Source organism: Cricetulus griseus, assembly GCF_003668045.3.
Source record: "Cricetulus griseus strain 17A/GY chromosome 1 unlocalized genomic scaffold, alternate assembly CriGri-PICRH-1.0 chr1_1, whole genome shotgun sequence".
NCBI lineage: Eukaryota > Metazoa > Chordata > Mammalia > Rodentia > Cricetidae > Cricetulus > Cricetulus griseus.
The window spans coordinates 240,814,976-241,103,333 of NW_023276807.1; the positions used below are offsets into that span (position 1 = coordinate 240,814,976).

The 288,358-nt window shown below is 39.2% G+C and overlaps 1 protein-coding gene across 6 annotated transcripts; it reads left to right on the forward strand.

The window, feature by feature from the left end:
• The first annotated feature begins 70,685 nt into the window (after positions 1 to 70,685).
• Positions 70,686 to 227,855, forward strand: Tdrd3 (tudor domain containing 3). 6 transcript variants are annotated; one of them, XM_027394022.2, is made up of 15 exons: positions 70,686 to 71,561; positions 116,606 to 116,690; positions 118,381 to 118,446; positions 131,154 to 131,314; positions 137,485 to 137,626; positions 140,497 to 140,568; positions 143,032 to 143,181; positions 147,529 to 147,669; positions 148,503 to 148,659; positions 149,641 to 149,766; positions 171,129 to 171,982; positions 177,851 to 177,976; positions 201,732 to 201,791; positions 204,794 to 204,919; positions 226,183 to 227,855. In XM_027394022.2, exons 1-14 carry the CDS (start codon positions 71,521 to 71,523, stop codon positions 204,908 to 204,910), a joined length of 2,298 nt encoding a protein of 765 aa, XP_027249823.1. In that variant the 5' UTR covers positions 70,686 to 71,520; the 3' UTR covers positions 204,911 to 204,919; positions 226,183 to 227,855. The 6 variants fall into 6 exon arrangements, with proteins under 6 accessions (XP_027249823.1, XP_027249822.1, XP_027249824.1 ...); XM_027394021.2 differs by lacking the exon at positions 226,183 to 227,855 and adding an exon at positions 210,333 to 210,584 and having other exon boundaries at positions 70,687 to 71,561; XM_027394023.2 differs by lacking the exons at positions 201,732 to 201,791; positions 226,183 to 227,855 and adding an exon at positions 210,333 to 210,584 and having other exon boundaries at positions 70,690 to 71,561.
• Positions 227,856 to 288,358: the final 60,503 nt, after the last annotated feature.

Genomic DNA, 288,358 nt, shown 5'->3' on the forward strand with positions numbered 1-288,358 from the left:
AGTGACAGTAGGCTAGTTTTCTTAGGAGGGCTTTCTCCTTTCACCAGTTTCCAGATCTTCCTCTTTCCATGTCCTCACGTGGCAGAAAAATAGCTAGCTCATCCTCTTATTATCAGTGATACCAGCTTCATTCATGAAGCATTCATCTTCATGATACAATACAGGAAGTCCCTACCATGAAATACCATCCTCTTGGGATTTAGTGGGAGGGGAGGACAAGCATTCAGCCTATTACAGCAAACTTATTCATTCATTTATTCATTCATTCATTTCTTTATTTTTGAGACAGGATTTCTCTGTGTAGCCTTGTCTGTCCTGTAATTCTCTCTGTAGAACAGGCTGATCCTAGACTCACCTGCCTCTGCCTCCCTAGTGCTGCAATTAAAGATGTGGGGCACCATGTCCAGTCTGCAGCAACTGTATTTAAGATGAAACATAAAACAAGTGTTTCTGTAAAACAAGATCACAGAGGAGTACTATGTAATAGTATTTCAAAATAATGGAAAAATAAACTTGAGGTGGCAGAACTTGATTTAAACAGAAGAGAGCTATAAGTGCAAGGCCCTGGTTTCAATTGCCAATACGTTGGAGGTGCAAAAGCAGAAAATAGATATTGTAGAAATGCATGGGGCCAATAAGGGATAGATGTCTATGCATGATCAAGGCCCTGTCTGAAGAACTATTGACATTTGATGACTGCTGTGGGAGGAATAGTCAGCTTTCTTCAAGGATACAGCTGTTGGGAGGTTGTCCATGCTCCAGTAGGTTGTTCTATAAGCATGCATGTATAGGTAGCAATAAATGACTCAGTAGGCTTTAAAAAAGAGTGCATGAAGTTGGGAAGGAGGAATTTGAAAGGAAGGCAGGGGTGTGTGTGGTGAATTTGATCAAAATATTTTGTAGCATTGTCTGCTTTCTATTGCTATGATGAAGACACTATGAACAAAGTAACTTGGGGAGGAAAGAGTTTATTCGGCTTACACTATGCTGGATCACAATCTACTGAGTGAAGCCAAGGCAGGAAGTCAAGGCAAGAACCTGGAGGCAGGAAGTGAAGCATAGCTTTGAAAGAAAATTGATTATTGTCTTGCTCCCCATGGCTTGTTCATCTGTTTTCATACAGCACTCAGGAATACCTGCCCAGTGGTGGCGCTGTGCCCAATGGACAGGGCACTCTCATGTCAATCATCAATCAAGAAAATGCTCTACAGACTTGCCTACTGGTATTCTGATGGAAGCATCGTCTCAATTGAGGTTTTTCTTCCCAGATGACTCTAGCTGGTATCAAGTTGACAAAAACACTAGCCAGAACATGCATGTATGCAAATCTCAAATGATAAAGGGTATTTAAAATGATATGGGGGGGAAAGCCTTATAGAACATTTCGAAAACATTTCATGTCATAAGAAAACAAGAAATAAGTTACTCCTAGTCCTTTGTTCAAGAAATTACTCAAGAATTATCTTTAGTAACCAACACGCAAGGAAACAATAACAAAGAACCTATAACAAGAGATAAATACTTTTAACAAACAGAACAAAGACTACAACAGACAAAGAAATCAGCATGGCAGAAAGCAACTTTCCATATTCTCACAATTTAGGAGCTAATTGTCTAATAAATTGGGAGAATATGGGATAAAAATGGTGATTGTTTCATCTGTAATATCAGAAATATAATTTCACAAGTCATTATTTCAGGTTGATAGACAAATAATAGGAGTAAAAGAAAATTTAGCCAACACTAAGAAATACCATTTTATTGATTCATAGTGCAGACAAAGAGCTGTCAAAAATCATAGAGAAAATATGCTATTATTATCACTGGTTTCATATAGAACTAGTGGTATCAAAAGAAAATAATGAAAAATAGGAAAATAAAAATATAGACTTTCTTAAATGTAAAAATGCCATGCATGCATGAAGCAAATGACTGTGGGAAGACTTGAAAAAAATACCTGTCCTCGGAACAATACAATAGACCAAAGGCCAGATCCATCTTTCATGTCAATAAATGTAAATGAATTTTACCCACCTAATATAAAGAAAAACTTTTCACATTGGAGACCAAAGGAAACTTCCAACTTTGTTCTGCATTCAGGAGATACATCTAAAACTTTCAGAAGAGTTAAAATTAAAGTAGTTCTTGAGATGTCAATATCAGATACAGTGGAATTCAGGATGAAAAGCGCTTTACAATAAAGGTCTTTTATAATGCCAAAGGGGACAATTGATGGTGAAGATATAAAAGTCATGAAAATCTATGCTCCAATCAAAAGCAGTAACACTCATGAAGCTGAAAGGATAGAAATTACAAGGAGAAATGAACAGAAACACATGCGTATAAGAGATTATTAAGGTCTTAAAAAAACCTGGAAAACTTTATTTTATTTTTAAAAAGTGACAGCTGATATTTTATTTTTTATTGTGCACATCATGCTTTGAAGGAATGACTAAATTTAGCTAGATAACAAATACATTTCATTAATTAGCACTTTTGAAATGAAAACATGTAATCACCACCATTTACATATTTCATACTGTCTTAATTTGCTTTCAATTGCAATAAAACACTGACCAAAGCCAACTTGGGGAGCAAAGGTTTACTTGGCTTACAGACCACAGTAACTCATGAAAGAAAATCAGGTCAGGAGTTCAAGGAAAGAAGCTGGAGGGTGAGAACTGAAGCTGAGATGCTGTTACTGGCTTGCACTTCAGGCTTATGTCCAGCTATTTGTCTTATACCTCCTGTAACTAAATACCCGGGAGAAGCATAGCTCATAGTGGACTAGACCCTCCCACATAAATCGTTCATCAAGAAAATACTCAAATAGACTTGCCTTCAGTCAATCTCATGTTCAGCTGGGATTCCCTCTTCCTAGGTGACTCTCATTTTGACAAATAAAACAACAACAAAAGCAAAACTAGCACAATATCAAAAACTATAGCTACCCTGCAGTACAACAAGACTCTTGAAATTAATTTCTTCTACATGTTATAATTAGATATCATTTAACCAATTACCCCCCAATAAAAGCAATCTTTGGTATCTATCATTGAATTTGGGCTTTGGAGCTAGCTCAGTCAATAAGGAACACACTGGAAAAGCTCAGACATTCATGTGTACTCCTCATATAAATGTTCATACATATACAACTGTACATACATACAGACACAGAGAAATACAATTTTATAAATGTTGAATATTGATCATGAATAATCAAAATACATTGTTTTCAAATGTCTATGGAAGGATGCATGAAAATTGACACATTTTAGATTACAGAATAATCCTCAATGGATGTATTTTAACACAAAGAACGTTATGATCACCATCAAGAAAAATCAGAAATAAACCAGAAAGCCAAAAGTCACTTCATCTGGCAATATAAAAGTTTTTGTTATGTATAATCAATGCATGTATATAAGAAGCAGTTCATAGGATTCCTAACTTGAGACATGTTCCCCCTAAAGGGGCTGTAAGACAAAATCACACAATTTATAAATAAATAAATAAGATGAAGGAAAAAACAAAAGTATGCATTGGTTAATAAAAGAAGGATTACAGAAAAGAAAAACAGAAAGGATAAATTTGAAACTTGAGTTTTGGCAGAAAAAAAGTAGCTAGCTTAATAAGGGAAAAACAAGGGGGATATAATTATATAAATTAGTAAATGACAGTGTGAGAGTAACTCCAGAACGAAGTCATTCAAAGAATTCTAAAAGTACACAATTCTATGCAAAAATATGGAAAAATCTGGATAAAATGAATAAATTACCATAAAAAGATAGGCAGTACAAATGTACTAATTTCTAAGCACTAACAATTGTCAGTGATCTTCTCAAAAAATTTATGAGTCACAGACATTTTTACAGGAATTTCTGTGAAACATTTCAGAAAAAAAAGATTTGTGTGCCACAGGACAGTTCCAAGGATTGGAGCAATTTAAGTCATAAGCCTGTCTTTCTCATACTGGCAAGGTCTACATAGAGAATTAAGCACAAAGGAAGAACTCATTTAGAACACTTAACATAAGGGAAAGACATTTGTGGTGATTAATATTGTGGTGATTTGAAAAAAGAAATAGTCCCCAAAGGGAGTGGCACTATTAAAGGAGTTATGGCCTTTGTGGAGTTGATGTGGTATTGTTGGAGGAAGTGTGTTACTGTGGAGGTAGGCTTTGGGGTCTCATATGCTCAAGATACTGCCTAGTGTCTCAGTCCACTTCCTGTTACCTGCAAGATGTAAGACTCTCAGCTACTTCTCTAGTGTCATGTCTGCCTACATGCCACCATGTTCCACCATCAAGATAATGGACTAAACGTCTGAATTATAAGAGAGCCACCCCAATTACATGTTTTCCTTTATAGGAGTTGTCATGGTCATGGTGTCTCTTCACAGCAATAGAATCTGTAACTAAGACAAGACTTAAGATAGTTTTTTTTTGTACAGTAGTTGCTTAATTTAATTTGATCTTGATTATACACTAGGGATTTATTTCACCTAGAAAACTTGTCCCTATGTTTCTTATAGAAAAGTATAAACATCATAACAAAAATTCTACATAATTAAACATGATTCTTTTCATATAATTTTATTTTTTCAGACAATATATTTTGATCATGTTTCCCCTTCCCTAATTCCTTCCAGAACATCCTCATCTCTCTGCCCACTCAACTTCATGTTCTTTCTCTCACTCTCAGGTAAAAACAAAAACAAATAAAAACCCCCAAACAAAAAAAATATCAAAACAGACACACAGAAAAGAGTAAGACATGTGCATTTCCAAAACAGACATTCACATAATCACACGAGAAGGGATTTATTTCTAAGCACAACATTAAAGAACATAATATAAGTGAGCTAAAATTATTTAACATTTAAGTCTACTTCTACCCAGTAATTAAGCAAATAAACAAATATCAAGTAAGTACACACTAAAGCCCACCAAGTTTAAAACATCAATTACAAGATAGGAAAAAAGTAACAATTTAAAAGACAAAAGTAACATCTTATATTATAAATTCCTTCAATTAAATAAATAAAAGACCATCATTTTGTAGACTACATTGCTTTTTAAGACCAACTCCATGAGATACAGTTAAGGTCAATGGTAATGTCCTAAGAAGTTAGTGCGAAAAACTATTGTGAAATTCATGGAAGTTTGTGGATTGACAAGCTGTTAAAATTATCCAGGAAAACCCCAGGGAATATGATTGCTTTTTCAAATAATCATCCAACAATGTTTATCTAATCCTTTTCTGCACTTGTTTCTAGGGGCACGGTGGTAATGGAGCATATGTCTTAGCTGTAGTAAGCTATGACTTAAGGAGAGTGAGACAATGAGGCAGAGCAGCTAAAGGGAAAGCTCAATTAAAAGATGGACCTGAGCAGGCTGACTAATACACAACAATTAGCCATGAAAGATTCCTCTAGGGAGGTAAATTTTAAGATTCTCAAAGATAAGAAGCCAGTTGATGTTGTGACAGGAAGTAAATCGTATAGAGATTGAAAAGGAGATGATGCCTTGGCAATGAACTGTGGTACTCAAGTAAGTGAAGAAACGTCTGGGACTAAGTTGATAATGGTAGACCTAGAGGAAGGTAAATAGACTGTATATTTCGGAGGCAGGTTTACAATTTGATAATTGGGATGGAAGATAAATGAGTAGAGCCCGAGATTCATGAATTATCTGCCATGATAGGTTTGAGATTCCACAGACATCTAATGAGAGATGTCAAATAGCCAGATATGAGAGAGTGGATTCTTATGTTTGTTTGTTTTAGATTTGATTGACCTTCAATGAAATCAAATGATTCTTCAGATTAGCAATCAATGTCTGCGTATGTGAAGGTTAGTTTGTATAGCTCACTCCATGTCAGACATTGATACAGTTTTGCTTGTATTATTCTAAAGAGGCTACAAGTAAAATCAAGCACCAAAGAAATTATTCTAATGGCGAGTCAATGTTTAACAAAAATCTATTACAACAACATCCTAATCTAGGTACCAGCACAATGCTGTGCTATGCAACTCGGGTAGCAGTAAAAATATTTGCCCCAACAGAACATTCTGTGTAACATTAATCATTTATAAAGAAAATGTCTATTCATCAAGCTAATTTGGATCAATCTTTTGGACTGTGCTTTAGTTTACTTGCAGCAATTTTTACCAAAAGCACCCATATTTATTTCACTTTCTTTTTTTCCTTTTATTGAAAATAGATTCTTTTCTCATACAATACATCCTGATTATGGTTTCCCCTTCCTCTGCTCCTCCCAGTTACCCTTCACCTCTCCTCTCCTCCAGATCCACACCCTTTCTGTACCTCATCAGAAAATTATAGGCTTGAAAGAGATAACAATCAAACAGGAAAAAACACAGTAAGATAAAGCAAAAACTATTATATATAAGTTGGTCGTGGCAGCCCAACGGAAGGAAAGAGCTACAAGAGCAGGCACAAGAATCATAGAGCCACTCATTCTCACACTCAGGAGTTCCATAAAAATACTAAGCTGACAGCTATAATATATACACAGAGGACCTGGTGCAGACCCATGTCAGCCCTGTGTTTGCTGCTTTTGTCTATATGAGTTCATATGAGCCTTGCTTACTTTATTCAAAGGGTCTTGCTCTCCTGGGGTCCTCCATTTCCCCTCTCTCTTACACTCTTAAGGCATTCTCTTTGGAGAAGTTCTCTGAGCTGTGAGGGGAAGGATTTGATGGAGATCTCTCATTTAGACTCTCTTTCCCTATATAATGTCTGACTGTGGCTCTCCGCATTTGTTCCCATCTGCTACTGGAGGAAACTATGAGTATAGCAGAATATCATTAGAGGTTATTCTAGCGATACTTCTTTTTTATGACCAGTAGAATTTGGCTTTAAACTAGGTCTCTGGGGTTTCTGCTCCATGGGTCTTGGTTATCCAAGCAGTGTAGGGTATGGGTTCCTTCTTGTAGAAATTAAATTAAATCAGACATTAGTTGGCTACTTCTGCAAGTCCTGTGCCACAATTGCTCTAGCATATTTTGCAAGCAGGACAGATTATAAGTCCAAAGTTTTGTGGCTGGATTGATTTTATGTTTCCCTTTTGGTAGCCTGCAGAGTACCTTCCCTCACCAAAGATACTATTACATAGTGGAGAAGGCTCCATGTAGGCACCAGTTCATCTTCTCCATGTTCAATAAGTTGTAAGGGTGCTATCCTTGAGAATGGGACCCCATTGTCAGATTGTGTAGAGCATTCCTTTGTCTTATCAACAGCCTGGGTTACTTGGAAATGTCCATGGGACTCTCGTGGCCAAAAACTCAACTGAATGTAACCCAGTCCTGCTACCGGAAGCCTTGCTTGGTGGTGAGCGACAGCCAGTTTCGACTACATATTCCCACTGCCATTATTAGGAGAGCTCATCAGGATCACCTTCATGTGAGGTGTGAGTCAGCCCTGAAGTTTTGAGCCTGGGAGAACTATCCCCACTACTTGTCTGTCATGCAGTGGTGAGGGCAAGAGAAGGATGACCCCCCCCTTACCTCTAGCCCCTCACCACCTGCAGCACTCAGGAAAGTGGACCCTGTACCTCGCTTGGGCAGTACAATAGAGCTGGCTCTATTGATGGGGATGGGGGTGAACTGGCCCCAAGAATGTTTGGGATAGTTGTACACAGTGTGAAGATATATTGCTGCGATTGATTTAATAAAGAGCTTAATGGCTAATAGCTAGGCAGAGGGTATAAGCAGGACTTCCAGAAAGAGAGAGGAAGTAGGAGGAGTCGAGACTTGCAGAAGATGCCAGAAGACACTGAGAGGAAACTGGAAGTGCAAGATGGATCCTACATGATGAAACATAGATTAATATAAATGGGTTAGTCTAAGTTATAAGAGCTAGTTAGGAACTAGCCTAAGCTATAGGCTGAGCTTTCATAATTGATAAGAAGTCTCAGCGATATTATTTAGGAGCCGGCTGGCAGGAAAGAAAAAGATTAGTTACAGGAAAGCATATGAGCATGAGATTCTGGCCCCACTTTCTCATTTGCCACATGGTGGTGTGGGCAGCAGAGAGATACCCTCTTCACCCTGACCCCTTGCTGCCTGTGGCAGCTGGTCCTGGAGATCAGAAGAGCAAGAGAGACAGATGTCCCTGCCCCTTACCAGCTTCAGCACTCAAGAGACTGGCCTTTGCACCTCACCTGGGCAAAGTAGAGCTGGCCTTGAAGGAACACCCTGAAGGTGTGAAAGCAAAGCAGGAGAGATGGCCTTGTTCCTTGCTCATCCCTGCAAGGACTAAATTATCCAGGGAAATGCTTGAGAGTTCCCCCTGGTGTTGAGCACCTGGGAGAGCTGGTGGGCTAACCAACCCTGCAACTACCCAAGCCCAGTATGGGGCACATGAGTTAGCCACCCCAACATCCATCCCCTCTATGATGTGTGGGAACACTGGAAAGGGCTGGTCCTAAAGACCCAAAGCTGTAGGATATTCATGACACAGGGAAACAACAAGATATCAAAGAGGAGTCCCATCGAGGTTCTAACATCCATAGTGAAACCAGAGGCCTCTAACCAGACCAATGACTCTGCAATGAACACTTACAAGTAAAGATATGAGGATAAGAGGGCTTACTGCATGACTCACTGTGTCATGCTATAGCTTTGATGATGAGGTTTTTTTTCCTTTTTGCTTTTCTCTTAAATTTTATTTTATTTTATTTTATTTTGGAGAGCAGCTTGCAAGGACAGAGGGTAGATACTAAGGGATGAGATATGAATGAGATCAAGATTCATGATGTGAAAGACTCAAAGTATAAATAAAAAGAAAGTTAAAAATAAATAAAACTTAAAGAGTTGCCGTGGTCACGGTGTCTCTTCACAGCAGTAGAGCATTGGCTGAGACCAGACTCCAACATTAAGAACAGCTGAGAAGGCAGTCAATCAAGAGCTTTAAGAAGTCAGAGCCAGTAAAATAGGGGAAACTAAGGAATCTGTGGCTTCATCAAAGGCACAAGAAACATTTTAAAGATGACTAAGCTGTAAACTGGAAGACAAGGCCCCTGAATGTTGCTGAGGGCTAAGTTAGAGAAGAAACTTGACTAGGAACTTCAGCAAACTGAAGTTCCTGGAGATCTGACAGTGGCAGGTTAAGGGGTATAGAGGGAGCAGAAGGCCACTTTGTTCACTAATTTGTCAAGATTATTCACTGAGAACGTTCCTGGGGGCTTATCTCCATTGCTTGCTCAACTCTTGGAATCACAATTGCGAATACCCAATGCTGGATCCCATCACTATGTCCAGGGAAATTAATTCTCAGAGTAGAAGCATAAACCAGGACACTTTGCCCACACCTCAACATATAAAGGCAAAAGTTAGGGCAGTAACTGCCTAGATCCAAGTTCAAGTCACAATATTAACTCTGCTCAAATTATAGACAGTATAAACTAAAAACAGAAAGAATTATATCTTAGCATTCTTGATCTCTTAACACCCTCTTTGTAAAAATAGTTTTTGTTCTATTATCTTTAATCTAGATTCAACTTAATTTGATTTACTGATCATATTGAGTGCTTATCTAATTATTATTTCCAGGTATCATCCTTTAATATATAATAAACTGTGTGTTTAACTGAGTAAAGGGAATTGTACGTTGAAGATAATGAGGTGATTATTTTGAGCACAGAAAGTACACATTAAGTTTAACAGTGCTGTTCTGTGTTAGTATTTCTTTGAATTAACTCTGAGATTTAGTTAGACGATTCACATATAATCATAGAACTTTTAACATATTTTAGATAAATTAAGACAACTAACTTTTTCAATTTGTACTAGATGTTAGGTAAATTTGTGTTAGAAGTCAAGAAGGTGAAACAGAAATAGTTTTTTCTGTTAGTCTACATGAAATTTAACAACATATATTTTTATTTTATTTTATTCTCCAGTTACTACTCATATTTACATATTCATCCCCCCCCATTCCCTTGCCCTCCCATCCTCCCATGTTCCTCACCAACACCCCCTCCCAACCCAACCCCCAAAATCATCCCCAGGGATAGTGAGGCCTCCCACCAGGGACCTTCAAAGTCTGTCAAATCGTTTGGGGAAGGGCCTAGGCCCTCCTTGCTGTATCTGGGCTCCAATAGTATCCCTCCATAGGGAATGGGCTCCCAAAGTCCATTTGTGCTCTAGGGTTAAAGACTGGTTCCACCGTTAGAGGTTCCATAGACTGTCTTGGTCTCCTAGCTGGCACCCACATTCAGACGGCTTGGTTTAGTCCAATGCTGTTTCCCCAGCTTTATGACTAGGGTCTCCATGCTATCAGTAGGTCAGATCCACTGTTTCTGCATGTCTCTCTAGCCCCGTCTTGGCTCCTTTGCTCATCCCTCTTCCCTCTCCACAACTAAATTCCAGTAGTGTGGTTCAGTGCTTAGCTGTGGGTGTCTGTTTCTGCTTGGAACAACAACAGGATGAAGGCTCTCCTTTCTCTCCCCCCCCCCCCCCGCGGGGCTTCCACTTTGATTAGGGGTTCTTGTCCCCATCACCTTCATCGAGGGACTATACAATCTTCTCTTGTTTCCTAGCTCCTCTGATAATGTGGACTGTAGACTAGTGATCCTTTGCTCTCTGTCTAAAAATCAAAAATGAGTGAGTACATACCATGTTTATCATTTTGTGATTGGGTTACCTCACTCAGGATGGTTTCTTTTAGTTCCAACATAAATTTTTAACTCAAAATAGTAACTCTGTTTTACCAATGGTCATTCTATTGAGTAACATCCCCCATTTCCATTTTTAGTTTCTAGGAAAATATATATTTACCTAACTACTAGTAAGTTGCTCTAAGCTGAACAAAGTGGTTTGAACTTGTATCATGTTCACAAAATTCATGCTAAAGAAGGTTAAATGCTTCATGATCCCTTTATTGGGCACAGGAAACCCAATGAAATGACAGCCAGTGAAAGAAAGGAAGAAAGAAATAGTTATGTAAGTATGCAATATTACTTTATTTTATGAAACCTTGTAATGGAATAGGAGCTCTGATTCCACATATAGATATTGTACTGATGGGTATATCGAAATTATGGAAACTGTAGAGAAGTAAAGTGGGGGTTGATCATTTTTAAAGAGCGGTGCTGAATAGGGAAGGTTCTCTTGTCTTTTGTAGATGAGAGAGTTGCTGCTGAGGATCAGTCAAGTAAATCACTACAACTATTATTAGTGTTTGAGAAAATCCCAGGAAGTGCCCTTCCCGACGGGTGCAGGTGTTCACGCAGGCAGAAGGGCAGGTATGATGTAAGAAGAGGTATAGAGGTAGGTGCAGATGTGAGGACAGGCAGAGTGCAGGTGTGGAGGCAGACGAAGGTGCCAGTAAACAGGTGTGTGTGCAGCCGAGAATGTGCATAGGAGCAGGCGCGGTGAAGGAGCAGGCTTCCTTCTTCCCCTCAGGAGCTCTCCACTGCCTGTGCCAGTGCATCAGCATCGCTCTCCATGCTCTTTCTCCACAAGTACTTATCCTGCACGACCTCATGGCAGACCCATACACTTCTACCTTGCTATTGTTCCCTGCCTGCCCTGGCTCTCTGTTAAGCTCTATAGCCCTGACTAACACACTTATAGCACTTGACTTTCATCAATTAGCACTTGTTTAATCAATTCACTGCATTTTAATAATGAGTTCCAATTTCCAAAATCTTATCTGTTTTCTCATAATATAGCCAACTTTGTTAACAGAACAACCTTATAGCTTATATTTAAAATTCTCCCATTGACTGTCTCTATCTCTTTCCAACCCTTGCTCTCTCCCCGTCTCTCTTTCACTTTTCCTGCCCCCTATCTGACCCTATCGTTTATGTAACAGGGCTGTTCTTGTTGTCACTATGCAGCTCCTCAGGCTGATCACAAACTCCCCCCCATCATGACCCCCAAGTTCCAAGATTCAGGGTGCCCACACACTCAGCATAAATCTTTTTTAAACTAAAAGTTTTATATACAGTATTGGGTTATCTTTTGATTTTCATAGCTACCTGTCCCCCCCCCTTTTATACAATATTTGGAGAACTAGAATCAAATCTATCATATTAATTTCTTATAGCTCCTCCTATAACAAATTACTGCAAATGTACAAGTTCATATAACATAAGTTTAGAAGGCGTTTTGCAAATTTTATAGACAAGTACTAAATTTACAAGATTTGCACCTTCTATCTCCCTTCTAACTCCTATTATCACCCTCAAGGTCATGATCTCTTCTATAATTATTGCTGTTACACACACATGTGTATGTACATATATGTATAGATATATATTTCCTTATATAGTATGTATGTGTATATAACCTTCCAATTCCAGTCTTGCCTGTATGCACAAGTGTTTAGGGCTTATCACTTTGGACTGGACAACTTAGGAAGGATCTTGTCTTTGGGGAAGACTAATTCTCCCTCTCTTAGCAGTCCTTGGTGGCTTGTGGCTCTTCAGCTAAGGAGAGATCCTTGTGAAATTTACCCCATCCACATTGGCATAGCATATCAACTGGTATTATTATTATTATTATTATTATTATTATTATTATGCAAATCTTGTGTAGGCAACAATATTGCTGAGATTTTGTGGGTGTAGCTTCACAGTCACTTATTTAAGACACTACCTTGCAGGAGACATTCTGGTTCTGTAGTTCTTGCAAACTTTCTGTCCCCGACACCCTGTTTTATTTCATCTCCTTTTTATTTTTTTTTTCACTGTTCCTTGGGCCTTAGGTGTAAAGGGTGTAAGACAACATAACATTTTTTTTTTTTTTTAGGCTTAAAGATCAGAATGAGTGTCACTGAGCTAAGATGAAGATCCTATCTACTGGAGACCCAGGGGAGAATTTACTCTCTGTTCTTCTAGCTTCCGTGGGCTGCTTGTGTTTCTTGGCTTGGGGAAGGTCACCCTCACTTCTGCTACAGACTGACAAATCTCTGCATTTGCCATGCTTTTATAAGAGACTTTCGGATAACATTAGGTTCGAGTGGGAAATCCAGGAGATTTTTTTCCACTTCAAATCCTTGCTTTAGTTACATCTACAAAGTCCTTTGCTGCCATAGAAGGTAATATAGTTAGAGGTTCTGGGCATTAGCACAGGACATATTGGAAAAGACCCTTATTTAGCCCACCACAGTACTCAATATTGTTACATCAGATAATCAATGCAAAATATGAAGTCAAAGCAAGATTTTTCTTCTTTTCTTACTTAATGTATTTTCAATACAGTGTATTTTTCTCCTCCTATAACTCCTCTCAGATCCACCCCATCTCACTGCACATTCAACTTTATGTCTCTCAAAACAAGAACAACCTCCCCAATGAAAATCAAACCAAGCAAGACAAAAAAATACCAAGACAAAACAAAATTAAACAAAAAGCTTACAAAATAAGCCAGGCTTTAGTGGCACAAGCCTTTAATCTCAGCACTGGGGAGGCATAGGCAGGCCGATCTCTGTGAGTTCAAAGCCAGCCTGGTCTCCAGATCGAGTGTCAGGATAGGCTCCAAAGCTACACAGAGAAACCCTGTCTCAAAAAAACAAACAAACAAACAAAAAGCTCAGAAAACAAACAAGAAACATGGAGTTCATTTTGTGTTGGGCAATTACTCCTGCATATGGTGCTGTCACAGAGTGTGTTGGTATCCTCAACGACACTCCTTTGGAAAAAAGTGATTCTTCTTTCTAGCAGGTAAATAGCTACTCAGTTAAGGTGCTATCCCACACCCCACTTCCCCTTCTCAGTGCTGGGATCCCATCTGGCTTCTTAAACTTGTGCATGCTTTGTGCATGTTGCCACAGACTCTGTGAGTTCATCTGTCCTGTTGTGTCTGGAAGACACTGTTTCCTTGCAGTCATCAACCACCACTAGCTCTTAAGATCTTTCTTTCTTCTCTTGCACTTAAGATTTCTGAGCCTTGGGAGGGAAGGGGTATTTGATGAAGACATTCCATATAGGAAGGTGTGCTCTAATCTCTCACTTCTGCACATTGGCCAGTTGTGGGTCTGAAGCCAGCTTTTAAAATGTTAATTAAACATTAACAAGAGCTAGAGATGCCCACAAAGAAAAGTTATTAAGTAGTTTGTAATGAGATTATATGCAAGAGAGTTAATAATTAATTCCACCTAATTTAGAAACTGCCATTTTGGTTTGAAACCAAGGTCTATGCATTCCAGTAACTACACAAACATATGCTTTTTGGAGTCTTATCCTGTGATACCATACTGCACAATCAAATGCAGTATGCAAGTCTTCAATTCTTTAAATTATTTCCTTTCATAGACACATATACACTCTACAAAGAGGACTAGAATAGTCAGAGGGGTATATGGTGGTGAGCGTGTCTCTAACCTTTGTTTCTGAGTTACTCAGTGGCTCCTTTCAGAGCGAACAAGACACCAGTTCTCTCCACTTGAGCCATTTGCTTTTCCTGAAATTACTTTGATTATTTAGAAGCCTCACTTCTGGAATCATTCAGAATTAATACACTCCTATTTTTAAAACAGTCTCTATACTGGTTAGCCAACCACAAGAAATATTTCTTTTTTTGTGTATGATCATCTTTTAATATATCATCCTTTTTTCTTTTTTTTATTAGAAAGAAAATTATTTTACATGTTAATCCCATGTCCCTCTCCCTCCCTTCCTCTCCCCTGCCCCCTCAACTAACACCCTACCCATCCTATATACCCTTTCTGCTCCCCAGGAAGGGTGAGGCCTTCCATAGGGGGGGTCTTCAAAGTCTGTCATACTCTTTGGGATAGGGCCTAAGCCAACCAACCCCCTTGTGTCTAGGCTCAGGGAGTATCCCTCCATGTGGGATGGGCTCCTAAAGTCCATTCCTATGATAGCGATAAGTACTGATCCACTACAAGAGGCCGAATAGATTTCCAAGGTCTCCTCACTGACACCCACATTCAGGGGGTCTATATCAGTCCCATGCTGGTTTCTCAAATATCAGTCTGGGGACCAAGAGTTTTCCCTGCTTCAGGTCAGCTGTTTCTGTGGTTTTCACCAGCCTGGTATGGGCCCCTTTGCTCATCACTCCTCCTCCTCTGCATCTGGATTTCAGTTCAGTTCAAGGTTTAGTTGTGGGTGTCTGCTTCTACTTCCACCAGCTGCTGGATGAAGGCTATAGGATGTCATATGAATTAGTCATCAATCTCATTATCAGGAAAGGACATTTAAGGTAGCCTCTTCTCTGATGCTTAGATTGTTAGTTGGTGTCATCTTTGTAGCTCTCCAGACATTTCCCTAGTCCCTGATTTCTCTTTAAACTTATAATATCTCCCTCTATTAGATTATCTCTTAACAAGAAATATTTCTGTTGATCCAGGTTGATTGTGTGTCTGCAATTCACACTTAGAGGAGGCAGAACTAGGAAGCTTGCTGCAAGTTTGAGGATATCCTGGGCATCATAGAGAGTTCCAAATCACTCTACTGTGATCAAGTATCTATATATGCATGTCTATGCATTTTGCACCAAAAGGATAAAGGAGCAACTGTCAGGGAACCTCAAATCATGGGCCTTCAAGCAAATGTCACAGCTCAGAATTCAACTTTTCTAAATTAAATTGTTTGACTTTATTTTTTGCTTCATTATATATACAATGAGCTTAAGAACACCTATCTCATAGAATACTACATAAAATGTGGTTTGATGTTGACCAAATGCCTTAGCAGATAAAGAGGCTTGCTACTAAACCTGATGACCCAGGTTCAGTCTCCATAATCCACCTAGTGAAAGGGGAGAAAAGGCTCCAGAGACTCCTGCAAGTTGGCAAATTGTCCTCTGACCTTCCTCCTCCTCCTCCTCCTCCTTCTTCTCTTTCTCTCTCTCTCTTTCTCTCTCTCTCTCTCTCTCTCTCTCTCTCTCTCTCTCTCACACACACACACACACACACACTAAATGTAATTTTTAATATTTGGTATTTACTAGGCATTTAATAATCATGTTTATGAAGAACTCTCATTGTGTTAAGAATAATCCTCTTATAATTTACTTTATTTAATTGTGTTAATCGTGGCTAGTAATTACTATTATTTACATGTAACAAATTTACTTCATATGGGAGAAGAACTATTGGCTTTATAAGTCTCAAAATTACCATTTGAAGTGTTTTTAATGTGTGGTAATAATCAATATTAATTGTTATGACTTGCAAAGGAAATGTCCCCCAAAGGCCAGGCACTGAAATGGTTGGGACTATAATGCCACTGAGAGGTTGGGACCTAGTCGATGGAAGTGAGATGAGCAGAGGTGTTCCCTGGAAGGGGCTACTGGACTCCAGTCCTTCTATCTCCCACTGTTTCTTGATGACCACGATGGGATCAGTTTTGCTCCACCTATGTTCCTGATCATGATTCTCTGCTCACCATACACCCAAATGATTGAGGCAAGTGTCTGTGGATCGAAATAAGTGTTTCTTCTGTACTTTCTACTGTGTTTACTCCAAAAACCCTTTCTCTTTCTTTCATTGGATAGGATTTATTTTTTCTCTTACCCTTTTCCTATAGTGGATCACACAGAGAGGTACCTTCCAGTCAGCCCTCTGTTTCACCTGGTTTGTATAATTACTTTTTTTAGATTTTAAATGCACTTTATGTATTATTGAAGCATGGGTACATGATGTGTTTGTGTGGTAGTTTGAATAAGAATGGCTCCCATAAACGCATGTTTGAATGCTTAATTATCAGTGAGTGGAACTCTTTGAAAGGGATTAGGAGCTATGGCCTTGTTGGAGGAAGCATATGAGCTTCGACTTTTTTTTTTTTTTTGAAGCCCATGACAAGCGCAGAATCTCTCTCTCTCTCTCTCTCTCTCTCTCTCTCTCTCTCTCTCTCTCTCTCTGGATCCAGATCTTGATGTAGTATCCTCTGCTACTGCTGCAGTCCTCGCCCCCAATTAAATGCTCTTTTTAGAAAACAAAGCTGCCCTTGTCATAGTATCTCTTCACAGCAATACAACAGTGACTATGACAATGTACATTATTGTGTGCATACCACAGAATGTTTACGGAAGTCAGAGGACAACTTTGAGGAGTTAGTTCTCTTCTCCCATCTTTACATACATTCACAAATTGGACTCAGGTGGTCAGGATTTAATAGCAAGGTTTTTTGTTTTGTCTTTTTCTTACTGAACTATATACTGAGTTCCATATGTCTATATTTTCAAAGGAATGGTCTGTGAGTGTCCTTGCCATTGCATTTTTACAACATTTCAACTCACTGAGATCTTTTTTCTTCCAGAAACCTTATCTTTTTAATTCATGCCACAATATTTTATTAAAGCTTCAGTGAGTTGTTTTGCAATTATGTGCAGAGAGCCTGTGGCTTGTTTCCTTAAACTAATCCATGATTAGTTTTCTAATAAATGAACTTACATTTATGCATTTGTAAAATGAAGTAAATGTAGTAATTTTTAGCCTTTGAAATCAATAAGGTAACAAGTTCATATGTTAGTAAGAAACTTTGGGCTTTCCAGAGGAAGGTCTCCCTACTCTCACAGTTCATTTCGAATGTATTTATTTTCTAGGTATGAACAGCCTGTTCTGAAAATTCAGAGAAGCAAGTGATGCCTTAGAATGTTACATTGGGTGTTGTCAATGTGGGACTCTCATAGCACTATCTTCTTGCCTGATCTGTATGTGTGTGGTATAGTTTGTAGCTTTTCCCGATTGGCTTTCCCTTTTCTAGCTAGCTTTTTCTTCTATTTTGTTGTTTTTCTTTTCTTTTTTATTTAAATTGAAAAAAATCTTATTTTGCACACCTATCCCAGTTCCCTCTCCCTCCCGTCCTCCCACGCCCAGGGAGGATGAGGCCTCCCATGGGGTATCATCAAAGGTTGTCACATCATTGGGGCAGGGCCTCAGTGTCCCCCATGTATCTAGGCTGAGAGAGTAGCCCTCCATAGGGAATGGGCTCCCAAATTCCATGCACTAGGGATAAATACTGGTTCCATTGCCAGAGGTCCCATAGACTGTCCAGGCCTCCTAACTGACACCCACATTCAAGAGGCCTGATTTGGACCTATTCTGGTTCCCTAGCTGTCAGACTGGGGTCCATGAACTTCCACTTGCTCAGGTCATCTGTTTCTGTGGGTTTCCCCAGCATGGTCTTGACCCCTATGCTCATCACCCCTCCCTCTCTACAACTGGATTCCACGAGTTCAACTTAGTGTTTAGCTGTAGATCTCTACTTCTGCTTCCATCAGCTACTGGGTGAAGGTTCTAGGATGGCGTATAAGGTAGTCATCAATTTCATTATAGAGGAAGGGCATGTAAGGTAGCCTCTCCACTATTGCTTAGATTCCTAGTTGGGGTCATCTTTGTGGATCCCTAAACAATTCCCTAGTGCCAGATTTCTCTTTAAAACTATAATGGTTCCCTTTATTCAGGTATCTCTTTCTTCCTCTCTCTATTTTTTCCTTCCCTGGATCTTCCTGATCCCTCATGTTCTCCTCTGCCCCTCCCCTTCCTCCTACCTCATGCCTCGCCCCATGCTCCCAATTTTCTCAGATAGATCTTGTCTCTTTCCCCTTCTCCAGGTGTTGATGTGTTTCTCTCTTAGGATTCTCCTAGCTAGCTTTTAAAATCAAAATGGAAGTGACTCCAATACCATTCAACATAATGGTGTATTCCTGTGGTTTTTAATCACCCCTTTTGGTTAATAGAATCTGTTATTTTTAGGGCCAAGTGAAATGGCTTAGCAGGTAAAGGCACTCACTTAACATCAGGCCTGGCTACAAGAATTCAATGCCTAAAACCCATCTGCTGTGAAGGAAGAAACAAATTCTGCAAGCTGTCCTCTGACCTCCTTGTGTTCAACCCCCATTCAAACAAATCAATAGTGGCTGGAGAGATGGCTCAGAGTTGGGTGAGGAGTTGGACTAGAGAGATGGTAAGCAGACAAGAGCTCTTGATGCTTTCCAGGGGACATGAGTTCTGTTCTTAATATCCATTTGTGGCTCACAAGTGCTTGCAACTTCAACTCCATGGTTCCCTGGGCTCTGAGAGTACTCACACAAACATGGCACACTCACTTAGACAGAAACATATATAAAATAAATCTTGACTAATAATAAATGTAAAAATATTATATAAAGTAGCTCATATTAGTTCCACTCTCTAATATGTGGAGGTAGAATCAAAATTATCTTGGTACTTCAAAAACCTTTTGCTACAGTCACAAGCTAGGACACAAATGATGGAAAGGATGATGAAAGTAGAAATTGCTGGTCCATAAATCACATCCAGTTTGTAGACATTTTTTGCTTAGCCTGAAAATTATTGGTAATAGTGTTGGTAAAAAAAAGTTTCAATTAACTGACACAACTTTTAAAATTGGTAGATTTCATATAAAACCAAGGTTTTCAGTTTCTCTAAAAATTCATGCTTGGTAGCAAGAAGCTAGAAGAGGAGCTGCTGCCTTGAGCAAGTCAGGCTGTCCAGTCTGCTCCAGTTCCGGCACTTGTCCTGTCTTGGACCCTGAGCAACACCAGTTGCTTACCTTGGTCTTCGCTGTCTTCCTTGAGTCTGTTGTGCCTGGTTCCCTTTGGTTTCCTGCTCACTGTAAAATGCAAACCTATGCCTCCTCTGTGATCAACTATATGGTGATATTATTGCCATGAGATCCTGGAGCATTTCTTTAGAGTACACTAAGGGCAGGATGAGGTTCTGTTCTTTGGTCTTCACTAGTCCACTGACACTTATACCTAAGACCCAGTGTGGTTGTTTGATTGAGAATGGCACCTGTAGGCTTATGTATTTAAATGCTAGGCCCCTAGTTGATGGACTTCTTTAGGAAGGATTAGGAGGTGTGGCCTTGTTGGTGCAACCATGTCACAATGGGGTGAGTTTTGAGGTTTAAAGAGCCCACTGCACCTGTCCCCACCAAACCACACCCCTATATCATGTCTTCTGATGCAAGCTTTCAGGTACTTCTTTGGTACCATGCCTGCCTGTCCACTGCCACTCTCCCCACCATGGTGGTCATGGACTCACCCTCTGAAACAGTAAGCAAGCTCCCAATGAAATGCTTTCTTTTATAAGTTGCCTTGGTCATGGTGTCACTCCAGAGCAACAGAAGAGTAACAGATACCCAAGTAGAGAGAGACAGCTTTCTTTCTAATTATGGCCTGGAGAGGAACTTGCATGCCTTCTTGCCTTGCTTCCTCAAGCACATGCTAAACCTTTTGGCTAAAGCATGCTTAATGAGGATTGTGCTGCTTAATGACTCTGTTCTTGAATGTCCCAGCACTGAGGACTGTCTATACTGTTTAAAGTGCAGTAAGGTCAGTTTCCACATAGGAAACATGCTCTGACTCTGCCTTGCCACACTAGTCACAGTGAGGGGACAGGACTTGCAATGACAAGAGTCATCCCAGTATGTCATGAAGAGAAGCCGATGGTCATATTAAAATATTATTGGTCGTAGGAGCTGTAATGATGGCTAAGCAGTTAAGAGCACTGACTGCTCTTCCAGAGGAACCAAATTCAGTTTTCAGTACCCATAAAGTGGCTCACAGTAACTCTAGACCCAAAAGCATCTTCTGGTCTCCTTAGGGACCAGATATGCACACATGGTACACAAATATACATGCATACAAAACATTCATACGTATAACAATAAACAAATCTTTAAAAGATAATTTTATTAACTCTATCTTTGCATTTTCCTCTAAATTGTTCTCTTATAAGAACAAAACTAATTTTGGTCTACCTGGGACTGCATTTTGCCCTTGACATTTTCAGTAGTTCTGGTAAGCAAGAAGAGATCTGGCTTCTCTTAGATGTTAGTATGCAACTAACATTCTGTACACTGTAATTTCTGGATGTCAGTTCCTATTCTATATCACATTGCTTATGTATGCATGGCTTTAAAACCTTAGGCTCTTGGACCATTAAATACTGCAAACTTTGATTTGAACTGTCCTCAGGGTTTTGAAAACCGTCTGTGAGTCTCACTACTTTGATACCCACTGGGGAAAATACCCAGCCTGCTATGGAACAGGATCGTTAACTAAAGCAGGCACTATGAGACGAGAAGTGCATGATGCTGTAAATGAAGTCGCTGCCATGAAATAATACAGATGTATTCTTTTCAGTGAATTCTGTGCAAACACCCAGTCAAGATGAGACTTCCCTGATTATGTACAGGGAATGTATTCAGAAAATCACCAGCTGGGTTTTTCAATGGTTTAAAAGCTGCTGTGCTGGAGCATTCCAGAATAAAATAAGCAAACACCACCTACCAGCCCATCAAGTTGTTTTTTTTTTTTTTTTTTTTTTTTGATGCAACATCCCTTTACTTCAAAGCCTATAATGAAATTGATTTTCAGTGCTTTTTCATTTCAACTTGCAAGCCCCATGAATAACTACTCTAAAATAATTTCAACTTAGAAATGTTCATAAACTGGTGAGAAATTGATGGTGACTGTTTTATGCTTAGCTGAAAGATATTGAAGGAAGAACTTGCTGTGTTTAGATGAGAGGAGCCATATGATAAGGAAGCAAGAAGCCAGGAATGATTCTCCATGATAAACAGAGTAATTTAGAACTGTCTTTAAGTTTTAGTGGAGTGGAACCTCCAAACAGATGAGATTTCATTACACGAGGAACTGGCAGAGACTTTAAATCATGTGTTTATACTTAGAATGCCAGCCACTGACTGTGGCTATCTGATAGTAAAGATTCTGATGAGATTTTTTTTTAATATTCAACAATCATCTTGTATTATTTTACACACACTTTTTCATTGCTGTATACCTTGACAAAACTAACTTATGAGAGATGTAGTTTGTTTCAGCTTACAGTTCCAGTTCAACTTAAAAGAAATCTGTTGGAGAAGGCATGGTTGCAGGAGTATGAGGCCAGCTTGTCAATTTATATCAGCAGCCCGGAAGGAAAGAGTGAACAGGAAGTGGGGCTGAACTATAATACCTCAAAGCAAGTTCCCAATGACTTTTCCTCCAGCAAGTCTCCACCTCCTGAAGGTTCTATAACATTACCCAAAGTACCAACAACTGGAGTCCAAGTGCTCAAACATGTAAGCGTGTGTGTGTGTGTGTGTGTGTGTGTGTGTGTGTGTGTGTGTGTGTGTGTGTGTATTTTAAATAGAGAACATAAAATTACACATATAATATTTGGTAAGAAAATATGAAGTAAAGTTCCAAGAAAAAAAGTCATACCTAAGTTAAACATTCTTCAAGGGTGACAGCCTAATAAGAAACTCATGAGTGTGTAGTTGAAATGTCACAGACATAAAACCAAATTGTCTTGTGTTATCTTCAGTGCCTTTAATAGACATTCATTGGCTACATCTGTGTCTTACCCAACATGCTTTCAACTATCAGCTAAAGCCTTCAAAATTTATATAGACCATCAGCTTTCACCAACCCCCAGAAAGAATGTCATCAGGTAACATCTAGAATCTACAGCAGAAATTTTTTTGCTTTTGTGACCTGTATACCTGAGGTTCTCACCACTGTGTTTAGAATATGCATTAACTTATGGTTTTCTTTTGTTCTACCTGATGCTCTCACCAATGAATCTAGAAAATTTATTGACATGGTTTCCCTTTGTTCTGTGACTATCAAAGTTCATATTAATTGTTTGTTCATTGGAACTTATTGTGTTGAGCAAATTAATCTGTGTTCCTGGGTCATTGTCATTTATATTTGGCTAGGAATTAATAATCTTATTCCCTTTGAGATAATAACAGTGTGTTCTATCTACTTTAGTAGTTATTTATAAAGATAATGGAAATCCAACAAATTGCAAATACTGAAAAGTTGAAAGTCACCACAGATCACAAAAACCCCCGGAAAGTTAACGCTTTTGACTAATGAACTTACTAATAAATCTCTAGTATATCCTTTTCCTTAATGCTTTTTAATCATACATTCATGAATCATTTCTTCCTATGACACCAATTTCAGAACACATTTTCTAAAATCCATGGGATAGAAAGGTAATTTAGTTTCTCCTCTTGCACTTATTCTTGAAAATTTAGAAAAGCTTCAGCTTCACAGTTTCTTGTTGATAAAGTGCACATACAATTTTAATATTTCCATGAAGTGAGGAATCATCTATCAAAAGAGGTATTTTCAAACCTCTGGTTCTTATAGAACTCAATAAGGAACTTGGTATCTAAGAGTTAACATGATGGGTAGACCTGCTCAACGGAGTACAGCTAGATTCTCAGGATCAGCTCCTATATTGGAACAGTTAGCAATAACAGGTAACAAGGAAAGTGCTCTCGCCTCAAATGAAATTTACCCCAAGGCAGTTTCCCTGGGGCAAATTATCCAATACCTTCAACTATTTGAATGCATGGTACAAAGATATAGTAGTTTAAATTGATAGTGATCAAAATGACTTTTTTTTGCTATATATGAAAACAAGCAGAAACATAATGGGCCTCAACTTTAATCCCAGCACAAAGGAGACAGAGGCAGACCAGCCTGGTCTACAAAACTAGTTCCAGAATAGCCAGGGCGCCAGAGAAACCTTATCTCAAGAAAATATTGCCTGGGTATCAAGATTCACTAGACTCAGTACAGGTTAAGTGAATTCTTGGAGAAGGCAGTCACACAAGAGACGAGCGGGTGACCGCCGCAGGTTCCAGCTCCAAATATCCACCCAGGCTGTCCTTTGTGACCGGCCCCAAGCAAGAGCCAGCAAGAGCTGGGGTTGGGGACCCCAGATTTAGTCCTACCCTTCATCAGATCCACACCTGTGACCACACCCAAATGGGTGTGTCAATGCTATAGGTGTGGGTGGGGTGGATATCTCACTACAAGAAAACCAACCCCCCCAGAAAAGAAAAGAAAAAGAGAAAACCAAAAAATAACAACAGCAAAAGAAGACTGAACAAACATTTATTTCAAGGAGAAAGAATTTTTACTCTTGATTTGGTGTGTTGTCTGAAGGTGTGCTGGCCCAGCCTGGCTAAGCAGATTAAGAACAAATTTCTCCTGTATTTCTGTGGTCCAATATGTTTTTAAATACTCCTTATAAATATAAGAATGCTAAAGCAAAATAATTGCTTAAAAATAAAACTAAAATATAGCATTTTTGCCTTATGAAAAAACATATGTTTTTATGCTATTCATTAAATGTAAAGAGCAGGCATATAATTTCTGAGTTGCGATTACCTACATCAAATAATATTTAATCATAATCAGTGTAACAAAAAGCTTTGTTATGACAAACTCCCATTCTTTTTCATAAAAATTTAACCTTATTTTAAAAGACATAATTAATGTTGTTGGAACAATTTGACAAGATGTTAGTTTATAGTACAATTTGGATTTGAAGGACACAATAAGTAAATGTTTTTGTATCATGGCAACAAGGGATATTTTAATACAGTATGTCCTTCTCCTATTTAATAATGTAAATCAATTATATGAAGTGTTTGTCATCTTGATTTCTGTAGTGACAAAAATCTGACAAGTCTGAAGGTCAATAGAATTGAATGGAACTCAGTAGAGACAAACCCTTGATGTCTCAGTATAATTTTGATCATAAGATGGTGGGGCCAAGGCAGTGTCACAGAAATCAACTACTGTCAAAAATCTCAGTTTATCAATTTAATTTGGCAACATGAAATATGCCCTTTTTATCTCATGAATTAATTCTCTGCAGCTTTTGAAAAGGTATCAGACAGGAATAAAGTAATCTGTGTTCAATCTTTCCTAAATCTGATTTGCTCTTAATGAAAAATGGTCATATCCCATATAATTCAAGAAGAAGATTGTGGCTAAGGATGTCTAGTGAAGCATATTATATTGAAAATAAAACATATAATCTAGTGAACTTTTTTTCTTCAGTTTGAAATACGCTCAGAGAAGTACTATAGTGTTGAGGCACTTAACAGCTTATGCAACTCATTTCTTCTGGTTTGGGTTGATGGGGATTTACTAAGTCATTTTATCTCTTTTAGCCATGCTGCCCATTATGGGGCATCATTTGAAGTCCACACTTGGTGTCTTCTGGCATCTCCTGGAGCACATATGAAATTCATGTCTAGGAATTTAGGACAAAATGCTTCTTCCCACTCCAGCCATCCTAACTTTCTTCCTCACTAGAGTAAATGAAGATCATCTTGGTAATGACTTGTTTTCCTGTGTACCCTTACCTTCCCTCACATAGGCAATTCAGACTTGGTCCAGTTGCTGCTATAAACTCTCGGTTGAAGATGCGAGGTTTGTGTATGGTTTTGAACAGATGTGGATCTTCTGAGAACCAATGGGTAGATAACTCCAATCCCTTTACTATAATCTGTAGGGCACACGAGCCAGTCAAAGATGGTGCTGAGGGGAAGTCAGATGGGCAGGTCCTGAGTTGTTCACAGAAAAGGATGATTGGTTGCCTAGTCGAGGTCACTGCATGAACAGTTCGTGTTCACTAAGTAAAGCACAGGGCGCCTAGGCATGAGAACTAGGCTGACCATTGGCTGGCTGTTTTCCCCGATCTGCAGTTTTTTGCTTTAAAAGATGCTTGCTGTGGAATAATAAACAAGTTCCTGCTTGACTAGATTCCCTGCTGCATCTGATTGTCTTCTGGATCCTGGGAGGCAGTGCACTTACCCTTCCTCGGACCCAGCTTCTGTGGTTGGGCTAAGACTCTGCAATAATCCAAGGACAGTTGGCTTTGAGCGATTTATTTGCTTTCCATGGATTGAAGGAGACTAGTATCAATTTAGAACTCATAAAGATGAGGAGAAAAAAGGTAGCTCAAGGTAGTTTCAGCAGTGCATGAGATACACTGCAGACGAAGCACCTCTTGTCTGGGCTGCGAAGGAGCACTGTGACCAGCGAACCTGGCTGCCTCTAGTCTTCTGTGGAAAGACCTCCCATCTCTGGCATCTCTACAGATAGTGAGCACAGCAGAAGAAGGATCTATGTGAATGTACTTCTTTATCGACTTCCTCTTGTTGGCACAGAGATAGGATTGTGAGAGCCAATTGCACACAACTCTTCTCAAGAATACATTCAGTGGCTGGGCAGTGGTGGCGCACGCCTTTAATTCCAGCACTTGGGAGGCAGAGGAAAGCGGATCTCTTTGAGTTTGGGACAGACTAGCCTGGTCTACAAGAGCTAGTTCCAGGATAGGCTCCAAAGCTACACAAAGAAACCCTGTTTGGTCAAACCAAAAATAAAAAAAGAAGAATATGTTCAGTGGTCCACACCGTAGCCTGAAACAGCCAAGAAAAGAGCCTGCTTTTGTAACCCACTTTCCCCATTTACCAGAACATCACTGAAAGGAGGACGAGGGGTGAATAATCACCAACATTGCCTTACAAAGCTCAAGATTTCCTTACATATATGGTTTTCTTCATAAAGTCTCTTGTTGTGGGTCCATGAGTTAATCACAAAATCAGTTAATCTTATTAAGTTACAGTATTTTGATTTAGAATTGCAACAAGGAGGCTCTGCCTTTGCAAAGCTACCTGCAGTTTCTTTGTTATTTGTCTGTCCCTTTATTTGGCCTTTGTCTCACAGCACAGTGAACATATGGTCTGCAGGGGAAGAGGCAATAGATAATCACCTTTGGCTCTCAAGCTGCTTGCTAAGTGAAGATTTGCAATTAAGATAATTGCCCCCTTTGAAAGAAGAGAATTCATAAGAGATGCTGGGCTGGGGGCTGGCCATCAAACTTCTCCTAAGTGTCAACTGTATCTTACTCTGGGTCTTCTACATCTTGCTTTGTTTTCGCTTCTCTGATACAAAGAGTTGCATAATGTTCCAAGCCTTCAGATCAGTTGACTCACAGGCATCTTGGATTATACAGTGTTAGCAAAGCATGCCTTTATGACAACATAGACAAATACTTAAATCTTTCCAACAGTTCCGTCCCTATGAAGTTGTTTCCTTTCTTCTAGAAGAGAAAGCGCAGGGATATGGTATCCTCTGAGCCGATGTGTAGCAGGGAGGATAAAGGCACACCCGTGCTCAGTGTTCAGACTGATGCGTGCAAGCATGAAGGAAGAGGCGGCACTAGGTTTGCAATGTGCAGATCTAGGGAGAGAATGGTAAGAACAGTTCCAGTGAAGTCATAGAGGCAGAATGGAGTGGGCTTACAGTGATTGTTGGAGAATAAGTGCTGAATGTGTTTGACAGACTTTTGCTGTAGAACAAAGAGCTTATAGTAAGTAGTATTTCTACTGCTGATCACCACTAGACTTCACACCCCTGAATATTCTTCCTTCAGTGAGGAAATTATCTCTCTCCCATAGCTGTTATACTTCTACCCCTACTCAAAGTGAGCTCTAACTAATAAGGCACCTATAGATATTACAGGAATGAGTTAAAACCATTACTTTTTGTAGTTGGTAGCATCGCAAGTGACACAGCTAGGGCCATCTGATTGATAACTTACAGTGGTCTATATATTAAGGCATGTGAATTGCTCAGGATCTCAGAGTTCTCTTTTTAGTCCATTCAAAGAAAAGTGGGCACATGCCTGAAATCCAGCATGCAGGAGACCAAGGCAGGGTTATCATTAAAATGAGAGGCCAACCAGAGCCCCTTAAGAAGACTTTGCCTCAAAATAACAAGTTATCAAGAGACAGTTGCTTAACCCCTCAAATACATTTTTCATATAGATTTTAATAAGATTAAGATTAAAGGAACATCTATATATGCTGTAACAATGTCTTAGTTACTTTTCTATTGCTATGAAAAGATACCATGGCCAAGCCCACTTGCAGAAAAGTTTATTTGAGGCTTACAGTTTCAGAGGGTTAGAGGCCATGAGCAACATAGCAGCGAGGAGTGCAGGCAGACAGGCATGGTGTTGGAGCTTTAGCTGGGAGCTTACATCCTGATCCACAAACATGAGGCAGAGAGAGCGTACTGGGAATGGCATTGGCTTTTGAAACCTCAAAGCCTGTGTCCCAGGGCCACACCTTCTCCAACAAAGTTACACCTCATATTCCTTCCCAAATAGTTCCACCAACTAGGGTTTGTATTCAAGCATACAAACCTCTGAGGGCCATCCTCATTCAAACAAAAGCAACAGAAAGATACTAAATGATATCAAATCAAGTCATTCTTAATTGATTTACATTTTATCACTTTAATTCCACTTATTAATAATTTGAGGAAAAATTCATTTTACCTTGTTAAAAGTGGGATAATCATGTTTAAGCTATCGTCTGCTGGAAGATCAAATTTTAGAATGAATGAATTTATTTAGGCTTTTCTAAGAAGCTTGAATTTTAAAAGCCTTCAAGTTTATATACAGTAGGATCAAACCCCCTTCACTGTTTGTGGCTAGAATGTGCATTTTAAGGTCATACCATATTGGCTGTTTGCTTGACATTTCTGCCAAAAGCTTAAGCACATGAAGGAATGAAGAGCTGCGATCCCATCCTGGAGGATAATGCTAGCAGAGCCATTGCCATCACAGGGTCTGCCTCCACCTCCTGCCTGCTGCTTTAAGCCATGGGGGGCAGGGTTTTTCATAGATTTCTCTGCCTTTTCCTGTGGGGAAGGTTACATCTCCAGTAACCTTCTTATAAGACAAAGAGGTTGGCTTGGATGAAAGCGACAAGGTTCTTTTCTGAAACAGTCTCTGTTTCCCCCAAGAAGGACATCTGCTTCGTTTCGCCTTCATTCATCCGCTGTCCTGTATTTAGGATGATGGCCTCAGGCAGTTGGCAGCTCATTAGTATTACTGTCCAGGGCAATGGATGAGGTTAACTCATTATTAGTCAATTATCCAGACTAAATCCTCCCTCAGTACAAGTTACACTGAAAAATGCAAAACGTTTCAAGCTCCTAGATCTACGTAGCTTGAGCCCACTAGAAGCTCACTTTATTCCCCTGCTCCAGTAGCATAATTAACAATCTAGATTTGTATTTTATTTGTTACGTGAGCATGTAGATGCACGTTTTAGGATGCTGACTTACAGTTTAGGGCTAATTTAATGCAATAATCTCTCCCCAAAACAAACTTTCTTTTTATCATAGCTTCCATCTCTTTATCATTAATTGACATCTCTAAAGGTATAAAAATTAATATATCTTGAACCTTTTATATAAAATAATATTTCTATAATGGTAATAACATATTCATTCTCATATTTAAATTTTAACATATTAATTTAAAGTACTCAATTAAATGTATTTTATATTAACATTGAAAGGTTATGGAGGAATGGATTTGGTATCATTAATAACTATTATGGCAGTCATCATTTTATCATTATTAGAAGATCCTGGCACAGATGCAAGCCCAGACTTAATGCTTTTATGGATGCTTTTATTGCTTTCTGTGATGCATTAGAGGTGTGTTGGATAACATACACAAAGTTCCTTTAATCAGGAATTAACTGGAGTCTGAGTTTATTGCTATATACCAGGTAATATATGTTTAGCTTCATTTGATCCTCAGAGGAATCCCTTTGAGGGAATCCATGCCTCATATGGTGCTGGGTGCTTATAACCCCAGCACTCTGGAGACTGAGGTAGGAGTACAGTGAGTTGAGGACAGCCTGAGCTACATAGCAAATTCCTGTCTCAGGGGTCAGTAGGATAGACAGCCTAGAAGTGTTGGATGGCATTCCATCTGGCACAAAATATTCCATGTTGGATGGAAGCTCCTTAAGATTCAGGATGTTTAGAGAAAAGTTAAACATTCCTTCCTTCAGGAAAGCTCCTTAAATCTCAGAAAGGAAACAACTGAGAAGTCCCTGAAACTGACCAGATACACTAGACCCATCTGTCTCGAAGGTTATATAAGCAGTAAGGATTGCTGAGAGTCATTCTCAGACCAGCCAAGCTTCCAGAAAGTGGTGGAGACTAACTGAACCACCTCAATGAAGCCCATATCAATTAGTTAGGCTTCCTCACCAACCTGTCAAGCTACTTGAAAGTTGTGCAATGAACTCCATGATTTTATGAGCTGTCATTCATGATGGGGTGGACTTCCAGTAATGCAGCTATCTTTGAGTGATTTCTGCTCCTGTAATAACTCCTCAGTCATACTCCTGTAAGTAACCATAACAAACTCAATGTTTCACCATGTTGGACATTGGTAATATTCTTACATTGGTTTGTCATCAGTTCCCTATCCAGAGTTAGTAGGCATTTGTTCACATCGCCCCAAGAATAATGTCACACATCAAGTAAAGGCATTCTTTGCCCAGCCTGATGACTGTTAGATATCACATGGTAGAAGGAGAGAAAGGGCTCCCATAATTTGTCTTATGACTTACCGTGTGCATGTGCGTGCACACAAACTAACAGCAACAAATGAGTGAAAGAAAATAATGAGAGTTGGGCAAGTTAAGCAGTTCTTCACACCAATAAAAGGTGGAGCCAGTGTTCCCAGGCCACACCAATTGTGTAGTTAAAGGATGGAATAATGGACACCTGAGGATGGGGTACTGCGCAAGGGATCCCATTTCCACAAAATACAACACACCCAGAGACTGCCAAGGCCCCAGTTGTAGGAAGCCGGTTCCTGCATTATAATGCTGCCTGAAGACACCAAGGTGTGAATTACTTCACAGGCCTGGGTAATCTCCATTCCTTTGATCTCTGCCTATCCCGTGGCTCATTTTAGCCTGAGGAGCTAAAGCCATTCATAGGGTAATACGTCCCAGGCGGCTGGTCAGCCTTTTATATAGGGATGGTTTTCTTGGTTCAATGTCTCTGCTCAGTCTCTGTTCAGTCTAATGCATTAAAGCTTGTCTGCAGAAGGATCCAAATGTCCTGCGTGTATTTCTTGCTGGCGAGGAATACAGAGAGCGCGCGGGACATATGGTGCCGAAACCCGGGAAGCTTAACATCTCCAGCACCTCAGAGACCCCTCTAACGAGGCGGATTCAGAACTGCAGGGTGGTAAATTCGGAGAGGTATGATTTTTCTGGACTTTGGCTTGGGAATGTTGCTATTTTGGGAGGTTAATCTATTTTGACTTTTCTCACTGTTGTAACAATCTTAAAGAAGTCCAAAATTACATATCAGAAACCGAATGTAATGAGAGAAATTCGGAGAGGTATGATTTTTCTGGATTTTGGCTTGGGAATGTTGCTATTGTGGGAGGTTAATATAAAGGCTTCTATGCTTTTACTAAGAGCTATTTTGACTTTTCTCACTGTTACAGCAATCTTAAAGAAGTCCAAAATTACATATCAGAAACCGAATGTAATGAGAGATGGGGCGCGCCTAACAATAAAATATAAGAAAAAAAGACCTCCTGGAATGTCTACTGACAAGGGAGTGTATAAAGCTTTAAATCTTGATAGCTCTAATGACTCTAAAAGCTCAAGAGATAAAGTTTTAAAAGGAACAGCTCAACTGGATGAGGGAGAGACAGAGAAGGAGGGAGAAAGAATGGGGAATGGCCGGTCACACCCCGGTAAATTTAGGAGAGATGAGGAACCTAGCCTCTGCCCTGCAACGAAACTGGAAGCCTTGGAGCTGAGCAGCTCAGACTCTGAGATTTTAGACTCTAACAAGAAAGCAGAGCTAGAGAAAGAAGCAGCACAGCCAAAAATGCCAGCGGGTGTGCTTCCATCAGCACCCCCACTATTTGGAACCGACTCCTTCTTACCATCAGAGGAGCGAAAAAAATTACAGATGGCTTTCCCAGTCTTTGATAGGGGAAAAGGCCATGCCTGCTATTCAACACTTCTTAAAGGCCTGGAATGCCTGGGGCTTTAAAGCCTCATTTACATTAACGCTGGGGGCCATACCGAGGCCAAGCGTCTCACCTCAAAAACTAAAAGGCCAAAAGAAAATGGTAAAATGGAAAGATATCTTAACTGATCTTTGGAAAGGCCCGGATCCTATTCTCATAAGATCCAGGGGAGCGATATTGTGTTTTCTCACAGAATGAAGAGAATCCCCTGTGGATCCCAAAAAGACTCACCCGAAGAGTCCCTTCAGACCTCCAAAAGTCGGAACTCCACCCTCTACCCCCGGGAGTTGAGAGCCGCTATTGTTATCCAGATTAACTCCTGCCCTTGGCGGAGCGATTGTCTCTACTTAAGGGGTGGGGGTAATTGTTCGATGCAGCCGTTTACAGATTGCTGTTATTTTTGGCTGGTCTGTGAGAAAAGGGGTGGGTATAATTGTTCGATACAGCCGTTTACAGATTGCTGTTATTTTTGGCTGGTCTGTGAGAAAAGGGGTGGGTATAATTGTTTGATGCAGCCGCCTGCGAAATGCTGTTACTTCTTTGGCTGGCATGTAAGCTCCAGGGCTCAAACCAAGAGATCATCCAAGCGCTTATATTTTGGCTAAGCGATAGGCCGCCGGCCAGACAGCTCTTGCACACCCGGAGCCTAGGCTCACTGCACAGGGTAGAGTGTCTGGTTTGTGCAGCCCCAAAGAGGGATGCTGAGCATAGGCATCGCACAGAGTTGCCTATTATACAGGCTTCTCTGGGAGGTACGTTGACCTGCATAAGGGTTACCTGCCTTGAGAATCCCCTTTCCCAGAAAAACGGCAGAGGACAGGTCGGGAGTACTTCGGGTCAAACTGACAGCCTGATGGTGACTCTCGTACACAGTCTTAATGTTTGATTTTGGGAAGGTCAACCCCTGCCTCTATCCCTCAACATATGGGTGACCTATTTGCTTGTAATAATATAAAGCCTTTTCATTAATTAATAAAAAAAGGGTGATATGTAGGAAGCCGGTTCCTGCATTATAATGCTGCCTGAAGACACCAAGGTGTGAATTACTTCACAGGCGCTGGGTAATCTCCATTCCTTTGATCTCTGCCTATCCCGTGGCTCATTTTAGCCTGAGGAGCTAAAGCCATTCATAGGGTAATACGTCCCAGGCGGCTGGTCAGCCTTTTATATAGGGATGGTTTTCTTGGTTCAATGTCTCTGCTCAGTCTCTGTTCAGTCTAATGCATTAAAGCTTGTCTGCAGAAGGATCCGAATGTCCTGCGTGTATTTCTTGCTGGCGAGGAATACAGAGAGCGCGCGGGACACCCAGTACCAGTCCCACCTCCATCCAGCAGACCAGGTAGGCCAGGGGCTGTTTCCAGTCAGGGTTTCGCTGCTCTGCTCAGGAACACCAGAGGCCAGGGGAATGCTCATGAGATTTGAACTTGGCAGATCCAACACAACCAGAGACTGCTAAGGCCCCAGTACCAGACTTGCCTCCATCTTCGAGAAGAGGACAGACATCAGAGTATTGGAACTGTTTGCATCTACCAGAAGGGAACCCTGGTCCCACACCCACCAGGAGAGGAAGAGACTCCTGCTACACCCACCGGAGGAAAGGATGGGAAGAAGACAATATAAAAGCACATTCAACAACAGAAAAACCAATATGACACCACTGGAGACCAGCAAGACCTGAACATTACAATGCAGATGAAGCAGAAGAGAATGACCTTAAAAACATATTTATGAAAATGATAGAGGGCCTCAAAGAGGATATGAGAAAATCCCTTATAGAAATGGAAGAAAAAAAAAAACAAAAAATACAAGATATCAACAAATCTTTTAAGGAAACACTTCAAGACCTAAAAACTGAAATAGAGACAATAAAGAAAGCACAATCTAAGGGCAAACTGGAAATAGAAAAGCTGGGTAAACGATCAGGAGCTACATATGCAAGAATAACCAAGAGAATACAAGAGATGGAAGACAGAATCTCAGGAGTTGAGGATACACTAGGAGAAATAGACTCATCAACCAAAGAAAATCTTAAGTCCAACAAATTCCTAACAAAAAATATCCAAGAACTATGGGATACCGTGAAAAGACCAAACCTAAGAATAATAGGTATAGAAGAAGGTGAAGAAATCCGACTCAAAGGTGCAGAAAATATTTAACAAAATCATAGAAGAAAACTTTCCCAACCTAAAGAAAGACATGCCATTGAAAGTACAAGAAGCCTACAGAACACCAAATAGAGTGGACCACAAAAAAGGTCTCCTCAACACATAATAACCAAAACCCCAATCATACTTATGTATGTATTAAGAGCAGCAAAGGAAAAAGTTCAAGTAACATATAAAGACAAACCTATCAGAATTACCCTGAATTTTCCGTGGAAACTCTGAAAGACAGGAGGTCCTGGATAGATATTCTACCTACACTGAGAGACCACTGATGCCAGCCCAGACTACTATACCCAGCAAAGCTTTCAATCACTATAGATAAAGAAAACAAGATATCCCATGACAAAACCAGATTCAAACAATACATATTAACCAATCCAGCCCTACAGAAGGAAAACTGCAACTGAAGGAATTTAACTACAACCAGAAAAATATAGGTAATAGAAAATCCCATTCTACCAACAACCAAAAGAAAAAAGGGTGAAAACCCACACATAATTTCACCACCACCACCAAATCCAGAACAAAGAAGAAGGAACAATCAATGGTCATTAATATCCCTCAATATTCATGGTCTTATTGAGATCTTCAATTAATAAATGGGACCTCCTGAAACTGAGAAGCTTCTGTAAGGCAAAGGACACAGTCAGTAAGACAAAACGACAGCCCACAGAATGGGAAAAGATCTTCACAAACCCTACATCTGACAGAGGGCTGATCTCCAAAATACACAATGAACTCAAGAAGCTAGCCACCAAAACACCAAACAATGAAATTAAAAAGTGGAATGCAGAAATAAATAGAGAATTCTCAACAGAGGAATCTGAAATGGATGAAAGACACTTAAGAAAGAGCTCAAAATCCTTGACCATCAGAGAAATGCAACTCAAAACTACTCTGAGATACCAACTCACACCTGTCAGAATGGCTAAAATCAAAAACACCAATGATAATCTATGCTGGAGGGGATGTGGAGAAAAAGGAACACTCCTCCACTGCTGGTGGGAGTGTGAATGTGTAAGACCACTCTGGAAATAAGTATGGCAGTTGCTCAGAAAAATGGGAATCAGTCTACCTCAAGATCCAGCAATTCCTCTCTTGGGTATATACCCAAATAATGCACGTTCATACAACAAGGACATATGTTCAACCATGTTCATAGCAGCATTATTTGTAATAGCCAGAACCTGGGAGCAACCTAGATGCCCCTCAACTGAAGAAAAGATAGAGAAAATGTGGTACATTTATACAATGGAGTACTACTCAGCAGAAAAAAATCAATGGAATCTTGAAATTCACAGGCAAATGGATGGAACTAGAAGAAACCATCCTGAGTGAGGTAACCCAGTCACAAAAAGACAAACATGGTATGTACTCACTCATATATGAATTTTAGACATAGAGCAAAGGATTACCAGCCTATAATCCTCTTCACCAAAGAAACTAGGAAACATGAAGGACTCTAAGGGATAAATGCATGGACCCCAGTAATGGAAAGTGGCAGGAACTCCTGAGCTAATTGGGAGCATGAGGGTAGGGGAGAGGGAGCTGCCAGAATGAGAGCAGGAGAAGAGGAGAGGGGAGGAGAGGAGGAAATGGAGGAGCAGAAATATTGAGTTGGGGGAAGAATAGGGGAGAGCAGGATGAGAGATACCATATCAGAGGGAGCCATTATAGGTCCGAGGAGAGATCTGGCACTACTAGGGAGATTTCCAGAGAGACCTACAAGGATGACACGAACAGACAATCTAGGAAATGGTAAAGAGGATAACCTAAATGCCTTTCCCCTATAATGAGACTGAGGACTACTTTTTATGCCATCCTAGAGCCCTTATCTAGTGACTGATGGAAGGAAGCAGAGGCAGACATCCACAGATATATACTAAACTGAACTCTGGAATTCATTTGCAGAGAGGTAGGAATGAAGATCAAAAGGGTCTGTACCAGGGTGGTGAATCCCACAGGAACAGTTGGCCTGAACAAGGGGGAGCACATCAACCCCAGATGCTGTCTGGGAGGCCAGTACAGGACTGATTTAGACCTCTGAACATGGATGTCAATGAGGAGACCTCTGCACTCCAGGGGGTCCCTGACAGTGGATTAGTATTTTTCCCTGGTGTAAGAAGGGACTTTGAGAGCCCATCCCACGTGAAGGGATGCACTCTTGCCTGGACACATGGAGAAGGGCCTAGGCCCATCCCAGGATGATGTGGTGGACTTTGAGGAGCCCCCATTGAGGGCCCTACCCTGCCTGGGGAGTGGAGGGTGGATGGGGTGGGATAAGTTGGGTTGGGGGAGGAGGGATGGGGTGAGGGGAGAGAGAGGGAGAGGGAGAAGGGATTGAAATGTGAAACAAGCTTTTTCCTAATTTGAACTAATAAAAGAATTAAAAAAATATTAATGGTCTTAACTCCCTATAAAACAACACAGGTTAGCTGCATACACGAAACACATCTCAACTTCAAAGACAGATGATACTTAAAAATTAAGGGTTGGGAAAAGATTTTCCAATCAAATGGACCCAAGAAACAAGCAGGGGTAGCAATCCTAATATCCAACAAATTGGACTTTAAACTAAAATCTATCAAAAGAGATGGAGGAGGTCCCTTCCTACTCATCACAGGAGAAATCCATCAAGATGAAGTATCAATTCTGACCATTTATGCCCCAAATACAAAGGCATCCACGTTCATAAAAGAAGCATTACTAAAACTCAAATCACACATAAAATCACACACACTTATAGTAGGAGACTTCAACACCCCACTCTCACCACTGGACGGGATCACCAGACAGAAACTTAACAAAGAAACAAAGGAACTAATAGAAGTTATAGCTCAATTGGGTTTAACAGACATCTATAGAACATTCCATCCAAATACAAAAGAATATACCTGCTCAGCGGCACATGGAACCTTCTCTAAAATCGACCAGATACTTGGCAACATAGCAAACCTCAACAGGTACAAAAAAGGTAAAATAACCCCCTGTATCTTATCAGACCACCATGCTTTAAAGTTAGAATTCAATGACAACATGAATTGCAGAAAACCTACAAACTCATGGAAATTAAACAATGCCCAATTGCACAATTCCTGGGTAGAGGAAGAAATAAAAAAAGAAATCAAAGGTTTCCTAGAATTCAATGAGAATGTGGACACAACATACCCAAACTTATGGGACACTTTGAAAGCAGTGATAAGAGAAAAATTCATAGTGCTAAGTGCCCACATGAAGAAAAAGAACAGTCACGCTAGAGAATTAACAGCACAGCTGAAAGCTCTAGAACACAAAGAAGCCAATGCACCCCGGAGGATTAGATGCCAGGGAATAATCAAATTGAGGGCTGAAATCAATAAAGTGGAAACTAGGAGAACAATACAAAGAATCAATACAATGAACAGTTGGTTCTTTGAGAAATTCAAAAAGATAGACAAACCTTTATCCAAAGGGCAGTGAGTGAACATCCAAATTAATAAAATCAGGAATGAAAATGGGGACATAGCAACAGACACAGAGAATCATCAGATCATACTTCAAAAACCTATATTCCTCAAAATTTGAAAAGTTAAAGGAAATGGACAATTTTCTGGATAGATTTCACTTACCAAAATTAAATCAATAACAGATAAGCAACTTAAAGAGACCATAACCCCTAATGAAATAGAAACAGTCATCAAAAGTCGACCAACCAAAAAAGCCCAGGGCCAGATGGCTTCAGTGCAGAATTCTACCAGAAATTCAAGGAACAGCTAATACCAATTCTCCTCAAAATATTCCACACAATAGAAGCAGAATGGTCATTGCCAAACTCTTTTTACGAGGCTTCAAAAACCTTGGTACCTAAGCCACACAATGGCACAGCTAAGAAAGAGAACTACAGACCAATATCCCTCATGAACATCAACGCAAAATACTTAATAAAATACTGCCAAATCGAATCCAAGAACACATCAGAGAAATCCACCATGGTCAAGTAGGCTTCATCCCAGGGATGAAAGGATGGTTCAACATATGAAAATCCATCAATGTAATCCACCATATAAGCAGACTGAGGGGAAAAAACCCCACATGATCATCTCACTAGATGCAGAAAAAGCCTTTGACAAAATACAACACCCCTTCATAATAAAGGTCTTGGAGAGATCAGGAATAACAGGAACATACCTTAACATAATGAGGCAGTATACAGCAAGCCAACAGCCAGCATCAAATTGAATGGAGAGAAAGTCACTGCAATTGCTCTCTAAAATAAGCACAGCTGCTTTGTGACCTCTCTCCACTGCTGACCGACAGCTGCCAAACGCCTCAGACTAACTGAACGCCTGTGCTACCTGCTGGTCAAATATATTTACTGCATCTGGAGTAGAAATCAGGTAAAATTATGGCAGAATATTTATCATTTGCTAAAATTGGTAATATTTTTGCTTATTACGTGAATTCACTGTTTGAGGAGGATGTTAATTTGCCAATTACTGGCCTATATGCCGTAATGGCAGTTAGCTTGCTGGTACAAATAGTATTACAAGCCAGAGGACTAGGAATAGGGATAAGGATAACCTCACCACCTACTTACAGGAAATAACAGCTTTACACAGTGAAGTTTTGGAGAACAGATTAGGTCAGACTACAATTGTGCAGCAAGTGGAACAGAAATTGTATGATAAGCTTGGCTCTGTGTCCAATACATTAAAGACAGAGCTGTCTGATGAGATGCAGCATATTTATGATAAGATAAACACAGAGAGGTCCTCCATGTCTGAGGCCTTAGAGGCTAGAGAATATCTGTAGCTAGCTAGAAACTCAGATAGGCAATGTTACCCAGCAACTAGATGCAACGGTACAAAATATCCAGGATAGGGTTGAAAAATTGGACAATGCAATTCAATCAGTTATTGAAGCATCCAAGGTAGCAGATCAGAAATTTGAGTCTAGATTTGAATGTTTGGATGATAATTTACAGTACACGGCTGACAGATTACATAGGTCCATATGGTCGGTTACTGAGGACTCAAAATCAGCAAATCATGACCTCGAATCTAGACTCCAATACCTAGAAGGCAGTTTCCATGTCATCCAGATGCTGCCTAAGGATGATCGTATTAAACACCTACAAAAACATGTAAATGAGCAGTTAGAGCAATTTACAGATTCACTAACATGCTTGGAATCTTTTATGATTAAGAAGATTGAAACTTTTCAAAAGGATATCATTACTACTAGGCTTAAAGATCATTGTGATGCCTCAGAAGCAGAATCACTCCAATCCCAGGCACCTACTACACCCAGGTATCATGACTATTCTTCTAAGGTTGTTACTCGTACAGCATTAATGTACCCAGCTACCATGGTAGAAAAGACAGCTTCTAAGAAACACCCTCATGGATGGATGGCTTATGAATGGCAACCTATACAGCCGAAGGATCTTAAGAATATTAAAGAATCAGTTGTCTCATATGGTCTCCATAGCCCATATGTAAAACAGCTACTACATTCATGGGCAACCTTTAACAGGGTGACACCCACAGATTGGGAACGATTGGTAGCAGCTGTTCTTGAGAATTCATGCCAAATCCAGTGGAAGGCATTAGTAAGGGAAGAGGCAAAGCTCCTTGAACATCAGGGCATAAAGGAAGGTTTTGAAGCCCCCCTAGATAAGATTCTTGGTCAGGGTATTTATGCTGACCCACAGGTTCAGGCTGAATATGATGACGATATACTGTCTCTCCGCAGGAAAGCAGCATTAAATGCCTGGGATAAAGTTCATGAGCCAGGAGAACACCTAGAAGCTTATACCAGAATAGAACAGGGACCTACAGAACAGTTCCAGGACTTCTTACAAAGGTTAACTAGGGCAGTAGAATTACAGGTAACAGATCCAGAAACAAGACAATCAATTATATATACATAGCTTATGAAAATGCAAACCCAATATGCAAAAGAATACTTTTGCCTTTAAAGATCAGATCAGCTCCGCTAGAGGAATGGGTTTTGTATGCAGCCAACATTGACTATAATGTGCAAGATACTGGAGCTTGGGTGGGAGAAGCCATCTCCAAAGGTTTAAAACGGCAACAGGAACTTAAAAGTTCTAGAGGTGAAGATGTAAGGGCTTGGCAAGGAGAAGCACCTTACAGAGGTCAACATAGGTACCAAGAGACTAGAGGTTACTACTACTATGAACCAGAACCTTGGGTAGGAAGAGCCTTCCCCTGGCGACCACGAAGGCACCAGGAACCTAGATGTTTCACCTGTGGTAAAATGGGACATACTAAGAGAAATTGTAGACAAAAGAATTCTAACAATGCCTCATACGGAAGGCCACTGACTTATGGATTGTCTAGAAGATGTGGTAAGGGCAGACACTGGACCAATGAATGTAGATCGACCAGAAAACTGTTAAGGTCAGGAAACCCCGAGGGGTGGACTCAAGTAGGGCCCCACTTCGAGAAAGGTCGGGTCATTCCCAGTAGCAGTGGGAGACAATCTCTCACAGGACCAATAGATAGTTCTTTGCCTATTGTGAAAAATGATACTGTTCTAGATGGTAGTTTGAATAGTGATGAAGAATCAAGTGTGAATGGACAAAATGAGAAATGCATATTTTGGCAAGCTTCTATTAATGATAAAAGGCCTCAGTTGAAAGTGAATATTAATAATAAAGTTATTTCTGGCTTAGTAGACACTGGGGCAGATGTAACTATTATTACCCAAAAAGCTTGGCCTCAGAAATGGCGTCTTAGAGAGGCAAATGTACAATTTTTAGGAATTGAGACTCTATCCAGAGTTTGACAAAGTGTTAACTCGGTGGTCTGCATTGGACCGGAAGGACAGAAAGGCATACTGAAACCATACGTGGCAGATATAGCTATAAATCTCTGGGGTCATAATCTCTTACAGCAATGGAATACTCCGATTAATATTCCTCCAATGTCAGATATAAATTATGTTCAATCTTTAGATAGTAGAAAAGATCTGGTAAGATGCTATGGAAAACGGTTACCAACCATCCATGTTGTACAGAAACTAGGTACAAATGATGGGCCTTCAGAGGAGCCAAAGGCCCTGCCATTGAACAGATGAACCAGTTTGGGTAGGACAATGGTCTATGACCTCTGAGAAGCTAGAGGCTTTAGAAAAGTTAGTACAGGAATAGCTAAATGCTGGACATATAGAGGAATCTACCAGTCCTTGGAATTCTCCTGTATTTGTTATAAAAAAGAAGTCAGGTAAGTGGAGAATGCTGACAGACCTGAGAGCCATAAATAAGGTAATTCAACCAATGGGCAATCTGCAACCTGGAATGCCATTACCTTCCTTAATACCTAAAGGATGGCCTTTCATAGTAATTGATCTAAAAGACTGTTTCTTCACAATACCATCACAGGAAAATGATAGAGAAAAATTTGCATTTACTGTAACAACTCTTAATAATTCACAGCCAGTTAGGGATATCAGTGGAGAGTTTTGCCACAAGGAATGCTAAATAGTCCAACTTTGTGTCAGCACTTTGTACAGCAACCTTTGGAAATAATTCGTAAGAAATTTTCACAATCTCTTGTTTATCATTACATGAATGACATTCTTATATCAGATTCCAATAAAGAAACTTTGGAACATGTGTTTGAAATGGTGAAGGAAGTTCTGCCTTGTTGGGGATTACAGATTGCCCCAGAAAAGATACAAAGAGGAGATTCTATTAACTATTTAGGTTATAAGATAGACTTACAGAGAATCAGACCTCAGATGGTACAAATTAGGAGAGATCGTTATAAAACTCTTAATTCTCTTCAGAAATTATTAGGGGAAATTTCTCAATTACAGACAATTATTGGTGTAGAAGGACATCACTTAAAGCATTTAAAAATTGCCCTTACAGGTGATAAGGATCTAAACAGTCCTAGAATATTATCTGCTGAGGCAGAAAAAGAGTTACAATGGGTAGAAAACAGAATATTGGATGCACACGTAGATCGGATGAACCTTGATTTAGACAGTATTCTGGTTATCTTGCCATCCAGAGAATACCCTTCTGGAATTCTGATGCAAAGAGAACACACTATATTGGAATGGATATTTCTGCCACATAAACAGAATAAAAAGTTAAAGACATATAGAAAAGATTTCTGATTTGATTTTAAAGGGAAAATTACGACTTTGTCAACTGACTGGAAAAGATCCATCAGAAATTATAGTACCTTTAACTAATGAAGAAATTTCTTCCTTATGGAAAGATAATGAATATTGGCAAATAGCTCTTACTGACTTTTTGGGGACAATTTTCAACAACTATCCCAAAACTGACAGAATTAAATTCATAAAAAAGACAGTCTGGATTCTTCCACGTATTGTAAGACAAACTCCCATTTCTGGAGTTCTTACCTTCTACACTGATGCCAACAAATCAGGTAAGGCAGGTTATAAAGCAGGTGAGGTAAGTAAAGTAGTTCAAAGTCCATATACATCTGTACAGAAGGCAGAATTATATGCAATTCTCATGGTACTTAAGGATTTTACAGAACCTCTTAATATAGTTACTGATTCCCAATATGCAGAGAGAGTTGTGTTACACATTGAGACTGCAGAATTTGTTCCTGATAATACAGAATTAACTTCTCTGTTTTTACAATTACAGGAAACTATCAGCAACAGAAGTAATCCTATATACATTACACATATCAGATCCCATACGGGTCTGCCAGGCCTACTAGCACAAGGCAATGATGAGATTGATCGTTTATTAATTGGAAGTGTGCTAGGAGCCTCAGAATTTCATAAGAAACATCATGTAAATAGCAAGGGTTTGGAAAAGGACTTCCCCATCACTTGGCAACAAGCCAAGGAGATAGTAAGAAACTGTCCTACTTGTTCCTTTTATAACCAAACTCCATTGCCAGCAGGTTGTAATCCTAAGGGTATTCAGAGAATTGAGGTTTGGCAGATGGATGTCTCTCACTTTGTAGAGTTTGGAAATTTGAAATATGTGCATCATACTATAGACACATTCTCAGGGTTCCAATGGGCTACTGCTCTTAACTCTGAAAAAGCTGATTCTGTTATTACACACCTGCTAGAGGTGATGGCAGTTATGGGTATACCTGCACAAATAAAAACTGACAATGCTCCAGCATATGTCTCTACAAAATTGGAACAATTTTTCAAATATTATAACATAAAGCATGTTACTGGTATACCACACAATCCTACAGGACAAGCAGTGGTTGAGAGATCTAATAGAACACTTAAGGAGATGCTCAACAAACAAGCTTGGAAGACTAAACCCCCCAAACATAGGTTGCATAATGCTTTATTAACACTAAACTTTCTTAATGCCAATGAAAAAGGACAAACAGCTGCAGAAAGACACTGGACTACGGAGAGAACCGCTGAACTGAATCAGCTGGTATACTTCAAAGATGTACTAACCTCTGTATGGAAACCAGGACATGTGCTACGTTGGGGTAGGGGTTTTGCATTGGTTTCTACAGGAGAAGAAAAACTTTGGATACCATCAAAGTTGATCAAGATTTGAGTGGAAAAGGAAAAAACCTCTCGACAAGGACAAGTGACAGGTATTTACTGAGGTATATCTCATAAACTAAATAGAAACCTTCCAAATGAAAGGGAAGTGTTTTGCTTTTATCTTCACAGGAAAACTCATCTCCAGAAGGTGAAGGACATTGCATGGGTAGATACTTAAGAAGAAAAGGTAGCTATAACCATCAAACAAAAGGAACTTGGCATACGGTAAACTTTACAGCTGTCTCTCAGAGAATTCTATTTCTCTTTATTTCCTAGTCCTTATTCAATTAAACCAATGCTGGATTTAGAGGTGGATTTGGCTTTCCTCTTCTAAAAATCCAAGCACATTATTTAACTATACTTTAGTGTCTCTGTATTGTATCAAGAAGCCAATTGATGTAATACAGAATAAAAGAAGAATTTGGGGACTGTCTTTGTGTTTTCTTGGATCTTTCTCTCAAGATGTACACCCTCTCATAATTGTTATGCTCTCATGGTTGCATTCCCCAGCATGTGTACATATACAAGCAAACATTTCCCTGCTAACTGTTTATGTTTGAGTCCCACACAGCCAATGAAGACCTGCCTCACAGCAATCCCTGGACACCCTGGGAAGAAAATGGGCCACACCTCCTCGACTACACTGGATCCAACTTGCTCCATTTCAATGGACACTCTGGCCAAAGCTTCGGATACTGACTTCAATCAAGTTGAGGATTTCAAGTGAGATCTTCTATCAAGAGAATCCCATCTAACATGCACTGGATACAATCCATTCAAGACTTTTACTACACTAATATTTTCTTCCTACAGGACCCCACGTGATTATCATCATCCCATTTCAGCAGGAAGTAACTTGGAGGATGCTACGCCCCCTTTCCCCATTGTTGTCACTTAGGATAGTGTGTATACCTAGTTAGGGATAGCTTCTTATTGTTTATGGTTGGGATTGGAAGGAGGTGTTCAGGCTTGGGCACCTCTTTCAGATGACTTTAGGGTTTAGTTAAAATAGATAGGATGTGACATAAGCAGATTGTTGTATCTTCTTATATTTTACCTTTATGATTGTTAATTTTGGATACTTTGCACTGTTAAGTTTTAATTATCTTTTAGACTAAAAAGGGAATTGTAGAGGAACCTGCAGCCATGCCTACTTAGGTGCTGGCTACAGGTATGTCTGACCACGCCTTCTAGGGCGTGGTCAGGATGACAAAGAGTGGGTGGTGTTGCGTTTCGATTTCAGTTTCACTTTGGTACTTGCTGAACAGACTGCTGCCGTACTGGCTGGCTAGGTTGCTCTGTAAGTAAGGCTTTTCCCTATTAAACACCCTTGTATTTCTACCTGACTCCGTATTGGTAATTTCCCACTATAGTACAAAACTAAATTGACAAGTCTCAATAGAGGAATATAAAATGGCTGAAAGACACATAAGAAAGTGCTCAACATCCTTAGCCATCAGGGATATGCAAATCAAAACTCTTAGATACCATCTTACTCCTGTCTGAATGGCTAAAATCAAAACACCAATGACAGCTTATGCTGGAGAGGATGTGGAGAAAGGGGAACACTCCTCCACTGCTGGTGGGAGTGCCAACTTGTACAGCCACTTTGGAAATCAGTATGGTGATTCCTCAGGAAAATGGGAATCAGCCTACAAGATCCAGCAATTCCTATCAGGCATATACCCAAAAGAAGTACATTCATATAACAAGGACATCTGTTCAATGATGTTCATAGCAGCAGTATTTGTTATAGCCAGAACCTAGAAGCATCCTTGATGCCCCTCAACTGAAGAATGGATAGAGAAAACGTGGTACATTTACACAATGGAGTACTACTCAGCAGAAAAGAAAAATGGAATCTTGAAATTCGCAGGCAAATGGATGGAGCTAGAAGCAACCATTCTGAGCGAGGTAACCCAATCACAAAAAGACAAACATGGTATGTACTCACTCATATATGGATCTTAGACATAGAGCAAAAGATTACCAGCCCATAATCCACACTGCCAGAGAAGATAGATAGCATGTATGACTCTAAAAGAGACATACATGGTCCCCTGCGTAAGGAGAAATGGACAAGATCTCCTGAGCAAATTGGGAGCATGGGGGGAGGGGAGAGGGAGCTAGGAGAATGAGAAGGGGAGAAGAGGAGGGGTGATGAGGACATGAGGGAGCAGAAAGGTTGAGTTGGGGGAAGCATAGAAGAAAACAAGATAAGAGATACCATAATAGAGGGAGACATTTTAGGTTTAAAGCAAAATCAGGCACTAGGGAAATGTCCAGAGATCTACAAGGATGGTACCAACTAACCATCTAAGCAACCATGGAGAGGCTACCTTAAAGGCCCTCCCCTGATAATGAGATTGACGACTAACATATATACCATCCTGGAGCCTTCATCCAGCAGATGATGGATGTAGAAGCAGACACCCACAGCTAATCACTGAACTGAACTGGAATCCAGTTGCAGAGAAGGACAAGTGATGAGCAAAGGTGTCCAGACAAGACTGGTGAAACTCACAGAAACAGCTGACTGGAAAAACGGGGAGCTCTTGGTCCCAAGATTGATATCTGGGAAACCAGCATGGAACCGATCCAGCCCCCATGAATGTGGGCATCAGTGAGGAGACCTCGAAAATCCGTGGGGCCTCCTGTAGTAGATCAGTATTTCTCCCTAGCATAGGTGTGGACTTTGGGAGCCTATTCCATATAAGGGATACTCCCTGAGCTAAGATACAGGGGGGTGGGCCTAGGCCCTATACCAAAGGATATGACACACTCTGAAGAACCCCTATGGAAAGCCTCACCCTCTCTGGGGAGCAGAAAGGGTATGTGATAGGTGGGGTTTTAACTGGGAGTTAAAGGTGGTAGGGGAGGAGGGGTGGGAGAGGGAACTGGGATTGACATGTAAAACAATCTTGTTTCTAATTCAAATAAAAAAAATGGAAAAAATTTTAAAAAATAAAAAGGATGGAATGTCTCTGACATTCACACTTGACACCTCAGAAATAATTGATATCCGTGTGGTTTTGTGAGAGTTGTAAAAAAGAAATAGTTATATAATATGGCACATGAATGAAGAGGCAGAAAGCAGTAGTTACTCCTGGGCAAACCAGGTTCAGGTTCACAGGTATGATATCTGAGTCGGAAAGGAAACGTACAACATTCCGTCTATGGGTATAGTAAGTAAAGATCCATGGAACCCTAGATGTTGGCTCATTATGGAAATCATGCAGTTTGGTACTGGGATAGAGGTGCTTGCAGCAGGATCAGGGGAATTTAATTTGGCAAGCCTCTGAATTCACTCTACTGAATAACTGAATATTAAAATAGTGTGTAAGGGTCAGGGAGTGTAAGTTAGGGGTTAAGTGACTAAGACAGGACTTAAGACTTGCTCAGTTTTAAGTGAGGTCTATTTCTCTAGATATTTTAATTACTTTGTCAGCATCTCTCAGAACATGTCCTTTCTGTGGATTTTTTGTTTCAGGTCAACAATTCTGTGTGCATTTCAGCTAATGCCTCATTATTATGCTAACTGTATTTTCTTTGTTGAAACTCTATATTATAGTCTGTTACTATATATGGCAGGGTATGATTTGGCCTTGCTGAACTTTGGGCCATTACGGCGCCTTCAGATTGAACAGGGTGATTTTGAGGTCATACACTGATGCAACAAAGGATTGAATTATTTATGACTTTAATATTCACCAGTGTTTCTAGTTCAACATCCAATGTACCACTGAATATTATCTGTCAACAAAATACTGCATTTGTTCCATTCGCTGGTAACCAACAAAACAAAGCAGCTTGAATTGCTGTCTTGAACTCAGTAGGGGTTGAATTTTCACCCTAGGTATTTCAATAATAATGAAAATATATGTAGTGCCAGCTTATAATGGTATGTTAAGTTGTGATATTCATGATTAATTTGCATAAGTCATAATGCATAAACATTTTGATCAGCATGTATGTACATATGTAGTTTTGTATTTATTTTCTAGATTTGCCTTTGCAGAAAAGAGCTTGATTAGATGACCTCGATGACTTACTCAAATATTAGCTACAAGATCTGACTGCACTTATGAGACACACCAGAGTCTGGCATAACTTAATAAATAACTTAAACAACTAAATAAAGAACTGAAAAGAACAGCTACCTTTATCTCATTTGATCAGTTCCTTGTTACCTTCACTGGTGTAGAAGAAAAATAAGATTAATGACAAAAGAAGAGGTGAGAGTAATATTTTAGAATAATGCCCATGGTTTTTGTATTAAAAGAAATCTGAAAAAGAACTAAAATGTTAAATGTTATAGAATTAAGCCCTTCAAATAGTCTTAAGTTTAGAGTTTAACTGTAATTATATTAAAACTATGTCAGGTCTGGTAGAGTAGCTCGTGGGGAAAGTGATTGCTTCACAAGCCCAACTGCTTGAGTTCTGTCCTCACAACCCTCAGAAAGGTGCCAGGAGAAAAGTGACTCCACAGGTTTGTCCTCTAACCCCACGCACATACTGTGGCACATGCATACATATATATATATATATATATATATATATATATAATATATCATATACATACACACAGACACAATAATAATAAATAATAATTTTTAAAAGCCACAAAACATTATCAATACATTTCTCTCTAAGAATTGGCAGGGAAATGGCTCTTCATTGACTCTGTAGGCATCCCTTTGTACTAAGCAGATGGTACAAGGCTGTTCTGGGAACAGCACTAGGAAGCAGAATACTCTAGACAAATAATTATTATTCACAAGGGACAATGGATGGATATATGTGTATGTATGTATGTATGTATGTATGTATGTATGTATGTATGTATATGCATTGCTAACCAAAAACCTGGCATATGTTTTTTTAAAAAAAAACCTGTAATACAAGGAGACTCATATTTAAGTAAAGGAGAAACAGGAAGGGCCCTTTTCCCGTTCGCCTCCTCCAGCAGCACGATGTGATCCACCTGCAAAGAGGGACGCCAACAAGGTGTCCGATAAGATAAGTCTTATAAAATATATAGAATTATGATAATTAAGACTGAGCTAACAGATGAGGAATCCTAGTCATTGGCCAAGCAGCTTTGAACCTAATACAAGTCTCTCTCTGTATTCATCTGGGCCTATGTTTCTTATAGGTTAGGAAATCAACAGGACACAGATGGCCCCATGTTTCTCTCCTCCATAAACATAAGAATTCTCAGCAGGAAGATTCAGCAACCAAAGGTGGAATCTTCTGAATGGTCATGCAGTCACACCTCTTAGTAGATGGTGACATTCATTGGGGACTATGACATAGGGTTGTTGCTTATAACATCTCCATCTGGTCTCTTTAGGTTGGCCAAGTATCTATAGCACATAGCAGTTGAGCTATAAAGACAAGTGGTAGAAAGCTAGGTAGGTAGACTCTGTGTGTGTGTGTGTGTGTGTGTGTGTGTGTGTGTGTGTGTGTGTGTGTATGTGAGGGAAGGACAGAGGGAGGAAGATGAGGGAGAGAGGGAGACAGAGGTGGGGAAGGAGGGAGGGAGGGAGAAAAAGGGAGAAAAAAGAGAGATGGTGTTTTGCTTTCTGTGATCTAGCCTCAGAAATTGAGTAACCTTACTTGTATCACATTGTAGTGTTCAAAAAAAATTATAGGCTCAAAAGAGGAAAATATCAACTTCATCTTTCATAGGATATGGGGAGTGGGCAAAGCCCTGAGTGAATGAATACTATTGACATGCCCATGGCTATGCCAAGGACCCTATTGCCTCAGATCCTAGGGAATGGTGAAGCCTTCCCAAGGTCAGGCTCAGAGGAATAGTAAAGCCTTCCTCTAGTCTAAGTCAAAGGAGCATTATTTAGGAACAATGGACCATTTGTTAAAATTAGCATGTGAAGAAACTATCAGCCATTATACCAAGATTAGCTTATATCAAGATTAGCTAACATCCTTCTGCCAACAGGTGCCTGCAGTAAACACAACTCATTCCTCACAAATATATAATAAGCATGATGAGTTTCCTGGCTGTTGATTTGCTTTCACCCCTGGATGGCCCACTGATTCTAGCTTTTTGTATGTATGTCCATGTATCTCATGTATTTCTTCATTCCCTCATCGTCCTACTCAGGTCAAGTCCAAAGCTGTGAGGTTAAGACAATGGGAGGCATGTGTGTCACACACAATATTCTGTAGAGTACAACTGAGCCATGTATTCATCCTGCTGTCTTGGGAAAATGAAATTTGCCAACCTATCATTGACCTGAAGTAATAAATTTACACTATAAATTATAGAAAGTCGGAGGGTCTGGAGAACTTAATTTTAATTAAAATATAATTACTTCATTTGGTCCTTTCTTCTTCTCTCTTCTACCCCTCCTATGTCTGCCCCCTCTGGACTTCACAGCCTCCTCTTCTTTAGCCATTGTTGCTACATCTACATATAACTGTGACTTGCTGAGTCCATTCAGGGTTCCTCCTCATATGTATTTCTAGGACTGACCATTAATTATTAGACAACCAATTAGGTGTCTCATGGCTGGGAAAGACTAGTTCTCCCTCTCAGCAATTGTTAATTTTGTGTAGATCTTCATCTAGTGGTTGGGGGGGTGCTCAGTGACATTTTTCCCATCTTCATGGAACGTCAACTGTTGTTGGAACTGTTCAAGTCTGGCTTAGGCACCTATGTTGTGGTTTCATGGGTGTAGTGTAGCTATCCAGTGAAGTCCTAAGTGAATATGTGTTGTTGACATGGGCAAGGCCTTGTCTGAGACCAAAGCCTTAGACTCATGGAAAATGGCACAGCCTTGCCTCCTGATCTGTGTGTGGATTTTGATAATGGGTGCAGAAAATGTCCACCATAGCTTTCTCTTTGCCTCCATCTTTATGGCCTGAAGACTGATCCTGTATAGAAGCTGCTCCTCCCCAAAGGAGCAAACCCTGCCCCCTGGTTCCACCTCTGTGGAACCCTCCTCTGTTCCACCATCTGTGATAACCCTACCTCCCTGTTCAGCTGTATATAAAAAAATGTGCTGAGCTTCTGGGCTGCTGGGGCTTCTCCACCTGAGATTCACACAATCCCAGTTCTTCTTTCCCCACCCCACCCCACCCATCTCTTTGTGTGTTTGTGTGTGTGTGTGTGTGTGTGTGTGTGTGTGTGTGTGTGTGTGTGTGTCCTGTCTTCACTCTCTTACCTCCCAGTTAGGTCAATCCCTCATGTAACTTCCTTGTCATAGCTAGAAGACATAGCTCTCACCGGAGATTCCTTAGTCATGTGGCTCTTAAGATCTCTCTACCTATTCTTCCTCAATATCCCTGAGCTTTGGATGTAGTGTTGTTCATGTATCAGTTGAGGCTGGGCACAACATAATCATAATGGTTTTCTGCATTTTGGGCAGTTGGCGTATTCTGTAATGGTCTACTTCTACTTCACAAGGAAGCTTCTGTAATGGGGCTGGGAGATGACAACTATGCTTATCTCTTGGTATTAAGATAATTACCTAGAATGTAGTCACTAATTATCCTAATTTAGCAAAGTTGTAGTACTTGGTCCTCCTCTAAGATCCATGGCCTTGCTAGTCATATGAGGTTGGCTAGATTTAAAGTATTAGGCATGATTTGTCTCCCATTAAGTTAGCCTTGATTCCAGTTTGGACTGCCAAGATGTAAGGGCCACTATTGCACCCTTAGGGATATCTTGCCATGCTGGTCATTGCTGGGTTTCATGGGTAGGGCTATTGTTTGCTTTCCTCAGCAACCTGCATGCCACCCTCTAGTACTAGGAAGCCTTGTCCTCATGGAGAAGACTTTTTGGTCCATTCCAGCTCAAATCCTCCAAGACCTCTGTCCAAAATGTGTGGTGCCTTCAGCAACAGGGACTTACCTTCAATTTCTAGGAGGTAACCAGGGTAACAGCAAAAGTCTATGTTGTTTCTGAAGTCTCTTGAACCCTCTCGATTAACAACTCAAAAGACAGGTTGGGGGTTTTGTTTGACAGTATATGGCTCATAGGAAGAGTAATAATACCTCAAGTGGTATAATTTCATTTAAAATGTACAAGTATATGTGTGTTTGTGTGTGTGTGTATACACATACACTTCTATGTATTACAAGTAATTTTAGGCAAATAAAAAATGATCCTTGCCAGTTGGTGGTGGTGCATGCCTTTAATCCCAGCACTCAGGAGGTAGAGAGAGGTGGATCTGTTGAGTCAAAGGCCAGCCTGGTCTTCCAGGCCAGCCAGAGTTGTTACACAAAGAAACCATGTCTTGTAAAGCAAAAAACAAAACAAAATAAAAAACTCTATGTCTTTTTCCAAACTTCTATGCCTTTTCTCAGAATTCTTAGTATTTTTTCATCCCTCCCCCTTCCCTCACTTCCTGTCCAGCTTTCTCCATGCTTTTTCCATTTCTCCATTAATGTCACCGGCATTCTGTTATTCCCCTCTTTAGAGCTCCCTCCACACTATGCTCCCTTTTTGTTTTCCTGGTTTCTACAATTGCTCTATGTTATATGCTCACAGCTCAGAGCCTCAGAGAAGAGAGAAAACCAGGTGTTTCTCTTTCTGGGTGTAGGTTTCCTCAATCAATATGTGTTCTCTAGTTTCATCCATTTACCTGAAAATTTCATCTCCATTTTTCTTTACAGTTGAGTTGTATTCCATTGTATATATGTGCCGCATTTTTGTCATCCATTCATCCTCTGAAGGCCATGTAGGTTGTTTCCATTTCCTAGTTATTGTGAATAGAGTGTAAATTTACACCAGCAAGCGTGTACCTGTAGAGTAGGCAGTCAAGGCCTTTGGACATATGCTAAAGGGTGGTATAGCAGGGTTACAGTATCTTTACTTTTAGTTTTTTGAGAACTGGCCATACTGATTTTCAGAGTAGCTGCAGTGGTCTGCAATTACACTTACAGTGAATGAGGGTTCTTCTTTCACACATCCTTGCCAGCATTTGCTGTTGGTTGTTGACCTGATTCATTTTGAATGGGGTGAGGTAAAAATCTCAAGTTGTTTCAGTTTGCACTTCCCTAGTTGCTAAGGATGATGAATACTTTTTGAGATATTTGACATTTTTATTTCTTCTTTTGAGAAGTTAAGAAATTGAATCTTCTGAACAGAAAACAGAATGCCAGATAAGTAAATTATCTGAGTGGGAGGGACTATTTGACTGACCCTTCCAACATCAAGAATTGAACTTAGCCGGGCGTCTGTGGAACACGCATTTAATCCCAGCACTCGGGAGGCAGAGGCAGGCGGATTTCTGTGAGTTCGAGGCCAGCCTGGTCTCCAGAGCGAGTGCCAGGATAGGCTCCAAAGCTACACAGAGATACCCTGTGTTGAAAAAACAAACAAACAAAAAAATTGGTTGGGCTAAGGATGAGTTTGTTTGGTACAGTGCTTGCCAGCAGGCCTGAAGCCCTGGATTGAATCCTTGGTACTGCCTAAAATCTTAAAACCATATGTGGTGGTACATGTTTGGGATATGGTGGCATGAGCATCTGAAGCTCAAGTTCATCCTTAGGTAACCAGCAAACAGGGGGCAACATGGTACTTTAATCTAGAAAAAAGAAAGAGAGCTGAACCTAGGCTTGGCAAATTTCTGTAGGTTTTGTTGTTGCTGTCAGTGTTGTTTCATAAAATGTGCTCAACTTTGTTCATTGATTAAAAATGAGACTTAAAGTATATAAAACTGTCCATCAAAAAACCCTGATGTTGCACGCTGTAGAATGATCCTTCTGATTTTTGTTTGAGCTGTGAAGTCACCTGCCAGTCACAGGAAAAGCTTTTTTCAAGAGAAACTGGTATTATCACAATGAGCAGAACTGCTTTAGGTCCCAGGCATAACAGAACTTGTTGAAGACCCCATTTAATGTAAAAATACAGTGCAGAAAACACACCAAGGCTGTCCACATTTGGGGACAATAATAGATGTTTCTTCAAGCAGAGAAACAAACACAATTCTAATAGACTTACTTCTTCTTTGCAGGCATATCCAGCCTACACTTTCTGGCCACATGTGGCCAAAGACAGTTATGGATGCCACCCAGCATCAAATTGTAAACTTTCTCAAAAGAACATAGACTATTTTTTTGTGTAATTTAATTGCATAGTTATTGTGATGTTTGAGTGTAATTGGCCCCCATGGTCTCATGGGGAGTATCATTATTAGGAGGTGTGGCTTTTTTGGTATGGCCTTGTTGGAGGAAGTGTGTAACTGTAGTGGTGGGCTTTGAGGTTCCCTATGCTCAGGATACTTCCCAGTGTCTTAGTTGGCTTCCTGCTGTCTATAAGATACAGTATTCTCAGGTATTCCTCCAGAACCATGCCTGCCTCTCTGCCACCATGCTCCTTGTCATGATGATAATGGACTGAATCTCTGAAACCCTAAATGAGCCAACCAACTAAATGTTTTCTTTACAAGAGTTGTCATGGTCATGGTGTCTCTTCACAGCAATAGCAATCCTAACTAAGACAGTTATCAAATGTGAACTTTCGTAGATGACAGTTATTTTGCAGTGTCAAAAACTAGACATGCTTGAGTGAACAGTGGACAGAAAGGAACTCAGATCAGGAGAAAGTAGAGATGAGTTGCTTCCATCCCTTACATAGCTCCAGAGAATCCTTAAAAACTCAAGATGAATTACTACCTGGGCAGGAGGGGGTAGGAATGGGATGCTTGATTCCTGTGGCTGCGTTACAAAGATTGAAACTAAAATCTGAGTCTAGATGCTAATGATGTTTCATCTCAGTCTGTCCATGGATGAACCTTTGGAACATTTCAATCACACCTAATAAATTATCTATGGTTGACATTTAATTAGCAACAATTTTATTTGACTTTTTAAAATTCTGAAGGTTATTTGGAGTTGTGATACTGTTACCTTCTTGCCTTCTCATTTAGAATCAAGGACAAGCTTCAAAATGATCCCAACCATCCCCCTTTACAAAAACAATGAGTCATTGATTTGAAAGATCCTTCTGTGATTATTGCTGTTCTTGTTAAAACTCAGGGATCCCTTAGTGTCTTCAATATGGATGTCTTGCTTACTCTCTTATTTTGTGTGTGTGTGTGTGTGTGTGTGTGTGTGTGTGTGTGTGTGTGTGTGTCTGACCAGAATCTCAATTCTTTACTAACAAATCTCTTAAGAATACCTAAAATTGAGGATACTTTTGAAAGTTTATAAAAACAAAAAAGGTGGATATGGAATGTGGGTGCAAGTGGTTTCAGGTTAAATGGGTAACAGACAGTGGAAAACATCTTATTAGATTGACTCTTGATCACCTACACAAAGGGCCTTTGTGTTCTTATTTCCAAAATGAGGGGCACTCTCTCTCTCTCTCTCTCTCTCTCTCTCTCTCTCTCTCTCTCTCTCTCTCTCTCACACACACACACACACACACACACACACACACAATTTGTTCAGACTTAATAAGGTAATTCTGTGAAGAGTGTTGTAGAAAGAGGTTCTGTCCCCTCTGGTCCTGCAGCCGTTTAGTCCCAAATAAATACGCAGTGGCTTATATTAATCATAAAGAAGCCTGATGGTTCAAGCTTCTAATTGGCTAGCTCTCTCTTAATTATTAACTCACATGGTCTTGGGTTTACTGGTCTCCTTGTCTCCTTTCTTCCTCAGCAGCTACATGGCATCTGTCTGGCGGCTCATCCTCTTCCTCTCTTTCTCATCTTGTAGCCCCTCCTAATCTTCCTGCCTGGCTACTGGCCAATCAGTGTTTTATTCATCAACCAGTAAGAGAAACATATATGCAGAAGGATATCTCCCAACAGGGCATGGCATTCATTATAAAAAAACCCAAAGAAATAAACTAGTATCATTTAGGCCATAGTATTATCAGCCAATTTTAAAAAAAATTATTTGACTAAACATAATACTAATTAGGTAAAGCCATCTGTTCAATATTTCCCTTAATAGCTGCTCACACAATCCCTCTAAGAGTGCTAACCTGGGTCAAATGGTCTTTCTCTAGTGGAGCATATGCCAATCATAATAGCACAGCCCTGTAATCACCGCACTTGGGAGGTGAAGGAAGGTGAAGTTCAAGGTCATTCTGAATTACATATCAAGTTCAAGGAAGAAAAAAGAAGTAAAATATTTAAAACATTCAATAAACTTTGTTTTGACAATTATGATAATAGGAATTTTACTGTGTAGGATAGCTGTCTTAGGGTTCTGTTCCTATGAAAAGACACCATGAACATGGCAAATCTAATAAAGGAAAGCATTTAATTGGGACTGACTTACAGTTCAGAGGTTTAGTGCACGTCATTATGGTGGGAAGCATGGCACAAAGCAGGCAGACATGACCCTGGAGAGGTAGCCAAAAGGTCTATATCTGGATCAACACGGAGCAGGAAGACAGAAAGAGAGACTGAAGCTGCCTTGAAACACTGCCTCCAACAAGGTCATACCTCCTAATAGTGACACTTGCTATGGGCCTATGGGAGCATTTTCATTTAAACTACCACAATGGCCAAGGTGTATGTGTGTGTGTGTGGGGGGGGTGATACACATACACACACACACACACACACACACACACACACGTATGTATGTATGTATGTATGTATGTATGTATGTATGTATGTATGTATATGCACGTTTGTTTTAATTAGGTTTGTCTATAGGATTTCAATCATGCATATGTTTTTATTTTAGCAATTGATCTGTTTAGGAACTCAGCTTTTCTTCTCCCTCCCTCCTGCCTTCCCTCCTCTTTCTTTCTTTTCTTCTTTCTTTCTTTTTCTCTGTCTTTCTTCTTTTCCCTTCCTTCCCTTCTTTTTTTCTTCCTTTTGCAAGTCAGCTTTCTTATGGCCATGACTAAATAGCTGATAAGATCCATGGCAGCAGAGCCAAAGTGAGAGGTGTTAAAATATCTGTAGTCAAGAAGAAAGTTCTGGAAGCAAGAGCAGTCAATGATCCTCAATTCATACCTCTGTGACTCACTTCCTCTATCCAGACCATGTCTCCAAATGTTTCCATACATCACAAAACTGTCACCAGCTGGGGACAATAATATGAGCCTATGGGAGATATTTTATATTCATATCTTGTCTGTAATCCCATCAATCTTTGTTTCTTATGAAGGTAGGAGTTACTTTGAGAGTCAGAATATTCTGCAATCCTGGACCCAGCATTGCTCACCAATAAGAATGAATATATAATATATATATATATATATATATATATATATATATATGAAATCTTGTGTTTCTAGACTTTAGATACATGGTAAAGACTGAAGCATATTCATGTTTTCTTTCATGCGGTTTCTTATGAGACACTAGTTCTAACATTAATTCAAGTTAGTTAAATAATAATCTTATCAGTTTGCTTGAGATGTAGCTAGGTAGCAAAAAGCAAGGGAACATGACAGAGGCTGAGTTCTTGGGGAGGTCTGAAGAGGAGGCAGCAGACTATGTCAGGTATCAATGGCAAACTTTGAAGAGAATACATGAGCTGCAGAATATTTAGAGTATGGTAATTTTGAGGAATTTCAGAGACTAGTGGAACAAATCTTGCAAAATTCATTAACAATGGAAGTCCCAGCAATAATCTACAAGTTTTCTTTGGGCCATTTCCCACTTATCTTTGAAAACAGGTTATCCTGTGCAATCAATCAGATCATAACATGATCACAAAAATACATATTTTCTCTGTTCTAAATAGCTGAAAGGATAAATTTGGTGGTTGTAAGGACTTTGGCAACATGGCAAAGTTTGGTGCTTGAAATACACAGTATAAACACAACTTTATCTTATAATAGGGAAGAAAAAGAGGCCAGCTCCTCTATTATTCACTCCCCCCCCACACACACATACACTTTTACTTGTGGTGATGTTTTGTTTGTGATCTAATAAATAAAGCTTGCCATAGAAGCCAGGCAGTGGTGGCACAGATCTTGGGATCTCATGCCTTTGATCCTAGCACTTTGATGGCACACACCTTTAATCCCAGCACTAGGGAGGTGGAGACAGGAAGTATTATGGCTGAGTCGAGATTGGAATATAAGATGGGTGGAGACAGGATCTCTTGCCCATTCACTCTGACAATTCATAGAGATAGGAGCTCAGCCCCTTCGGTCTGAGTATTCTGTAGAGGTAAGAAGTCTCTCTAGTGGCTGGTTCCTTTACTTCTCTGATCTTTCAGCATTTACCTTGATATCTGACTCTTGTTTTTTATTTTTAAGACTAATTAGAATTTGCACTACATTTGTTGAAAATAGATTTCTTGGCTTATTGACCAGAATCTGTAACCTCTGCCATCCTGCAAGATGGCAGGTGAAAAAGCTAAGAAGCCTGGCACAAAGAAGAAGAAACCTGCAGCCAAGAATGTTGGCAGTGATGTCACTGCCACTGATATATCAAAAAAAGGGTGAAATTAAGGTTAAAAAGCACATGAAGGGATAGTCCATTGCAGCCGAAGTCCTGTCCTGATAGAGGAATTAGAAGGTACTCCCGATCTGCTATGGATTCCAGGAAGGTCTTATGTAAAAGGAAATACTCAGTTGCAAAATCCAAGGTTGAAAGGAAGAAAAAGGAGAAGGTCCTTGCTGCTGTCACAAAACCAGTTGCTTTGGAGGCCTTGCTTTTCTGGAGTCCTCCATCTCCTCAGGCTCTTACACTTCTTCTGCCTGCTTTTCTGGAGGGTTCCCTGAGCCTAGCAGAGAAGAAATGGATGGGAACGTCCTGTTTAGGGCTGAGTGTTCCAAAGTGCCTCATTCTCTGTGTAATGTCTAGCTGTGGGTCTCTGTGTTTGATCACGTCTGCTGCAGAGGAAGCTTCTCTGATCATGGCTGAACAAGGAAGGCATTGATCAATGAACATAGCAGAATGTCATTACTACATTATTCTCATCCCTGCTTTTCTTTCTTTAGACAAAGAGTATTTGGTTTTACCTTAAGTCCCTGGTTTATCTAGTGTCAGGATCTTGGTCATCCAAGCAGTGTTGTGTATGGGTTACATTTTTGTAGAGTAAGTCAAATCAGATATTGGTTTGTTAGTCCTATAATTAGTGCCACAATTGCAGTTGTCAATCAGAGAGTTTGTGGTTGTGTTGTTGTTTACGTGCAGAATACAAAGACACTGGAGCATAAGGGAGAAGGCTAGTAGGCACCAGCTAGATTTTGCCTTGTGGTGAATCGTGTAGGTGTTATCTTCAGCAATGGAGCATTGCTGCCAGTTTGTGAAGAGCAACCAATAGTCTTGGCAGCAGCCTGGGTTGTTTGGGGATTCCCATCGGACCCCTTTGGCCAACAACTCAATTAGATATAACACAATCCTGGTACTGGATGCTTCATTTGGCGACAAGAAATGGCCAGTTGTGATTCAGTCCCCCAATTCTGTAGTGATTTCATTTAGATCACCATCATCTATGTATAGATTTTAGGAAGCTTCTACTGTATTAGGTTTCTATACTACCCCTAAACAGCCCTTAATTTTAGCCGTTTCTACCACATTCCTTTCATTTTCCCCGTCTTTCCTTCTTCTCCCCACCTGATGCTCCCATTCCAGCAATCCTGCACCATCCATTGTCTTCCCCCTCTTAAGGAAGTCTATCTGTCCCCCTTAGTCCCATACTTTATATCTAACCTCCATGGTTCTAGGGGTTGTAGCTTGGTTACCATTGATTCAACAGCTAATATCCAAATATAAGCAAATACCTACCATACCTGTCTTTCTGGGTCTGGGACACCTCACTCAGGATGACTTTTTCTTCTTCTATTCATTTAGCTCTAAATTCATGATTTATTTATTTATTTATTTATTTATTTATTTATTTATTCTTTAACTGCTGAGTTACACTCCATTGTGTAAATATACCACATTTTATTTATCCATTCTTTTGTTGAAGGACATCTAAATTATATATTAATTTATTACCAATTAGAGTCTCAGGAGCAGATATTGGGGGTCAAAGCTTGCTAGTTCAGAAATGCAGAGAAAACACCCAGCTGATCTTCCTCCTCCAGCAAAGTCCCAGGTCCCAGAAAGAACTTTCTCCTATGCCATCTCAAACAAGACTCCTCCAACACAGAGTCCCTCCCTTCTACTTCCAGTGTGCCTCTCTCTCTTCATCATCCTAACTCTCCCTTACACTCTGTTTTTTTCTTAATAATCCTAAATTTACTTCCTGCCAACTGATTGCTCCACCTCTTGACCTATGGTTAACTTTATTTAATTCTGTTTACAATAAAAAGAAAGCTCTTGGATTAAAGGTGTGTGCTGTGCCACATGACAACTGAAAAACATTTTTCCAGTAAATAGCCCAGTCTTGGAGTTCACAGTGTGATCAAATACCCTGCTACATTTCTCCCTTTTTGTCTAAATAAATATGAAAGGTTTTAGAGAGTCAAAACTGAAAGTTTATGAGATTAGTGGCAATAGAATAGTCCCTTATTTTTTGTTTCCCTCTGTCCCATACCAGGGGGATCTTCTCATATGAGACAGAGAATTTGGATTTTTCTTTAACAAGCATGTGTGGATTTAGAAAAGGAGAGACCCACGCTCCAACCCCAAAGCCAGCTTTAATCTTTAGTTAAATTGGGAGCTCATAAAGACCATTTGCCACTTTGTGTCTGTAGAGGGCAGCAGAGACAAGCATTTGGGAATCCACCAATGGCTCGCCAGCCCTGTGGTGGGAAGGAAGAAGGGAGCACCCATTGGGACTGTCCCATCCCTAGCCCACATGAGTGGTTGTCCAGCAGGAAGGGGTGGTTGCTAAAGGCAAGATGGTAGCCAGCAGCCGGAGCACTGAGCTGGGATTTCAGGCAAGTCAGCTGGAGGTGGACTTTACAACTTGGCCAATTTACTCTTTTTATTTGGGACATTTTCTCTTGATGTTCCCTCGTTTTTCTTCAGATGTCTCACTTGTTCAATAGTCTCCAGATTCCTTACCTAGGTGCTTTTATTCTCTTGGAAAGATAAAAGCAAAAACCATGCCCGGCCTTAACTGTGGTGGTGGTGGGGTTCCTTTTTTTGGCAGGTTGTATCTTTCCTAGGGCAAAATGGGTTTGGGCAATGGAAAAGGCAATGCCTTTCAATTTTAAAATTTTTCTTTTGAAATTTTGAAGCTAGATATACCTTAGTATGTTTGGATAAATATATCTATATTCTCCTTCTTATAATGAAGGGACCAGCTCCCCATTTCGGCAGCCATGACAGTAACCTTGCCTTGGTCACTTAGAGGTCAGACGCTTGCCTCGTGACAAGGAACCAATCAGAAGTTAGCTGGTGGCGCTATGCTTTACGAACCTGGGTATACTTTACAGACAAGCACACAGCAATGACGCACAGAGCATAGCAACCACCCAGGGAGGGCCTATGGGCCATAACAACCAGTTGGCCAATCAACACAGGGCAAGCCCTCCAAGCCTGGAGGGCACACCAATCCTGAGCCTGTGCGTAACCCTAGACACTCCCCTTACCCTGCCCTACAAGATCTCTCGGGAGCCCCTAGGAGCTGTTTTTTGTAGCCAACCGCCATGGTGGATGGACAAAAGACCCGAGCTAACATGGGGTTAGCTCGTTAAATTACAATGAAGCCTCATGCAGTTTGCAGCAAGTTCTCGAATCTACCTGGTGATTGGGGTGACCGCAGTCGTGGCCTGGGACCCCGGATACCTGAGTTTTCCGGGGGTCTAACATTAAATAAATTCAAGTTTTAAGTGTATTTATTTTTAGATTACAAAGGATATTCACCTTGATTTTTCAGCCTGCCTTTTGCAATCAGCTTTTAAATTTAAGTCACTGTAATTTTATATGCCTGCCTCTCCCTTCTGCTGTGGGATGATCTTTCTGTAAACTGTGAATATGTATTTCTTTCATTGGTTGAAAAAAAAGCTGCTTTGGCCAACAGCACGGCAGATATAGGTAGGCTTGGAAATCCAAATAGAGATACAGGGAGAAGAAGGGTGGAGTCAGGGGCAGATGCCAGCCAGCCACCAGAGCAGCAAGATCTACCAGACCACAGGTAAAGTCATGTGGCAATATATAGACTAATAGAGATGAGCTAATTTAAAAATAGGAGCTAGTTAGCAATAAGCCTGAGCAATAAGCCATACAATTTGTAATTAATATTAAGATTAATATTAAGCCTCTGAGTGATTATTTAGAAGCGGTTTTGAGACCAGGCAAACAGATAAGTCGATCTTTGAAAAAAAAAATCAGTGAAGGCTTCTTTTGGGCCTTGTATAATTTTAGTAAATGACTCAGAACTCTTTCTTGATTCAACTTTGTTTGAAGCCTTTAAGACTGCTAAATGGCATAGCACCAAGGTGTGATCAAACTCAAGCTGCCCTTGTAACTCAGCACATGGACCTTCATTTAGAAATTGATCTAGGGAAATATTAATACCTCTAGCCCAATTCCATTGCTCTATGGCCCTAGCATTCGCTTTCCCCCATAATGTTTGCAATTGTAACTAAAGACTAGCTTTCCAATATTGCTGTTGCCAAATTCTCCCCATCTTTGGGGATAATTCGGTTTTGAGATGCCTGTGGATTTAATATCTGCTTCACATAGGGTGATACATATCATATGAAATGATGGCTTCCTTAAATATCCTCAAATACATTTTTTTCCATAGGATTCCATTTAACTTCTTCATAACCTTGGGGATGCCTATTGTCTTCTGGTAGTTCTTGTATAGTAACTGGATAAACTAAGCTTGGTTTTCTAACAACTTTGAGCTGCCCATCTTCAGTCCCATTATTCAGTGACATGGTAGGTTCTTGTCTAAATTCTTCTGTTTCTGTCTGAGTATTTTTCTTATTTTCATTTATAAGCCTTTCTAAGCCATGTATCTTATCAGTATACTTTTCATATTTTGCATAAAAACTACTATATCATTTAAGAATAAAATATGAGTTACCAGACCGATCGTAATTATAATTGATACTATGTCAATGTCAGTTAGTTCTTTTATCTTTTCATTTTCTGCTTCTATTTTCAAGTCACCTAAAGTAGCAATATCCAGTGTCCTAATGCCCTGTATTATATTTCCCATCCTTGAACATGGGAAAGACTTTTCCTTTTAGTACTACCCAACTCTTTCCTGGAGGACTTCTCAGGTATCTTACCAAACCTGATGTTTTCTCAGTTAGCCTGCAGCTGGCATGAATTCTCTGTCTGTGTGGTCATGCCATGTGTTGGAGCACCAATGTTGTTTCTGACTGAATCTCAATCATTCTATTTTATCAATAAAGACTCTGGAGTCAGATGCTAGGATGTAAGTCTGCTAGCTCAGAGAGGCAGAGAAAGCATCCAGCTGACCTTCCTCCTCTACCAACATCACCGAAAGGCCTTTCTCCTATGCATTCTCAAACAAGACTCTTTCAACTCAATGTCCTTTCCTTCTCTTCCCCCCCCACTCTCCCTCTCTCTCTCTCTCTCTCTCTCTCTCTCTCTCTCTCTCTCTCTCTCCTCTCTATGCCTGGTTGTTTGCTTTTGACACATGAATCATTTTATTTAATCCTCTTTTCAATAAACAGAAAGCTCTTGATTAAAGGCATGTACTAGGGCTGCACCACACTACAACTACAGTTTTTTTTCCCTCAGTAAATAATGCAATCTAAGGTTTGCAATGTGATCAAATATCCTACAAAATTTGATTTTTCTAATTTCTGGCTATTATGAATAGAACACCAATGCACATGGTTGAGCAAGTATTCATGGTAGGATGAAGCATCCTTTGAATATACGCCCAAGGGTGGTATAACTGGGTTTGGGGGTAGATTGATTCCCATCTTTCTGAGGAACTACCACACTGACTTCCACAGTGGCTGTACAAGTTTACACTCACACCAGCAAAGGAAGAATATTCCCCTTACTCTACATCCTTGCTAGCGCGAGCTGTCACTAGTGTTATTGATAGTATCCATTCTGATTTGTGTAAGATGAAGTCTCAAAGAAGTTTTGGTATGTATTTCCATGATGACTAGGGATGTGGAACATTTCTTTGTCAAACATTTTGAGAACTCTTTGCTTAGATCTGTATGCCATTTTAAAAGGGGGCGTTTGTTTTCTTGATGTCACGTTTTATGAGTTCTTTATACATTTTGTATATTAGCCCTTTTTCAGATATGCAGTTGATAAAATTTTTTTCCCATTCAGTATGCTGCTGGTTTGACTGAATTATGGTGTCCTTTGCCGCCATGTTTTGAGTTTCTCTCTATTTAATATGACGTTGGCTGTCTGCTTGCTGTATATTGCTTTCATTATATTTAGTTATATCCTTTGTATCCCTGATGTCTCCAAGACTTTTATAGTGAAGGGATGTTGGATTTTGTCAAAGGCCTTTTCTGCATCTAAGAAGATGATCACATGATTTTTTCTTTTTGTTTATATTATGAATTATATTTTCTGTTTTTCACATATTGAACCATCCCTGCATCTCTGAGATAGAGCCTACTTGGTTGTGGTGGATGATCTTTTTGATGTGTATTTTATTGAGAAGTTTTGCATCTATGTTTGTAGGGGAAAATGGTCTGTAATTCTCTTTCTTTGTTGCATCTTAATGTAGTTTGGTCTCATGAAATGAGCAAAGTTCCTTCTGTTTCTATTTTGGGGAATAATTTGAGCGATATTGATGCTAACTCTTCTTTAAAAGCCTGGCAGAATTCTGCACTAAAAACATCTGGTCCTGGACTTAATTTAGTTAGAAGAGTTTTAATAACTTTTTTTCCCACTAGGGTCTATAAATCTGTTAAAATTGTTTATCTGATATTGATTTTGATTTAACTTTGTTAGGTGATACGTTTCAAGAAAACTATGCACTTCTTTTAGAGTTTCCAATTTTGTGTAGCACAGGTCTTAAAAGTATGTCCTTATGGTTCTCTGGATTTCCTCAGTGTCTGTTAAGTCTATCTTTTCATTTCTGATTTTGTTAATGTGGATATTCTCTCTTTGCCTTTCACTTAATTTGGATAAAGGTATGTTAATTTACTGATTTTCTCAATGAACCAACTCTTTGTTTCATTGATTCTTTGTACTTTTTGTATCTATTTTTATTTCAGTCCTGAGTTTATTTCTTGCCTTCTATGCCTTTTGACTGTGATTTCTTCTATTCATTCTGGATCATTCAGTTATGCTGTTATGTTATTTGTATGAGATTGCTCCAGTTTTTTGTAGGCACTTCATGTTATTAACTTGAGTATGTTGTGTATTCATTTTCATTCAATTCTTGAAAGTTTTTTTTTAAATTTTTGTCTTGGCAGATTTTTCATTCAGCAGAGAGTTATTCAGTTTCCATGAGTCTGCACTGCAAACTTTCCATTGTTTCTGTTGTTATCCAATTTTAATTCATGGTGGTCTGACAGGATAGGATGTAGGGTATTATTTCCATTTTTCTGTATTTGTTGAAACATGCTTTGTGTCAGACTATGTGTTTAATTTGGGAGAAGGTTCCAAGAAGTGCTGAGAAGAAGGTATATTCCTTAGTGTATGGGTGATATATTCTGTAAATGTCTGTTAGGTCTATTTGTTTTGTATCTGTTAGTTCCAGAATTTCTACATAGTTTTGTCTGGATGACCTGTCTATTGACAAGAGTTAGATATTTAATTCACCCCTTCTTACTGTGTGAGGACCAAGATGTGATTTAAGCTGTAGTAATGTTTCTCATATGAACTTGGTTGGCCTTGTGTTTGGTACATAAATGTTAAGAATTGCATGCCCCACTGGTGGATTGACATTGATGAATATGTAGTGTCCTTTTCTATCTCTTCTGATCAGTTTTGGTTTCAAGTCTTTTTGGTCAGATATTAAGATGGCTATGTTGGCTAACTTCTTAGGTCCATTTGCTTGGATTATCTTCTTTGCTTTTTTTTTAAAAGCTGAAGTGATGTCTATCCTTTATGTTAAGGTGTGTTACTTGGATGCAACAGAAGGATGGATCCCCTTTTCACATTCATTCTGTTAGTACATGTCTTTTTATTGAAGCCTACAGATGTTGATAGATACCATTCAGCAGTGTTAAAAGATTCCCTAGCAAGCTGGCCAGAAGGCAAGACCTGAAGGGGGGCTGCAGCACCCCTCCATCACTCACTGGGCTCTGTAACCTCCAAGAACAACTCCACCTCGTAAACCCATTCATTGCATTACATTCCCCTTGGCCAACCATCCACCTCAACACCAACAGCCCCTATAGGCATAAGCACCACCTACACCAATTGGAAGAACAGGTGAGCAACTAGTGTCCCAGGTAAAAAACTGCCCCAATCTCTAGGCCCTAAGCCTCTGAGCATTTCCTGTGCTCCTCCCCTCCCATCTCAGTCCCAGAAAGGCAGCTGGGCCAGGGCCAGGGTGGAACTCCACTGCTCTGGTGTGGTCTCTATCAACTGGCCAGCAGGTAAAAGACCTGCAGGCAGGCAGCAACAACACTACTGCCACCACTGGGTTTTCTTTCTATTTCCACTTGCAGGTCTTGAAATGTTTTATTTGTTTCCTTTTACTGTTTGTGACTTCATAGATTTCTTTAGGGATTTATTCATTTTCTCTTTAAGGACCTCTATTGTCTTTATAACGGCCCTTTTAATGTCTTTGTCCAGTGTTTCAGCTACATGAAAATTCTCAGGGCCTTCTGTTTTAGTGTTGCTGTGCTTTAGTGGGTCTCCATATTGTTCTAAATGTTATTGGTAGTGTTTTAATGCTGGAGTCTACGTATTTGAGTTTGGGAAGATTCCATTTCTAGATGCTGCTATCTGGTATTGTCTTTGTTTTGATTGCCCTGTGTGGTTCTTAGGAGGTTATGGTGGGGTCGTGATAGGTGCAGTCACTTGGGTTCCCAGGTAAAATGTGTTTGTAGGTATTGGGAGCTGATACTTAAGAATGGGGATGATCTAGGATGGGAGATGAGGGGGGTCCACAGGAGGGAAGAAAGCAGGGTGGTTCACCATGATCTGCTTAATCTCCTGGGAATGGGGGCAGAGAGTGAGGAGATGCTGAAGCAGATGATCTGGAATGCTTTTACGAATTTTTGAAAAGGTATGTTGTAATGTTGGTGAGGAATGGCTCTTTTGTATTTAAGGAAAAGTGACTATGGATAAATTGAAATGCATCCAAAAGATACATTAAATTAGGTGATTCATTTTATAAGTGAGTACAACTAGATCCTATGATGTAAAATAATAACATTTTGACTTACGTACTGTTACAAGGAATCCATCTATTGAACATACCTTTTAGAGTCTCTGCTCAGGTAAATCACTCCCTTTGTTGTCTCTTTATCTCGCCGGGTGGACCTTTGGCATGTATGTATAAATACTGATTGAACATGCAGTGGACTCTTTATCTACATCACAACATGCATGTCACAGAATGCCTACCCTGGAACTTCTGTTTGGAATCAAGAGGTAGTCACTTTGGAAGTCAGATATGTAGTATGCAAACCCAGGAACCAATGACATTTATTTCCCTGCAAATAAGGAAAAAGAAGAGATGGTATTTGAGAGAGCAATAGAGATGTAGAGACAGATCCACTTTCTGCCTTGATATCTGTCTGATGACTTTTAGCTGTTCATTCTAATTCCCTATTGTTCCCTTTAAAATATAATCTTTATTAGTTTTTCTTAACTTGGTCTCATTGCATAGCTGAAGGTGGTCTCAAACTCACAATCCTCTTATTCAGCATCCCCAGTGCTGATGTTACAGCTGTGTGCCACTATAGATGGCCAGTTCCAGTCCTTCTCAAATGTCAACTCCTTTTCTCTTTGGGGGTTTTATGCAACCACCTCTTTTCTTACACTTTTTTTTTTTTATTAAGTTAGGTATTATAAGACCAAAAGAACCTAGGCAATTTTTCACTTTACTGTAGTTTTAATTTGGTATGTCATTTTTATGTTAAGTTGAAATCATCTTCACTTATTTCTGGGACTGATGAACACAAGTGTATATGTCTTGTGTGTGAGATCCTCACATTTCTGAAAGTCCCCATTGTAGCACTTTTATTCTCTTCTATCTAAGCTTCTTACTTCCTTGTTTCTGTACTGACTATGTCACCAATCTGACAGATTATACTATGGAAAATAAAGCACAGCATTATAAAACACTGTGAAATACAACATTGTCAGACATTTCTTGAGATATATAAAATATAACATAAAAATAACAGCATAAAACATCTGTTATTCATACTATTCCAGCAATAGTAACTCAATGTATTGTCATAATAGCTCAGCCTTTTTGCTTAAAGAAATAAAATTTAAGGAGAAAGCCCAAACTATCTTTGGCAGTTGTCCTCAGATTTGTTTCAGTTTCTACTCTTCCAGAATCAGCCAGGGTTCTATCCTATGCATCTCTCTCTCTCTCCCTCCCTCTCTCTCTCTCTCTCTCTCTCTCTCTCTCTCTCTCTCTCCACACACACACACACATGTCAGTATATGTATTACATATAAGTATGTGCAAATACACAAATAAATTACAGTACAACTCCTTCATAGATAAGTACACTGGCAAAGGATTCCCAAGATACCATTATTATATCTAACAATAGCTCCATTAACTATAATTAGGTATTCAATCTCTTGTCTATAACCTAGTTTCTGTAGTTGCTATGAATAGTTTTTAAAAATTTCTTTAGATTTAGGAATTTTGTTTTATCCCTTGCGCATATATATATATATATATATATATATATATATATATTCATATTGGTGTTTTTAAAACAAGGCTTGACTATGTAGCTCTAGCTGGCTTGAAACTATCTATGTAGAGCAGGTTGGCCTGGATCTCACAGAGATCCTCTTTCTTCTGTCTCCCAAGTGTTGGGACTGAAGGCATGTGCCAACATGCCCAGTATCTCCTGTATATTTTTAATCTACAAGACTTCTCTTTTATAATTAAAGAATCCAGTTTCTATTTTTGTGTGACATGACAAGTTCTAGACCCATGTGTTTCTTCATTTCTAACTTGTTCCTTTATTATAGATGTATTTTAATGTGTGCTTTAATCTAGACTTGGATTTCACCCACTGCATTATTGGTGTTTTACACTAGAAAGTTTTTGTGGGGTTTCGTAAGTGTCCTGTGCATTTCAGGTTTTTTTCGCTGCATCCCTGGCCCCTACCATCAGGTCCAATTGACTCTAGGCACACCCTCATAGGCTATAGCATCCCAAAGTTTCCCCCAGACATCACTAACTGTGTCGAGGGGCTGCTGAGCCAGGCAGCACCTGAGTGACAGCCATAGCCCCGAAGTTTGATTCAGTTAATGTTCAATGAACACTGGCAAGGATATTTCCTAAATGATGTTTATGTCTAGTTGAAGTGAACACACATCAGACTGAACTACTCTGATTCCATCACTTCAAGGAACTCTTTTATTTCTATTTAATTTAGGTAAGGATAAAAAGCACACATTTACCCTTCTGTTATTTAACTTGAGAACAGGTGAGGTTTTGTATTCCTACAAACTATAGAGTGGCTTTTCATATCATTTGATGAATTTTGCATTAATCAGTTGTGATTAGGGAAACTGAGTTTTCTTTCTTTCTTTCTTTCTTTCTTTCTTTCTTTCTTTCTTTCTTTCTTTCTTCCTTCCTTCCTTCCTCTCCTTCTTCTTTTTTAAGACAGGGTTTGTTTGTGTAACAGCTCTGGCTGTCCACTTGCTTTGTAGACCAGGCTGGCCTCAAAATCAGAGATCTGCCTCTCTAGTGCTGGGAATAAGTTCCACCACTGCATGGCTAGGAAAACTGGGTTTTCTATCTTCTGTTCTGTATTTATAATGTGGCCTGTCTCTCAACATCTCTTCACCCTGTCTCATATTTTGAGACAGGGTTTCTTGTAGCTCAGGCCACCTCAAACTCAATATGTAGCCAAGAAAGATCTTGAACCATCTATCTCCTGCCTCTACTTCTAGAATGCTGGTTTATTGAGTGTTGTTTGATCACACTGTGAACCCCAAGTTTGCATTTGCATTAATTAAATAAAATTAACCTTGGGTCAGAAAGCTGTGTTAGCAACTAGTTGACAGAAAGTAAACATAGAGCACCAGAGGGCATCTGGGAGACAGACACAGGAAGTAGTAGGGTGGGGTTTGGAGTGGTGCAGCTTTTTGTGGTTTGGCAAAGGGAAACATGAGTCTTCTGTGGATGCCAGCAAAGAAACGGTTAGCTAGTTGCCTCTCAGCTTTGCTGAGCTTGTAGGTTTTCACCCCAGCCTTTGAATCTTGAATCTTATTCATAATTAGAACAGTAGCCCTGTGGGAACCGAATTCTCAGGCTGTGGCCTGAGTGGCCAGGCTGATAATAGATAAGCAGGCCCGTAATTGAGATAGCAGTAGATTAAGGCATAGGCATTGTACTGAAGTTAAAACAACCCTGGGCCACCATATCAAGTTTGTCTTTATTTTAAGTGTTAAATAAATGCTTGCATTCTCAAAAATTTAATGTGTCAATTAATTAACTGACTCAGTTAACGTCATCATTTTATTTTTTGGTGCTTTCATTGTAACAAATTTCTCCAGTAGGAATCACATTCTTGAAGCGGATTTAGTATTTTGTTGAAAGATTTAACTTCATTCATAAGCAGCTGCAATGGTGAATTCTTACTGTATTACACTGTGAGAACAAGTGTAAAAGTTTATTTACTCACTGAGACTGGTGATTGGGGCATTATGATTTTCACAGTTAAGAATTTACATTAAAAATGATGTTTGGTAAGAAGGTATTTTATTTAATAACAAATAAAATTGTCAATCAGAATCATGTCTTTAAAATATCTTTTTCTGCCTATGCAGTTAGCTGGTGCACATGAACACACTACTCATCATCACTTAAGACATTTTATACCACCTCCAAGTACTGGGAAGGAAGGTAACCTTACTCCTGATTCTGAACATGCTTGCACACACCTTAAAACCTACCTATTAAGTGGTGAGAAACACACAAGAAGGCACAGTGACTTTAGAAGGACAGGTCCAGGGAAGACCAGCTAAACTGGGACAATGTCATTAAAGATTTTGGCTCTCCCCTTATCACCCTTCTTTCTCCCAACTATCAAACTGACGCCCCAAGCTTCAGGAGCAGCTTGTCCATTCTGCAGTCTCCGTCCCACGGCTGGCTCCGTCGTGACCGTGGCTGAAGTGACCACCGCGACGGGCTGTAGACCGAGTCTGAGTTCTCAAAGCCGGTCTTCCACGCCTCCTTCTCCACCCGGGCTGCGGCGGCGCAGGACCCAAACCGCGGAGCAAACTTTGCGGACGCCTCTCCAGACCCGCGCACCGTCCCGACTCCTGCCCTCTGATTGGCCTGCGTGACTGCCAACTGCCCAATCAGGTTTGGAGCGTCTCGGCGCAGGTCGGCCGCGTCACCGCGCGTGCCCAGTCGGGGACCCGCCGTAGCCGGCGCTCCCCCGCGAGTGCCGTAAAGGGCACGGAGTTGGGCGGTACCAGCCTGGCTAGGTGCTGGTGCCAGGGCCGCCCTGGGGCAGGGCCACGCCCCGCAGGAGGGCGACAAGAAAGCAGTCCTGTCACCACTGCCCGGCTTCAGAACCTACTCCCCCGAGAGCGGGCTTAGGGCACCCCGCTCGCTCACCCGCCCGTCGGGACGCGAACCGCGATCCTCTGAGTCTCGGCGGCCCGCGCAGCCGGGTGGATGGAGCCGGCCCCGGCCAGAACCGTCAGCTCTGGTGCCGGATGGGCTGGGCCGCACCGCCCCAGACGTGGCCGCGTTAGCATCATCCCCGAGGCGCCGCCCGGGCCGCGGGGTCCGTGTCCCGCCCCGTGAAGGCGGCCCCGGGAGGCGAAGCCGCGGCCCGCGAGCCTGCAACTCACACAGTGCCCAAGCAGCACGACGGGAGGGGCCCAGGGCTTAGTGCGGAGCCCGTGGCGGCGGCGGCGGCGGCGGCGGCGCGTCCGATCCCCGGGCCCAGGCCGCGTTTGGCGGCTCGCCGCTCCCAAGCCCGGGCCGGCCCCTGCGGCCGCTCACAAAACGCGGCGAGCGGAACCCGCACGCGGAAGCGCCCGTCGCACTGAGCATGCCCAGTAGCGCAGTCGAACAGAGGAGTTTTTTTTTCTTTTTCTTTTTCTTTTCTTTCTTCTTTTTTCTCTCTCTCTTCCTTCTTCTTTTTCTTTTCCTGGCTCTCCAGTAGGAGGCCCGTCCCCTCCCACCCCCACCCTCACTTCAGACCCCCCGTCATCCCCGGGCCCGAGCAGCTAGCTGACCATGGCCGAGGTGCCCGGCGCCGCGTTGTCCCAGGAGGGTTGGTAAGTGCCGGGTGGCGCCGGCCGGGCCGCTCGGCCCCGGGTTCGGCTCGGGCTCCCGGGAGGGTCGGGAGAGGGGCGCGGGGGGGGGTGGCGCGACGGGAAGGCGAACCCCGCCGCCCGCCCCCGTCCTCTGAGGGCCCTCGGGGCGGGCTCCGCCCCCGGCGCCACGCGGAGCTCGGCGAGTCCCCCACTGCTCCCCTCGGGGCGGCGGCGGCCGGCGGCCTGTGCCCCGGAGCCGAGCGGAGCGGCGGGCGGCCCGCGGGGAGAGAGCGAGCGGGCCTCGGGGCCGGGGAGCGGGCGGCGGCCAGGCCCGAGCTGCGCCGCGCCGCCGCCGCTCTGGACAAGCCCGCGGGGCCGAGCACGGGAGGGTGTCGCTGCGGCCGGCGGGCGGGCGGGCGGACGCGGGAGGCGGCGGCCCTGCGGGAAGTTGGCGGGAGCACGGAGCTCAGCCCCGCGCGGCGGCCGCCGCAGCCGGCCCGCTGCCCTCATTTCAAACTACCGCGCCGACCTGAGCGCCGCAGCCCAGGCTGCACGCTCAACTTGCCTAGCAGGGAATGACTGACTGACTGCCCGGCTGCTTGCTCGTGCGGGGGTGCCCCGTGGAACTTTTCTCGAAGGGATGGAGTTGGTCTGATTTTTTTTTTTTTTTTTTAAGGACGTTTCGTGTCGAGATCTGAAAGCAATCAAAATTGTTTGTAATTAGCAGTTTCTGGAACTGGAGGCATTCCGATTGTAAACATCCAGTTTTTAATTCTGTGTCGGCCACCTATCCCAGCCTGGCACCTTCTGGGTCGAAGGCTAGGAATGAGGATGAAACATAGTTATTTGTCCCAGCCCTCTGAAACTACACTTTAGTGAGAAAGGAGAATTAAGAAAAAAACTATTGCTGCGTTGGTAAACTGTGAAGAGCAGGCAGAGAGCCCTTTAGGATTGAAGAAGGGTTTACTTCTTAGAGAAGTGGGCTTTGACCCATGGCGAAGAAAGGCTTTGTAGATGCAGTTAGGAAAGTGCTTATTGTTTTGGAGAAAGAACACTACTAGAGCCCATTCGTTCCTGGAAGTAGGAAGGTGTTTGGGGATTAAAACGAAGAAGGAGGGCACCGGCACTTAAAGGACGGGAATTTAACTCTGATCTTAAAGTTTTGATCAGTTGGGCGCTACAGTCACACTTGTGCTGTGATGATATTGCTACCAACTCTACAGGGTTTGTTAGTTTCTTCTACCCTACCTCACTGGTGCAATGAGGAAGGCAAAGAATGGTTAAGTGACTTTCTCCCATGACAACACTACTAGAGTGTGGTTGAAATAAATGTTGACCTAAGAAGTCTGGTCCGGTCCTGTGTATTATTTATTTATGTAATAAAATACAGACCCTCACCCCACCCCGCCCATGACTGGTAAACACCTCCCATGACTAGTAAAACAAATTGTAAGTTAAAAATTTCACCTTTCCCCCCCCCCCCCTGGAATACTTACTTTAATTTTCTTGATTTCTTTATAAGGCTGTCCAGATTAATCTACAGTCAAGTCTTCATTAGCCCAGATTGGCCTGGAACTCATGGTGGAGTTACAGGTTTGGCTCACAGCCGACTTTGCATCTATATGTGTTTACCCCATTCTTCATTACACTGAACCCTATTCTACAAATTACCTTTACCCCTTTATTTACAAATTTGGCCTTTTTAGTTCATATGACATAACCTACATCTAGGAAAGTTTCTTTTTTGGGATCCCAGATAACTCAAAAATTTCTGCCTTTGGACTCTTAAAAACTTTTTTTTTTCCCCCCGAGACAGGGTTTCTCTGTGTAGCTTTGGAGCCTATCCTGGCACTGGCTCTGGAGACCAGGCTGGCCTCTAACTCACAGAAATCCGCCTGCCTCTGCCTCCCGAGTGCTGGGATTAAAGGTGTGCACCACCAACGCCCGGCCTTAAAAACTTCTTAAGGGCAGAGAACTATGTCTTACTTTTCTGTAGTATCTAAAAATACCCAGGGTCTTCTCAAGTTGAAAAGAGTTGACCTTGGCATGAATTGTTCAGTCAGAGCCCTTTCCTGCTTTATTTGGTTGTTACAAATCTCCAGCAGTGTTATATTTTAGCATTTGCCAATTTGTACTGCAGGTTACCTTGAGTTGCATTTTTCCTCAGTCTGTTGTGCTTCTGTACTACAGTGCCTCCTAAAGAGCCCAGGTAGATAAAGACAGTGACTACTAAGGTTCTTCCATCTTGAAGGCTGGAGGAGTTTCCTGGTGTTCTCCACCCATGTTCACCAGTCAATGCTGGTTCCAAGGAAAGCTTGGGTGGTGCTCAGTGAAGTGGCTTGAACTAGGCCTTTGATTAGAGACTTACTGTGTTACCATCACAATCTCAAAGGCTTGAAGGGACAAGAGTGCTGAGACAAAAAGTTTAGACCGGAGAACAGCTTTGAACAACTCCTTAGATTTCTGACACCAAGATTTCCCCTTGCTCTGGAGTTGTTGACAGCAAACTCCAGCATTTTTAGATTCATGTCCTTTAGTTGTGGGTCCTAAAATGAAATGCTGAAACATCTACACTGTCATTAATCTGTTCTGTCAGTAAAGTAGCAAGTTAGGGAAATAGCAGTGAATGACTTATGCTGATAATGTGATCTTTAGGGGGATCAGAAGACTGGGTTATTATTGAAATTTATAGGGTGGTTTTTAGAGTATTATCTTTTATATCTCAGATGTTGGGTGTTATCTCAGTCAAACTCTTGGCATTAAAATATAAAGTAAGTAGGGTTATACCCCACCCACCCCACACTTCCGGCTTCCAGTACAGAAGATTAAGTTTCATGAACTTCAGTTTAAATGTTGGTAGGCATTTCTGCAGTAAAGTGGTTTGCTTAAACAGCTTGCCTGGCACCTTGGTCTTTTGTAGTGCTTATTTCTAGGCATAAAATAACTCCACAGAAGGCATTTGGCTTTATATTTGTATAGGCAACAATTTCATTGTGTCTTGTTTTATTTCTATTTACACATTAAGTACTCTTCCACATTATGTCTTTGAATCTTTTTTAATTTTTTCAATATTTTTTGCTGTGAGGTGAATGCACCTGTGGTATATGTGTACATGTATGTCTGTGGGTGCACACTTTGAAGCCAGAAGAGAAGAGTCTGGGCGTTCTGCTCCATCATTCTCTACTGAATTCTTTGAGATGGAGTTTTCCATAGAATCTGGAGCTTGCTGCTTGGTTTTAGATAGACTGCTGCGACCCAGCAAGCTCCTGTGGTTAACCTGTTTCACTGAAGGTTAACAGGCTTTTTGTGGGTGATGGGGATCCAAATCCATCTCTCTCTTTTCGAGACAAGGTTTCTCTGTGTAGCTTTGGAGCCTATCCTGGCACTCGCTCTGGAGACCAGGCTGGCCTCGAACTCACAGAGATCCGCCTGCCTCTACCTCCTGAGTGCTAGGTTCAAAGGCGTTCACCACCAATGCCCTGAACCCAAATCCAGATCAGTTATCTGAGCCATTTTGTCCCTCCTTCCCTCCCTCCCTCTCTTCCCCCATCCCTCCCTTCTTCCCAACCCTCTTCTTCCTCCTTTGTCAGGTTAATGTAATCATTAAATTTATATTTGTGAGACCATATTGCCTATAGAACTAATGTTATCTCCAGTGTGAAGATGAGGAAAAACCAAGTCAGAGAGAGTAATAAGTTGCTCATTTCTAAGTAGCAGAACCAAGAACAGAGCTCAAATAATCAGAGCACAAATTCTGTACTTATTTGCAGTGAGTTGTGGTAACCACGTCCCATTGAGTGATTAAAAATAACACATTGGAAGCTAGCCTTGGTGGTGTGCACTTGTAATCCTAGCCTGGGCTTCAAGAGAGCATCTCAAGAAACCCAAGTTAACAAACAAGACCAAAACTAACCCCTACATTTAAAAATAGAATGGTTTGCTGTGTTTTGTTTGTGAAGGAAGCTTAGTCTGAGGGGTGGTTATGTCATAATCAAATAAGTCATTTTTATTGGATCACCTATGTCTTAAGAATTTCTGAAAAAACAAAACACTATATTGTATGTTTTGTTTTCTTCAGCGGTTTAGAGTTGAAGATCTATAAAGTAGTATTGCGAGTGACATTTTCGGGTAGGGCCTGGTGACTCACAGCTGTAGTTCCTGGATGAAGTGGAGGATTGCTGTAAATTCCAGACCTGCCTGGGCTATAGGGAGACACCTTGTCTGAAACAAAACAAAGGGAGAAAACAAATTATGTTTTCATTTCATTAAAAGCATATATTTTGGAATCCCAGAACATTGATGGTTTAACCAGAGTACTCCAGGTATCTGTTTGTTTGTTTATTTATTTAATGTCATTTGTTTTTGTCTGTTTGATAGAGTGAGGGATCTAGAGTGTGATGTCAAAGATCTATCTCCCTTCCTTATGTCCCTTGAATCTCACCTCTTCTTTGGGTTATCTCACTTTGGCTACTGCCACCAGCTGGCATCTTGTGTCCCAAGTCCATTCATAACTCCATCTTGTCATCTTTCAACAGCTAAGAAGCTGCAGCTTGTGTACTATATGGTGCTGGAGCTGAGCGACCTTGGGCTAAACAGTGAAAACGGAGGTAGTGCAGTGTGGTTTACAGAGGGACTCTTACTCTTCCTGTGTGTCTTGCCCTGAGCTAAAGAAGTGGAGCAACTTTCAGACATGTTGCTGGGATTTAAACTTCCTCACTCTTCCTTTTATATCCCACCACCAGAAGCTTCTTAATAGTCTTATTAATTACCACAGTGGAGAGTATGTGATTGCTGTTCTTCAGCCCACCCTCTGTGCCTTTCTTGTTTGGTTGGCTTCAGTTTTCTCAGAGACACACTATTCCCCAGGAGACTGCTGGTGAATGAGTGCTCTCCGTTTTCAATGAAAAGCATGTTTTTAACTGCACAGATAGAACCTTGGCAGTAGCATCAGTATAAATCTATGCTCCTGCTAGTAGTTGCATAAAAGGTTGTGAAAGGATATTAGGAATTCTTATTCATATTATTCCATAACAACTGTTTCAGGTAGGTAGGTAGACCCATACAGTATTGTTCCTCCTCCTTCCCGCTGCTTTCTTCATTTTCTTTCACACATGGCCTCACTGTGTCAAGCTGACCTTGAACTGGAAATTGTGCTTCAGCCTTCCTGGTGCTGGTATTATAGCCAGTTACAGATGTGCATCACTATTTGAAGCTTATTATAGTTATTTATGAGGTTATATATTAAGTGCAAATTTTCCTGAAATTGTGAAATGCATTTTCTTCTTCTTCTTCTTCTTCTTCTTCTTCTTCTTCTTCTTCTTCTTCTTCTTCTTCTTCTTCTTCTCTCTCTCTCCTCCTCCTCCTCCTCCTCCTCCTCCTCCTCCTCCTCCTCCTCCTTCTCCACTTCCTCCCCCTCCTCTTCCCTTTCTCCTCTTCCTTTCCCACCCCTCCTCCTTCTCTTCACTATATAGTTATGGTGCTATGTAGACCAGCAGGCTGGCCTTAAATTCCCAGAACTTCTCCTGCCTCAGTCTCTTGAGTACTGGGATTAATAGTGTCCCACCATACCTGATTTATGAAATGCATTTTCATTTTTGCTTTGATAAAAATATTCTCTTTAAAAAAAAAGATTTATGTATCTTATGTGTACAAGTGCTGTATTTGCATGGATGTCTGCACGACACAAGAGGGCATTGCATTCCATTAGAGATGGTTGTGAGCCACCATGTGGTTGCTGAGAATTGAACTCAGGACCTTTGGAAGAGCAGCCAGTATTCTTAATGAGCCATTTCTACTGTACTCTTTTGGGAAGGGTCAGAATCAATGTCTTTTAGATGTTGAAGAACACCAGAAAAAATCAGTCGTGTTTATTTGATTTTCTGGGAGGTTTATTGGAAACTCCCTACTTTATCACTATTACTGTTTTTAGGCAGTGTCTCAGTATGTATCTCTGGCTGCTGGCCTAGTACTTGTTATGTAGATAGGCTGGATTTGAACTCACAGACATCTACCTACCTCTGCCTTCATCTCCCAAATGCTTGGATTAAAGGCATGTGCCATTATATTTAGCTTGGAAACACCTTCTACTTTTAGATAGTGCCTACTTTGGTGAACATTGGTAAACTTTTTCTAGTTTTTATTATTGACAAAGTGTTGAAAGTTAGCGTGCCCTTGTTAACTTTCTGTCTAAAATATGTTACATTACCTCCTGCTGCTTTTGTTGGTAATGTAACCAGGGTGTTTTGTCAGTGTTTCAGTTTTAAGGTGCTGTTTTCAGCCCTTTCTTGGTGACTAACCTATAAATCTAGTTTCAGCTGTAGGCTTGATTGCCTCAAGCATGAAGAAGGTCTATAAAGAAATTTGCTGCCTCAGCAGGTTGAAAATAAGTTTCTTCTTTCACACAGCAGCATTTGCTAAATCAACTAAAAACTGCGTAGCAGCAGTTCAAGAGCCATAAAAACAGCACGTCAGCTTGTTCTAGCTTCTGTTTTCTCATTTTGACAAGAGAAGAATATTGGCATTTTTATGATGTAAGTCCTGTCAGTTGAAAAGTCTTGAGGTCTACAGTGTGTAGGCAGGAGAACACTTTACTTCTAGGTGATTTATACAATAAGTAGACTATGTTAACAACAACAGAACATTTGTGATGTAAAATCTTGAGGAATACATGTGGAGCTATATAGCACAATAAAGAAAAGCAGACAGAGGAAAAGAAGTATGTAACCGTAGTGTGATGTGTTAAGTCGTCCAGTCAAAGATGTGGATAGCAGAAAAGAAAGGCACATGGAAAGGGAAAGACTGGCAACTTAGTATATACTGTAACCCCAGAAGGGCACATGTGTACTCTGTGTGTGTGTGTGTGTGTGTGTGTGTGTGTGTTCATGCCTCAGGTTTAGGCCCTTTTTACATGTATTGATTGTAGTTTTGTGGTCTTCAAAGTTGAGACGAATAGGTCCTCTTAGTAGTGGTATTGGGTACATGCTGTCTTTATATTAATAAGCCAATATAGAGAAATGTAGCCCTAACAATAATGTATTACTGAAGTACTCAGTAAATATTTATGCTTCCTGTATGCATGATACTGTGCTTGTTTTGAATGTAGTGAAGTATGACAGGCAGAATTTAAACATGTTCTGCACTATTGTTTTACTTGTAGAATGGTGTTGAAGCACATCTGAAAGCAATTAACCCAGATTTGGGAGCCTGGAAAAGTATCCAGTGTAATAATATATACGCATGGCTTGTACATCCTGTCTTATATTACTTCTGATTTTTGTCTAGGAGAAAAGCAGACATATCCATCTATTTGCCTATTCAACAGATAATTATAGAACATAGTGTTGTGGCAGGCATTCTCTCAAATCAGTATGTTTTACTTTTATGTCATAGTAATAGAGAGAAATTGACGGGTTTTTATCGGGATGGGTGTTAAGGTCGGTGTGGCATCACAGTTTGAGTTTGAGATAGCCTTGCACTGCAGTAGTTGGAGCTGGGCAGGAGTAGATGGTGAGGTTGATACGGAGTACAATATATTGGCTTCAGAGATATTTGTGACGGGTGACAAAGGAAGTCATAAGGAATTGATTCTAGCTTTCAGGCTTACATACATGAATCAATTGCAATTTAAGATATTAAGTGATTACCATATTTTGCAGGTGGTTGTGTCATAAACTAAAATAAAATATTATTTGAACTATGAGATACATACCTTTGAGTCATCTGAAATAAGATTTTAGCTAGGCCACATCCTGCCCAGTGATGTAGCTATTAGCCATTGCGTTAGTTACCTTTCCTTTGATGAGACAAAGTGCCCAAGAAAAATAGTTTAAAGGAAGAAAGACTTTTTTTAGCTCATGCTTTCAACCATGGCTATTTGACTATACTTTGACAGTGGGGATGGAGAGGAGAGAGAAACAAATTATCTTTTTAAGATGAAGTTTTATTAATATACTTCCCCTTTCTCCACCCTACCAACTATAGTTTCTGCCACTTTCACCTTCGATAGTGCATTTGTGTAACATGAAAAAATCAAAGTCCCAGAGACTGATAATGGGGTTCAAGCTGAATATGAGAAAAACAAAGCAGCCAGCCACTAGCTTCTTACCTCTACCTCAAACTGAAGGTGCCGGACCTGTATCCATGAGCTCTCACCAAGTCTCAGACTGTAACCTTTCCTCAGTGTGGCTGGAGAATGAATGCCCCTTTGAGATTTTGCTTCTGTTTTATATACTTCCTGAATGCTGGGATTAAAGGTGTGAGCTATAATTCTTTTAGACTGATTCATTCTTGTGTAGATCTGGGTGGCCTTGGACTCACAGAGATCCATTTACCTCTTAATCCGGAGTCCTAGGATTAAAGGTGTTTACCACCACCTCCTAGCTTCTGGCTGCTGGGATTAAAGGTGTGTATCGCTACTGCCTGACCCCTATAGCATGAGGCTGACTTTGCTTTTCTGAAGCTTCAGTCAAGCTTTAATAAATCATAAATAATATATCACTACACATTTGATTATGAGCTTATCAATGGATAAGTGCACTGATGAGAGCAGAGCCCCCATCATCCATTTGCTTCTTCAAAGACCTCATCTTAAGCATGGCTGCATTGGGTTCTAAGCCTTCAATATAAAAGCTTTTGGGGACATTTTAGTGTACTGTAATGGCTACATGTAGCTACTGAGCACTTAATAAATTGTCTCGTCCAAGTTCACATGTGCTGTGGGATGTGTACCTAGTTTGGAAAATTTAGGGTGAAAGTGTAAAGTTTGCAATATTTTATTTATATATTGAAATAATATTTTCAAATATTGTATTAAATATACCAATTTGTTTTTTTCTATTCACTTTAAAATGTTACTGCTAGAGGGGCTGGTGGGATGGTTCAGTGGTTAAGAACAAGTATTGTTCCTGCAGAGGCACTGAGTTTAGTTCCTAGTACTTACATTAGATGTACAACTGCTTGCATGCTGTCTTAGCTAACTCCAGAGGATGCGATGACTGTGTCCTTGCGGGCACCTGCTCTCTGTGCACATGCCCACATATGGACACAGGTGCATACACATCTTTAAAATTGATTTTTTTTTTTTCACTGTGACTACTGGAGTGTTTAAGGTCATGTATAAGGCTGATACTGTGTCTCTGTTGGACAATACTGATCTGAGAACCGACCTCTGAGTGAGAGGCTACATTCAAGTACTGAGAAATCTCAGCACTTTTAGATGAGATTTAGCCTTCAAAGATGGGCAGGTAGGGTAAAATGCTTTAGAGTGCATTAGAAAGGCATTCATTTTTCTAACAGAAAATGGAGATTTCTTTTAAGAGGTTTCTGTTCATGTAATTAGGTCAGTATTAGTATATCGACTTACTGACATCAGAGACAGAGTGTTTCGGAGACATAAATAGACACTTAAAGATTCTTTAAAATTTTGCCCTACCCCTCACATATGATTTAGATAGAAAATTCAAGATAAAAATTTCAGCTGTAGATTTTCAGAAGACTCTGCCATGAAGACTGTTCTAATTGGAGATGCTAAGAAAACCAGCTAGGGGATAAGTCAGCAGGTGAAAGCATTTGCAGGCAAGCCCGATGACTTGAGTTGGAGCCCTGGGACCCACATGATGGAAGGAGGGAGCTGACCCCTGCAAGTTAAAGTTGTTCTCTGACCTCCAAAAGTGCCCTCTGACCTATGTGCCTATTCCATAAGTAAATGGAATAAAAATAAATAAAAAGCATTTGTAATTTTACCAAATTTTTAGGGCTTTGTAGAACTTAGAAGTTAAGGTGAAATTTGAGAAATACCTAATATGAAACATTAAATATTGGATATCAGTGGAGAAGTTTTCTAAATAAGGTCAAATTTAATGGCTTATAATTTTATAAAACCCTGAAAAGAGAGAGCCAACTATGGGTTTCTCTTTTGTTATCTTTCAATCATGAGCAATGGAAAACACCCTTTACTTGTTGCTGGCTAGGACAAGAAGCATCAGTGTCTCTGCTTAGTTCCCTAGACTTATAAGTAGGACAGTTACTTCTTCAAATGATGGCCTTTTGACAGTCTGAGGTGGTGTAGGCTAAATTTATATGATGGAATAAAGCATCTTCAACAAATGGTGCTGGCATAACTGGATGCTGGCATGTAGAAGACTGCAGATAGATCTGTCTATCGCCATGCACAAAACTTAAGTCCAAATGGATCAAAGACCTCAACATAAATCTTGCCACACTGAACCTATTAGAAGACAAAGTGGGAAATACCCTTGAATTAATTGGTACAGGAGACCACTTCCTGAACATTATACCAGTAGCACAGACATTGAGATCAACAATTGATAAATGGGACCTCCTGAAAATGAGAAGCTTCTGTAAAGCAAAGGAGACAGTCAGCAAGACAAAACGCCAGCCCACAGACTGGGAAAAGATATTCACCAACCCCACATCTGACAGAGGGCTGATCTCCAAAATATACAAAGAACTCAGGAAGCTAGTCTCCAAAACACCAAACAATCCAATTAAAAAGTGGGGTACAGAACTAAATAGACAATTCTCAATAGAGGAATCTAAAATGGCTGAAAGTCATATAAGAAAGTGTTCAACATCTTTAGCCATCAGGGAAATGAGCTGGGGTAAATCCTGGATCTACTTGTAATTAGCTATCACCTTGGACTTGTTTCCTTACTGCCCACATTCTCTGTTTGCAGCTCCACACAATGGTATCAACAATGAATGGTAACCCTCACAAGGTGTAATTAGGAAGACTAGGAGTTAATCCAGAGCTTGCTTAGAACACTACTTGGCATTTGCTGATCATACAGTAGATATTTAATTTTCTCTGTATCAAGCTTGACTCCAGTTAAATAATTTCAGATGACTTGCACATAAATGGATTTTATGCATGTTTTATTTTTGGAAAAGCTGATATCCTTTGTTTTGGAATATTCTCTGTTGTGGGGATTATTTTAGGGATTTTGAATATCCTAGCTTACAGAAGTGTTTGGTAATCTCTCAAAGATGAAATGGCCCAGGAAGATGGAATATTTGATACATTATTTTACTTACACATTGCAAATAGAAGTTCTGTAGTAATTTGTGAGTATCTAGTCCCTTACTGTGTAAAGTTTGCATCTCAAAGGTAAAAGCAAGGTAATCTCATCTCTTTGAAATGTTGCATTATTAGTATGTTTTAAAATTTTTTTGTAAACATGGATTTCTTCTGAGTAATGGAATCCTGTCCTCAAAAATGAAATATGTGGAGCCATTTATGTAGTGTGAATGTTTATGGAACACTGATAAATTAAAGAAAAAACAATGTTTTAAATAAGAAAAACTGTCTTTTGATGAAAAGGAGATTATGTAATTTTACCTGGAAATGAGGAACTGGAAAATACAGCCCATTAACCAAATCTGGCTTGCTGCCTACTTTTGTCAATAATGGTTTATTTAGACACATCCCTAAGTATTAATGTACCCGTGGTCTCTGTCTCATTTTATGCTACAGAGCAAGAGTTAAGTAGTTGTGACAGAAATCAGATGGCTTATAAAGTCTGCAGTTTGTACTTTGTGGCCCTTTACAGAAAAAGTTTGTGCTGATCTCTTCTGTGAGTAGTTTGTAAGTAATTAGTGACATAGATGTATTACTCCGTTGTCAGAAAAATATAGAGGTTGGAACAAGTTGTACATGCCACTTATTCCAGTATTTGTTAAAAATAGTGTGGCAGAAATAATCATGGCCATTGTTCTTCTCCTTCCTTACAGTGACTGGTCAGATGAGGCGCATTACAGACTAGTAAACCCCAGCTATTCCATTGGAAAGTACAAGGACTTGCAGAGGGACTTTTGTCAGATGCAGAGTTTTTCAGTGGCTTTTGACATGGTCTACTGATTTTAATAGAACTTTCCCATTATTCTTTGGGGCAGGTATATATTTTGCATTGCCTTTACTTTAAACTTCTACCAAAGGGACAATTTCAGATGCTTTACAAAGTCTAAAACAGGTAATTTTGTTTTTTAAAAAGGAACAATTTAAAATTAAATTTGCTTTTTGACAATTTCATACATGTTTATATAGTGCATTTTGATTATTCCTTCCCCACATCTCTTTTCTTTCAGTGCTCTCCCCTCTTTATCTATTCCTTTTCTAAATTGCTGACTTTTGGGTTGCTTTGTGTTCCATTTAGTTTAAGTAGGACCATCTGTGTAACCATTTAAATAGAACTTTTAAATACAAGAAAATGTATTTGTGTTGAGTTTGGGAAAAAAAATTAAAACATACCAGTCCTAGCCTGGCATGGTAGCCCATACTTTAATACTAACATTCAGGACATGGAGGCAGAGGTAAGCAGATAACTGTTAGTTCTATACCAGCCTGGTTTACATAGCAAGTTACAGGTCAGCCAGTAACAAAACAAAACACCAAACAAGAACAACACCAAAGAGAACTCCCACCACCAATCCTGTGTAAAATATAGTGTTTTCCTTTAAATAGTGAAACATATTTGGTATTCCATCATATTTAAGTTTACCTTACTTGACATTATCAGAATGCTTATTAGAAATTGACCCTAAGGAAAATTAATGTTTTTGAAATGACAAAGGTTGATGAAGTTTTGCAGCAGGGTTCATGGTCCAGCTTTCTTGTTACATCTTTTTCTTTTTTGAAGATATGTCTCTCAGACTTCAAGATCACCAGTTTTAGTTTGTAGAGATCTATTCACTGGGGTCAAATACACAATTTTCATTTTAATATCACTCTGATTATAGTATGGTACTGTTTCTTTACAATATTTACATTCAAAGCACTTAATGTATTGAGTCTGTAATCAACACAGTGATATCAAGCAAACTTATTCCTTTTAACTAATGGAATCAGTAGTGTATGAATACTATTATTGGGAAAGCTAGGTCCTGAATTTTACTAACTTAAGCAGACTGTGGTGGTTTGAGTAGCATCCATAGGCTTATTTACTTGAATGCTTGGTCATTAGAGAGTGACCCTACTTGGCAGAGATTAGGAAATGTGGCTTTGTTGAAGTATGTGTGGTCTTGTAGGAGGAAGTGTGCCTCTGGAGGTGGGCTTTGAGGTTTCAAATGCTCAAGCCATTCCCAGTGTTTGTTTCAGCCTGCTGCCTTCTGATCTAGACGTAGAACTCTTGGCTACGCTGTAGCACCTTGTCTGCCTGCATGCTACCACACTTCCCAAATGATGAAAACAGACTAAACTTCGGAACTGTAAGCAAGCCCCATTTAAATGCTATCTTTTATAAGAATTGGCATGGTCATGGTGTCTCTTCACAGCAAAAGATCGTTGACTAAGACAGAGATTGGTACTAGGAGCAGGGTATTGCTGTGACAAGCCGGACCCTGATTCTTGTTGACAGAATTTGGACTTTTTGGGACTTTGAATTAGGAAAGAGGGTAAGACTTTAAGTGGGGCTTAAAAGGGCCATACTAGTCTGAGTAGGGAAGGCAGTGGTGCTGATAGTAATGTAGATTATTATGGCCTGGCTCAAGAGATTTCAGAGGAAAAGAATATTGGTAAGTGGCCTAGAGATTCATTCTTGTGATAGTTTGGTGAAGAATATGGCTGTTTTTTTTGCCTTTGTCTGAGAAGTCTGCCAGAAGCTAAGTTGAAGAGTGTTGCTTTAATGGTGTTGATGGAGGAGATTTCAAAACAGCCTAGTATTGATTGTGTCATGTGGTTATTTAGTAGCCAGTCTTATGCAGATCTGTAATGAAAACGAGCAAGGTGAGCAAGGAAAATATAAAATGTACAGTTTGAGGAGAAAAGAGGCACCAGAAAGTGTAATGGACCTGTGTGCTGTGTTCAAGGAGATAAACAGATGAAAGAAAAGCCTGATGCAAATGGAATAAAGGGCGTAGTGATCTCTGGGTAAGACCCCACCCAGCTGAGCTTCCAGCTTGTGAAAAGGAATTAGAGAAAATTTAGGGACAGGTGTGGCAGCGCACATCTTTAATCCCAGCTTCTGGGAGGAAGAGGCATGTGGTTTTCTGAGTTCAAGGTCAGTCTGGTCTATGGAGAGAGTTCTGGGACCAACAAGCAGCAGAACTTGGCAGCTTCTGGCTTTAGAGTCAAGGATAGAAGTGTGAGGGGTTATGGAATAACCCTCCAAGACTAAGGAAAGCCACTGAGTCAGGAGTGTGTCAGTGGTGTCCCTGAATGGAGGCCTGTGAGTGAAGCTGTGAAGATGAATCTTGGATTCCTTTGGAAACCCCAAGATGTTAGAGACACCCAAGTCATGGGATACTTGCCAAAGAAAGTTGCTAAAAGGAACTGGAACTAGCACAAGAGAGAGAAATGTGTTGTAGTCAACAAAGCTAAAACGAGTTGAAGGTCTGAAGAGCATTTTGACATCAGACATGGAGATGCAGAGAGTTTAGAGTTTGCTCTGCTGGTGTTTGGTTTTGCTTTGGTTCAGTATTCATTGCTTTTGTCCCTCTCTTTTGGAATAGTAATCTATGTTCTATGCCATTATATGTTAGAAGTATGTGATTTGCTTTTTTATTTTTATAGGGATTAGAATTAAGAGATTGCACAGATATCAGAATAGACTTAGAACTTTGGACTTTTTGAACATTGTTGAGATCCTGTTAGACTGTGGAGACGTTTGAAGTTGGATTGAATGCATTTCTGCATTTTGAATAGGAATGCCCCCCCATAGGCTCATATATTTGAATGTTTGGCCCTTAGGGAGTGGTACTGCTTGACAGGGATTAGGAGGTGTGGCCTTGTTGGAGGAAGTGAGTCACTGGCTCTATGTTTCAAATGCTTAAGCCAGGCCCAGTGTTTTCCTGTTGCCTTCCAATCTGGATGTAGATGTCTATGCTATTTCTCCAGTACCATGTTTGACTGCATTGCCACCATACTTCCTGCTATGACTATAATGGGCCAAACCTCTGAAACACTAAGCCAGCCCCAATTAAATGTTTTCCTTTATAAGAGTTGGCATGTTCATGGTGTCTCTTAACAGCAATAGAACAGTGACTAAGACACAGACCAATGCAGTGAATATGAGAAATTTGTAGAATAAGTCTTCTATATAAATTATAATTAGCTTTACATATAAAATTGTGAGATATCAGAAATTAAAATTATTTTCTTTTCTCAAATAGCCAAACTTTTCATGAATACCTGATGGATTCAGTAGCAACACTGGTTTAGTGATTCTCTGAAAGTGTTAAATCATTTCCCTGAAAAAGGTCAGATTTGTTATGTTTACAGTATCAGTCTGTTTGGCTTCTACTTCATGATTTTATAAGAAATACAGTCTCAGTAAAGAATAATTTAAAGAGAAGCTTTTTTATTTTTGAGATAAACATAATGAAGTTTTCTTAACAAAAGTGAATTCTTCGAGATTTTCCATGTGTTTTGCCTCCCATTACCCATTTTAAAAATAAAAAATGAATGAATACTGCTTATTCTTTTAATATTAGTGCCATTATTTCCTCATGTCTTTTGCTTAACAATTAACTTTATTGGACACTTCAAAACTGACACATTAAGATTTAGTGTGGTTTTATTTTAAGTCAGTAAAAAAATCAACCCATTGTAGGATTTCACCAAGTCTCTATAATAGATACTGTAAAGTGTAAAGTTTAAATAAGATGATGGGATGGAGAGATGGTCCAGTTAGCAAAGTGCTTGCTTTCTGCTTAGGCATGAGCACTTGAATTCAGATTCCTGTCACCCATGTAAAAAAACCAGCTGTGGTAGTGTACTCTTGTCTCATCCGCACTGGGGAGAAGCAAGAGGAACTCTGGGGCTCACTGGCCAGCCAGTCCAGCCAAATCAATGAACTCTAGGTTCAGTGAGAGACCCCATCTAACAAAATAAGGCAGAGAAATGACCAACTTCAGTGTCTGACTTCTGACTTTGGCCTCTATAAGTATGTATGCTCACAAGTACCTTTGTATGTGCACATGTGTGACATACATATGAATATAGCACACACATACACAAAGTAAAGCTGGAATGAAAATGAGGACTTAACCCATGATTTTTATAAAGTAGCATCAGATTTTGTTGTTTTTTAACTAAGGACATTTCAGGAACATATTTGCAAAAAGCCTGTTACTGGCCCGTGAGAATAATTGTTCTTTCCTTCTTCCCTGTCTAAATTCTTCCTTCCTTTCTCAAGAGTTTGAGGTATCCTGTGATTTCCAAGTTGAAATTGCATTTCAGGGTTTCTTATGTTGTTGTTCCTCCATAGTCATGCGTTTGCTGTCCTGTGTCCTTGAATGCTACTAACTGGGCTCCCCCCCCCCCATTTGCTGAGGATATAGTAAAGCAACTCTGTCGCACTTAGGTTGTATTAAGTATCAGAGGTAATGTGCAGCAGAAGGCTTGTGCAAGTTATATGCAAACTCTATACCATTTTAAATAAGAGAGGAGAGCACTTCAACTAATCCCCCATGCACACTGAGAGACAACTGCACAAGCTAAGGTATATTTAAGAGCCGTCAGCATGCAAAAATTAGCATAAGACAGGCAATTGAATCAGTCAATGGATAATGAAAAGGTAGAGCAAAGATAATAGAATTTTGTTAGTATCAATATGGAAGATAATACAATACAGGGAAAGGTAGTAGAAGAATGACCTAAGATGATAATAAATGAATGATCAGGAAATGCAGAGCAAGCCTTCACAGTGGAGGGAGAGAGTGCTCAGCTGTTCAGAGCACATATTACTCTTGTAGAGGATGTGTGTTTGGTTCCCATCACCTATCTTGAGCAGCTCAAAACTGCACACAAACATACAAGAGATTGTTTTCTGATGTTACATATATCACCGAATGTTTGATAATAAGCACTTTCTGATGAGAAAGTCCATTTAAGTTGTACCCCTTGGTGATGATTCTGTATTTATGTATTCTACACACATATGTATTTCAGTTCTTAACTATAATTGCTATTGTCTAAGGTCTTAGTGGCCAAATCCACATACCAGATCTTCTGTCTCTCTCGGTAGCCTTTATAAAATAATTCTAGAGCTTAAGTAATTAAAGAATGTAAGAAAAAGTTATTGCAAGTGTTCTATGACATTAGTTTCCTAAATATTTGATTTTTGTTCATAATTCACATCCTTTGGCTTATGATTTGCAAAACCTAAGAAAAAGTCAGGAAATTATAAAACAAACAAACAAAAACCTGCATACAGCTCCTGGAGATCCAGCACCGTCTTCTGGCCTCAGCAGGTGCCTGCACTCTGATGCAAATACCTTCTCCTCCCACATATACATAATACAAATATTAATAATAAATGTATACAGTGTTTTAAAGAAGTAATAGGGAATTTCAGGACAGTGTGTTTTAAGGATGAAAAATACTATATTGGAACACAACACAACAAAGAAATGAAAAGGAAAGGGCCTAGACATCACGCTTCAGCTAGGAAGTATGTTTTCAGCACAAGGTTTTTCAGTAGCACGGAAGAAATGCAAGCCATGGCATAGGATGGCCAGGGGAAGCAATGATGTATGTGATGGTAGCAGGGATATGTAGCAGGGATATGTATGAACATAGTGATGTTCATGTAGGTGTTCAGCATTAGAACAGCAACTTTCACACCCAACAACCACCACAAAAGGCATCACAAAATGTCTTCTAAAAAGGTAAACTCGTACTTTGGAGGAAAAAAATAATAAATTATTATTAAAGCATGTTTTAATTACAGCTTCATTCACATACTACCTTGGAAACATCACTAAAGTTAGAGTACAACTAGCAGTTGGTTCTGTTATACGTGAGTCTTAACAGATACATATACTTTGATTGTTTTAGTCTATGATTTTTTTCCTTATTTCTAATATATAAAGACACTTTCAAAGTGAAGGGACAGATGAACAAAAGGTTGAACAAGAAATCAGAAAAATGTGTTAGAACAGTTCATAGACAAAGAAATAAAAATGGTTGTAAACAATTTAAAATGAGGAGTGGGAAACCAAGGGAGTAATGGAATGTATGTAATAAGAATCCAAAGGGGATTAATTGGGTGAGGAGGGGAATCCGCTAGGAGTGGGCCCGGGAAAGGAGAACAAAGTACAGTAATGTGAGGATGCCGTTAGGATACCTGGTACCTTGAATTCTAGGCTAAAAAATTAAAAGGTTTTGTATGACAGATTCCCCTTCTCACAGATATGGCAAAGGATTGTGATTTAACACATACATACTTTGCTAATGTTCTGAGGAAATTACTTGGAATAGGTAGCTTGAGCAATGAGAAATTCATTTCTCAAATTTCCAGGGGCTGGGATATACATAAAACTGTGTGGCAGAGTTAGTGCCTGGTGCAAATGGACTCCTTAGTATATCCTTACATGTCAGAGGGCAGGGAGACTAGAATAAACCAGGTGTCTAATGGCACCAATCCCATCACGAGGGCTCTGGCCTCATGAGCTAAGGTCTGTTTACAAATTCCCGCACACTTGGGAGTAGAGTTTCAACTCAGGAATTTGGGGCAGATACAGTGCCCATTTCATAGTATTATTGCAGAGGAAGACTTGGAAGAGCTGGCTTTCCCTGGCCAGCTTCAAAGCCTGGAACCTCGCCAAATGCTTTTTTCTCGGTTTGGATGAGAACCTTAAGGCCTTGGTAGCTGAACAACCTGAGTATCATGAATTCTTTAGCCCTACTTCCTGTGTTTAGAAATTGAAAACCTAGAATATTTAATTCATGTAGCTGACTTTTATAATATTTAATGCAAGTGCTAGTTTGGTTAGCTTTAACCTCTTACTTTTGTGTGAGTGTGGGGAGGCGTTATTCTGTATAGCTCCTTTGTCGTGTTTGTGGTAAAGTGTGTTTTCTTTAGCATCCATATTTTCTACTTTGCTTTCACCTGTCTTGTCTGGGCTGTCTTTTTAAGTGGTTGCTCCTTTAGCTGTTGCACCATGTCTTTAAGTTGTCACAGTCTGTTTGAAGTAATGACACTTTATGACAATGTAAGGATTTTTCAACACAGAATTACTTACCTATTTCTGCCAATTGTCCTGCTATTCTTTAAAAAATATTTCTCCTATCTAGTAGAAATATAAGTTCTTTATAATATTTTTATTTTGTTTTAAATACTCTGGAGTCTTAAATTAATTTGTGAATAATGTATAATGTAATAGTAGTTTAAAGTTTTTCCCTTATATATTTTCAAGTGAGAAGTTTTCTATCTCTGCTCTTAAATGCCTTTAATGTTTTGCTTTGTATCTGGCGTTATTATGTATTGTTTATAGGATGAATAATTTCTTTCAGGATTTTTCCACTGGGTCTGCTAATAATAAATGCTTTTACATAGGGATCTCTCATCAACTTCATTTTGATACTGAAAATGTGTTCTCTAGTTACAGACTGTAGGATGACTCATCTCAGTATTTTGTTCATGGGATTTTACTTTCTTCTGGGATGAATTCTTTCTAATGGCAAGTTAGGAATTGGTTTTTCCCCTCTTTGTTGTTGTTTTATATCTAAGGCAGAGCTGCTGCACCCGATCCTATTGCTACCTCAGCTGCTGACCGTGTCTCTACAGCTGCTGCTGTGAGGTAGGCAAATGTTGTTTTAACTAAGTCTCTATCTTTTATTTTACCAATAGAGCTAGATGCTAGGGTGAAAACCTGCTAGCTCAGAGAGTCAGAGAAAGTAGCTGGCTGACTTTCCTCCTCTGCCATTGTCATAGACAGAATCCTCTCCGATACTGTCTGAAACAAAATTCCTCCAACCAGCTGTCCATCCCTTCTACCTCCTGTGCCCCTCTCTCTCTGGCCTCCCGACATACCCTCACTCTCTATGGTTGCTTCCAGTCAACTGGTTGCTTGCTCTGCCTCTTGACCTATGGTTGATTTATTTAAATAATACAATCTCGGGATTCATAGTGTGACCAAATATCCTGCAACACTTTGTAATGCTCATTTGTGTTCTCAGTGTTTGCCACAGAGTATTGACACTGTTGTGTCTTGCTAGAGAGTTCTTTGTATTTATTTTCTAATTGTTTGCTGAGGCTTTTTGCTCTCAGCTAGAATCAAATCATGATGAGTTCTCTTGGTGGTAGAGTCAAATCACTACTGGTTTCAGGTGCTTTTAGTTTGGAGCCTCAACTTTCCCCTCAATAGGGCCTGAGATGTAAGCTTGGATAGATTGCAGAGGGATTGACTTTTTCTTAGTGGCTCATGTGCCAGCTTTGAAAAAGTGAGTGATACGCATCTCTAAGCTTTCTTATCTAGCTGCTTGAGAGTTAGGCTTTTTTTTTTTTTTTTTTTTTTTTTTTTTTTTTTTTTGTGTGTGTGTGTGTGTGTGTGTGTGTGCCTGGATATCTCTTTCAATCCATTGTCTGTTTCTTAGGTAAAGCTTGGAGTATCTAGTTGTGTTTTCTTGTGTGTCTCCTGAGAGCCATTCCACTGTTGGTTGCTAAAGTTCTCAAGTATCAAGATGGATTTCTCTTAGTTCTCCTAATTTTGTTTTTAGTATTTGAAAGTTTGGAGTATCTAGAAATGCAGTGTTATGAAGTATGGAGAAAGACAAGTTCTTTTTTTTCCCCCTCCATTTTTTATTTAAATTAGAAACAAGATTGTTTTACATGTCAATTCCAGTTCCCTCTCCCTCTCCTCCTCCCCCCCACTAACACCCTACCTAGTCCATACCTTTTCTGCTCCCAGGGAGGGTTAGGCCTTCCAGAGGGGGATCTTCAGAGTCTGTCATATCCTTTGGGATAGGGCCTAGGCCCTCCCCGTGTGTCTAGGCTCAGGGAGTATCCTTCTATGTGGAATGGGCTTCCAAAGTCCATTCCTATGCTAGGGATAAGTACTGATCTACACAAAAGGCCCCATAGATTTCCAAGGCCTCCCCACTGACACCCATGTTCATGGGGTCTGGATCAGTTCCATGCTGGTTTCCCAGCTATCAATCTGGGGACCAAGAGCTCCTCCTTGTTCAGGTCCTGATGTGTTGAACTGTTTCTGTGGGTTTCACCAGCCTGGTCTTGACCCCTTTGCTCATCAGTCCTCCTTCTCTGCAACTGGATTCCAGTTAAGTTCAGTGATTAGTTGTGGGTGTCTGCTTTTACTTCCATCAAGGCTATAGGATGGCATATAAGTTAGTCATCAATCTCATTATAAGGGGAGGGCATTTAAGGTAGTCTCTCCTCTGTTGCTTAGATTGTTAGTTGGTGTCATTCTTGTAGATCTCCAGACATTTCTTTTAAACCTATAATGGCTCCCTCTATTATGTTACCCCTTATCTTTCTCTCCTCTATTCTTCCTCCAACTTAACCTTTCTGCTCCCTCATGTCCTTCTCACCCCTCCTCTTCTTCCCTTCTCATCTTCCTAGCTCCCTCTCCTCTCTCTCCCGAAAGACAAGTTCTTTTACACCTATTTGCAGCCATAGTCTAGGCTTTCGGTTAGGCAGGTATCTCTGTCTCCCTGTATGATACTAGCTTTTGGTATAAATCACCCAGAGCATTGGCAGGCAATTGCTGATTTGGTTATTGATAAATACTCTTGGGCTTGTAAACTGCTGGCCAAACTACACATTCCTGTAAAAGGTCTTCCATCTGTGTACAATTTCCTGACATTGTTGTGGACACCTCTTCCTTTGACAAGAATAGAAGAGATAGGAGTCCCTTCTTTCTTGTAAAAGACCCAGCATCTTTCAGAGTTTAGTCTTTCTTCCTTGTAGTCTTAGCTTCGTGATGTGTTGAAAATTTCATGATTTTTTTTCCATATGTTGTTTGTCTCAGTTGAGAATGATGGCTGCCTTGTAGAAATCCTTATTTCTCTTCCTAATACGATGATTTTATAGAACTTTCTCTCTTACAGTGGCAAAACGTCCTGTTGAAGAATTAGTAACTGGTAAATCATCTCCTATTGTAAAGTCCTTGAAATTTCTTACATTCTACCAGTTTTTCCACTTAAGGTAGAATATTGATTGTGGCTGCTTTTGCTTGAATAGTAGAGCGAAGGTTCTTTTGGATGCACCTCTTAGATCATTGTGTCATGGAGCTGGTAGAGGGATCCACGTGGTCTTGTAGGCAGCCCTTTTATTTTACTGATGGAAAATTACTGTGCATTAGTGTGCAAGGCATATGGAGAGTAGTATGCTTGCTTCTTATTTCTCTGCAGTACTTAGGTTTCTGTCATTCAGCATAGTATTTTATGGTTCCAGTTTTGTCTTTGTAACTTGTAGTCTGTGATAGTCATCTTACTGTTCTGACTCTAGTTTGAACTTTAAAAATAATTAGAAAAGACTAATTCTTTTTCTGGGTGTTAATTGTCTCATTTGTTTTTCATGAGACATAAATTGCATTGTAGATATAAAGAATTAGAAGTGTCATATTGACGCTAACTCAAAATGTTCTCAACGTGAATACAGTGATTTATTTAAAGTATAGATAAGTACTTACAAATAATGTTTCTGTGTAAAATATTTTAAGTGGCAGAATATAGTTTTTCATATACTTTGTGTCTTGATCATAAAAATAAGAAGCTAACCTTCATTTTGGATGTGTAGCAAGTAGTTAGAAATTAATAGCTATATATTCAGTTGAAGGAACATAAAAATGTTAGGTGTAGTCTCCCAGGGACAGGTGCCAGCATGTGAATAGTTTAATATTCTTATAAATGATTAAAAAGACAAAGGATATAGAAAAAATTTAGGTAAACTTTCTAATTGGTAAAGTGCTAAATTGTGTTCCCACATATTTTTCAGTTAAAAGTTAAATTTATTAAGTACTTGTTTATTTATAAAAAATGCAGTTAAGTAAGTGCTTTCTTCTGTCTTTTCTAAGAAGTAGTGATCTCATTACAAATGACCTCAGGCAATTCTGGTTCCTTGGGTTTTTTTTATAAGGAATTTCACATTACTTGCATGATTTGTTTTTGTTAACAGTTCCTTGCAGTTTCCTTCTGCCTCCTGCTCTCTTTCCTTCTGTCCCATTCCTTTCCGATATGACGAGAGAGATGTGATGCTGAGTCTGTACACAGAGTTCTGCGTTGTACCCAAGGCAGCGTAAGATAACTGTCCTCTGGCCATGGTTTTACCAATCTGCCATTTCTCTTCATTGCCATTCCACCGTTTGATAACTGTGTAGCTTTGGACAGGTTGATTAGCCTGAATGTTGTTACACATAAATGCAAGTAAATTTTTCTTCATGGGATTATTGTGACAATTAAGTGATGAATACTTATCAAATGCTTAGATTGATAATCTGGAACTTAAATGGACAGTAAATATTTTCAGATATTCTGGTTGTCATAGTTAATAATCTTCATCATCATCATTCCCACCCTGATAGCATCCTCTCTCTATTGCTGATTTTGACAATCCACCATTGTCTTTTTTGGTTGTCTTTTGTCAGCTTGTTACAAGTTAGAGTTATCTGGGAAGAGGAACCTCAGTTGAAAAATACCTCCATCACATTTCCTGTAAACAATTCTGTAAGGCATTTTCTTGATCAGTGACTTATGTGAGAAGGCCTAGCTCACTGTGAGCAGTGCCACCTCTTGGTGGGTCATTCTGGGTGGCAAAAGGAAGTAAGACTGAGCAAGCCAGTAAGCTCTGCTTCAGTGTCTATCTCCTGGGTCCTGCTGTGAGTTCCTGCCCCAGTGACGGGGTGTAACCTGATTAGCCTTTTACTCCTCAAGCTGCTTTTGATCATGTTGTCTTAACACAGCAATAGAAACCCTCACTGAGCCAGGCGGTGGTGGCAAAGGCCTTTAATTCCAGCACTCAGGGAGGCAGAGGCAAGTGGATTTCTATGAGTTCGAGGCCAGCCTGGCCTACAGAGTTGAGTTCCAGGACAGACTCCAAAGCCACAGAGAAACCCTGTCTCGAGTCCCCCCCCCCCCCAAATAACCCTCACTAAGAAAATGTTGTAGTCTGTCCACAAGATGCTTCTCACTGCTTTTGTCACTTTCACAGTTGAAGTTGTACAGTAACCTCCTTACTGTTACTAGGGCCTCTAGTTCCTGGTTTATTTACACTTTCCAAACTAATTTACCCAAAATAGAAGTTGTAATAAGGACATTGCATAGTTTAAGAATGTGTCTGTATTGTTTATAAAATCAGATTTTGGTTTGATAGTTAGATAACTCATTTTTTTCCTGTTCAACATTTCTGGCATTTTCCCTTGTTGAGCAAGTTGGACGAATACTTTTTTAAATACCACTTTATTAATAAAACTAGATTATAGTAAAATTTCATTACATTTACAGCTGGTTTTAATAATTGTTCTTGATTTATATAATAAATTATTCTGGTTAAAAATAGCTTTTGAAAAATTAGTTAAAATTTATCAGGGTAGTATAGGGTTATTGTTAAAAGTATCAGCTAGTACAGAAGGATTCAGTTGGCACTGTAGTCAGTTAAGTCCTTTTTCTTATAAGAGCCACAGAAAATCTCTAGGAAATCAGGTAAACTCTGGTTTCTTTCTTTCTTGGAATAGGATTTATTAAATTTAAATTTTATTTTTTTATGGCTTTGTTTCCGGTACTTGTTTAATACAGCCATTCTAGCCATTCTTGGTTGGTAGCGCATCCTCTGGGGATGTTTGGTAATATCTGGAGTTATGTTGGTTGTTATAATACATGGAGTGCTATTGGTATCTGTTGAGTGTGTACAGTCTTCCACAAATGCTATTGTATGATACATATGATGGCTTTCTACAGCAAAGAATTTCTAATCCAGAATGTTAGTATAGCAAGTTATTGAAGAAAAGTTATCTAATACTGGAGTTATCTAACATATGTTTTTTCCTACCTTCTGAATGCTCTCCTTGGAGATGCAGCTCTGGAATGCCACTTGATTAGCTTTGGGGATTTAATCCATTGCCTGGTTCCCTTCTTAGTTTATTTCACTTCCTTGTTAGAGCATATCCTCATGCAGTTTAATTTCCTATGGATGAGTGGATAAAAATTTAAATGTCATAGCCACACCACATGAAACTATGGTTACTTTGTTCTCACTTCGTTGTGATATTTTAGATGGCTGCAGAATTGTAAGAGAAAGCCCTTTTCTTTCATGATAAAGTCGGATGCGAGCCCCAGCCTTTTTTCCTATTTAGTAGTTTTTGCTGCTCATAGAATTTTCTGTGTGTCATTCGTATTCTGAAAATCCAGACAGGAGTTTAATATTCCCACCCCTCTTTCTCTTCTTTAGTACTGGGAATGTTCTTTTCCCTGGGTTCTTGAAATACCTCTAATAATTCCTTTACCATTATTCTTCCCTTTGCTGTTTCCTCTCTGTAACTCTGTAACAGTTCTTGGAACTGTTATGTGACTGCAGAACTCTCTGGATTATTTCTTTGATTCTCTTAAGTACTTTTTTTTGATAGAGTTGTATCCTAAATCACAATTTGGTCAATGATAGACTGTATAAATGATGGTTGTCTCATGGACATTTAATAATGCTGAAAATTCCTGTTCATTTATGATACCATGACCATTGTAAAAGTCATGGTGCCTTACGTCACATGTGTCTGTCATCATCAAACCTCCTGTGTTTCTAGGTTACAAGAATGTGGCACATGTTATCATATTGCATAAATAGTTGATAGTGATAAGTAGTTATGTTGCTAGTTTATGCGTCTACTATTTCTTCACTATTTCATGGCATCCTGTTTATGGTAAAACAGTATATTTTGCTAAAGAGGCTGCATCCTGCTATACCTCATATTTATCATGCCTATCAGTTGTAATATTTTTTCATGTGCATAATTTAATCTTTTGTTCCTAATGTGCCCTAGGACTTTTAATATTGAGATATGTCACATAAATTGTACTGGAACAGAACTTACCATTTTGAAATTCAGCCTATAGCAAAAGGCTTCTCTCTGTCCCTCTACCTTGTTATCTACCTCCTCCTCCTCTCTCTCTCTCCCACCTCCCTCCCTCCCTCCCTCCCTCCCTCTCTCTCTCTCTCTCTCTCTCTCTCTCTCTCTCTGTCTCTCTGTCTCTCTCTCATACACACACACACACACACACACACACAGGTATGATTTTATACACACACAAGCACATACATGACGACTAGTCTAGTTGTGTAGTAGGGTATACCACCCAAATGCCTTTTATGGTGCTTGTACAGTAACAACATCGTCCAATAATGTATTTTCTTAGGACATGTCTTTGTCCTAGTAGTCTGTAGCCCCAAGAATTCTTTATTATTAACTCTGAAGGAGTTAGCCTTTAATTTTGAAGTTATATTAGCTCACTCTGCCCGCTTAAAATGTACTTTATTGAGGTAAAATTTACCAATAAAAATGAACCATTGTAAAATGAAGATTTTAGTGATTCTGTATTTCCCTTTCCCTATTTAACTTTCTGAACTACATCTTTTGTTTGTACCCACCCACCCCCCTTTTTAAAGAAATTTCTAGCTACTCATTTTCTTTAAAAAGATTAATTTTATTTGCTCTTTTAATTTAATTTTCTGCAGTTATTCTTTGTATGATAAACATATCTCCCCGCCCTTTTTCCCCCTCCCGTGTTACCTCTCTTCTCTCCCATTTGCCTCCTTTATTCCCCTGTATTCACTTCTATAGACACATTTATGATTTTATGTGACTAAAGAAAATTTAGGAGCCCAAAATGTGCAAAAACGTACGATATTTGCTTTCGGAGACTGGCTCAACTTAACACGATGATCTCCGGTTGCATCTATTTCCTTGGAAGTTATGTAACTTCATTCTCCTTTAGGTGTGAAAAATCCCCCTGTGTACAGATCCCTTTGTTATTCAGTCCTCTGTTATTGGAGACATAGGTTGGTTCTGTCATTCAGTTACCACCAACAGGGCTGTAATAAAGACTGATGGGCAGCAAGTGTCTCTGTGATGTGTGTTGACTTGCAGTCTTCTCTGTGTTTTATATCCATGGTAGCTGGTCAATTTAACCAGCGACCTTACCAGCTATTCAGCAGATTGTGCTGCCTCTTTTTTTCAAGCAGTCCAGAACCTGACCACTTCTAGTTCTCATTGTTTTCTTTTAAAAAAATACTTTCGATTCACTTTGGTTTTTGTCTCCTTGAGTGTCGGAGGCAAGTTATCAGGGGTTTTGTTTGTCAGTGTCTGTGTTTCCTAATGATGTGTTCCCGTCATTCTTCAGCTCTGTTCCACCTCACAGGCTTTGCTCGGTTACGAAACATTTGATTATTAGGTTTCAGTTTTGACCGTTGGAGATGAGCACTGAATCTTTTTGGTTTTTTTAGACAAGGTTTCTCTGTGGAGCTTTGGAGTCTGACCTGGAATTCACTCTGTAGTCCAGGCTGGCCTGGAACTCACAGAGATTCCGCCTGCCTCTGCCAGAGTCCATTTAATTCCAGAGCAGAATTATCCTTCAGATCTAAAAACCCCTCCCAGAGTAAGGAGTCTTTGGGACGGCCTTTTAGATTTGGAGCGTAATTCTGCTCTGGGATCAAATGGGCTGCTAAATAACTCAGTTACGACCAGAAAATGGTAGAATGAAGTAGATTTATTAATTTTGGGGTCATTAGTATTTATATTTGCTATTTTGACTTTTCCTGGAAAGATCATTCAGTTTCTTAAAAAACAAAAAACATAAAAACTATTATTTGTGTATTTCTTTTTTTTCTGCTCCTCTTCCCCCTTCCTTTCCCTCTCCCTTCTTTCCATGAGAACTTAACCTTCCCCAGATTCACTGTGTACCATTGGGCAGTGGAAGATAACACACTATTGACCAATTTCTCTTCCACCATTTTCTGCCTTTTATTTTTGTTTTCCTTTTTTTTTTCTTGTTTCGTATATACTTTCACCCTCTATCCTCTACCTCACTGAAAATAGGGATTTAAATATTTGATAAAATTTTATTACAGTGATTGCTGAACTCCTGAACTGAAACATTCTAAGAAGACAAGTAAATTGATGAAGGAATGAAATACAATGAAGCAGAGCATTAAAAACATTTAATATTGGGACGCCCCCTAGGAGTAGTGTGTACCGAGGTAGACCTCAATATTTTAGAATTTAACTGGGAAAAGAGACAAAATGAATAAAGAATAAGAAATTTATACTTTGTTCCCTTTTTTGGTGGCCCAATTTTACTTATTCCCATATGAAAGAATGGAATAAACACTTTCCATACTTTAGATTAGTTCAGCTATAGTCCACTGAAGTGGATAAGTTTATTTTCATTTTCAGATTAAAAACTGCAGACTCAAAGAAACTAACTAGTTCATGATTTATGATTTTATTGAAAATATTTTATATTTTATAAGAATATGTTCATCTCATCAAGTATTTATTGATTACCTAAGGGAAGCAGTGGAGAAGCTCAGGTTGAGTTTCTTTGAGGAAGTCTGATGAAAAGAGTAGTCTTACACCACACAGCCTTGCTGTGTGCTGTGGGAAAGCAGCGATGGGGGCAGAACTGTTGAAAACCGGTCTTGACTGAAGTTGGAAAACAACAGAGGAGTTTATTTGTTTATTTATTTTGAGATGAAAGACCCCCGAAGAGGCACTTTCGTAGAGGGAGACCCCACACACCCAGGAATCAGCGAGGCCACGAACTGGATGCAAAAAAACAAGAGGCTTTATTGGAGACGCGGGTACCCGGGACGACTTAGCTTTTCTGAGGCCAAGCGCGCCGAGCCAAGGGAAAGGCGTCCTTATATAGGGAAAAAGGTGCAAGCTAGGAGCAGGGATTCTATTTGATGGTTCAAATGAGGCACAGAGCCATTCCAGATCAGCATATTCTCAAGGTCTGGTGTCTGGTACAACAGACTTGATTCCCCCCCCCTTCCTGATGGCTGACCTTGGGGGCGGAGACCTTGGGACGGAGTGTTTCTCTTCGGGCGGGGCGGGGGCTCAGGGGCAGAGCTCCAGGCCGGCTCCCTTGGTGTTCGTTCTCGTGCCGGCCCACCTGGTGCTCGCCCTCGTGCCGGCCCACCCGGTGCTCGTTCTCGGGCTGGCCCACCTGGTGCTCATTCTCGTGCCGGCCCACCTGGTGCTCGTTGCTCGGCCCCAGCCTACCTGGTGCTCGTTCTCGGGCCTGCCCATCTGGTGCTCGTTGCTCGGCCCCAGCCCCGAGGCTCGGTGCCAGGCGGGGCGGGCCGGGGGCGCGAGCCCTGCCAGGGTGAAGGCTTGGGAGGCCCCGGCAGCTTCGGGGCAGGGGGCTCAGGGGCATTTCGAGCGGGTCTTTCAGAGACAAGTCCTGCTGTTCTTGAACCTGCTTTGTAGACCAGGCTGGCCTTGAACTCAGAAATCTGTTTGCCTGTCACAGAGTGCTGTGATTAAGGGAGTTTGCCACCACTCCCCACACCCAGTTTATTTTTGAGATTATAATACACTTATATCATTTTTCTCTTTCCCTTTCTTCCCTCTAAACACTCATGCCTCTCCCTTTTTCATTAATTGTTATTACATACACATATGTAAGTGTATATGCGTATATATTTCTAAATATAACTTGCATGGTCTTTATAGTGTTACCTGTATGTATGTTTTCAGGGCTGACCATTTGATATTCAACAAGCAATTGGTGTCTTCTTCCCTGGGGAAGACTTATTTCTCCCACTGTCAGCATTCTTTAGTTGCCTGTAGTTCTTTGTATAGGGTTGAGGCCTCATGGACTTTTCCCCTGACTATTTTGGCATGTCTGGTTTTGATGTCCTTATTCTGCTTAGGTTTAGGCAGTCATGTTGGCAAAGCTTTAACAATATGACTTCTGACATTACTAGGAGACATAGTCTCACAGCAAACTCATGGGTGCCCTGGTTCTGGTTTTGTCCCTCTTCTGCATTGTTCCCTGATCTTTAGGTACTGGAGTTGTTTTGTAGATGTATTTGTTGGGACTCAACTGCATAACTACATTTTGGTTGATTAGAGTTTTCCATAATGGTCTCTGTCTGTTTCAAAGAGATTTCCTTGATGAGGGATGCGAACCATACGTATCTGTGGGTATAAGGACAAATATTTAGAATGTAGTTAGGGATTATGTTGGTTTAGTTAAGTTGTAGGTTCCCCTCCAAGATCCATGATTTCACTAGCCCTGGGAAGTTGTCTTAGTTTTCAGTAGCAGACATGGTTTCTCTCTTACTGAGATGGTCTTAAGTGCAATTACAGAGCTACCGGTTACTGCCATTGTATGGAGGCCACTCCTACACACTTAGGGTTTTCATGCCATACTGGTCATGTTTTTGGTTCAGAGGTGAGATAATTTGGTAGGACTGTTGGTTGACTCCCTCCCTTGGAATCTTGCATGGCACCTTCTGGTATCATGAAAGTTAGTCCTCAGGGAGGGAGCGTTCAGGTCAGATCCAGCTCAGGGGTTCTGGGCCCTGTTTCTGAAGTGCATAGTGTCTTCAGCAATATGGACATAACCTTCCAATTTTGGGTGGCAACTAAAGGCAATAGTAATAGTCTGTAATTACTTTGTAGTTTCTGGACAACTTTGACCAACAACTCATAAGAGGGAGGGCTTCTCATGCTTGATCATTCGGTTCTTTGTTAAGTTGGCCTTTTGGCTCATGGAAGTAGCCTTGTCAAGATGAGAAAATTTTGTTTAAACTATGTATTTTTATAGACTCATGTGTATTATTATTGTAGACAATAGTATTCTTAATGATATTTTCAGGCATCCTTACTGTTATTTTGCCTCCTTCTTCCTTCTGTATTCATCTCCCTCCCCAGTTAGAGCTCACCCCTTTTTCCATTTTTCTAGTCAGATCACCTGCACTCTGTTCTTCCTGTCTTCTATCCTGGCAATGGTCCCCTTTTCCTTCCTGGTTTCTGCAGTTACTCTAGGATATGTATTCACATGTGAAGATTTGGAGCTAGGAGCCCCCAGTGAGAGAACATGCGATGTTTAGCTTTCTGGGTCTGGGTTACCTCATTCAATATGATCTTTCTAGTTTTATCCATTTATGTGCATGTTTCTTAATTTCACTTTTCTTTACAGCTGAAAATTATTCCATGGTATATATGTACCACATTTTCATTTCCACTCATCAGCTGAAGAATGTTTAGGTTGTTTCCATTTCCTATCCATTACAGATAGAGTGGTAATGGACATGGTTGGGAGGGTAACTGTGAAGTAGAATGTTGAATCCTTTGGGCATATACCAAGGAGTGGTTTCCTAGTAGCTACACTAGTTTCCAATCCTATCATCGGTGAATGAGGGTTCTCTGTCCCCATATCTCTTTTAGCATTTGTGTCTGTTGTTTGTTGATATTTCCCATTCTGGTTATAGTAAGATGAAATTTCAAAGTTGTTTTTATGTTTACCTAATTGCTAGACGTGCTGAACATTTTTGAGATATTTCTTAGTTTCTCCACACCCCCTTCTTTTGAGAACTCTCTGTTCAGGTTTCCCAATTTTTGAATGGGTCTTTTTGTTGTGTAGTTTTTTGTAGGATTTTTGATTGCACTGTGAAACTCCGAGATTGTGTTAATAAAATTAACCTTAGATCAGGGGGTTGAGCCAGTGAATATTTGATAGGAATCAGCCATAGAAAGGATAGAGGAGCCAGGAATATGGATAGAAAAGAGACACAGGAAATAGTAGGGAGGGACTTAGAGGTTTGTAGTCTATTTGGTTTGGGATACTTTCTTGCTGTGTCTCTGGCCGAAAAGGAAGGTCAGTTGGTTTCTTCTTGGCTTCTCTGACCTAGCCGGTTTTCACCCCAACGCCCGACTCCTGAGTCTTTATTGGTAAAGAGAACAACTTAGTTAAAAACAATGGCTGTTTTTATTTTGTTTCAAGATAAGATTTCTCTATAGCCATCCTCAAACTGGATGCTCTTGTTGGCCTTGAACTCAGATTTGCCTCCTTGTGGCCTCCCAAGTGCTGGGATCAAAGGCATGCGCCACCATTGTCCAGTGGGTCATTTATGTGTTCTGGATATTATTCTTAACAGAGGAGACTTGAGCTATATTTTAAATAGTCTTTCTTTGCTGCCAAGGACTGAGGACTTCCAGCATTTTTCTTTCCCCGTCTTTCCCAGTGTGTGGGTTGTAAACATAGTTTTTGAGTTGTATCTGGATTCATTTTTAAGTTATGTTTTGTTTATTTCTCTCTCTCTCTCTCTCTCTCTCTCTCTCTCTCTCTCTCTCTCTCTCTCGCGTGTGTGTGTGTGTGTGTGTGTGTGTGTGTGTGTGTGTGTGTCTGTGTCTGTGTCTGTGTCTGTGTCTGTGTCTGTGTGTGTCTGTGTGTGTTGTCTGGCCACACTGAGGTCTCTCCTTTAACCATGTGAATTGCAGTGGTTGAACTTAGGTTGTCAGCTTGGGTGCAAGCATCTTTACCTGATGAACCGTCTTGCTCCCTTTCATATATTTTCTATTTATTGTTAGTAATGTACTTCTGCATATATAATATGGAAGTGATGGTATACCTTTTCCTGAATTTTTAAAATGTTTCTATGTAATTTTTTATTATTCTAAACAATTTTTAACTTTAAATATATTTTGATCATATTCTTCTTACCCAAGTCCTCTCCAATCCTCTTCCCTTCCCCACCTACCCAACTTTAAGTTCTTTTTCAACAAAACAAACAAAAGCCCAGTACAATAACAAAACCCCAAAATCAAGAAGACAAAAGAAAACACTATTCAAAATGAAAAATAAAAAAAAAACAAAAAAGGAAACTCAGTAACAAAAAACAAAAACAAACCACTAAACTATAACCAAATAAAAGCACACACAAAAAACTGGAGTCCATTATATGTTGGTCAGGTACTCCTGAAAATGAGGTCTACCCTGAAGTGGTTGATATACCCAGTGTCATTCCATTGGAGAAAACTGATTTTTCTTCTCCCAGCAGGTATAAGTGACAATTCAGTTGTTAATCTTTTTTAAATTAATTTTTATTTTATGTTCATTGGCATTTTGCCTACTTGTATATCTTTGTGAAGGTGTCAGACGTCCTGGAGCTGGAGTTACAGACAGTTGTGAGCTGCCATGTGGGTGCTGGGAATTGTACTCAGGACCTCTGGAAGAGCAGCCAGTGCTCTTCACCACTGAGCCATCTCTCCAGCCCCTCAGTTGTTAATCTTTAATCCTACTGGGCTAGGTTTTCATTTAAAAAAGTAAAATGTAAGACAACAAAGACTATTACATTGAAGTTAGATAAGACAAATGAACAGAAGGAATAGAGCCCAAGAGAATCAGAGACACACTCATTCACATACTCTGGAATCCCATAAAAACACTAAACTGGAAGCCATAATCTGTTTTCAGAGGATCTGGTATATACCTGTACAGGCCCTGTGCATTTTGCTCCACTCTTCATGAGTTCATAGGAACTTTGTTCATGTTGATTTAGAGGGCCTTGTTTTCTTGGTGTCTTTTATCCTCTTTGGCTTTTAAACTCTTTCCGGGGCTCCCTGAGCTCCCAGGGAGAGGATTTGATGGCGACACCCCATTTAGGGCTGAGTGTTCGAAGGTGTCTCACTCTGTGTGTAATGTCTCGCTGTGGGTCGCTGTATTTGTTCCCATCTGTTGCAGGAGGAATCTTTTCTGATGGCTGAATAAGGGACTGATCTTTCCTAATGAGATCTATCTGTTTCCTTTAGTCCCTTATTGATTTTTTTATTAATTAAATTTGTCCATTAATAATTTTATGATGTATAGAATACATCCTGATTATTCTCACCCCCTCTCTTATTATCCTGTCAAGCCCCATTATTCCTTACAATTCCTGTTCTCATACTTGTGTCTTTTGTGACACACTTTGTTTAGCTAGAGTCTTCTGTGTGACCGTATGTTTGGGAAGTGTCTGTTGGAGCCTAGTGACTATGCAGATGAAGACATTGGCTCTCAGTAGCATTTGTGTCTCATTTTCCCCAAATCTGTCAGTAGCCACAAATTCAATTGGGATTGGTAGGGCCCCATGACCCCCTCCCCCATTCAAGAGTGACTATTGATAGTCAGTTTTTGTGCAGGGCCAGTGCAGAAAATCACAGTTGCTGTGAGTTTGATTGCGAAGTTCAGATGATAGTATTTTGCATCTCTTCTCTCTCTTCTGGCATTTACATTCTTTAGACCTCCTCTTCTGTGATGTTCTGTTGAGCCTCATGGTGTGAGGTACAAATGTCTTACTAAAGGCTGAACAGTCAACTTTTACTTATTCGTAGCACCTTTGGCAGCTGTGAGTCTCTGCATTCATTACCCTATGCTTCAAAGAGAGGCTTTTCTGATTAAAGCTAAAGTAGCATTTGTGTCTGGGTATAAACATAGGTATTTATTAGATACTGACTTAGTTATTGCTCTAGTGCTATGAAGAGACCCTATGACCAAGGCAACTCTTATAAATGAAAGCATTTGATTGGGCTTGCTTACAACGTCAGAGGCTTAATCTATTATCACTATGGCAGTACACAGATAGACATGGTGCCGGAGAAGTAGCTCACATTTCTTGATCTGCAAGCAGCAGGGAGTGAGAGAACTAGGCCTGACATGGGCTTTTAAAACCTCAAAGACCCCAGTGACATACTTCCTCCAACAAGGCCACACACTTGGTGCTGCTGTTTTTGTTTAGTAGCCCATGCTTTCCAGGAATAGCATTTTATTACCGTGCAATTATTATTTCCTGTTATAACGGTACCTTTTTTTTCCTGTGGTTGGATATGAATTGAAATCTCATCTTATATAGTTGCTTCAGTGTGTGTGTGTGTGTGTGTGTGTGTGTGTGTGTGTGTGTGCATGCGCATATAGCTTAGTTGTTTAAGTCTGTTTTGTACTTTTATGTTAGAAGTATGAATGGATAATGTGAGGATATCTTTTCTAGATCTCTCTTAAGTGTGATTTTCTGCCTTGTAAAAAGGGGTACTGACACTTTCATTGTACTTCAGTATATTGTGTGTTGTATTTCTCAGCTTATACCAATCAGTCAAGTACATTGACCACTTAAGCAATAAGACATTTTACACTGAATAGAAAATAGCCCTAGTAGAACTTAAGGGATGACCTCGATTCTTAAAATTTAATTGAGTCAGTACTTTTGCCACAATTAACTTTATAATGGCCATATTAAATCTGGTTTGTGGTTATGTATTGCAACAGCAGTTTCCTAACAGTTCTGGAGGCTGGATGTCTGAAATGAAGGGTCTTAAGAGCTGCACATCTGTCAGAGACTCCTGGGGAGGGTGAATGGCATCCCTCCCAGCTCTGGGTGCTGCTCTCATGATGTGTGTTTAGCTTTTTTGCTGTTCGCTATGTCCCTTTCCTGTCTTACAACCCTCTGTTGGAGAGAGAGAGAGAGAGAGAGAGAGAGAGAGAGAGAGAGAGAGAGAGAGAGGGAGGGAGGGAGGGAGGGAGGGAGGGAGGGAGGGAGGGAGGGAGGGAGGATGCAACAGGGTTGAAAAATTATGGAAAGGGGTCATAAAAAGGGGGAAAGGGAGGAGACCAACCTCTGGAGACAGGAGCAGCAGGAGAGAGAGAAGAGGGGAGAGAGAGGGAGAGAGCAGGGAACAGGGAGGGAGAGGGGAGAGGGGAGAGGGAGAGGAGGGAGGGAGCAGAGCCCTTTTAAAAGGGAACATAGTGACTGTGCACAAGTGGTACTCTTAGTGGCTGCAGTTGAGGGTGAATTCTGTCAGAACCGCAAGGACAGGCCAGTGCAGATGCCCGAATACTTATACCCTCTACACTTCCGCCTCTCGTAATTAGATTTAGGGAACAAGTGGACAATCTAGGATGATTGGATGATTTCCTTCCTCAATTTAAGATTTTCTCTCTTCTTCTTTCCCTCCTCCTCCTTGTTTCTTTTTGAGGTATTGTTCATTGTGTGAGTCAGGCGAGCCTTCAGTGCACAGAGGTCCGCCTGTTTCTGTAATGGTGAAATTAAAGGTGTGTGCCGCCATGCCTGCTATTTCATGATTCATGCTACCACCAGTGAAGCCTGTTTTTTTCTCAAGTAAATTAATATTTATATGTTCCAGAGACTAGCACATGGACATATATTTTTGTGGGCCCCTTTTCAGGCTTCTTCTATAGAAAGATATAGAGAGATTGTCAAATTATTTTCCTAAGATAAAAAAAAAAATGGAACATTAATGTATTTGCAGCAATTCAACTTTAGAAATTTAGTCAACACTGGACATTTTGTATTTAAAGTACATTGAAAAGAAATTAAATTTAAAAATATTTCTTCATGTAGAAGAGTGTTTCCCTGTTTTGTCACAAATTGCTTTTTTTTTTTTTTTTAACTTACCAGCATATTTAAGTGACTTCCCTTTTTGAATTTAATGTTGTGTTTTTTACATGGGTTTTTTATTTTACAGAGAATTGCTATGTTATTAGATAGATATGTGAGTGTCTGTGATTAAATATATGTAACCATTTATAGTTGCCCATAATAATTGAAGTAATGGATTTTCAGTTCTAAAATGTTCGGTGAATAATATGAATTTAAGTAAAATGTGAATGTAAACTGTGCAGTGTCTAATTTTTCTTGCTATAGAATTTTGAATATTGTTTACCATCTAAATGTTGTTATAATTGTTGCCATAAATGGCAGGCTGAACAGAATTATCATGTGTTTTATATAGGAAATTAGAGCAGAAACAGGTTTTTTTGTTTGTTTGTTTGTTTTTTGAGACAGGGTTTCTCTGTGTAGCTTTCGAGCCTATCCTGGCACTTGCTCTGGAGACCAGTCTGGCCTCAAACTCACAGAGATCTGTCTGCCTCCCCAGTGCTGGGATTAAAGTTGTGCACCACCAACGCCCATCGAAATAGTTGTTTTTAATGGAGTAAGTGATTTTCTTTTTAGCTTGAGAGGCTGAAACAGGAAAGTTGTGAGTTTGAGACCAACCGGAGTACATAGTGAGTTGGAGGTCAGATTATGAGAGTAAGACCCTATCTAAGAAAAGGAAAGCTCAACCAAAGAAAAATACCTGTCCCCACCCTCCATATATAAAAACTTGAAAGAGGGCCTGGAGAGTGCATTGCTTTAAAGAGCCTTCCAATTTGTGTTATACTGTAGTTCCCATTTCTGTGTAATCTGAACTGTGTGTGTGTGATGTCCTTCTGCTGAGAGTCTTGCTATCCTTGGGACTGTGCAGTCACAGATGCCATAAGTGGAGGTCACTGTATGTACAGGGCGGTAACTGCAGCTGAGCCTTTGACTGGACATGTGGTTTTATAGCTATCCCATACTTGTGTCAAGAAGGGAGGACAGCAATGTCCAATCACTTCATATATTAAAACATGACTTATTAAGAAATAACTATACTCTGCTTCTAAAATTATGAAAATATTGAATTAGGTCATAAATTATAACCTCAATGAAAGAAAAATACCCAGGCCTTCATTTTATACCTTGAATTCTATGAACGTTTACTAAATGAAGAACATTTTAGGTTACTTTGGCTACTGTGCTATTTGAAATATACCAATTATGAAATTTTAAAGGAAATACTTTCAAATTATTATTTGTTCAGCTGTATTCCAGGGTTTGTCTCTTCATGGGTTTGTTTAGGTATGGAAATATTTTAATATTTTGAGTAAGGAAACAGTTTTATGGTATATTGTTCCTTACCTTTTTGTAGTTACTGTCTTCAAATTGTCATTTTTGGTTTAGTATGAGAGGAACAGTTATTGAAACATTGAAAACATTCCTTGTAACTATTACTATTCCAAAGACACTCAAGCATTCACTGTACAGAGTGGGGACCAGAGTCAGGATCCCTAAACACACAGGGCAGTAGTGCAGGTGTGTGTGAATCTGCCTTTAATTTTAGCGCCTGTAGCATTCAGCAGGCAGAGACATGCTAGCATCATAGGACTAGCCAGGCCAGCTGAGGTGAGTGCCAGGATTAGTGAAATACTGTATATGAAGTGGGGAGTGACGGGAGGGCACCTTTGTCAACCTTGGAACTCCACATGCACTAGCACACATGGCAACACACACACACACACACACACACACACACACACACACACACACACACACCTTATAAATTTCTGTAGTTCCAAGGATAACTGTAGAAACAAAGTAGACATATCTTTTTATAAAGTAGTTTTTGTTATTACCAAATACATCTTTGAATATCTACTAAATGAATTTCTTCTAAACTTGAATAATTTTTCTTATAACAAAAACCTTAAAAAAGCTATCAGTTTATTTTATTTTCCCTAGTTTCCTATCAGCAACAACAGTGACAACAACAATGAGATAGATGCCTTAAGCCTCTTTAGTAAGTTTGAGGCCTTGGTTTCCAAAAGCAATGCATTATTTTACTTGTGAAACAAGGTTGCCATCTAGTGGTGCTTTTAGGTAGTATGGTCTTGAGAATTAGTCCTTATTAAAGTCAGCTTTTCAAAGTAAGTCCTTAACAAAAGCAACTTTTGATTTTTAGTTTTCAAATTTTAAACACTTTTAAATGTTAAATTATAAAATATTCCCCTTAGAACTTTTAAATTGTCTTTTACTCTGGCTAATGAAATACTTAAAGTTGGCCAGTAAGGTGTTAATTATTAGGTCTAACAATGCAATTCATGTTATTTTGCATTTCCTGAAATCGTGTTTTAGGATAATAGATACTCTGAAGTATTAACTTGATTCTAAATAAGTTTTTGCACATTTATCATTTTATTTCTGTACAGGTTAATTTTGTGAAACATTGCCTTTTGTGTGTTATGGCTTCCGTAATTATTTCTTTGACATTCCTTTGGTTTAAGGTTTTTTTTTTTTTGCAAACTGAAAAGTTGGCATGAAAGAAATTGATGTTTAATGTATTGTGTATGTATGTATGTATATGCATGAAAAACTATCACAGATTAATAAAAGTAAAAATAGCTTCCATTTGTACATAAATCCTAAAAATAATCGCTGAGAAAATAGTTCTAAAAATAGTTCATTACTGAATGAAATAAATCTCGTATTGAATCAGGTTTGCTAGATTAAGGTTAACACCAAGGGCTTACACTCAGAGTGACTTTAAAAATATATGACTTTGAACTATCTATATATAGATCATAGAGAAAGTTCAATTTCCAGCTTGATTTTGCTGTCCTGCAACCAAAGTGTATCCCATCTTTAGCAACAGATCTCATCTAGCTGTCATGGGCAACTAAAAGCAGCAACTGTGCTGTTTTGGAGGTCTCTGGGACCCCCCTTGCTATGAGATTTCCATTTTATGAGGCTGACTGATTGGGTTGATTAAAAAAAATCATCCTTGTTCCTTCAGTTTAAGTATTTGCAGTGTTCAAGGGGGACTCAGGTGTGCTTGAGGGGCTTAGTTCAGAAAGTAGTTCCTCAATCTAGGAACTCAGGCTATTTGATATGAGCCCTATATCAATCCAAGATATTTATTACCACTGTGCAAATGTTACACTCACCAATTAATAGCAATGGCCCATTGACTTTAATAACTGTTGGATACATAACTTCAGTAACCAAGGAGAGTATGGAGTATACTGGGGTTTTAGTTAGGTTAGTATTGGCAGGGAAGGTGAGATTAGGGGTATTAGATTTACTTTGGAAACTAAAAACAAAAAACTAAAAAGTATCTGGGAGGGGAAGTTTGAGATACTGTTCAGGCTCACCACTTCTAGAGATTGTTAAAGCTGTGGAAGGTTAGCTATAATAATAATAATAATAATAATAATAATAATAATAATAATACAATAGAAAATTAGAAATAAAAAGAAAGTTTCTGGAGTGAATTGCTGGTATGGCTGCTCTGTCTGAGTTGAAAGATCATATTCATAGATCCCTCTGGCTCTTGCAGGCTTCTTTTACTTGGTACTGTGTCAGGGAAGGTCAAGTAGGACCCTCTGCTTTCTATAGCCTCAATGTGTTATTTGTTTCCAGGGTGAGCATAAATGAGTTTACCTTTTGTATGTCTCCTATACCCACAGTAGCTTGGATAGTTGGAATCTAGTTCTTTGTGTTCCAGCAAGAATTTACATATTAAAATTAGTAACTCACTGTGGCAGCAAATACTTAATAGAGGTCAGAGACAATCCACACACACACACACACACACACACACACACACACACACACACACACACCACACCACACCACACCACACCACCACCACCACCACCACCACCACCACCACCACCACCACCACCATAACACCACCAAAAATCACATGAAGCATTTAACTCAGAGACAAGGCTATTGTCTCATTGTGCGTATAGTTCCTGTGTCTTGCTTGATAGAGCTCCTGTTATTTGGAGGATTGTTTCACTCTTCTCTTTTCCTTGACACTAGTTTTCACATGCCACAGTCTACTGGCTGCCAGTGTGTAATACTAGGCTGTCCCGTTATTTTACAAGTGCAAGTCTTGGTTCCCCCTAAGTAGACATCCATTATCTCAATGAGTGGAGGTGATTGGAGGGGAAGAAAAACTAGTTTTTCTTTTTAGGTCCAGTTTCTGGACCATTAGAGGTTGCCTGGCTGTCTGAAATCTCTTCCCCAACTATGTATCTGTCTGTCTATTGAATTTGTGAACTGTTTTGACCAAACACCTTCAGCCTGACAGTCACTCTGGTAGGAACATTCGTTGAAGATGTAATTGTGTTCTTTGCTCTCCCATACTGTACAAAATGGCATCAAGATACCTTATTCTACCTTTCCCTGAAAAGGCTAGCTGTGACTGTTAAGTGTTTGAGACATTACTCACAGTGTCACACTGCATCTCAAAACAGCTTGGAGGTGACAGGTACAGGAGCAGATACATGGCTAACTTAAATAAGCTCAGAGTGAGTGGATAGTCCTCATGCTAGCTGCAGTCTGTTTTGTTTGGCTTGTATATTGCTTTACAAAAACTCGAAGGCTAAAAATCAGATCCGACAATAGCTGTCTCCCTTGTCCTCATCATGCAAACAGTCAGCTGAAGCTGAGTTATGGCTGCCTTTTGTAGCAGGGCAGCCTTCCACGGTGTGCCTTGGCCTTTTCCTGCTTGGTCTGCCAGCCAGTAGACATGGATTTTCCCGGCTTTCAGAGCCTAGATCAGGGCAGTTGGCTTTATTTTGGTCATACTGGTGATGCAGGGTATTAATGGAGACCCGCTATCTGGATCTAACAAATGATGTTGAAACGATAGCCTGTCTTTTATCCCAGTTTTCTGCCTATTCGGAGTTTTGAAAGTTTTGAACTCATTTGGATATGTCTGTTTCTGAGCATGAGGTGAAGGCTCTTATGGCTGTGGCCCTTAGGCTATGTGACTGTATAATTCTCCACCCAATTTTTAAAAAATTTTATTTAAATTAGAAACAAGATTGTTTTACATGTCAATCCTCGTTCCCTCTCCCTCCCCTCCTCCCTAACCCCCACTAACACCCCACATATCCAATACCCTTTCTGCTCTCCAGGGAGAGTGAGGCTTTCCATGGGGGTTCTTCAGAGTCTGTCATATACTTTGGGATAGGCCTTGGCTCTCTCCCGTGTGTCTAGGCTGAGCGAATATCCCTCTATGTGAAATGGGATTCCAAAGTCCATTCCTACACTATGGATAAGTACTGATCTACTACAAGAGGCTCCATAGATTTCCGAGGTCTTCTCACTGACACCCACATTTATGGGGTCTGGATCAGTTCCATGCTAGTTTCCCCGCTATCAGTCTGGGGGCCAAGAGCTCCCCCTTGTTCAGGTCAGCTGTTTCTGTGGGTTCCACCAGTCTGATCTTGACCCCTTTGCTCTTCACTCCTCCTCCTCTGCAACTGGATTCCAGATCAGTTCAGTGTTAGCTGTGGGTGACTTCTTCTACTTCCACCAGCTGCTGGATGAAGGCTCTAGGATGGGATATAAGTTAGTCGTCAATCTCGTTATCAGGGGAGAGCATTTAAGGTAGCCTCTCCTCTGTTGCTTAGATGGTTAGATGGTATCATTCTTGTAGATATCTGGACATTTCCCTTGAGCCTAATTTCTCTTTAAACCTATTTTGGCTCCCTCTTTCTCCACCTAATTTTAAGTGCTTATTTTTGAAGTTAAATAAATTGGTTGGGATGGCCAGTTAAGTTACACGAAGAATTTTATCATCCTTTTTATATGAAAAAAGGGAATTTTATAAGCTACCATTTACATATCATCTATATCTATATATCATCTATCTGTCTGTCTGTCTGTCTGTCTGTCTATCTATCTATCCATCCATCCATCCATCCATCCATCCATCCATCCATCCATCCATCCATGTGTAATTTTGTGGGCACTCATACCATGCTCCTGCATGGAGGTCAGAGCATAACTTCTGGGAGTTGGTTCTCTCTTACCATATGGGTTCCAGGGGTGAAACTAGAGTTGACAGGCTTGGTGGCAAGTGTGCTTTATTACTGAGTGTTTTTGCTAACTCTGGGAAGCATTTAAAAAACAATTTCTTTTATTTTTTTTTTGAGATTGAAATATAATTACATCATTTCCCTTTCCCTTTCCTTCCTCTAGAGCAGTGGTTCTCAATCTTCCCAATGCTGTGACCCTTTAGTGCACGTCTTTATTTTTGTTTCTGTTTTGTTACTAATTTTGCTACTGTTATAAATGATGCTGTTACTGTAATTTAAGTATCTGATATAGGATATCTGATATGTCATCATTGCTCTAATCCCTCCCATATACCACTCCTTGCTCTCTTGCAAATTAATGGTCTCTATTTCATTAATTGTTGTCACATACATTTATGTATATGCACATATGTTTCTAAATACATAAATACAAACTGCTTAGTATATATAATGTTACTTGATGTGTGTTTTCAGAACTGACCATTTGGTATTGGATCAACAACTGGTGTGCTTTTCCCTAGGGAAGACTAATCCAAGGAAGACTCTCTCTCTCTCCCTTCCTCCTTCCTTCCTTCCTTCCTTCCTTCCTTCCTTCCTTCCTTCCTTCCTTCCTTCCTTTCTTCCTTGAAAATTTTGTGAGCTGATTAAGCTTGTGTTTTAAAGTGGCATTATTTGAAGATAAAACTAGAAAGGAAATATTATTAATCAGCTTTTATGCAGAAATGTAGCCCTTCAGGGCCTTGCCTGTCAGCAAAATGTATTCAGATGTATTTTTGTAGTATAGTAGTGAGGGGCTTGTAATATTACTGTTTCAGAAGTCTCTCATGGAGAAGGAAGGCACAGATGAGTGCATTGTTGCCTGTTGTTGTTCCCACAGCTCTCTGAGACTGGACTCAAAGGTGACACAAGGAATTGACTGTAATTCCTCTCCCTGGTAGCCCCTTGAGCAGGTGTGTACAGGGAGCTTATCCCGTGGACCTGCTCCAATTTTCAGTTTCTTATTCTGGTGACAGTCTGGCTGGTTGGATACTGTTGTTCCTGGTTACTGAGTTCTGTGGTATCTTACAGTCGATTTCGTTACTCTTTACTTTTATCACTTGCTTTGTTCATTGTTAATAGTAACATTTTCAGTGTTTGCAAAAGAGAGTAAACCACCCAGGTATTTATAGAAGGGTTCCTAGCATGTGAGAGCTATGCGTGGATGCTCTGTTGACTGACAGTTTTGGAATAAAGCTGGAATAAGCTTTAGAAAGGGATCAGGGAGACCTCTTAAGCTCAGATACTGAGACTCAGACATACTTTGTAATTTGCTGTACACAGAAACTATTACTAGGCAGTGTTGGAAAAGTATGATTTCTCACTCATATTTATGTGAAGGCAACCCCTGTCACTTCATTAGTGATGGTGCAGTACTTTGAGTGTGAAATGTTCCTTATTGTGTTTGAACACTTGAGCCCCAACTGGTGGAGCTGTTGGGAGGCTGTAAAACCTCTGGGAGTGGGATCCTTGCTGGAGGACATGAGTAGTAGGGATGAGCCTCCAGGTTTCATAGCCTGGGCTGACTTGGTAACCTTGGTGCTTCCTGTCTTCCCTGCCCGGGTAGCCTGCATGCCTACTGAACCCAAGTAAACCCTTCCTCTGCCTCAGTGTTGAGATTATAAGCATGCGTCACCATGTCAGGCTTGTTCACTCATTGTTGTTTTGCTGTGTTCAGATAAGAGTCACATTTTGGGCCTGCAAGATGGCTCAGTAGGTAAAGACACTTGCCAGGAATTTAAGTTTGTCCTTGGAAACTATGTAAAAGGGGAAGGGGAGAAATAACTGGACAGAGCTGTCTTTGGACTTCCACATTTATACTGTAGTACATGTGCACACACCTCAAGTAAATACACAAATAATGGAAAAATTACATTGATAAGTGTCTTAAAATTAGTGCAGTAATGGAGATTAATAGTAGAGTTGCTGACTCATCAAGAATGGGCTTAAGATAACTGTTGGATTAGCTGTGAGACCAATTCTCTTAGTACTAGGAGAATGTGGACAGTAATGATGGTGTTTTTAGTCCATTGGTTAAATAAATTGATGTTGTTCATAAAACATTTGAGATGCTGGTGGGCATTTTTATAAGCTGGTTTATATTTGAATCATAGAATTTATAAAACATATTTAAAGAAAAACTGTATTGCAAATGGGTTTTTTGAATGGATAGAGATAGTTTTTCCTCATTTGGAAACACAGTTTCTACACTCTTGAATTAATTATTGTTTTGTTCAGATGTAAGATTGGGTTGGACTGAGAAAATGAACATTAGGATAAGATAACAATTAAAAAAAAAAAGACAAAAGGCAAAGGCTGTACTATAAATGTTACCTTTCCCTGCGTCCCTTGGAGTCAGTAGTGCTTACTGCAGGATTCTTGAGAACATGATATTAAAGAAGGGATGTGAGAAGATAATGTGAACAAATATCTGGGATGGAGGGGGTTTTCTTGTTATTGATTTGTTCAACTAAGTGTAAAAGTGTGGTTACTCTAGTCTTAATTTTACAGTGAACCTCAACCCTTCTACAAGCTTACCACATTGACAGATATTAGATCAGAAATTCTGCTTATATGATTGCAAAGAGTAGCTTGTAGACAGGCTGATATGTAGGAAGCTTTACTCAGAAAGCATATGGCTAATTTTATTCACACAATATCTCATTAAGGGTACAGAAAAAGATACACACTCATACATAGCTGTATATTGTTAAAGATACATATTGCATATATATCTTATCAGAATAGTATATAGACTGAAATGTTCAGTCTTTCCTACTATTTAATAGAAAACAAAACTGCATATTGTAAAATTTTATTTAATACTGGTTTAGGTAATATTAAGCTGTTTATTTTATTTCAACAGGTATCTTTCAGATGAAGGCATTGAAGCTTGTACAAGCTCTTCCGGCAAATTCAATATAAATGACATCATCCTGATTGCTCTCAATGTAGGTTAAGTTTATTAACTTTTATTAGAAAAGTTAATAAAGTGTAAAGCTATTCCAATGAAAAATACATCATAAACTGTATTTTATGAGAAACAAAAGAGGAAATTTTAATTTTTCACCTTTTAAGTTATAGAGACGTTTGTTGAATTTAATGACCTAATATTAGCTATTTAATGACCTAATATTTGTAATATTCACAACTAGCTAATAGTTGAACTAGAGAAAGTTCATTAGTTAAGAATCCATATTTTTATCAGTTTTGTAATAGTAAAAACTGACAATTCTTTAAAACAGTTTTTCATTTAATTTGCATTGAAACTTTGGCTGTAGCCTTACTTTATTTAAAAAGCATGGTTTATTTATTTTATCTCATGTGTATGAGTGTTTTGCTCTCCTGTATAAATGTACACCATTACTGTGCCTGGTGCTTTAGGGAGTTGGGAGATCTTTTTTTTTTTTTTTAAGTATTTATTTAGTATATAGTGTTCTGCCTGCATATATTCCTGCAGATCAGAAAGAGGGCACCAGATCTCATTACAGATGGTTGTGGTTGCTGGGAATGGAACTCAGGACCTCTGGAAGAGCAGCAAGTGCTCTTAACCTCTGAGCCATCTCTCTAGCCAAGGTTGCCAGATCTTAAGACAGTTGTTAGTTGCCAGAAGGGTGCTGGTAACTGAACCCAGGTCCTTTGCAAGAGCAAGCAATGCTCTTAAACACTGAGCCATCTCTCCACCTTCTATTTTTTTCTTCTTAGATGTTTCCTTTATGCTCTGAGCTTTGTGTTGAAAAAGACAAGTTTTACTTTGTTCATCTATAAAGTAGGGAAGAAGGAATGTTAAGGAATGGCATTAAAATCCTGCATATAGTTTAAGGTTCAAATACTTGAAAGAATTACTCAGAAAAAATTAAGTGCAGTCTTAATTTATTGAGTACTATTAGTGTTTAGTAAGTTTAAAAACAGTTTATTATTTCTCTTGAGATCTATACTCTATAGAAAGACCTTCCAGATTATCTTAGGTTTTTACTTCTGAAGAGGATACAGTTCTTAAAAGCCCTGCTTTTTATATGGACTGTATAGTCTTCCAATAGCAGAGATGCTGTAACCTTAGTGACCGGTCTGTTTGCGTTTTGTATGCAACAGTTTGCTGAGTTACACGTATTTCTGCTTTTCATAGTTAGCTGTTAATTCACCATTTTCCTTCTGCTAAGGTGCTGCTACTTTGCCCTCCCTATGACACGACTCTCTGTTGTTTCCTTTGCTTTGCTGTATAATGAATGTCAGAGCTGCTGGAGTAATTGGTTCTCATGTCTTTGGATATTGAGATTTTATAGGATTTAGTTGTTAAAGCATATACTGTGTTTATTGTAGTCCAAAGCTGTCATTTGAGTTTTGTATTATGGCATTAATTTTCAGTAAGATCATAATGGATGTAATTTGTTGGGGATTTTAATAGAGAAGAGTGACTAAGACAAAAAGAGTGTCAAAGAAATACGGCATCCCTGTCTCTTACTGTTTGCTTTAGTGGTACAGTTAAAACAATGAAAAGATTGGCTAAATGATTCGAAAATTGTGACTGTCTGCACACATTTTATAATTAGTTTAAGATGTTTCCTTAATTTTTGTTCAAAAGACTGAATTCAGAGATACTTTTTGTATAATTCTATTTTAATAATAAAATATTTATTTTAGACAGATTTGAGAACGATTGGCAAGAAGTTCCTTCCCAGTGACATCAACGGTGGAAAGGTAGAAAAGGTAAAGAAGGGTTATTTATCCTCGAGCTCTCCTGACTGCCATCAACAGCTGGGATGTGCCCTGTTACTAGACAGAGGCTGGCTGCTCAGAGTTACAATGTCATTTCGCATACAGAAAATTAGTAAAAGTAAAATTCTGGTGAATTTTAAATGTTAAACACTTCATTCAGAAATTAGAAATGTGGGCATGTAACCTTCTTCCCATTGTTAAAGAGAGGGACAAATCTCCTTGTCCATGTTTGTGTTTTATTTCCTTCATAAACTGTTACTAAGTTACTCAGTATGTTTATGAATAGAAAAGTATAAGATTATGAAGCTGTTAGCAGTTTGGCAAAGATGCATGTCTTGTTGCTGTTGTTATTGTGTGTTTCACATAGAGCTGTTCACATTAGGGATTTATTTAGTGGTCTTATTTTTGAAAATTCGGGAATATCCTTTAAAGATAATCAGGTATGGACGATATTTCCTGTGCATTTCTGTTTAGTTTCGGTTTTGAATTTGAACATATATATATATATATATATATATATATATATATCTAGTAAAGAATTTGAAATTGCTATTGGTCATTTCTTGATTGTCTAATTTCTTAGCTGTTAGAGTCCATAATATTGTCTTGATACTCCTTCAGAGGGAGTGGAAAGGGTGTCATTACTTCCCTCCAGATAGTTCTTTGTGGATTTGTCATTGCCACACCTTTTTGTTAGTTTATCTGGGAGCTTTTGCTTATTGTTAGTTTCAGTTGTTGTTTTCTGCTTTCTAATGTATTTTCAGAGTCCTCTCCAGTTTGTTTACATTTCACTTTTGGTTACAAAAATAGTTGTTCTCAGATTTCTGTGTTCCTTGGTCCCCAAACTTTCCTTGCCCCTACCTGAGTTTCTAGTTCTATAGCATAAAGATGGAACCTGGTAATTGCATTTTGGCCCTTTTAAGGGGATGTTGGCCTTGCTGTCCCAGAAACATCTTTAGGAAACTCCCAAATTAAAACTGCAGATTGGGCGGCAAAAGCGGCCAGCTCTGCTGATTACTGTAATTTTACTGTAATTACACAAGAGTGCATGCCCATCTGTATACCAGCTTTATTGAGAAAATGAGAGCTGCCCTGGTAGTGGTGGCATATTGCCTTTAATCCCAGCACTTGGGAGGCAGGCAGATCTGAGTTCGAGGTCAGAGCAAGTTCCAGGATAGAGAAACCCTGTCTCAAAAAAACAAAAACAAAACAAAAATGGAGTTTACTGTATGTAATACTGCTTTTCCCTTGTCTTTGTCTTAAGACTGAGAGCCTGCACTGCCTAGATCTCACCAGTAGATGGAGACATTCTTTGTCCAGGCCACTTTCTCAGCACAGTTTTGCTTGTAAAACTATGAGCAGTATTTTGTAAAAGTTTCCTTTGAGGCAGTTGATAACAATTAACAAAACTTTGTAACCTGGAATTTTCTGTGATACATGTTATCACCTAAAACATGCTTAAATGTGATTCCAATTCATACATAGAATGGATAGATAAAAGGTTCCCCTTTCATATGAAATAGAAATTGCTCGATCATTCTTTTTCTGTTCTTTCTTACTGATTATATTTTCCCCTTTAGTAGCTGCTGCTGACCAGATATAATTCCTCTCACAGCAGGAATGAAAATGCTTTCAAAACAGTTTTAATAGAAAATTTAAAAGCTGATACACAGATTGTGCTCATTTTGTTGGACACTAACTAGAACCCCACACTATATTTGAATACAGCTATAATTAGGGTAAATATTCAAGGGATATGTATTTGATAAAGATTGATGCAACACACTATACTTTATTTGTACTTTCATTAAAAAGATTTACTACCTAGCATTTCATCCTGTTAATAGTTTCTGATTGTTAATGAAGATATGACTTTAGAATCACCTACCATTAATTTGTATATGTTACAGTTTTACTTTAAAATAAGCTTTATCTTAGTCTGAAAATATGCTATAGGGCAATATTAGTAAGTATGCTATTTTAATTATTAATCTGCCCATCTTTTACTTTGCTTTTTATCATGTAAATTGTACTTAAATATGATGCTAATTTATATATAGAATGAATAGACAAAATAATCCCTTTCAAATGAAATAGAAATTGCTAGATCATTTTAAAATTTTCTCTCATATATTACATCCCAACCTCAGTTTTCCCTCCCTTCTCTCCTTATAACTGCTCCCCTGCACATCCTGTCTTCCCCCAGGTCCACTATCCCTGTTTCCTTTTAGAAAGGGCAGACCTCCCAGGTACACAAGGCATATAAAGTTACATTAAGACTAGGCAGTCTGGAGACCATGAGCTCTCCCTTGTTCAGGTCAGCTATTTCTGTGGGTTTCACCAGCCTGGTCTTGACCCCTTTGCTCATTACTCTTCCCTCTCTGCAACTGGGTTCCAGAGTTCAGCTCAGTGTTTAGCTGTGGGTGTCTGTTTCTGCTTCCATCAGCTACTGGATGAAGGCTCGCAAGCAGAGGGTGGAGGCTCTCTAGATTATTAAATTTTGTGGGTTTTGGCAAGTTATTTAATCTTTCTAGAGGTTAATATTCCTGACATTAAAATATTATTTCCTTATGCTGTTATAGAGTTGAGTGATATTGCACATGAAGTATTGGACGTAAAACAGTGCACATGGTGACTTTGACATATTGTGAGCCATTCAGGATGCTGTGTTTGTCTCAGAATCTAAAAGTGCATAAATGCTCATTATCTCTGCTTAGTTACTGAGAGCTTCAAGAGAATTCAGTGAAAGAAGTAAGCAAATGGACTCATTTTTTGTCGATTCATGCCTGAACCTCCTTGATCCAGACTAATGTTTGGGATCGGATCAAAGATGGCCTGAAGCCATCAAAGAAGGCCTGACTGATTCTAACAAATTTCAAGCCTGCCTGTGGTAGTCCCATTTCACAGAGAGAAAGCCATTTGAAGACGAGGAGGAGTGGTAACCAACATTTTTGTAGGAATGTCCTCCATCTTCCTTGTGTGGTCTCTTAAAAGCCTTTTCTGTGTCCTTCTGCCCCTTTGGAAGTTACTCACGAGGCAGAGGCTCCTCACAGCATTCTGGAGCTCTTCAGGCGGACAAGTAATTCCCTTGAGGGGTAGATGAGAGGAGTCTAAATTTCATCTCCCAAATGGCCAAAGTCTATGTCATTGCTGTTACAATTAGCAAGACTAAGATACCACTATGTTCCTGATTTGGGAATTTCAGATTAGAAGGAGAATAGAGAGCTAGTAGATTTGTGATCAAGTAAGAAAGATGGTGGTAGGTCTGTAGTTAGATGATGCTTAACCTGACTACTCTGAGCATACATTCTCATTCCAAGATGTCTTGGACCTTCAGAAAGACATTGTCATCTTGAAATTGCAGCTTAAGTTTTAGCTAACATTGCTATTATCACTGATTAATTTTGGAGTAAACAGAATGGCAAAAGTGAAATTAACTTTATCAGTAATGAATATAGCATTTTCCCCTGAGAGTTTTTTCCCTTTCATTATCCCTGTGGCATTGTTTTGAAATTTCCATGCATTCCGGACAGTGTGTGAGCATGACTTAATAGATTTCAAGCAGGTTTGACAAGGGGACAAGGAGGACAGGGGTTTTCCTCCAGGGTCCCAGTCCAGGCTCCATGGCAGTTTTTCTTTTTCCTGCTTAGGCCCTAAGTGTTGGAGGCTGAGAGAGAGAGAGAGAGAGAGAGAGAGAGAGAGAGAGAGAGAGAGAGAGAGAGAGAGAGAGAGTGTGTGTGTGTGTGTGTGTTATGATATATCTCACACAGCTTCTTTTTTGAGCTTATTTATGGAAGATTTTGTGTTTCTTAGATATTTTGAAGTCTTGGGACAGGTAGTAGTGCACAAACTGGAGACTGTGGGAAATAGCCATAATGTAAATGCAGCATAATTATTTAGTGTTTTTCTCCGTTTAATTTTAAAATTTTGTTATTTTCATAGCTGTTTAAAACAAGGTAGGAATGGTAATTGTAAGACAGCTCAGTTTCCAAGCTCCATGTCCAGTCCAGTTACTTGAGGACTTTACACTCTGCTTAAGAAAACTAACAGGAAGAGTGTTGGGTGTGTGACACTCTCCTGGAGAGAGGGGACATAAATGTCTGTTCACTACAGATAGGGAACCAACAAGCAGCTGAAGCAGCGATTATACCAAATGTCCAGTTTGGCGAGCAAAGGAGTTTATCAGAGTTGCTAAGGGAGGTATCAGAAAGGGGTACCTCTGCAGGAGCAGGTGTTGACTGAAGGCAGCTGCACCACAGAAATCTCCACCCAAACCTGGGTAAGGATGCTGTCTGTGCCTCAGCAGGTTGGGGAATCTGCTCCAGAGCAGTGAAGACTCATGAAGCATCCCCCGCCCCCATTGCCCCATCCCCCCAGAGTTTACTGTCTCCATAGCTTTGGGGAGGGGTCTCATCAATCTTAAATTTCATCTCTGAAGGGCTTGTAAAGTGGTTTACTCTTGAGTCTCCTGAGTCTTCCTTCAGGATGGAGTGTTTCAATCGGAGGAAATTGCTATGCAACAGTTAGGTTCTGGAGTTATTTCTTTTTAAATTGTAAGTCCTCCTACTGACAGTTGCATATGACTTTTTAAAATGCTAAACTGATTTAAGGCTTCAGTTTTGCAAGCTGAAGTCACTGGCTCAGAGCCTCAGCAATACCAGCCTCAACCACAAGATGGCAGCCTTGCCTTAAAATTTAGCTTAGAGGGTGAATGATTTTTTAAGAAGAAAAAAAACTGGGAAAAGATTCAAGTTTTAATCCAAAGTTGTTTTTCTATCTACTTTGTTAATTTAGTCTGCAGTAAATGATACTTTATTAGTGTCCCATTTAGTGAATGGGCTATTAAGATTAAACATGCACTTATATTTTTCAGAAAAATGAATAGAATTAGAAATTTGTGTTTTGTTTACTAAGGTTTAATAATAAAAATTCTTATTATTTAGATCTCTGTCCTGCTAAGTGTGTCTTAAACAGATAAATTCTGAAAACTCGACAACAACCAAGCTTTCAAAAGTATATTCTGTCAGGAGCACACAGTAAGCAGTGAGGTGGAGACCGTGGATGCTCCTGGGGGAAGTGCTCCCCTCCTGTGCCATTTCCCTAACTACTCTAAGCACACAGGGGCAGTTTGTTTGCTGTGCTGTTGCTTTGATTTATAACTGTTGCTTCTGTTCTTCAGGAATCTCAAGTTTGGGGAACTATTGGAGGCATTTTGTAAGGGCTCTAAGATTCCGAGAGGATAGGCGCCTTACAGTCTTACAGTAAATACACCACCACAGTTTTAATCCACACTCTCCTTGCATTATTATTATCATCGCCACCACTGTGGTCTTCACTTATGGTCGTGTTGTATGTGCACAGCAGTTAAAATGTGTAGGAATGCAGATTCCAGACGTCTTCACTCACTGCTGTGGTTTCCTTAGTCCCCCCTGATGCTTTTGGTCTTACCTCCTCCATCTTTGGAACATCGTCTTGTTTAGAGCTTGGTTTTAGTAAAACCTTTTTTCCCTCTCCTTTTGGTGATTTGTTTGAGAATCTCCTTGGACTAATGTTAAATGATCAGTCTTTATTATCTGCACAGTTTTTGGAAAAACACTAAAGCAGAAATTACCACTGTGAATTCAGCTTTTGTTGCTGCAGCACCGGAGTGTCCTCCAGCTGTAGGCAAATTGATGTTTAGTCTGTAGTTTCTAACTCAAGTGTACCTTCTCTTCTAATCTTCTGACCTCTTTTGAGTACAGCTCATTGTTTAAAGAGTAATGGTCTCATTGCTCTGTGTACTTGAGTCTGCATGTTATGTTAGCTGTGGAATGCACAATAGAAAACAAACTTGCTTGGGTGAGACAGCTCCATGTCTGCATTCTGTCTCTGCATCAGGGTCACTGATGACCTCTGGCAAAGTATTTCTTAACCTGTGCCTTCAGGTTTATTTACAGTAGGATATGTGAATGATCCTCATGTACCATGTAATTTCACACATGAATTTAGCAATGTCTGTAAAGCTCCAGCCTTGTCACCTGGCATATTAGTTACATGTTAAATAGATTACAGCATAGTACAGGAAAATAATTTTTTGTTTAGTTTATTCTTTTCATTTTTTGAGATAGGTTTGCCAAGTAAACCAGAATAGTTTGGAACTTGCCGTGTAGCTCAGGGTGCACCAGAATTTGTGATCCTCTGGGCCTTAGGCTTCCAGTTGCTAGGATCACAGGTGTGCACTACTGCTTTCCCTTCAGTGGTATCTGTCTTATTTGTTTTATGTGTGGGAGTGTCTTACCTGCATGTATGTCTATGCACCACGTGTGTGCCTGGTGCCTGCCCATAGAGACCAGAGAAGGACAGTGGATCCTTTGGATGGAAGTTACAGATAGTTGGTTGTTGGCTGTTTGCCCCTCACTGTGTGGGTGCTAGGAATAAAATCCAGGTTGTCTGGAAGAGCAGTCAGTGCTTGTAACTGTGGAACTCCAGAAATACTATATTTTATTCAAACAGGTAAAAAATTACTAAATTTATTCATTTACTGAGAGAGAGAGAGAGAGAGAGAGAGAGAGAGAGAGAAAGACAGAGAGAGACAGAGACAGAGAGAGAGAAAGACAGAGAGAGAGAAAGACAGAGAGAAAATGAATGAATGAATGAATGAATGAATGAATGAATGAATGAATGAATGAATATGTGTATCCCTTGGTGAATGTGTGGCAGCCAGAGGGCACCTTTTGGGAGTTGGTTCTCTCCTTCCACCATGTGGGCCCTGGGACTTGATGCTTGATGGCGAGCGCTTTTTCTCACCACATTATCTCACTGACCCTATAGCAGTTTTGAGTGTACACTTGTGCAAAGTGAAAGAGACAAAACAGATTTTATGTTGGAAGTACATACAAGAGGGAGAGCCATTGGAACTCAAGTACAGGAGACTTGTGTTCATCTCTAGACTGTTGACTTTTAGAGATAGGATTTGTAATTATGGACTAGTGAGCGGTCTCCATAGTGGAGGCATATTTGAAACCTTAGACTACATTGTATATGGGCTGGAGCAGTGCTTAACAGTTAACACTTCTTGCTGCTTTTACAGAGCACTGGCGTTTGGTTCCCAGTATTCATGCCAGGTGATTTACAACCATCTCTAACTGTAGCTCACCAGATCTGATGCCCTCTTTTGTCCTCTGTGAGCACCTGCTTATGTCTGCACATGCATGTAGACAGACATGAGTACACATGAATAAAAATATATCTTTGCAAAAACTCCTTATAGTATACAATGCTCTCTACACACACATTCCTGCTATAAGATTTTTAAATATATGTATATTGTAACAATACACCATATTTAATATTATTTCTATTTGAAAACAATATGCTCTTTTTATAATATCAATTATAGGAAATGGGGCCTAATCAAACTTTTGACTGGAAATTATACACGGAAGATATGTATGTATTTGGTATTTGTGATTACTAGAACTTAAATTCTCTCACTGAGTTTGGGGATTTTTTTTTTTTTTTATCAAGATAGGTGTTTAGAGAAGGGAGAGAGTAAACAAAGGCCGTGCGTGTCTTTTCCTTGGTGTGCAGCCACATCATGTCTGGTGTCTTAGGTTATCGTAGTGTAGAGGAATCATGTAGTGGCAACAGAACATCAAGAAGACTGACTTGCTGAGGTGGCGGCTGCAGCATTGCGGGGCTGAGTGTCCTGAGTGAGTGAGGTTATTTGTCCAAAGCACAGAACAAGCTTGTAGATGCCAGCTGAGAGCATCTCTTCTTGGCACAGTGTAGCAGTGTTCAGTTGGTTAGTGATATTGGCAAGGAGAACTGTCAAATGGTGCATACTGTGGCTTTTCCATTATTCTCCCTCTTAGAATTGATTTTGCTAACACTTGTGGCATGCAGCCGGCTCTGTGATTTGGCTTTGGGCCTATTCATACTGTGCAGGTTGTAGATTTAGCTTTTCAATTCTGAAATTTCACTGACCAAACCAATATATTAATTTTAAGACAAATTATTTAAAATATTGATACATATATGTATGTGTATGCATGATGTATGTACATATAGGTATGCTTTGAAGCTTAATGTTAAAGTTGGTGCCTGGGAAGCCTCTTCTGATGCAAACACTAGCATATTGGAATGATTCCTCTCAGATGTTTGGGTCCTCACCTCTTCCAAACTAGAAACAATTGCTAGAAATCTTTAGTTTGTTCATTGATTACATATGCAATTACAGTAAATATGAGTCAATTCCTTTCATGGCTGTTTAGTTTATTATTGTTTTTATCAGTTTTGAAAATGAATATTACTTCTAAGAACAAGCATATATAAGAGATGAACTCAGGAACTGAATTAGTGTATGATAGAGTTAAGCCAGTGTTCATGTTCATAAGATGAGGCTGAATTATTTTTACAAAGACCTGCATCGTTTATATTGCTTTCACTAGAGTATACAAAGTCTATTTGAAAAGTGCCTTTATGACACTTGAAATTACCATTTTTCCTAAACTTATGGTTGTAAAATACAATATTTTTCCTTAGGTTATTATTTTTCTTCCAATAAATTATGGAACCAAGTTATTAAATCTTTTAAAGTGTGCTAGAAGTTTTTACTGAAGCTGCAGATCAGCTCAAAGACAGTTGACATCTTTATAGGATATGATGTGATGCTACCAATAAAATGCTGGTGAACTGCCCATCTGAAGAGAGTAAAGAGCCTCAGTGGGGAGCACTCACCACTCTCTGTAGTTTAATAAGCCCTGTTAAATTACAGTGTGAAACCACTGAACCTGGAATGAGGAAGAAATACACAGAATAAATTCCTGTGGATTAGCCTGAGATGGCTAGTTTCATCATCTACAGGCACACATGTGAACACATTCTCTCTCTCTCTCTCTCTCTCTCTCTCTCTCTCTCTCTCTCTCTCTCTCTCTCACACACACACACACACACCTTTAAATTTAGGCCCTACATCTGAGAGAAAAATGTGATATTTTTTCTCTGAGTCTGGCTTCCTTTGCTCAACATAAAGATTTCCAGTTGCATTTATTTTTCTGCAAATACCACAATTTTACTTTCTTTCTAGCTGCATGGAATTCCATTGTGTTGTATGCTACATTTTCTTTATCTGTTCGTTTGTTGATGGGTGACTAGGCTGGTTGTATTTCCTACCTATTGTGAACAATGCAGCTGTATACATGTTTGTGCAAGCATCCCTCTGCTGTGCTGATTTAGGACATACACCCAAGAGTAGAATAACAGTGCCATGTGGTAGTTCTATTTTCAGTGTTTTGAGGAAACTCCATACTGATTTCCGTAGTGGTTGCACAAGTTTACATTCCCACAGCATTGGATAAGTAAGTGTTCTTTTCCCTTGCCCTCACCAGCATTTGTTGTATTTGATTTCTAGGTAATAACCATTATAGCTAGGGTGAGATGGAATCTCAAAAGTAGTTTTAATTTGCTTTCCCCTGATGACTAAGTCCATCAGGATACTTAAACATATATTTAGTGAATATTTAAAAATATTTATTGGTCTTTTGTGTTTTTTTTCTGTGTCTAATGGCTAATGATGTTAAACATTTTTTCAAGTATTGATTGGCCATGTGTATTTTTTCCTTTGAGAACTGTCTGTTTAGGTCATTAGCCCATTTGTTTATGATAATTTGGCAGGGGGTAGATTTTGACAATTACATACATTTGTGTGTGTGTGTGTGTGTGTGTGTGTGTGTGTGTGTGTGTGTGTGTGTGTGTTTGTGTATTTATATGTCTGATGTTTAGTTGACAATTTTGGTTATCTCTTCACTCTGGTGATTGTTTCTTTTGTTTTGAAGAAGCTTCCTAACTAATTTCATGCAGTCTAATTGTCAACTCTTGGATTATTTCCGGTGCTATTGGAGTCCTCGTCAGAAAATCCTTGCCTATTCCTGTACAGCGAGTTGTTTCACCCATGTTCTTTTTTTTCCAGCAGTTTTATAATTTATGTTAAGGTCTTTCCATTTTCATTGATTTTGTGCAGCGAGATGGATCTACTTTTATCCTTTTACATGTGGAAAACCAGTTTTCCCATTACTTTTGTTTTAAAGGTTGTCAATTTTCCAGTATATGTCTTGGCAGTTTGTAAAAATAATTAGATATCTGTAGCTGTGTGGTTTTATTTCTGGGTTCTTTATTCTATTCCATTGGTCTATGTCTGTCTTTGTGCCATAACCATGCTTTGTTGTTGCTGTTTTATTTTTACTGTGGCTGTATAATATAATTTGGGATTAAACATTGGAATACCTCTAGTATGTTGTAGAAAGTTTGTCTGTTTATGCATACTTGAGTCCTATATGCCTCTAACTTCTTTGAATAGATTCTTTATGCCATTAGTGTTTATTTCAGCTCTATCTGTTGTGTTCTTAGGTTTGATTTCTTGATCATATCCTAGTTTTATTTTTAGCATCATGGCTATGCTTGCTTATTTATTTATTTATTTATTTATTTATTTATTTATTTATTTCCTTATTTATTTTTCTGACTGATATTTGAATGTAATATTTTGTCAACCTTGTACTCTCCTGGTGAACTTTTTACTTAAAAATATTACTACATTCATGTATTTCTCTCTTCTGTCTCTGTCTCTCTCTGTCTGTCTCTCTCTCTCTCTCTGGCCCTCTTGCATGCTCTCTCGAGGTGTGTGTGTGTGTGTGTGTGTGTGTGTGTGTGTGTGTGTGTGTGTGTGCACATGCAACACGCGTGTACTCGCACGAGTGGCATACAGGTAGAGGCCAGAGAACAACATTCAGGAACCCTTGGATCAAACTCAGCTTCCCAGGCTTGACAGCAAGCTCCTTTCCTTATGATCTATCATCTTTCTATTTCTGTAGTTTTAATTTGATTCATTTTTCATGTCCTGAATTTCTATTTGTTTTTGTTTTTTAAGATCTCAATTTGTTTGGTAAAATTTTCATTTTTGCTGCTGACTTTTTTCTCCCTACATTACTGATTTTTCTTAATCCATTTTGCCAACTTTTCCTACCTGTTACTGATTGCATTTTCTCTTTTCTAGTGTGAATTCATTTACTTGTTTGCATCTTCTTTCAGGTCTTTAGTCATTTTCACCTGGAAACTTAATCTAGCGTTTTACCTCTGTTAGTATCTCTGAGTTCAGTGCTTAAAGAATTGTCATCATTTGAAAGATCTATCCATGTATGTGTGCGTGTGCACGTGTGCGCGTGTGCGTGTGTGTGCCCGCCCGCGGCGCACGTGCGCCTGCCTGCCTGCCTGCCTGCCTGCCTGCCTGCCTGCCTGCCTGCCTGCCTGCCTGCCTGCCTGCCTGCCTGCCTGCCTGCCTTCCTGTATCTTCCTGACCCTCAGCTGCTTTTGTAAGTGGCCTTTGTTGCCTCCTCCAGCAGGGAGGTGGATCACCGTTGTTCTCTGCCTGTCTCTGGGTGCACTGCCCTTTTTACTTTTGCTCTTACCCAGGGTCCTGTCACATCCTTGTCCTTGTGGATTTCTGAAGCTCTTCTTCTTCCTGTTTTCCTTTATTTTAACTCTTTGTTTTACTGCCTGTCTCAGAAGCTCTCTTTAGTCCACCATCTTGCCCAGAAATAGTATTGGCCTTTCATAGCTGAAATTTAGATGAAAGCTTAGGCTAGATACAACTGAATGCATAACATGATTATTTCTGGTCAATGTTGAGTAGTAGATTTTCAGTTTGGAGACTTGCTTGCTTGGGAAATAAAGTATAAATGCTTGCCAACTACTTTTCATTCTTTTCTGAAAACATGTATTAGGTTTTTTTTGGGGGGTGGGGGTGGAGTGTTCGAGACAGGGTTTCTCTGTCGCTTTGGAGGCTTTCGAAGTAGACCAGGCTGCTGTCAAACTCCCTGAGATCCGCCTACCTCTGCCTTCCGAGTGCTGGGATTAAAGGTGTGCACCACTACCGACAGGCTGTATTAATGTTTTTATGCGCAGAAATATATACTTGAAAAACTTTGCTTTTAAAATAACCTTTCTTCCTAAACTATGATGCTAATTAAATTATCACGTCTATTAAATTTATTTTTCCTACATGTAAGCAAATTTACCTGTTTTTCTCCAGTGTTGCTATCAGCATTTTATTATATAAACTTTTAGCTTTGTAGCTAGTTAGGTCATTAACTTATTTTTTACTTTGATTAAAAGCTGGCAAGGAAGAACATTTCTTCTCTTCCTGCCAACACATCGTATAGCATTGGATTTAGTATCATTTTAAAGGGGAAGGGTAGACATAAGTATAGCACACTCCTTGAACTTTATGTGTCTTACACTTTGGAGCTTTGCATTCTTTACACCAGAAGAAGGGGCCTTAAAGCTGGTGTGTTTGAACAGGAAGCATTCCTTTGAGTTCCTTAAAGTAATGTCAAGTTGTTTGTCTGCTGAGTTCCTGTTTATGTGAGAGGGGAGGAAGCAGGGTCTGTGTGAACTATTTAGAGCACATCAGATTAAAAGCATGATGTAATACACCTTTTATTAAAAACAGAGCTGTTTGCTTAGTGCTTTCATGCCTGGGAACTATCTGAAAGTGGATTTAAGAAATTGTTCTTCTGCAGGACTCTGAATTAATAAAATAATTTCAGTTCTGATTTTAATTGAAGTCATAATAAATCACCATTAAAGAAGAGAAAAAAAATGGTGTAATTGAAAATATCAAAATGACTAAGAAGTGACCTTTGTTCCTTTGTGTTTGACAGCTTGAAGGTCCGTGTGTTTTACAAATTCAGAAAGTCCGAAATATTGCTGCACCAAAGGATAACGAGGAATCACAGGCTGCACCAAGGATGCTTCGTTTACAGATGACTGATGGGCATACAAGCTGTATGGCAGTAGAGTTCAATTATATTTCAAAACTAAGGTGATTTATATAACATGTTAAACAGAATTTGAAGGTGCCTTTCAAACCTCATTTCGATGTAAGAACGTGAATAGGGAGGATTGGAGTTTTAAATGAATGCTGTACTTTTTCACAAGAAATTCCTGGGAGATTCCTGTCTGTTGTGTCTATCTAGAAGACGGCTAGGGATAAAGTTAGTCACTCTTTTCTGTGTTAACTATAAAACAAATTTAAGATATATATACATGATTTTTTTTCTAGAAAATTTTAGGTCATTCATTGTGTAGAATAGAATAGATTTTCTTTAAAATATGTTTTTTAACCAGGATAAATTAGCAGCTACCTTGTATGTATTAGTGTATTTTTATACGATTTAAGATTCTAGCCAAGTTTGTAGGCTAATGTACTTTCTAAGGATATAATTAAAGCTAAGGAGGTTTGTGATTAGGTGGAAGTCACACCTCTCTCCCTCTCCCCAGACCCTGCCCCTCAGAAAGTCTGTGAAAAGATTCCCCTTCCCTAGAGATTCTCAGAACCACTACCACAGGGTATTTAACTGCCCCCAAGAAAGCAGACACATGGATTTTTGTTCTCCTCCGTTTCTCCTCTCGGTGGGGGCTGGAAAATCGTCTGGGAGCCTTGTATCCATTAAACGTGGACATTTTCTTATTTGGTTTAATTTGGTCTGATTTGGATTGCTACATCACCGGAGAGCTTATCGGGGTGCAGAAACTTCAGTTTGTGGTTCCCTACTTCCTAAAAGAGAATTCTTTAAGGGACAACCTTCCAAAGTTTTATTTCGTTTAAAAATGTTTTTATTAAATCTTTGAGCTTTTAATATAATGTATTTTAATCTTTTTCACCCCTCTCTCAACTCCTCCCTAATCCACCTCCACTCCCTACCCATCAACCTTCTTCTTCTTCTTCCTTTTTTTTTTTTTTTTTTTGAACATCCATGTAGTCCAGTATATGCTGCCCATATACGTTGGGTTTGGAACCATCCACTCCATCTTGGTTGACATACCAGGGGCCACACACTTAAACTCTCCTCCCAGCAGCAGTCATCAACTGCCAGTAGATCCTCAACCACTGGTGGGAATTCGTACCCATCTCCCCTCTCCATGCTGGGATTCCTTCCTTCCTTTGTTCCTTCCTTCTTTCATTCCTTCCTTCCTTCTTTCCTTCTTTCCTTCTTTCCTTCCTTCCTTCCTTCCTTCCTTCCTTCCTTCCTTCCTTCCTTCCTTCCTTCCTTCCTCCCCTCCTTCCCTCCTTCCCTCCCTCCCTCCTCCCTCCCTCCCTCCCTTCCTCCCTCCCTTCCATCTACCTGGTCTCACTTGAGCTTCTGTGAGTCTTGGGCATGTTGTCACAACCTCTGTGACTTCATATGTGTCACTGTGCTTTGAAAACACTGTATTTTGAAAACACTATTTTGTTGTAGTCATCCACTACCCGTGGCCCTTAGAAATTTTCCAACTCCCTTTTTTAGGTGATTCTTGAGGCTTGAAGGAGGAGGGGTGCTATCAGTGTCATATGTAGGGATGAGTACCTCACAGTCTTTTGTTCTTCCACCTGTCCAGTTATGAATCTCTTCATTGCCATCTACTGCAAGAAGCTTCTCCGATGAGGCTTGAGAGATGCACTAATTGATGATAAGTCATCAGGAGTATTTAAGACTGTCATTTCATGAAATAGTAGTGGGTTTTACCATAGTAACTATGAGCTGTCTAGCCCAAGGTTGTTGGTCCTGATAATAGAGTCAGGTTGGGTTCCATCTTGTGGTGTGGGCTTTAAATCAACCTATAAAGTGGTTAGCTACTCACATGATGTTGATGCCATTGTTGGACCAGTGGGCATATTTTGCCAGATTGGTCATTATTGCACATTATTATTATAGAAAGTGGCTACATGGCAGGACAAGACTAATGGTTATCTTTTTCCCTCTGGTGCTGTGCATAGCACCTTATAGCATGCTGAAAGCTAGCCAGCAGGAATTACAGGCATTTAGAGATACAGCAATTAGGATGTAGAAAGATGAGAATGGGTTTCTATCATGGCAATTTGTGAAGGAAGAACTTTTCTTGGACATTTGCAAACTTTTTTATGTTTCTTGAGTCATTGTATATGGTCATGTGTGCTGCTTACATCATGTAAATCCCTAAGGAATTCTTTTTTTTTTTTTGCCCCCTAAACAAGTCTTCACCATACACTGTATTTCATTTCCTTTTTCTGGGGAGACCAGAGATAAAGTTAAATTTTAGTTCCTAGTAGCTGATATGATAACAATATAGGCAGATAAGCATGTAATTATTTCCCTGGAGGCCAGAGAATTACTGAAACTTGGGGAAGATAGGGGTTTGATTTGAAATATGAATAATTTTGAAAGAGGTGAATTGTTCCCACTCTAGTTGGTCTCACATGGTAACCAACTTTATTGAGAACATCAGATAGTTGGCATTCAGAGGGTGTTCTGAGGGTTAGACAAGGTCATATGAGTGTAGGCTGTATACAATCACAAGGACAACTGGTACTTGGCAACATTTTTGGATAACAAAAGTAAACTGATGGATAATCTGAAGTAAACCCACTCCTGGTTGGCGCACCTGGGAGGGGCAGGAAAGCCCACTCCAAGGACATCCCCTGCATTGTTTACCTCACAAACGCTCAGTGGTCTCTACACATAGCTTCATTCATGGTCCTGTCACAACAGTGAAAGGCATGTGTTGGCCAAAGGGAGGGGAGCAGTTTTATGTGGTAGAGCTTAGGTGATTTAAGTAGGTTGAGGTGCTGCATGTAGTTTTCCTTCCGTCTGTTTCTGCCTTTGGTAAAGGAGGGACCTTCTGAGATGATAAATGGATAAATGTTTATCAAAAGTGTTGATTTCTTATACAAGGGCTAGGGGCGGGGGACAGCTTAGCTACCTTGTAATTGCATTGTCTCCCTTTTGAAGAGGAGAATTTCTGTGGAAAAACAGTCTTTTCTCCCTTTCAAATTCAGTCCAGGCCCTTCCCAGGGCTCAAGAGTGCCACTGAAGGCTGACTCGTATGGAATGAACATTTTCTGCTTTTGCTACTGTAACATTTCTCTGCCCAATGCCATCTGCTATTCCTTTTCTATTGAATTTCATTATGGTTTAACAACTAGAGATTTTTATATGCTTATTCACTCATTATTGAAGCAGCCTGTGTTTCTTTGCTATCACAAAATGACAGAATGCAAAACTGTTCTTTCATGGGGATAATTTAGAAGAGGTTTTTTGTTTTGTTTTGTTTTGTTTTTTCCCCCTTCCAAGACAGGGTTTCTCTGTATAGCTTTGGAGCCTATCCTGGCAATCGCTCTGGTGACCAGGCTGGCCTCGAACTCACAGAGATCCGCCTGCCTCTGCCTCCCGAGTGCTGGGATTAAAGGCATGCGCCACCAAAGCCCGGCAATTTAGAAGAGTTTTCATGTTTGGCTAGTGGTTGCTGTAGAAGGAAGGTGAACCAACCTAGATAGCATAAACCACATGTAGGGCTGAGCTGGCCGACTCAGTGGGTGTGTATTTCTCCAGGCACTTCCAGTCTTCTACCTCCTATATAGTCCTCCGAGGTCTCAGATTTTGCTTGTAATTACAATGAAGAAAGGGTAAAGATGTATCGGGGTGCCAAAGAACTAGCCATTAGACCAAAGTGTGCTCTCTAAATAAGAGTTAATTATACTGAAGTTGGAAGACCCCCAGAAGCTCAGGCCTCCATGATCTCAGCCTAGGACCGAGGTCGCCCCTATCACCAGGCAGAGTCGAAAGCTTGATGCAAACTGCATGAGGCTTTATTATAGTTGTTTAACAAGCTAACCCCATGTTAGCTCGGGTCTTTCATCCACCCACCATGGCGGATGGCTAGGAAAGATAGCTGGAAGCGTCTGCATAGAGATCCTATAGGGCAGCGTAAGGGGAGTGTCTAGGTGTACGCACAGGCTCAGGATTGGTGTGCCTCCAGGCTTGGAGGGTTTGCTCTGTGTTGATTGGTCAACTGGTTGTTATGGTCCATATGCTCTCCCAGGGTGGTTGCTATGCTCTACGCATCATTGCTGTGCACTTGTCAGTAAAGCACACCCAGAGCTGTAAAGCATAGTGCCACCAGCTAACTTCTGATTGGTTCCTTGTCACGAGGTAGGCATCTGACCTCCTAGTGACCAAGGCAAGGTCAGACAAACATGTGTTCGGCTATTATGGCTGCCGAAATGGGGAGCTGGTCCCTTCATTGTCAATGAAGTAAAAAGTATAATATAATTTTAGTTCTAATTTTAATTTTGTTGCAATAAAATTATAATTTAATCTAGTGGGATTCCACCAGTGGTTTTGTGACATTTTAAGTGCATTCTCAAATTATTTGACAGTTAAGGAAGTTTGGGGAGGGTGTTGCCATTTAACACAAGTTAATCATCTGCTTCTGTATTTTCTGTTGTCTTTCATATTTATCTTTTTTATTGTTTCGTTTCTGCTAGTCCCTATATTAATAATTTCATGTGCTGGTATATTCTTACTCATTTCTGTTTTTACTAATTTGTAAGAAATTCTTAACTAAACATTCTTTTCAAAAAAACACATAGATCAGTAGTATAATTAATGCTTTCTTTGGCCATAAAAGGGCATCAATCTATAGTTCATGGTGCCCTTCTCTTTGATCCATTCAGAAATGAAGAAATGATGATTTGCAGAGTTATTGAATCTGGGTTTGCTGATTACTTGGAATTGGCAAAAACTTACTGGTATAATTGCGTTGCTCCTAGTTACTACTGATCTTGAAGATGGGATATTGTTCTCAGTGACTACACTTCTGACACAGAACTCCATAAGGTTGAGATTAGGCAAGGTTGTTTGTGACTAGTTGTTCTGCCAATTTGAATTGTGACTAGGAATGTTAAACTTGTGAGCCTCAGAATAATTTTAGTGTCTTTATTGAGAAAGAATTGATAATATGCAATGATATGAATATTAGGCATATCTGACTCACTGAAGAGTATGCAATCTGTCTTACTCTGTTTGGGTTCTTTGAAGCTTGAGAAGTAGGCATACTCCTCTTTTCACTAATGATTTTTATTAGCTATTCTTTAAAAGGCTGTGGTATTAACACTCACTGATTTGATGTTGCATATATCAGCATGTGATGAATTTCACAAGCCTTTAAGATGTGAATAACGATGCCATTGTTTTCTAATTCATCCCAAGTGTTTCACTGAAGACTATTTTAGGAGTCCTATTTGGAGGGTTTTCTCCCTTGCTGGATGTGGGAGGAGATGGACTGTGATTAATATCTATGCTTTTACTGTAGAACAGACCTGTGTGATGATGTGGATTTCATCCTGTGTTTCCTTTAACAAAGGTGATGGGAAGATAAACATCTTGTCTCTATTTTTTGTGCAAGGGTTTGTGTTGCAGTGTTTATCCAACTATGATTAACACTGGCCTTTTGTAGAAAAGTCTTGTTACAGTTATTGCTTATATATTTTCAATTCAGTGTGTTTGTAAAATTTATGTAAAGTTATTGCTTGAATCATTCTCATGTTTTATCTTTAATTAGATGTCTAACAAAAAGGGTTTTTTAATAAATTACTATAATTCATATAGGTGTTAAATTTCTTTGTTTATTACTGGATAGATTATTTTCCTATATTAAAATTTAATTTAATAATTATATATATTTGCCATGTATAGCAAAAGTTACAAAAAGAAAGGGAGATATGGTAGAGCTGAGAAGTACTTTCCTGGTTGGAGAGATGTTTCTGTGGTTAAATGCACTTGGTCCTTTTTCAGTTCAGTTTTGGGTTCAATTCCCAGCACTCACATAGTGGCTCACAACCATCTGCAACTCCAGTTGCAGGGGCCATAACTCCATATATTCAGGCAAAGCACCCAGACACATAAAATAAAAATAAAATCTTTAAGAAATGAAAAGCACTTTGGTTTTATTTACCACAGCTTTGTGAGGTGTGAGTGTTCTTGTCCACATTTGTTTTAACTTGTGGGCACTGAGGCTCATTTTGTTTTATACTTCATCGTCATCTATCATGATCTATTTCTACTTTATAGCTAGTCCTGAAACCTAGTTTAGGTGGCAGTGCATTTTGATTAAGTCATAAGACTCACTTTGACGTTTGTGGAGGAGCTTCAATGCAGCTTTAACTCCCCACTCCTTTGGTTTTCTTTGTATCAGTCTGAACACACCACCTGGCACGAAACTGAGACTCTCGGGCGTCGTGGACGTAAAGAACGGATTCCTGCTCTTGAGTGACTCCAACACCACAGTTCTTGGTGGTGAAGTGGAGCACCTGATTGACAAATGGGAGTTACAGAGAGTAAGTATAGTGTGCGGTGAGAGTGGCGTCGACTCGTGCAATGGCAGGGTTCCTGACTTCTCAAGAGCAGCTTGTCCCATAATGAGTGGTGGCATTAGTCTTTTGTCAGAGTTATGAAGGTAGAACATGATCTCAGAGAAACTATCTGCTGTGCTTTAAACACAGTCTGCCTGGAAAGCAGGTGAAAGCTCTCAGTACTTGTTACATTTTTTTTTTCATGCGTTAAATGTTCTTACAGTGTCTTGGCAAGTTTGAAACTTGTCAGTTAAGAGAAGGATATTTTCAAGTCAGATCAATGCTTATATAATTTCTCAACATCCCAGCTAGAATCCTTTCACTTAAAACCATTAAATCAGGTAGGAACTTACACCTTTCCAATACATAGACACACAGACATGCACTCTTACACTCTTCCCATGTCAAACACTGTTCTACTTTCTGTCTCCATGAACTATGTAATATTGTAGTATTTGTTCTTTTTCTGTGTGGCTTATTCTATCTGTATAAGATAAGTAATGTGTCAGAATTTCTCTTCTTTTATAGGCTCAGTAGTATCCCATGGTTTATACCACATTTGTTTATTCGTCTGTCAGTGGGCATTAATGCTGTTCCTATCTTTTGCTCACTGCAAATAATGGTGCTGTGAATATGGGAACACAAATAATAGCTCCTCCCAGTTCTTTTGTATGCATACTTGTCAGATTGCTGGATTATATGGTGATTGTGTTTTTATTTTTTAATAAGGCTCTGACTTCTATCCTGGTTATTCCCTGTGGTAGCTATTCTCTGTGTGTGAGATGGAACCTCTTTATGTTTTCTGTGCATTTCTCCAAGGCTTAGTGATGCTCACTCTCTTCTTATGAGATTGTTCTCCTCTGAACTCTCCATGCTGTGCTTTCTGTATTTCTCATCAAGCAGAAACCACAACTTACTTCTTCCCTTAGGAATAGCAGTCCTAAGCTACATGTTGTGTTGGGTTTAGTATAGTTGTGTTTCTGTATTGGCCAGGTTGCTCATTGTATGTAAAGGGAGATTAGATCCAGTTCTTTGTACCTTCATCAGTGTAAGGAATACAAGTCCTCTAAGTTGTTTTTAATTTTTCATGTTAACAAGAGCTGTTAATTTATGTTAGTTTTTAAAGGAAGTTTTAGTATAAATTGAATTGATTTATCACTGTTTACATAATCCTTTCCTTCTAGCTAAATGAAAATTGAGAAAAGAGCCCTTAGATAATCATATATATATGTGCCAAGCTTATTTTCTTTTTAAATTGAAGAGACTGATAACTTACATGTAGAGTGTGAAGAAATATGGCATCCTTATACCATTTTTATTTTCTTTTGCTCATTAAGCTGATGTTATGGTTGTCATTAGCCTTATTACTCAATCTGTAATATACATGAACTACATAAGAGTGTTTACATAATTCAGGAATTCTGGAAAATGTTAAAACTGTATTTGGTGGATTTTTAAAAATACTTTGCGACTCTTTTACATTGTATTTTCATCACAACACCTGGAATGGTAATTTTTAAAAATGCCCAACAAGATTAAAGTTTAGAAGGTATATTTACTAATGAGTGCTTAACGGATGATGCATGTTAATACCTTCAGTCGGAAGGATAACTGGAAGGAATCCTATTACATTTCCTTTGGTCCTATGGAGGGACCTCACAGCATGAAAAAGTGCTTTTGGTAGGAGAGAGTTTTCTGCCCATTTTCACGATACACTGTTGTTTTTCTAATTCTAATTAGGCAAGCTTGAAAATAAAACTGAAACTGATAAGAGTTTGGAAGCTTGTGTCTATTAACTAATGATCAGAGGCTGTGCAGTGGCTCAGCAGGTCAAGGTGTGCCTTCAAGCATCGTGGCTTGAGTTGGATTCCTGCGATCCACATGGGAAAAAGGGAGAAGTGACTCATGCAGGTTTTCCTCCGACTTCCATATGTGCACGTGCGTGTGTGCGTGCGTGTGCGTGTGCGTGTGAGTGTGCGTGTGCGTGTGCGTGTGCGTGTGTGTGTGTGTGTGTGTCTACACATACACATATGCTTGTGTGTGTGTGTGTGTCTGCACATACACATATGCTTGTGTGTGTGTGTGCGTGCACTTAGACATATGCTTGTGTGTGTGTGTGTATGTGTGTGTCTGCACATACACATGTTTGTGTGTGTGTGTGTGTCTGCACATACACATGTGTTTGTGTGTGTGTGTGCACATACGTGTGTGTGTGTGTGTGTGTGTGTGTGTGTGTGTGTGTGTGTGTGTGTGTGTGTCTGCACATACACCCAAAGCATAACAAAACTTTTTAAGAACCGAATGGGTTGAAGAAGAAATATTCTTCATAGTGTGAATTGATGTAAGGTAATTTGACATAATGTTATTGAGTGACTTTCCATGTTATGACCTATAGTAATATGATGTTTAAAGTACTAGAAATCACCTTCATCAGTAATTATTTTTTATTTAGTAAGTATTATATCTAAAAAATTAATTGTTGTAGAAAAATTTAAGGCATTATTGACCTGTTCAATATGTACTGCAAAGTAAAACTGTTAGTGCCAGAGTTTATTTTCTATGAATCGACTACTTTGGGGGGAGGGTGTCTCTTTTCTCTAAAGGACAACAACTTGAAAAATACTTCTAAAAATTAAATTTTAATGTATTTTCATCAGGAGAGATGATGAATGAACCTTTGCCAGGTTACTGAAATGAAGAATATAGAATTTCCTGTGTTGTAGTTTGAAATACTTTAAAGAAGGCTGTTGTGTCTGAAGCTTCTACTCTAAGTAGTGCATCTCTGGTGCATTTGCATGTGGCTAGTGGCGTATGTTTATGATTTATGCTTTATGACTGATTATGTTTTTAAACAGAGATTATCAAAACATAATAGAAGCAACATTGGAACTGAAGGTGGCCCACCTCCTTTTTTGCCCTTTGGACAGGTAAGAACTTTCTTCTGGCAGGTGGACTCAGTTAGGAAAGAATGTTCTTCATTGTGCTCAAGCTGCGTGGGGTTTTGTGCTGAACTCTTTACTCAGATGCTGTGGAGATACATGGAAAGATGAAGGACAAGGAATTTAAGAATTTTGCTGCTATTCCAAAGATTGAAGCAATTAAGAGTTATGTATGAAGAACAAATTATAGCTAACTAAAATAGGTTAACTAAAAACAATTTTTAAATGAGAATTTTTAAAGTAAGGAGATAACAAAAGTATGCCAAAATTTTCCCCAAAAGTTTTTTCTTTAGCCTCCAGCCAATTCCTCATCTCAGTCAGAAACTTCGTTTTATTTCTAGCTGATGTTTTCAACTACAGTAGCTGGATTCTTCTTCTACAGAAACTAAATCTCCAGTCCTTAATTTTTAATGCCTTTTCAGTTTTCTCTTGCTGTAACAGAAACACAGTGACCTGTGACTAAGACAACTTTTAGAAGGAAGAATTTAATTGGAGTTTACAGTTTCAGAGGCTGAATCCATGACCATCATGGCAGGGAAGCATGGTAGCAGGTGGACTAGCATGGTGCTGGGGCACTAGCTGACAGCTTACATTTTGATCTACCAGCATGAGACAGAGAAAGCTAACTGGGAATGGCATGGACTTTAGAAGCCTCAAAACTCGCCCCCAGTGGCATACTTCCTTCAATAAGGACACACCTCCTAATCCTTCCCAAACAGTTCCACCAATTGGGGACTGAGCATTCAGGCATATGAGCCCTTGGGAGCCATTCTCATCAAACCATCACACCTTTCCTAGTGCAAAGACACTTTGAGGAAGGTCTTGAGTTAGCTTGTGTCTTGTGTCTTCCTTCCTGTATACAACCTAGAGTTGTGTTCCCAGCATTTTCTACCACCTTCTCTTGCTTCACCCCTGATGAGACTGAGAGGAATCCCTATGTCTTTTGGCTTTGCCTTTTTTACCACCACCAAAGTTTTTAACAGTCTTTACTCTGTAAATTTCTTTGAGAATGCTGGCTAAAGTGAAGGTGAATTGGGAACACAAAAGTAGAAGTTGAAACCAACGATTTGTTTTGTATTTTGTTTTATTCGGATTTTGTTTGAAATTTTGGTATTAAAAAGGTATCTAGTTGATACGGGATAGGATCAGTTTATTTGCATCTTCAAGTAATTTTTATGAGTTGTACTCAGAATTAAATTAGAGTCATTCCAGCATCATGTGCATGTTTTAATCATGTAAAAAACATGTTTCCTGCCCCCCACCTTTTGAAAGAAAATAGTAGATAAGAAGTACAATGTATGGTCCATGTTAGTGACATTCTGCTTGTGATAAGAGACAAGAATGAAAATATTATAGTAATTCATACTTGAACATAATAATTGATATATCAGTAAAATTTTACTTTTTTCTGAAACATTTGCAAAGTTTCTTAAATTACATAAGATATTAAAAATGACTTTTTTCCCTATAGATATTTACTGACTTAATTATTGTCCAGAATTTCAAATGTGTATTATAGTTTTATAGGGCTAAGAGGTATATCAAAGGTTTAGTTTTAATGATAGTATTTATTTTTTATTCATGCTGAACTGTCTTGTGTAGTATATTACAGCATTGTAGGTGGGTTAAAACTATAATGCTGGCCCTGTGTTGATATAAATAGCATGTTTATCAGAGTAAGCATGCTGTGTTTGTGTAACACATTTGAGAAAATTTCCTCTTCTTCCCTTTCTTCTGGTTAATGAGCTGGGGGAAGAAAAACCCAAAACAAAATAATACAAACAAAAAGAGCAGTCATATTAGAGGACTTGTACTGCAGTAAATATGATAATTCAGGGGTTGTTTTCAGACAGACACCATTATTAAATTATGAGATTAAAAGTCGAAACTTATAAAACTGAATACATAAAACTTTGCATCTTAATTGGTGCAAAGAACATGTTTTTAGCCTTTGACTTACAAGTTCCCACAAATTTTGTTACATCTTAACATGTACCATCTGATTCATGGATATTGTGGTGTAATGTGCAAATTGAACTCTTAGTTACAAAATCAAATTTATGTGGTTTTAGCTCATGTAGACAGCTTGAAATTTACAGCTATTTTAAAGTTATTACCTTAAAATGAAACTTGGCTCTTTCATCAAAGTATGTTTTGTAAATATGTGGCCTCATTCAAGTGATGTATGTACACACACACACACACACACACACACACACACACACACACACACCACACACACGCGCGCGCGCGCGCGCGACCTTTATATTTATTTGAAAGTTATGTTGTAATCAAGTTCCTACTTTCTTTTTTAAAATCGGTTGGATGGAGTGGTATTTTTACTCTAACCAATGATGAGAACTACAAACATTTCTTTTGAAGAACTAGTTCTTTCTATAAAGAACTATAATTCTCTTGGAATTCCTGAATGATACAAATTTGTTTTCCTAGAAATGTGAATCTAATGTCCAAGTGGATAGCAGAGAACTTGATCGGCGAAAGACATTACAAGTTTCATTGCCTGTCAAGCCTACAAATGATAACGATGAATTTGAAAAGCAAAGGACTGCTGCAATTGCAGAGGTTGCAAAGAGCAAAGAAGTAAGATAATTTTAACAAATTTGTCCCATTGCATTCATGGTCATTATTCATTTTCACATAGCTGATTCCCAAATGTCGTCTTTTTGTTCTTGTTACACACTGTAGAAGCAGAAGAATGCTGTCCTCTGGGGATTTAAGCCTGCCTGTTGGATTCCTATGTTCTTTGTCCAAGTCATCTTGGCAATTCTAGTAACTATTTCTGTTAGCAAGTCATCCATCCCTGTGCCCTGTTTTCTTTATTAATGAAATAACTAAGCACATTTTTCTTTTACGTTATAGCAGTGGGTTTCTTGTTTTTAGTTGAGCTAGTTTCCACTTTCTCAGAATATTCTCCCTCTATAATACTTTCTTCTGAAAAGTAAAACTTTTGAGGAATGAATTGTGAACCATTATTAATTAGTATATCAAAAATATGTCTTGTTAATTTATTCTTATATTAGTTACAGCAAATGTGAATCTTAGGACTATATGTGTTTTTGTAATGTATATGCTTATACACACCCTTTATCTTACGCTGTAGTTAGCTAAATTGTTTTGAATTTCTTGCTTACTTGGACTAGGTTCTTTTTCTCTATTGATTGATTTTTCAGACTTTGATATGAACTTTTGTGTTTGTTGTTTAAATTTTTTTATTCACTAATATTGAAATAGTTTCCTGCACTCAGAACACAGTGGAGACTTGTGAATGATTACTTTTCTATTTAATTTCAAAGCTTCACCTGAAAGCTTATTGGTGTTCAATTGTCCTTTTTCTATAACCAGTGTAGAGTAGGGCTGAACACAAAGCCTCTGGAATCGTACAGCCCAGAGCATTAACTTAACAATTCAGCCCAGTCCCTGAATTGAACTATGAACTTTTTGTGCCCAATTTACTTCATCTGTGAAATTTGGGAGCAATAGTGAACTGCCATGGGTGTTGTATGGTTTATAATTGGTCATCTTTAAAACATCTAAAACTGTCCCTACACACTGCACAAATTATGACACTCCTTTGTGCCAATAATCACTAGTGTTGGCATTCTTCAGTGTGCTCTTCATTCTGAGGCACTATGAACATTAAATGTATATTACGTAGTTTATATGAAATATATTCTTTTTCCCCAAAAATATTAAATTTTAAAATTTAGAAGAAGATATTTGGTATAACCTGTTCCATTGGTTCCTAAGGTTTTGTTAGCTGTGGTTACAAATGCCTACATATTGGAGTATATAGTTAGCATTATAATATACTTCAGTATTTATATTATAATTGATCACAAGTTTTCTTCACATGTATAGATAATCACAGCTTTTAAGGACTGAAAAATTTCAAAACTCCTCAGTGTAAGATTGTTGAAGGCTGTAAGGTAACTAACTCAGGATTTGTCCAGTGTTACCCAACAGCAATTTATAGAGTAAATTGACATGTAACATAGTGGATGACCTATATTGTAAATAACAAGACATATAAATAAATTTCACACAGCAGTTTTATGTACAGGCCTTATTTATATATACACAGGCCATATTTATAAATAGTCCTTGGGATAATGGGATTTAATTGATGATTTGAAGGAGGTGAGAGAATTATCTGTATGTTATAGCTAAGGAAGAATGACCATGGGAAAAAGAAAGCTGTAGAAAAGGCTGTGAACAGGAGCAGATGTAAAAGAAACAGCAAGGTGGTTCTTGGATGACGCCGGAAAAAGCAGGGTAGAGGAAAATAGGATCGATAATGGAGATGGATTGCAGGACCTACAAACTGAGTTACTGCTTAGAAACTGTAAGCATTTACATGTTTGCTCACAGCAATAATATCAGCCAATGCGTATCTGAAAGGCTACTTCTGGCTGCTTCATTGAAACTGGTTATAGAGAAGGACAAAGTGGAAGATTGCCGAATTGATTCAAGAAAGGAAGGGCTGCATAGGTGGAAAAAAATTGTTGATTTCAGAAAATTTGAAATTAGGAAGGGCTTCTGGTAGATAAAGGACATTATAGCAGAGGAGATGTAAAGAATGGCTAAAGGTTTTACTCTGAGATATCGTCAGGATACCTTGAAATGCGGAAGATTGGAGTGGGCGAGACATAAGGGGAGACTCTGATAATCCATTTTGAACATACAAGTACTAAGATGCATATTGGTTATGCTTCTGGGATGTTTAATAAGTCAGAGGATTGTAGATGAGTCACTAGCACTTATTAAAAATTCTATGAAGAAGCCAAGCGGTGGTGGCACACGCCTTTGATCCCAGCAGAGGCAGGTGGAGCTCTAGTTCGAGACCAGCCTGGTCTGCAAAAGCTAGTTCCAGGACAGCTTCCAAAGCCACAGAGAAACCCTGTCTCAAAAAAACAAAAAAAAAACAAAACAAAAACCAAAATACAGAAGAAGAGCATTTTCACAGTTGTTTCAAGGATTTAAAAGAGCTGTAACTCACACATCATTAATGAGAACCAGTGCAACTTCATGGTGTGAAGATTAGGCATCCCTCAGAGCATCACAACTGCCTAACCATTTTACTGTATTTCCAAGCCTACACGCTTCTCATTCTTCCAGACTACACTTTTATAATTTCATATTCCAGGTCTCCAACCCCTGCTTTCACATTGTCACTGTTGACTCTGCTTACTCTCTTACTTTTAAAAACTGCAGTTACCACTAAAGATGTAGATGTTCACAGCACCAAGATGAATGTCGAGGCCATCAATTACTTCAGTGCTACATCCACCATTATCCTATCGACTTTGAACTACCCACGTCACTCCCTGGCCCATGACACACACCTTCAATTTTCTTGTTTCTCTCTATATTGCTGGTCACAGTCTGGACAGATCTGTTTCTGTTCATCCATTCTCCAAAACTAAAGTCCTACCGAGTGTGTTGCCTTTTCTCTATAAACTCATTCCTTTGGTAATCTTAGCTCCATGCCATCCAACCACACAGCACTCTCAACTGTAGGATATCTATGCCAAAGCTGGTCTCACAAGATTGGTTTTTCCCATTCCTCTTTGAAGGACATTTTTAAAACCTTGAGATGCAGTATAAGGTGAAAATTAAGTGATTTGCGGGAGGGCAGGAGCAGAGATCCACATAAACTAGCTTGTCTGGCTAGTTCAAAAGCTGTGTTTGACTGTACTAAACAACAATTAGTTCCCATCTAATGAGCTTTGCATTATATTTATGCAAACTACATTTTTAATCAGTTAAACAAGTAATGGCAATACCTTTATTTTTACTGAAATTCCATAAACACAAAACTGAATAGTGTTTGTTCAGTAATATGCCTTCCATTCTTGAAGATACTATTTTACATTGAGTTTTATAAAATTTAACATAGTATTCAAGAAATAATAAAAATTTTGTCCATTATAATGTGTCTAGCATGAATTTCTCATTTTTCAGATTCTACTTAGCATTTTTATCTGATTTAAGGTAATTTCCCATTGTTAAATAAATTAAGATGCTTTTTTACTATATATTACTTGAAATATATTTTCAACAATTATACTTAATAAAAAACAAGTTTTAACTTTTATTTTTATCAAAAATATCAGCAATAAGCAGGGTGGTGGTGGTGCACGCCTTTAATGCCAGCACTCCTGAGGCAGAGGCAGGTGGATGTCTGTGAGTTCGAGACAAGCTTGGTCTACAAGAGCTAGTTCCAGGACAGCCTCCAAAGCAACAGAGAAACACTGTCTCGAAAAAACGAAAAAAAGAAAAATTATATCAGTAATTAATATTATATAATAAATTTTTTTGATGATGTTCAATAATCAGCTGTGGGATGCTTTTCAGCCATGATCTTATATTTTTCCAGACAATTATCTTTATGGCCCGTTTTTCCATAATTGTTTTGAAAAGACAAAATTGAGATTAAATCAAATTTCAAATTTATTCAAATAAGTCAGCAAAATCAATGAATATATAGACTCAGGCTTTTATATGTAGTTTGTAATGAATGATATATATGATGAGTGTAAATAATGAATTAATAAACAGATTTTACTCTTGTGTTCATGTTATATTTTCTTTCTCAGTTTACATAATGATAAGACAATTAATCTTTGTTGTTTATGTCATCTTATTTCAGTCTATATTGATGAACATAAAGGTTTGATTTGATGACTTAACTAAAATCTTGTAATTTTTTTTATTGTCCTTCCTGAACTTGTAGAAAGAAAATATTATGGCTTATAGATATTTATGCTCTATGCTACTTATAAGTATTTGTTATTTTAGTTTTTCTTGTGAAAAATAATTTAGCTTTTCAATCCATTAATTTTTCCTGATTTCCCAGTAATGTCTTGGTGTGTGTGACTATTTAAAACAGTATTTACTTTTGTCTGTTTTATTTGTCTCTTATCTAAGACCAAGACATTTGGAGGAGGTGGAGGTGGTGCCAGAAGCAATCTCAATATGGGTTCTGTCAGTCACCGAAGCAGGGAGGGTTTACAGAAGGAAAAGCCTTCCAAACCAGAGAGCAGACATGAAGGTGTCTATAGAGAACTGGTAAGCCAATAGTCATTTACAAGACTCTACGCTTTCCTTTATTTATTTTTAATTGTTTTCGAATTTTCAATGGAGCTTTGCTATAGTACAATTCTTCCTTGACTATTAGTGTGCAAATAGTAAGTTGGGATGTTGTGTTACTGTGACAGTTTTCCCATAGATACTGTTGACTTTTGCTGACTCTGTAGATCATATCTAAGGACCTGAAAGAATGGGGTAGACTACAGTCTAATGCTGTAGATAGTTTTCCTTCAGTTCCAGCATGCTTTCATACATGACTGTAACAAAGAAATGATCCAAGAAAGGTTGTTTGAATCCACAAAAACATGATCAGAACAAAACATGTAAATAAATGCCAGTAAACACATAGTAAATATTGACTGAGTAGCCCTTTCCCAGAACTTTCTCAGGACAGACCAATTTAAAGTCATCTGTCTCTCGTGTACTATTGATTTTCCGGGAAAGCACAAATAAGGCAGCAGGCCATCTCCAGATTTGGAGTACACTGAGGACAGCAATCAGCAATATCCTTACACCAGATTTGGTTTTATAGCTATGTGCTGATATCCAACAAGAGTAACCATGTCTTATGAATTGAAGGCAAATGTTTAACATAGGAGCATGAAATCACAAAATGCACCTGAGGTAAAAGGCTCTCTGCCTTTTTTCCTGGAGCCTCTCTCACAGGGCCCCGAGGCATTGTTAACCATGAGTCACTCTTTTGACCATGTTCTGACAGCTGTGAATGAAATTTGAGTTGAAAGACAGGAAGTAGTTAAACTGGATGTCTGACTTTATGTACAGCCATTACTGTAGCCATTTCTTCATTCCAGGTTGATGAAAAAGCTCTGAAGCATATAACAGAAATGGGCTTCAGTAAGGAGGCGTCGAGGCAAGCGCTTATGGATAATGCCAACAACTTAGAAGCAGCGTTGAATGTACTTCTAAACAGCAATAAACAGAAGCCTGTCGTGGGTCCACCTCCTAGAGGTATAGTTCATGTGCCAGCACGATAAATGATGGGCCAAGGCTGAGCTTTGTGCTGTGAGGGATATGACGTCAGGTAACACTGTGGTTCTTAGGGGCATGAAGCTGGGAGCCACTGAGGTAGTTGCAGGCTGCTTCCTGTGAGTGTCTCTTATCTCTGTATAAACTGTATCTAATAGTGCCTTTTTAGAAGAGTTGTTTCAAGTAAGAGAAGAGACTGTGATGTGCACTGACGTCTTCTAGGAGTTATTTCTAGAGAGAGGGGGCTTTTCCACGTGTGCGCAGTCCCTTAAGAATTGTCCCCGAGTCATCTTGGACCTCCACTGACCACGCCCTCATGGGCGAGTCCAAGCACACCTGTTGGGGCTACTAGGAGGCAGGGCTATAGTGTCTCCCTAAACTGCGCCATTTAAAAAAAAAAAAAACTTACTAAAACTACCAAACAGTACCTTTTACTTGGTTTTACTCTTTAATCATCACATGGTTAGAAGTGGTATTATTTGAGAAACAGATTGAGAAATAGCCCTATACAATTAAATAACCATACATGTACATTTAAGTATGTAGAGTGGTATTGTAAATGTTATGTGACTGTGTGAGATAACTTTAAGTTACAGCAGTGTTTACAAAGTTTTATCTGGCACAGCTATAATTACACTGAGCTTGAGTAACTTAACATTATTTCTTTGTAGAAAAAATGTATTTTAAGTTGAAATATTTTTAAATTAAAAAAGTGATACTTATATCAAGCCTAATACCCATGTTGATTGGCAAATCGTGGATAGATCGTGTTGAGGAGTAGAGGTGCCTCTTAAGTAAGTAGCCTTATTTAAAACATTTATATTGGACAAGAAATGGAGTTCTCTGAAGATGGTGAGAAGAAATGCATGTACAATTTAGGAGATTTCTGATTGTATTTTTAGTGTGGTTTATCCTTTTGCTTTTCACACATTACATATGTATGTATGTGCTTTTAACCCTAAGGTAGAGGGAAAGGCAGGGGCCGCACACGATCTGAAGATGAAGAGGACCTAGGAAATGCAAGGCCATCAGCACCAAGCACATTATTTGATTTCTTGGAATCCAAAATGGGAACTTTGAATGTGGAAGGTAGGCTAACTTAAAATAGATTTAAAATGTACCAATTTTTTAAAAAAGACTAACCTCATTTGGAGTTGCACAAAATGATCTCTATTCAGAATGGTTGTTTAGAATTTTTATAGTGAATTTCGTTTGAAAAAAACACAGGAGAAAGTTTTAATTGTTATATTCTGAAAACAAATGCCAGCTTACTTTGTGCCTCATTGCATGTTGAGTAATACTACAAAACGACTCCACCCCCAGCTCTAGTAGACAGCAGAGTCCGATACGTAAGCAGAGGGTGGTGCTGGGAAACTTGCTACGGCATAACTTACGTCATGTATATCATTTGTGAAATTGGTCCCTGTTGCTTTTTTCTCTATATGTACATATTGTAGGAAAATGTTACTAAGAGAGTATGCTTTCACGGTATAATATTTCTTCACATGATAGACTGTAATGCTGAACTCAAATACTGGGAGGAGGAAAAGCACGTTAGATATTTATCTCTGCAAGTGTAGAATATAGTAAATGTTTTCAAATGTTGTTTTGAAAAGATTAAAATTGGTTTTCCTTCAGATTTACTTTTCAGTTCAACCAAATAAACATGGAAGCAAAATGCTTTTTGTTTTTCAAAGTGCTTTTAATATAAAATTTGAATGTCTGTATTTCATGAAAACCAGGGTTTATTGCTAGATTTTATATTTTTGTAAATTACAGGCATTATGTATAGAAAACACATTGTCCTGTTTGACATAGACAGTTTGTAAGGGTAACATAGGAGAGAAGAGAGCAGTGTTTGCCACTAGAAGACTGTTAGCTTAATTTTCCACTACTGTGTAACAAATGACTTCACAGTCTGTAACTAAGGTTTTGGGGTGGGGTGGTGAGCTAACCCCGAGTCAAGTTCCTCTTACAGGCTCACTTGCTGTGAGCTGTGAAATCATTCTTTGCAGGTGCAGGACTAATGTGCTTTTTTCTTGCTCCTTATTCCCGGGGCTGCTGTCAGCTTGTACAAGCAGGCTTTAGGTTGCATGAGGACAGGACTTAGGCAGTGTGGTTTTGCCTCTTATCCCTGACTCCCATATTCGCATCCTATGGTGTCTCCTCTAAATCATGAGTTTGGTTTTCTATTTCTTTTTAGTTGAATTGAATATGTAACTCATCTGTGCTTTGGCATATGGAAATGAAATATTATTGTAGTTTATAAGTATGCCAGATCATATATTATCACAGTAATAAATCTTCTGCTAAGTCCCCTTATTTTTGCTCATTTTAAAGTTTATATTAAGTAAATGATAACATTCACTAAGCAAATGATTAAATCCTGCTTAATAAACATTTCTAAGCTCCTTTGTTTGTTTTGTCTCATAAATGACAGTACATTTTCAGGCATATTTGTAGTCTGTAATACTGTTTAGTCCTCTATCTGAAACTTTATTACAACATAAGGCCGTCTTGTTGTTTTGAATGGGTTAGGCAATGCTTAATCAGGCCGATGGGAAAACACTGTTGATTTACTGTCATTGTTGTTAATACTGGCTGAGTAGACACTGAGTCCATCACTGCAGCTTTCTCTCCCAGACTCCAATGATGTTGAAACCATAGACAAGAGATCCATGATTCCACATGTAGGTGTAAACAGATGCACAATAAATGAATACGTTCATAGACAGAGGTCATGTTTACAGAAGTTTTCTCTGTTCTTTTGGTCCTGTGTTCATGGAAACAGTGAAGACAGCAAGACTGATGGGGAGAGCTTGATGTGTGGTTGCTCTCAATTTTTTAACGTACTGTTCTGTTTTTCTTTCTCTTGTTAATTTCCTTCCACTAAGTGACAATATTCTTAAGTGAGCTTTGGCTTATGGGAAAGAACAGTGGAAACAAGTGACTGAACTGGTTTTCATATAATTTTGCAATTTCATTGTTTCCTTTTAATTGCAGTTAAAACCTGGAATTAGTACCCAAGATTGTTTTCAGACATCTTAGATTTTAAAATAAGATCTTCACAGATGGTAGGAAATGCTGGCCCTTTTCCCAAGAAGCATCTAGCAAGCTTTTCAGGATAGTCTTCATAACGTTTCATGGATAGGGGTCTTCTGAAGAGGGTTATGATCCCTTGGTTTGGCTTCAGTTCATAGCAGTATTGGTGTTTGGGTCTTTATAGAAGATAATAAAGACTAGTCTTAACTCAGTGGTGTATAGTGTGGAGCTTCACTTGGTAGTTAGTATTTGTTCATTATGCGTGAGGTCCTGAGTTCAGTTTCCAGTAGCACACATACATAACACACCACACACAGAGGCACAGACACACACAGACACATGCAAACACTCACACGCACAATTCCTATACATCATTGGATAATGGAGCTTTTCTTAAGATCTGTGTTTTGTTTCAGTTCACTTTACTTCAAGCTGTCTCAGGAACTTGTTTAGTTATAGGATTCCTCAAAGTCCGTATTTAGGTTAGCAAGTGTCCTCATTTGGTTTCTGGTGATGTGATAAATACCATGACCACAAGCAACTTGGAGAGAAAGGTTTATTTAATCTTAGAGTTTACTATCTGTTATCAAGGGAAATCAGGGCAGGAACTCAACGTCTGAACCTGGAGGCAGGAACTGAAGTAAAAGTATAAAGGAATGCTGTGTACTGGCTTGTTCACTCACCATGCTTTCTTTTATAAGGAGCCTGCACAGGGATGGCACCATCCTCAGAGAGCTGGGCCTTCCCATTGATATCATTAGTTAAGAAAATGCCTTACAGATTTGACTTGGTTCTGGATGGTCTTCTTGTGTCCTATTGGTTATGCTATTCTAAACCAAAATTGTGAAACTCAAAATATTACAAAATATGCATCTTTTGAGTTATGATATTGTACTGTGATGTTGAAGATTTCATGTCTGACCTTATATGGCAGACAGTAGTCAAAATGTAGGCATGCTCAAAGCACTGGAATATTTATTTATACTTTTAGACCACTCCCAAGTCATGTAATAATGCTGAAATATAAAATACAAATATTCCCAAGGATTTTGTTTGAGGAATATTGACCATGTGTCAGATTCTATGTAGTGTTTCAAACTTACTGAGAAAACATCCTCCTTTAAGTATAAGATGTGTGTGTGAAATATAATACAGGTTTGTAATACATTTACTTTCATATCCTATGTAATTCCTCTAGAAGAGCCAAATGTGTTATCATTTCTTCAATTTTCTGCTTAAATATTCTATCAGAAGTAACAGATCATTTCTTAGAAAATGTCTTCTAGCATTAGCTTTGGAAACCTTTTCTCAGAGCAGGCATCTGAACCCAGGGCTTTCTCCATACTTGGCAAGTGCTTGGAAATTGAGCTCCATCTGCAGTCAGTGATGGACTGTGACCTGGAAGTGTCAGCCAAATAAATGCTTCCCTCCTTAGCTTGTTTCTCAGAGTGTTTATAACACAATAGAACATCTAGTTTCTTGTGGTTTCCAGCCTGCATATTGTAGAAATCTTAATTATTTTATATGCAATACCTATGTAATTATTTTCTTAAACTAGTAATGTAGCTAGCAGTAAGCTACACACATCTCTGGAATTTGCTAGCAGCCAAGCCCTGAAAGAACTTAGATGTTAAGAGTCTATAAAATACCCTGAAAAGAGATTGTAGAGGTCTGTGAGTTCCTTCCATAATGTGGCTTCATAAGCATACTATTCATTGTGCTCTTAATTCAAAATGGTCCATATGTACCTTCTGAAGTTTTGAAATTTTTCTGTATGGATGTTACATATCAAATAATTGAATATTTGTTACTTGAGGAAGATTACCCTGTTGAACACCTGCACAGTGGTGGCACCACCCACAGTGAGTTGGGACCTCCCACAGCAATCATTAGTCAATAAAATATCTCACTAAATGTGTACATCATTTTATTTCGTGGTATAATATATAATTACTTTTCTTTGATATTTTATTAAATATGCATTTATTTTCTCAGAGTGCTAAAAATACAGGCTTTTCTTTCACATTTAGTTTACTCTTCCAAGATTTTCTTCTCTATAAAAAAATGATGGATGGTATTTACTGAGAACTGCTGTGTTTTTGGAACCGTGCTAAAGGCCCACCAGCACTAAATGATGGTATGATTTCCATGACATAGAAACATGCTTGAAGAGAGAAAATGTCTCACAAAGAAAGAACTAAAGAACTGGGATTTTGGATATTTTCTTTTTCCCGGTGCTATTCTGAGCAGCTATTTATTTTGGGAGGAAAGAGCAATTAAGTTCAACTTTAACACATAGTAAGTTCATAAGATCAAAGTGTGAGGTCAACCAAGCAGTTGAATTTAGAGATCAAGTCAAGGTGGAAAAGCCAGCAAAGGGCATCGAGCAACTCCTGTGAGTAGGAGGCCTGTGAAGAAACTGCTGAGAGAAGGGTAGTGTTCTTTCAGATGGTTCACCACTGGCTCTCAGAGAAGTCCCAGAGCAGCCAGGGAGACCTGACTTTTTTATTTTGCTGATAATGTGGTAAGTACTCCCACCATGTCTGATTTTGGGCTATCAGCAATTTAAAAACTAGCTCACATTTTTTTTTTTTTTTTTTTTTTGGTGTGTGTGTGTTTGTATGTGTGTGTGTGTGGGTGTGTGTGTGTGTGTGTGTGTGAAAATTTAATGGCCAGCTTTTTGTAAGGTGTTCAAGCAGAGTCCTGCACACTGCTGATTCCATTCTCATAAAAGTGGTGAAGTGGTGGATTTAGAACACGAGCTAGGGAATACCATAGATGAAATGCTATATAGCCAATGGAGTGAAATATTTTGAAGAGAGTTGTCCTGAGCAGTGTATTCAGTCTAGCATGGATGTTTTATAGTACGTGACATTAGTTTTCTCCTTTCTGTGACCCAATGCCTGACAAGAAGCCGGTCATGGGAGGAAGGCCATTTTGTGTCATAGTCTATAAGTGATCATTGTGACAGGGAAGGCATGGCAGCAAGAGCAGCAGTGTTGGGCAGTGTGCTCATATCTGGGCTGCTCAGAACAGGGAGAGACTGGGGAATGCTGGTGCCCCGCTCACCTTTTCCCTTTTCCTTTCATGCAGTGTAGACCACAGCCTTAGGATGGAGCTGCCCCCGAGCATGGTGGGTCTTCCCCTCAGTTAATCTCTAGAGATACCCTCATAGGTTCACCTAAAGGTGTACCTCAAATCCCCTGTTTTTCTTAATTCAGCAATTTGCAACCTAAAGTAACCATCACATATGGGTTTAGGTTGGTGGATTATTTCTTCCCGTGGAGTCTGAAATACTTTTATGATTTACTTTGTTATTTTTATTTTATGCGTGTGTATGTATATGTGTTTACAGGAATGCTGTGTGTGTGCCTGCAAAGACCAGAGGAAGGCATGGGATCCTGTGTATGATGGTTACAGGAGGGTGGGTACTGAGTCTTCTGGAAAAACGACAGGCATTCTTTTTTTTTTATTTTTTTATAAATTTGAATTACAAACAAGATTGAATTACATGACGATCCCAGTTCCCTTCTCCCTCCCTCTTCTACCACCCCCCCAACTAAAATACTACCTGTCATATGTCCTTTCTTCTAATCTACACCTGACTCAAAATTTCTGCTTCCTCATGACCTCTGCATCCTTCCTTTTCTTTCCTTCTCACTCTCGTAGCTTCATCCCCCCTCTTCCCATGTTCTCAATTTGCTCAGGGGATGGTGACCCTTTCCCCTTCTCCAGGGGACAAAGTTTGTCTCTTTTAGGGTCTTCCTTGTTTACTAGTTTCTCTGGCAGTGTGGATTGTAGGATGGTAATCCCTTACTGTATGTCTAAAATCCACATATGAGTGAGTACATATCATGTTTGTCTTTTACAACAGACATTCTTAACTGTTGATCCCCCATACAATATTTTTAAAAGATTTTATTGTTTTATGTATCAGATATATGTGATGAGTTAATAATAACTTGTATTTGTATCTTTGGTAGGACTGATAGTTTCTGACCTTATGCTTTACAATCTATCAGAATCATAGAAAATACATTTATAGAAGAGACACTTTTAATAGAGGAAACAAGGTATATTAAGTTTAAACTGGTGTATTTTTAGAGTAGGATCTTAGGATCCTCATAAAATGTACTCAGTACTTTAAAGATTTATACAAAATTTCCTAATTTGTACTACCAAAAAAAGCTACTTGAGATTAAGGCATCAAAGATGTGTAGACAGACTCTCTCTGTCTCGTGTGTGTGTGTGTGTGTGTGTGTGTGTGTGTGTGTGTGTGTGTGTGTGTGTGTGTGTTATATAATATATATGCCTGATCCAGTGTATTGTGCTTCTGCTGTGGTGTATTCTTACATAGACTCAGTTAACTCTATCTTCTGTAATAGGTATCTTTTTTACTTAAATTCTTTAATTACTAATATTTATATATCCATCCCTCCATTCCCTCGCCCTCCATCCTCCCAAGTTCTCCACCAATAACCCCCCAACCCACCCCCCAACTCATCCCCCAACTCATCCCCCAACTCATCCCCAGGGATAGTGAGGCCCTCCACCAGGGACCTTCAAAGTCTGTCATATCATTTGGGGAAGGGCCTAGGCCCTCCTTGCTGTATCTAGACTGCAATAGTATTCCTCCATAGGAAATGGGCTCCCAAAGTCCGTTTGTGCTCTAGTGTTAAAGACTGGCTCCACTGTTAGAGGTCCCGTAGACTGCCCTGGCCTCCTAGCTGGCCCCCACATTGGCTTGTTTCCCCAGTTTTATGACTAGGGTTTCCATGCTCTCACTAGGTCAGGGCAACTGTTTTTGCGGGTTTCTGCAGCACTATCTTTCCCTCTCCATAACTGGATTCCAGGAATATGGTTCAGTGCTTGGCTGTGGGTGCCTGTTTCTGCTTCGAACAGCTACTGGATGAAGGCTCTAGGAATGGTAACCAAGGTAGACATCAATCTCATTTTAGGGGAAGGGCATCAATGGCATCTTCTCCACCACTGCTTGGATTCTTAGTTGAGGTCATCCCTGTGGATCCCCTAGCATTGCCCGTGTCAGACCTCTCTCCAAACCTGTACTGTCTCCCTCTATTAAGGCATCTCCTTTCTTGCCCTCCTCTATTCCTCCCCTGTCTCAGTCCTCTTGTTCTCCCACCTCCTTCCTCTCCACCCCACCCCCACCCCCGTGCTTCCTCTTTGTTCAGGGGTTCTTATCCCCCTCCCAGTCTTCGAGGGACTATGCAATCTTCTCTTGTAATAAGTATCTTTAATGATTTGTGTTTGCTATACAAAAATTGTTGAAGCTATTCTGCTCAGTAACCTGCTGAGCTGGTCCGGGATTGTCTAGGGCAGTGTTATCAGACCATACTCGGACTTCGTTTTGAATTTCATTTTGTCAATCTACTTTGATGTTCTTGTCCTTAAGGTAGTTTTGTATTTTATTGTCATGTGTTGACTTTGAATTGCAAGAATTTGGTTTATATCTTGCTGTTATTTAGTCTAAATCTTCTGTCATGTTTTAATGTTCATCTCACCTTCAGAGGGCAGAAGAGAGGATGGAATTTTCTCTTTTACCCTTAGCTTGGCAGAGATGAAAGCATTAAACAAGTAACTTAGACTTGGGGCTTTGTTTCATTTCCAATGTTTTCAGTAAGTCTTTGGGCAAATATCTACTGAGTGACTCCAGTCTATGGTTGTGAAACACTGGAGAAACAGTTCTGAGTAAGACCCAGACAGACTCCACCTTCAGCTTGGTTAAGGTGTAAAAGTATTCCCTATAATCTCCTTTTCTTTTAATTTTTGTATGTATCTGAGTGTGTATAACACATATACATATGTTTATATACACAGACATACATATAATTTATGTATATATATGCTGTATATTCCAGTATCCCTAAATTGATGTAGCGAATGAAAACACTATATATGTATATTCCTAAATACATAAAAAAATCTGCTTAGTTTGTATGTATGACTGTATGTCTGTATGAAAAATTAAAGAAAGATGCCATGAATTTGAGTGGGGGGGTAGGGGTACATAGGAGTGGTTGGAGGGAAGAAAGGGAATGGGGAAGTTTATGTAATTATATTTTAGTTAAAACAATAAAGAGCAAATTATATTTCCAAAATGAGCGCTATTCAAAGCTTTTATAGTAAAAAAAAATGTATATATATGTCAGAGTAAAGGGATAAAATCTGCAGCACTGAGCGGACTGAGGCAGCTATGCTCACTGACTTGGAAAGGTGCTGTAAAATACTGCAAATCCCAAAGTAGACTGTAGCCCCTGAGTGAAGAACAGAAGCATTTTGGTTGTGGGTGATAGGACTGCTAAGGGTTTTTAGTTTCTAACAATTGTAGAATGTAAGGGTTTTTATATAAAGTGTTCATATTTTAAGTGTAAAACAGCATTAGAGTATGACTTATTTTCAAACGTTTCTGAATTTTCCCCTTTATAGCATCTCAATCAAGTTTTTAATGAAGTACTCGTCCTACCCTACTTACAATAAAAGCAGAAAATTAAAGTTAATATTCTAGGTAATGGTGGGTGTTTGTGGCAATGAGAATGTGTAAATAGACACAAGCTTCTCATCCAAGTCACAGGTGTTTCCTGAATGGCCATATATGAGCTTATTTGCATAACTATAATATTTATAATGTCATAATAATGATAGCTAATATTTACTGAGAGCTTACTAAAGACAGAAACTATGTATTTTACATACATTAAGTTTTGAAGTACATTATTTATTTGTATATTTATTGATTTTAAGATAAGACTCAGAAAAGTTAAGTATCTTGCCTAAGGTTATAGAACTAGTGAATGGCTGACCTATGATATAACCCTCCAAGCTATGCTGTCCCTAAGTGCTGATTCTTAAAGCTTTTAAATGTTAGTCCAGTTCTTAATAGTGGTCTGTGTGATCTGCTGGGGATGAGAGCAGAGAGGAAGGGGAGACTGCAATAGGTGCTCTGCTACGGAGCTGGGGATGAGACCTGGAGACTGGATTTGGAGGAGTGGGAGGGAGAGGTAAAATCTCTAATTAGCCTACTTCCTCCCCTGGCCTGTATGGCCTGAAAGTTCTCTGGGAATGCCTACTGGAGTTGGAGGCTGACAAAAAGCAACCAGTAGGGGGGAGGGAATTTTGGATATGTGTGATCCACTGAATGTGGGGGAGAGGAGAGGAAGGCTGCAACCTTGTCTCCTACAGAGCTGGAGATGAGACTGGGGGTCTAGAGTTGGCAGAATGGAGGGAGAGGTGAAGAGCTACTGTTTGCTGGCTCTTCTATGTTAGCCTGTCTGCTATGAACATGGTTGAACAGATGTCTTTATTGTATGAATGTGCATCCTTTGGGTATGTGCCTAAGAGTGGAATTGCTGGATCTCCTGGTAGATTAATTCCCATTATCCTGAGGAACCTCCATACTGATTTCCCAAGTGACTTTACAAGTTGGCACTCCCACCAGCAGTGGAGGAGTGTTCCCCTTTCTCCACATCCTCTCCAGCATAAACTGCCATTGGTGTTTTTGATTTTAGCCATTCTGACAGGAGTAAGATGGTATCTCAGAGTTGTTTTGATTTGCATTTCCCTGATGGCTAAGGATGTTGAGCACTTTCTTATGCGTCTTTCAGCCATTTTAGATTCCTATATTGAGAATTCTCTATTTAATTCTGTACCCCACTTTTTAATTGGATTATTTGGTGCTTTGGAGACTACCTTCTTGAGTTCTTTGTATATTTTGGAGATCAGCCCTCTGTCAGATGTGGGGTTGGTGAATATCTTTTCCCAGTCTGTGGAGTGCCTTTTTGTCTTGCTGACTGTGTCCTTTGCCTTACAGAAGCTTCTCAGTTTCAGGAGGTCCCATTTATCTACTGGTGTTATATTCAGGAAGCGGTCTCCTGTACCAATCTGTACCAATTTGTTCCAGGGTAACACCTACCTTCTCTTCTAAGAGGTTCAGTGTGGCTGGATTTATGTTGAGGTCTTTGATCCATTTGGACTTTTAAGTTTTGTGCATGGTGATAGATATGGATCTATCTGCAGTCTTTTACACGCCAGCATCCAATTATGCCAGCACCATTTGCTGAAGATGCTTGTTTTTTCCATTGTATAATTTTAGCTTCTTTGTCAAAAATCAGGTGTTCATAGGTGTGTGGTTTAACATCAGGATTTTCAATTTGATTCCATTGGTCTACCTACCTATTTTTGTACCAACTCCAAGCTGTTTTTCAGGACTATAGTTCTATAATAGAGCTTGAAGTCGGGATGGCTATGCCTCTGGACGTTCTTTTATTATACAATGTTGTTTTGGCTATCCTGGGTCTTTTGTTTTTCCATATAAAGTTGAGAATTGTTCTTTCAAGGTCTGTGAAGAATTGTGATTTTTTTTATTATTTTAATTAGAAAATTATTTTACATGTCAATCCCAGGTCCCTTTCCCTCACCTCCTCCTGTTATCCCCACCAATTAACACCCTACCTATCCCATACCCCTTTGCTCCCAAGGCCTTCCATGGAGGGGGTCTTCAAAGTCTGTCTTACTCTTTGGGATAGGGCCTAGGCCAACCCCCTTGTGTCTAGGCTCAGGCAATATCTATCACTCCATGTGGGAGGGGCTCCCAAAGTCCATTCCTATGCTAGGGATAAGTACTGATCCACTACAAGAGGTCCCATAGATTTCCAAGGTCTCCTCACTGACACCCACATTCAGGGGTTCTGATCAGTCCCATGCTGGTGTCCCAGCTATCAGTCTGGGGATCAAGAGCTCTCCCTTGTTGAGGTCAGCTGTTTCTGTGGGTTTCACCAGCCTGGTGTGAACCTCTTTGCTCATCAGTCCTCCTTCTCTGCAACTGGATTCCAGTTCAGTTCAAGGTTTAGCTGTGGGTGTCTGCTTCTACTTCCACCAGCTGCTGGATGAAGGCTATACAATGTCTTATGAATTAGTCATCAGTCTCATTATCAGGAGAGGGCATTTAAGATAGCCTCTCCTCTGTTTCTTAGATTGTTAGTTGGTGTCATCTTTGTAGCTCTCCAGACATTTCCCTAGTGCCTGATTTCTCTTTAAACCTATAATGTCTCCCTCTGTTGTATCATTTCTTACCTTGCTCTCTTCTGTTCTTCCCTTAACTCAACTCCCCTTTGTGCTGGGGTTTTGCTGGGGATTGCATTGAATCTGTCGATTTTGGCAAGGTTGCATTTTCACTATGTTGATCCTACCTATCTAATAACATGGGAGATCCTTTCATTTTCTGGTATCTTCTTTAATTTCTTTCTTTAAAGACTCAAAATTCTCAAGATACAGGTCTTTCACTTTTTTGGTTAGCATCACCCCAAGGCATTTTATGTTGTTTCTCCGAGGGTGATGTTTCTCCGAGCATTTATCATCTGTATATAATAGGGCTACTGATTTTTTTTTTCAGTTAATCTTGTATCCTGCCACTTTGCTGAAGGTGTTTATCAGCTGTAGGAGTTCCCTGGTAGAGTTTTTCCGATCTCTTATGCATTGGCTTCTTTGTGTTCTAGAGCTTTCAGTTGAGCTGTTCTCTAGTGTGACTATTCTCCAATTTCTTCATGTGGGCACTTAGTGCTATGAACTTTCCTCTTAGCACTGCTTTCAAAGTGTCCCCTAACTAAGTTTGGGTATGTTATTTCCTCATTCTCATTGATATCTAGGAAGTCTTTACTTTCTTTTTTTATTTCTTCCTGGACCCAGGGATGGTGCAGTTGGGCATTATTCAATTTCCATGAGTTTTGTAAGTTTTCTGCAATTTGTGTTGTTGTTGAGTTCTAACTTTAAAGCATTGTGGTCTGATAAGATACAGGGGGTTATTTTAATTTTTTTATACCTGTTGAGGTTTGCTATGTTGCCATGTATGTGGTTGATTTTAGAGAAGGTTCCATATATTGCTGAGAAAAAGGTATATTCTTTTGTATTTTGATGAAATGTTATATAGATACCTGTTAAGCCCAATTGGGCCATAACTTCTGTTAGTTCCTTTGTTTCTTTGTTAAGTTTCTGTCTAGTGTTCCTGTCTAGTGTTGAGAGTAGGGTATTGAAGTCTCCCACTATATGTGTATGAGGTTTTATGTGTGATTTGAGTTTTAATAATGTTTCTTTTACGAATGTGGATGCCTTTGTATTTGGAGCATAGATGTTCAGAATTGAGACTTGATCTTGATGGATTTCTCCTGTGATGAATATGAAATGACCGCCTTCATCTCTTTTGATTAATTTTAGTTTAAAGTCTAATTATTTAAATATTAGGATTACTACTCCCACTTGTTTCTTGGGTCTATTTCATTGGAAAATCTTTTCCCAACCCTTTACTCTGAGGTACCGTCTGCCTTTGGAGTTGAGGTGTGTTTCTTGTATGCAGCAGAAGGATGGATTCTGTCTTCTTATCCATTCTACTAGCATGTGTCTTTTTATAGGTGAGTTAAGACCATTAATATTGAGGAATATTAATGACCATTGATTGTTCATTCTTGTTTGTTTTGGATTTCCTGGTGGTCATAGAGTTGTGTGTGGATTTCCACCCCATTTTTCTTTTGGCTATTGGTAAAGTGGGATTATCTATTGCCTATGTTTTTCTGGTTGTAGTTTACTTCCTTGGGCTGGGTTTTCCTTCCAGAACTTTCTGTAGGGCTGGATTTGTGGATATGTATTGTTTAAATCTGGTTTTGTCATGAAATATCTTGTTTTCTCCATCTATAGTGATTGAAAACTTTGCTGGGTATAGTAGTCTGGGCTGGCATCCATGGTCTCTTAGTGTAGGTAGAACATTTATCCAGGCTTTCAGAATTTCCATGGAAAAGTCAGGTGTAATTCTGATAGGTTTGCCTTTATATTTTACTTGACCTTTTTCCTTTGCTTCTTAATATTCTTTCTTTATTCTGTATGTTTGGGTTTTTAATTATTTTGCTGCAAGGAGACCTTTTTTGTGGCCCACGGTATTTGGTGTTCTGTAGGCTTCTTGTACTTTCATTGGCATGTCTTTCTTTAGGTTGGGAAAGTTTTCTTCTATGATTTTGTTGACTATGTTTTCTGCACCTTTGATTTGGGTTCTATACCTTCTATACCTATTATTCTTAGGTTTGGTCTTTTACAGTATCCCATATTTCCTGGATATTTTGTGTTAGGGATTTTTTGTACTTAAGATTTTCTTTGGTCAATGAGTCTATTGCTCCTAGTGTATCTTCAACTCCTGAGAATCTCTCTTCTGCCTCTTATATTCTGTTGTTTATGCTTGCATGTGTAGTTTCTGATTGTTTACTCAGCTTTTCTATTTCCAGCATTCCCTCAGTTTGTGTTTTCTTTTTTTTTAATTTTTTTATTAGTTCAAACTAGGAACAAGCTTGTTTCACATGTCAATCCCTTCTCCATCTCCCTCCCCTCTCCTCACACCCCCCCCCCATCTACCCTATCTACCCTGTACTCCCCAGGCAGGAAAGGGCACTCCACTGGGGCTCCCCAAAGTCCACCACATTATCCTGGGCCGGACCTAGGCCCTCCCCCTGTGTCAAGGCCAAGAATACATCCCTTCACTTAGGATGGGCTCTCAAAGTCCCTTCTTACACCAGGGAAAAATACTAATCCACTACCAGGGACCCCCTAGAGTGTGGAGGCCTCCTCATTGACATCCATGTTCAGGGGTCTGGATCAGTCCTGTACTGGCCTCCCAGACAGCAGTCTGGGGTCCATGTGCTCCTGCTTGTATAGACCAGCTGTTTATGTGTGTTTCACCAGCCTGGTACAGACCCTTTTGATCTTCATTCCTCCCTCTCTGCAACTAAATTCCAGAGTTCAGTTCAGTGTATATCTGTGGATGTCTGCCTCTGCTTCCATCAGCCACTGGATGATGGCTCTAGGATGGCATAAAAAGTAGTCCTCAGTTTCATTATAGGGGAAGGGCATTTAGGTTATCCTCTCCACCATTTCCTAGGTTGTCAGTTCGTGTCATCCTTGTAGGTCTCTCTGGAAATCTCCCTAGTGCCAGATCTCTCCTCGAACCTATAATGGCTCCCTCTAATATGGTATCTCTCATCCTGCTCTCCCCTATTCTTCCCCCCAAACAATATTTCTCCTCCATTTCGTCCACTCCTCTCCTCCTCCTCTCCCCTACCCTCATGTTCTCAATTAGCTCAGGAGTTCCTGTCCCTTCCTGGGGTCCATTCATTTTTCCCTTTGAGTCCTTCTTTTTTCCTAGTTTCTTTCGTGAAGAGGATTGTAGGCTGGTAATCCTTTGCTCTATGTCTAAAATTCATATATGAGTGAGTACATACCATGTTTGTCTTTTTGTGACTGGATTACCTCACTCAGGATGGTTTCTTCTAGTTCCATCCATTTGCCTGCGAATTTCAAGATTCCATTGCTTTTTTCTGCTGAGTAGTACTCCATTGTATAAATTTACTACATTTTCTCAATCCATTCTTCAGTTGAGGGGCATCTAGGTTGCTTCCAGGTTCTGGCTATACAAACAATGCTGCTTTGAACATTGTTGAACAAATGTCCTTGTTGCATTATTTGGGTATATGCCCAAGAGAGGAATTGCTGGATCTTGAGGTAGACCGATTTCCATTTTTCTGAGCAACCACCATACTGATTTCCAAAAGGGTCTTACAAGTTTGCACTCCCACTAGCAATGGAGGAGTGTTCCTTTTTCTCTACATCCTCTCCAGCAAAGATTGTCATTGGTGTTTTTGATTTTAGCAATTCTGGCTGGCATAAGATGATATCTCAGAGTTGTTTTGAGTTGCATTTCTCTGATGGCCAAGGATTTTGAGTACTTTCTTACGTGTCTTTCATCCATTTCAGATTCCTCTGTTGAGAATTCTCTATTTAGTTCTGGACCCCTCTTTTTAATTTCATTGTTTGTTGTTTTGGTAGCTAGCTTCTTGAGTTCATTGTATATTTTGGAAATCAGCCCTCTGTCAGATGTGGGGTTGGTGATGATCTGTTCCCATTCTGTGAGCTGTCATTTTGTTTTACTGATTGTGTCCTTTGCCTCACAGAAGCTTCTCAGTTTCAAGAGGTCCCATTTATTAATTGCAGATCTCATTGTCTGTGCTACTGGTGTAATGTTCAGGAAGCGGTCTCCTGTGCCAATTTGTTCAATTTGTTCAAGGTCTCCTGTGCCAATTTATATCTCCCACTTTCTCTTCTAGAAGATTCAGTGTAGCTAGATTTATGTTGAGATCTTTGATCCATTTGCACTTAAGTGCATGGTGACAGATATGGATCTATCTGCAATCTTCTGCATATTCGAATCCAGTTGTGCCAGCACCATTTGTTGAAGATGATATCTTTTTTTCCCTGGTATAGATTTAGCATCTTTCCAAAAATAAGGTGTTCATAGGTGTTCATAGGTGGGTTAATATCAGGTTTTCAATTTGATTCCATTGGTCTATGTGTCTATTTTTGTGCCAATACCAAGATGTTTTCAGAACTATGGCTCTATAATAGAGCTTGAAGTCAGGGATGGTGATGCCTCCAGAAGATCCTTTATTATACAGAGTTGTTTTGGCTATCCTTGGTTTTTTGCTTTTCCATATAAAGTTGAGTATTCTTTTAAGGTCTGTGAAGAACTGTGTTGGGATTTTGATGGGGATTGCATTGAATCTGTACATTAGTTTTGGCAAGATTGCCATTTTTACTATGTTGATTCTACCTAACTAAGAGCATGGGAAATCTTTCCATTTTCTGGTTATCTTCTTTAATTTTTTTTCTTTAAAGATTCAAAATTCTTATGGTACAGGTCTTTCACTGTTTTGGTTAGCATTACCCCAAGGTATTTTATGTTGTTTGTGGCAATGGTGAAAGGTGATGTTTCTCTGATTTCTTTCTCCGCGAATGTATCATCCGTATATAGTAGGGCTACTGATATTTTTGAGTTAATCTTGTATCCTGCCACTTTGCTGAAGGTGTTTATCAGCTGTAGGAGTTCCCTGGTAGAGTTTTTCGGGGCACATATGTAGACTATCATCTGCAAATAGTGAACGTTTGACTTCTTCCTTTCTATTTGTCTCCCTTTGATCTCCTTTTCTTGTCTTTTTGCTCTAGCTAGAACTTCAAGTACAATATTGAAGAGGTATGGAGAGAGTGGACAGCCTTGTCTTGTCCCCGATTTTGGAGGAATTGCATCGAGTTTCTCTCCATTTAGTTCGATGTTGGCTGTTGATTTGGTGTATATTGCTTTTTTCATGTTTAAATATGTTCCTGTTATTCCTGTTCTCTCCAAGTTCTTTATCATGAGGGATGTTGGACTTTGTCAAAGACCTTTTCAGCATCTAGTGAGATGATCATGTGGTTTTTTTCTTTGTTTATATGGTGGATTACATTGATGGATTTTCGTATGTTGAACCATCCTTGCATCCCTGGGATGAAGCCTATTTGATCATGGTGGATGATTTTTCTGATGTGTATTTGGAATCAATTCACCAATATTCTGTTGAGTATTTTTGCATCGAAGTGCATGGGGGATAATGGTCTGTAGGTCTCCTTTTTATTTGTATCTTTATGTGGCTTGGGTATCAAAGTGATTGTAGCCTCATTAAAAGAGTTTGGCAATGTCCCTTTTGCTTCTATTGTGTGGAACAATTTTAGGAGTACTGGTATTAGCTCTTGTTTGAATTTCTGGTAGAATTGTCCAGTGAAGCCATCTGGCCCTGGGTTTTTTTTTTTTTTTTTTTTTTTTTTTTTTTTTTTGGTTGGGAGGCTTTTGATGACTGCTTCTATTTCATTAGGGGTTATAGGTTGATTTAAACTGCTTATCTGTTCTAGGTTTAATTTTGGTAAATGATATCTATCCTGAAAATTGTCCATTTCCTTTAGACTTTCCAATTTTGTGCAGTACAGGTTTTCTAAGTATTACCTGAGGATTCTCTGGATTTCCTCAGTTTTGTTATATTCCCCCTTTTTGTTTCTGATTTTGTCAATTAGCATGTTCTCTCTCTGCCCTTTGGTTAGTTTTGATAGAGGTTTGTCTATCTTGTTGATCTTCTCAAAGAACCACCTCTTTGTTTCATTGAATCTTTGTAATGATTTCCTAGTTTCTACTTTATTGATTTCAGCCCCCAGTTTGATTATTTCCTGGCATCTACTCCTCCATTGTGAGATTGTTTCTTTGTGCTCTAAAGCTTTCATTTGTTCTGTTAATTCTCTTGTGTGACTTTTCTTCAGTTTCTTCATGTGGGCACTTAGTCCTATGAACTTTCCTCTTAGCACAGAGTAAATGTCCCATAAGTTTGGGTATATTGTGTCTGCATTCTCATTAAATTCTAGGAAGTCTTTAATTTCTTATTTATATTTCTTCCTCAATCTGGGAATGGTGCACTTGGGTGTTATTCAGAATATTTCCACGAGTTTGTAGGTTTTCTGCAATTTGTATTGCTGTTGAATTCTAACTTTAAAGCATGGTGATCTGATAAGATACATGGGGTCATTTCAATTCTTTTATATCTGTGGAGGTTTGCTTTGTTGCCAACTGTGTGGTCAATTTTAGAGAAGGTTCCATGTTGCGCTGAGAAGAAGGTATGGATGTTTGGATGGAATGTTCTATAGATATCTGTTAAACTCAGTTGGGACATAACTTCTGTTAGATCCTTTGTTTCTTTGTTAAGTTTCTTTCTCATGGTCCTGTCTAGTGGTGAAATCGGGGAGTGGAAATCTCCTACTATAAGTGTGAGAGTTTTTATGTGTGGTTTGAGCTTTAGTAATGTTTCTTTTACAAATGTGGGTGCCTTCCTATTTGGGGCATAGATGTGCAGGATTGAGACTTCATCTTGATGGACTTTTCCTGTGATGAGTATGAAATGCCCTTCTTCATCTCTTTTGATTGATTTTAGTTTGAAGTCTAATTTGTTAGATACTAGGATTGCTACACCAGCGTGTTTCTTGGGCTTATTTGATTGGAAAATAATTTCCCAAACCTTGACTCTGAGGTTACGGCTGTCTTTGAAGTTGAGGTATGTTTCTTTTATACAGCAGAAGGATGGATTCTGTCTTCATATCCATTCTGTTAGCCTGTATCTTTGTATGGGCAGGTTAAGACCAGTGACATTGAGGGATATTAATGTCCATTGATTGTTGGTTCTTGTTTGTTTTTGATTTATTGTTCGTGGTGTCATTGTGTGTGTATTTCGCCCTCCTGTTTCTTTTTGTGTTTGGTAAAATTGGATTATCTATTTGCCTATGTTTTTGTGAGTGTAGTTATCTTCGTTGGGTTGGAGTTTTCCTTCCAGACCTTTCTGTAGTGCTGGATTTGTGGATATGTATTGTTTAAGTCTGGCTTTGTCATGGATATCTTGTTTTCTCCATCTATAGTTATTGAAACTTTTGCTGGGTACAATAGTCTGGGTTGGCATCCATACTCCTTTAGTGTTTGTAAGATATGTATCCAGGACCTTCTGGCTTTCAAAGTTTCCATTGAAAAGTCGGTTGTGATTCTGATAGGTCTTCCTTTATATGTTACTTGGCCTTTTATCTTTGCTGCTCTTAATATTTTCTCTTTATTCTGTAGGTTTATTCTGTGTTTTGATTATTTTGTGTCGGAGGGGGGGGAGTTCTTTTTGTGGTCAAGTCTGTTTGGTGTTCTGTAAGCTTCTTGTACTTTCATAGGCATATCCTTCTGTAGGTTGGGGAAGTTTTCTTCTATGATTTTGTTGAATTTGTTTCCTGTACCTTTGAGCTGTATTTCTACACCTTCTTCTATACCTATTATTCTTTGGTTCAGCCTTTTCACAGTGTCCCATATTTCCTGGATATTTCGTGTTAGGGATTTGTTGGAGGTGAGATTTTCTTTGGTCGATGTCTCTATATCTTCTAGGGAGTCTTCAACAACTGAGATCCTCTCTTCCATCTCTTGAATTCTATTGGTTATACTTAAATCTTTAGTTCCTGATCATTTATCCAGCCTTTCTATTTCCAGCATCGCCTCTTCTGTGTTTTCTTTATTGTGTCTAATTCAGCTTTCATGCCTTGAACTGTTTCGAGAGCTTCCTTCACTTGTTTGGTTGGTTGTTGTTTCTTGGCTGTCTTTAGATTCTTTAAGAGATTTGTTTACTTCTTGAATTTTTTGATTTGTCCTTTCCTCCATTTCATGTAATTTTTTTGCTTGTTTTTTTCTTCTATTTCTTTAAGGGATTTTCTTGTTTCCTCTTTAAAGGTCTCTGTCATCTTCCTAAGATAATTTTTGAGGTCCATCTCTTCTTCATCCTCTGTGTTGCGCTTTTCAGTTCTTGCTGTTGTGGAGTCCCTATTTTCTGGTGGTGTCTTATTGGTCTTTCTGTTGTTGAGTTTATTCTTACTCTGTCTTCTTCCCATCCCTTCTTCCAGTGAGTACAGGTGGGGTCTCTCCCTCTCTCTGGTGGCAGGCAGAGGGCTCAGCCTCTGGAGGTAGCTAGATGGTAGAGGCCCATGAGTGGACAAGGGTGAGATGTGTCTGGACTCCGGGTGGCCCTTCCCAGTCTGGGCATGTCCACTCTTGTCAGGGGTTGGGGGGTGTTCAGGCAGAAGAGAGCAGAGGTTGATGGGGGGGGTTAGAGTTGCAGAGCATCTCCCAGACTCACCTGAACCTCAGGCCCCCTCAGTAGGACAGAGGGCAGAGTGTGTCTGTCTGGTAGACAGACAGCCGGATGGTAGAGGGCCATGAGTGGACAGGGGTGAGGTGTGTCCAGACTCAGGTTGGGCCTTCCGGTCTGGGCAGATCCACTCTTGTCAGGGTGGGTCAGGCAGAATGGAGCAGCAGGACAGAGGGCAGAGTGTAGACAGGGGTGAGGTGTGTCCAGACTCCCAGTTTGTGTTTTCTTTATTGTCTCTATTTCAGATTTCAGGTCTTGAACTGTCTGAATTGTTTCCTTCAGCTATTTGATTGTGTTTTCTTGGTTTTCCTTAAGAGATTTGTTGATTTCTAGTATTTTTTGTTTGGGTTTTTTTTTCCATTTCATTAAGGGATTTTCTCATATCATCTTTGAGGCCCTGTAACATTTTCATGAAGATGTTTTTAAGGTCATTATCTTCTGTTTCATCTGCATTGTGGTGTTCAGGTTGTGCTGGTGTAGATTCCCTAGACTCTGATGGTGTAGTGTTAGTTTTTCTGTTGTTAAATGTGTGTTTTTGTTTGTTTGTTTGTTTGTTTTTCGAGACAGGGTTTCTCTGTTGAGCTTTGGAGCCTATCCTGGTACTCACTCTGGATACTAGGCTGGCCTTGAACTCACAGAGACCTGCCTGCCTCTGCCTCCCTAGTGCTGGGATTAAAGGCGTGTGCCACCAAGGCCTGGCGTTAAATGTGTTTTTATATTGTCTTCTTCCCATTCCTTCTTCCGTTGATCAAGGATCCCTTCTGGTGGGTGCAAACAGGTCCAATACTCTGATATCTCCTCTTCCCCTGGATGGAGTCAGGACTGCTACTGGGGACTAGATACTTTGGTGTGCTGGATCCAGCCGGGATGGGATTCACTCCGTGAGCAGTCCCCAGGCCTCAGGTGTCTCCCAACAGGGCAGAGGAAGGCTCAGGAAGAAAGATTTTAAATTGAGTATGGTCATTAAAATAAGATAAACATTTGAATATGTTTATCAGATAGACATTCTTGGGGAAAGTTTCCTTTAAATATAGTTGGCAAGAATTTGAAGCCTTGGTATTTCTTTTTGTCATAATTAATAGGTGGTTAGCCCACATGTAGAAACTTACCTAGAAAATAATTCTTTTTTAATTTCTGTGCCATGTCCAGTGGGCCTGCATTGATGACTTTGATGAGTTTTCTTTTATTAGCTTTATTTGTCTTGCCAGTTTGAATCTCCATTTATAGTCTGTGATTTAGCATTTTTAAACATCTTTATTCTTGTTGACCTAAACAATTTATCTGACAATTCATTTGCTTCCAGTGAGTGTTGAAAACATGTAGAGACATATTAAATTGCCGTTTACTATCTGGAGAGCATTGAGGGCAATTTTCTTGCAATGCTAGAAATAGGTCAAGCAAATGTCATTAGTGCCCATCTTTGGGAATGTGATGACCCTAGAAAATATACAAGGTCCTGAATCTTGACAGTGATTCATGTCAAAACAAACAGAAAACACCAAATATTTCCATCAAAGGTCACTGTATTTGGTAATACTGTAGTCATTTCTGTGAAACACCAGAACAAATTGTATATATCCTCACTTAACATAGAATAATTGTGCAGCTGCTAAAATGCTTTTATCTTGATTCAGATCATCACTTTAGTTTTTTAACGTGCTAACCAGGAAGAATTCATGATAGACAAACAACTCAGAAGAAGCCAAAAATTAAGGTAACAAGATTTGAAAATAGGAGTTGTTAAAATAGTAACCGTCTACCAGTATAATTTTGGAATTTTCAAATAAGCATCTGTCAATGCTGTCTTCATCCTAATATGCATGATGTACTTCTGCCTTTTAGAACCAAAGTCACAGCCACAGCACCTTCACCAAGGACAGCACAGAGTGTCGAATACTGAACAGAATGGGATAAAAGAGAGCAGCAATCAATCAAGACATCTTCCTCGAAATGATACCAGGCAGCCAAGAAATGAGAAACCTCCTCGTTTTCAAAGAGACACCCCCAATTCGAAGTCAGCCTTAGAAAGCAGTGTATTATCAAGAAATAGAGGTTCTGAAAGATCCGGCAGTTCTTTTGGTTCAGAAGGGTGGGCAGAAGAGAAGATCAAGTGTGATAGGCCATATTCTAGATATGATAGAACTAAAGACACTTTATATCCGTTAACTTCTCAGCACAACGATGGCGCTTTTAAAAAAAGAGATAACTCTATGCAAAACAGATCAGGACGAGGTCCAGTGTATGTGGAGCCAAAAGAAAACCCACTTCCTCCAGAGTTCTTAGATTACAGTAATCAAAAGCGTGGGAAAAGAGAAAACCAAACAGGTAATCCTGATCACTTTTATGACAGGAAATCACGGACAATGAATAATGAAACTTTTAGTGGTCTCAAAATTGAAAAACATTTTAGTGTAAATACTGATTACCAGAATCCTGTCCGAAGTAATAGTTTTGTTGGTGTTCCAAATGGAGAGCTGGAAATGCCACTGAAAGGAAGACGCATAGGACCAATTAAGCCAGCAGGCCCTATCCCAGCTGTACCCTATGATGATAAGATATTTTATAATAGTGGGTCCAAAAGAAGATCTGGGCCAATTAAGCCTGAAAAGGTGATAGAATCATCTATTCCTGTGGAGTATGCAAAAATGTGGAAACCGGGAGATGAATGTTTTGCACTTTATTGGGAAGACAACAAGGTATGAATGTTTGAAACACATGGCTACATACTGTGCACTGTTCTGGTGGTACTCTGTAGAAAGCATCTGTGTGTTCTAGTCTGTAGCCATACCTGTTTGGGGCCCTTAAGGAGGTTTATAGATGTATAATTCAAAAATAGTTAACATTTTTTTGTGAATGCTTAGAATTTGCTTTAGCTTATATATGAGAATCTTATTTTAAAAAAGACTAAACTTAGTTCAGCTGTATTTCACTTATCATTTTCTAAATTATAGATGCTTATTTTCTTGTAAATTTTACTGATTCCCAAGGGGGGAAATCATTTCAGTGGTACAAACTTTTGTGAATTTTTACTTAAAGAGTATATGTATACTCGGCTTATAAAAAAGAGAAAAGCATATAAGCTAGTTTCTGACCTCGTCATAAATTAATAGTTATTAGTTGGCTACAAGGGAAAGAAAGAAGTGGAGGGAGGAGAAGACAGGCAAAAAGGCGAAAGAAGTAGAGTGCTAAGAGTCTGGTGAGAGCTGGGAGAGCAGCTGAGCACAGAGCGTGAGGAGAACCCAGAATGTTATTTGTTGTTTCGTGTTATTAGTTCACTGATAATTTTGTTCACTGTTTTGATTATATTTGCCAGCTTTCCCAACTCCTTTCCTCCTTCCCTACCCACCCAACTTTGTGTCCTGTTTTTAAATTTTATAATGTAAAATTTTCTTATACCCATCAAGTTCTATTTGTGCTACCCATATCGCTTTAGATGTGGGTTTTTGACTAGTACAGTCAACTTACCAGGGGTACAATTTTAGCGAAAATGTATGAGCTGCCAGCAATTCCTCGGCCCGGGGTTCACTCAACTCTTTTCCATTCAGTGACATAGTCTGACTGCAGTTTGTACAGGTCTTGTGCATGCTGTCTCAGCCACTGTGAGTTCATATGTGAAGCTTCCCTGCTATGTCCAGAAAACATTTTTACCTTGTAATCATCCACTGCCTCTGGCACTAACACTGTTTCTGTCCCCTCTCCCACCATGGTCCTTGAGCCACGTGGGATGGGGGTATGATGTAGATGCCTCATTTAGGACTAAATATTCTGCAATCTCTTGCTCTCTGCCCCTTGGCCAGTTGTGGGTCTCGTTGTAAATCACGGCCTACTGCAAATAGAAGCTTTTGTGATGTTAGTAGATAGATGGGTATAACAGTTTGTCAGGAGAGGGTTAGCTAACAATAGTAGATTCTTCCATAGGGACTAAGAGCTCTCCAGCCACAGGTTCTTGGTCCTGATAATGGTACTAGGTACGGGTTGCAACTTAAGAAGTGTGCCTTAAATCCAATTAGAAAGTGTTGGTTTTATGCTCATTCTGTTCATTCAGTCTTGAACCATTGGGCATGTCTTGCCAAAGCAGTCATTATTACTGTTGGCAGGATTCATACCTGGATAAGACTGACACTTACTTTTCTCCTGTAGTATTGTGCATAGTACCTTTCAGAACTACAAAAGCTAGCCCGTAGGAGTGAAGCTTTCAGGTTAGTACTAGCTTGACATCTCTATGTATTGTGACTGAAGTATCTACTGTCTTCAGCAGTAGGGTCTAATCATCAGTTCTGGAGGGTAATCATTGGCATTGGCAATAACCTATAGGAACTCACTGGTTAATAACTCAAAAGAGGTAACCCAGTCTTCGAATAGGACTTTATACGGGCATCAGCACCCTGTTATAGGCTAATTATTTAAACACATACTCCTTCCCCGTGTGTGTGTGTGTGTGTGTGTGTGTGTGTGTGTGTGTGTGTGTGTGTGTGTTATAAAGCTTCTACAGTATATAGTATTAGGTTTACATATGACTGTTTGAAAAGGTTTTTAATATTATTTATCCCTTGTTCCCTCCTCAACCCTGCTTCCCATTCCCACCCAATTTAACCCTTCCTGTTCAGTTATTCTTCTTTTATCTTTCCTTCCAACTTCCTCTCTCCCCTTACTAATTACTAATTTCCTGACCTCTTTGGGCTTTCCAAGTGAAGCATGCATACCTGGTGATTTAAAGCTGATATTCACAAAAGAGAGAACACAAGACAGTTGTCTTTCTCAATCTGGGTTACCGCCATTTACCTGTGAATTTCATAATGTTGTTTTTCTGGACAGCCGAATAATATTCCATTGTGTAAATATAACACATTTTCATTGTCCATTCATCAGTTGATAGACATCTAGGTTGTTTTCCTCTTGCTGATGGTTGAATAGAGCATCAATGAAAATGGATGAGCAGGAATCACTATAGTAGGGTGGGGTATAAAGTCTTTTTGGTATATTCCCAAAAGTGACGTAGCTGGATCATGCTGAAGGTCTACTTTCCTTTTTTTTTTTTTTTTTTTTTTTTTTTTTTTTAGTACCAGCTACCAATTTCCATAGTGGCTGTACCAGTCTTTTTCTTGGCCAATTTTATTTCATCTTTGAGAACTCCGTTTAGTTCCATGCCCCATTTTAAAATATAATTTTAATTTTTAAAAGACTGTGCCAGTAACTCCAATTTCCTTGCTGGGATTTGGTGTGGTATGAGCTTACACAGGTTTTGTACAAGCTATCACAACTATTATGAGTTCATACACTGCTCTGCTATGTCTAGAAGATAATGTTTTCCTGTAGTCATCCACTGACTTAGGCCTTTTCTACTCCCTGCTACCTGGGAAGCCAGTTGTAGTATTTGAGTTCCCGGTAGAGCTAAGCATTCTGAAGTCTCTTAGTCTCTGAACCATAGCTAGTTGTCACCATCAACTACACCAACTACCAAAAACAGAAGCTTTTCAGATTGATCTATGAGTATAACAATTTAGAAATTGTTTTAATACTGTGTCCATTTAGCAGCACGGTATTGCTTTTGGTAGGCTGGCCATTTTCATAGTATTAATCTTACTAATCCATGAGCATGGGTGCTCTTTGCATCTTCTGGTATCAAATTTGTATTTTCAGTATCTTAGGTTTTCACTGTGTAAATCTTTCATTTTATTGGTTAGATTTATTGCAAGACATTTTATTTGAGAAAATTTTAGTCATTTTATTTTAGGAGTGTGAGTGTTTTGCCTTCATATATATATATGTGGATCATGTGTATGCCTGGGGCCCATGAAAGTCAGAAGAGAGGGGTGATACCCCTGGAACTGGAGTTACAGATGGTTGTGACCATGTTCATGCCTGGTGCCCACTGAAGTCAGAAGAAGGGCTCAGGTCCCCTAAATTGGAGTTACAGATGATTGTGAGCTACTATGAGAGTGCTGGAACCCAAGCCCAAATCTTTACCAAGAGCAACAAGTATTCTTAGTTGCTGAGCCATCTTTCAGGCTCAAGGTACTTTATTTCATATTCTGAGGCCATTGTGAATGGTATTGGTTTCTAGATTTTCTTCTCTTCATCTTTCTTATTTATATATAGGGAAGCTACTGATTTTTGTGTACCTGTTTTATATTCTGCCACTTTGCTGAACATATAGTCAAGTAATGACAGCAACACCCATCAGATAACTCTTGGCAAGTCTAAATCCACCTCCTTCAGGAGCAAGGGTATCTCCTTGGTACTCTTGTCCTCTGCCAACTATGTAAAAGCTTTGGATATGAAAGATCAGCCAGAGATTAATGGAGAAGCAGAGAATAGATTACATGTGTTCTAATAGTTGAAATTGGCAGTCGAGTTCCTTCATCAAGTGTTAAGTATCAAACTAAGCATAGCTCAGTAATTGATAAGCACCAACTTACCAAGGGATGTATAAGTTAGTTCTGGCTATGTGTACTGATATCCAAATGTCTCCCATAATTTGATACACTTTTTAATACAATTTTAATCTTAATTATAATTGTCTATAAAATCAATATACTGGTAGGATCAAATACAATATTTCTTTTCAATGAAACAGTCTAGTTATTTGTCACAACTGGTGATAGCCTATACTTAATAGATCCTTAATCAAAATAAAGACTGTATTAATTAAGAACGTATGAAAAAACCCAATGTACTGAATTCACTTGTTGCCTGTATTGAATATGTTTATAATAATGGCCCAAACTATGTTGATATTTAAAACATTTTGAGTTATTGCAGTACTCTTAGAACAACTAGAGGGTCTTTTAAGGTGACTACTTTGATTTACATTGGCATGTATACTTTTCAGTTAGGATAGTTTGGCATGTATAGTTTTCAGTTAGGATGGGCATCTTTGGATTCTAGGTTATACTTTTAAGTAATAGAAATCAACACTGTTTGCTCTGTGAAGAGATGGAACCAGCCTACTAAAGCCACCTAGCTTAAGAGGCACATTTTAAATATTTTATCAAGAATAGACAACTTCCAGAATTTTTACATAGAAACAAAGAAATTAAAAAAATAAATGGTCTATAACTACCATTAGGAAACCATGCATTAATTTTATTATAATTGTGTTTTGGAGGTGATCAGCTAGTATATTCTAATATTTGCACAGTTCCACACAATTCCTTGCTTCATTTCTATAGAAGAAATGAGAATTTGAAGCCATTTTGCATCTCTCTTTACACTATAAAACTAAATTATTGTCTCCCTCTGGACTTGAATATTATGACAGTAACCTCCAGATTGTTTTCCTTGCCAGCAATCTTAGATCTCCCAGTCTTGTCAATGATAATGCCATCACTACGGTGCTCGTCTTAAACCACATGATCGTTCTACTTAAAATCTCTTACCTATACATGAAATACAAACTGTTCGTAGACCCTTCATTATTTAACCTTTTGTACTTATGGATCCTAATTTATTACTTGTTTAGCAGTCACGTCATATCATAATTAGTTTACATCTTCTCTTAGTTGACTATATTCATCTCTATGGCCCCATAACATTCCCTGGAATATCCTTTTTTTTTTTTTTTTTTGGCTAAACATTCTTTATCTTTAATGAATTCCATCCTTACAGGAAGCTCTTCATTAAGTTCTCAGCTTTTTAAAATGGCATATTATTACAACTGTATTTCACTACTTTACATGTTGTAGATTATGTTTTTGTTTTTAACATGGATAACCTTTATTAAGCTGTCAGGTACTGTTATTTTTAAAAGAAATTAAATATATGGCTTTATTTGGTGCTGGATTTCTTAAATAAGGCTTTTTAAAACTCGCCTCTGTGTCAAGGCTGTATTTTGGAAAGTTGAATCTAAAAACCAGACAAATGGAGTATATTACACTCTTTCAGTAACTGTACAGAATCACAAGAGCCAAAGATTAAATTGTAAGTTACAAAAAGGCATTGCCTTACTTGTTTTCTTAGGCTACAGTATGACTGTTGAACTTATTGTGAATTGACATAATTTGAGAAGCTTAAAATTAAAACATGTAGTCAGAGCCAGGCGGTGGTGGCGCACGCCTTTAATCCCAGCACATGGGAGGCAGAGGCAGGCAGATCTCAGTGAGTTTAAGACCAGCCTGGTTTACAAGAGCTAGTTCCAGGACAGCCTCCAAAAGCCACAGACAAACCCTATCTTGAAATAAAAAACAAAAACAAAAATGAAAAATATACTCAGAACACAATAACAAGTCTGCAAACAATACAGGAAGGGAGAGAATGTATGCCAAAGTCCTAAGATAAGGACATCCCAGCATGTTGCTCTAAACTAAGTAGCACAAAGACATAAAAAGAAAGCATCAGGCATTAGCTTAGTAGTTATATGAGATGCACTAGTTATTACCAAAATATATTAATGAAGAATCAGTTTGTTCTTGGTACATACTTAGAGTTACCTAGGTTTTAGAAGGATGTGGAGAATATGAAGTTTGTTATCTTTTCTCATTTTATTGACTATATTAAGGTATCTTGGCAGTTGCTTCTGTAGACAACACTGATGTCCTATTTCAAACTTCTTTTTGCTTCCTCAGTTTTACCGAGCAGAAATTGAAGCCCTCCATTCTTCGGGTATGACAGCGGTTGTTAAATTCACTGATTATGGAAACTATGAAGAGGTGCTATTAAGCAATATCAAGCCCATTCAAACAGAGGCATGGGTACGTGATCCAAATTCTGTACAAAGGCTACTTTGAAGAAAATAAATAGCTCTAAAAGATTAGGCATAGTCATACACAATTTGCAAGTGAGAAAAAAGTGAGTTTGTTTGAAAGTGGCTATTCCAACTTAAGATTTCAACTTTATCTGAACTAAAAATAAATGCATTACAATTACCCCAATGTATACTGTGTTGTTATGTCATGCTTTGGAAATAGATAACATTGTTTATGTTTGCCAGATATTTGTATGTGTAAGATTGGGTTTCATGCATATTTTCGTTTTCAAATTGTTACTTTAAATTCAGCTGTTATGCCCCAAATTTGTCAAATTCAATCTCTATGGGATACATGATTTTGTTTATTATTTTAGGTGCCTATACGATTAGGAAAAAGCACTTTAAATTATATATGGTTTGCACATTGTTTACCACATGCATATCTTTGCCCGTGTATACATGCAGAGTAATGAAATATTTCAGCTTAGTAATTACCTGATGAATTTTATTGACAGTTGTGTGTCAAAGCTGTATACCAGCTTTGATCACATAAGTTAGCATTCTCCAGCCTCATAGAGTGCATGTTTATAGGACTTCCTTCACTTTATACAGGCTGATTGTCATCCACATGTAAGTACAAACAGCCATAGAGAAGTGGTGTTCTACACTTTCTATTTTCATTAATTTGTTGTGATTTCCCTAAAATGTCAAACTATAACAAAAAAAAAATCATATCATCTTGTTCTCTGGAGCCCTGCATTGTTTGTTCATGAGCTGTTTTGGATTTGTTTTCAAGTTTTTCTGTCATGTCTTTATTAGTGTCCCCATTCTCCAGTATAAATCAGCAAGAGCACAAAACCCAATTGCAGTCTTCAGATTTAGAGGCATGGATATTTGTTGCCTTCTTATTCAAGAAACACTATTATTTTCTAAGGTAATTTACCATTGTGCTTACAGTATGATATTACTGTTGGTTCATAGGATTACTAAGAGGACACTTCCTTCAGCCTCATTTCCTAAAGTTTCAAAGTTTTTCTCTAAAAAGACCGAGATGTTATCATTTTCAGGTTTATATTTTTTTTCATTCTTGGTAAAACTTGATTTCACATATTTTTACTCTTCTTGATCTCATGTGATGGCTATTTTAATCCCCCCTTTTTTGTTAACACTTTCTAATCCAATGTTAATTGTAAAAGTGATTATTTACTGAATTTATACTCCTAGAATTTGAATTATGACTTGGTATTTTATATGCTTCCTGTTGGTTTTAGTCATAGCATTCAGTGTCAAAGTGAAAGTCATGTTTTTAATGTGTATAGAATGCTTACTTTATCTAGAGGCTTACATAATAAAAGCTAGGCTCTCATATAGCACAGGCTATCCTAAGTCATGTAGCCAAGGATGAACTTAAGCTGATCCTTCTGCCTCCCCCTTTGCAGTGGTGGAGTTACAGGTGTCACTCTCATGCCACCCTCAACGTCACATTTTTATGTAATGTAGTTTTTATATTTTTAGAAGTCTTGGGGATTAATTTTACTCTTTCAGTTTTCTTCCTGTCATTTTGCTCCTTTAGGGCAGTCATTCCTGATGACATTTGTTGTTCCTCATTGAAACTCCCCCATTTAGAGGTGTTGAGTTCTGAATTGCTACAGGCATTACTTTTACCTTTCTACCTTAATAGTCCTCATGGCTCTCACCTTGATTTTTATTTGTGTGAGCATAGCTGGATGATGGTTTTATCAGATGTCTTAGCTGGTTCAGTGATTATATTCTGAGCCACAGGACACTTAGCTGAACACTCATTTATGATTTATTTTCACGTATTTTAAGCTTGAATAAGATGCCTAAGCTATTTTTGCAGAACAGCATAAAATCACTACATCTTTTGGAGATTTTGCCATTTTTTTCCTCCTAAGTGAAGTGAAATTTATGCAATTTATTTTGCATAAATTAATATAACTGGATCATGGGCATCATTGCCAGGGGAAAGATCAGCCATTCTGTCTGCAAGGGTAGTTACATGAGAGAAACATCTCCTTGAAATATAGATGCCACCAACTTAACAATTCTTTCTCTATCTCCATTTAAACAATATCTATGTGTTCATAGATACATACATAAAAAGCCACTGCAGCAATACAATCTATGCAGATGTCAGGACATGTGATGTAGAGTCAAGGTAGACTTCTCTTTTCCTTCTGAGAGTATTTGTATTGCAGTCTATGAGCACCTTTCTGTATACTGGAACTGTATCAAGGTTATGTTAATCAAAGCTCTACAAAATTATAAGCAAAACATCCACTGTACCAATAGGAAGGCAACCTTAGTTTACTGACTCACTCTACAGAAATAAAGGGCTGCAAAGGTGCAGTGAATCTGGTAAGGGGCCTTAGCACAATCACCCATTTACACTGTGGATTATTGAACTTTCAGCTTTTAAATTCTTGCACTACATATGTGTTTCTATTTTTATGTGAAATAGTATGTTTATTTGGTTATGGTTCATGTTTATTATTGGCAAAAAATGTTGGAAAATCTTGTCTAAGTTTTCCAAAAATACCAATGATCATTTAGTGAAGATGTTTTTCAAGTAAAGTGCAGAACAACCAAAAACAGCTTGCATATAAACTGAAAAGGCCTTTATAAAAACAAAACAAAACAGTTGCTGGTCCTGCTTTTCAAAGATGTAAGGATAAATTAAGTAAAAAGCATGAAGTATTACGAGATATAAAGACAAAGTTAATAGTCGGTTGCATGGAAAAATAAAATAAAAGTTAATGCTTTAAATTGAAGTGTTAATGTTTTTCTCATGAGGTTTATGGGTTATCTCACATATGTTAGTCAGTTGAATATCTGTTTATTTATCTCTCCAATCTGGATATGTCCACCTTTTTATTTCTAGGACATATACAGGGATGATACTTTATTTTCTCAAAATACACGTTCTGAGTTTGACTGAATACATTATTCTTTGAAAGTGATTTATTAAAAATCCTGTTGTGTTAACCTTGAACTTTTGTTTTTATTACAACTAGATTCCACCTGGCTCTTTTTTTTTTTGGTTTTTTTTCGAGACAGGGTTTTTCTGTGTAGCTTTGGAGCCTATCCTGGCACCCTCTGGAGACCAGGCTGCCCTTGAACCTCACAGAGATCCTCCTGCCTCTGCCCCCCGAGTGCTGGGATTAAAGGCATGCGCCACCAACGCCCGGCCACCTGGCTCCTTTTACCACTGTAGGAAGTTACCTTATTTTTGTTGTTGGTGGTGTTCTTTTTTTTTTTTCTTTTCTAATTTTTTTTACCAAAAATAGATTTTTTTCATACAGTATATTCTGATTATGGTTTCCCATCCACAAGTACTTTCAGATCTTCCCTACCTGCCTTCCCACCCAAGTCTACACCCTTTCTTTCTCTCTCTCATTAGAAAAACAAACAGGCATCTCAAAAATAATAACATAAAATAAGTCTTATTTTAATATCTAACATATAGTGGATTTTCTAATTTGCATGAGTAATGCGACATTTCAGTTTGTTTTGAATTATATAAACGCTCTAATTTTTCCCTCTGATACTCTGTTTTCTTGAGATTCTGTGTCCCCTAAACAAAACAAAAACACCCTAAATTAAAATAAATAGAATTTTTTTATTTTTTGTTTGTATGTTGTATGCCTGTGTGCTCATTTGTGTGGTATTGAAACATTATAGAGCTATCCTTGTTTTAGCAAAGTAGTTGATGCATTATGGAAATTTACATGGAAAAAACCCAAAATATTTTTTAATCCTCTCTATTGTATGAGTATGGAAATCTGCAAATGGTGCACCCTGCAGGCCCTTCCTAATTGGTTCCTTTGAACTTCAAAACTAGTATGAGATTACCAGTTTAAAGATGCCACAGGCATTTTGGAAACCCTGTGAAATAGCTGGCTGTGTTGCACAGATTCACCTTTTGTTTTTCTGGAGTTGTCTCTGAAAAGCTCCTTTACACTTGGGACACTACTTTCTCCTGAGTTTTCAAATGCCTTCAAGACTTAGATCCTGTGAGACTTTTATGTCCCAAGAGATCTTTTAGAGCGTGCTGGTATCTAAGCTTTCTCTTAAAAGTGTTCAGAGCTTGTGTGTCTTCAATCAGAAAGTGACCACTGTTCAGCTGTTATTCCAACAAGAGAGTCACATTGTATAGATAATAGTTAGTTCTATAATCTTAGCATGCACATGGTCTTGGGCAGTAATTCTGCAAAGTGACAGATGGATTGTTCCTTTTTTTTTTTTTTTTTAAGTAATCGTCCAACCATAAGTGTTTTTGTGGGGTCATTTAGTAACAAACATTCCTTGCAAACCTCCCAGGTTTCAGGCATTATTTCTGTGAGTGGTATATGTAAGCCCACAAAAATCTCCATCCTGTACACAAAAGTAACGTATCTCTGTTTTATAAAGGTATCTTCAGTGTAAGTCTTGATCTTACCTCTTGAACTCTTAAAGTCAAATACCAGTAGAGGAGATTCTTTATTCCACTTTAGTTTGAAGACAAAATTGCTATTGAAGAAAATGTAACAATGAACTTATGTACTAAAAACCATGCTTTTCCTGAGAGGATGAGTTCATGGGTAAAGTGTTTGCTATGTAGGCAGGAGGACCTGAATTTAGTTCCCCAATACTCATATTAAAAGCCAGTGTAGAGTTTCACATCCATAATCCTAGGGATGAGAATTGAAGATAGGAGAATCTAGGACTCACAGGACAGCTACCATAGCTAGTGGGGTTCAGTGAGACCATCCCTAAAACTGAAGTGTAAAGTGATAGAAGACAGGAGCCCCCCTCCTCTCTGTCTCTCTGTCTCTGTCTCTGTCTCTGTGTCTGTCTCTCTCTCTCTCTCTCTCTCTCTCTCTCTCTCTCTCTCTCTCTCTCTCTCTCTCTCTCTCTCTCTCTCTGTGCACATACCTGTTCTCACCCACACCACACCCCACACACACACGGGCATACAGAATACTAATGGAAAATAAAACATACATTTTTCTTTTTATTTCATTATATCATCTGTTGTTTTGCTCAGTTTGGGTTTGTTTTGGGTTTTTTTTGTTTTGTTTTGTTTTTAATGTAAGGTATTTCTGTGCTGTCCAGGCTGGTCTTGAACTCCTGACCTTACACAATCTTCAGTAGATAGAAGTCTAGGCAAGCCTGGCTTTGTTTCCTATTGAAACAATAAATTTTCACCTGGCCTACTGGCATATGCAGAAAACACAGCATTCAGGAGGCTGAAAGAGGAAGTTCACAAGTTCAAGATCACCCTGGATTATGTACTCTTGTGCTCCTGCTACTACTACTACTTTAGCTATGTAATTAGACCCTATCTGAAATTTTAGTTTTGAAATAACCACACAGGTTTGTGTTTTCCAGTGATAGCATCCTGGAAAGCACATTTAAAAGTTACCCTTTCAATTTTAAATAATGTTAGTAAAAGGTCATAAGTTATTATTTCACTAAAAATACTTTTTTAAACAAAGCACTGAGCAACAACGAAAACCCTACCTCACTTATTGAGAAGGGGGAGAATTGAGTTTGTATGGATAGAACAATGAATTAAAAAGGAATCCTTAAATGTATAAGAACAGGATTGTGTTAGTAGTTTAATTAGGCTATATGTAGTTTGTACAGGGTATCAAAGATCATAGTAGATGTTAAAATGAAGACAATTGTTATAGAAATTAACTTGGAGATGGGAATTATGTAACAATGGGGCTTTGCCAATTAGTATTTAGTTCATATGTCTGTTTGATCATAGACTTTCCATTCTTGCTAATAAACTCTTAAATAACTTAGTATCTATATTACTGCTAAGAACATAATTTGTTTTGGCCACTCACTAAAGTATGTCTTTTTCTTTTCTTTTTTTCCCCATTATATTTTGAGAAACGTCCAAAGTTTACCACATGTTCATTTTCTTTTGTGGTATAAAGTCAGAAGCAAACTGTATGTCTGGTTTGAACATAAGACATCCTTTTAAATTATGGACCCTGAACTTCATCTGTTGTTTCTTTTTTAATGTTTTTTAATTAATTTTTATGATGCTGTGATTGAACCCTTATCCATGCATGCTGTAAGTATGTTATTCCACAGGTGAATTATATAGTCTTTAAACTTCTTTTCAATACATTTATTACATTTGATGTGATTTATTTCTTTCTTCTTTAGCTACTACTCAACATCTTATGATTCCTACAGGAGGCTGGGGGCTGTGCTCGAGCCCTTTACTGGAGATTGAAAGCTGCTAGCATGGGGGAAGGGTGTGATGCAGTCATTGGTATACTCCATGCTCATAAATACAGCACCTTAAACTATTCATAACCCTTGAAAGTCAGACTCAGCTGTGACAGATAAACTCAATAGAGTATTATGAAAATCTTGAAGTTTAGCTTTCACCCAGGTATAATAGTCTTCAGAGGTATTTTATTCCATCATTGAAATTATGCTATTTTCAAGACCTATAAAAAAACAGTTATGTCAAAATTTTGATATAATATGTTGAGATCTTTCAAGCCATATTTAAAGGCCTTTTTCAAAGAGTTTCAGACTAGTCTGAAATGCCTTTTATTGAGCAGTGAAAGTATAGATTGTCTTTTTTCTGAAGGTGAGATACCTCACAAAGTGAAGTAACGTGGAGGGACCATGATGTCTTTCTTTGAAAGTTATTTTAATGATACTACTCAGATTTGTTGCTAACTTTAAATTGAGTTTATAAAGCAATTTGTACCTGAAATTAAATATTAATATCATGCATGAGGTTAGCATAAAATTGTCTTTTTGCATATCCAAATAATTCTACGAAGAGACGTTACATTAATCTATTATCACTTAAGTCTTTACTAATGCCAACATAAAGTATGGGCTGATGAATATATTATGTTGGTTAACTAAGGAGTTAATGTATGAATCTTTATTGTTTACTGAAAACAATTTTAACATTTTCCTTCAAAGCAGTTTTTATGGGGTGTATTGGGCAAAGGCCACGGCTGAAGGGCCTGGAATTGTCAGGTGCACTTATCTTCTCTTTGATACTTGATCAACAGCTGAAGAGTTTGTGTGTAAATAATACCTTTCTGTTTGTTTTGAAGCCATGAGTTTACTGTTCTGAGTTCTACCATCCTTTTGCAAATATATGGAGAGTATATTTGCTGGTATGCTCATTGCCTAGGAAATCTAGTAGTAAATAAAGGAATCTGAGTGATATTCTTGTTATGTTTATTTCTGTGTTCCTGAAGATTGCAACCTTATATTGAAAATGTGCTTTAACAGTATTAAATAACAATTTATTTTAAAGATTCTGTTAATTTGAGAGAGGTGATTTTTCTTGAATCAAAGTAATATAATTCTGCTTTTGCTTCTGGTGAATTTTTGGGCCAGTTCACCCCCATCTGTAATAGCTAACAATGTTGTTGTTGCTCATTGTGCTGTAGGCTCACTTTCTTTTCAGTTGGAATTCCCTCAGTGCAGCTTTACTTCTCAGTCAGTGATGCTGATGAACTCTCACAATATTAAGCTGTGGACATACAGTACACATTTGACTTTATACTATAGTGAATTAATTATTAGTAATCCATTTCTTTTAAATCTTATGTAATCATTTGTGTTTTCTTAATACTATGTATATTTTTAGCCATCTTTGTTTTCATTCTGTTTCCTAAAGATTACATCCTTGATTTCTGTCTAAAGGTTTGTTGTTGTTGTTGTTGTTTGTTTTTTTGTGTTTTTTATCATTTGGTAGGCTGATCCCTGTTGTCTTAATTTCCCATGCTTTACTGGACCAATGCTACTCTCTATAGAATCATATGCAGGAGGTTCTATCATCACATCTCTGGCAAAAAAAAAAAAAAAAAAAAGGATTTGTTCTATTTTCTTGTGATAAACATTTTGGTGCTGCAAAGTTTCCAGTTCCATTAAACTGGGAAACTACTGGCAAGAGTTTACTTATACTTTGGCCTGAAATAGCCCCCTTAGTGACCTGTCATTGGCTAAGAGCTGCAATCAGAAGGGAAAGGAAATACTGTAACAGTGAGTAACATTTAATTGCCTTCAGTCTCATATGATCTTGAGGATAAACACAAGAGAGAGGTTCTAGTTAGGTATCTTAGAACAGTCTAAGAAAACAGAAGTCTTTGTGTTTCCTCGTGCATGACCAATCTAGTTTTCTCAACTACATTCTGGGAACATGAGTTCTTAAACACATTTGGAAAATATGGATAATATAATTAAGTATATTTTTTTGCAGTTTCCTCCAATATCATAAGATTTTTACCTTCTGCACATAAAGGTCAAAATATATTTCTAAAACTGCATGACCCTTTTTATGTCCTATGTCTTTAGTAATTGGATTTCATTGCATAAAGATGAAGATTTCATTTTACATATTATTCAGAACTCATTGATCTTTTAATTTTACTTCATCTAATTCTGCAATTTTTATATATTAACTTTAAGAAATTGCCCCTTGGGAAGATTTCCATCATAGCATTCCTAATGAGGCTTTTTCTGAAAACTTGACCTAATAGTCCACCATGTTTCTATATTCAGCAGTAAGGTATTTTCATATTTGTTTTTCTCTAGTAATCTAGCTTAAGATAAAATTTGAAGCTATTCTTTTGTTAAGCTGGCATTGGTTACTAAACTAAAAAAGTGCCCAAAACAGTTAGTTCACCTGGGCACTATTAAATGGAGGGCAGGACTCTAGGAGTCCAGAGCTTCTATTCTGTGTCAGCATTTACATGGTTCCTTTTATATAGACTAGTGTGTTTTCTCCCAAGTCTTCACATTACTATGGTTTTGATTCATTAGAAGTTGTTAGTTTAAGCCTCCTAGGAAAGAAACTCTTGTCTTCGCTTTTCAGGTTCTTTGTTTTCCTGGTATCATTCCTTAAATCAGATGAAGGAATAATCTAGGGTCCAATTTCAGCATTTATCTGTAAGATCTTTTGAAGATAGAAGGGTATTCTTATTTTTAAAAATACCCTCTTTTCAGACACTTAGAAAGGTGGTGAGAATTTACTGTTAAATGCAGCTGGTAGAAATAAAAGGAATTGTGTAAATAATCAGTGATTGTATATCATACATAGTTGCTATCTCTTCTAAGGTTAATGGCATCAGAGTTTTAAGTTCATATCAAAATGCAGTTGGTACTCAAACAGTGGAAGGTGCTCAATAAATATTGAATAATTAATGGAGTTATGGTATCAGAGACACCTTCCTAGACAACAAACCTAAACATCACAGCTCCATATGGTAGATTTTACCAAGGACTGTATTCTTTTTGTGTAAATACTTCTATGAAAGGTATATTGGTTGTGTATGTGAAGTGAGAGATATATTTTCCTCTCTAGTACCTGGTAAATAAATACTGGTAAGACCACCATCAGACTGAAATGGCACATTGCTAGCAGCACATCTGGCAGCATTGCTAGCATGCATGGTTCCAGGTTACACTTTTATTACACATGCCATAGGAATGGAATAGTTTGGAGAAAGTAGCCTTGGACGCTCAACATCGATTTTCTTTTCTTTTTTTTTTTTTTTGCAGATTTTTAAATTTGAATTAGAAACAAGATTGTTTTACATGTCAATCCCAGTTCCCTCTCCCTCCCCTCCTCCCCTCCCCTACAGCCCCCCAACTAAAACCCCACCTATCACGTGTCCTTTCTGCTCCCCCTGGAGGGCGAGGCCTTCCATAGGGTGTCATCAGAGTCTATCGTATCCTTTGGGATCAACATTGAAATTCTAAAAACTCTGATTGTCTTTGATAATCATTTCCTGACATGTTAAACATCATGCATGGATATCCTTTCTTTTCAATTGTGTAATTAGAGGCAATCCTTTGAGTCCTGATTTACAAAGAGCTTATTATACAAAGCATGGCATTAGAAGTTAGCTTAGTTTAGCTCTGTATGCTTCAAACTCTAAAAATGACCATCATACAATCTTTAAGTATTGGTAATTCTTTCTGGTACCACTTAATGAATTACAACATAATAGCTACTTATCTTAAAAGACTTAGTTAAGTGTGCAGTGATACAGAAAAACTACAGAAACATACTTTTTTCTGATAACATGACCCAAAGAATATTAGACTTCAAATTTTTAAAATATGAAACAAGCCTTAAACGTATCAAGAGCTCAAGGGTATTAATACTTTATATTTGATATATCTTTTAGGCGATTCCCCTTCACTTATGTGTCCCTTCTCTGCCTCTTTTTCCTCCTTATCCAAGCCTTTTTCCCCTTTATTTTGTCCTTCGTCTTTGTTATACATCTCATTTTGAAGCTATCAAGTGATTAACTATTAGGTTGGGTATCTTCCAACTCACACACGACTGTGCTTCCCCTGGTGTCTAGTGACAAGGAGTAATGGTTTGAGAACCAGCAAATAGCTGAAAGATCTGGGCACGAATGAATACCTTGATATCCCCGGTGCTCGTTTGTATAAAAGCTTACTTTGCCCTTGACCCTACTTGTTCTCAGGAAGATGGTCAGGGTCTGAAATGTGTGAAGACATACTGCAAAAAGATTCACAAATGAGGAAAAGGTAGCTACAGGCACAGGCCAGTTGAATTGTATCCTTGTATTCTTAGAACATTAGAAAAGGAAATAAAATTTCTCATTAAATTTGTTCATATTTTGTTAGGAATGAAAATAAATTAAAATGTACCCTCTTAAAGAAAAGTATTCTCCAAGCTAGATAATGGAAAGTCTAAATTTGATTATGGAAATTTAATTGTAAAAGGCAGCACTAAAATATTTTAGATATAATTTAGAAAAGAATATAGGTGATATCCAAGTATTTATTATGCATACACATTTCTGTCGAAAATACTTATTGTAGGCTATGAAAGAAACTGAATGCATGGACTTTTCTCTAATGATAGTAATTTTTAAATACAGCATAATCACTGAGTGAAGATGATTAAATGGGTAAAAAAAAAAAAAGTGGTCTCTCAGCATGGAGTACTATCGGTAGGTTGGTGTCTTGGCTCATCAGCAGTTTTCAGAATCATCCTTATGACGTAACTTAAAAGCTGTGTAACTTAAAAACTTGAACCTGTGAAACAAAAGCATTGAGCAAATGGCTTTAAATAATTTAACTGTAAAAAATAAAGTTTTGTCTTCTAAAGTGACAATTACTCTGCTTTGAGATTTCAGTGAATTTTACCTAAATGGCAAAGTCTGGCCAGATGTAACTTTGGACATTGCCTTTTATTGCCATTCTTGAGCCCAAGGTTAGTAAATATTTTCAGATTCTCAATGGGATTTGGTGGAAAGGGTCACAGAAAGAGTTAAAATGTCTACTCTGCTCAGCCTTTGAAAGAAGGGAAAGGGCAGGGCTGGTCATGGGCAAATTACTTCCACCTCGCTTTTTGCCCCTGCTTCAGCTCCAGGGGAGCTGGGGATGCACAGGAGGAATCAGAAGACCTGGGATCCAGTCCCGGCTCTGCCACTTACTACCTATGTGACTTTGGGTAAGTTGCCTGACATCTCGAGTCTCAATTTCACTACAGGATGTTGTGAGGATTAACTATGATCTGCATAAATGTGATTTGGAGCCTCCCAACATCTCTAGAGAACATTTGTATTAGCGCAGGTTTGGCCTCCTCCCTATTCCTCTGAAGTCTTGTGTTCTGACTTGTGCCTTCTTGACACAGTCCAGATGACTTTACTACTTTTGCTTTTTCTTGTGCCCTCTCTGTATCGGAACCATCGTTCCTGCCCTCTGCATGCTTCTCAGTGTGGGAAACTAAGTGGACTAATCTTCACGACGGACTGTGGGATATTGTCATCCCTTCTCAAAACCTACTCTCACCTCCCTTTAATCATCTCAGAATTGCATGCTTCAGAACTTCAAAGAATAAATCCAATGCATGAAGAGTCAGACAGTGTTGAAGAGAAGGATTTAGGTAGAGGGAGGGTCTTTGAGTCCTGTTCCCACCGCCTCCATGTTAGACAGATTGACCAGGAAAACTGAAGGGAAATGTTCCTCCCTTTTATTTCCTGTGTAGAAATAAGTTCCTCAGTGGTCTCATTGGAAACCTAGACCCTAAACCTGAGGACATCTGTAGAGAAGAGAGCAGAGATTTGATGCCTGTCTTTGGTCAGCTTGTTAGGACTATAGCTTCCTCTGTTAGGAAAGTGCTGGCTAACCCTCACACAACTTAATTGACAGTGCTTGCCTTTCTGGTTGTTCAGCTATGAAGGGTGCATGGAACTGAACGCTTTTCATGATCACATGCCTGGCTTCAGACCAAATGATCCTTATAGGGCTTAAGGAGAGTATGATGCTCTGTTTGGTTCAACTTTGCCCACAATCTAAGAATGCTTAGTCTGGCACTATAAATAACAGTAGCCATTTGCCATGGACTGCTTGCCATTAATGCCTGATTGCCATGCAGTACAGTAACACTTGTATCATTATTACATTAATTTTATTAAAAATTTTGCTTTTTTTTTTTTAGCCTTGAACCATTGACACACACTTCATATGGTTTCTTCCTGAAGTAACAGTGCCATCTCTTACAATGAAAACATAGTCACAAATGTAGATTGAAGCAATAAACAGCAGTTTTAGATTTATCAATCAATGGAAAAATTTTAATGATAATACTCCTAATTTTAAGGGTGCAGTAAAATAGGGACCCTGATACAGTGCTAAAGGCAGTTTGAATTGACAAGGTATTTTTGACACCCCCACCCCCATATCAGAGTACTCAAATTTGAAGCCGGTCATTTTATCATAGCTGATGTCTGCAAGGAATCATAATGGGATCTCAGCACAATCCTTACAGCAAGAAACTGAAAGCTACATTAAGTGTCTGACAATAAAATAGAGTGAAATATTGTCTGCCAAAAACGTCACAATGAAATCTGTGATATATGTTAACAACTTACAGACCTGAATGAAAATATATCAACATAGTTGTTTTAAAGTAATAAAGATTTACATAGCATACACACACACACACACACACACACACACACACTGTCTTATAACTATCTGTAATTTCCGTTATGTTTTCAATTGGAAAAGTCAAAGGCAAATAAACTGAATAGGAATTGTTCTCTGACAGTTCATCCCTCAGTTTATGGTCTTTTCTTACCTGCCTGAAGAATACTTGATATACAAACAAGACAACCTTTCTGTGTTTATTAAGCTCAAGCTACCAGTCTGCCACTCATCCAGTTTCCAGTGGAGGTTCTCACTGGGAACTCTATAAAAGTCTCTCTAGGCTAATGAGCATATTGTTGCCCAAAGGCATCAGCAAAATTCAGTTTTTAGAAAATGCCTCTAGAAATAGATTTTCAGCATTTGCTAGTAATATTAATATAATCCTGAGAATATTGCCATCTTTCAGGCCCCCTTTTTAAGATTTTATTTTGTGTATGGGTAGTTTGCCTCCATGTATGTGTACCACATTGTGTAAATTGCCTGAAGAGGGCATCAAGTCCCCCAGAACTGGAATTACAGATGGCTGTAAGCCACCATTTGAATGCTAAGAACCAAACCCCTGACCTCTGAAAGAGCAGCCAGTGCTCTTATCCTCTGAGCCCTATATAGTATCTTCTTGAGCTTGTCTTGATGCCAGATAGTAACACATTCAATGGCAGATGGTAAGTGTCCATGTATGTGTTGGACGGGGCTGGATTGAATTCTGTTGTTTGCTATCTTTGTTGTTCCTTTTTGCGGGAGGTATTTCAGCTAAGGAGCAAGAAAATAAGATGGGAAATTACTTTTAAAAACCACTGTGTGTCTGGGTATGGTAAGACATGCCACATCCTTTCACTAAGAAAGCTGAGACAGGAGGATGACCTGAGCTCAAGATTTTATGATTAGTCTAGGTAACATGAAACCCACCTCAAAATCAATAGCAATAAACAAATAAATAACCAAGACAAACAAAACATTTAATCTCATGAAATGTAGCATAGCCTGTTTATCTGTTTATTGTTGACTCTTTTCATGAAGAGAAACTGTAAGAACTGGTAACAGTTGCTCTGCCTTCCTAATGGTGAGACTCTTTAAAATAGTTCAAGTTGTGGTGACTCCCAACCATAAGAGTACTTCATTGCTACTTCATAACTATAATTTTGCTACTGTTATGAATCATAATTAAATATCTGATATGTAGAATACACACACACACATACACACACACACACACACACACACACACACACATATATATTGTATATAATATATATATATATATATATATATATATATATATATATCCTCTGTATAAGGGTTGTTTGATTCTCAAAGGGTCACGACTCACAGGTTGAGAACTACTGACATATTCTTACATTAAGACCAGAGAACTTAAAAAATAGCTTGTTTCAAAGACCTTGGTATTGAATGTTTTAATATTCTTTAAATAATAAATATGGGATTTTTTAAAATCGTAAGGTTGATGAACCTCCCTTGCTTAACATGTACCAGAGTGAAACATTCTTGAGTAAATTTAGGAACTTGCTGATTAATTATATAGTAGAGAATTATTTGTCTTCATTAAACTTCTGGAGGTAAATACCTTGTAATCTAGTATTGTAAACATAAAGATTTTTTTCTGAAAATACTTGCCTTGGTGAACTTGACTCCCTGTATTTTTTTTTTCTTTTTTCTAGTAGTCATGGTCTTGAAGGAGTTAGGCTTCATCTCAGCAGATACTGAGGAAGAGAAAAACTTTTATCTTAGTAAGATTGGTTTGTTTTGAGTGTTGGTATGACCTGTCTTTGTGAAAAGATGCCTTTTTTCATTGGAAGAAAAATGAACATGGTATTTCCTTATTAAGTTCTCCCTCTCTCTTTGGTACTGTGTTGGTTATCAATGTGAGCAGGTTGCAAAAATAATTTTGTTAGTAGAAAATGCTAAATAAGAGTTAGTTTGACATTATGTGTTAGGTTCATCACCTCTGTAAGTCACTAGGATAAAATAGTACACTAGTTCGGCTCAAACTAGTAAATGAAAAAGTGATTGTACTGTATCTGATATTGTAAAGATTAGAACTTTACATTTAGGAACTAATAACACTATCTCACTTTATCTTATGTTAATTCATGTAGATGCCATAGCTGTTATGGATGAAGTTGATAATTCAGGGAATCCTAATTGAGCAAAAATAGAGTTTGTTCAGTATAGATAGCCTTGGGTTATTTGTGTTCTGTATAAAGAAATTTAGCCTCTAGGTGCTATTGATTTATTAATGCACATGTCTACTTAAAATTTGAGGTTTATTCTTATATAAACCTTCCTAAAATTTACAAGATTGACCTAATCTCTTGTAGCCTATTCATCCACTACCGTAGATGAAAAGAGCATGAACTTGACAGTCTACCGCAGCCTGGGCAAAATCCGTATCTTTAAATTCTCAGTTATATTTTTTCCTCTGAAAAATATCAATAAAAAGAAGCTATAAGCGGCATAGAAGCTGCTATCTGAACATCTTTTCAGATTGAAATGTCTGGTCTGTGGGTCCTTGATCACTGCCTGTTCCTCCTCTTGTTTTCCTTTAAGGCTTGGAAAGGAACAGCCATTCTAACGTTCACTTCCTGCGTGAGGGAGGTCTGATGCTCTAAACTACAGGAGCAGCTACTGATGAGTTGAGAGCTGGGCATCTGTCCTGAATTACTGCTCTTGGAAGGAAACCAAATGACTTCTTTACACCATTCTTTTTTTACCCTCTTAAACGTTTCTATTTTAATGTTACTAATAAAATGAAGATCTTCATGGATTCCTAACATGTAGGTCTAAAATTCACAACTTTTAAAGTAAATTTTTTTTTTTTTTTTTTTTTGTAGCCCATAGTCCTTTGAGTTGATATGACTTTGGCTACAAAGTTATAAAGTTCTTTTTTTCTTTAAACTTTTCGTATAGGCTTTGGAAACCCTACAGTTTGTTGTAGCTTTTGTAAGTGGATGGTTCTGCTTTGCCTCAAGTATGATGCTTTCAGCTACTCCTACAGTAAGTGCACTTGCCCCTTTGACATTGACAGGAGCTCTGTCCACACCTGGGTTTTGAACAAATTAGTCTTGTACCATGGACAAGCTTTTTGTTGTTGTTGTTGTTCCTTTACCTTTGGTATAGACTTAAGACTGACATGTCCTTCTTCAGAGTTAAGAAAGTGAAATTTGAGTCATGGATTCTATACTCTGAAAAGGGATTGTGACAGTTAGAATACCACGAACTCCTAAGTCTCTGATTTCTCATTCAGCCACCTTCTTTTCCTTTCCCTTGCAAGTTGCCTCGTGATTGGACACCATCACCAGCAGCTGGATGTTCCTTCCCTGTAATCCACATAACCTATTTGCTAAGCTTTTAACAGCTCTTTTTTATATTTATGTATGTATTTATTTATTTTGGAACAGTCTCACATAGCCCAGAGTAGCCTCCAACTTGCTCTCTAGGTATGGATGGCCTTGAATTCTTGAGCCTCCTATCTTGCCTCCTAGCTGCTTCACATCTGCCTATTTACTGTACTTTTTTTTGTTGTTTATATTTTTTTGTCTTTGCAGATTTTTTTTATTTGAATTAGAAACAGGATTGTTTTGCATGACAATCCCAGTTCCCTTCTCCTTCCCGTCCTCCCCTACCCCACCCCCAACTAAAACCCTACCTATCACATGTCCTTTCTGCTCTCCCTGTATGGTGAGGCCTCCCATAGGGTGTCATCAGAGTCTATTGTATCCTTTGGGATAGGGCCTAGGCCCACCCCCATGTGTCTTGGCTCAGGGAGTATCCCTCTATGTGGAATGGGCTCCCAAAGTCCACACCTATGCTAGGGATTTACTGTACTTTTTGATACATACAACTTACGTTCTTTTGAAAGGAAAAAGGAAAAAGACTTTTGTTTACAGATGAGGTGAAAATGAAACAACAACAACAAAATGGTTGCAGGCTGGAGGGATGTCTTGGTGGTTAATATCTGTAACTGTTCTTCCAGAGGACCCAGGTTCAATTCCCAAAACTCCCAGTGGCTCACAACCATCTCTAAGTCCATTGCAGGGGATTTGATGCCATCTTCTGGCCTCCATAGACACTGCATACAAGTGGTACATGTAATACATCCTACATACTTACATGCAAAAAACCCACATACATAAATAAATTTGGTTTATCTTTCTTTTAGGTGATGAAATAGAGAATTTAGAGACTTCATGCTTTCCTAACATGTTCTTGCTGTCATTGGTCCTGGCATGGCTGGGTGACAAAGGAGAAATATTTTCAATTTTAGATGACAAAAAGAATATAACATTTAATACAATTACATTTCTATTATATTCTTTCTTTATATAGGATGATGAGCAAAGACTATAATAAGATCTCCCAACTTATGTTGAACATCTCAGACATTTTGGATGTGGAGTTATAGGTGGTTAAAGCATGCTTCCTGAATCTCAATAATCCTAAAAAGCAAGTAATAGCACAATGTGTTTGTCTTGTTGTAGCCAGTGATGGTGGATGCTAATTTTTGTTCTTTTAAGTTGAATGGATTGTCTCTCTTTTACTATTGAAAAAAAACCTTTATGATATCTCTTTATCTCTAGGTTATTTAGCTCTCAAAAATGACCAAGAAAATTTCCTATTGTAGGAAAGATGTTTTAAAAAAAACAACTAACATATTGAACAGTTTGAAATCAAGTGGGAAAATGAATAAACTTAGCACAATGAGTTAAAATATAAATAACAGAACAAAGGTAAACTTTATTTGGGGGGTTGTTTGTTTTTTTGAAGTAAATGTGGCATAGTTGTTAAAATGTGAGGGCTAGAATTCCTTCTGTTTAAAATGGTTGCCATTGGAGCACTTCCTGGCCTCCCTTCCCCTAAAATCTCTTGATATACATTAATTAATAGATATGGGAGCCCTATGAAGTAAATATTAGTATTCCCACTTGACACACTAGAACAATTGCCCATATAGACTGAATCATTAACTAACTTGTCTAAAATCTTTGCACTACTAAATTGAAGGACTGATATTTAGATTTGTCACTATTTGAAACCACAGAGAATAATCCTACAGTTGACCTCAGAAAAGGAGTGAATGTTAACTCACTCATCAAAAAAGAACTTGTATGTGACTTCAGTGAAATATGTGTGTGATCTTACTTTTTTTTTATAAATTTCTCTGACAAGATGTCTTTCAACCAGTGTTAGTTTTCATAAAGAGCCAACTGAGTTTCCTTATTTCTCTAAAAGAACAAGTTCCTGTGTTACTGAAGTTCAGAAATGAAGATGAGTGTTGTTAGAAGTATTGGCTGGTGTTTCTCAAGGGCAGGCAGGAGTTTCATAAAGAGTAAAAAATCAGCCAACCTTTTCCTTTTTCATACTGTCCATTGCTGTAAGACTTTAATCTTATACTGTGACATCTTATTAGTTTCTGGATGCACTGCAAACTATTATCAAGGTTCAGCTGTATTATAACTACCCATCTAGAAGTTACTCTTTTGGATAACAGTCCTCTAATGTCCACCACTCTGCAAAAATGAAAGCTAACAAATTACCAAAAGGCTATACAGTCTGTTGTTGTACATTTATGCATAATACACCAGTGAGAATATTGTGTCAAAATAGGGTTATTTCTACTTCACAGACATCAGCTGGGTTTAATGTAGAGTTCTGTGCTTACATTTGGAAAAGAATCCTCTACAAATGTGTAATGGATTAGATTTGGGAGTCCCTTGTAAGGATTTCACTCAGTGTCAAACACAGTGAAAGTAAACGGTTAAGTAACTGATAAAAGCTTTAATGCAACTGCCTAGTATATTTTGTACATTGTCAAGGAGAAGAAAGGACTTTCTTCATGAGAGATATGTAATGGTACTGTATTTTAGATAAGTCATACTTTTAATAATCTCCCGAGTGCAGGTTATATAGAAAGTCAATACTGAAATGTAAAAGAAAATATTCACAGTGACGGAGATTCTAGAAATAATGATGTTTGACAAGTAACTCTTATTGAAAGAATGAGGAAAGGTAAAATCCTTAGTCTTACACAGTCTAGTCTGATACATGGAGGAAGAAAAAGACCCAACTAGAAAACTCAGTCAGCACTTGTAAAAGTGCAGCCTCCCTCTGTAGTAGAAGAGGCAGCACTGCCGTGATGCTCACTGGTGTGACCTGAAGGAGACATCACCTACATTCCTGTGGCGATGGCCTGTGGTGTGGGGAAAGGCCATGCTGCAATGCTGAGCTGTGCTCCTGAGCACACTTCACACTCCCAGACTGCAGCCTTAGTAACGGGAATAACTTTGATGGTGTTGTTAAGCAGCGTTTTTATTTGCTTCACTCAGGAGAAATGGTTATGGTTTGTTATGCACACATTGTTGTGTATATTTGTGCATGAATTTGCCTTGGTACATGAGGTTGTACCTGCTTTAAGGTTTACATTTTTTATTTTATCTGTCTGTTAACTTCCTTAATTCTTATAGAGAAGTGAAAACATCAGGAAACTATTCCCTTCTCTGTCATATGATATTGAAAATTATGTGAAGCATTTCCCATCAAGTCTCCCTTGCCCACCTCAATTTTCATACGTTTTAAAAGCAGACATGTGACCTATCAGCTGGGCATAATGTGTTGTTGTTTTTCTAATTCAGTTTTTAAAATCTGTATCCAAGTGTCTGTAGCATGCCATGTGCATCTGCTTCAGTTGGTCTCTTAAAGACATTGCATTGAGCTAACTGTTTTACAGTAAAAGCCATTTTGGTATTATTATCTGGTAATTGCTGCTTTCAGACAAAGAATTAGTTTTAGTATCAAGTTCTGTTATATTAGCCTACTATTGTAAATTGTAAAAGCAGTATAAATTATGTTAGTGAAACAGGATTTTGTCACTTGTAATATAATTTATATAGTTTACAATGCCTATTATAAGTATGTAAATTATGTTTAGAGTATCTATAGAATATTATGTATATCTTATCATATTATGAATAATTATAAAATATTCCAGGATATTTGTTCAGCTAGCATATTTTGGAATGCATTGCTCTTGCAGACATAAACTATAAACATTTACCTTAATGCTTATCTATTGACATAGGTAGGCAATTTTTCTTCTCATTAACCGTTACTACTGGCCTTTTACTCATAAATACTGTTTTCAACTCCCTTCAGTTTTTGTCAGTGGTATTTGTTATAATTTTAGGGGTACAGGTTAGAGATAAGATGTTCAAAGAGGTTAGTCATGTGACTATTTTTAATTTCATCTCAAAATACTGAGACTTGTAACTTTTGGTGATCATTTTCAACCATGCCCTTTTGCTAATTCCTCCCCCCCTTTTCTCTATACTTAAGAATGACTGCCCTCCAAAGAAAGAAAAAATGATAATAGAATGAGTTATAATGATAGATTTTTTTAGGTTTTCATGCAGTTTTAAATTTAGTAGCACATTAATTATACAAATGAAATTACTCTTTTTTTTTTTTTTGTAGCATTTGAACCTCTGAAATAGTTTGGTGACAGTTTTGGTTTTGTTTTGTTTTCATCACATTGACTGACATTTTCTCCAGAGTTTTCTCCTTTATCTACATGCTGCAGTTGGAGTAGAACTGTAAAGAGCTAAGTTCCCACTTTTCAACAAAATGCCTGAATCTAAATAGTTTAGTTGAAGGAAGTGTGTAATTTCATTTAGTTAGTCAATTTAGATATATGTCAAATGGATTGCCTATTTGTTGAAATCTTTCTTTTCTCATAATTCTCATTGCTGTTTCCTACCTGGAAACAGGATAGGAAAATTGAAGAAGTGTGTCTAGGACACAAAGGACTGGTTAAAGACAAGATGTTCTTGAGTGTTCTGCAGCGACACAGAACCTCTAATAGCTAATAGAAAGCTTTGAGCTGGCTGATGTCATTAGAGTAGGTTCACACTTTCTGTTTGGACTCCTACAAAGTGTATAATATGTTAAGACGTTTTTTGAGGGCTTCTTCTTTTTTGCAATTAATAATTCTTTGATTTAGCTATAGCATTTCAACAAAGATGATGACCATTAATTGATAATTGTGCTAAAAACATCTGTAGAATCATGGAACATGGGACCACAAGATATGCTCAAGACTAGAGAAATGCTTGCAGAGTACGAGCTCCTACTGCTCTTGCTCTACAAACACGAGTTGATTGTGGCCTCAGCAGTTAAGATGAACTGATTGCTATTCCCATCACCCACATCAGGTAGCTACATGACAGCTCCATGGCATCCAGTACCTTTTTCTGGACTCTGTTGGGATCTGCACTCTCATGTTCATATATCTACACACAGGCAGACATAGCTAAAAACATTAATTATGTTATGTGAAGTGGGACTATATGATTTCATTCATGTAGAGGACCTGATACAGTCAAATTTAATTATGAGAAGCCGTGAGCAGGATGGTGGTTGCCAGGAACAAGGGCTAGGTTAGATGAGGAGATGTTCAAAGGGAACAAAGTTTCAATTGTGCAAGACACTGTATAGCTTGGCAATGACAGTTAACACTTGTATTATGTACTAGTGCTGAGTGAATGGCTCCTCAGTGTTCTCCAAAGAAAAAAACAGGGGCGGAGTTAGCAAGAGCATGGTAATAACTACATGAGGTGATGGATGTGGGCCTTGGCTTGTGGTCATTTCACAATGTATACATAATGTATTTTATACTTCATGAGATTTTAAATATGTATAACTCATTTTTCAAGTATACCTTAGTAAAACTGAAAAATTGAAGTTAAAAAAGTGGCCCTAGAAAAATTAAGCTACTAGAAAAATTAAAGGAAAACTATGCAAAGCCAGAAATATTAATAAAACACCCTACTAAGCATTCTTTACACCTTTGCCTTATAATTTATGGTCCTGTCTATCATAGGCCTCACTGTTTTATTGTAGAATATATGACTCAAAAAAAGGTAATTTGTGAACAAAAGGTTAGTGTCGATAGCATGTAACTGTCATGAGCACAGAGACTATCCACAAGCTTCAAGGAAATATGAGCTGGGCCATCTTTGGTTTCAATTCTCAGCTATTCTAATAATATAGAATATTAGTGTAAGTAATTTATAAATAGGTCATTTACAATATTTTAAGTTCTAACTGTGCAATGTATTACATAATGTTTTATTAAGCATGTCTGTCTTTATAATGATTGTTTGCTAAAGTTTCATATACAACCTTATTGGTTATATTTCTGTGAATATAATCTGACTAGACAGGCATAAAAAAGTATAACCTGGTGATTTATAAAGTAGGTTTTTGTGTATGAATTACTGTGAGAAATGTATATTTGTTAACATTATTTAAAATAGCCTAAATTTCAAAGATTGTTAAGTATGTTGAACTTCATATATAATTTGTTAAATACATTGAAAATGCTTCCAGTAACTATTAGCTTGAATTTTCCATGTTCTGTGATTCAAATATGTGGTGTCTTCAGCAGCAGGATCTTGCCATCAAGTTCTGGAGGGTAACCAAGAACATTGGCAGTAGCCTACAATGTTTGGTGTTCTTTGGGACCTCATTGGCCAAGGACTCCCAAAGAAGTAATTCATTTCTGGCACTGGGCTTTTATTTGTTACCTGGTGTCTTGTAGGGCCATTGTTACCCTATTACAATACAACTCTGTTTCAGGTTTTTAAATGTATGTGGATAGTTACATTTGAGGAAACTTCTGTAGTAGTGGGTACCATATTACTTTTCCCTCCCAGTTTCCCTCTTCTGCCTTTCCTCCCCTCCTTCACCACAATTTAACCCTTTGTGTTCCATAATTTCCTTTTAACCTTTTAAACTAGTCTATTCTTTCTGCCTTACCCTTGGGCCCTTATTTATTCCCTGACCTATATGGGTATTCCTAATGAATCAGATATCTAAAGATTCAAAGCTGGCATGCACAAATGAGAGAAAACACAAAACATTTTTTCTGGGTATGGGTTATCTCACTCAGGATGATTGTTTCAAGCTCCATCCATTTACTTGTAGATTTTGTAATTTGTTTTTCTTAATACCTAAGTAATATTCCACTGTGTAAATATGTAGCATTTTCATTATCCATTCATCAGTTGATGGACGTAATAATTTCCAAGCTGTTGTGACTAGAGCAGAAAAGGAACATGGCTGAGCATGTATCCCTGTGGTTGGATATAATCAAGTCCTTTTGGTGTATTGCTAAGAATCAGGTAGCTAGTTCATGTGATAAATATATTTTCAGCTTTTTTTTTTTTTTTTTTTTTGGTTTTGGTTTTTTGAGACAGGGTTTCTCTGTGTAGCTTTGGAGCCTATCCTGGCACTCGCTCTGGAGACCAGGCTGGCCTCGAACTCACAGAGATCTGCCTGCCTCTGCCTCCCGAGTGCTGGGATTAAAGGAGTGAGCCACCAATGCCCGGCCTGTTTTCAGCTTTTTTGAAGACACTCCATCCTGATTTCCATAGTGGCTATACCAGTTTGTACCTCTGGCAGCAGTGAGCGAGTGTGCTTCCCTACATCCATACCCTCACTTGTCAGTATTAGTTTCTTTGAGTCTTAGCTATTCTGACTGGGGTAAGATAAAAATCATTCTAATATGCATGTCCCTGATGGTTGAGGATGTTGAGCATTTAGAAAAAAATGTTTCTCAGCTGTTTGTGTTTTCTCTTTTGAGAACTATTTAGGTTCATGTAAGTCTCATTTTTAAATTTTCAGTTTTCTTGACATTTGATTTTTAAATTCTTTTGTATTCTAAGTACTAGCTCTCTGATGTATAACTAGTAAAAACTTTCCTCATATTGTAGGCTATCTGCTCACTCAAGTGGCATTGTCCTTTGCTGTACAGAAAGACAACACAGCTCCTAGTGAGTGTCTTGCTCCTCAGTTCCTCCATTACATGCTTGTTCTTATGTTTAACCTTATTTCACCTAATGTTCCTAGATCTGAGATCATATGACGTAAGCATGTTTCAGACTGTTACTTGTGGATATCATGTGACCCCTACATAACAAACTTCCATAGAGCAGCTCACTTGCATTCTCCAAATACAGTAAGAGGCTAAAGACAATATGCAGAAAAGATTTAGTTGTAAATTTTCAATTTTTTATTGATGAGGTTATTGTAATCTTTGTGTTGGTGAGTTTGCTTTACTTCAAAATACTGTTGGATTTATGCTTGTCAGATTACCCAGGTAGGTAGGTGTGTGTCTGTGTGTGTGTTTGTGTGTGTGTTGGGGGAGGTGGCTATGCTGGTGTGTGCCTGCTCATGAAAAGTTTCACTGGGTTAGTGAATATAAGCAGGAAAAGAGGCTCAGTGTGAATAAACATTCTTTGAAACCAGACTTTATTTGATAACATAGCTGAAGTGAGCAAAAGTTAAGAGTTCTAATAACTAATGAAGTAGTATGATGTCTCAAAAGCTTGGCTGAAGATCACATTTGGGTGTTTCTATCACACGGAAGTTGTGCCAAGCCTTATAAAGAACTCCTGAGAGTCAGAAACAAAATAGTTCCCACCAGAACTTCTTGTATTGAGCTCTGTAGCTTTGGAAAATTGCTTTATCTCTCTAGGTTGACAGATATGTCTATCAAATCCCAAGTGATGGACTATATGACTCTAATGCACTGTCAGTTTGTCGTTGTTGGTTTAGTTGCTCATTAACTATGAAATTAAGTTTTTGGGTTTTCAATCTGTAGTACAGTTTTGAAACCTAAAAGAAGATGAAAGGCTAGGACAACATAGATTTCATTAAAGACAGGTCAGGCTCCTCATCTGTTCAACTGAACTGTGTGCTGTATAAAGCACTCAACTGTCCTGCTGTAGACTGTGGTGGGTATTGCATGTAAACAATGTTGGCCCTCAGCTGCACTGCAGGAGGAATTTGGAAGTTAATGAAAGCAAAGATTGTGCCTTTGGCAATAATTGAAAAGTAAGCTATCAGAATCTCAGTTTTTGACTGCTACTTTGTATAAAAAAAATTATGAAGACATCAAATTATGTGAAAGAAATTTCATGGTTGGTCTTCTCTGTAACACTAATTGGCTCTAGTGGGTACAGTCTGAATCTTTTAAGCCCAGAATAGACAGCTTTTTCAATACTAATATTATTTTTATTAGGCAGTTGCTCAGCACATGAGGTGTCCAACTTCTGATGATGTGTTCATTGTAAAGCAAGGACTTTTCAGCTGTTCTCCAGCCAGTTATGCAGCTGGGTGCAGAGAAAATTAACATTCTCTTCCCATTCCTGCAATAATTGCTTCCTCTCCCAAAGTACCAGATATATTTTCATCCTTTTCAGTTAATATGCAAAGACTTAAGTGTTGTCATTTGTCATAAAATTAAGTATATCTCCTTTTCAAATTTGCAGTAATATTTGATAATCATCATTCAGAACAGTGCCCAGAATAATAAAATGGTAGCTCTCTCCTTTCCCAAGAACTTTTTAACTTCTCTTCCTGTGTTTTAATTGCTATGCTGAGTTCCAAATCTGAGGCCCCTAAAACAGTTTGAGATTGACCTTTGGAAGGGGTTTGGGGAAAAGATGAGCTTATCAGACATTTTTCTCTAAGAAGTGGCTACTGAATTACATCACATGAATTGTTAGATTTTCCTTGAAAATGATCATTAATTTTTGGCTTACATGCAGATGGAGACACTGAGATTTAAAACAGCAGTGTTTGAATTCAAACTAAATCTGTCTTACTTGTCTTAGATCTATTAGTTCCCAGACATCAGGATTCTTTTTAAAAAGTCTACAATATGGTGCTTTCTTTTGAATACTGTGAGGGATGTTTAATAATGAGAAGAATGTTCATGCCTAATACTAGCTATCACTGTTAAATAATAGGATTTCTTTGTCAAAACGTCTTACCATCTCTCTTACTATCAGGTAACAGTGCAGAAGTTGGCTGTGTAAAAAATTCAAGGAGTGTAACTCAGGCTTTCTTATAATTTCCTATGCTATTATTAGAGTCAAAGGAAAGTTTGAGAAAAAAAGATTTCATAACATGAGGAGGAGGGAAAAAGAATAAATTTCCAAAATCATGCAAATTATTGTACTCTGATAATTTAGTTGGAATTTAAACTCTACTCAGTAAAAATAGATGCTGTTTCTTGCATAAATAAAACTGACAGCCAGTTTTTTTTCCATTTTTATAGGCTACCTAATTCATAACTGAATTAATTTTCTAAAAGTACAAAAAACAAAACAAAATAAAAAAAAAACCCTAGGGTGGCAGCACTCAGTAAGAAACCGTGTGTTTTGACTCTGTTTTGTTGCCTTTAAGTCCTTTTCAGGTGTTACAATGAACTATACTTGCCCTGCTCACTCTTTAATCAGTCTTCTAATTTCCTTGTGCTCGACCTTGAGTTAGTAGATCCACCCTCACAGTAAGGAGAATGGAATAAAAATGCTTTACTATGCTCTCTCTTGCATGAAGCTTTTTGTATATTTAAATTGCATAACCACACCTCCATTCCAGTTTATTTTTTCTGTCTGTAGATGTAAGGTTCTTAATGTTGAAGATTTCATTAAATGGAGGTAGATAGTTGGTGAATGTTCTCTGCCTCTTCAACCCCTTTTTGGTATCTTACCAATACTCCTTCCGCAATAAACACCCAAAATGTGTTCAGAAGTCCAAATACTCAAGAAAATTATATTTAGTATTCTGTATGTTCCTTACATTTCATCATTGGTGTGACATCATGCTATTGTTTGGACATTATTTCCTTTAATATTTCTGCCTTTCCCCTTTGCCTCTCTCTGTTGACAGCTTAAGGAAGTATATTAACATGGAGACTATAGACCATATTAACTTAGGAAAGTTGGAACTACTTTAAACACACTAAATCATTATTCTTTTCATATAGGAAGAAGAAGGCACCTATGATCACACCATTGAGTTCCGTAGAGGAGGTGATGGCCAGCCACGGAGATCTACTCGGCCAACACAGCAATTTTACCAACCTCCTCGGGCTCGGAACTAATGTGAAAAGGTAAAATTGACATGGTGAGGTAGTTTCCTTAAAAAAGAAAGATGCACTTAGTGTTCAGTAAGAGTTCAGCTATTGATGCTTCATGTAATGCAGCCTTCAGTTGACATTATGATTTGCCACTTTCCCACCAGCCTTTCCCCAACAAATGCTTCTAGAAATCCTTTGCTCCATACCTAGTCTTAGTTACTGTTCTGTTGATATAAAGAAACACCATGACCTAGGCAGTTCATAAAAGAAGCATTTAATTGGGGCTTGTTAAAGTTTCAGAGGCTTAGTCCGTGATCATCATGGCAGGGGACATAGCAGCAGGCAAACACAGTGATGGAATAATAGCTGATCCACAAGTTTCAGGCAGAGAGAGGAAGACCAGTCCTGGTGTGGGCTTTGGAAATGTCAAAACTCACTTCAGCGACATTCCCCCCTCCAACAAGGCCATGCCCCCTAATCCTTCCCAAACAGTTCCAATTCAAATAAAAAAGAGTACTGTATTTATAATTTCACCCCTTTCTTTCCTGACTCCAGCTTCTCTGTACTTCCCACATTCTCTATTTAAATCCTCCCCCATCCCTTTTCTCTTTCTTGATTTCTACAGTTAATCCAAGTGTGTACTCACATCTGAAGATGTAGAACTAGGATCTTCAAATATGAGAGAACAGGACTCATTTCTGAGTGCTTTTGTATTGCTTCATACAGTTTAGTTTATTTAAAAAAGAGGGCATGTCTCAGTGTACCACCAAGAGTCAGAGACAACCATTTGACTGCTTGCTGGAATGTGATTTGGAGGCCATTTGCCATGTACATAGAAGCATTCATAATAGCTTCAGAAAGAAAAGCTGTCTGAAAATCATCTCCACAAGGAGAGAAAGCCCGAAGTCAGGGGGTGAGGAAACCAGTCTCAGGCATCACACACTTGACAAAGACCTTATTGCTTAGCATCCTTTTGGAAGGAAATACTTCTGCCATCTTTGGCAACCTACCTGTCTTGCTTTCATCCTATCATGCTAGTACTTTTGGACAGTTTAAAATAAATTTCCCATTGGGTATCTATCGTCCCAGAGAGTATTCTGGACTTAAGTATAATTTCTTCCAGTGTCTTCCAAGATGAATGAGAATTTTCCAGAAACTCTTCTCAACTTCTCTTTTTTGCTACTGGCTCTACTAAGATTTTTAGTCAGCTTGTATTCCCCCCCTCCCATAGGTGACCAACAGTAGCTATGGGTCCTTGGGGTACAGGTAGTGTGAATTGAGATGTGATGTAAGTGGGGGTGGGGGTGGGGACAGGGATGAATTTCAGGATTTCAAAGGAGGGAGTAAATTATCTCAATTTTATGTTGATATAAGTTGAAATAATACTTTAAATATATTGAGTAAAGTGTCATTCAACATTTAAAATACTTTTCCCTCCTGATACTTCAGCTGAAAACAGTCCCTGTGCTGTGTCTCCTTCAGTTACCAAAGCTTAGTCATGTTTGAAACTACTTCCAATGTTCTAATATAAATGCAGAATTTTTCCTTTTCTAACATTTAACTTCATATCTGATAGTCTGCCTGAAGCAAAAGCCTAATGCTAATTGACTCCTGAACTCTCAGAGTAAGCTAGTGTAGCACTTTTCCTTTTATCATGGCCTTTTCTTTGCACTCAATACAAGGCCATCAAACAAACAGTCTTCACCCATACACAGATCAAAGAGGAGTTGCTTTTTGACTCTGGGCATTTTTCTGTATCATACAAGAACCGGTTCTCATGAATTTTTTTTCTTAAGTAGAATCAAAGTATATACAAGGTTTTAAGGAACTTCACACTGTAGAAGATTGAGTATACAGTCTTAAAATGAGTTCCTTATGCTTACAATTAAATGTCACTTCAGCTTTCTGGGGATTTTTCAATCCTTTAAAAGAGTGTTTAATGAAGCTAAAGGTTTTCAGCAGGGTGTCAAGTTTCTCAGAGCTGCCTTTGGGCTGATGGAAAGGACAGGATCCAACAGGCTAGAAGTTGAGAAGCCAGGGAAAGTTAAAGTATACACAAACGGGGAGGGCTCAGGTCTCTCAGCCTTCCAGTAGTTTCTTTCATGTATTTTATATGTTTGGGTTTCATGGAAATTTTTCTTTGGAGAAGAGTACATTACTTAAAAATAAATTATACACCATCACTCTGAGGTAACTGTGGCTTAACCATATCAAATGATACATTGCAAACATTTCCTAATCAACTTAAGTGTCATAATCTCACTTTCTGTGCCCCCCAACTTACAACTTTAATCTTGGATGCTGGTGTGTAGCTCTGGGAGAGGCCATGCATGCCTAGCACATGACAGGCCCTGGATTCAGTACTCAGCAGCAAAATAAAATCAATAAGCCAGTCTTTCACATGGTCCAGATACTTCTTTGAGTTGTATTGTTTTCAGGGGAAAAGGGTGACACTAAAATTTTAGATTCAAAAAAATTTTAGTATCAAAAAAAATAATAATTTTGGGTGGTTTTCTTATTGTGTATCATTTTTAAAACTACCATAAAGTTTACTCAAAAATAAAGTGAGCAAGACATAACATTAGTTTTTCACTTTAATTCAAAAATACATTATTAAAGCCTATGAAGTATATGAAAATATCTCTGACAAACTATCTTGAATAGGCTATTCAGCAATAAGATAAATATGATTTCCTGTTCTTGTTACAAAATTGAAGACTATAATTTTTTCTCATTTTCTTTATATTTCTATTAACAAGCATCCAATAAGAAGATACACATTGGTAGTCAGCCATTTGACTTTCTGCAAATATAAATATTAAGTTACATATGCTAAATTATTTTTCTCTAAAATCACAGGGTGATGAGAAATACTTTAAGCATTTCTGTTATCACTTCTAAAAATATAATTTTAAAATTCATTCATTTATATGTTGGGAATGTTGTTGGGGCATAACTGCCATAGGAGACAGGGTTTTTCTGTGTAGCTTTGGAGCCTATCCTGGCACTTGCTCTGGAGACCAGGCTGGCCTCGAACTCACAGAGATCCGCCTGCCTCTGCTTCCCAAGTGCTGGGATTAAAGGCATGTGCCACCAACGCCTGGCTCCAAGAACATTTTTGAGACTCTATACACAGCCCCATTTCCCTACTTCTTCAATGTAGAGACACACCTAATTTGTGTCTGTTACTAAGACCAGCACTGCAGACTAACAAAGGAAGACAGACCTTCCTGGCAGGGCCAAGTGAGAGAAGGGGTGATAGGTCAAATCTGGGACTAGTTCCTGGACACTGTCTAATTGTTTCGTGCCATTTGGAAATGTGAGTGGATACAGAAAGTTGAAAGTAACTCAGTAAAGCTGCCTGAACTCTGGACAGTAGAAGAAGTTTATAATGTGGCCTGAGTCCTAGGAACGACAGAAATTCCTGGGATCAGCCAGTGAATTCGTTGTAGGGTGGAGTCTGAGACTGCTGAATAGGAGGAACGATGGAGAGGTGCACGCAGTGGGCCTGCAAGTGGCTCTTGGTGGCTACCAAAGGCTGTGAATCAAAAGTGGGCGTTACATATGCTTACTGATGCTTTTGTTACAAATTGGAGTTTTAGTGTGATGTGTTTGGTATAGCTGTGAACTTGTGAGTAAGAATAAGAAGATCCCAGCTAAACTTAGAAATATTGCTGTTGGTTGTAAGTAGGATTAAAGGACTTCTTCTGTCCACTGCTTGAGTAAAAATCACATGCTTGGCTCTGGAAAGAGAGAAATTGTGAGATAGATTAGCTGGAAATCCCTAGTGTTCTGAGGTCAGCCATATGTACCGTGAACCCATTCTGAACTTTGGTCCTTGTTTTTTATTTAATGGAGGAATGATCTTCAGAGTTTATTAAGCAGAAGCTTTGAAATGAATAGCTACCTGTCGATATTACAAAAATACTCTGACTGTGTTTGTTCTCTAAGGTCCAATTTTAATGCCATTTTTAGCTGTTTTTAAATGTAGGTTATGTTGGACAAGCTTATCAAAGTTAGAAAGATGATCTTTATGATCGTGACTATCGGCCTGTGATGTCAACAGGACTGCCATTATGTAAGAATATCAGTATCTAAAGCTCAAGCTGGCAAGACGGGTCAGGGGGTAAAGCACTTGCCACATAAACCTGACCACTTGAGTCTGTTTCTGGAATCTACATAAAGGAAGGAAAGAACATACGCCACAAAGTTGTCTCCTGACATCCACATGTATGCCATAGTACACATGCTGTCCCCCCATCATGAATAGACATCATTATTTAATTCAATAAAAACAGTGTCTGAGAGCTCTGCTTTCTAGTCAGGAGTCTGCTTGCTGAGGAAGACTTAGGGGCTGTGTGTTTGCAGTGGTGGATTACCTACCCCTGCCCAAGCACTGTTTCATTCCTAAAGCTAACCCAACAGGTCTTACTGTTTAACTCAGCTCTTGTCACCACTGACTCTTGTGGTTTCCATACTGTGGTACCTGGTGCTGGAGAGATGCTCTGCAGTTAAGAGCACTTGCCACTTGCTCTCACAGAAGATTGAGTTCAGTGCCCACACCAATATTGGGAGGCTCACAGCACCTGTAACTCCAGCTTCAAAGATTTAACAGCATATTGTATCCTCTAGGACAACTGCACACATGCACACACGCTCACACATACACACACACACACATACGCACACACACACGCTCAAGAACTTGCAAGCACGAACATGTGTATGAAAATAAATAACAAGGAATCTTAAAAAAAAATACAGGTTCTGAATAAGGTTGGGAACAGGTGGAGGGAGGGGACAGGCGACAGTTCAAAGTAAATGACAAATGAGCTGGGTGGACTAGCCTATTACAGAGATCTACTGAGAAAATGCTGAACTGGGTAGGTTAGGGGGGAAGCCCATTTGGTTGTCTGCCTCTCATTTTGGTCTTCCTTTGTGAAGGAGCTATCACTTAATCCAAGTTTCTGAAATCAGTGTCCAGTAAGAAAGGATTTAGCAGCACCAGAGATAGACTTCCAAAAGAAAAATTTTATGTATTTTTTAAATTTTGGTATTTTTTGTTTTGTTTGGTTGGTTGGTTTTGGCTTTTCGAGACAGGGTTTCTCCATGTAGCCGTTGGTGTCCTGGAACACAGTGTAGACCAGACTGGCCTTGAACTCAGTGATCTGCCTGCCTCTGCCTCTCAAGTGCTGGAACTAAAAGTGTGCACCACCGCCACAACCACCACCACTGCCTTGCCCTTATTTTGGAGTTTTAATGTTGCTTTCTATAGAGACTTGAGTATATGAACTGGGTTGTTTTGTCTAATTTATTCTATTGGAGATTGCTGATATTTATATGAACGTTTCACTTTTCAGAAAAATTTCAGCAGAGTTATGCCTTAATGAAGTATAGAAAAGTATTCTGAGGTCCAATTTTATTTTCTTCCTTCTTTTTGAAACAGATTGTTTGTGAAGGAAGAAGCTGCTGACTGAAACATCCTGAAAGGCCGTTGATAGATTTTTCCATATCTTCACAATAAGAATCACCATGCTGGCTATGATATTTGGAGAAAGAAAAAAAGAGCAGTTTTTAGGGAAAAGATTCAACCTATACAGAGCAAGGGGGAAAATACTAAGTTCAGTAGAGCAAATACCTTTACAAGTGGAAGGAAGTATCTTTCTTCTGCCATCAATAAAACCATTGTGTTACTGTATACGTTGTACTGTTTTACTTGGCTGTTATTTACTTGGTGATCTGGCATTAGCCCCATATTAATTGCCTTCTATGGAGTATCTTATAGAAGCCTTTCCCCATAATTACATAATATTTCATATTAAAACAACCTGAAGCCAAATAGCAGTTATTAGTATGGTAGCAGCTATCAATTATAACAGAAGAATTGAAAAATTAATATGTAATTTATAGCACCCTGACAGTTTTTACAAATGTAATTTGTAGTTTTTAAATGTGAATTGTATTCCTGGCATGCATTTGGTTGAAAGTAATGGAAAAGGCATCTCAAAGCCCCAGGTGACAGAAGGAATTGACTGACTCACTCCATGGCTATAACCACAGCATTTCAGGATTGGCCTAATTCAGTAATTTGTCTTTTGGAGAGGTTGTAAAAGACTGTTTTTTGTATTTCTCATTTCTGAATTCCCGGGATCAGCTTTATTCTAAGACTGACTTGCCCCATGTGACCATAAATGGTGTCTAGCAACTCCCTCAGTCATTAAATCTAGGGATAAGTAAAGGCTTCTTCTAGAAGTGTGTTCGAAAATGAAGCTAAGACCACATTTACCTGTATTGGGCAGTTTGTTTTCCTGTAACCAGAAATTCCCTCCAGGGTTCTAGGTTATTTCTAGCCTGGTCTGAGCATCTTTGCTTGAGAAGGAGGAGTCAGTAGGCTGGATTGGAGGCAGAATGTATGTATCTGAAAGCCAGGTCCCTAGAGGAGAGGACGGGTGTTGTAGAGGAGCTGGTGATCAGTTACCTGAGATACAAGACTCTTCATTCAGTGGACAGTTTTCTTAGCTTATCAGCTGAAAGTCAGAAGTGATCAGTGCAATTGAAGGAGTGTGAAGGAAGTGCAGGGGTGGGAAGGATGGAGAGAAGAAAGGGCAGGAGGGAAGTGAAGGACTTAAAGTTCTCTCACAGCCTACCAACTCTTAAATTTTCTTTGTTTCAACCCACAGTTGGTAGCAGATGTGACTGGCAGGACTTTTTGGCTCTTATTGCTAGGTACCATAGTGGGGTAGGTCTGAGTTCTGTTTTGTTGTTGTTTTTTAAGACCTCCAATGTGTGTCACAGGTTGCCTGTAGTAGTTTTGAAGAGTTTGAAAACAAAATCAATAAGAACTATAATAATAAGTCTGTAAGTCCAGAACTATGTGAAGGATTGTTCATTCATTTCTTCTAATCCTTTACACAGGGAGGCATGGATTAGTATTTCCATCCCATAATAAAGTAGGAGATGGCTTCCAGAAAGGTTAAGTCAACTTACCAAAGGTCACAGAGTAGAGGTGTTAGAGAAAGGTTCTAAAGCAGATCAGCCACAGGAAGCCACCTCCTCTGTCGGGATCTGTCTAGAAGCTTTTGTGTGTCCTCTCCCCTAAGGTTTGTTTTTGTTTGTTTGGTTTTTAAGTTTGGCTTGGTTATGATGTATTCTACTCTGTTGACAGCTGTGATGACTATTCTTAGTTGTCACCTTGACAACTGGGCTTAAACCAAAATTCAAAGTCAAGGGCACACCAGTGAGGGGTTTTTTTTTGGCTTAATTTGAGGTAGGAAGATGTAGATCTTGAGAAGACACTGGCCTACTTCTTCAAGAATACAGCATATATTGGAGACTGGCTGAGACTTCCAATTTTGTGGACCGAGCAACTTCTATATTCTTGGCCTTTCTGTTCATAGCCAGCCATTGTTGGATTAGTTGGACCACAGCCTGTAAGTCATTCTAACAAATCATAGAGAGAGAAAGGGAGAGATAGCGTCATTGTACACATTCTGCTACTCTAAAGAACCCTGACCAATGTACAGTAGCACCATAGATTTATTTTAGATCTGCCTTGCATGCAGTTTGATTCTTCCCTTGTGTTTTCCTCCTGGCTCCATCATGGCAGATGTGGTTCTCTCCCTATGGCCTCTTTCTTTTGGTCTCTTTCATTTCTCCTTGTTTCAGACCTCTGCTTTCCCTGTGACTTTCCACATTTTCATTCTTAGTTCAAGTTGTTTTGGTTTTTTTTTTTTTCCTTAGCAGGGCAAAGTATTTTATTACAGCTAAAAATCTTTTATATAAATTTACTTGGTAAATATTTATTAAATATTCATTCTAGGCTTTATGCTATAGCAGAATCAACCTTATTTCTAATTTCCGAGAGTTCATGATCAAGTTCCCTTTGTTAGGTTGTTTTAGATAGTATTTGTGTACTATCCTTTTCAAATTCTTTTTATTAGAAACTTCTTTTAATGTATTTTCTACTGACCCCCAGTTTTTCTTAAACTGTTTAATTTGAAGGGTTAGTTTATTATTTTATGTTCTCTACTTTTTTGTAAAGCAATGCTTTCACTCTTAGGATGCTTCTCACCTACAGGTATGAGTATTATTTTCTGCAGAAAATGCTCAAGGGATGAGGAAGCAGTTAGGTTGGGTTTCCAAACTGCTGTTATTTCTCCAAATGGAACCTAGTCTGAAGGATGGTTAGGATTGTGGGGAAACAACAGGAGCTAGTAAGAAAAATTAAGAGATAATAGGTGCCAAGTGAAGCCAATGTTTTTCTCCTGCTAATCAAAGTAAAAATGTCTATTGTTTTGACCACAGGACTGACTCTCCATCCCCTGTCCTTCTTCCTTGCCTTAAAACTTTCACTTCTGATTACATCCTGTTTAGGAGGAATTTTTAGTGTACTTGATCTTCCAGCCTTGGGTCATGGTGACAATACCCCAAGGTTCACTGAATCTACTGTTCCTATAGAGTTCCTTTACTTCTCTTATGATTTAACCAACATACCATGGCTAGCTCCATGTCTCTTTCACCTGACTGCAAGAAATAAGAACAGAAGGAATGAAAGAAAAACATGGTTGATGTTGGCAAGCAGTCAGAAGCTTTCCAGCGCTGGCCTTTGACTGGCACACACTGGACAATGAGACCTTAACCTGTCTTGAGTGAGGTAAGGCTTTGGTGCATGGCCTGGGTTGCCTTTCTGCCTTGTCCTTTATCCCCTCTGGGGTGGGTTTATACTGCTGTTAATTTGGAGGGGGACTTGGTCATTTTTTTTTTCTTTGTTAGTCAGAGAATTAAAAGGAAAGAAAAATCTTAAGCTCAACAGGTAGCAGCAGAGAAATCTCATACAGCAGATAGGAACAGACAGAATCAGTAGTTGAGGAAGGACTTTTATTCGGGGTGAGGAAATGCAGCAGGTACAGAGAAAGCCCTCCACAAAGTTGGTGGGGTGTATCTGGGGAAGCTGAAAACTCCAGTCTCTTCTTGAGTCCCCCTGAACAGTTTCCCTCTCTAAATTTTGGGTTGGTCAGAAAGATAGGATGCTCCACAACTGTTGGATAAACTTGTCCTGATCTGGCCTAAAACTTAATAAGTCTGTCCATTGGCAGGAGATGAAGACCACATGTCCTTTGTTTTAAGCCATGAGGCTTTCATCTTAGGTTAGGAGGGTGAGGAGGATGCCAACTCTCTTGGAATCTCCCCATCTTTTTAACCTAGCCATGGCACTTGTACCAAACTGTCTGTCTACCAGGGAGTCTGCCTAACCCCTAGTCCCTCAACTATAAATATATCTTTGGTTTCTTTACTCTTTTTCAAAGTAAACACTATGTGGAATATTTATTCTTTAATCTCCCGTTCCAGTAAGATCTAAAGGTAAAACACTGAAGGTGAAATGTTCATTACCATGTTTGTAAAAAGAAAACAACAATGTCACAGGCATCAAATAAGTTTTGTAGAAACAGGAAAGACATGGGCTAACTCAGTTTTGCTGTTGACTACAGAAGGAAAACATTAGATGTTGTGTCCTAGTTTACACAATTTAAAAGTGAAAATCAGTTCAGGGAAGCAGTAACTCACAGGGCCATCCCTGTATCCCAGCGGGAGCCTCAGGGGGCTCAGTGCCAGGGAACATTTGACAGATGGGGAGGGACGCAGCATAGAGGCTTGGGGAGAGAGTATAGGCAAGAGGCTTCAGAGACCTACAGTCCAACACAATGAGAAATTCAGGGTGCTTCCTCGTAAATTGGGTACAGCATTGGTCCTGCTTCCTCAACCTTTGCCTGGTTTGTTGACCTGGACCTTATGAGAAAATATGGCCACTGCCAACTGCTGTGGTCAAGGTGACCAGTAAAGGGGGTTCTTGGATTGCCTCTTTAAAGGCAAACTAATTGTTATGGAGATGTTCCTAATCTGAAGAATTGCAAGGTTGCTAGAGATGCCTTTGGCAGATACTTTTTTCCTCTCAGGTGGAACATGGCAGAAGTGCAGTGCCTAACAGAAGACGTGGGGGGCCTCCTGAGCTTGGGAAACCTTAGTTGATGGTGGTTAATCAGATAATACAGTTTTAAGTAGGTGTTGCCTGTGAATATTAGGGCTCCTGTCCTAAGTGGGTGAAACTTAGTGGGTTCCAGGAATTCAGTTCTCAAAAGGTAAATGGAAAATTAAACTAAAGAATTTCAAATAAAAAAAAAAAATTGACCCTCAAGGAAATGGCTGAAAACAAAGAGAGGGGTCATTTTAGTCCTACTTTACTTCCGAGGAGTGGTGGCAGTGTCTGTACCATGGAGAAGTCCCACTCTATGCCAGAATATAGAAACTTTAGTGACGCAGTGTTTGCAGTTTAGGCATCACTCCTTATAGCAGATGGTCACTGGACAGAAGATGACATTTTTTGGCTTCACATGTTGGGATTCCTTCATGGTTTTCTTGCTGTATTTTCTCATCCATCCTCTTTTCAAATAACAGCTTATTTTATTCATTACAAGGTACATGAGTCAGTTATGTAATGGAACTGGTAGAATGGATATATACATTAAATATATTAAAATAGACAATACTTATATTAAAATAGATAACATATATTAAAAGGAGATTTATTAGACTGGCTTACAGGATGTGATCCTGGTAGTCCAACAGTGGCATCTCACACTGGAGAGGCAGAGAATCCAGCAGTTGTTCTGTCCACAGAGCTGGATGTATCATCAGTCCCAATCTAGCCCTGATGGCCTGGGGGATTCCCAGAAGCTGCTGGTAATTAATCTACGTTGCAGTCCTATAGAAGTTGATTGTAATGTCAGTGAGGAATTTTGTAGCAACAGGATAAACGAGCCTGGCAGTGAGAGTGAGAAGTGGGCAAAAAGCAATGTTTCCTTTTCCTCTACCCTTTTATCTGAAGGTGTAGACTAGATTTAAGGTGAGTTGTTCAAATAACCTGCTTATGGAAACCCCTCACAGGAATGCACCACAGCTTGGGTTTTAATTGATTCCAGAAGCAGTCAAAGTTGGCAACCAAGATTAGCCATCACAATACAGACCAACACTGTAGCATGCATCGCCTATTGTCTCAAGTTGCAATGACATCATTCTTAGTTCATGTTGGGAGGGAATGAGAGAATACATAGATTCAGCTCAGAGACTGAGCTGACCTTAAGACTTTTGTAACAGAGTATGTGAAGCCAGCTTCCAGGCTTTAGGAATTTTAGTTTTAAATAATAACCTTAGACATTCTGTAAATAAGGAAAAATATCCTCAAGAGTGGCTGGAAATGTTGTTGTTGTTATTGTTCCAGAGAATTCCTAGCACCCATGTCGGGAGGCTCACAACCTCCTGTAACTCCAGCTTCGGGGGACCAGCTGGCTGTCTCCTAGCCTCTGCAGGCACCTGCACATGTAGCATACTCCCAGATAACACACACACACACACACACACACTCACACCTTTAAAAATAATAGCCTTGTGAAAGTAGGCAGAATCTCCATTTTACATAATTTTTACTCTTTGAGAATTTCATGCACATATATAAAGTCTCTATCATAACTACTCGGTCTTCCTCCTAACTCCTCCCAGACATCCTCCCACCATCTCTCCTAATTTAAAGGCCATAAAAAAAAAAAAAACTACTAAATCCAAGTAGTGCTGCCAGTATTTGCATGGGCATAGAGCCATCTATTGGAGAAGAAACAACATGTTTTGTGTAGAATTGTTTTTAAGTAACATTTTTTGTCAGTTAGCTTGGACGGTACACAAATATCCATTATTATCATGTACTGTTAAATGTCTTGGGTTTTATAGGCAAAGAACTTATGATGTATTCAAGCTTCAGGTGTTTCATTCACTGCTAAAGAAAGACAGTTTGCAGGAGTCGGAGAGTTTGCAGGACTTAAGGTTAGAAGAGAGCCATAGGGCATGAACTCACCTCTCTGCCCAAAAGAGTTACAATGTATGAAATGTTGCACTCAAGGTATTAGTCACCAGACAAGGAGTTACACTCTCTTAGAAGGCAGGAACTAAATGAGCCCCAAATTGGTCCAGATTGATGCCTGGAGAAAAGGAGTACTAAAAGGGAACTCAGGAAGTGTTGCTGCCGCTGACAAAGGAGGTAGGTGCTTAGGGAAGATAGGTCAAGAAGAATTGTAGGTCAGATGCCATTAAAGGCTCTCCAGCCTAAAGGTAATACTGGAAACTGTGAAACAGGATCTGTGATGTTGGTTTACAGAGCTCTCAGGTGTTAACACCAACAACACAATTCATAAAAGAACAGTTAAATTGTATTTAATCCAAATTAAGAAGTTGTTCTTATACTGTTAAGGAAGTAAAAAGATAAATGTCTTTGTTAGGTAATACTTAACATAAAAAAAAATTCACAGCTCTATGGTCATTTTCGAGACCCGAAGTCTTTATATAGGGGACTGTCAAAATATCTACATATCTGATAACAGAATCACATGGAGAATATGTAGAGAATTCTCAAAGTACATGAAAACAATCCAATTAAAAATCACAAAAATCAATAGAAATGGCACATAAAATATCATTAGTCATTAAGAAAATACAAATTAACACCATAAGGTGGCAACTACTGCATACCTCTTAATATGATCATGTTTGCAAACATCTGTCCTCACAAGAAAATAATGATAATGTTTAGAGGAACTGGGCCTTAATGGGAATGTAAGATGGGGCTTAAAAATGTGTTGCCTTTGTTGAGCTCATGTTTGGGCAGTCGTGTTGGTGAGACTATGGATGTAGCTTCTGAAATTAGGAGATACAAGCTCACAGTACTGTCCCTGATCCTCCGTTTCTTGCATGCTTTCTATTCCTTTTCCACAATGTTCCCTGAGCCTTAGGTCTTTTATAGATGTATTCGTTGGGACTGGGATCCAAACCCTGCATTTTGATTGGTTGTGGTTTTCTGTAGTGATCTTCATCTGTTTCAAAGAGAAGTTTCCTTGTTGAAGGGTAAAGACTATACTTATCTGAGGGTAAAAGGGGGAATATTTGGAGGGAGGAAGGGGAATTGAGAAATGTAATTATATTATAGTTCACCAAATAAAGAAAATACTAATAAAGTGAATTCTATTGTCAGTATATATTGAATATAAATAAATTTAATTATATATAATTATAATATATATATATATATATATATATATATATATATATATATTTGTGGTGATCCACACCTTTGATCCCAGCATTCAGGAGGCAGAAGCAGAGGCAGATGGAACTCTGTGAGTATGAGGACAGTGTTTTCACATAGTTCTAGTCCAACCAGGGCTACATAATAAGACCTGAAGAAGACAAAAAGTTAAACCTATGTCACTGCTCATTCTACCCCTGCTTCTTTACCCATGATAAGGAAAACATATTTGTACTTGTATTTGCACATAAGTGTTCCTCAAATTTGAATTTGCAATAGATCCCAAATGGAAAAAAAATGCTTAGTTAAAATGTAGAATTCATAAACAAATTGAAGTTATCCATAAATGAGTGAACCACTGATGTCCACACTACCTTAGATGAATCTCAAAATAACTGTGCTAAGTAGGAGGGGTCAGAACTCAGAGGTGTCAGGAAGCATATTCTATGATTACATTTACAGAAAACTACAGAAAATGAAAAAGAACTCATGGTGACAAGTGGCTTCTGGAGGGAAGAATAAAATAACCGTGGTACATGAAGAAACTCCTTGAACTGTGGGCATGTTTGGTATCTTGTTTTCATGCATATATATATATATATATATATATATATATATATATATATATCAAATAATATCTTCTAAATATTTTCCAATGTGTACTTTTTCTATAAGTCAGTTAAGTCCCTATAAAACTGCTTTAAAAAATCAATTGCTAATCTGATGTGGGTTGTTTTCCTCCCCATTATATAGCATATTAAAATAATGTTGAACATATGAAAAATTAGGTTATAATGTTTCTATCTTCAGTGGGCTATGGTGATAATACAATGACAACAATAAGTATCTTTTCTAGGCAGTATTTTACATAAATACTTATGGCCCTATATTTTGAGTCCTGTGATTTTAAAATGTTACTTTATATTTAAATTTTAATTTGGAAGAACATATAAACTGTTAAAATCACTGTCATTTTAATCATTAGACTTCTTCAGATTTTTTACAACAGTTCTTCCTGTCCTGTGTGTGTGTGTGTGTGTGTGTGTGTGTGTGTGTGTGTGCACGCACACGCCATGTGCATGCATGCACTTACTGAAACTTAATATTGTTGAACTCATAAGTAGTCCTGACAACTTTTTTTTCTAACAGACATGCTTTTCTTTTTTAAATAGGAAGCCATCTATTTGAGCCCTTTCTATTTGTTTCTCTGTATCTGTTGTTTAGATTTAAATTTTGACAAACATAATTCTGGTATTTAATTTTTACCTATTAGGTTAATTGGTTTGAATCTAATGGAAATTTTTGAATTCTTGGGGAAATGCAGTTCATGTGCCAATATCCTTGGTATTTTTACTGTATTCTGAATTCTTCAAATTTTTGTATGGTATAGTTTTAAATATTCCTCCTATTTCCATATTACATATACATTATATAAAAATACTAAATTGAACATTCATATAGAAGGACTGATGTCCCAGCCAAATTCTTCTGAACCTCTTATTCATGATGCATTAGTGCACAGAATAAATGTCTACTTGGACTTCACATATTGTACCAGCTTCTGACATAATAGAACTTGTGAACTCAAAAGACAAGTGTGATAAAATACTCCATTCTGACATGAGCCTGATTAATGTTTCTAGATGTCAGCTTTCCAGATGTCACCAAATCATAAGTAATACCTGCTGTATACAGTAGTCCTTGCTCACTTTCTTTGTATTCCTTAAAAACTTTGCAAAAGTCTTTTCTTTGTCTTTCAGGTAACAAGCTCAGGGAATCTGAGGTTACATGGGTAGAAATAGATCTTAGGCCATCTAGGTTAAGGTTTTAGTCATTTCCTAAAGAGATTTCTTCCATGAATTATTTTAATTGATGCAGCATAGACCAAAAATGTGCCATATGTTGCAAATAAGCTGCTTGTATGAAGCCAGTATTTTAGCAGAAATTGTTCCTTTTTAGTACAATATGTATCACCTCTTGGAATGTAATCCTTGGAGCCCTCATGGGCACAGTTCTTACTAGGGTATCTGAGTCTCGTCCACTAGCTCGGTTGGGATTTTCTGCGTTCAAGTGTTAAAGCTGTCACTTCTGGATTAGAGTCTGTACTTAAACTCTGGACACAAATAAAAGAAAACTGTATTATCAGAACAACGCTGTAGTGTTCCCACAGAATTGCTTACAGATCCTCTTAAATGTGCTTGCAGCATAGTGATGTATTTTGACTGTTTCTATATGGTTATGCTTTTTATCTGGAATGGCTCCCATCAGCTCATACGTTAAAGCTTTCATCACAAATCTTGGCTATTGAGAGAGGTTATGGAAATATCAGGAAGTGGAGCCTAGTTGAATGAAGCAGGTCATTAGAGACATGCCTATGGGGAGAACATTGGGTCTTTGTCTCCAGACTCTTCTCTTTCTACTTTCCAGCCATCATGTAATGAGTAACTTCATTCTCTGCATGCCCCAGCAAAAGTGTGCTGCCTTGCCACAGACCCGTAGTGATGGAGTTCAAGGACACTTGAACTGAAACCTTGAGCCCAAATAATCCTTTTCTCTTTTAAATTCATTTATCTCAAGTTTTCACACAAAGATGGGAAGCTGAATAACATACATTGCCCATGTCCCTTTTCTCAGCGTTGCTGTTCCTGCTTTCTAAATATGCCATTTCCAAGAGGAGCACAGTGTTCACAGCAGTGGAGACTTGCTGGGAGTGAGGGCTCTATTGCTTCTTCCCTTTGTGAACTTAGTTAGGTATCTCCCTCTTTCAAACTCTGTTCCCCCAGTATTCATGAGTTGCCTGACACCAAATTCTTACTGCCCATAAATCATTTCTCAGAGGCCATCATCTGACAAGTCATTGAGAGCATGAACAAACAATAAAACAAACTAACTCATAAATGATATCCTATGCTGGAGTGGATGTGGAGTAATGGGAGCACTCCTTCACTGCTGGTGGGAGCTCAAACTTATACAGCCACTTTGGAAATCAGTATAGTGGTTTCTTCAGAAAATTGGGAATCAGTCTACCTCAAGACCCTGCTATACCACTCTTGGGCATATACTCAAAGGATGCTCAATTATACCCTACGGACACTTGCTCAACTATGTTCATAGCAGCAACCAAGATGCCCCTCAACTGAAGAATCTATAAAGAAAATAAGTTACATGTACACATTGGAGTATTATTACTTAGCTGCTAAAAAACTGACATCAGGAAATTTGAAGGCAAATGGATGGAAATAGAAAAAAAATCATCCTGAGTGAGGTAACTCATACCCAGAAAGACAAACATGCTATGTACTCAATCATAGGTGGATATTAGCTGTAAAGTAAAGGATAACCATGCTACAATCCATATTCCCAGAGAGGCTAGTTAACAAGGAGGGCCCAAAGGGGCACACATGGATATCCCTAGGAAGGGGTAATAGAAGAGAGATCCTGGATGGACTGGAAGCAGATGGGAATGGGAAATTGAGGGCTCAGGGTACGGGGTGGATGGGGGCAGAGTACTGAAAAGGTGACTATAAAAGGGGGCATTTGGGAGCCAGGTAGAAACCTGATACAAGGGAAACTCCCATGAATTTACAAGGATGACCCCCCCCCCCCCAGCTAAGACTCCTAGCAATTGTGGATAGGTAGCCTGAACTGGTCATCTCCTGTAATCAGATTGGTGACTACCCCTATTGACATCAGAGTGCCTTCTCCAGTAACTGATGGCAACTGTGGCAGAGACTCACAGCCAAAACATTATCCCAAGCTCTAGGACTCCTACTGAAGAGAGGAAGGCTTGTATGGATCTAGGAGGGCCAAGGTCATCACAAGAAAACCCATGGAAACAAATAACCTGGCTCATAGGAACTCAGAGTCTGAACCAACAACCAGGGATCCTGCATGGGACCAATCTAGGCCCTCTACATATGTGTGACCATTGTGTACCTTGGTCTAGGCTTGTGGGACTCCTTGCAGTGGGAACACAGTCTGTCTCTAATACTTTGGCTGGCTCTTGCAAACCTATTCCTCTTACTGTATTGCCTTGCCCAGCCTTAATACAAGGAGAGGTGCTTAGTCTTAAGACAACTTGTTATGCCATGCTTTGTTGATACCCATGGGAGGCCTGCCCCTTTCTGAACAGAAGCAGAGGAGGAGTAGATTGAGAGGGGTCAGGGAAAATACAGTCAGGCTGTAAAATAAATAAATAAATAAATAAATAAATAAATAAATTTAAAAAGAAATAACTCCTCGTCATGTCCATGTACCAATAAACAATCAATATAGCACAAATCCAAAGAATGGTGTTCAAACCACTCCAGTGAGTCTCTTTTCTAGCTAATAAGACCATTGCCTCCTCATGTGTTCTCTCCCTTTCTAGATTAATTTTATTAAGGTACCCTGTCTTGCTTTTTCACATCAATTTAAGACATTCTGCTTCCTTACAATCTTCTGTGCTGGGCAAAGCCCACTTTTCTTAAACCATCAACATTCTACAATACAAGGTCAGATTCTATTATGTTTACTATTCTTGTAGGTCCTGTATGTGATATTTGGACATCTGAGTCTTTAGTGATGGGGTAAAACTGTCCATTACTTGATTAATAAAACTATCTTGAGTTTGCTTTTCATATTCAATCTGGCCAATCTAAAGACCACTTAACCTTTAGGAAATACTAACCCTCTACCCTAAATTGTCCCAAACCACTCATCCACAATGTCACACAGCCTCTGTACCCTGCAGTTTGCCTTTGTATCCAGCAGCCTGCTGAACTGAGACAAGCTGGCCTGTCCTAACCTAGTCAGCTTATTTACTCTACCTTGCTCATTCCTTCCTGGACAAACTACAGTCAAGGCTCACAGCTCTCTCTCTCTCTCTCTCTCTCTCTCTCTCTCTCTCTCTCTCTCTCCCTCTCTCTCACACACACACATACACACACATGCTTGAAGGCAACCTTGTTATTCCTACCTGGACCCTGTACAACATGGCATACCATATTCCTTCCACTTAGATACCGTGAGCAATAAGCCATATTTATAATAGTTATTGAAAGGTTTCTGTACCACGATATTAAGTCTTTCCTGTGATATAATAAGTCAGATAAGGCCAAATTAATAAATCCATGTTTAATCTGAGCAAAGCATTCCCAGTGGTCCCAGAGGAAGAAGAGAAAACCACAAGGGAGAACCATAAGGAAGGGATTTTAAATGTCCTAAGCGGGTAGAGCCACCAATGGTGGGCTTTCTCTGGGGAGTGGTCTGAAATGGGAACAGCAGGGCTGGGTGGAGCTTCCAACAGTTATCATCTTTTCATCCTTGCAGTCATCAAACCCAAATCCCAGATATATTTCATTACACCTGTAAGTCCTCTCCAGTGTCCTGTCAATATATGTTCCATGGTTGCCTTGGCATGTGATCTCTTTCAGGGCAATGAGCCTATCAGCCTAAGTTTGTTCAAGGACTGCTTGGTTTCTATTGGTCTTAGGTAGATGACAATACTAGAAAGGAGTGATGAATGTGAGGTCCAGTGACTGGAAACATTGAAAACCTCAAACATATTGTATGAATATTATCTAACTCCTTTATCAATGGCCCATTGGCACAGGAAATAACCTAGTGGGTTAATCCATGTTTTTCTTCAAAGAAATAGAATGTACCAAGTGAGACTGAGAAGTTACTGGGCGCATTTTGCCATATGGCTTAGGAAATAGGAAGTTCATTTATGATGATAGAGAAAAAAGAATTAATGCTTACACAGGATGGAAGACATGAGATTCTGTGGGTTCCTCAATAGTGCCAACTGACAAAACAAACAACCTTTAACATTTTGACAAAGAGCAAATGTACTGATTATTTTTCTTGTTGCTATGAAAAGAATCACTGAAGAAAAGCTGCTTACAGGAAGGAGGATTTACTCTAGCTCACAGTTTAGGGCACAGTCAATCATCTAAAGTCACCAGCAGGGCAAGCGGAATGTTCGGACTCAGTTAGCTTTCTCCTTTTTATTCAGTACAGGATTCCAGCCACAGTTCTGCCCACAGTCAAGGTAGGACTTCTCTCTTCTGTTACACCATTCTGTAAATACTCCAGAGATGTTTACATTGTGATTCTAAGCCAAATAAAGTTGGCGATGATGATTAATAATCACACCAAATCAACCATAAGTTTATAAGGTATAAAGAAAGTCATTTCTGCCTGATAGAAATGTGCATATAGGCATATGCACATTTATGTTTATATGTAATATAAATATTACACACATATAAATATATTATGCATAATATAAATTATATATATATATATATACACATTTATATATTTTCTTCAAAGTCTGGGAACTGTGGGTTTAACTCATTCAAATTCTGTACAATGTTCACAATTTTTCAAAGGTTAGTGTGGTGGTTTGAATGAAAATGGCTCCCATATACTCATAGGGAATGCCGTGAGTGTGACCTTGGTGGAAGAAGTGTATCTCTAGGGGTGGACTTTGAGGTTCTAGAAGCTCAAGCTAGGCCCAAAGTCTTACTCTCTTCCTGCTTCATGCCAATCTAATGTAGAACTTTGGGCTTCTTCTCCAGCAGCATATTTTCCTGCATGTTACCATGCTTCCTGCCATGATGACAATGACTAAACCCCTAAACTGTAAGCCAGTCCCAATGAAATGTTTTCTTTTATAAGAGTTGCTGTGGTCATGGTGTCTCTTCACAGCAATAGAAACCCTAACTAAGACAATTAGTAAGAGCCAATCTTCTTTGTCACAATAGTCAGCCAAAAAGAAGGTTGCTATTTGATTCAAGAAACATCTAACTTTATTTTTCCCCCCAATCAAGTAAACACAGCAAACCTCCCTGCTGGACAGGGGAACCTCCCCAACTCTGAAATAGACAGGACCATGTGTTTGATGTCGTGGTGAAAGAGATGTCACAGGGACTCCTTGGTTGAGCTCCATTGCTTGGCTGCTCCAGGACTGTCCTTCAGCCGTACTTTCTGGGATTATCTGATTATTTGCATTGCACACACTACACCATTTTATGATTGAGAGTCCTGACCTCCCTTTCATACAGAAGGAGATGGATGGCCATGAGCTCATGGAAGAGAAAGAAGTGGCTGAAAAGACCAAAGCAATATTTGAGCAGACCAATTTGTTTTTTGAAGAGTGAATAAGAAATTTGAGAATCTAGAAAATAATTCCTTCAAACTGTTCGTATCTGTGCGGCTTGTGGAGGGTTGTTCTGTCTCCTCAGGTGGGTAGACATCTCTTGTGGAGACGATGTTGTAGTTTAGGCAGTGAGTCCTTGCCTTGAAGGAGCATCTGTGGCCTCCTAGGGGGCTTCTGTAAATGTAACTGCCACCTCTGTGGAAGATTCTGATTCTGAGAGCACATTTTAATTAATCTCCAGGAGAGGCTGCAAAGCTCACAGTCGGCTGCCATGTTTAAAAATCACTGCTCTGAATGGTCCATTAGAATCTCCTTGGGGTAGGAGTGTGGGGGAGGTGGGGGCAGATCAGGGCCTGAATACCTAGCAGTGAGATGTGGAAGGAAAAATAAAAATAATACTTATAAAAAAAAAGAAAGAAAAAGGATAAATGCTCCCTGTCAAAAATAAGCTTTGAGATTTCCTCCCCTCCTTTATCCTAGACCATTTATATTACAAACATACAATTATAAATATTTTTTCTCCTTTTGAAATGTCTGAACATCCTTCTGGAACTGGATAGGTCCTTTGTGACTCTGAATGTCTTGCTCAAGGACCTGGGCTCTGTCTCTTTGAAGCTTAGGTATCAAGAGAGACAACACCCATTTTCACTCCCATCTACTCTGTGGGACAGGAGGAGCCTCACCTCTGTAGAGCCTCATCCCAGACTGTAGAACTGCATCCAGCCAGAAAAAGCTGTTACTCTTCTGGTTGAACCAAGTAAACTAATAGCTACCAGGTGTCACCCAGTGCTGACTTTGTGGAGAGGTGGTTAATTTTGAGAGCTGTGTAACACAGGCTGTATTTGATGGGCTCAGCATTTCTTAGGATGTGCCATGTGTGCCACATCCTGACTTCATGTTTATTCAGTAATTAAACTGATTCGTTTCTGCCCCTGCTGTCTTGGTGGAGAGGTTTTTCTGGGTCAAGGAAAGATTTTATTGTTTACTATTGCCCTAGCAACTAGCAATATTTTTTAATCACAGGTTCCTCGGGAGAAGCAGCGACTTTAGTGCAGAATCTGAAGCTCTGTGGAAGCTGTATTCTGTGGCCACCAGGGCCAGAAGCCAGCTCTTGGGCATTGCCATAGGACCAGCAGGTCGGGTCCCTCAATCTGTGCCCAGTGACTACACTGCCCAGGTGTGTGCATCAGAAGCTCGGGAATGAGTGGCTGGAACTGGACATGCGCAGATTGCTCTTCCTTCCACCCCCTTCTCCCAGGGTAGGTTCTGAGGATCCCTTTTCCTCAGTCTGTCAGTTCTGTCATCCTAGGAGGTGCGCTTGACCATTGAGGGCCTGCCCTGTGCAGAGAGGGATTGCAAAAACTGGCCTCCCAAATGCTGCCGTGGCCATCACCCCTCAAGATGGATCAATCTTTTTCTGTTGTATTTCTGTCTCCTTCTCGGACCTTTGCTATCAACTACACGATTTATAATCTCTCCTCCACAGGCATTAAGGCTGGAAAGAGCCTGTCCACACCTGACACTTCTCTTTCCAGGCTTGCCCCCTGACTCTGCCTACACTATCACACAAGGATGGTACTTGGCCCTAGATCCTGGGCTCAGAGTTTCCCTGGCAAGCACTGTGGTGTGGAGGCTTATCGAGTGGGAGAATACCTGCAAAATAATCTGAGAGACACCGAGCCCCTCTTCGCAGTATGTCACATTGAGTCTTTTAGCACAACGATGAGTGGGAATTAGAAGCTGTGGCAGAGTGACGAGAAACTGCTTCCCAACCTGTATCTGGGCCCCATTTGTCAATTGTAGCAAGGGCTCATTTAGCCCAGGCTGGCTTTGAGTACCAATCTTCCTGCCTCCCTCTACCTTCCAAGTGCCGTTACGTGCCATTATCTTCATTTTCACCACTTGTAACCTCCCCATTATTATTTTTTTTTAAGTGAAGAAAAGTTATTCATTTTGCTCATTGAAAGCCCCTAGGTTCGGGCTTTTGGCATAACTAGGATTCAGACCAGACCACAGGAAACTGCTTTTCGGTGGTCAGCTGACACTGGGGCTCCGTGAGAACTAAGACACTGCTTCCAGGGAGCCAATATCAGCAAGAAAAGAGCTGTCTCCAAGGAAAAAAGGCAGACAGGACTTTTAGAAACGTTTCCTCATCTTCATAATTTTGTCAACCCATGTCACAAATGCATCACGAGGTCTAACTGGCTTATTTTTTGTGGGTTGTCCCATTGGTTGAATGAAGGACAAACAAATGGATGGATGAATATTTAGTAGCTCTTCTATGTGGTTTGATATGTGGCCGTTTTCCTGCAGTTTCCAGTTTTAATGATGCATGCATAAAAGGATCAAGGAAAAGGCATGCACAGACCTTCATCTGCAATTTGGAAGCCAGAGGTTTGGATGCTCAGGTGCTGATGAATATGTGGCAAACTCGTTTAGCAGCCAAACAACACCTGAAAAAACAAAAAACAAAAAACAAAAAACAACCCTTTACTTGGAATTTAGTTATCCCATTTAGTGTGACTATTCTCCTGTTTCCATGAATGGAATATTAATGTTAAATAGGAGTGTTGTTCCATATGCTACATATAGCATGCATTAGCAATGTCTTTTATCTCTGAATTTAAAGCATATGTAGTCCATAATGTTTAGATACGGAATCGCTGACCTACATTAGTTATTTGTCGATGTGGAGGGATGTCATGTCATTTGTAAGACAAATTACATTTGTGTATATGCCCATTTACAAATTAATGTAAATGTTTCCCCTATCATTTTGCAAAAACATTAGGGACAATGTCTTTTGCACATTCTCTTGTGTGAAACACAGATTCTCCAGCCAATATTTCGAGCTCATTATTCCTACTCCATAATTGCTGCATTCACGTATTACAGAAAGAACAAGAAAGACAGAACAAATATGCACTGCACATCACAGGGCATTTTGATGTTTCTTCACTTCTTTTTCAATAAACTATTTGGACAACACTTTACATGAAAATTTTGCTTTTATTATTAAATTCAATTTTAATTTCATTTAAAGTGGCTAAAATGCAGTTTGAATAGAAATCCATTTAATTAACATTTCAAAGTATATGGAGATGAATATAAAATTTACTTCTATGCTGACTGTAAAACCAATGCTAAGGAAGATCTGCTTGAGCAAAGTAGAGAACAACTTCCTCGCTGTACGACCAGATATTTAACCTCTGGCTTTGCTATTATCATTGCTTTAATAACAAAGATAAGCTAGGTATCAATAAATCCACATAACCATCAATTTATCCATCCATCTACCATCATTATATACATTCTACCAGCTACTAATTTGCATTTTCATCACTATTATAGTCAACTTTACATGACTGTGACCAAAAACTGAGATAACAAACTTAACTGGAGAACACGTTTATTTGGGCTCACGATTCCAGAGGTATCATGTTACACATTCAGCTCTCTCTGTGGCTTTTGGGCCTATGGGGATATGTGACATCATAGTAGGACCATGTGACAGTTAACTGCTTAGCTCCTGGGAACTGGAATGAGAGAAGGAAAGAGAGGAAGGGACTGCAGTTTCCATAACCCCTCCTCACATACCCCCCTCCGGCAAGAGAACACTTGCTGTGACCAGACTTTCTCTCACAGGGCTCTACCTCTTTAGAGTTTCACTGTCTCCTAGTAATGCCACAGGTTGGCAGTGAAGCCTTTGAGGGACACTCTAGAAGCAAGCCACAGCAACCACTTACTCCTGAGGCTTTGCTAGATTCTAATAGCATTAGCATTTTGAGTTTGTCCTTGTAGAACTTGAGAGAGAGGACATGCTACAATTCAGGAGGAGATTTCTATGAACTTAGAAGAAACATTTAACAAGACTGATGATCTTTAAAGGAGTCTGAAGGACAGATAATAAAATAACCGGGGCTTGGAAGTCAGAACACACAGCTTCTGATTCCATGCTATTCTTTAATCTCTGTGTGATGCAAGGCAATATGCTTAAACCATCCCACCTTGATTCCCTTGTTGATAAATGAGAGGAAAATGTTACATTATTACTTTACAAGTTTGCTTTAAGGGTAAGTATGTCATTTTAAATTAGTTATGAAATAAATAAGTCACAATACTTGTACATCATAAGTATTCAATAAATTCCTGTTTTACCCTTTGCATTTGATTCCTTTTAGTTCTTTGGTTTTTCCTGTTGTATATGCAATTCCCTGGTTCATTCATTTTTTTCAGCCATTTAAACATTCACTGAACACATATAATATACCTGATACAATGGTGGTAGGGGTTCCAAGATTCAAAGTCCCTGAAAAGTCTAACCACTTAACAGAGGAGAGAGACCAGTAAGAGGAATCAGTATGGGATAATCAGAGGGAAGGGAAGAACACACTGCCTTTGCCCTAGAAGATGGAGCTGAGAATACAGAGTTCTGGTTGCCTTGGCAACTGATAATCCATAAACATGTCCTATGGAGAGGTTTTCAACAAGTAGCTAAGAAACTCTTTAAAAAGCTACTTATTAGGCAGCAGTAAGAAGAGGTGAGGAAGTCTAAATTGTTGACTGTAGCGGGAGACAGAACTGCAAAATCCAAGTCTCAGAGCCCTCACATTATTTCCATTGTGTGCCCTGGAGTAGGTTATTCAACTTCTCTGTGCATGTTTCCTCACCTGAAGACAACCACACTTATTTCATGAAAGAGAAATATGTAAGCCACTGAACATTTGCACATAGTAAATATCTGATACATAGTCACTGTTATTGTTACTACTAGAAGAATTCTTGCAAATAATGAAATAGCTTTCCTTTTAGAAGTATACATTTCAATGGCAAAATGTTTCTCTTGTTCCTGTAACTTCAACTTCTTAAGTTAACCATTCTCTCTAGTCTAATACACTGCCTGAAATATGTGCCCTTTACAGCAACAAAAGGAACCAGTGTTACTGTCATCACAAGTGCAGAGGGAGGGAGGACACTGGTCACACTCAGGAGCAGATCTGGTACTCCGATGGAAATGTCTCTTTGCAGAAGTTTGTGTTGCCTCTCAAAGTCTGACCATGACCACCCTGACATGGTGAACATAGTAATTCCTCAGGATTCTTTACAAGAAAAGCACTTTTAAAAACTAAACAAACAAACAAACAAAAACCAACTAATTTTCCGTTTATTTTACTTAGTCCCAAATTCTTGTTTTAACTTTGTATTTATTCTTTGGTAATTTCATATATGATAATTTTTTATTCTCTCTTTCCACCTGACACAAAGCATGGAGCCAACCGATGGTTGACTTGAAAGTTACATGCACAAAACTCAACCCGTTCAGAAGCCATGCGAGTGAATCCCCAGCTCATTTTCAAAAGCGAAAACGATGTTTTGATTTGTATCGAAATGGGAACTCGGGTTTTGGTGGCTGCTGGCAAACCACTTTCATTCCCTGCGGCCTAAACAGGAACCCAGGCACCTACCCAGTTATTCTTTGTTCCTGGAACAGTCATTGTGGCTCAGCGATGAGATTTGCTTTAGGTTTTTTGGTGTCACACAGCTCTTTTCACAGGGCAGTCAGCGTGACTTTGAGCTCAGAGGGGGTCGGAATTCATGCCAGAACCCAGAAAGCTTAAAGGTCTGCTTCCTCTTCTCACTACCTGGAGTAGTTTACGAATTTACAGAACGGCCACACCTTTGGGCTGTGTATTTAGGCTCCATTTCATCTCTGGAGCCAAGGGATTCCATCCCAAAGGTCAAACCAGTCGGAAGCTGCTATGACATCTGACAGGATGAACCTTCCTCAGGGGCAGATCCCAAGCCACTGCAGGTGGTTGAGCAGCAGAAATCACTCTGCTCCCAAAGTTAATGCCTTGGCTTCTAGGTTCTCAAGACATCAAAGGCTGATGGGGCTTGCCGGGATTCAGACGCAAGGAGGTATTGGAGGCAGTATTAATTATTGGCTCTTGCTAACCTCCCCACCCACCTCGGGAAGCCCTGAGGGTTCAGAAGCCTATAACCCCTGACTGCACAGGCTTTTCTTGGCAGAGACAATCAATGCTTCGGGAACTTTCCATTTGTCGCTTGCCAAGGCTCTGCTGCCAGTGTGCAGTCATTGCGCTTGGCTTGAAAGCGTTCCTGGGTGGTGTGCTGGGGTCTGAGGTTTGTTCTCACTCGCTCTCACCGTGTGTGGGCTCCCGGGAAGGAGGCTGTGGCTGGGCATGCCCCATTTATCACTGATCTGCCCTGCTCCGGGTCGGAGGTTTTCAGGCAGTGGACTGCAGCCAGGCACTGGCAGGAGGCTTACAATCCTACAATTATTTTCCTCCAGTGATGAAGTCAGAATGCCGTGAACCGTTTTTCATTTGCTTTGCATAGTTTCGGGCTCCAACATTGTAAGTCCCAATATCGCATTTTCTGACGATATTCTCTTTGCAAATGATTGAAACATAACCTTTGAGGACTAGCGGTAGAATCTGTTAGGAATCTCGCGAGGAAAAGTTTGTTAACGGACTCTAGTTCCCACTCCCCTCCCCTCCCAGGATTTCATTTCCACTTAGCATGTAGCCAGTAATGTCTTTTTATTAAGATCAGAAATTTAATTATGTACATATTTGAAACCTGGACCATTAAGTCTACAGATCTCTTGAAAATGCCATTTGCCAGGTGCGTAATCACAGTCAATGTGCAAAAATGTCGCACAACAATTAGATTTTAAAGCTTAACTCACAGCGAACGGGCTGAGGGACTAGCTCTTTAGATGGAGAGAAATAGCTCTGGAGACATTAGAGCAAATCGAGAAAGCGTCTGAGTGAGAAGAAGCAAAATGAAGAAGATTTTTTTTCCCTACAAAAGATACTGGCAAGGAGAAAGAGATTGAAGCAAAGAAGAACATGGAGACTATAAGAGAAAACATGGAGCCGATTCCTCTAACAGCGGCTCTGCTGTCCTCTCCCCTGTCTACCCAGACTTATCTAAGTTGAGGCAGCCAGGCCTTCTGTGTGTTTCCAGATCACCGCAGCCCCTCAGTGTGTCTGTCTGCTTGCTTGTGTACTGTTTTGCCCTTCACATCATCATCATGATTTATCACCTGTCTTTCCTACTAGACTTTCAACTCCCCAAGGTCAGGGATTGGGAGAAACATAAGACAGCATTTCCTTGTTAAATAAGATGTCTGTGACCACAGTTGTCCAAGGGTAGGTAGAATTTGTAATAGGCTTGGGATACACATGCCTTTCACATAAGCTCCTCCAAGTAAGGACTTGGAATCTGGAGGCTGTCAGTACACAGCCTTAGCTTTCAGCCATCCCTAGGGATGGCCCAATCTGGCCAGAGCTGTCTCTGTCCCAAAGGACTATTTTTGTAACATGGCCACATCCAATGCCTAGGATGCCTGCACCTCCCCTGGGGAACTGTGAGGAGATATTTTACTTCCATAGAATCATGGTAGGCCTGTCTAATGCAATTGGTGGCTTTTGCAAGTTGACCTTTCTCTTTGTCCACTTTACTTTATCTGTTCTGTCTGTCTGTCTTCTATCATGCCCCCATGAGTGTGTGTGTGTGTGTGTGTGTGTGTGTGTGTGTGTGTGTGTGTGTGTGTGTTTGAAGGCCAAAGGTAAATCTCTAGTGTTGTTTCTCCTTGTTTTTTGAGATTAGATTTCTCATTGGAACCTGAGACTAATAGATTGACCTTGGTTGGCTAGCCAGTGAGATGGAGGCATCCGTCTGTCTCTACCTGTCCAGAATTACAACCCTATACCATCATGCCTGGCTTTTTTTTTTTTTTTTTTTTTTTTTTTTTTTTTTTTTTGGTGGTGGTGGTAGGGCTTGAACTCAGGTCCTCATGAAAATAAGCACTTTATCTATTGGCTAATCCCCATCCTTCCATCTCCATTTCTGGTTTTGCTCCTTGACTCCACAACTAGTTGCCCAAGGTAACCTATAAGGATGCTATGTACAAATCCCAGCTCAGAGTGTATTAGCAAGAAAACTCTATTTACACCATCTTTCAGCTGAGATTAAAGACCAATAAAGACAAAAGGTACTGAATTTAAGTAGCCATGTATGTCTTAATGTTTCCAATAGTATGGAATTCTACAGAAGAATAAGCAAATAGAAATGAGGAGAAACCAGAGTCTGATGGAATGAATAATGGCAGAGAATATGCTAGGAGGTGTGTTCACCCTGGCCCCTCAACCCCTGTCTTGTTCTGTCCCACAAAGGGAAGAACTTGGATCCAAATATCTTCACAGTTTCTCCATTCCAAACTGAAGTAGAAATTCTAGGAGCATTTTTTGAGAACTCAGCTATAAACAGAAGGGTCTGAAAGATGACCTCCAAACTGTAAATCCAGGAGACACACCAAAAGGAAAAGAAAATGTAGCATCCAGAGTTGCAGGCGGTGATATAGCAGCCCTGAGAGACTGTCATCCTGACAACTCCGGAGAATGTGTGTGAAAAGGATTCCTTTGATAGCTGCCTGCTAGAGATAACTGCTGCCTTTCAAGGTAAGCAGGCAAAAGGACGAAGAGGGCACAGGCTCAGCAAAGAGTACAAATGAGGATGGGAACAGCACGAGCAGCTAAATCAGACCTGAAAGCATAATCGCTGACATTTAAGATGAACAGATTGGCAAAGAAGAACATTTTACTGCCTCACAACTAAAACTTAGGGAATTCAGGAAAGTTAGCCACAGTCTTACTTTATTTTGGTCTCAAGATCCTCTGATTTGTATTCTGTCATTACCTGAAGCAACACAGTCATCCAACAAACAATCATTAAATGCTTGTTTTCATTAATTAGTGTTCTTTGAAGCGTTTGACAAGGAGCAAAATAATAAACACGAATTTATGGTGTAAGAGTATGAGTCACAACATAAAAGGAAAAGTGGCCTAAGAAGGGTCTCAAGACAGTAGCTATGGAAGCCCCAAGAGTTTGGTGACAGGAAGATGTCTCCCCTGACACTGAACCTATTTTATCCTTTCACCTGGCATTGAAAATTTTACTTTCCAGTAAAGAAGGAAACAGACTGACTTGAGCCAGTTCCCATACCTGGATTGGAATGGTAGTCCCGGCAAGACTGCATGCACACTCCAGAGGAGAATCAGAAACCCGTTGTCAACAGAAGACAATGGATGGGTACTGGGCTGTCAAATATTTCAGATGCTTCTCTTGCATATTTTGTGCTAGGGAGATAGGTATATGTTTGTAATCATAGATACAATAACTATGTTTGTAAAAGGACGAACATACAAAATAAGAAATCCATGTAATATAAAATATGGAACAGAGGGAATTACCATAGACAAATACTGACACTTGGTACTATATTTCTTTTCTTCTTGCTTAGAAATTGACGTCTGGTGATACAGCAGTGATATTGAAACAGGATGAACAATAAATAAAAGCAGTGAACAAGGAATAAGTAAGATTAGGGTCTTCCAATCATCATCAAGGGACATTCTTATTATTTGTAAGCTACTGTTGGTAAGGTTTTTAGCGTTTGACAATTAAAGTGATTTCTAATTGACATACAAGGAGCTTTTTTACACAGAAGTGAATCAAATATAAATATGCCCTACTTCAGTGAAGAACAGTCATTTGAGGTAGCCTAGGAGTCAGAGCAATTGTACCCATTCTTTACATGATGCAATCAGACCTGGACAAGAGTTTTTGTTGTTTTGTTGTTTTCTGAGCCTAGAATTTACCTTAACTGCCTTTCGTTTAGAGTGATTCTCAACCTGGGTGTGCAACCCCTTTGGGGTCGAATGACCCAGGGTTGTCTAAGACCATTAGAAAACAGATATTTACATTATAATTTATAACATTAGCCAAATTACAGTTATGAAGTAGCAACAAAGATCATTTTATGGTTGGGGATCACCATAAGGTGAGGAACTGTATTAAAGGGTCACAGCATTAGGAAGGTTGAGAACCACTGCTTTGGAGAAGGGATAGCTATCATTTTTCCTTATTGTTTGTATAATGACTATAGTCTGATTTAAACTATCCCATAAATGTACTGATGACTTTGTCTGATGATCATTTCATCTCTACTGCCTCATAGCCTGTGTACATGCTAGATTTAATTAACAGCTATAGAAAAGCACCGTAGCTGCCGCATCTGTTTTTCCCTGCACATTTTACTCTGCCTTCTGAAATTTGCATCGTATCCCACTAAGTCCATTGACTCTAAGCAAGTGGACAAATATAATCTGTTGCTGCCCTTGTACTAATCTCACAGAGGTCATGGTGCCACTAGAAGGTGGCTTCCATGAGGACGTGAAATTTGTCCCTCCTCGTCACCATTATATGCCCAATGGTCTCAGTAGTGTCAGCACGTAGTACTTGCTAAAGAAATATATAAATGTCTTCATCTCAAAGGACTCTGGGTTCTTATTTTAGGTTTTGTCATTCTTCACTACTTCTTGAAGTCACTCACCTTTTTGGTCTTTGTAATTTATCTCTTTTTCTTCTCTTTTAACTTTTTTTTTATGGAGAATTATAAACACACATAAAAAATAGAAAAACAATAATAATGAAAATCAGACACATAAGACCTAGTTTCAACTCTTAGCCAATCTTGTTTCATGTAAACTTTCACTCAGAACCCTGCTCACATGAATTAGAAGAAATCCCAGACTTCCTGTTTCCCTCGTCAGCATTTCAGCTTGTGTTGTAAGAGAAATAAATCTGTATTTAAAATTATAACTCGGACGTCCCCATAGTACATATAAACAAATAAAAATTCCTTAATATCATCACTGATATCCCTCCTTGGTTTAATTTCTGATTCCTTTGGATGATGACTTGATGGGTGACTAACTGGTTGAGTGAGGGAGCCTATTACTGAATCCAATAATCAAGCTGGTGCTTTGTTCTTTAGCCATCTGACTATGTATTTGCCTCCAATCAATTATGAACTTGAAAGTAAGAGGAATGCCTTTCTCCTTTGGCAGAGTGTGAATCTTCTTTAGACATAAAAAGGAAGCTGCAAGATGAAAGAGCTGAAGAATTGGGGTGATTGCTCTGGGGAGTGGAAGGACTTTAGAGAGTGGATGGGAGGGGCAACTATTTTCTTTCATTTAAACCTCTTCACAGAATATTACTCTTTTTTTTATTAGATCAAATTAGGAACAAGCTTGCTTCACAGGTCAATGCCTTCTCCCTCTCCCCCTCCCTCCCCTCCCTGCTCCCCCAGAATATTACTCTTTAAGATGTATGCATCCCCCTGTTCCTGGACTGCTTCATCCCATCTCCCCTGAACCACTGCAGAAGACACCAGGTGGTCTTCTATGCCCCACCTACCCTAGCACTTCCCAAGGTCATATGCCTTTAGAGCAGAATTCCATATAGCTGGCTAGGAGAAAGTGACGGAAAGTTCAGGTTCAGATTCAATAACCCTGCCCAATCCTCCTCCTCTGACAGAACATCAAGAGGCCAGATCAGCTGTGATGAACTGAGTTGTGACCCCCAAATTTATGTGGAGATCCTAAACTCCCATAAATCCAAATGTGGCAATATTTGGAGATATAAGGTATGAAAGAGGCAGTTATGTAAAATGAGGTCAAATGGGTGATCTCTGACATTGATGATGTCCTTCAGCAAAGATCATGTAAGGTGACAGATGTGTGTGTGGAGGGACGATGATGAGAAGGCAGGAGGCAGTTATCCACAAAGCAAGGAGAGAAGCCACGGGAGCACCCTGCTCACTCCGTGCTACTCCTCACTGTGGTGCAAGAATAATAGCATCATCAGAGTGGTGTGAATATTTCTTAGAGACCCTCAGATCACTTTCTCCTGCCCTCCTAGCGGGCTATATAAATTGGGCTCTAAAGGCATGTGGCCTTGGGAAGCCCTAGAGTAGATGGAGTGTAAACGGTTATAAGAAAGGGGAAATGCTGTCTGCACAGCCGTGGGAGCGTCATCATGCTTGCAGTAAGCTTCTGTTTTGGGGTCACCCTTGCTACTATCACACCCATGCTCTGTGAGTTGTAAACTCATTGGTTCCTCACATTGGACTTTGGTGGAATCATACTTTTGTTTGTCGTTATACATTCTACATTGCCTTTTGCTTACAACTTCCCAGGGGAAACGGTTTCTGTAACAGTGCTCTTTGACCTCAGGCTTCTAGCCTGAAAAACTGAAAACAAAACTGTAGTTTGAGCAACTCCATTTTGTGGTATTTTATCATGGCGGCTGTAAACAAATACCGCATCTTTCTTCCTTCTTCTATATCATCCAATTCACCTTTTAAAAAAGCATTAGAGGAAGCTTTCAAAAATGGGCATCATTCAAATTATGTGTCTGTCTAAAATCCCCAAGTGACTTTACAAGCCGCTGGCTGCATGAGAGATGAAGTTTCCCTTTATCATCTCTCATCAATCCCCCCTTGATGATGTGTCAGGACCATTCGGAGTTACTCCATCCCCCAATGTGCCTTCTTTCCTGCTTGCTTTCTGGTTTTGGAGGTTTGTCTTTCTTGCCTGGAACAGCTGCATCCAGTCTATGGCCCCAGCCACCTGTGTTATATCAACTTCCTTTTTAGGTCTGGTGAGTGCTTCATTTCTGCTGGGAAACATTTCCTCAGCTCATTCCTTCAGGTGTGTCAGCTTCTGTCCTTTGTGTCCACTGTCTCCTGTGTGGGGTTCTGCTCTAGATTAGAAGTGATTTCATTACCATTATTTTGTAGTTTATTAATTGAATGCTTAAAGGTAGACACTGCAGATAACTTTATATTTCTTGGGGCCTAACAGAACATGTTATACATAGTAGTGCTGAAAGCGACTGATTATCAGTTGACTCTCCTAAGAATGAATATATAAAATTGAATAATTATGCTCACATATTACACCTTCAAATCTGTTGTCAGGTAATGTTTGTTTGTAAAAATCTTAAATTTATGTAAGTAATAGTTTTTGAACTTTCAAAGGTGAACTGAAGTTGCAATGTATTACTTGTTCTTGAGTTTAAATATACTAAGAACGAATCATTTTCAAACCTTAAAACTCTGTGATTTCAGATTAAAACATAAAATGTGAACCTATTCCTGGAAAGGTATTACAGGCGATCTCACCCAACCACACTTTTTGTTTTACAGCTCATATTTTTTTAAAACTTTTTAAATTGATACAATCATTGTACATAGCTATAAGGTACAGCATGCTATTTCAGCCAATGCATACAGTGTGCTATGATCAGACCAGGGTAATTGGCCTATCCATCAAACAGTTAACATTTCCTTGCCAACCGCTTTCTTTTATTGACAAGGAAATTGAAAAGAGGCAATGGTGCCCTCCATTGCACAGCCCACTCTTACCAGAACCACTTTGATGCACTTCTATTGCCTCTTATGAAAGAAGAAATACTGCAGTTACAGTAGCTGGGAGAAAAGAATTTAGATGTAATTTAACAAAGACAAAAGCCACAAAATGTACATTTACCAAAATAATACACCCTGGCTTTAAAATTCTTTTTCTAATGAAAGATTGTGAATGAATTTCATACAATATTGATATATTCTTTAGCACTGGGGCATTTTGGAGTATTTATTTGTTATAGTGAAGGCCGCATTTGAATAATGTATAAGGATATGTAAATTGCCTCTGAATAATATATATCAGAGAAGGTTTCCTTATTCATTCAGTGGTTTTCTTTCAAAGAAGTACAAATATTGAGCTATAGGTGTACTTTCTTGCTTCCATGCTTTTTCATTTGACTTTAGCATTTTGATTCTATGTTCCTGATGTGAGCCCATAAACCAACATTAATACTAGAAATACAGCATGACAAACCATCAAATTTACATTGTTGGCCCACTGTCAGTTTAGGAAGAATTATAAGCTTGTGGGGGATGGATTCTTGTATGACCTTAAGTCACATGCAGTTAAGGGATGCACACCATTTCTGGATATTCAGAGGAGTGTGAAAGACAGTGGTTCAAAAGACTTCTATCTGCACATCTGTTGTGATGATCATGGGACAAGGATGTTCACAGATTAGAAAGTGAACTCTCCTCTGCCTCCAGAACATAATGTTCCAGATCAATAAAGGGTACAGAGAATGTAACAGAGCCTTTCTGCTTTAGAGCTTTGAGCTTCATCCTTGGTACTAACATGGGTGGGAGAGTGGCCACACGTCCAGGAGTAAAGGTGGGTGGGAAGTTGCCTTAGGAAACACTGTGCATAGTTTCTATCCATGCTGATGTATACCTGTAGCACCAGAACTTGGGAAACGGGTGAGAGTTGTAGCTTGGGCTACCGTGTGAGACATTGTCTGGGAAAAAGTCATTGTAAACACCAGGATCTTTGAGACAAAGATCTGAGTTGACTATGTACTCATGCAAGACACTTTCAGAGACACTCCCACATCAGTGATAAGACCGTGAAGGGTGCATAGGTCCTCTATTGGCCAGTGAGATAGAACTTATTTAGACATTAGCAAAACCATACCAGGTATGTCTCTTGGGGCTCTAGATAGAGCATTGAACAAAGCAGATTCTGTCCTATACTGTGTAGCTCATACAATGTGTGTGCATAACAGTGCTAAAAATATGCATGTTATCTAATGTATGAGCTAGTGCACAGTATAAAATAAAGGAGAGCAGAGTAAATGAGTTATGAATGCAAGGGGGAGGCAGGAGGCTGGCGTGACTAGGACTTAGTAAGAAGATGGCATCTCAATAAATGATTTAAAGAGGGAAAGACATTAGAAAAGCAAGTACCCGTGGGAATTGTGTTTAAATCAGAAGATGGCTTGAGCAATGATCCTAAGGTAGGAATGTGGTTGGCATATTCTATCAGTCCCAAAGAAGCCACACTGATTAGAAGGCAATAAGCAAAGGCAATAATTCATTTTTAAAAATTGGGGTCAAATCACAAAGGTCTTGTAGACTTTTGTAAGTATTTTACTCTGAGTAAAATGAAGCAAGATGTGGTTTTAAATCGGCAATTATATAATTATGTCTAAGGATCTCTTGGCTTCCATGTTGAGGATGGCATACAATCAGGGAAGAGAGCTAAAAAATACAGCGATGGATGTGAAATCCTGGACTAGAAGGTAGAAGTAGTTGAGAGGTAGAAGTAATTAGACTGGAGAAATACTCTATAAGTAAAGGAAAGAGAGGGTTTACCTAGACTTGGACCACTCTACTTAAAAGGATAGAGAAGAAACACCAGCTGAAAGTTCAAATTAATTAGTGTTTTGGTATGGATGTGCCTTTGTATACCTTGAAGTAAGAAATGATTTAAGATAGTTCTAAATGACTTAACACAATGTAAATATACAACTTGCAATTACTTGATGAGAAAGCATGTGGTCTGTGAAAAACTAAAGACAACATGCCAAATACAAAGTGGAATCGCAGTTTTCACACATTTGAAAAAGCAGGAGGCCTTGAACTATGAAATAAAAAGCAAGGGTGTGCTACCAACAGGAAATTAAAGCTGCATCTTCCCAATCAGTATGGCATTGATGGACAAAATAGGCTGTTTCTGCTGGTTGACAATACACCATCTCCACAGTTCAGATACTTGACTCACAACTGTTTTCTCGCTTTGGTTGGTGGGAACTTTCTCTGAAGTAGCTTTCAAATCCCAAGGGAAGATTTCAAGTGCTTCAGTTGTCCCTGGAGTTCTTTGAGCAAAGCTGCCAGGACTTGTCATTTATTCTCAGGTGAGACCCATCATGTACATTCACGCAGAGGAGGAGCTAAATCTTTATATACTAAATTATCACCATCATTGTGTGTATGTTTGTTGTTTTTTGTTTGTTTGTTTTATTTTGCCTTTTGTTTTTGCATCTGAGACCACATTTTCATCCTTGCTCTCTGGAATGACCTTGTTTTTGCCCATATGTATGGATTTTAAACTGATTAGATTACATGGAGCTTGTTTCCCTTTTAGCTCCTCAGAACTCTAATTTATGATATTTGTGGTACTCACATATTCCATCCCCCTCAGGACCCAGCTTCCTAATGGTGTTGTGGCTGCTAAAGCATTTGACCAGCTAGAAAGTATGTAGTCCTGTGCCCTGTGACATAGCCGGTCAGAAATTATTTAGATTTGCTGACTGATATTATCGGGAACAGAATGGATTCTGTGGTTAGATATGTCGCCCTTGAACACCTGATGAGGGAAGTTTTCACAAATGAGTTCAAGAAAAGAACATTGCGCTGTCCTCATCTGGCTCTTCAGTTGAGAAACACTCCATCATGGGACCAGAAGACATTTGTGTTCGAGGGCTGGCTCCCAAAGTGTCACAGTCAAGTGCCTTCAAACACAAGAAATTTATTCCCTCACAGTTCTGGAAGTGAGAGGTGCTGATTTTTCTGAACTCTCTGGAAGATCAGAAAAGTTTTGAAAAGTTGGCTAGACTTTTCCTAGCCTAGGCGATGGATGGCTGCTGGTGGTACAAATTTATCCTTTCAGTTGTACAATGTTAATTTGTGTGCATATGTGCATGCGTGCGTGTGTGTGTGTGTGTGTGCGTGTGTGTGTGTGTGTGTGTGTGTGTGTGTGTGTGTGTATGAAGGTTTGCTTGTGTGTTCATGTTTGTGCAGGTGCCTGTGTATGCACATTTGTGGAGGCTGGAGAACAATCTCAGATGCTATCCTCTAGAATGCCATACACTACCTAGAGAAAGAATTTCTCATTAACCTGGGGGTCACAAATTAGGCTACACTGGCATGGCAATAAGACCCAGGCATCCTCCTGTCACCATCTCCCCTCTCCTGAGATTATAAGCAAATGCTGCCATACCCAATTTCTTAAATATGGACTCTGAGGACTGTGCTCTGGTCGTTGGTGTTTGCAAAGCAAGCACTCAATCTCCTAAGTCATCTCTCTAACACTTTTTCCTGTCTCATCTTTGTAGAGGAGTAAGGATTCACTCCATCGCCTTGTGGTCTCATCTTAATTGATAATATCTACAAAGACACTAAGACCATATTCTGAAGACTGTGGATTATACTTTATTCTAGAATAACCTGATCCCTGTGTATGATAACGGGCTCTGAGGTGCTGTGAGATGCAAGAAACATATAGACACACACACAGGATTGCAAAGAATGCCATTTATTAGTGGCTCAGTGACAGAAGAATGTCTTAGATGGCATAAAACCAGTGGATTCCCCAAAATTGATGCTAGATAAAGGAGGCTTGCTAAAGGATTAGGACAAAAATGGCTTCATCCAAACAGGATACATAGGAGTGTGCATCCTTTCTAGAGGATGAGAGAGTGAGATGGAATTTTGTGAAACAGTCACTTCTCTTATTCTTTTTATTTCACGGATGTCGAAAAATAATTTGATTTTTATTTCTAACATAAACAGTGGGATATTAAAGTTATGAATGCAAAAATACATGGTAACTAGCACGGTGTCAGGGAGATGTTAGGGTGCAGTGAATTTAGCAAGTTGAGATATGCATATGTATTTAAAGGAATAATTACAACTCAGTTCCTGCAGAGTTCTGCTAAAAATAGACATGGGGCCCTGTAGATGTTTCCTCCCGGAGGTGGGTTGCACAGCCATGAAGAGGCTTTAAGAAATACTGCACACTCTGTATCCTCTCTCCTTCCTTTTGGATCATGAGAGTAGATTTTAGGTTAGATCCTTTGATAGTTTTTCTCAGGATTTCTCATGGTTATCTCCAGATTTTTGCTTCATTTCCTGCCATTATATTCTGTTTCATTTATATATTTAGGACAGATTTCAAATCACAGATTTAAAAGTCTTTGATCTTTTTAAAATTTATTTTTAATTTATTTTATATCCTGACTGTAGTTTCCCCTCCCTCTTGTCATCCCGCCCTTCCCCCACTCCAATCTATTCCTCTTCTATTTCTATTCAGAAAGGCCCAGGTCTCCCATGGGTATCAACAAGGCATGGCATATCAAAGTGAGGTAGGACCAAGCTCCTCCCCTTGTATTAAGGCTGTACAAGGCAACCCAGTATGAGGAATAGGTTTGCAAAAGCCAGAAAAAGCATTATGGACAGGCCCTGCTCCTACTGCTGGGAGTCTCACAAGTAGAGCAACCTACACAACTGTCACATATATGTAGAGGGCCTATGTTGGTCCCATGCAGCCTCCACAGCTGTCAGTCCAGAGTCTGTGAGCTCCTATGAAGTCAGGTTCGTTGTTTCTGTGGGTTCCCTTGTGCTGATGATCCCCCTGACTTATACAATCCCCCCTCCCTTTCTTTGGTAGGAGTCCCTGAGCACAGCACAGCCAAGTGCTTGGCTGTGGATCTCTGCATCTGTTTTCATTACTTACTGGATGAAGACTCTCTGATGACAACTGGGGTAGTCACCAGTCTGATTACAGGATATGGCCAGTTCAGGCTTCCTGTCTACTATTTCTAGTCATCCTTGTAGATAAGTGGGAGGTTCCCTTTCACCAGGTTTCGATCTTACCCCCAAATGGCCCCAATGTCAAGACATCTCTTTCAGTACCCTCCCCCTCCATCCACTTCCTAATCTGATTTTCTCATGTTCTCATCCCCACCTGCCCCATCTACCCAGGAGATCGCTTCCATTTCCTTCTCATGGAAATCCTTCCATCCCTGTTTGGGCCCTCCTTGTTACCTATGCTCTCTCAGGTAGCACGACTATCCTTTATAGCTAATACCCACTTCTGAGTCAGTACATACCATGTTTGTCTTTCTGGGTCTGGGTTACCTCACTCAGGACAAAAAACCTCTGATCTCTTAATTTTAAGTTTCTATTGCATTATTTCAACTTTCTTAGTTGGTTTGGGTTCTGTTCAGGCCATTGGATTTGCTCTTTAAAGTTCTTTATTTATAGCACAATTTGAGAATTTCTTATTTGAAAATGTGTACTCTGAAATGTTTGAAAAATCACCAACTTTTGAGTGCCAACATGACACCACAAGTGGAAAATTCTACGTCATGTGGTAGGTGTAGTAAAAATGTAGGCACACAATACAGAACAAACACAATGGTAGTTTTGTAGACTTTTGTCTCTTATTGTTCTGATGGAGCTTTATTTTGTTTACTCGTCTTTTGCTTGTATATTATGTTTTTTGATTTTGTGGTTTTATGTGTTTTTTCTTTTCTTTTGCATGTATGTTTTCTAAAGAGAAAAAGAAAGAAAACTATGTGATATATTATCTATGACTTATTAAAGCTTGCCTGAAGATTCAGAAAGCAAAGTCAGCCTCATGCTATAGAGATCAGTCAGTGGTGGTACACACTGTTAATCCCAGGACTCAGGAGACACAGGCAGATGGATCTCTTTGAGTTCAAGGCCACACAGGACTACACAAGATTGAATCAGTCTAAAAGCTTAGCAGAGCTCATGCCTTTAATCGCCCCTTTGGTCTGAGCTGATGTAGAGATAAAATAGTGGCTGGCAGCTTTGCTTTTCTGATCTTCAGCTTTCAGCTTGAACCCCAATATCTGTCTCTGGGTCTTTTATTTTTTTGTACTACAGAAAAGGAGTGGAATTGGGTGGGTAGAAAGGTTGGAAGGATCTGGGAGGAGCTGGGGGAGGGGAAATCATGACCAGAATATATTGTATAAAAGTATGTTTTCAATATAAAAATGAAGACACACTAATTATATATGCATATATATATATATATATGTTCTAAAATACAAAAATTATTCTGAAGCTTGAAACACTTTTGATCCCAAGCATTCCTGATAAGAATCGAGCTATGTATGTATGTTTGGTTTTGCCTCTTGAATATTAGAGGATTTTTAAAATGCCCACTGTTCCCTGGCTCTCTATTGATATATAAGGAGACAGCAAAAGCTTCTTGGAAGTTCTGCATACAAGACTGAAGCTAACTGACCTATGGCTTTTTCTAGAGGTTATTTAGAAGAAATGTGTTTTCTTTATAGCTATACAATATCTGTTTCATTAAGTATTTGCTGTAGAGTTTTTTTTTTTTAATTTTCTGAAAAACCTTCTTAGCTCTATGAGAGATGTTTGTTTACTGGTACCTCGGGGTCTAGGGACAAGAAGGGGATTTGGCTTCCCAGGGCTCTTGTATGTAGACTTCCAGGTAAGTCCTACTTCAGCTCTCTCTACTGTGTCACATTTGATTCCTTGAGGGAGTAAGATCCCATGCTATTGGAAGGATCACACACAAGGAGAGTTGCCTGACAAGGTTATCAAAGGAAATTTGGTGTTGAGTTGTTCTTTAAAGAGGCTTCAGCCAGCTTCTGAGCTGTAAGAGTTTAACTGCAAAGGATTGATCACACAGCTTCTTGTCACTATTACCCCGAGAAGTCACTTTTTACCACTGTTTTTTGCTTCCTTGATTACTACTCACTAATCTTCCAGGATTTCTTTACAACTCTAGTACTTCCTTCCTGTCCTCATCATTAAGAGTGCACAGAATGGTCCATTGTAGAGGAATGGTTAAGACCTCCCCCCCCCATTGGATGTCTGAAAGTTGGGATGGTCCAGAAATCTATTTGTATAGTGATGGTTCTTATGTAGCCTGCAGTGTTTGTGTCTCCACAGGGACCAGACTTAATCCTTGTCCTATGTCCTGATGCCTCTTTTGCTTCACACTGTTGAGCAATGATAGCATAATTAGCTAAGGCAAGAGTTACTTGGACACAGGTATTCCAATAGGGAGCAGTCAATATGAAAACTGAGATGACTACTAAGTGACTGTTGTGTAAGTTTCCTCTGAGATTGAAACTATTGAAACACTCTGTCCTCCAGGGAAGTTCCTTAAGCAGGAAGGTAGATAACTCAAAGAAACTCCAGGAAATCCCCAAAATTAACCAGATTCACTAGGCCCCTCCTTCCCGGAGTAAGCAATGACTGCCAGAAAAACTCAAATAAGCCAAACTGCAAAGAAGACTCTGAGATTCACACCAGCTGCTTTGAAGAAGCAGAGACCAGGTGAGCAGTCATATGGAAAAGACTCTCCAACTTGTTGAGTTGCTGCAAGCTCTGCAGAGTGCTCTAGGTTTGTAGCTTTTGTGAGCTGCCATCCCTGCTGAAGTGGATTTTAGTGATGCAGCTGTCTTTGAGTCATTCCAGGTTTTGTAAGTAACCCTTCACCTCTATTCCTATAAATAACTCAAACAAAAGTCTTTGGATCACCCAAATTGGACTTTGGTGGTATCCATACATTGGTCTTTCATAGGATCTCTACGTGGCATGAGTAGATGTGTGTGTTATATCTCCCCAGGAAAAGTTTTTATACACAAACCTAGAGTGTAGAGTATTCAGTGTGGATAAGAGATGTATAGATTGGAACAAGACCCATGTATGAGACTTCATCATGTTGCTAGAACAGTGTGCATTTGAAATTCTGTGGGTTTTGTTGTATTTTATTTTCTGGAACCTTCCATTTACTATTTTTGAACTAGAGTTGTCTGAGCCTTCTGAAAAATAGAATGACAGACAATGGAGATTACAATTAATTTAGTAAACTTCTATGAGGGAGCTGGCTAAAGTGTGCTCACTATGTTTAAATCTAATTGTAATAATAACAAGCAAAGCAAAGGAAGTGCAAGGCACACAAAGTGGCAAGGACTTGTTACTCCAGTAGTGGGAGGCTAAAGCAGAATAATGGTGGGATTGAGGCTAGATTAGGCTGCATAGGGAGACTTTTGTTCACACCATCCCTATAGAGCAGCAACAATAACAGCAGCAGCAGCAACAACAACAAAAGGAAAACCAAAACCTAAACACAAGATAACAAGAGATATCTGCTTCTTTTTATCTAATGGGCTCAGTTTCATCAGGTCTAAATTAAGCTTCAGTTGTGAGTGAATTTTATCTGATAAACATCATGCTAAGCAAGTAGCACGGATTGGAGTCAGGATGCTTTCAAATTTTTGAAGTATTTATTAGTACATATGGTTGTTTGCCCAGTCTCTCTACTAATTTTATTTTAACGTCTTAGGTAAACATGCCCATCAGTTAAGGACTCTCCAGCCTTGACATCAATGTTTTGGCATTGAGAATCAAATCAGTAGCATACCAGAATCACTTCCCTGGCTGGGGTAATTGGGACCAATAGATCTTATAGCAATAGATGCTTTCATGTTGAAAATCTCCATTTACTCAGATGATTAAAAAGACTTAGCTAACGCCCATCTTGTTTCTGTGCTGGTGGAAGTTCACAGTAATGGAATGAATTTGACTGGTTTAATGTTAATGAATTCTTCACTGTGTCTAGGTGGCTGCCTTTTATTTTCATCTGTTAAGTCAGCCTTATAGCTGTGTTTACTGTTAAGCAGGTGCTTTGCCTCTCCACTTGTCTTTCAGCTGCAGGAGACAGCTTCTCATTGTAAAATTAAGTTGGTATGGTGGGCTAATTAGCTGTGAGTATCTGGACAAATTCTTTCCTCATCTTCTTTTATTCCATAGTCCCATTTAAAAGCAGATTCCAGAGGGAAACACGGCATGTCCTCACGAGCTAATCAAGTCTTTTATGAAGAAAGACTTCTCCCGCTTGAGGCTTTGATGCTTCAGTTAAAAGAACACATGAATGGTACTTTTCAGTGGTCAAGGGAGTCCAATTGACTCTCATGTCTCTATTTGTGGGGACCAAGGCATATAGTTCATGAAGATTTTAAGGAGAGGTCCTTGAACACACAATGTGGTGTTGTATGAACATATATCCTACTTTGTCTGGCACTGTGCTAAGACTTGAAATTCTGTGAAATTGTATGAAAAATTCTATGAAATAGGAAAGGTTCATTAGTCATGAGGCTGATGATCAGATGAAATCTCTTTTGATTAAGACTTGTCTGAGATTTCTTCAAATTTTGGTCACATAGGCAGAGACTGGAATAAGGAAATTGAAGATGAAGCTGGGCATACTGTGCTGATCTAGGCATCTGGTCAACCCTGGATTATTGACTAACTCCAGCACTTCCATATGCTGAGAGAACTCTGCAGCCCAACAGCATTTGCTCATTTTGTTTTCTTATAATTAGTGCCCTAGTGGCTTGCAGGCTGTGTTAGATGGCTTTGGTTGTCTTTCATAGAAAAAAGCCAAAGCACAGACATTAGTTGCAGCAGATATTAGACAGCCTATGAAGAATAAGAATTCTTACCAAAACATTTGAATAGATTAGAGTACTCTGAGAAAATAGATTAATAAGACAGACAGGAAGAAAGAAAGAAACAAAGAAAGAAACAAGGAAGACATAAAGTTCACCTCTGTTAGCTTTTTCTTCTTCTTCACAAATTTCATCATACTAGAGTTCCCAGGCAGGAGATTCTATCCATTTGCATCTTACTCAGCAGGGGCATGGCTTCCCGCCAATGTCATCTAACTGAATACCAAAGGCTCTCTATCCACTATTTTTATACCTTTATTCTGGCTCAGGGGAATTTATACTGACCAATTCAGATCTCAAATACATCTAGCACCTTCTGGGGCTGTCTGCTTTGATCCTTCAGTGCAGGTGTCACTTCTGAAATGTTAGGTTCTTTCTCAATAAATTATTTCTCCTAAAACTCACTCAAAGATAGATGACTGATTATTATTTATTAATACTATGCTACTTAGGGGGCAGAAGGTTAAAAAAAAAACTTTAGACAAGACCAATTTAACTAGCTTCAAATGCTCTACTACTTACTATAATAACCCCAAATCAGCACAACAAAAATGTAATGAACACAAGTCTCATTATTTCTTATCCCAAAGTATGATAATTATGAATACATTTTTTTCTATTTTTTTATTTAAATTAGAAACAAACTTGTTTTACGTATCAATCCCAGTTACCTGTCCCCCTCCTCCCCTGCTCTCCACTGACCCCCTATCCCATCCCCTTTCTGCTCCCCAGGGAGGGTTAGGCCTTCCATGGGAGGATCTTCAAAGTCTGTCATATCATTTGGAGCAGGGCCTAGGCGGAATTTGGGGAGTCATCACCATCCGGGACTTCAAGCTCTATTATAGAGATCTAGTGTTGAAAACAGCTTGGTATTGTCACCAAAATAGAGAGCTAGACCAATGGAATCGAATTGAAGACCCGGAACACCTGATTTTTGATGAAGAAGCTAAAATTATACAGTGGAAGAAAGAAAGCATCTTCAACAAATGGTGCTGGCAAAACTGGATGCTGGCATGTTGAATACAATTCTAAGAGATCATTAAATAAACTCTGGATTCTTCCTGTAGTATTGTAATTTATTTTGTTGAATTTGATTGGCTTTGTAGATTAAAGGGTGAAAGAAAACATTTCTTGAACACCTATTAATTGCCAAACATTACATCAAATAATTCACATAATATAAACAACTACACAGTGATGTTAGAGTTAATATTCCAGTCTGGTATGAAGAGTTGAATGACTTGCTTGAGATAACACACAGAGGAGCTGTTTCCACTTTCCATGGGATTAGCATAAATCTCATGTTCTTTGAGATACAACATATTCAGTGGTGCTAGCCCTGCTCAGTTTTGACCTTTTGCATGATTCCAATGTAAGGTATGTGAGGAGAGAATGGTCTTTCTGAAATGGAAGTATGAGCAAAAAGGGAAAAGGAGTTGGAAAATGTATCTGTTCATTTTGCTCTGGCTCATTTCTCAATCAGCCAATATCTATTATCTACCCCTTCTGTTATCTGGGTCTTTTTCCATATACCTCAGTCATATTTTTTTCCTTCCTTCGGTTGATGTAGATCCTGGCTAAGCCATGAATGTTCACGTCTTTTGCTTGTTGTGGAATATTATTTTAAGATGTATTACATTTGTTTGTGCTGTGGAATGTGATGATGCGTGTCAGAACTAGATAGATGAGGAAGCAGAGAAAAGGGTAATCTTCCTCTTTTTTCGCTTTTTATTTAGGGTGGGAGGCCAATCCATAGGATGATGGCATCTATGTTTAGGTCTATCCTTCTTACTTTTTTGAAATACCTTCACAGACACATCCAAATGTCTGCCACACCAGTGCCCTAGAGGTTTCTTAATGTAGCCAAGTTGATAAAAGTCATCATCGTAAGTCATTCCTTGTCAACGCAAGTCTATAGAATAGTCTACCTTAGTTCTCCCAGAAGACACATGCCCATCTCATAACAAAAGGTGCATTTATTCCATCTCTAAGATGTCCTTTCTGAGACTCAGGAGAATCTTAAGTATGTGTTTGTATAAACAACAAAACAAATTACATGCTTCCAATAAATGACAACACAGAGTAAACATTTCTTTCCAGAGGGGAAGAATGATGGCAAAGGAGGGAAACATTCAGTCAAAACAAAACAAAATGAGCAAGGTCAACACCAAACTTTAGCTCCAAGTCTGCAGTCAGGGGCTTATGATAGCATCAGATGGGATCCATTGAATTTTGACAACCCTTTCTTCCCATCTCCTCTGTCTTTAACAGCTGAGATCTCTCTCTCAGACTGACTCCAGTTGGTGCCTGCTACTTTCCTTAGTGAATGTCTCACATTTCTGACATCTCAAATATCCCACAGTCTCTACTGCAATTTAGAATTTAACTCTCACACACTCATGCACAGCCTACTTGGGAACTGCACGCTGGTAATGTGACCTTATTACATGTTGGATGGCTTCACGTAATTTGAAACCTTTGTGCAAGCCTCTTTTTAGAGGCTTGCTAATTGTATGTTGTATGCTTAAAAAAAATCAGCACCATGTGGACGATAACAAAATTTCCTACTATTCCCAAACAAAGCCACAGATGTGGTAGGATTAAACCTGTGAAAACACTTCTCCAGATAGATCTAGCAGAATGGTTTGTCCTGGAAGCTCTCTTTTCAAATGCAAGTTTTTCTAATGAGTTTACAGTTTGTAAATTGAAGCCTTTGATGGATAGAGTTTTGTCCTTAACCTTTCTTATTGTCTGAGTGAAAAGTTCCTGGTTTCTCTTTAGCAATGCTAGTCTCTTTAACGCTTAGAGACATTTCACCTCACCAGCCTAATTTGCAACTTCACCTGGGTTCAAGTGGCTTTCTTTGCATTACCACTAGTAGTCTAGTTCTTAATTGTCTTATTCCCCTTTGAGATGTCATGAGCCCAGAATCCATTGTCTACATGTATAATCTCTTGAAATACCACCAGAATTGGTCTGTTAAACTTTGCTTACAGCATTTATGAGTTTCTCTAACTAACCTAGCTCCAAACGCATCCATAGTCCTCACACAAAGATGTCCCAAAGACCCATAAACCATATGGCCATGTTTAGCACAGCAATGTAGCCACTCTTTCTACCTATTTCTTTTTCTGGTATTAGTTGCTGTTCTTATTTTTTGTGACTAAATTCTTGGCAAGAAAGAACTCAAGAGAGGAAGAGGTTATTCTGGCTCACAGTTTGAGGTTATTTATTTTCCATCATGGAAGAAAAGTCATGATGCTGACAGAGGCTATGACATATGTCAACAGGAATGTGTGGTTTCTTGCTCACATCAGGATGGACCAAGAAACAAAGGGGAGGACTTCAACCATTGAATAATCACGAATCATGTTTTATGTCGCTATTAAACCCACAGAAATAACTCACCTGGCTCATAGGAACTCACAGGGTCTGAACCAACAATGATGGAGCCTGCATGGGATTGACCTAAGCCCTCTACATATATGTAACAGTTTTGTAGCTTGGCCTATTTGTGGGACACCTAACAATGGGAGCAGGGGCTGTCCCTAACTCTTGACTGGCTCTTGGGAACCTTTTCCCCATACTGGGTTGTCTTGCCCACCCTAAATACAAGGGGAGGTGCTTAGTCTTACAACTTGATATTCCATACTTTGTAGATACCCATGAGAGGCCTTCCACTTTCTGAACAGAGACAGAGGAGTAGATTGGGGCGGGAGATGAGAATAGAGGAGGGAGAGGAAACTGCAGTTGGGATGTAAAATAGATAATGAAACAAGTTTTAAAAAGTCATGTTTTGTCACTTAGCATGTATGCTACAACTATGAAACATCCCAATTTAAAAGGGCAGGTTCCTTAACTTGCTTGGAAAAGAAGTGATTTTTCTTGAACTTTGTGGACTGTTCACTAAGAAGCTAACTCTCCATCATGCAAGTTAATTTCTTCATTTCAATTCCACTGCAGTGAACATAACTGTTTGTTGTCAGTTCTTGCCTGGAGTTCTGAGCAGTCACATACCCAATAGATTATAAACTTCAGGAGGGTAGGTCTCAGATCCTTGTCTCCATGATGCAAATCAGCCTCAGAACTTGATGTATGGCAGGCAAACGTTCTACCAACTAGGCTGCGAATTTCAGCCCAACTCTCAGTTCTTTTCTGCTTCAAATTCCAGATACTTAGCAGTGCCTGTCCTAGGTGAAGTCAGAAAAGAAATTTTTAGATGAATTAGCCTAAGTGCCTGCTCATTTTCAAGCACAATGATATTGAGCTCTAAGGATCCAATTTCTATCTTTCCCATGCTGTCTATACGTAGACACTAAAAAGTTGGTCTGGTTGTAGAAGATAGTAGAATACTGATTAATAGAAAAGAGACAGGAAAACAGGTAGGGTGGAGGGAAATTGCATAATAAATATCAAGTAATCCCTAGAATTTAAATGGCCCAAAGCCTGGTAGCATACATAACAAGATTAACATAACTGCTCATGTCTGTTCCATGTAATAATAGCAGCCGTCTGTAGAGCTACAGAAGCCACCATAGTCTCCTGCAGTTGCATTGACAGGAACATGACAGTGATCTTGAATGGAAGGTAGATTTACAAAGCTGCTAGCAAATAGCCTCACTGCTGAAAATAACTGCAGTCCTGGAGGACAAAGGCATACAGAATCAGCAGTGGGGCTCGATGTTTACAGGGAAAAACTGAAACCATTCAAAACTGTCCATGGAGAGGGAGGGTCATGGTTTTTTGGATGACAAAGAGAAAGGTCTCCTTGGCCAGTGATACATCTTAACAGGCAGAGGCTAAATCTGCTCTTTGAAGTTAGCCAGACATAGTGATCTAATAACCAGACTCCTGTATAAAATACAAAAATGCAGAAACATGGCTAAATCCACTTCAGACAAGCCTAAATCTTGGAAAGGAGAAAAAATGAAGTCATAGACATCGCTACAAGGAACAGACATGAGCAAGTTATCTTAATCTCGATGAGAGTTACTTTCCCAGGCTTTGAGCAATTTAAATTCTCTTCTAATCCACAAATTACTTTCACATTTCTAAGGGACACAGATGTGTCTTAAATTGATAAGTAGAGTGTCAAGCATCACTTCCAGCGACAGGAAAAGAATCCACAGTCTTTAATTTTTATGTCTAATTGACTTCAGTTGAGGTGTAGTCAAATGTATATTATTTCTTAATTTGACACCATCCCGTTAAAAGGTCTTATTTTATATGTGTCAGAGTTGCAGGTGTGAAATTAGTCACCAGGAAGGCTAACTGTTCCAGATTCTTTTGACCTTATGGCTGGAAGGAGCTTAATTGTAACCTCATAAAGAGAAAGGAATTCTGGCCACTAGGGAAGATGATTACATGGTCATTGACAATGTGAACTTGAATGGCTACATTAGCTCTTTAATTATAATGAATCCAGAAGAAACCTTCAAGGTTGGAAAGGAGGCACTCTGTAGAGGATAATGACAGGTACTTATGCAGAATGAAGAGGCTGGACTTGCTTTGGGTCAGCTGGAGGCTTCAGCAAGGAGGAACAACAACTCTTGAAAACATTCAGCCTTTGTCATTAAAACTATCTGCAGAGTGGCATGTTTTCAGTCACTAAATCTCAAGCTAAGACTTTTCTTTATGGGGAGATGGCTGTTATGTTTCTTTATTGGGGAGATGGCTGTTTTGTTTCTTCCTCTTGAATTTTTCATGATTTTTAGTGCTAGTCCTCTAAATGAGATGAATATCTATCAAATACCCCCACCAAGTTTTTCTTCCATAAATTCTCAAGAAAAAAAAGTATTTATTTCTGATTTCAAGCTCTGGCTTTGACTTCCATCAATTCGGAGTACCCAGGGCTGTTCTTAGCAGACAGAACATGCGCTTTAAAACTACATGAATAAATTAATGATCGAAAGACTGGATGGTTATGGGGACATGAATGTTTCAATGGAGAAATAAAACCAACAAAATTGGATTAAGGGAAACCGCTTCCACATTAGATCTCAATTTACATACCTTTTACGACACGGAAAACCAATGCATTTCTTGGGATTCTGTAAGGGCAATCTGTTGAGAACACTTGTGAGAGTCTCATTTTTAATCTGAGATTACTTAATTAAGGCAAGGATATAGAAACAGCTTTGCACACCCACAGGCAAAGTACCATTGTTTGTCAGAGTAATGAAACTCGGTTTTGTGTATAGGAAAGCAAACTTTCCTCCCCTGAAATAAAGTCGCCATGATAAACAATTCTTAGCATGCAGTCTTCGTCTCATAATGTAGGCTTTGGAGAAAGACTCTCCACTCCTAATGCTTGTAAAACAATGACTCCAGGTACATAAAACTTCTGCTACTATCATTTCCTTCTCCATCTCCTTTCACTTCTATAGGGGAAGGGCGGGGTTAATTTACTGTGACAGAATGCCTGACAAAAAAGGAACTTGTGGGAGGAATAGTTTATTGTGGCTCACATTCTGTGGGGATACAGTCTGCTATGGTGGGGAACAGACAGCAGCAGGAACATGAGGAAGCTGGTCACATTGTGTCCATAGAAAGCAGGCAGCTGAATCCTGGGGCTCAGGTTACTGGTTCTTTTTATTCAGCCTGATACCTTAGCCGATGGGATGGACTCACCCATATTCAGGGTGCCTCTTCCTTCCTCAGTAAAAACTCTCCAAGAACACCTTCACACATCGTGAAGACATGTGTTTCCATGCTGAGTCTAAATTCAGTCAGCCTGACAATGGATGTTATGTTTGCTTTTCAGGTCTTTCTTTAAATGTTACTCTTTTAATGTTTGGTAATGCCTGGGGCTGGAACGCAGACATTTCACATTGTGGTAGTTTGAACATAATTGGCCCCCATAATCTCATAGGAAGTGGTACTATTAGGAGGTGTGGCTTTGTTTGAGTGGGCATGGCCTTGTTAGAGGAAGTATGTCACTGTGTGGGTGGCCTTTGAGGTCTCCTGTTCTTAGGATACCATCCAGTATCTCAGTCGACTTCCTGATGGCTATAAGATATAAGACTCTTGGCTGCTCTTTTAGTACCATGTTTGCATGCATGCTGCCATGCTCCCTGCTGTGATGGTAATGGACTGAACCTCTGAAAATGTAAGCAACCCCCCTCAATGAAATGTTTTCCTTATAAGAGTTGCCATGGTCATGTTGTCTCTTCACAGCAATAGAAACCCTAAGTAAGACAGAAGTTGGTATTGTGATAGGCCAGACGATGCTTTTGCTTGGAGTAATATGGACTTTGGGCCTGTGGATTAATAAAGTAGTCAAACGTTTTAAGTGCTGCTTAATGGGCCATACTAGTAAGAGTGTGAAAGAGAGTGATGCTGAATGTGACTTGGTGAACTGTGGGGTGCTCACTCAAGAGGTTTCAGAGGAGAAGACTTTTAGCATGTTGCCTAGAAATCATTCTTGTGATCCCTTTGCCCTTGTCTGAAGAGTCTTCCTGAGGCTAATATGAAGAATTTTGGACTAATTCCGTTGGCAGAGGGAGTCTAGTATAGAATCTTATTTGTGGTTACTAGTGTTAACTCTAATGAAGACATATAATGAAAAGAAGCAAACTGAGCAAGAAAAAAATATTTGAGGAGAAAAAGAGCACCAGAAAGTGGAATGAAGCTAAGTTCTGTGTAAAAGGAGATGAAAAGATTAAGAAATGGAGTATTTTTGTTAGTTCCTGTACCTCTGTCAACATTTGTGAGCTTCCCTGTCAAGACTCCTCTGTATCATAGGCTGGAATTCTTGCATTATTGGCATAGCAAGTATGGGAATGTGATAGCCTAAACTGAGCTACACTTTCCCTCTTTCTAGGAATTGTAATGGCCTACAGAACTAATATCCTTTGCATTTTATAAAGACAATGTTAAAAATGTACGGTCTCCAAAGAAAGAAAGAAAGAAAGAAAGAAAGGGAGGAAGGGAGGGAGGGAGGGAGGGAGGAAGGAAGGAGGGAGGGAGGGAGGGAGGAGGAAGGAAGGAAGGAAGGAAGGAAGGAAGGAAGGAAGGAAGGAAGGGGAGCTAAGGAAGGGGTGTTCTCAGGACAAGATCCCACATAGCTAAGTTCCCAATTTGTGAAAATGAAGTAAAGAAAAGTTTAGAGCTGGTTGTGGTAGTGCATGCCTTTAATCCCAGCACACAGAAGCCCGAGGCTGGCAGATATCTGAGTTTGAGGCCAGCCTGGATCTATATCCAGTTTTAGGCAGTGACGGACAAAAAGCTGATGAAGCTATAATTGAACGAGGGGGAGGCCATGTTCCAGACACAGTAAGCAGCAGGGCTTGGCAGCTCTAGCCACATGGTTCTGGCTTTAGAATTAAGGATAGAAGAAATGGGTTATGGAATTTTCCCTCAAGATTAAGGAAAGCTACTGGGGCTAGGCAGCTTGATGGATGCCTAGGAGATAGGCCATTGTGAGAAGCTGTGAAGGAAAAGCAGGAATTGCCTTGGAGAACCCAAGATGTTAGATAAGCCAGAGCTGTGGGATTCCTGCTGAGGAGAGCTGCTAACAGAAGTGGAACCAGCCTAAGAGAAAGAAGTATGTTGCAGTCAACAAGCTGAACAGAGTTGGAGATCTGAAGAGTGTGTTGACATCAGACATGGAGATGGAGAGTTTGGAGTCTACCCAGCTGGTTTTCAGTCTTACTTTAGTCCCTTCCCTATGTTTTAAAATGGTAATATATATCGTGTATCATAATATGTTGGAAATATGTGATCTGCATTTTGATTTTGATTTTTACGTGTGATTACAGTTAAGAGATTTCATGAATATCAGAGGAACTTTGAACTCTGGACTTTAAAATGTTGTTGAGAGCCAGGCACACACCTTTAATCCCAGCACTCAGGAGGGAGAGGCAGGCGGATCTCTGTGAGTTCCATATCAGCCTGGTTTACAAGAGCTAGTTCCAGGACAGCCTCCAAAGCCACAGAGAAACCCTGTCTTGAACTCCCCCGCCTCCCAAAAAAACATTGTGGAGACTGATAGACTATGGGGACTTTTGAAGTTGGACTAAATGAATTTTACATTATGATATTCTTACAAGTTCATGGTGACCAGGGAGAGGAATGTGGTTATTTGAATGTAATTGGCTCCCATAATCTCATAGGGAGTGGAGGAAGGAATGGGCTTCTTACAAAACTTGGATTGTGTTTCATTTGAATGGTTTTATGAGCAGAGGAAGTATAAGCCAGGGGTAGATACACTGACCATACCTTTCCTATCAGCTTGGAATGAACCCCCTTACAACAAGAGGGAAATAGAAATGAATTATGCAGACAAGGAAATGTCATGTCTCTAGGCTGCCAAGCAGTGTTCCTGGTGTGGGTCAGTGAGACTCCCTAACTCTCTTGGTTTGGGCAAGGTCCATGCTGTTTGAAATTCAATATCTTAATTATATAAAGGATTTGGCTGAAAACCCACAATCCACCCTACCCTTCTTTCTTATGTTTGTACTACTGTCACTTACCTGGAAATCAACCTCTGTGTTGTGCCCAAAGAGCATCCTCAAAGAGACCAGGGAGACAGACCACTGATGCAAATGCATGTAGTTTATCATACCTCGGGAGGAACCCCCATCTAGCAAACTGATGCAGCAGCTTCCAGAGGAGGTGAAGTTTCCTGTTTAAAGACAGGTTTTAAAGACAAAAGTTACAGGATTACATCAGTAGGTACGGGTTAGTTTCTGATTGGTTGACATTTGGGGAACAATCAAGAAATTTTTCAAAGTCATGTTTTTGGTGTGTAATACCTGTGTATCCGTTTTTCTCATAGGTTAGTGCTGGGAGGGAACATTCTGTGGGTTCTGTCCCGCGCAATTGCCTCGCCAGCAAGAACGACACAGGACATTCGGATCCTTCTGCAGTAAAGCTTTATGCGTCTTGAGAGAGAGAGAGCATAAGCTTACAAAAGCGGAGACCCCGAGCCAAGAATCCCGTCCCCTAATAAAGGCTGGCAGCCGCCACCTGGGACGTGTCACCCTATGATTGGCTGCAGCTCATCAGGCCATATGACGCCACGGAATAGGCAGAGATCAAGGAATGGAAAATTACCCAGCGCCTCCGCAATAATCTTGTTTACATTCAGTGCCTGCCGGATGCAGGCACCATCATTGTAATGGAGAATGCAGGGATGGCTCCCTACAGGGTTCTACAGCTTGCAGGTGGCCTATTGTACCAATATTTTTCAGAATTGAATTTCATGGAGACTACGGGAGAGTTTCTTTTGTAGTCAAATGGTCCCCAGGATCCAAGTACCTAGGAGGCTGGGGATGGAGTTTCTTTGTGTTTAGTTTTGGCCCTAGGCTCCAGGAGGCCAGAGGACCTGGAGTTTTCCTTGTGTCAGAGGCCTTCATGTCTTTTCTGTAGCCTGTCATGGCTGCTAAAGCAGGGGGCTGAGTGAGGGTCTGGTCCCTTCATTTCTAGAAGTAAAACCTTTGAGTTTAGTTTACCCCTTTCACTCTGCAACCTTTATTGCCCATTTACAGTAGTAAATGCCTTTTCTACAGGAGGTCTCTATCACGGTAACAGTCTCCAATAGGTGAATTATTTTCTAAGCATCTTTCTTGGAGGCCTGGCTTCCTTCTGAACCATCTCTGAGGCTGAAAAGACAACCACAGTGATGAAGGGCTCCAGCTGCAGCATCAGTACAGAAGCTCCAGGCTGGTCTTGTCTACTTAAAACATTTTAATTTCACTTATAATTTCATTTGCACACACCTTGCACACACTTTGAACTGTAGGGAGAAATCCTGATTAGAGGTACCGCTGACCACACCCACTCGGGTCTGGTCACAGGTACTGCTGACCATGCCTGCTTGGGGTTGTCAGAGTTTCATAACAAGGATTTAAGAAGGAGAGAGGCATGCATGCAGCTCTTTCTTTCACCTGGATGAGCTGACTAGGAAGCATTTCAGGGTCTGTCCTGCTCCAGTGCAAGCTTGGTCACTGGCTCGCTTGCGTTAGTACTTTTCCCTAATAAAATACAGTTTATCAACCTGTTTCTGACTCCACTTTGTAATCATCAACACTGAAGCTTTAAGTAAAATCTCCTCTGATGTTCTTACAGCTGCCACCTGTAGAATTAGCTCTTTGGAGAAGGATGGATTATCTTGAACATATATGTAAGCAATTAACTCATAAGGCAAATATTGTCAATGTTTTAGTGGAGGACTACTTAAAGCCAAGAGAAGGAGTTCTTTTTTTTTTTTTTGGCTTTTCAAGACAGGGTTTCTCTGTGTAGCTTTGGAGCCTATCCTGGCACTCTCTCTGGAGACCAGGCTGGCCTCTAACTCATAGAGATCCGCCTGCCTCTGCCTTCCAAGTGCTGGGATTAAAGGCGTGTGCCACCAACGCCTGGAGAGAAGGAGCTCTAATGGTGGGGTTTCATCCATTATCTAAAAGGCAGAGAAGTTAGTACACGTGGGATGTGCTGTGGTTGGAGTGGGGGTGCTTTTTTGGAGTCACTGAAATTTATAACACAGGTGACTAACTCTTCTGGGCAGTCTCAAGAATTGTCTGTAGTCAAAGGCACTGATGCCTTCTCTTTAATAAAGGACCCCACTTGAAAGTTGCTTGTGTCACCAGCCGTAATATTTGCTTTTGTTTTTTACTAGAAAATATAAATGAATATACTGAGTTAATGTCTGATTTCTTTTTAAAGAACAAGATAAAAACAGCAATAAACACTGTTCAGCTAGTGTTTTCCTCATTTAGTATTTGAGTATGCTTACTAATAAACCTGAGAGCTGTCTCGAGGACAATCACATGCCCAGGACACAGCTATGTGTGATAATTAACTGGAAGACAAAACCCAAACCCCACAGCAAGACCAGAGGATGCTCCTGAGCATAATCAGTTATATGAACCCATAAGTACCAGTCCTTGGTGCGGAGGGCAAGCAAAGCTAGGCAGTGAACATTGGGTGAGTTCTAACATGCCCTAGGCTGCAAATGGAATAAAACACATTGCTCAGAAATCTCCTGTAGAGGAGGAAGTGTGACATCCACACATGTGTAAAACGTGCAAATTACCTTCAATCCCATGGGCTTTCCTGCTGACCTCCACAGTGCAGTCACACAAAATAGAGCTTTGTAGTAAGCATCTTCATTTACACAATGTGTTCACTGTAATCCTGGGAATTTATCATGTGTAATCCAATTAACAGAATACCAAGCATATTTAGTTAGTTAATTAAAGGCAACTGTGGGTTGAATATACAATAGCTATGAAATACACTGTGTGCTTTCTCGTGTTCTGTCTCAGTTTGTTATTAGAATCTCTTAGCAATGAATAATATCTTGTCATAGTCTTTGATGTTAATCAGTCTCACTCTTTAGAGGTGAATTTTACTTTAACAGAAACATTTATTTCCAACAAATGCCTATCTTAATTTTATAGATTATATGTGATAACATACTCTGATGGTTTGGAGAAAGTGTGTCACAGTGGAGGCGGGTTTGGGGATCTCAAATAGTTCAAGCCATTCCCAGTGAGATAGACCACTTCCTGTTGCCTGTGCAAGATGTAGTACTCATAGCTACCTCTCCAGCACCATGTCTGCTTGCACAGTGCCTTGCTTTCTGCCATGATGATAATGGACTAAACTGCTGAACTGTAAATGAGTCACCCCAATTAAATATTTTCCTTTATAAGAATTGTTGTGGCCATGGTGATTCCACAGCAATAGAAATTGTAGCTAAGACACACTAGGGAAGAAGGCTTTTTCTTGATTGCTGAATGATGTGGGAAGATCCAGTACCCTGCAGGAAGCACTATCCCGTTATCCATGTCAGGTGGTCCTGAACTGTGTAAAGAAGGTAGCTGAGCAGGCCACAGGAGTGAGTCAGGAGGCAGTGTTCTCTGTGGTGTCTGCCTCAGTTTCTGCTCCAGATTCCCCCTTGATTTTCTGCCCTGAACTTTTCTCAAGGATGGACTGTGATGTTGAAGTGTCAGGCAAGCAAACCCTTTTCTTCCCGGTGTCAGTTTAGTCAGTGTTTGTCTTATCTATAGAAAGCAAACCAGGACACTGTATTTCCTCAGTTATTAATCTTTTCTTCATTTTCTTGCTTTTCCTTTGGCAATGTTTTTTTTTTTCCTTCAGATTTTCTTTTATAGCTTTTTTTAATGTCACCAATTTACTAGTGTTTGTTTTTGCTTTATGATTTGATCTTTTTTATGAGTTTTTTGAGGGGGGCAGTTGAGCTTTCTACCATTGCTTGGTTTTCATCATTGTTTTCTGCCAGTGAATGACTTTTATAGTACATGACAAGTGTATATTTTAGAACTTTATACCTTTCTCATAAGATTTTGGATGGTTTCAAGAGCTACGATTGTCTAAGATATAAAATGTCTGGTATGGTCAGAGATATTTTCTATAAAGTCAAAGAAAATGTCAACTAGTCATCGCCATTGTTCTTCCTCCTGCCTCTGAGGCAGAGACAGCTGTGTGGATGAACTTGATGGGTCACTTACTGACAATCTTCTGATATGTAAAGACATACATATTGCATTTCTTCACCCTACACAACACTCTCTTGTGTGCAACAGCAGTATCCATTCACTCATGGGCCCTTAAAACATGTTGCAAATGAATCACTTACATGTCATGGGGCATGGTATGTTCTTGTGTGATTTTATAGATTGACAGATATATCTCCCAAAGATCATGTAGACTCAGAATCTAACATTAACAATATTAACAATACTGTTGGTCTTTCTCATTCTCTTTGTGAAGGCAGGCTGGAAAAATCTGATTAGGAGGACTTTGTCAACATGTCCCACATTGATCTGCCTATCCTAAAGAACTAAATGTCACATCTTCTGGTCCTGGCTGGCTTACAAGAGACTGTTTCTTCATGTAACAAATATTTACTAAAATACCATGTAAATGAATTGTTACTTCTAACTCTATTGTCATTGAAAGAAAAAGGATCTTGATTAGCAAAACAAAGAAAAGTTAATTTCATTAGAAAGGAAACATGCAGAAAGACAAGTGTGTGCACCAGACTTCACAACATTTTTGAGTATTTACTGAGTTTTATCATGGTTATTATAATATATATCTTTTGGCTTTACATGAAATTAATAGTATGATATTTCTTTGTGAGGAAAGTTTTTCTATGGTATGTGTGAATTCATTCTTGTCAGTGAATTGGGGTTTGGACTGTTTTTAGATTGTCTCAAGGCTCTGAGTCTTGGTTTAAGATGGTTATGCATGAGAGATGAATCTTTGGGAAGTAAGATGTCACATAGGCTCAACATCAGGGCTGCTATCTTTGAGTACCGTGTTCTTTAATGACTGCTCTGAGTATACTGGTAGAGGTTATCCAAGGTGTCTCACCAGAAGCATCCAAAACTCACTGGCTGCCCCCAAAGACACCCAATGAGGCCACACATGATGGGGTCTGATGCTAACAGGAGGGACAATGTGTTTGTGGGGGTAGATTGCTATTCTAAGTTAAAATAAGAGTTGGAGTCGGGGAGATGGGCCAGTGGGTATAGTATTTATAGTGCAAGCATAAATATGAGTTTGGTCCTTAGAACTGATGTAAAACATTTAGGTATGGTGGTTCACAATTGCAATTTCAGTGCTTGGGAGGCAGAGGCAGGTGGAATTCTAGGGCTCTGTGGCCAGTCGGTATAGTCTACTGGACAAGCTCCTGGTCAATAAGAGAAACTGTTACAAAGAAAGGTAGGCAGCCCTTGGGGAGCAAAACAAGGGGCCTCCACATGTACACACCTATACATATATATCAAAAATCATCTCTCTAGTTGATGTTCTTTTATATTATTCATAAGACATCCACCTGAACTTTTGGGTGCTTTATTTTCAGTTGTAGATGAGTTACCTATCAAGTAATCGATTTACAAAGGCTCGCTGAGTGGACAGTGAATGACTACACAGTCTTATTAATTCGACTGCTTATAACAAGGAGGAGTCGAAGGCCAATTAGAAATGAAGCATATGGCGAATGTAACTTATTAGCCACAGGCATAGCTGCTAATTCATCAGGCGCAGTTTAACAAACCATTTCTTTAGAATGGTTAGCTCTTTGCCACTCCCTGTGTGACCCTCTGACCACCAGCAGCAGCATCTCCCAGCTGTTTGTTGGAAAGTACTGAAGACTCTCACAGACAGCCTAGAGTTTCTGGATTAAAATCTGCATTGTCACAGGGCCCTTGGGTGATTCACACCTACAGTTTGAGAAGTACTGCTCCAAGGTAACTTCGAGCTGAGGTAGATTAAAATACATCCGGGAATGCCTTTGCCTTGCCCGAGCTTGCTTCTAATGGCAATTAGCTGAAAGCACATGAACCAGCAATTAACAGAAGGCAGAAAGAGTTCCATGCCAAGCCGGTGGTACCCACAGAAAGGTCCTGAGTGTGGAAAGGAAAGAGCAATCACAGCCAATTAAGCCTGCTGGGGAAGATTGCTAGTCTGTTGCCCTCTGGTATTTCAAATTCGTTCCCTACTAGCCTGCCATAAACTCCTGCAGCCCTAGGGGGCAATGTGGTATAGTCAAAGCAGCTTGTACCAGTTCCCCAGTGCTCTTTCACTGTGGCCCTTTGACCTTGACAAATCAATTACAATCCCCCTGAGCCTCAGTGTTCTGACGAATAGGAAAATAGTGTTGTTCCAAGCAACATACGTTTCATGCATCCCTCAGATCAGGGACTCTGTTTCTCCCCTTGTTGTTTTACCCATGTCTAATTCATAGGTAGAATGAAGACAGCTCCCTTGCACTTCAAAGACTGCATAGGATACAGAGAAACAACTCTGAAGGATGTTGTCCTCTGTGCCAGTGTTGATGAGTAACTGCTTAGAAGCCGCTTCTCACTGTGTCCTGAAAGGGAGGGAGACTTCTAACTACCTCACTTACAGTAGCTTTAGCATCTGGGTTTTCTTAATGTCTCAGATGGCTTTAAGTTCTAAGGTGGTCAGCCTGACCCCCACAGGTGTCACCAGAAGCTGCAGGCACATGTGTATGGGAGTCTCTTGGGGATCTGCAAAGAATTGATGGGGCCTAGAATTAACCCCGGACTAGATAAATAAGAATCTCTGAGGCTAGAAAGGTGTTTAAGAAAGCAACTCAGGTGACTTTAGGTGAGGAGATAGGTTAAGAACGGCCATAAACTGTGTGTTATAGACTTAGTGTTTTCATTCATTTTAATCTAGACACTTATTATTAATATGTTGTTTAGTTTGAAGTCTCTTTTTCTGATTTAATTATAGATTTTCTTGCTCTATTTTAATTTCTATTTGAGTGGAATACCTTTATCCTTTCTTTCATTCTTAGTTTTCATGTGTCACAAGAGTTTGAATCATGCTTGTGTAGGCAGCATACAATGATTCTGTTTCTAATCCATTCATCCTTGCTGTTTTTTTCTTAGAAAGTTTAATTTTCCATCTGAGGTTATTCTTCATATACGGACTAACCCCTGCCATTGTGGATTGTTTTCTGGTTGTTTTATAGATATAGTATCCTATGATTTTTCCCATATTTGCCTTGCCAACAAATTAGTTCTACCTTCAAAATGTACCTTGAATTGGTTACTTTATTTCTGTTAACACTTTGACAATCTTTGTTTTACTTTAAACATCTCTTCCAATCTTAGACTGGAACCAATTGTATCCTGTTTGTTCCATGCACTAGTTAGCAGTTTGTTCTTAAACCATAAGTTGAATCGTGTCATTTCTATGTCTGACTTCTCCACATTAGTTCAGAATGCTAGCTGCTTGTTACCTGCTCTGTGGAACATAACTGCAGTGGGAGAAATCTGTCTTCCTCCTTTTATTCTACCATTAAATGCTATTCAGTGTAAGATGTCCGATAATGTGCTAAAATGATCATAATTATTTGATGACTTGGGTGAGTGTCTTACAGGGAGTTTGAAGTTAATACCTTTGGTCTGAAAAAAAATTCATGTCAATAATTCCATTAGGTGAAGTCACTGAAGCACTATAGTTTTCTCTGTGTTTTTAAAAAGTTAGAGATTATTGGTTTGATTAGCAGTTCCCCCATTTACTTAATGTGTATAATTTTTTGGCACATTATTTTTTAATCTGAGACATTACTTCTGAGAACTTTCCTTTCTAGTAGTTGTTCCTTTCCCAGAAATTTCTTCACAGTTTCTCTTGGCAGCAAGCACTCTCAATTTTATTGAAATGTTTTTTTTTTATCATTTTAACAATCATTTCTATTTGCTTTTTTATCATTCAAATAATATGATTTGATTTTCCAGCTTCCATTATTACTGTGAAATTGTCTTTGATTCTTTTTTGTGATTTCTTCTTATGTAATTTGCCTTTTTTCCTGTGTTTGTTAGTTCCACGCTTTGTGGTAGTCTGTAGTTGCTATATTGTGAATTTTTTCTCCACTTGTTTTTCCTTAATATATGTCACTTCTGAACCAGTTTCTGAAGTTAGTCTTACCAATTCTGAAAAATGTGCTGATGTGTTTATCTATGCTGTTCTATTACCAATAAAGATTCAGGGTCAAATATTGGGTGAAAACCTGATAGGTAAAAGAAGTGGTGGAGAAGCAACCAGTTGACCTTCTCCTACATTGCCCAGATTGAAGAGACTCAAAATCTCTAAGACCTTCCTTATTCTTTCCTGTGATTCTTCAAGGTTAACTTTCTTAACACCATCTCAGGGTGTCATAGTGCCATCAAATACTTGCAACAAAATGACATTCATTTTCTCTTTTAATATTGCTTGTATTTTCTTGATTTTATTTTTTAACAAGTGAAAATATGCCCTTCCTACCTTTGATTTGCAATAAATTATAAGTAATTTCTTCAAATGACTGTATTAGCTCATCAAATTATTTATATACTGTGTATCATCTGCTGCTTAATCTGCACTTTAAAATTTCATCTTAGCATTTTATCTCTAGAAGTAAAGGTTTGTGTTATGTTAGGAGGCTGACCATTTCTGTGACGTCTTATCCTGTTGCCACACTTTAAATGTGTCTTTTATTCTTTTTAAGCACGATTAATTTTAATGAGCTTACCGCTCTGAGAGCCTGTTTTTGTGTTTGCTGTTTCTATTTACTTTTACTCCTGCCTTCTTGGACCTCTTATGTCTCATTTTGACAGTGAGTTCTATTCTCTGCAAATTTTTGTCTGGAAACTGTTTTCAGTCTGTGAAGTGGCTTTCTTCATGAAGGGAGGGATATGTTATCTTTAGGCATGTGTTAGAAGATACTCCTAACCGCAGTTCAGCTTCCAGTTAATTTTGTCTTGGGGTGGCTATCCTGGGTATGAGGTCTGATTGGAAATGCCTGGCTATTTGGGCTCTCTTAGGTGAGCATATCTTCCCCTCTCACTTTGCCTTACAGCCTTTTGTTTTAGATCACTTCCCTACGGAAGCCCAAACTTACTCAGTTGTCCCTGATCTCAATTTTGCCATTGTTTCAGTTGTTAATCTTAGTCCTGTAGCACTAAGGATTGAACCCAGGGTCCTGAGCAAACTGGGCAAGCATCCCACCATTGCACTAGACCTCCCCAATGGACTCTTGTACTTTGCAAGCCCCAGGCCCTATATCTTATTTTCTACAATGCTGGAATCCATTCAAACTTATGATCGGAACCACCAGAGATTGAAATGAGTCCTCAGAGCATTGCCTTTGCTTTTGAAATTTGCCTCCATTTCTGAACACATACACCTCTCCTTTCTTTCTGCCCCATGCAGATCCCTTAGTGTGCCAGTCAGTTTAGCCATGAAGTAAAGTTGTCAAATAAAAAAAGAGATTATTTGTAGACAGACTGTCCTAAAATAACTTTCTAGAAACCCAGTTTGGCACATTCACGGAAATGGTCTATTTTCAAGATGGTTTCATTTTACTCTAACACTTCTTAAAATGTTAGACATCTTTTTGTGTCAGGACTCTGGCACATGATTTTCGTGTGCGACCTAGTTAAATGGCCATAGGCTCTCCTCAGGTAGCACTGCCTCCATTGCAAATTGCAGCCATCTGTAAACTGGATGTGAAGCCATGCTGGTTTTCTACAGTGACCATCCTGCCTCACCTTCCCGGTCCGTAGCCATCTGCACTCTGTGTGTGTTGCACAGTAAGAACCTGCTAACCTTCAGGCTGCTTTGTCTTCACCATCAGAAGCTGCACCTTGCAGCTACACTTCTCCTGCCCCGACTGCACATGAATACCAAGTGGCTCCAAGACTGAACCTCCAGTTCAGCTGATTCCAAACCTGCCAAGTATGGGTAATAACAAACAGACCAAAATGATCATTCAACAGAGGTGGGACAGATTCCCACACCAAAAGATCCAACCAAGCATCCTAAAATGAAGATGCCAACATCCCATTGCAAAATCAAAAGTAACGCAGAAGGTAAAGGTAGGGAAAATGCTGGCCACACCTGTAGAGGTCACCCTGACCACGCCTCCTGGGGCTGGCTACAGGTATACCTGGCCATGCCCCCTATTATGGATACTTTATACTGTTAAGTTTTAATCCTCTTTTAGACTAAAAGGGGAATTGTCAGGGTCATCCTGACCATGCCTCCTGGGGCTGTCTACAGGTATACTAGGCCACACCTAGTATACCTAGGGTATGGACAGGATGTAGTGAGTATAGCTTAAGAGTAGGGGACACATGTGGGAAAGGTCTCTTTTCGCTGTTGCTTCAACTTGCTCTGCTTTCCTGCTGGTTGGCTAGGTGCACAGTAAGTAAGGCATATTTCCCCAATAAATATACCTGTAACCTATCTGCTTACATATTGGTGAATCACGGCTTATACACATGCACTTGGCGGATAGCACAGGGGATGCAAACCATGCACACTTGGGCATGGTCAGGGTGATATAGCAAGACATTTTGTTATTTTTTTATTAGTTCAAATTAGGAACAAGCTTGTTTCACATGTCAATCCCCTCTCCCTCTCCCTTCCCTCTCCCCCACCTATCCTTCCCTATCTCCGACCTACCCCTCACCCCATCCACTCCCCAGGCAGGGTAGGGCCTTCGACTGGGTCTTCCCAAAGTCCACCACATCATCCTAGGCCCTCTGCCATGAGTCCAGGGATCCCTTCACTTGGGATGGGCTCTCAAAGCCCCTTCTTACACCAGGGAAAAAATACTAATCCACTACCAGGGACCCCCTAGAGTGCCGAGGTCTCCTAATTGATATGCACATTCAGGGGTCTGGATCAGTCCTATACTGGACTCCCAGACAGCAGTCTGGGGTCCATGTGCTCCCCCGTGTACAGGCCAGCTGTTTCTGTGGGTTTCACCAGCCTGGTACCGACCCCTTTCATCTTCATTCCTCCCTCTCTGCAACTAAATTCCAGAGTTCAGTTCAGTGTATATCTGTGGATGTCTGCCTCTGCTTCCATCAGCCACTGGATGAGGGCTCTAGGACGGCATAAAAAGTAGTCCTCAGTCTCATTATAGGGGAAGAACATTTAGGATAGCCTTTCCACCATTGCCTAGATAGTCAGTTCGTGCCATCCATGTAGGTCTCTGGAAAGCTCCCTAGTGCCAGATCTCTCCTCGGACCTATAATGGCTTCTTCTAATATGGTATCTCTCATCCTGCTCTCCCCTAATCTTCCCCCCAAACAATATTTTTGCTCCTCCATTTCTTCCTCTCCTCTCCCCTTCTCCTCCTCTCATTCTGGCAGCTACCTCTCCCCTACCCTCATGCTCCCAAATAACTCAGGAGTTCCTGCCCCTTCCCATTCTCAGGGGTCCATGAAGTTTTCTCTTAGAGTCCTTCTTGTTTCCTAGTTTTTTTGGTGAAGAGGATTATAGGCTGGTAATCCTTTGCTCTATGTCTAAAAATCATATATGAGTGAGTACATACCATGTTTGTCTTTTTTTGTGATGGGGTTACCTCACTCAGGATGGTTTCTTCTAGTTCCATTCATTTGCCTGAAAATTTCAAGATTCTATTGCTTTTTTCTACTGAGTAGTATACTCTATTGTGTAAATGTACCACATTTTCTCTATCCATTCTTCAGTTGAGGGGCATCTAGGTTTCTGGCTATTACAAACAATGCTTCTATGAACATGGTTGAACATATGTCCTTGTTGTATGGACATGCATTATTTGGGTATATGCCCAAGAGAGGAATTGCTGGATAATGAGGTAGACTGATCCCCATTTTTCTGAGCAACCACCATACTGATTTCCAGAGTGGTCTTACAGGTTTGCACTCCCACCAGTAATGAAGGAGTGCTCCTTTTTCTCCACATCCTCTCCAGCATAGATCGCCATTGGTGTTTTTGATTTTAGCCATTCTAACAGGTGTGAGGTGGTATCTCAGAGTTGTTTTGAGTTGTATTTCTCTCATGGCCAAGGATTTTGAGCACTTTCTTAAGTGTCTTTCAACCATTTCAGATAACTCTGTTGAGAATTCTCTATGTAGTTCTGCACCCCAGAACTAAATTTCATTGTTTGGTGTTTTGGTGGCTAGCTTCTTGAGCTCCTAATATAGTTTGGAAACCAGTCCTCTGTCAGATGTGGGATTGGTGAAGATCTTTTCCCATTCTGTGGGTGGTCATTTTGCCCTACTGACTGTTTCCTTTGCCTTGCAGAAGCTTCTCAGTTTCAGGAGGTCCCATTTATTAATTGCAGACCTCAATGTCTGTGCTACTGGAGTAATGTTCAGGAAGCAGTCTCCTGTGCCAATTTGTTCAAGGGTAATTCCCACTTTCTCTTCTAGAAGATTCAGTGTGGCTGTATTTATGCTGAGATCTTTGATCCATTTGCACTTAAGTTTTGTGGATGGTGACAGGTATGGATCTATCTGCAATTTTCTGCATGTCCAAATCCAATTGTACCAGCATCATTTGTTGAAGATGCTATCTTTTTTCCATTGTATAGATTTAACACCTTTGTCAAAAATAAGGTATTGGTAGGTGCGTGGGTCAATATTAGAGTTTTCAATTCGATTCCATTGATCTATCTGTCTATTTTTGTGCCAATACCAAGCTGTTTTCAGAACTATGGCTTTATAATAGATCTTGAAGTCGGGGATGGTGATGCCTCTAGAAGATCCTTTATTGTAAAGAGTTGTTTTGGCTATCCTGGGTTTTTTATTTTTCCATATAAAGTTGAGTATTGTTCTTTCAATGTCTGTGAAAAACTGTGTTGGGATTTTGATGGGGATTGCATTGAATCTGTAGATTGCTTTTGGCAGGATTGCCATTTTTACTATGTTAATTCTACCTATCCAAGAGCATGGGAGATCTTTCCATTTTCTGGTATCTTCTTTAATTTCTTTCTTTAAAGTCTCAAAGTTCTTATTGTACAGGTCTTTCACTTTTTTGGTTAGTGTTACCCCAAGATATTTTATGTTGCTTGTGGATATTGTGAAAGGTGATGTTTCCCTGATTTCTTTCTCATTGGATTTATCATCTGTATATAGTAGGGCTACTGATTTTTTTGAGTTAATTTTGTATCCTGCTACCTTGCTGAAGGTGTTTATCAGCCATAGGAGTTCCCTGGTAGAGTTTCTCGGGTCACTAATGTAGACTATCATGTCGTCTGCAAGTAGTGAAAGTTTGACTTCATCCCTTCCAATTTGTATCCCTTTGATCCCCTTTTCTTGTCTTATTGCTCTAGCCAGAACTTCAAGTACAATATTGAAGAGATATGGAGAGAATGGACAGCCTTGTCTTGTTCCTGATTTTAGAGGAAACGCTTTGAGTTTCTCTCCATTTAGTTTGATGTTGGCTATTGGTTTGGTGTATATTGCGTTTATCATGTTTAGATATGTTCCTGTTATTCCTGTTCTCTCCAAGATCTTTATCATGAAGGGATGCTGGATTTTGTCAAAGGCTTTTTCAGTGTCTAGTGAGATGATCAAGTGGTTTTTCTTTTTCAGTTTGTTTATATGGTGGATTACATTGATGGATTTTCGTATGTTGAACCATCCTTGCATCCCTAGGATGAAGCCTACTTGATCATGGTGGATGATTTTTCTGATATGTCTTGGATTCGGTTGGCCAATATTTTATTGAGTATTTTAGCATCGATGTTCATGAGGGATATTGGTCTGTAGTTCTCTTTCTTAGTCCTATCTTTTTATGGCTTGGGTATCAAAGTGATTGTAGCCTCGTAGAAAGAGTTTGGCAATATCCCATCTGCTTCTATTGTGCGAAATAGTTTGAGGAGTACTGGAATTAGCTCTTGTTTGAATTTCTGGTAGAATTCTGCAGTGAAGCCATCTGGCCCTGGGCTTTTTTTGGTTGGGAGGCTTTTGATGACTGCTTCTATTTCATTAGGGGTTATAGGTCCATTTAAACTGTTTATCTGATCTTGATTTAATTTTGGTAAGTGATATTTATCCAGAAAATTGTCCATTTCCTTTAGATTTTCCAATTTTGTGGAATACAGGTTTTCAAAGTATGACCTGAAGATTCTCTGGATTTCCTCAGTGTCCGTTGTTATATCCCCCTTTTCATTTCTGATTTTGTTAATTAGCATGCTCTCTCTCTGCCTTTTGGTTAGTTTGGCTAGAGGTTTGTCTATCTTATTGATCTTCTCAAAGAACCAACTCTTTGTTTCATTGATTCTTTGTACTGTTTTCCTAGTTTCTACTTTATTGATTTCAGCCCTCAGTTTAATTATTTCCTGGCATCTACCCCTCTGTGTCGAGTTTGCTTCTTTATGCTCTAAAGCTTTCAGTTCTTTGGTCAATTCTCTAGTGTGACTTTTCTCCAGTTTCTTGATGTGGGCACTTGGTGCTATGAACTTTCCTCTTAGCACTGCTTTCAGAGTGTCCCATAAGTTTGGGTATGTTGTGTCTACATTCTCATTAAATTCTAGGAAGTCTTTAATTTCTTTTTTTATTTCTTCCTTGACCCATGAATGTTGCAATTGGGTGTTATTCAATTTCCAGGAGTTTGTAGGTTTTTCTGCAGTTTGTGTTGCTATTGAATTCTAGCTTTAAAGCATGGTGATTTACTAAGATACAGGGGGTTATTTCAATTCTTTTGTATTTGTGGAGGTTTGCTTTGTTGCCAACTATGTGGTCAATTTTAGAGAAGGTGCCATGTGGCACTGAGAAGAACATATATTCTTTTGTGTTTGGATGGAATGTTCTATAGATATCTGTTAAACCCAGTTGGGTCATAACTTCTGTTAGATCCTTTGTTTCTTTGTTAAGTTTCTATCTGGTGGTCCTGTCTAGTGGTGAAAGCAGGATGTTGATGTCTCCTACTATAAGTGTATGTGGTTTTATGTGTGCTTTAAGCTTTAGTAATGTTTCTTTTACGGATGTGGGTGCCTTCATATTTGGGGCATAGATGTTCAGGATCAATACTTCGTCTTGATGGACTTTTCCTGTGATGAGTATGAAATGACCTTCTTCATCTCTTTTGATTGATTTTAGTTTGAAGTCTAATTTCTTAGATATTAGGATTGCCACACCAGCTTGTTTCTTGGGCCCATTTGATTGGAATATCTTTTTCCCACCCTTTTCTCTGAGGTAACGCCTGTCTTTGGAGTTGAGGTGTGTTTCTTGTATACAGCAGAAGGATGGATTCTGTCTTTGTATGCATTCTGTTAGCCTGTATGTTTTTATGGGCAGGTTAAGACCATTGACATTGAGAGATATTAATATCCATTGACTATTGGTTCTTGTTCATTTTGGATTTATTGTTGGTGGTGTCATTTTGTGTGTATTTTGTCCTCCTTTTTCTTTTCCTGTTTGATAAAATTGGACTATCTATTTCCTATGTTTTTGTGAGTGTAGTTAACTTCGTTGGGTTGGAGTTTTCCTTCCAGAACTTTGTAGTGCTGGATTTGTGGATATGTATTGTTTAAATCTGTTTTTGTTATGGAATATCTTGTTTTCTCCATCTATAGTGATTGAAAGTTTTGCTGGGTACAGTAGTCTGGGTTGACATCCATGCTCCCTTAGTGCTTGTAGGGTATCTATCCAGGACCTTCTGGCTTTCAAAGTTTCCATTTAGAAGTCAGGTTTGATTATAATAGGTTTGCTTTTATATGTTACTTGGCCTTTTGCCTTTGCTGCTCTTAATATTTTCTTTTTATTCTGTAGGTTTGGTGTTTTGATTATTATGTGTGGAGGGGACTTCTTTTGTGGTCCAGTCTGTTAGGTGTTCTGTAAGCTTCTTGTACTTTCATAGGCATATCCTTCTGTAGGTTGGGAAAGTTTTCTTCTATGATTTTGTTGCATATGTTTTCTGAACCTTTGAGCTGTATTTCTTCACCTTCTTCTATACCTATTATTATTTGGTTCAGCCTTTTCACAGTGTCCCATATTTCCTGGATATTTCATGTTAGGGATTTGTTGGACTTTAGATTTTCTTTGGTCGATAACCATGTATCCCCTAGCGAGTCTTCACCAACTGAGATTCTCTCTTCTGTCTCTTGAATTATATTGGTTATGCTCACATCTTTAGTTCCCGATCATTTATACAGCCTTTCTCTTACCAGTATCCCCTCATTCTGTGTTTTCTTTATTGTGTCTGTTTCAGCTTTCATGTCTTGAACTGTTTCAAGTTCTTCCTTCACTTGTTTGGTTGTTTTTTCTTGGCTGTCTTTAGATTCTTTAAGAGATTTGTTTACTTCTTGAATTTTTTGGTTTGTCCTTTCCTCAATTTCATGTAATTTTTTGCTTGTTTTTTCTTCTATTTTTTTAAAGGGATTTTCTTGTTTCCTTTTTAAAGGTCTCTATCATCTTCCTAAGATAATTTCTGAGGTCCATCTCTTTTCATCCTCTGTGTTGGGCTTTTCAGATCTTGCTGGTGTTGAGTCCCTAGATTTTGGTGGTGTCATATTTGCCTTTCTGATGTTGTCTGTGTTCTTACTTTGTCTTCTTCCCATCCCTTCTTCCAGTGAGTGCAGGTGGGGTCTGTCCCTCTTTCCAGTGGCAGCTGGTGGGCTCAGCCTCTGGTGGCAGCCAGATCGCAGAGGGTTGTTGGTGGACAATGGTGGGGTGTGTCTGTACTCAGGGTGGGCCTTCCCAGTCTGGGCAGTTCCACTCTTGTCAGGGGGGGGGTTCAGGCAGAAGTTTCAGGGTTATTGGAGGAGGTTTGGAGGACAGAGCAGCGCCCAGACTCACCTGAGGCTCGGGCACCGCCACAGGATAGAAGGCAGAATGTCAACATAGTAAGACTTTAAATATGAGGGTTGCACACATGTGGATCTCTCTGTTCCCTGACCTGCCTGGTTGTATAAGACTGACTCAGTTGCATGAATACTTTCCTAATAAGCATCTGCTCATCAAACTTGCTCTGACTCCTTTGCAATCTGCATTAATTGCATTTTACGATACTTGGTGTCAGAAGTTAGATATGAACCCACTCCAGAAGGAAATTTACTCCTTATGGAAGGCCTATCAATACTGGCAGATAGCTCTTACTGACTTTTTGGGAACAACTGGCAACAATTATCCCAAAACTGATAGAATTAAATTCATAAAAAAGACAATCTGGATCCTTTCACATATTGTAAGACAACTCCTGTTTCTGGAGTTCCTACCTTCTACACTGATGCCAACAAATCAGTTAAGGCACGTTATAAATCAGGAGAGGTAAGTAAAGTAGTTCAAAGTCCATATACATTTGTAAAGAAGGTGTAATGATACACAATTCTTATTTTACTTATGGATTTTATGGAGCCTCTTAATATAGTTACTGATTCTTAATATGCAGAGAGAGTCATCTTACACATTGAGACTGCAGAATTTGTTCCAGGTAACACAGAATTAACTTGACTGTTTATACAAACAGTTTTACAGGAAACAATCAGAAACAGAATTAATTCTCTATATATTACATGTATCATATCCCATACAGGTCTGCTAGGCCCGCTAGCACAAGGCAATGATGAAATTGATCTTTTATTAATAGGAAGCATGCTAGACGCCTCAGAATTTCATAAGAAACATCATGTAAATAGCAAAGGTTTCAAAAAGGATGTGTCCATCACTTGGCAACAAGCCAAGGAGATAGTGTTTACCATTAAGTTTACCATTGCTATGATGGAACACAACTATCAAAAGTAACTTGTGAAGGAAAGTGTTTATTTGACTGTCACTTCCACAATAACTGAACATGGCATGAGATGCAATAAGACTAGGCATAACCCCTTATATCTGGAGGAGGGAATCTATTAGGAGGAAAAAGTTCTCACAAGCAGGCAAAAGAGTCAGAGACACCCCTACTCCCATCGTTAGGAGTCCAACAAAAACAACCTCAAGCTAAGAAACCACAGCATGGCAGGGCACTGGGTGTTCACTCCGTTAATTCCAGGACTCTGGAGGCAGAGGCAGGTGGATCTCTGTGAGTGTGAGGCCAGCCTGGTCTACAGAATCCAGGATAGCCAGGACTGTTTCACAGAGAAAAAAAACAAATAAACAAAGAAACAAACAAAAAGAACCACAGCATGTATGTAGAGGACCCTACCATTGGCCCATGCAGGTTCTGTGGTGGTTGCTTCAGTCTTTGTGAGCTCCCTTTGCTCCCTACTTAGTTGATTCTGTGGACAAGTTCTACCGGTGTTGTTGACCCCCCCATTTTATACAATCCTCCCTACCTCACTCTTCTTCAGGGTTCACTAGCTAGCTTTGCCTAATGTATGGCTGTGGGTCTCTGTATTTGTTTCCATCAACTGCTAGAAGAAGCTTCTCTTATGACAATTGGGCTAGGCACCAATTCCATGAGTATAGCAGAATATCATTAGGAACCATTTTATTGACTCTTTTGTTTGCTTATTTCAATCATATTTCATTCTGTCCTAGAACCAAACTCAAAGAAGTTACCCAGAGCCACCCAGCTTCCAGATCCTGGCCATCTAGTGAGTGTGGGGCCTGGACTCCTGTAGCAGTGTCTTGCCTGTGGCCACACCCCTTTGGCCTTCAGGTGGATGAACCTGGAAAGAGGGAAGCATGAGGTATGGCTTCTCTTGGGTCAGCCGATTAGATAAGAAGGGCATAGAAGTGCTCCTGTGGTTCTTTATTGTTATCTGTGTAAGTGTTCCCCAGTAAATATCCATTTATCATTTATCTTTGGTTTAGTGAAATCCTTACACTCACACCTTCAGACTCCCTATGGTGGTATGGGCCTCAAGTCAGACCAGTCATTGGATGGACACTCCCACCAGCTCTGATCCACCATTGTCCCAGAGCATCTTGTAGGCAGCACAGGTTGTGGTTACAGAAGATGGCTGGTTCAGGCTCCATATCCTCCATTACTAGGAGTCCTTGCTAAAGTTATAGAATCCAGGACCACAAGTCCAGGGATGACACTACCCACAATGGGCTGGGTCCTCTCCAATCACTTCCTAATTAAGTGCTTGCCTATAGCACTTATCATCTTATGGGGGCATTTTATCAACAGAGGTATAACTCTTTCAGATAACTCTAGCTTGTATCAAGTTGACACAAAGCTATTCAGCACTGTAAACAACTTAAATAACACATACAGCAATGAACTGAAAACAGTAATTATTAATATGTTCAAGGAACTCAAAAAGAATATGAATAAATGCCAAAATGGAATCTAAGAATACACAAAAAGTTGAATGAAATAAGGAAAACAATTCAGGATATGAATATAGAATTTTGTAATTAGATAAATATTCTGAAGAAAACTGAAATAAAATTTGAAATAAAAGGTCAGTAGGTCTAACTTAATGGCCATAGTAACCCATTTTGGGATATTAAATGCTTGTCTTAACTTTAGAAATTAGAAAACTGAGATTCCGAAAACTAAATAACTATCCCAGTTTGGCCTGTCAGACTGTTTTGGAGCCAGGGTGATCAAACTCCGTTGAAGGTTTTGTTTTGTTTTTCCTTCACTTTTATAATGAAATACTCAAGAGACAAAGCAATGCTGAAGTGTTGATATAACAAATATACAGTAGATAGCATTCAGCTGTTGTAAGCATTTTGTCTTATGTGTTTGTTCTCTTGATGTGTACATTCATACTTTTGCTGCTACCCAAGGGAAAGTTTTAGGTATGAGAATTTATACCTCAAACTGAGACTTCAGTCACAAAGTAAGCTCATAGGTATCTTCAAAGTGGTCCCTTTGGAGAGTTAAAAAAATTATTTTCCTGGAAAAAAGGGTGAAAATTCTTTGAGAAGAGGAACTCTTTTATCTTGGAAATCCAAGGTTTCATGTAGTGCTTAGTATATAGCAGGTGAATCAATGAGTTCTTTGTTAACTGTGAGGAACCTAAGTTTAGGAGAAAGGTAGTAAAAGTTATCCAAGAAAAGAAATGTGTTCTGATGTAGATGGCAGGAGAGAGGGATACATGGAAGAGGGGGTAGTTATCCGTCTTGAGAATCAGATCATTTCACCCTGACAAGAAATGAAGAGAAAACATCAAGGTGAATCTAAATGCATAAACATTTATACTATTGACTGATTTCCCAGTTCCTGCTCCCAGGAGTCTGCACTCTGTCTTCAGTGTGTCTAGCCAATTATGTAGTTACTAGGAAAATGGAATGAATTGGTGAATTAATTCTATTTTACGATTTATAGTCGATGCTCCATGTGATTGTCACCATTCTTGTTACTGAAGCCAATTTTAATGATAGCATTACTACTGCTGAAACAGTTAGTATTATTGTCAGGAGGGCCTCTAAGACAACAGCAGAACCAAGCAGGGAATAGAATCCTAATCTTATGGAAAAGGGATTTGAAATGATTTTAATTCTGGTATTCTGTCTGAAAATCCAGTGTGTCTACTGAATTGCCCTTTTGTTCTTGATCAGTATCTGTTGATCCCTTGCTTTCTGCAGGCTCTGTTGTAGATGTCAGAGTAGCCAAAAAACCAGACAGCAGAATCCTTAGCATTACTAAAAGAATATGATTGGTATTAGCTGCTTTTTAAAGCCGTCTATTATAATCATGGATATCTTTTGAGATGAATATCTAAATATGTATAGATATCATCAATGAGCTATATTTATGAAGCAGGTTTATTATGTGTTGATATGTGTATCTCTTCATGAACTGCAGTGAATTGTGCTTAAGTCCACACTGACAGGCAGGAAAGCAAACCATAAAGAAGTGAGATGAACTGGGAAAGCCTGAGGCTCATGGGGGCTGCAGTTGAGAGATGATAGCTAGAGAACTGCTATGTGACTGCTCTAAATACCAGCTGAGGTCAGATTCTAAAGCTTGGGTCCCTTTGGTGCCTACTGTATAATTTGATTGTTTCACTAGCCAAACCTTTATGTGATTTCTGTCTTCTCTCTTATCACACAAGCTACCAGGGCCATGTTCACACCAAGGCATGAGGAGTAGTTGCTGGCAGAAGAACCAGGGAGCTTGGGGTTGATTAGTTTTAGGAAACTATGTTTGTTCTTCCCCTGAGTCTACTCCTGTCTGCATTATTGCTTCTGTCTAACAGCTTCTTGCAACTGCATCAAAGGCTTCTGGATTATCCCACTCTCTTCATTGAATTGACTTTCAAGTTTCAAAAGAAAATCAAACATTAATTCCAGAATGAGGCATTGGTCATATAATCTTATTATGACCTGGTACATTGGCGCATCATTTTCTGAAGACAGATGGTTTTGCTTTGATTCTCATTCTTAGAGAGGCATCATTTTTTTTCTTTCTGCTATTCAGTAACAACTTATCTGATGTTTACCTCCCTTGTCATCATACCATTCACAGATCTCATGCACAGTACAGAAGGATACATTTTATTTTCAGGCATCAAATAGAGAAACATGAAACAACGACTGGAAATCAACTGCAAATTGCTATTTTCACTTTATGCAATGTTCAACCCTTTGGTAATAACAACCTCGATGTAATCTCTGGGCTCTGTGAGCCAAGGCACTTTCCTGGTAAAAGACATTGTGAATAATAGAAATGCAATCTTCAAAGGAATTTGATAATATCTATAATCCTCTGTATTATAGGCCTCACACTTGTTAGAAGAATATCAAATATGATTGTAGCAAGAAGTACATTCTTAATAGCATATGAAGTTGAAACTCAGACCTTAGGTATATTAGAATAACAATGACACAGACCTCAAGGTACTGAGCAAATATGCCGGGCAGTAAAACAGCATCGCAAAAGAGTGAGGGGACAAGACAAATTGAACAATTTTTATTTAGGTTCTATTCTTGTAGGGACATTTGGAATCTGTGGAAGGGAAAAGCACAATGCTCCCTGTGGGATGCATTGCATAGTTTGGGGACCCAGGTTACCTGTTAACAATGTCAGACCAGAGATGCCAGTAGATCTGCTAGTTTTCATAGCTATCCTGCAAAAGATAGTTGAGATGTGAGATAATTAATATCAAGGCTTTGACTCTTAACGGAGGCGGAGGAAGGAGAAGACTAGAAAGTGTGCAAGAGAACACATATAAAAAAGTTACTTTATTCAATGATAACAATCATACAGTTTTTTTAAAAGGTTTACATACATACAGAGTCTATATAAGCAGTGTGATATAAGCCTCATGTGTCATACTGTGCTGAAGCTGAATCCTTTTGTGTGTTGTCTCACAAACATCTACCTTTCCAATTGCATCCATTGGGTCCACATCAGGGAGCATAGGAGGTATCTTACAGAAGCTCCTGGTGGCTCCCAGGTACTGTCTCCTGGGCACAGCTACAGGATGAGTCCCAGGAGACTTCCATAGGTTCTCCTAGCATTGCTTATCCTGACTATTCACTGCATCTAAGCTATCTGTTCTTCATGAAAGAGGCTACATTCTCACTCCAAGTCCCCCTGCAGTGGCTTCCCAGCAGTGCCACTCAGGGTTCATAGCCATTCCTGTCACCTCCTTGAAGGTCTTGGGGTATAATGTTGAGAGTCTCTGAACTCTCATAGGAAAGAGACAGCTTCTTTGTCCCATGCATTCACTTTCTCCCAAGGTACTCTAGAGAACCTCGTCTCCCAGGTCCCTTCTTCTCAAAGGAAAACAGACCCTGAGCTCAGGTACTCTTTGCTCAGTGTCTGCACACTGCTGGAAATTCAGGGTGGGACAACTTAGAAGAAAGTACAGAACACAATCATGTTGAAAGTAACAAATGATTCATTTTCCATTTTAGCATCTTAGTTTCTTTATTGTTCTCTCTTTGATTCGAAAGGATACTGATTGTAAGTTTGTTTCTTGTATACATAAGCAACCCTCTAGCCTGTAAACTTCCGGAGATCAAGAACCAGTTTTTAAATCCCCTGATAATTACATTCTTAAGACAAATGTAATCTTGGCTACATAGTTTGACTGAGGAAAGGAGCAAATATTTCATTATTCATGTCTTACTTCTTTGTAACTTCTTTGATATTGTAACTTGGTTTTCCAACCCAGAGGGTCTGTGCTTCTTGGAGAGCTGTAGCCTCATCACACTTACAGATCATCTTAAGACCTATGACTCTCTCCTCATCTGCGTGCTGCTTAACCTGCGGATGTGGCCTGTGTGTCTCAAGCTGCTGTGGAACACAGGTTGCAGGCACGGAGGCTGAGCTGGTCTGAGGAGAATATAGCACTGCAATGACTCCTGGCAGGTCCCGGGAGATCCTTCCTCTTCTGTACACAGAGATGCCAGTGATTCAGTGGTGTATCTCATTTGACAAGGCGATGGAATCAGCTCTTCCTTAGGCCATTCCTAGCTCCACTTTCCACATTTGTATTAAAAGGTTAATTGCTTTCCACCTATGAATCCCCAGCCCAGCTTCCCTGAGCCAGAAAAGCTGCCTCAACGAGCTGATTTGTACTGTAATATCATCTGCTGCATCAGGTACACAGACTCTCTTTATTTGAGGCCAAGTGCACATTCCCATTTGAGAGACGGTTGCTGTTGGCAGCTAGCAGTGGCTGGCTGGATATCTGTTTGGTTCTAAAACCCTTGAAGACTCTACTCGGTCTTTATGTTTACTGTGGGCTGGTGGAGAGCCGTACCTTATTTTCTAGGGCGGCCTTTAACGAGCACCCAGTGGCTTTTTGATGTTTCCCCACCACAGACTGTGGGTAGAGGCGCCGCGAGAAATCAGACGTTTTCATTTGTGCAAGTATTTTGTATTGAACCCTGTCAAAAATAACAGTGCCTTTGGGATATAGAAAATCCAATTTGATAAGAATGTTTCTGCTTTTTTTTTTCTCTCTCTCTCTCATGGACATATTCTATCTGTGAGGGTGTAGTCTCTGGACTTCAGCCATTTCTCACCAGGAAAACAATATTGGTTGTGGCCTTTTGCAATTCAGTGATGACTTGAATAACTATGTTTGTTTATAAGTGGTCCTATTCTAAAACGGTCCAAATTAATACCTATCAGGGTTAGAGAGGGAGCAGTCAGCCCTTTTGCTTTCCTTGGGAACTTCCCCCAGGCATAATTTACTCAGGAATAGGAGTTTCATGAGTATTTTGTCCCCTCAGCAACTTCTCTCAAGGCTTCCTGGGAGGAAGAAGTAGGGTTTGGGGCTGGGGGTGAGAAGCTGACACTTCTAGGCCCAGAAATTCCGACTCTCTGAATTGGAAATAAGTGTTGGACAGGAACTGTCTTCACAGGTACATGAACTCTTATCCTGGGTATGGAATCCATCATTCCTATGACTTGTTCATTAGTTCATCCAAAATGTATGTAAACATCTACCATATTTCAGGCCAGGCTACAAATAAGGCTTCAGTTAGATCTCTGTAAGGCTATGGCTTTGTGGAAGAAAAGAGACAAGAGAATGAACAAATACAAGAAACAATTAAAAGAACAAAACTTACTTATGTACAGACACAGTGTCAGCATGGGGCAGTGTTTCTTGCCTATTTTTTCTATTACCACCCCTGAAGGAGATTAGTCCCCTTTTTTGTAATTATGCTCTTTTTTTTTTGAAATTTAACACTTCCTGTTTACAGTATGTGGGGTTATGTGTATGTATATAGTGTGTTTTTTATGAAGATGATAAATTCTTTGCATTTTTGTTTTTTACTGGTTAAATTTGTCCATTGACATTTTCATGCACCTATTTACTGTCTTTTGTTTACTATCACTCCTGAACCTTCTCTCCTCCCAAAACCTGTCAAACCTTCCTCTTCCCTACAAGTTTCTTACATTCATGTCTTTCTATTTTGTTTTGTGACCTACTGGCTTTAACCAGGGTTGTCTTTGTGACCACAAGTTTAGAAATACCTGATGGAACTTAGTGGACCCACTGTTCTTCCCTTAGCTTCTGTTAGTAACAAGTAGTTCAGCATTAAGAGGTAATGCCCCACCATTGGCAGTTAGCAGGCTGCTTTGTTTGGCTCTATTCCACAAAACTTGAGCTGCTGTGAGTTCATGATGGTAAGGCTGTGTCAAGCCCAGAAGTCATCATTGTGTAGCCATTTGTCTTAGTTTTTCAGTTCTTGTAGTCTTTCTGCTCTTCTGTGATTTCCCACAAGCCTTAGAAGTGGTAGTGTGAATGATGGATGGTGCAATGAGAAAAAGCTGTCTACAGGCCAGAAAGAGGATCCTCGTCTTGTGCTGGAGCCATAGGCTCCTACATTTTAACTCTCCAGTTTTGAGATTCTGAAAAAAGAAACCTCATTTTTATGTAAGTACCCCATTCCCGGTATTATGGTATAGCACTGCAAAGCAATACCTGAATGACATCACTCAATGGAAAATGTAGGGTCTAAAGGAGGTAACGGTTGTTTTTCACTTAGAAAACCCTAGTGAGACATAATAGAAGTGACATGTGTTACTTAAGGTGCTAAAGATGGGTAGGCATCTTCATATCTAGGAAAAAAAGGCAATAGCCATATATGAATACAGAATAATAAGTGGAAAAGTGCAAAGTGTACAAGGAATAGTTTATCTGGGGACATGCAGAAATAAAGCTTTCAGATTAAGGCCTCTGTGAGTTAAAGCCCCATGACCTGAATTTGTCTCTGGAACTCACAAGGGAGAAGAGGAGTACATATTCCTACAAGTTGTCCTCTGACTCCCATTTGTGTTCTGGGGTATGAAGTGCATGTGCACGCATACACACACAGAGTAAATAATATATGTAAAAAGATTTACCATAGACTAGGTTTCTTTTAAACATTAGACAGAATTGACTAAGACAATAGGACATTGAGAATGTGTTAGTGAGGACCTAAAAATACCCCTGAAAAGCTCTGTGGTGGTTTTTCTCTGTAGGTAAGGGAAGAGAGAGGAAGCACTGAACTAGAAATAAATTCTCTGAATTCAATGGGAAGTACTAGGAATTCAGGAACCCTGATCAGAACTCAATGGAGATAATGGGAGTTTATAAGGACTATAGGCAGAGCCACTGGTCAAGTGGGCAGATAGGACAAAGTGGCTATGGTGATTATTATAAACCATAGGGATAAAATAATGATCCAAATAGTTTAATGAACTGATAGATATTTTTGATGCTGCCTGATTGGTCATGGAGTCCTGAGAGTTGAAATAAATGGGCAATCTACTGAAATTCTATATGATATGAATGAAGGAAGAGTTCCTGATAATTTTAATCACAGTCTTTTTTTAGTTAGCCTGGTACAGTTTTGAGTTCACCTTCCAAGAATTTGTGTTGGAAACCTGGACAGCAGTGAGGTGATCCAGAGAGGAGGTGGAACTTCAAGAGGTGAAACTCAGTGGGATGTTGGAAGTCAGAAGTTTGCTCTATCTCGAGCTGTTTGGCTTCCTGTCTGAAGCTGAAATGACAGATTGAACCAGTTCACATGAATAGAACCTCGTAAGTAGAAAGTAGTGGTTTCCTTTCTGCTATCCAGCCACTCTTTCCTTAAGGAAACAGTTATGTTGGTGACTGCAATGGGGAAGGAAGGCATCATGCTATTTAACATTTTGGCTCTGAACAGACTTTAATTATTGGTGACTTAAAGTATCACATGGTTAAAAAGATGAGTAACAGAATTTTGTCTCGAGTCTATCTCAAAGTGCCTCAAGCCTGTCTAATGGCTATGTCCTCATCTGGAATTTACAGTTGCTGGAGTCATATTTAGGCAATAGGGAATTCCTCACACTGTTTCCCAGCCCCATTGGGAGAGGGTTATTATAGCAGGAAAGGCTGTCTGGATGCCAGTAGAATGTCATCTAAAAATCATAGTCTAAAATCCATACTGGATTCCTAGAGAGGTTTCAGGGAATTTGAATGAGTTCTGTGATTGATACTACATCCCAATTCAACTTTGTGTATCCCTGGCAGGAGATCGATCCATAGCTTTCCAATTAGTCCAGTTGCAATTCCTCTTCCAGGTGTGGTTCCTATACCAGAGAAAGTGAATCGCTGCTGGCAACAAGTATGCTGTTTGGATAGGTTGTAGTCATTTACCCAAATATCAATCTATGTTTTTCTGTGAAGATATTTGTGTAGAGTATATTAAAATCCATAACCGGAGACAGGAAATGTGATACATACTTGTAAGCGCAGGAATGTGAGAGGCCAAAGCAGAGGAATTATGAATTCAAGATCACATTAGGCAGTGTAGTAAGATTTTATGTCATAAAAATAAACAATTCAAACCACTTTAAGCAAAGGTGATTATTTTAGGTAATGTGGATATACCCAAATCAGTTCCTGAAATATTTGAAGAGCACAAATGAAACTTCCCTGGCAAAGACAAAATTCTTCCTAGAGTCTGCATGAACAGATGCATGACCATGTAAGCCTGCCCTTCCCTACAGCCTTCCCCATGAATTTTCTACTTCCCTAGCCAGCCCCTACAATTCTATAAGCCAATTCTTAATTTGTATCTCCCACTGGCTCTCTTTTCCCTAGCTGAATCCCAAAGGACACAGTTATTGATGTGAAGGGTTTTCCTCTATCCTTGTTAATAAACATCATCAGAGGAAGTTTGCTTCCAATGAGAAAACCCAGCATATCTCTTCAGTGTCTTTCTCAGAGTTAAAATTCCTCTCCAATTTTCTGTTATAATCTTGTCCATGGGGGCCTTGATTACTTCTTGATTCCATGCTGCTCCACTAATTAATGATATTATACTAATTTGACTAGTGTAGCAACTTGGTAAAACATGCTCAAGAGAGAAGGTTGGAAAGAGCCTTTCTCTTCTACTGTATAATTTTTTTTTTTATAAAACTTCTATTGCTATGCTGTATTCCTTACAAACTAAGGATAAATTGTGAGCATACCTACAACAATAATAGTGATATTGAATTTGAGAAATAAATTATTCATGGTACCCAGGTTCATTGGTCAACTCATTTGAAGACCTATTGGTTTTGGGGCATGTCAGAACAAAACACTCAGTAGATAATGATGGATTCACACTGTACAACTTAACAAATCCATCTGCTGATGACTGATGGTACAGTCATCTCTATGGGGCTGCTAGGGGTGAATGGTTTCATTAACATTTAGAATTTTGAAATAAGAGGTACTAATTTCTAAAGATGAGTAATGTCCTTTTAAGAAACAACTGAACTCTGTACTAGATTATGGATCACCAAGATCACTATCATGATTTCTTTGTTCTCAGACTTAGTGAAAATACTGGGTATGTTTTATCAGCATTCTAATACCAAGTGTAGGTGATGTATCAGCGATCAGGCTTGAGAAGACCTTGAATTCTCAAATAAGTTCTGTGCGGGTTTCAGATACCTGTGATCAGTGATCTTGTTATATTGTCTTCTTCTTATCTAAACTTATAGTTTCATGGGAATCTCTCCCATTAGTCTATGAATTGGGAAGGAAAACATTGAGGCCTTTTTACCGATGTTTCTAAATAACATGTTATTGTAATAACATGTTATTGTAATCTGACACTAACTAGATAACATTAGAACCCTAGTCTAATAATGAAGAATAATAGTGAAGAACAGTTCCTCCAGCAGGAATAACTTTTTGTTATTTTTATGTCTTTACAGTTTACTTAGAAGGAGGTAGTCAGAAGTGGATACATCTATATTAATTCATTTTAAACAGATAATAGATCTACTTGGTAGTCAGAAGTTTGAGAGGAGCATAGTTACAAAGTCAGTGACTATGAGATCTTGGAAAAGGTATGTGGATGGATCCATATGGAGAGGGCTGAAGGGTACAGAATCTCAAAAGATGTGTGCCCCATGTGTCCAAGAACAATCTCTGTACAGTTTTCCATGGCTAAATGAATGAAATAGCTCCTGTTTTAGATTTTAGTCAGTCATTATTTCCAGATACTCTTGCCCTTTTCATTAAAAGAAGTGTCTTTGGGAGGGGCCAGCAAGGCTAACAGTTCTGCATTGATTCAGTCACATTCACTTATACTCATCAAGGCTGATTTACTTATAATCACAGCTAAGTATCAAATATTCCAATAGAAGAGGTTATCCCTGAGTTCTTGATGAATCACCACTTCCAGAGGAACCAGGTAGTCACTTGGTGGATAATGCTGTATCCACCTCTATCTTGGAAGAAATAGATCTTTGTTCCTACTGGATTAGATACTTTGCATGTGAATTTGTTTTACATTTCTTGTGAGAACTCACCATCCATAGATTTATAGAATTCTAATTTACTGTATTGGTTACCACACAGCATTGTTTTTGTCAGGGCAACTGGTTGTACAAAAAAAATGGGCTCATCTTCATCATCTTGCTACCATGTTCCTTCACCTTAGAGTAGGTGGTCTGCAAGGAGACTTGAAGAAATGCCTTTTAAGACTCAACTACAATACCATCTTCTTTTGTAGTTGGTGATATGTTTTGGGGCAGGAGCTGTGTCTTCTAGGATGGAATTAGCTTTTCTTTAAATTTGTTTCTCTCATTGACCTTTAGACTTTATTTCTTGCCAGTCACCTGGCAACTTAGTATTTATCAATCCAGTCAGCCTGCATGTAAAAAAAAATTGGTTACTTTTCTGGAATGGCTAATTCTATCATGAGATTATAAATTATGTAATTTAACCAGAGAATTTCTGAGATCCCCTCTGGGGATGTTTTGTGACAAAAGAGGAATAGAAAACCACTCTCAACCATCATGACTGCAAGGAAGGAATATTTGTGTTCCTTCATAGACAAAGAACAGTGATTAGCTGAAGTGTTTTAATTGTGTAAAATAGGGAGTGGGAGATAGATGTTTTAAATAGCTGACTGGGGATGATTTGCAGACTCAGTAGTACTGTTTTTCTTTAATGTCAGTTTATTGGTGTATGCACCACCTAAATTTTAAATTTCCTCTTTCCTTCTTCCATTATTTGATAATATAAGATGAACAGTGGTTAATTTTCTATCTCATTATTGTTTGCCAGGAGATAGCAATGTCAGAATGACTGAGTGCAAGAAGAATGAGCATCATCAAAGACAGATTAAGTGTTTCTGTGTGTTTGGGAGACAGAGAATAGTTTCTGTTTGTGTGACTGTTTCATTATATTAGCTAGAAGCATCATCTTACAGATATCTTTATTTGAAAGTTAAGGTTGGTTAAAAAATTCCTGTGGATGGTAAATGGAAAGGGAAGAAGTTTTGAATTGTGCTATTGTCAACTAAGAACTGCAATATCTGTAACTCCTAGTATGGTTAGGTGATAATAGAAAGAAGAGCTTGCACAAAATTTAGGAAGTAGAGTATCTCAGTGGCCAACCTCCTTTTGGCAGGAAGTATCTGGCAGGTCTCACTTATCCAATGCTGTGTCTAGTTTGCCTTACAAACTGCTGGCCTTGCTGGCCAATGGTGGTTTCAGACCTATGGCAGGATGTTTGACTGTAAACCTACACAGGTGGTATTACACAATAGCAATAACACCATTTAGATTTGCCATGGCTCCCTCATTATGGTCCAACTGTGCTGGCTAGAAATTCTTGGCTTAAAATTGCAGGAAAATGGATGGAACTAGAAGAAACCATCCCGAGAGAGGTAACCCAATCACAAAATACAAAAATGGTATGTACTCACTCATATGTGGATTTTAGACATAGAGTATAGGATTACCAGCATACAATCCACACTGCTAGAGAAGCTAGTATAGAAGGAGGACCCTAAGGAGACATACATGGTCCCCTAGAGAAGGGGAAAGGATCAAGATCTCCTGAGCAAATTGGGAGCATGGGAAGAGGGGGAGGGAGCTAGGAGAATGAGAAGGGGAGAAGAGGAGAGGTGCGGAGGACATGAGGGAGCAGAAAGGTTGAGTCAGGAGAAGAATAGAAGATAACAAGAATGGAGATACCATAATAGAGGGAGGCATTTTCAGTTTACAGAGAAATCAGGCACTAGGGAAATGTTTGGAGATCCACAAAGATGACACC

Excerpts from the sequence above, each read along its gene's own strand:
- Tdrd3 (XM_027394022.2), top strand. The coding sequence starts at position 71,521 with ATGGCCGAGGTGCCCGGCGCCGCGTTGTCCCAGGAGGGTTG. Across the intron at positions 71,562-116,605 it reads GCGTTGTCCCAGGAGGGTTG|GTATCTTTCAGATGAAGGCA; the intron begins GTAAGTGCCGGG and ends TTATTTCAACAG. Across the intron at positions 149,767-171,128 it reads GGGAACTTTGAATGTGGAAG|AACCAAAGTCACAGCCACAG; the intron begins GTAGGCTAACTT and ends TCTGCCTTTTAG.